The 252,800-nt window shown below is 42.2% G+C and overlaps 3 protein-coding genes across 6 annotated transcripts; all 3 read right to left on the bottom strand.

Moving 5' to 3' along the window:
- Positions 1 to 23,689: 23,689 nt before the first annotated feature.
- Positions 23,690 to 162,333, bottom strand: CMIP (c-Maf inducing protein). Of its 4 annotated transcripts, XM_062618307.1 has the most exons (22): positions 162,008 to 162,332; positions 161,464 to 161,818; positions 90,052 to 90,177; positions 78,439 to 78,489; positions 58,102 to 58,263; positions 56,956 to 56,997; positions 54,051 to 54,113; positions 52,753 to 52,833; positions 49,280 to 49,383; positions 48,623 to 48,727; positions 47,058 to 47,411; positions 40,177 to 40,242; positions 39,014 to 39,040; positions 38,501 to 38,549; positions 37,197 to 37,322; positions 34,668 to 34,784; positions 33,121 to 33,261; positions 32,124 to 32,171; positions 31,252 to 31,398; positions 29,540 to 29,645; positions 28,368 to 28,438; positions 23,690 to 25,816 (listed from the first exon to the last, which is right to left on the bottom strand). In XM_062618307.1, the coding sequence occupies exons 2-22, from the start codon at positions 161,758 to 161,760 to the stop codon at positions 25,763 to 25,765; spliced, it is 2,337 nt and encodes a 778-aa protein (XP_062474291.1). In that variant the 5' UTR covers positions 161,761 to 161,818; positions 162,008 to 162,332; the 3' UTR covers positions 23,690 to 25,762. The 4 variants fall into 4 exon arrangements, with proteins under 4 accessions (XP_062474291.1, XP_062474292.1, XP_062474293.1 ...); XM_062618308.1 differs by having other exon boundaries at positions 37,215 to 37,322; positions 161,464 to 162,331; XM_062618309.1 differs by lacking the exons at positions 32,124 to 32,171; positions 33,121 to 33,261 and having other exon boundaries at positions 161,464 to 162,333.
- A 32,894-nt stretch (positions 162,334 to 195,227) lies between these two features.
- On the bottom strand, positions 195,228 to 226,621 carry GAN (gigaxonin). The gene is made up of 11 exons (XM_062618304.1): positions 226,347 to 226,621; positions 212,268 to 212,382; positions 211,077 to 211,427; positions 210,395 to 210,612; positions 209,342 to 209,463; positions 208,760 to 208,879; positions 207,542 to 207,684; positions 207,106 to 207,242; positions 206,500 to 206,628; positions 198,398 to 198,507; positions 195,228 to 197,617 (listed from the first exon to the last, which is right to left on the bottom strand). Exons 1-11 carry the CDS (start codon positions 226,511 to 226,513, stop codon positions 197,436 to 197,438), a joined length of 1,794 nt encoding a protein of 597 aa, XP_062474288.1. The 5' UTR covers positions 226,514 to 226,621; the 3' UTR covers positions 195,228 to 197,435.
- A 3,365-nt stretch (positions 226,622 to 229,986) lies between these two features.
- BCO1 (beta-carotene oxygenase 1) lies at positions 229,987 to 246,589 on the bottom strand. The gene is made up of 11 exons (XM_062618303.1): positions 246,340 to 246,589; positions 242,708 to 242,836; positions 241,201 to 241,330; positions 239,995 to 240,142; positions 238,994 to 239,141; positions 237,800 to 238,020; positions 236,698 to 236,955; positions 235,452 to 235,554; positions 234,525 to 234,619; positions 233,034 to 233,145; positions 229,987 to 232,418 (listed from the first exon to the last, which is right to left on the bottom strand). The coding sequence occupies exons 1-11, from the start codon at positions 246,401 to 246,403 to the stop codon at positions 232,246 to 232,248; spliced, it is 1,581 nt and encodes a 526-aa protein (XP_062474287.1). The 5' UTR covers positions 246,404 to 246,589; the 3' UTR covers positions 229,987 to 232,245.
- Between the last annotated feature and the right edge of the window lie 6,211 nt (positions 246,590 to 252,800).

The following is a 252,800-nucleotide window of genomic DNA, read 5'->3' as shown; positions in this document are numbered from 1 at the left end:
CTATTATCCCTATTATCTTTAATCCTTAGGGAAACAAACTAAAACAAACACAACAGCAAAACAAAACATGAGAATTGAAAGCGCTCATTTCTGCTGTATGTATTTATAATATATAAAAGCAGCCACATGCTGTCAGGACAAAAATGTGGATGTGAAGACTTAAAAGTTAGACCAGAAGACAACTCCTGGGTTATTACCTCAGAGGGAAACAGATTAAAAGAAGGTTCCCTTTGTCAATAGCTGATGATTTGCACCAATTTTAGGTTCCATTTTAAAAATAATGAAAAAGTTGAAGCTGAGTAATACCGGGTTTCTATTTATTTATACTCAAATGGTAATATTAATTTATAAATTGATCTGTAGATCAATCTATTTATAACTAAACATAGTTTTAGGAGTTTAAAACAAAATCCAAATAGTTATATCAAAACAGTGTTCAAATATGGCAAAACAGAGTTCATTTTGTAAGTTATTTTGTGAAAACAAAACAAAATACGACATCATTTGACCAAAAAGAAAAAAAAAATTAAAAAGTCAATTTAAAGACTCATGCAGAAATATAACTGGAGAAATGGTCCTTTATAGGCTCTATTAAGAGCAACCATCTCCCCGTATGCGACAGGCAGCAGCTTCCACTGGTCTGGCAGCACAGGTGGGGGTAACATGGTAACAACATGGAGTGTTGACTTGATAACAGAAGTCTTCAGCAGAATGAGGAGACCTTGGCTGCTCTTGTGGAAGGAGAGCCTCAGTTACAGAGCAAAGGCAAGAGCTAAAGCTGCTTTTTGATGATTTCTGTAGTCTAACAATAGCTGGACTATAGCACTTGGCATTGCAAGAGCAGTATTGTTGCAGAAAGGATATATTTTGCTGAGAAAATAGCCAAACCAAAAAAGCAGCAGAAGAAAATCCTTGCTAATGCAGAAAAAAGAAAAACAAAAGGTTTTCAGCCTCCTTCTATAGTGGACATCAGCAAGGTACTTTGATGTCAGGGAGGAAAATGAGTCCACAGTATCAGAAATGACCAGGGCTGCAGGAGCAGATGTCTTCTACATCTGCAGAAGTGGTTGCAATGCTTCTCCGTCATGCATCACACATACGCTCTGCTCTGTCATTAGCTTACCTTCTTGTGGAGAGCAGCTTGCTACCCCAAAAGGTGAGAGATAAGGTCCATGGGAAAGCAAAGTGTCGCTACACTGTGGCTAATTCCTTTGAATATTTTTATCAAAGAGAGGAAAGAATGTGTGCAGAGTAGCAGTGGTTCATACCGGCTCAGTCAGGAAGTGTGGGGCTCGATATTTAAAAGACAGATAATTTTGTTTCTTGTTTCTCTCAGGGAACAAAAGCATACAAGAAAAACTTACTTTAGCTAAAAAAAAACCAAAACAAACAAAAAAAAACCACCAAAGTTTGGGTTCATATAGCTAGCTAGGTTATCAATGGATATCATGTTTCACACTGAAGAATGCCGCTTCAGGTGGAATACATTGTATGTGCATCTGTAATTGTTATAGAAATGCCAAAGAGCTAAAATACTTAGATCATAGCACTGATAACAGCAGAATACAGGGCAGGAAAACATTGAGAGATTATTAACTCTCTCCCTACCGGTGAAGAGCAGAGGCATAATTTGTTTAAAGCTGTTTCATGTACATACAGTGAAAAAAGCCCTTATAATAAAAAAAAGTAGTCCCTGCTTCTGCTGTCTTTGCCTGCCTCTTGCTGTCTCTACCCCAACTTGGACAATGTAGATAATAAAGAGGAGGCCTAAGGCATCTGAAAATACAAATCCAAAACTGACGTTGTGAATATTGCAAGTAGTGGAAAAGAAGGAATTGGCTGGAGGCATGTCTTTTTAAATTACAAACCAGCTTTTAATCTGGCCTTCCATGATCATTACTTATTAGCAGTAAACTAGCTGACAGTTTTTACTGCTGTAAATGTTAATGAAAAATTAATGCAACAAAACCACTCAGGAGCTCACAACAATAGTCCTTAAACAGCAGAGTAGACTGAAATACCCAGAATTCAATCTGCATGTTACACAGGTAGTTGCATCTATCTTCTGATGAGGAAACTGGAAAAAAAGTGACTCTGTAATTAAGCAAAGCATTGTGTGTTTTAGAATTTGTTAATGAAAAATCTACAACTGGTTCTTGTGAGGACAAAGAGATAAAGGAAAAGCTCTGTTGTGCCAAAACATTTATGGACACCTTAAAATACATTAAGACATATCACATTTGATTTGCAAAAAAAAAAGAGTAAGCCGTTTGTCAATGATACACTAAAACACTAGAAAAAAGAGCATTTTGCAAACAGAAGAAGAATCACCAAGTTTTGTGAAAACTTCCATGATTTATTTATACTCAAATGGTAATATTAATTTATAAATTGATCTGTAGATAGATCTATTTATAAATAAACAGAATTTTAGCAGTTTAAAACAAAATCCAAATATTTATATCAAAACGGTGTTCAAATATGGTGTGTGCTGAGAACAGATCTGCTGCCTTCCCAGGCCTGATCAAAAATAGTGTTTAAGCACTCTATCAAAAATCAGGCTCTGCAGAAAACTTAGGATCAGGCGGAGATAAAACAAGCTGCAGTTGCTCCTCAGAATGTGCAAAGCTCCTGCATCGCACTGGTTTAGCCCTACCCTCTTCTCCTTTTTACTGTTCAAAGCAAAGGTGGATGTTTTGGGGATAGGCTGGTTCTGCCAGCATAATGAAGATGTTTCCTAATTAGTCCTCCTACAAAGTGGAGAAGACTAGCAGTCTTTCTGGGTATATTTTAGGTGAGAAAAGACATGGGAGATACGGCTATACTTGTACAGAAGTGCTAGGTTACTGCAGGAGGAGAAGGTGGCCCAGGCAGGGTACAATCCTAGTTGATTTCACAGGAAATGGGTTTTCTTAAGAAATTACAGACATATTTTTAGCAGCTGATTTGCAACATTTTGTTCAAAAAAATACCCTAAAATCCAAACACAGGCACTGTTTATTTCTGTAGGGTTTGCTTCAGGCCCTTGAGAACAAAGACCATAATAATAATATGGCCAAGGACATAACTGTGGTTTTGCAGCATCAGGTCACACTTCAGACACCACCATCTGATGTGCTGCCGTTGTGTGGCCACTGTCAGGCTGCTTATACTGAGATGAGAACAGTGCTGGCTCATTTGCTTGTTCATACCGCTACAGGAGGAAGTCAGAACAGGGCTAAAGAAAACTCTTGCAAAGCATCCAGGGGAAAACAGTGAACTCTATGGAAAGCAAATGGTATATTCTTTCCTTATTTGACCTCAAGTTGTTTGAACAAATACAGTGGAGGTTGGGATGTCAAAGAGGACAGGGACAGCTTTCTGTGGAAAGCACTGCATAGGCATCCGAAGACAACAGCAGCACTCAGAAAGACTGTAAGCCTTCTTCAAGGGACTCAAACCATCTCACTACAGTGTGGTCTTCCCAGTCCCCTGGCCAGACCCCCTGCATGGATGCAGGTGCTCTGCACAGCACAGGTTTTGCATGTTGGGGCAGACTTCCTCCTGGGATCATGGCTGCAGCTGAATTCTCTCCCCAGCTCTAAAACACCTTTGGGTGTCTTTGATCAAGCCACTTTGTGCCTCAGTTTCCCCAGCTGTAAAATGGAGAAGACAATACTTCTCTTCCCTAGGATCTGCTTGGAGTACAGGAGGCAGTATTTGCAAATGCAGTACTTATCAGCAAGGCAACCCTGCTAATGCTAGTATTATCATTATAAATGACATGGCAATTATGTTACTATTGGAATGGAATCTATGCTAACAAAAATTATGTTGCTCTATTTAGAAATTAAATCTGTGTGAGTGTAACACTTAAAAAACAATTTGTGATTCTGAGGCCAATATGCAAGCTGTACTCATCTATATTCTTCTTTTCTCAGCCAGCATACAATAGAATCATGTTAGCAAAGAAAGAATGTTTTAAAACAGCAGTTGTTGATGGCAGCTTTAGCATCTTCACTACTAGTTTCCCGAAGGCAAAGGATTATGTAATAAAAAGTCGATATTACAGCACTGAGGTTTGAAATTACCGTGATAAATTTAATTTTAAAACAATCCTGCCACTATCATGTACTTACAGATGATAAAACATATCAGAGCAGATGATTTATAGTGTTGCCATTAAGAATATAATACAGGAGAACACTGCCAAAGTAATATTCCTATTCATATATGTCACATTACATTTGTATGTCACTTCTGTTGCATTTCCTCAAGTTGGAGGGCTATTGTGTGGAGACTGTAAGCCTCAGCCACCAAATGTGGTCCAGGTCCAGTTCCACTCCTCCTGCCTAGAGCTATCATGTGGGATAAATCAGCAAGCCTCTATGAGCTCCTGGCCACTGTGGTTCCAAGCCAGTGACCCAAAAACACCAGTGAGCATCTTTGCATTATTCAGATCCCCAAAGTTTACCTCTCCCAGGAGACTAAAATATAACTTGTGTTATTTGTGAGCTCTCTGACACATGTTTTGTTACACAACCAGGATTCATGCTCGCTCTTTTAGTACCATCCATACCAGCCTTCCTTTTAATGATAAACCAGTAATGGCTCAGTGACTCTGAACATACCAGGTGTTTCCATCATCAAACCTATTATGTAGTGCATTTCTATGAGCCATGAAGAAGGCACATCAGTTCACAGGGGGAGAGAAGACATGACTGCTTTTCTTATCACTGGGGACTGCAGAGAGGAAGGAGCAACACAAGCTCCTCTGGCAAATGACTTTATTTCCATAAGCTGCACTATATGCAGCACTACCTTTGGGCATATGAACAGGACACTGAAACAGAGGTAGTATCCCCATCCTGCAAATAGCCCCTCCTCAGCCTCTCGTCTCTGCTATGTCTAATAATCTAATTTTTTTTGTGCTGCTGCTTCTTCTGTGATACCACAATGCCACTCACTGCCTACATCCAGTATTAACAGGCTTTCTGCTAGGGAGTCATTTAGTAGAAATGCTGCTATTTCAGCAGAAGCACACAAGCTCCTGGCTTGGCTCCTCAGTGCCTTTTCTCATGCTGTGCACCCACTGCATCTTTTTTGACTGGTCTCTTTCAAATGGGAAACATATTTGAGCAGCTAAATCTAACTGCATCAGCAAAGTCACCTCCAGACACCCCGACAGCCACCAGCACAAGGTCTACTCCAGCCCTCTGACAGCTATGAAAACTTACCACAACCAGAAGAGACGCTCTCTTTCTGTCTGTGCCACAGCCCTTCATCCATCATAGAAAATGAAACTGCATGACATGACCAAATGCCTTCACCCCGCCTTCACCAGTTACATCTGCTCTTCCCAAGGGTGCTGGTTTTTTGCACAGACATATGGTAAACCAGATCAAGGAACTAATCCAGAGTAACACCAGCTGTGTTTTGGTTGCCTGGCATGAAGAAAAGAAGGTTGCCTTTCTTCTGCCTTCCACTTCGTACAATTATGCCATTACAGTAGTTTTTAGGCCTCAAAATCTTCACTTTCTCAGTTTCTCAATGATTTTTCACAGGTTTTAACTCATCCATGCAGGCTTCTTGGTGCCTAGTGATCTCTTTTGAGATAGTTTACAACAAAGATGGATTAAAGATCAACTCAGCTATTAGCTTAGCAGGTTGCTAGCTTGACTTTCTTCCAGGTATAGGCCAGTTTAGCAGCTTATCTTCTCAAATCTGCTCTTGCATATGTGGCCTATATTTGAGTATGGTACATATCCCACGATAGGGTAATTTTACTCCCTTGCACACTGTACGTTACTAGCCATTGTACATTCTTTGGGTTTTGCAAATATTGGGATTTAGCAACAGGGAGGTGAACAGTAGGAACAACCTTGTGCTAAAATAAAGCTTAAATAAAATGAAAGCGAAGGTCTACTAAGTTATAACTAGAAATGGATGTGGGATACTGTCCTGAACACATTCAAAGTACCAGAGTTTTGCATAGGTGAGATGTAAACTGAATTTAGACTTCCTTGATAGTTAGTTAGATCTGTAATTTGATACTTTCATTAAATACAGCGTTTACTGGTAACAGCAGGAAGAAGACCATAACACAAACAAATTTTTACTATTACCATCAGGTTGGAGCATCCTTCTTTGATACCTGTCTAGGGCTCAAGGCTGTGTTAGGTCTTCAGCATGAGTAGTGTTTTCCTAGATGACTTGCTCTTGGGAGGTCTTGCTGATTAGCTTCCTAATAACTTTGGATGGAGAGCATTAGTGAAGACATTATATAATAAAAAAACCACCAAAGAGCAGACAAGGACTCCCTGCCTGGACAAGCACAGATTGATAGCTTGGTTTGTTAGGTGGATATTTCAATTTCAAGACCTATCTTACAGAAGCTTAGATTTATTACTGAACGTGCCAAAGTCCGTTGATGATCAATTTTCTGTATTATTACTGTGGAAAGGGTTCCATCAGCACTTGCAAAGCTGCCCATAAGCATTCACAAATGAAAGATGTCATATTCAAACCATGCCTTTGAATTTGCAACAGAAGATGCTTATTTTCTTGCCTGGAAGTGCCATGGGAGGGCAGCAGAGATTGAGAACCGGGGACCTGCTGTGCCAGGGCTCTGTGTGGACAGGGCTGGGTGGCACTGACTTGAAGGGTGTCCCTGGCCATCCTTGGCTGCTTTGGTGGCTGCTTTGGTTGCTGCTGAAGACAAGCTGCAGGGACTCCCCTACTCTGCACCGGGTGTGTCATGGGATGCAGAGGCTGTGAGGAACTGAACGAGCCATCCAGAGAATAGATGATAAATAAATCTCTACTGGGGCCACAATATTTTAAACTTTTATTGTTTTTTATTTAGTTCTGATGGGAATGTCAAGAAGCATATACAAAGCACAGCTCAACTTGGCAAATGTCACATTCCTGAGCTGAAACGTGAGGACAAAAGCAGGTGAAAAGGAAAATAATAAAGTTTGAAAGGGAAATACTGGGTGGTCTACGCAGTGGCAGTGCTACTCTCCCCACATATAATGCAAAGAGTGGAAACAATGCAGAGCAGCCAAAGCCTGCGTGTAACTTTTATGCCTTGCACAGAAAAAGCTCAACACCGAGATTTCGGCTGCACCTGACCCTGATTCCCAGAGTCTCAGTTAACTCTGTTTGACTTGGTCATACTCAGCGATTATTTTATGAAGAAGGAAACCGTGTCATTCATCACCCCGTGAGGCCAAACCACAGCTTCAGTTCTTTCCTTGCATATTTGTGCCGTTGCCATGAGGTGGAGCCGTCCACCAAATCCCAACCGCGAGTAAACGAGACCAAGAGCTCTAGCTGTGATTTCTTTCGACTCCAGCCAGGGTGATCCTAAGCCTGTGGCTGTGTTGGGCTGTCCTGATTACTCTTGGAAAAGACACTTTGTTCGGAGGCTGAGAGGGCCAAGTACAATTTAGAGTGGATAAACCCCAACACAAAGAGGCAGGTACAGGTGCTTTTCTCTAAACTGCCTCTTGACCATGTAATAATCTTGTCCCCTATAACCTGAAAGCTTCAGATGTGCCTACACGGCTCCAGTGTGCTTCCTTTTACCTCTGTGCCCAAGGGGCACTTGTGCATGCTGCCAGGCTGGATTGCATTGCTCCACCCAGAAGATGACTGCAGTTGTCTTAGGAAGCCAAGCCTGTTCGCAGAAACTGGTGGGACAAAGCATCTCAACACAAGTCTGACGGCAGCACAGACAAGGACTGGGTGGATGTTTGAAACTGGTCCAAGGCAAGCACTGTGATTCGGTTTCGTTTGGACCGCTCCACCTTGAAATAGCTATTCTATTCCTGGTATAATTTTCCTGACGGAAATTTGAAAACCTGCAAGATTTTAATTTTGCAGGAACACTATTTTCCACTTAAAAACAAGCATGTTGGAAAAATTCCCAAGAAGCTCTGAATAATGAGGCTGTAATACTGACAGGCGTAAACCCTGTGATTGTATGTCTTTCAATGCCTGGGGTCTATTTAAGCTATGAATCCCATCTGTTATGCACAAGGAAGGCTCCTGAACATCCTGATAAGAGAGGTGTGATTTTTCTGGAAATACAGCATACAATAATGTTTTCTAATATTCGGTGTAATAAAGGAAATATTGTCGTCGGTTACCTCACTGATCTGTAACTTTCTGTTGGCAAATCTTTTGCAGTAGGGTTATAATAACATCACTCCTTGGCATCTCTGCCAGATACTCAACTCTTTATTTTCTGTTCTGTCATATAAGCTGAGTAATTTATATGCCTGTTCAATACAAAAGGTGGTTATTATATGTTTGAAGAAAGAGATTTGACAATACCTGCCTTGTAAGAACTACCAAATGAGTTGTAGAGAGGAAAGGCAAAGGAAAATGCTCTAAATCAAAAGGTGATAAGGCAGTTTTCAGATGGAAGATTAGAACATTGTTAAGGGTTCCACAAACAAATATGTTGAATTATAGACAAAAAGCCACTTTCTAGCATTTGTCCCCTTGTTGCTGCAGTCCTTTTAGGGACATAAATCCCACTGAAGGCAAATCATGTCTATAAACTGAATTCCAAAATTAATCCATAAGTAGAGTCTGTCATGGAAATGCTTATTATTAGTTTGATTTGTACAAGATGTATAGATATGATTTCAAATAAACATTATGGAAAAAATTACGTCAATTGCAGTTTTGTCTGAATAAGGACTGCACAGTATGAATGCTCTCCCAAAATAACACATCTGCAGTGATCTAAGTGGAGCTAAGATAACATTCCCTACACTGTATTTTTACACAGGTAATTTTGTGTGACTGCTTAACCACATCTCTAAAATGGCATTGATTCCCAAGGCTTTGACAAATGTATAGCAGGAGAGCCCATTGCTCTACCCGGTGAGAAAAAGCAGTGATGGACACTGGCCTGATGCCAGCACTGCTCTTCAATCTATATAAAGATGCAAGTAGATGGGTTTCAGCTGAGGGAGTAAAACCACTTCACCAGTCGCAATTGTGCTGAAACGTGCCGTACAGGCCAGCAGCCAGGCGCACAACTTGAAGAGCTTAAGTAAGGGAAGAAGAGGGGGTGACAGAAAGCCCCTTTGGGTAGGGGACTGTGTGCCAACACAGCTGCAAGGGAGCTGTGGAAAGCTCCTGCAGATGACCAGGCTAGGTAACCCCAGCCCAGCCAACAGGATTCAGAGCACAAAGTATTAAGTATGTTGGATGCCAAGAACTGCTCATGCAAACTGCCTTAATCCTGCTGAGCAAGGCAAAGGAGAATGCCTGAGCACCGTGGGAAAGAGCAGCTCATCATAGACAGACATGCAACACTGTCAGGCACTGAGGTCCTCTTAAGAGGATCATAGGACAAGCCCACCCTGTTTGTGCTGGTCTGTACTGTCCTGCTTTCCAGGGCAGTCCTGCTCCTGGGCCACCTCCATGGGGATTATCCCATTTTCCCTGTGCCCTGGACCCCACCATGCAGCCCGGTGACCCTCAGCAACTCCAGGGAGCAGGGCTCCTAGCAGGAGCTTCCTGCTCCTAGGCAGTACCTGGCTTTTGTGACATTGCAGAGGGACAGCAGACCAAAACATGGAAAGCAACATGCATCCTCCTTTCATCTTCCCCTTAAGCAAAGGTGTTATTTTCCACTCTGAGCCTGTAAGTCCAGATCCCAATTCAGAGAGCAAAGGAGCTTCTCATTAGCTCTAAATTAAAACAGGAAGATCATTGCCACTGAAGATGGAAGGGGACATTCCCTGTCTTGGAAAAGTTCACTTCGAAAAGGAAAAGCACCCTCACTTTGCCCTGGGGAGAAGAACTCGGGTGGCTGCTCTTTTGAAAAGGCAGCTGGGGTAGGAGCCTGGTGGTAGTAGATGTAATCCTCCCTCTAGAGGAGCTGCTGAACTGTGAACATGCAGAAGTGGATTTCCAAGCCAAACAATACCTGCTGCCTTGAGTGACCTACTTTTTTTGCACGCTATGTGAATAGGATGAGGCAATAGTTTATTTGGTGCTGAAAACTAAAACTGTGGGGCAGCAGCAACTCTCACATGTCTGTGAACTACACTGGAAACCTCACTGCTCCATGACAGTGGTTACTGGACAATGCCCCATTTCAGACCTATGTTTTGATAACATATCTAGCAGGAGCGCAGCCATTTTCTACATTGAGCATAATCATTCAAATTCATTAATCAGATCCAATGGGAGTTTTTCTTACTACTGTGCATGGTAGTTTAGCAAATGTAGAGGTTTTTAATGTTACTTCATAAATCACAAAAAAGTGAAAGGCATTTTCATGCTGAGCATCCAAGCAGTTCTGTGCCTCTGGATGAGCAAGGCAGAGTGAGTGAGTGCTACTGTCAGCAGGATGAGCACACTGGCAAATCCAGCTTTTCCAACAGCATTGCCACATATCACAAGCCACAGCAGCTATAAAATCCCACTCTATGTCAGGTATCACTCTTCGCCTGGCCCTGTGCTAGCAGGTCTTCTCTGCCATTATTTCATCTCATCCATGCCAGCAAATGCTCAGCTGAATCTGTACTGAGCCATCACTAGCTAAGTTTTCACTGAGATTTTAAATGTTTGTCACCCATACAGAGAGGAGAAATAAATTAACAAGTGAATCACTCTTTTGGACTTTGAATTAGTTTCTGGTGCCTGCACTAAATGACTAACAACCATTTCAGAAGTTGGGATTTAGCATATTTGCTGATACTTTGACTTGACACAGATTTTGATTTTTATTTTTGAACAACATCTGATTTCGTGGTATATTGGCCAATCAAAGCTCTTCTCAGAATGACCCCTAGGTACCAGCAAGAAACGTAACTCTGATGATTGCAGCTCAAAAGCCTGGAACATTTAATCTCCCGGTTTTTTCCCCAGAATGAGATCCCTGATTCGTCGGCACCAGAGCTGATCTCCACAGAGAGTCGCAATCAAGTCAACTCTTTCTTTGCAGCACAAAGGAAATCACATTTCTTTGAAACACCAAGGAAATCTGAATGTGTGTTCCTGTTTAGCATGATTAAGGTGTCACATAGCACTCCCACACACCCCGACACAGAGAACTTCTTGCCGGCTGCTGATGTCAAAGCAAATCAGCTGAAAACACAGAAGGGTTCTGAGAAACACAACTAGGACGCGCCAGGCAGGCTGCCAGCCAGCACCCAGTGTCGTGTAGACCGGGCAGGCTCAAGGGCCACCTCCATGCAGGGCATGGGGACAGCACACCTCCTGCCCTCCTCCAGCAGGCTTTTAATACAGGCACGGAGCACACAGCATTTGCCATGTAGGAATTCCTGCGTGTGGGATGCTTGTTGCTGGTTCTAAAGCCCTTGATAGCATTCGAGAACATCTCCAAGGGTATGAGTACATGTTCTTTGCTTTTGAATTCACCCAGAACCTTCTTTGTTTGTATTTCGTCTTGGTCTCAGTCACCTGGGACATCTCTCTCTATCCCAGTCTGCCTCTTACCATCCTGATGCCATCCTTTTGCTTTTCTTCAGCTCTTTCTTCTATATATTTTTGCTTGTGCCCTGTGGTTTGTCCACTATTAACATTAATAATTTAGGGAATTGTCTGCTTCTGCTGAAATCAATTCCTGTGCTACTGCTGCTAAGTGCTGGGCCTGGGCCCAAGAACCACTATGATGGGGCCTAAAAAAGGCAAGCAAAATGAAATGAAAGCAGAGAAAAACAGGCCCTTCATCTTTTCACTATCCCGTAGTGAATTTAGGTAGGGATGCCCAAAACCTAAGAAACACAAGCACCAAATTCTAGTTGAAATCCCTTCGTTTTCAAAGCTTTCCCATGTATGTGCTTTGGTCCTGATGCTGGAAGAAGAAGCCTCAATGCAGGAGTCCCACAAGGTCTATGTTACCTGCTGCTTAGGTACAGGCAAATGGGACTGACTTGGTGGAAAATACATCGCTTTGTGCCTCTGCAGGTGTCCACCTAATGAAAACTGTGAAGGACTGAAGTGCTTGTGCAAAGTTATTGATCCAAGAGGTTCTTTCTAAGCCCCCGTCACACTTCCATCCTGCTGCTAGGGACCATTTCCAAGAGCTACACCAACCTTATGCAGAAGACCTGATTTTTAAGCTGTCTGCTGTCTTGATGGCAATCCATTTCCTTGCAAGTGGCAGAGGAAGTATAGCACATCGTGTCTCAGGGCTTAAGCTTTGTGGCTTAATGGGGACCAAATTATTTTGTTATTTCCTTCTCTAGCAGCTAGACTGCTGAAGGCCACATGTGGGGAAACTGTCAACTGTAGAGGGCACGAACTCTGTATCAGAGAGGCATTTTGTGTTCTTAAGCCCAGGACTTTAATAGCTCTGTGGGGGAGACAGAATAAATAACCGGACAATGTAGACAATGATTTCAGGACCAGGTATGCAGCTTAACTACGGCTGAGAGGATAAATTCATCTAATAAAACATCACTGAAGCTCAACTCTCATCCTTGTTATTGAGCTACACAATTGAGCTTCTCTGTCCTTTCTCGAACAGCATTTTAACAGAAGAAGGACTTATACATTTAGCTTTAAGTGGATGGATTAAGATGCTGCCCCCAGACACACGCAGGCTGCAGCTCTTCCTGATGGCAGCAGATGGTGGCTAGCCAGCAGAGCACTTGTGCTAGGTCTGGAGCATGGCTCCCACTGGGAGCTGCCAGCACACCACAGAGCACCCAGCCTGGCTCATCCCACACGCGCAGCTGGGAGGATTACCAGAGCACAGGAGAAGCCAGCACAGATCCCAGCTCGTGCAGCTGGGAACAGGCACGCTGAGCAGGGTGTGAGCACCTCCACCTGCCTGCTCCTCAAGGGCTTGGCTGAAGTCCCTTTGGGGCCACTGGCCTGGATGCTGGGGACCCAGCACTTCACCCACTGAACCCTCTGCTGGGTTTGAGTCCATCCTTACTCTGGTGTTTGCTAACCACCCACAGCACCTGATAGGCAGAGACGTGAGGATACGCTTTCCTTACCCACCAGTATCTGAAGTACTTAGAGGTTGGGCAGGAATGTAGTGCCAGTTGTGATAGGTTATGGACAGAAGCCAGAGCAGCGTACCATAGTCACATTATTAAATAACAAGAACAGATTAGGCAATCTCTGTGCTTCATGTTGACAAGCCTGAAGGAAAGAACAGAACATGTAATCAAAAGTTGGGGGAGTTTGTTCTTTATTTTGAGCAAAAGACAATATTACAGCAATATAAGAGGTGGCATAGCATGCACTAATTATGCTACTGTGGATATTTCCCTCTTGCAGGTCTAAGGATAAGAATGAGGTTCTTATTAAATCCCAGGGGAGCAAAGAACTGGACGAACTGGCATTCATTGGGAATGAAGTACCCAATTCATGTAATGCTTTTTCAATAGCTTTTGCCCCTCCGTTCAACTAACGTGCGTAGGAACACATTCTGCTGTCACATCAGCAACCTGCAATCAGAAAAAAATGACCTGTAATTCAACTTCCTCCAGGAACAGACCAATATCTGCGTGGTCTTCTTAATCACAGATCAAGCTGAATTAAAAGTACAAATACAGAGTCTTCTCTCAGGAAACATCCAAGTCTTTGTTTTTTTGATGATTTCTGCACAGATAGTCCTGCTGAGTCACTGGGTTTGTAAGTGTCATGTGCTTAGCCCAGGGCAGGGGCTGCCCGCTGCTGCCTGCAATCCCTGGCTGTGGAGCCTCAGGTGTAAGGAGCACCTGGTTGATTTTCTTGGGCCTTCTTGGTCAAAGCAGCAAGCCGTGATTGGAATGAAACTATAAAGAAGAAGTAATGTGACCTGTACCCAAGGCTTTTTAGCTGAATTGCTTCACTAACTTAACTAGCAACTAAACAGGTAATTATCCAGCTACCCATTTCCCTGACCCAAGGATGTAATTTGTTGACTTGACTTACCACCATTCAGGTACCAATAATGATAGCTGGAGTTTTTTCCCCAGACAACTGATTTCAGGTACATAATTAGTTTAGATCCCATTAAAGATAAAAGAAGTCTGCTCCTGATTTTTGTCTCTATGGCAGTAAACACTTCAATATCAAGTAACGCCTTCTGCAGCAGTGACCTTGCTTACTCTGCTTTTGGGAACCATCCAGATAAATGAGGCTCTTTGCCTTTTTGAATTACCTTTCTGAAATGATCTGTGGAGAAAAGCTCCGCCTTAAAAGTGTCAACCCAACACTGCTAAAATGTCCCCAGGCTTTAGCAAACCCACTACAAAGCTTGCCAAAATTAACCCATCACCTGTAGTAAAGAAGTGCTGCCACATTCAAGGGGGCAGGTACAATAGGCTGCAGCAAGCCACACTCCACGCTTGCACAGAGGCACTTTACCCTATTGTAAGAAATTGCTGGCTAACTGATAGGTGACACTGATCACTGGCATTGTCATTTGCCCCAACACCTTTCTGGTGGGAAGGCAACTTGTCACAGCTGAGATGTGTGTGGAGTTGCCTTATTTACTCTCCTGGGGTGGCATGAATCAGAGTTGAAAAGTGCAGTATGTTGAAGCCAGCCCGAATTCCCATGATGTGTGAGTGTGAGTCACTCAGCAGGGAGATTCTGCCAGGGTCCCTCCTGGACGACCCGGTTCTGCTAAACACACCGGAAAACCCATGGATAAAAACAGCCCCAGTGACGCATGGGAGCGAGCAGGCTCCAGGCCTTTTTGGGGAAGCTTCTGAAACGCCAACGTTTCCTCTTGATCAATAATCTGGCTGGCAGAGCAGGGCTTTGAAGCAGCCCAGAAAACACAGCATTCTGCTTGCAGTCACTGATGTTTCCCTGCGGGAAGGTGACAGCCTGTGTAACTCCAGGAGAAGGCAAGGGAAGGATTTCTCTTCCGTGTATATTTAAAGCTGGGCCCTCCTGGAAGAGCTCTTGCTTACAGGGAAGATATTGCAGGATGTGAACAGGCTTTCTGTAACATGCAAAAGAACATACTTACAGAGTCCCATTCCAAGGTCCCACAGCTGATTTCTCTTTCTCCTCATCATCTCCTTTTTCTCTTCTCTCCATCCCAAATACTGTTTATGGAGTTATCATGGAATCTGGGGGCAAATCAGGCTGCATACTGCAGCCTGAACAATCAGAATGTTTTTTTTTGGCCTTAAAAGCCATCAGTCATCTGATCCTACCCTTACCAGAGCTGACCCTGTGACCATCACAGTGAGGGCACTGCTGTCCTCAGCAGTGAGTTCCATGCTATCATCCCAACTTGGACTGCAAAGAAAAGACACTGACAGGAATATATCCTTATAAATATCTCATTAATTTTAACCACAGGCAGCCATGAGTCATTTCCCCTTAACTACACTCCTCTCTTGTGACCAGAAATCGGGTAGTGGAGACCTGGTGCTGTGTAAAATTCTGAATTATTTTGAAATAATTTGATAATCAGTCTCAAAAATTCAGGCCTGAAAAAACCCTTCAGATTTGCTATTAGCTAATGGCCTTTACTCCTACCACAGCTGTATGATAAACCCAAGTCATTTTACTGCATCTTTTAGAGTTCAAGAAGCAGGTTGGGCTTCCCTTCAACTGTAGTTCTGCCTCCTGGTAAATTGTGTCTTTTCCTTGGACAAACTAAACCCGGTGTGAGATGATGCTCACTTTCGGGCACCCACCACAGCGTGCCCTTGGTGGTGTTCCCCACTGCTGGCTGGCTCCTGCATGCTGCTGCCAAGCTTTTCTCTTCCTTTCCTTTCCAACAACTGGCTCAACTCAGCCAGCTCGGAGCCTGATTAATCGCAGCCCCTGAAGCCTGAAAGCCAGCAGTGCCTCACATGCCAGCAGATGTTTCTCTTTTAGATGCATTGGTTCTTTCTTTTCTATTTCTGAAATAACAACAGCGTGACCAAGATCCCACCCCACAACTTCGACAATAAAAGCTGGAGCAGTACCTCGGCGCACAGACAGGCAACCGGAGGGTCTCTCCGGGTCACGCAGGGCTGGCTGCTGCTGCATTTGAAGTGATGCATCAGTTGCCATGATAAGTCACTGAAGCCTTTAAGCCTGTACTCAATATCCACTTATAAAAAAAACAAACTAAATTCCCCAGACTGCTTAATAGTCACTCAGGCCTGCCTTAAAATACACTAAAAAAGAATCTTTTCAATCAGCTTTCATAGGATTTGTATTACACATTTTCACCAGAGGTAAATTCATAGCAGGACAGGCCTGTCAGCAGCAGCCACCAAATGACCTTCTGCAATGCTGGAGGGGCCTTTTGGATCCTTTTGGGCTGCCAGAGCTGCTGCTGGCTACCAGAGCTCTGGTTGGGATGTTCACACTTGTCCAGCCTAGGGCATGGCTTCAGCTGAGGGTAGCACTAAGATCAGGGCTGTATTCAGTTCCAAACCTCTCGCCAAATTGCTTTCCTCACTTCAATCACTGCTCATTAGCCTATGGGTTCACCCTGGTGACTAATGACAGCTCGTGTCTGGAATCAGTGTGTTTCAGTGGAATAACCAGACTTTAGGGGGAGTTTCTCATTTGTACTGATGAAAGGGGAGGGGGGTTGAAACGTGGTGGTGGAGGATAAACACTGTTGCTTCATCTCATTAAATCCCCTAATTCTCTGTGGGGGGTGATCCCTGATGCTGAATGCACTCACAGTCTTTTAACACATCCCTTTCAGCTCAAACCAGTCTGTGATTCTATGAACCTGAATCATAGCGGTGGGAAAGAATAACACAGAACTGGCCCACGTTGTGCTGGCACAGCCTCCCAGCAAAGAAATGGCTGCAGATGGGTTTGCTTTGTGCTGCATTTCAAGCCATGGAGGAATGTGAAATGTCCCACCCTCCTGCTCCAACACAGGTCACCTCCAGCCACTCACTGCACTGCGGATGGGACCATGCACACCGAGCCCTGTGGCTTGTGCTCCTCTGGGAAGGGAACGGGCTCCACACCACGCCGGGCTCCTTAAGCCCAGTGTCAGTCCAAAATGGGCCCCAAAACCCAAAGTAACCTCACTCATGAGCACATGGAGGCCAACAGCTTTGTTGAGGTCTTCATGAAGACACCGGCATCCACACCAGCAAACAGGAGGTGACCCATGGTGCTGGCAGTGGCCCGTCACAGAGCCACCATGCTGATGGCAGAGCACCCTTGTCATTCCTGAGCCATGCCAGAGCTTCTGGGATGCAGCTAACCGCAGTGAGGGACAGGGAGAGGGGTGCAGCTCCTCAGCAGCGGGACAGGGTGAGGAGGAGGAGGAGGAGGAGGAGGAAGGCCCGGCCGGGCCGCTGCAGTGCTGTGTGCCGGCGCTCAGGCGGGTTTCCTTGGCAGCCGGAGCTCAGGGCACTCACCATACCTAAGTGAAGATTTTGTTGCCATGGCAGCATTGATGTCATCAGCTCTGCAGTGCCTTAACCTCAAGAACTTTCTTCTTTCTTTAGATTTTTGCTTTTTCTCCCCCCCCCCCCCTTCAGTTTGGGGTTGGTTCTTAGCCACTTGTTCATCCCCCCGAGGAGCTGACCCTTTCCATAGGCCTGCAGCAGTGTGCACCGGACCCAGACCCTTCCTCACATCATTCAAGTTCATAAACTGACAGTATTTCCAAGGAAAACGGTTTGGAAGCTCCCAAAACATGAAGGAGGTGACCTGGGGAGAGGCTTTGCACTGTGGAGATGGCCCACAGTGGCAGACCTGCTCTGAACGGTGCTTGTGGCTCTCACCATGCAGGTCCAGAGGAGGCCACGAGGATGATCAGGGACTGGAGCACCTCCCGTATGAAGACAGGCTGAGGAAGTTGGGGCTGTTCAGCCTGGAGAAGAGAAGGCTGCGTGGAGACCTCATAGCAGCCTTCCAGTATCTGAAGGGGGCCTATAGGGATGCTGGGGAGGGACTCTTCATTAGGGACTGTAGTGATAGGACAAGGGGTAATGGGTTCAAACTTAAACAGGGAAAGTTTAGATTGGATATAAGGAGGAAGTTCTTTACTGTGAGGGTGGTGAGGCACTGGAATGGGTTGCCCAGGGAGGTTGTGAATGCTCCATCCCTGGCAGTGTTCCAGGCCAGGTCAGACAGAGCCCTGGGTGACATGGTTTAGTGTGAGGTGTCCATGCCTATGCCAGGGGGGTTGGAACTGGATGATCTTAAGGTCCTTTCCAACCCAAACCATTCTATGATTCTATGAATGCAACGAGCTCACTGTCACACCACATGACAGTGGAGCTGCTGCCACTCATTTTCCTGTCAGGAGTCAGACAGACTCACCAAAGTGGAAATCCCACATCTCTATGAGGCACATAATGCCCAACAAGAGCATCCAAAGGCTGCACAGTGGTGGCACAGCTCTGGCCTTGGTGCTTGGATGAGCTCCCCACATGCACCAGCACAGTGTCCCCCCAGCACTAAACCAATAATCCCTCTTCAAATGACATCCAGCATGGTGTCATCAGCTGTGACAGTGGGACCTGGCTTCTTCACTGAGCTCAAGGAAGGGGACTCAGACCTCTGCTGGCCTCAGGGATGGATATAATCCCATTAAGCAAATCCTTGATTTCCATGGAACATCCTTTAACTTCCATGTATCAGGACTATTGCTGTTAATAATGGATCATTGCCAATGTCTGGGTCAGGCTGTTCTAGCCAAAAATATTCTACATTTTACCCAGTTCATTGCAATGCCAAAACAAGAATTTCACCTACATGACAGGACAGGAGTAGTGCTCCAGCTCAGCTTGGCTTTCCTGGGCAACCCACTCACACACAGCCCTTTTCCTTGAGCCATGAGGAACTTCTGGTTTAGATGTAGCTAGGATTTTTATAAAGATCTGGTTTATTTTCATTGTTCTTGTTACACTGAACAAATCCTGCTTCTACACTAGCTCATTGTGCAGAGTGGGATATGCTCTTTTCCTTAGCAAGATCTTGATGGGTCTCATCCAGCCGGTTCCAGGCTCACAGGCATGGGGATGCTCACATGGCCTCACTGCTTATCCCACCCATCAGGGCCAGGGAAAGCACCACAGGGTAAAACAGGACTGGAGAACAACACAAAATCACAGTCAATAGACTGGTTTTTAAATACTTCTTCTCTTTTACAAAAACAACAGCCAAGCAAAACTTGCATTTTTCTAACATGATGCTTAAACTGAGATTCAGGTCACTGTGATACATGTGTTTCTTCAAACTTCAAGGGTCACAACCCTGCCTCTTGGAGCAGCAGTAAATAACAAAACCAAGCTCCAAGATCTCAAAGCACCTGGTAAATGAGTCAGTACATTCATTATCTTTAATGTCATCATAATTGGTAAAATATGGAAAGAAAAGTATCCCTAAGCCAAAGTTTCTGTATTTTAAACATAACAAGGTATACCGCATACCAAAGACACAAGCAACACTTTCATTAAAGTGAGACAGTCAGCAGGTCAGCAGGACCCAGTATTCAAAACAAAGTATTCTTTTCAAAAGAACTTAATAAAATTTAATACAGAAGCACTTACTTGCTGGTTTTGTCTGAATATATTTAAAATATATACATATAAAAAATGATAAGCCCTATTTTAAAGTTACAAATGTATTTCGGCACTTGTTCTAGCTGTAGGTGAAAAGCATGAAAATGAAGTCTAAACAGAAAAAAATGGTAATAAAAAAAGCAAATACAGGGCTAGCAGGAAAAATACCTGAATATTTAGTATTACTGGCAAAAAGGGTATTCCAAGATCTGTTATTAATAAAAATGGTTTATCTCAAATATTTACTTCAGATGTTCCCCAGTCAATAGAAAAGAAAATGGAAAAAACCTGCATGGTAACATCCTCCTAAAACAAATATTTTGATACATGTACTCTATTTAGTTGGAAAAAATCATTAAAAATTCAAGACACGGCAATATAGTTGACTGATGTGTTCTAAGAGGTACAGCTGGTTGGCTTTATGGGGGCTGGGAGAGGTCAGCATTGCCTTCAGCGTGAGAACGGTGGTAGCACTATGGTCCTATTCCTCACAGCTGTATAGAAAGTTTCAAGGAGCTCTTTTCTGAATTAGAAACCCTTGTACATATGAGGCAGGAGATTATTGCTCCTAATAGTTCCCAGTTATCAGGGGAGTGGAAATCCCAAAGAAGGGAACAATCCTAGATCCTGTGTTGTCCAGAAGACAGCAGTCTTGGGTGGCATTGCATCTATGCTTTGGTTTTGAGCCCATCATTCCTATTTCATACCTTTGCTGCATTTATTTATATTTCCAAGAGGCTTTTACCTCTTCAGAGTCTTTGGATGTCTTTAGAGGCTTTGATGATCTCTGGAAAGTGTAAGAAGTGAGGAATATCAGAGGCACTTCCTGTGCTCAGTGCTGATGCTCAGAGATGCAGCCTCTCCCCTGCTTGGCAGGGGTGCCCTGACATGGTGACAAGCCTGCTCAAAACCCATTGACAATGCTTGTCCAATCTGGGGACACACAGCCAGCTCTCAGGAGATCAGGATACCCACAGACCTCAACAGTGCACCTAGCAATGGGCAGATCAATGCCGCGAGGACTGCACAGATGCTCCTCCACACCCTGGTGCCATCTACCACATCTCCCATCAGGTCGCACAACCATCACTCAGTTCCTCACAGACAAGGCTTGTAGATAACCCAGGCTCTACCCTGTGTGAAAGCACCACATGAACACAACATACCAAGTTCTTAGGAGGTACAAATACGGCCACACAAGACTTCAGGTCAGCAGCTGTTGCAGCACTCCCCTACAAGCCAATGCGTTCTGAATTGTAAGGATTTTAGGCATGTATTTTGCATATATCTGAGCAACAAATAAGCTGTATCCACCCAGTGGGAGACTGGAGGCAACTGACACTTTGTGTGATTTGAGGTGTTTTGTCTTCTGAAACTCAAAATGTAGCTGTGAGCAGTGGAAGAAACAATAGGAAGGTAGTACCACTGCTGAGTTTTAACAAGGACATAAGAAAAATACTCCTGAAACAGGCAGTGTTACAGCTTTATGCTCTTTTTTATGCTCTTCTTTATGCTCTTTAGACTTGCATCAAAGCTATTGCACTAGTTCAGACTGAAAGCCAAAAACTGCAGGTTAGACAAACCCCTGGTATTCACAAGTCCTGGGAAGATGGGCTGCAGTAACCTCCTAAATGAAATAGGGAAGCTTCTTAATGGCTCTGATTATGAGCCAGCAGCAGCTGAAAGGCAAGAGGGCATCATTATACAGGTGAAAACACCAGGGCCCCGGTGCCACAGTAGGAAAAATAATCAGGGAAAGCTTTCTGAGCACAAGCTGAGATGCAGCAACTCTTCCTATGCCACAGCTATTCCTCCCCTTTGTAACCAATACAAGAATCCCTAGTCCAACACAACCATTAGGAACTTCTAGCAATAACGCTCCATAACTGCCATAGGCTGGAGGCCAAAGGCATCTGCCCTGTCCCAGAGATGATTCCTCTACGGTGATACAGACCACAGGTACCAGGTTATTTAACAACACATTGATCACCTTTGAGCTCACTCTGGTTTTGTTCAAATCAGAACACTGATTTGATGGCTCAGGAGAGGAATGAGGTACAGGGCAGTGATTTGTTGGAGGTCACTGCAGAAGGCCGGACCAGTGCTGTTGGGTGGGCTCACTCACACATGCTTGTTCCCTGCTCACACCAGGTCATCGCTGGTATTCCAGCAACACTAATGTACTGTGGATGTCCAACCTCCTTCCATTGCCCGTAAGGCTGCAGGACACAACCACTGTTACCGACTGCCCAGCAGGCAGAGCCTGGAGAGCAGCAGGGCAGGAGCCGTCACCCACAGGAGGAAAAGCAGCTGTGTCCAACCTGTGCTTCACCGAGGCTTAAAGCTCTGCTTCTTTGGGCAACTTCTCAGTCCCTCATGCAACATCTCAGGGACATCTCTGGCTATTCAGGGCCCAGAAAGGCTTTGTAAAGAACCCACTGTTGCCAGGGAAGGACAGCCCATACACAGCAGTGACTGCTCAAGGGAAAAAGACTCAAAAAAAGCCTGACTGCTCCAGCTGTCTTGTTTCAGTGGGGAAAAAGTACACACATGGTTTATTGTCTTTATCAAGGGCCATCCTGTGACCGCTACTACTCCAAGAAGTACTAAACACAGTATGGATCTTGTACTGCATGTTCTAAGATCTGTTCTGTGGAATAGGATAGAAAGCAGAATACAGATAAACAGAATACAGATAAACACAAGAGGATAGGAGCCACGTAACATGATGAAGGTGAACATCTGCAGAATTGGTTTCAAGTGGGTCCCATTTGTTTAAAAGCTAAAGAGGTTTAGTAATTGTCTAGACAATTGAAGGAGGGTTGTGAAGCTTCAGCTGGATATTCTGCTGGAGCCCAGCCCACACACCAGTGTGTTTTATCAAGGGCAGTGAGCAGACTGCAAATGCAGCAGGTTCGTACACTGGATGCTGCCCTGAAACACACCTTAACATACAGAAACCCCTCCCGAGTCTGGGTATGCCCCAGTGTTCCCAGTACTACTTCAGACTTCAGGCAAACAGTGAGAAGAACAAAACCCAGACCACAAATGCAGCTCTTTTGATGGCCAGTGCAAGGACTCCCGGAGCCTGGGAAGGATTAGGAACAGTGCAGAGATAACTGGTCTAGGGTAGGGATGCAAGAACTGGCTGCACAGAAGCACAACTGTCCTGATTCTCCACCTTTCACAGAATCATAGGTTATGGTTGGGAAGGACCTTAAGATCATCTAGTTCCAGCTCCCTTGCACTAGACCATGTTGCCCAAGGACTGTTCCTTGTAGGTGCTGGTGCCTCGAAATCTGATGACTGGTGGAAAACAACCCCTGGTGCCCTGCTTTGCAGATGCGAGGAGAGAGGCAGTACTGAGGCACACCGAGGTGCACAGAGCAGGAGTGTTGGTTGATGAGAAAATGAACATGAGCCGGCTTCAGTGTGCGCTCGCAGCCCAGAAAGCAACCGTATCCTGGGCTGCATCAAAAGGAGCGTGACCAGCAGGTCGAAGGAGGTGATCCTGCCCCTCTACTCTGCTCTTGTGAGACCTCACCTGGAGCATTGTGTGCAGTTCTGGTGTCCTCAACATAAAAAGGACATGGAACTGTTGGAACAAGTCCAGAGGAGGCCACAAGGACGATCAGGGGACTGGAGCACCTCCTGTATGAAGACAGGCTGAGGAAGTTGGGGCTGTTCAGCCTGGAGAAGAGAAGGCTGCATGGAGACCTCATAGCAGCCTTCCAGTATCTGAAGGGGGCCTACAAGGATGCCAGAGAGGGGCTGTTCATCAAGGGCTGTAGTGACAGGACAAGGGGTGATGGGTGCAAACTGAAACAGGGGAAGTTCAGGTTAGAGATAAAGTTCTTTGTAAGTAAGTTCTTTACTGTGAGGGTGGTGAGGAACTGGCACAGGCTGCCCAAAGAAGTGGCAAATGCTCCATCCTTGGCAGTGTTCAAGGCTAGGCTACATGGAGCCTTGGGCTACATGGTCTAGTGGGAGGCACCCCTTCTCATGGCAGCGGGAGTTGGAACTAGATAATCTTCAGGTCCTTTCCAACCCAAACCATTCTGTGATTCTATGCTTCTATGACAGCAGCATGGAGCAAGCTGTGAAAGCCCATGGCTCCTTGAGACCCCATCCTCATGAAGCCATGACCCTCCAGCTCCGTACCTCCCACAGCATCCCCACATCACTGGGCCAGAGAAAGAAAACACAAAGCACGCAGCTAAAAGATACTCACTTACAGTTTATTTTTGCCTGAAATTATTTCACATCTCTTTGTACACAGCTACAGAACAGTAGTAGTAAACCATTGGTAAAAGCAACAGTGCTAAGGAAAATGTTGGCTTAATTTTTCTTCTTTCTAATTTGTTTTAATTCTTTCTTCCCATACTGCATCTTCATACAGCTTGGGATTTGAAGGGGGGGAAACCTGGCACGTTACTTGAGTTAAAATTCAATTCCCCTTTCACTCATTAAAAAAAAAAAAAAAAAAAAAAAGAAAAAAAAAAGATGGAAACCTCATGATTTGGGCAGCAACAGAGGTTAAAAATAAAATATAAAATAAAATAAAACTGAAACCAAACAAAACAAAAAAGAAAACAAACAAGCAAAAACAAAAAACACACAAAAAACCTATAGAAAACAAAACCAAAACAACAAAACCCAAAAGCTTGGCTTCCACTGAATAAGATTAAATATAATATATTTTTATATATAAAAAAAAAAAATGGCTGCATGTGAAACCTTGAGGTGCTGAAGAATAAAATAAAGAAATAAAGGTGTTAAAACAGAAGAAAGAAAACATCATTTTGTTTTGGTTTGCTTTTTTTAAATAAGCAGGTCTGTACAAGAAAGGCTCATTATGAAAAAAAGGAGTCGACAGCGCAGATATAAAAGAAACCACAATTATTAAAAAAATCACCTTCTAAGCAATTGTGGAGTTTGAAAAATGTAGCAGTCACATTACAGACAGGTCAGAGCTATCAGATCAGCAACAACGCTATTTCTTCAGTCTCCCCAGAGGAACATGCAGAACAATGCGTGCACAGAACAGGTAGTGAGGGAAAGGGAAGGGGAGGGGGGGGGAACAGAACAAACTGATGCACAACATGGAGGGAGAGCTTTTTTTTCTCTTTCTGAAATATTGGACGTACACAGAAAACAACAGAGGCAACTTGTAAAAGCTACAGAGTTTGGCGAATACCCTATTGGCAAAATACACGGTATCTCGTTCCTATCCCCACATTTAAACCTGACACAGTTTAAAAGACTAGAAAAAGCTTATAGGCTTCAGAAGGAAATGTGGCTTGTATTAATCTCTGCACCCTTCCCCCTACAGCTATAACCCCATGAGAGATATTTTCCTTCCTACTTGGTAACAGGAAGGAAATATCTTATAACAGTAGAGGCATTTCGAAGTCAGAAAGGACAATGTGATGAATGTTGTGACAGAGAGGGAGTATAATACAGTATGCATTACTGAAAGGCAATTCTTCAAAGAGGACAAATCCTTTAAAAAAAAGAAATACTAGTAACAAGACAGCAAACTAGTTTATACAGTTCTAAACACAAAAAAAAGAAAGAAAAGGTAAAAGAATTAACAACTCATAAATAAAAGACAGGTCCCAGACCTGTTATTTGTGAACCATTTTCTTAAATAGGTGCATAATGTAAATCTTATGTACAAAAAAGAAAAACAACTACTTTGTGTAACAACTGCAGGACAAGGGGGGGGAGGTGAAAATCATACTGGTTTTGGTTTTCTCCTCTTGAGATTTCTGTAAGTTGGATTTTCTGGAGCAGAACTGGTGGCAGAGTTCTGACTACCTGGGCGCCAGCCAAGAAAACCCAGGCAAATAACAACAAACGAATTATTTTTTTCTCCACACCGCATAAAACACAAAGGCAAATAAAACCCACAAAGGTTTTTTTTTTGTTTTGTCTTTTTTTTCTTCTTTATAATCCTCTTGCTGCTACAAAGTTGTTTTTTTTTTCTTTTTTCTTTTTTTTTTTTTTTTTTTTTTTTACTTTTCTATTTAAATTTATGTAGATTCGTGAAATCACAAAGCTGAAAGAATCCATCTGGGTCCAGGCTTGCCCTGTCCCCCCCCCCAACACACACACACACAACACCACTCCTCTCCCCCACAACCACAACTCCTGACACCAAATCCCCAAAACTCACTGCTCTACAGGGATTAGACAAAAGTTATTTCTTAGTTTGTTTTTTCTCTGTTTGTTTTAAAAATCCTTTCCTCCTCGCAAGAAGCAAAAGAGAAGAGTCAGAGGCAGAGATTTCACCACGCTTCGGTGTAGCGGACATCCACTTCCTTCAAATTGGGTAGTTTCGCCTGTGCGGGAGGGTAGGGAAAAGGCAGAATTAATGACATGTGTTTAGGACTCGGGGATAAAGGTCCTGGCAAATCCATACCATCAGCATCCTGGGAGGGTGTCTCTATCGGCCACAAAGTGCAGGGAGATGCACTACACCCAGCAGAGTACAGGTGGAGCACACAGGTGTTAATGAAGGGACAGTGCAGAGCCTTCATGGACACACAGGACCAAGTCCAACTAGTGGCTTTGGTAGCATCCATGCATCAGTCACCAGGTCCAGATCAGGTCTCCTTCATTATACACAGGCTTAGCAAAACAGGGCTTGGTGCAACCTGCTCTAGTGGAAGGTGTCCCTGCCCATGGCAGGGGGTTGGAACTGGATGAGCTTTAATTCCTTCCAACCCAAACCATTCCATGATTCTATGAAAACCTGTCTGTCAAACTGCAGCAAACAGCCACACGCTACTTCTTCAGCCTCCACTCAGTCACTGCTCGATTTTTCCCTCCATGTATTAAAACCATCTGAGTGTGTTTTATCAACTTCTGGTGTCTTTGTAGTCTCCTTTCCATAACCCACTGCTGTTGATCGTATTGTTCCTCAATTACCCTGCGCGAGGCAGAGGCAAATCTGGTGTTTGGAGGGTTCCCACTTGCCGATCCTGTTTCCGTGCTCCCTGACCATAATCGTATAGCTAATTCTCTCAAAACAAACAAACACGTTTAATTAGGCTAGGGCATAATTGAGGAGTTGGAAGTTTCTAGGAGTCATTATTACCTCACTCCTTGATTTATGTGCATGCATATTTTGATAAGAGCTAGTCATAATCCTACAGACACTGCCAGCAAATAATTTTTCAGTTAGGCAATAATGACTTCAGTAGTGGGTGTTTATTTATTGTCTGGTTCAGCCTGCCTGGTACATATGTGGGCGTCTGTGTGTGTGCAAGCGTGTTTAGTGGGGTGAGGGATGGAGAAGGGAGAGGAAATGTCATCACTGGCATGTGCCCCAAGTGCTCTCGCAGACCAAGGGCAGAAGAAGGAAAGATTTGTATCAAAAACGTGTTCTTTGAAGTCTGAGCTGTTCCCAACAGACCTACAACCATGTGCCCCAGGGGAAGAAACTATTACCCTCCCTTTGAACACACACAGAGCTCTGACAAAAATGGCCACTTAGATAAATCTCAATGAAAGAGGTGAGAGGGGGGAAAAAGTGACGCACAAGTTTCCTCAGCTTTTTTAATGCTCTGCAATCATCAGGCCTTTGCTCACAGCCAGTTTTGCTGTTTGCCCTGGCAAGTCACTTTCTCAGTTGCTGCTAAGGACTGTTAATGCAATACCAGAGCAGAGGGAACTGGTTAGGAAAACATGAGTTTCGGTACGAACTTAGCGGCAAAGGGGCTCAGAAGCAGGGGTAGGACTAGGGGAGCATTTCAAGAGACTTGATTTCAGAGCCCTAGGCCAAATGCAGCATTGACCTCGATTGTCTGTAAACGCCTGAGGCCTGATACAAGCTCCATTGTGTGAACCCATCTGCAAACCAGCTGTTAATTCCAAGGGCGACTTCTTTGCATATACAATTGTGACACAAGCTTTGAAAACCTGATCTTGAAAAATCCACCCTAGCAGCATTGCAACCAAGTCCCCAGGGTAGCCCTGGCTCCACAGCCAGAACCAAAGAGAGATGCTGCAGTTTGAAAGCAGAGCAGCTTCAGGACTTGCCTCAAGTTCGAAACTCAACCCAAGTTTGTAAGCCTGGCACAATCGAAGGTTTCAACACACAAGACAACATAATGTTGAGTTTCTCCTTCAGCCCTTGAGTTTATAGGGTAAGACTTTGGGAGATGCAACTCAAGCAACATCAGAGTGAAGCTGAAGTCCACCTAAAGTCATGAAAGCCAACACATCTCAGGCAGTCTTTGCCTGAAACCACCTGGGCTATTCCCCTCCCACAGCTACATTCTAGTTCTTGACACCATTTTGTTAGGGCAGTTGTGAATTCATAGTACATATCTCACAGGTCAAACTCAGGAACTGGACATTTGTGCAGGCATTTCTGTTTAAAGCCCAGGTCCAATCCAAAAGGTATCAAAGATAAACCTGTACCTTTTCCAATGCTTTTAATTCTCCCTTTGCATTCTGCATCAAGGCTCCGTAATGCTGTTCACCCACATTACTTTTGATCCTGTTAAGAGTACAGGACACAGCTCTGGTGGTGTGAACTAGATTCTACTGTACCCTCACCAGAAACAAACAATATGCTCCTGTTTCTGAAATCCTTACTGTTGATAGCACTGGTGAAAAGACTCAGTTTCTGATTTCATCTCATACTCATCTATTCAGCATATTAACTGTTTCCTGAGTCAGTCAAAGCCAGCAACCTCACAATGCTGTTTTCAGTCATCACCTCCCCAAAACAATCCAGTTCCCCCTCTTCAGATGGCTTTCATGCTACCCACTCCGCAGGACCAGTTCTCTCTGCCCTAGGCACTACTACCAGGCACTTGCAAAATGTGCAAGTCCTTGTGGTCCAGCTACTTTTCATCTTTCGTGGGTGCAATTCAGAAATACCTTGAGATCTTCGTAGGTATCTGCTGAAAGTTTGGTGCTGTTCATATTCAGGCTACACAGGCTCTTCATGGCTAAAACAGAAAACACACAGATATTTATGATCATGCTGCATTTTCTTAAAATATCAAGCTTACGGTAGGTCAAAGAATAAACAAGACACGACTGTGTGCGGTGCACTCAGGAAAAAGCTGAATAGTGTAAAATATAGAAGTACAAATGGATAAACAGCTGTTTGGGCCCTCATCCAGGAAAAAGTCCCTATTTAGGAAGGGCCATTAAGCATATGCTTAAGTTTGCTGACTTCAAAGGAGTTCAGGCAACTTCTCATAATCAGTTTCCTGCACATTATTCTGCACAGTGCCCGTTCTCAGCGCACGGTGCACGCAGAGGCCATGCTGATCCAGCAGTCCTCCCTCCCCCCATTTCCATTTTAGGCTCCAGTACTTAGCGGAATAGTTTCCTAAGATGAGCCATAACTACTGGCCTGTCTGGCATGTCTGTGTAGGATCAAGCCTATTAAAGGAGCCCTTTAAACCCAACAGGCGAGGTTTATAATACACTATGTAGGAAAGGGTTTCATTCTGGCACATCGAGCAGCTCGCAGTGCACGGGGGAATCCTGAATGCTGCTTAGATGGCCCTGCTCTGCCTCACCCTATTTAAATAGCAAGAGTTTCACCTCCCCAGAAAGAAGAAACAAAAAAGGGCCACAGAGGGTACGAAACCTGCTGCTCACAGTTGCAAAACTCACTAATAACTTGCTACGTGGTTTTGCAATCTTCCCCTCCTGCATCACAAGGTCAGACTGCCACCTGAGGGGACACCGCACACACAACAAAGCTGAGAAGTCTCAGGGCAACAGGTCACCACGTGAGATTGAGACAAGTGCTGCTGGTAAAGTCAGAGGCAGAGCCAGAGTAGAGTCTTGGACAGCAAAGCCCGCTGAGCACTGGGCTCAGATCATCATCCTGCTTCCCCTGCCTGCAGCTTAACAGCCCAGCCACTTGAGCAGGCAGGGAGGAGGGAAGTTTAAACCCAAACACAACCAAAGCCTGTCCTAAATCCCTGCGGAAGCAGCGCCGTGGCAGCCGAGAAATCAATCTTCTGTCTGAACCCACGTGAATTCCTCCGAACCCATGTCATTTTCCTCTGTAGCTTATTTTGGTCACTTACAACTAAGTGCCAGCAGCCCAGCATCTGTGACAGGCGTCTCGCAGAGGTTGAGCACTTGCAGCATCGTGAGGTGTTCAGAGAGAAGCCGCAGCCCTGCGTCTCCAAACTGTGGGGCAAAAGCAGAACTGCTTTCAAACAGTGCATGAACATCACGTGCGAGCTGCTCAGTGCAAACACGGCACATTGAAACGAGGTTTGCAGATCAGTCCTCAAAGCCACACTCTGATTGTTTACCAGTGTCTCAAATGACAGGAGAGAAAGCAAATAGATCTATCCCTGTTTTTGCAGATGGGGAACAGAAAAATTAAGTGACTTGTGCACACTTAACCGCAGGCCATCATTTAATCAGAATGGTGCCTTTGAAGTCTGGACTTTGTATGAGGGCGTTCCCACCAGGGCTATACAAGATGGTTATGGCAGGCTCAGTCAGTTCCCAACCACATCACAAAACAAGAGCATAATGCAAGTGGTATTAATTAGCTATTTTGGTCTCAAGAACAATGCACTATTGATTGGTAATTGTTCTACTGACCCACTTGGTTTCTGTTGTTGCTAAATCCTAGATTAATGGAAACCAGGATATCACAAAATAAATGGAATTTAAACTCTTTTTTTTAATAATTAAAAAAAAAGATGATACAAAAAGCAGGCTCTTTGTCCAGTAAAATCAAACCCATTTCGAGCAAGAAGCATCAAAGTTTTCAAATCCCAAAGTTACATTGTTAGAACAAATCTGGAGGAGACGCAAGGCAGTGTTCAAACAAGCAAGCAATCAGATTGGACTTCATATTCCCCACACAAAAAAAGAGGAAATTTCTGGGATACAAAAGTAGTTAGGAAAACAAAACAAGATTATTTACATGACATTTGGGTGGGGAAAAAAAATGCTGCTTTTGTGGTTCCACTGAGAATAAACATATTTTCAGTGAGCACTGCAAATAGGTGCTAACAGAAAATGGGGAAAACCTGTTCAATGGAGAACCTCAGAGGCCAAAACCAGCAGGGAAATGTAGAAGAAAAATTTAACTTAAAAAGCTCTTTCAATTAACAACTGAATAATTTATTCAGTTAACTTGGCTTCTTTTTGCTTACAAAATAGAATCATGGAACCATAGAATAGTTAGGGTTGGAAAGGACCTTAAGATCATCCAGTTCCAAACCCCCTGCCATGGGCAGGGAATAACCACATTCTCATTTATAGTTTGCTTCCCACATTCTCATTTATAGTTTCCTTCCATTTATTCATTATTTGAGTTTCTTTTTGTTGCTGTTGTTTTTAAACAAATTCTGGTTGATCAGCATTCAGAGCAGTTCACTGCCTGCACTGTAAAGACTCTGCTTCACTTAACCAGATGAGCTGCACAGACTCCTTTTTGTCACCCCAAATGGGTGAAAGCATAAGTGCTTCTCAGATAAAAAGCAGCACAGCAAAATACACAGTATCAACAACACCCAACTGGAACATCCAACCCAAGCAGCAACTCCTTTATAACTGAAAATAAAATGGAAGAAATAATAAAAAAAAAAGGTGGCAAAGAAAAACCAGCCTCCAAGATGAACTAGACCATAGACAGGCCCTGTAAAAATAGCACAAAGACAAACTCATTCTAAACAAGCCTCTTCACACTCTCTTCTCCTGCTGATGTAATGTGAAATTTCAGAACTAGTCAGCACTGGTTCCTGCTCTGAGTTTCAGTCTGCAAAGCACTTACCTGAGTTGACCACAGGTTCAGCTGCTTGAGAGAAGGCAGTTTAATGAGGTGCTCAGCACAAGCACTTGTCACATTGGTAAAGGCCAGGCTGAGGTTTTCCAGATTCCCAAAAGATCCTGAGCTTAGCAAGCGGGCCAGGTCTGCATCCTGAAAGCAAACCAGAGATGGATGAGCAAGACTATTGACTCCTCAGCCTGCAACGTGCAGCGGTATCACGGATACTGTTAACCAGCAGGAGCTGCACAATTATAAGACTTGTTTACAGTAACAGAGAACCACACAGAGAAGTTTCGGTTTGTTTGGCAGGCAGCTGGGCTCTTGTGGCAGTGTTGCTTTATATACCCTGGGAAAAACTTATCCAGACACGAGGACTGAAGTGTTCTTTGTGTGTGTATCCTTATGAGACACAAAGGCTTCAGTGGGCCTTTTAACTTAATGTTTCACTGCAGGTTCTAGATCCAAACCATACCCAGGACCATCACTTGGCCTCAGTGAAGTTAGTCTGGGTTTACACCAGCCTTAACTGCAACAGTGATAGGTCTCTTGCAGACCTACATGTCTAAGATCCAGAACTGGATATTGTGAAATCTGCTTTTTTTTTAATGCAAAATTCTTCCCCAAAATCTACCATTCCAAATCTGCATGCCAGTATAAACCTGACAGACTGAGGCTTCGACTTCTATTGGAAACTGCTGCATAGGCCCAAGAATGGAAATACACCCTTACTTGTGTAAACTCCAGTTGTGTTGACAGAGAGAGTGCATGACTCCCCTCTCAACTCACCAAAACCCCTGTGCCACATGGCAAATATAAACCAAGTGTCTAAATATGTTAAGATAAAGCTTGTTTCTCTATTGATGTGATTTACTTACGGTGGACTTGGATGGCAGTGTTAATCTTGTGGGACCACCTTTTCTTTGCTGTAAGACAGAAGATATTTTGGTCAAACAAGCTGCCATTCTACATTTCAGACCATCTGAACTCTATCAGGCTCAACACTAGGGCAAACCCTACTCCAATTTCAAAGCTCCCTGCCAGCCCTTCCACTCTGTCCCTGCTCTTTCTGCACTGACAGATTCTTTCCTGAGCGTGCTAGATGCAGGCCTGTTGCTACCCAGGGGACGTCCACTAAATGCAGCTTCATGCTGTGGGTCAGCATTTTGTCTGATTCAGCCTTCCATTACTTGGTTACTTTCACTTTAAAGAAAACTGCCTTAAAATGCTGGGCTAAGATAACAAAGGGGTTGAGGCTGCACAGCTGATAAAATCATTTGTCTGGCTTTAAAAAAAGCATATGCATTTCAGGCAGGGGTTAAAGACAACAAATACAAGTGTGAAAGAGGGAAGATTGTGGGTATGTCTGCATAGGTGAAAAAGTGGTAATGAGAGCACTCAAATTGTAGATCCCATCTTTAAAACTGGGGGGGGGGGGGGGGGGGGGGGGGGGGGGAATCTTTTTCTCATAGGGTCTTGCTCTGAGAACTAGACCTAAAGACCATCTCATGAAATGTTATGAATGTCACAGCATTAAGAAATGCTGGCCAGCACTAGAACCGTTTGCTATTCATACGTCAAAAGGTGGCAGAATTCGACAAGCTGACTTGCAAGATCTTGAGACATCAGGATTTCACCTTCTTTCACACAGATTCTAAGCAGGTTATTGAATATCATTCATAAACATAGTATGGGATTAGACACATCAGTAAATATCACACAGTATATATATTCACAGTAAAATCCTCCAAATACTGCTCCCATCCTGTTGTTAACTGGGAATTTCACACCCTGCTTGTCTTTCTTTTGTACCTCCATTTCTGGAGAGGACAGACCACAATGTGCTATGGCAATACTGCATGCCCGGTGACATACCAGCTCTTTTAACTCCCTCTGCCTGTCACACAGCTGTTCATACATTCTCTTTCCCACGTCTGTGCTTTCCAGGGTAGAGATGATCTGGAGCTGGGTGTCATTATTTTCAATGATGTTGTATTCCAGCATCAGACATAAAATCTAGCAGCAGAAAGAAAGAAGAGTGGTCACCGCAGTATTTATATTCAGCTGGTTCCAAATATCCTAATTACATTGTCCATGTAGTTTAAATTACTTGGGTAAGTTCTGAGAGCACGCATTATTCAGGCTAGATGAGAGGATCACAGCAACCTTTGCTGACCTTCCAACACAAGAAACCAATTTTTATTCGTAAAGAATGAACTCTAATGTCTGAAAGTCAGACTATCTACCCTGTCTTCCATTAGTGCTCATTCCTTCTGACTGAGAGGCGCAATTACTTTGCATCAGTCCTGGAAGATGGATCCATGCCACAGCCTGATTCAGAACAGGTACAATCGATCCAGTATTTCCCAGGTACACTGGCTAGACTGCAGATTGGCACACTTGGGATATCAGCATCAGCACATCAGTAGCAGAGCAAAGCAGCTCCCTAAGTGCTGGATTTTCTGTCCCTAAGCGCAAGCAGAATGCAGGTCCAGTGTATCCTGTCTGTAAGGCAGGTTAAGGAAAGGTCAGGGAGGCTCCAAGAAATGGTGATGCTGGAAGCTTGCTGCTGTGGCCAGAGCACCTTACATCTCACTGGGAATATGCCTCACTCGCCCCTGGGCAAGAGGCTGCCATAGGTGCTGCACAGGAGCAAGTTAGACACCAGGGAATGATTCCAATGGGTTGCATGGGCTTAGGACACAAGCTGCACCCCTCATGCTGCCCTGCCTTTCCAGCCACACATCATGCCATTGCAATTAGAATGCAAAGCTTTTATTCCCTGCATCATTCTAATTACCTTTAATAAAAAAAATCAAGCAAAATTATATTCAAATTCACACAGTGCACTCTGTTATTTACTGGATTAAATTAGCACACACACAGATCTAGCTCAAGGAAAAACTGTAATTTCTTCCACCTATTTAACCATGCTCTATTTCCATTTAAAATGCATGATGGCATTTATCAAGAAAGATCTTCAAAGAAACCCAGAAAAATATGTTTAAACTATTAGTGCAACAAAAATAACCAATCATAGGCACACAAAAATCAGTTTATTAATGCAAGTAAATAAGGTTTTGTAAATGCAGTACTTACGCATTGTTCATTTTGCACGTGGCAAGACAAGCATCAGGAATTTAGTCATGGAAAAGCCTTGTGGTTCTGAGTTCTGACCCCTCACCACAGACTACATTATCATGGATGGCCATTTATTTCCCAACTTAGCCCCTCCAATTGACTTAGAGCAAACAACCTCTCTCCAAATATTCTTGCACTCACTGTTCATATAATTTGCACTGCAGAACAACAATATTCCATTATGCTTGGTTTCTACAGTTCCACTAGACCTAATTCTGGGAAAGGCAGTGTGAAACCTGAACACTGCTCATAAACCATAACCACATATGTTTAGGGCTTACCTCAACCATTGTCTGGTTACCCCTTAAGGCCAGCAGCATGCAAGGTCCCAGTTTATTTTCAGCCAGCGAAAGCAGAAACTTCTTTGTTTTATAGCAGGATCCCATTAAAATATGCACCTATTTGAGAAACAGAGTTAAATTAGAGGCGTTAGCCTAAGAAACATATGTACCTCTGGAAGCGACATTGTTAGACAGTCACACAAAACGTAGACAAATCTAAAGAAAAGGGGTCCCTCATTACCATTATGGTTGCAATCTCTCAACAGCTTTATTGCTGATTGGAAGTGATACCTAGTGAGATCTGAGGGAGTGGGTAGTTTTCCTCCATGAAGGAGCGCAGCTGACAGAGGCCTGATACAGGCTCCCCAGGAAACATCAAAGCAGCTGTGCAATTGTCCCCATCCCTAGTAACACAATGAACCCAGCCCCAGGGGAACCACAGGAGACTCTTCCTTCACATCTGTTTGCAGTCCAGTTTCTCTGGAAGTGGCAGCTGGTGAGCAAGGGCTGTGTGGGCTGGATGCCTAGGTAAAAGGCAGTGGTGCTGGCTGAACACTAGCCTTGGTTCAAGGGTGGTGACAGACAAAATCACCTGTTTGGAATGAGCAGACAGGAACTGACTGGGAAAGGAAGGAATGCCTTAAGAAAGCAGTCCTGAGCCCTAAGTCAGAGATGACTTCATGTGCTTTCACATGCTCTTGTGTCATTATCTTGCTTTCTCTCTTGCTCAGTTTTCTCTGAAAGGAAAGAAATGCTGAGAACACTGCCTGAGTAAAACTCTCTTGAGTCCACTAGTTGACAACACTGTCCCGCAGACTTCTACCTCCAGAGAGCATCGGATGATATCACATAGTAACACCTATGGCACAAATGCAAAGCCACTTTTACAAATGAAACGTTAAAGAGTCTCTTCTCACAAAAGATACTGGCAATATTCTCTCCCATTGAAAAGCCCTAGAGATTAGCTGCAGACAATTTCAGTTTCCCAGCTAAAGTCCTATTTTATGGCCCAGACAGCTGATTCACCAGTTTGCTGGCAGACCACTGTGTGACAATTTGTAGTTTCCAGTGACCTGGGCAGTTAAGAGCTCCATTAACTACAGTTAAGTCTACATTACAATAAACTTGTAAATACGTTCTGTGGTTCCCCTGGTTCATAGTATTGCCTGGACTATGTTCAACACTGCTGAAAATATCACAACCACGCCATGGTGGGGTCAGTTCTATGCAGATCATGTGCTACCATGCAATTCTTCTTCCTCGTGGCTTCATTACCAGCAAGGCCTTTAGAAAAAACACAAAATATTTTCTTAAGCATCCATGTTTTTAAAGGTATCCTTTAAAAACAGTAAGCTTAACGCCAAGAAGGATTTCATTTCATGCAGTTATCATTAAACTTTTTAGGAGGTTTTCTTCAGTGATAGAAAATACTGATGCTACCACTTAACGCAAGGTCCATCTGTGATCAGGATGTTTTCCATACTTTAGTTGTTAGCAGCTCTTTAAGTATTTATCAACATCCTTGCAAAGGGCACAGAGTACTGCGTATTGATGTATGTTAGCACTGTGCTCTCATGCACGCCACCTCCTGATGCTCATAAATATCGCGGACCACAAAAGCTCTCAGGAGAAATTATATCATTCTGAAATTTTCTTTCCAAACATAAAAGACAGAATCAGTAAAGAGGGATGAAACCTTCTGTGAACAGTCTTTGTCCATTACCTGTTTTAAAGGTATCTGATCCATCTGGATTAAAGCATATAGTAAGTTTTAAGTGCAGAAACAGACGTGCATGTTCAGCATGAGGGAGATGCACAAAGTATAGATCCCCCTGAAAGTCACTCCACTGTACACCAACAAACATTATTCCCCTTACCAGGGAAAGGAAGTAATACCATTTCCATCTTATTTGGTATATGGAGAATTAATAAACATCAAGACTTACGTGACTTGACCCAGGCTGCACAGGAAGCCAGTGGCAGCATCAGCGATTAAAACTTATTATTTTCTGTCTAGTCTTTCTGAGAGTTACAAAAGAAATAACTACTAAGAAATAGAATGCTGGTTTCTAATTATACGTCCCCACAACAATGTAATTGGGCAGAGAAACTGCTAACATATTTTTATATCTATATATCCACCCTTTGATTAATTCAATATTACTGCTGGCTTTAAATTCCAAGGTAGCCTATCAATGAAAACTATAGGTGTGGATGTGTGGAACAGTCTGTTGCACCTGCCTCCCAGTATTCCATATTCTGAAAGAGTTCTTTATACAGACAAACACATGTATTTATAAATACAAAAATACATATGCACACACACATACATATACACATGGTTCTGTGCACTACACAGTGCAAAAACAACCGAAGTTCAAGAAGAGAAAGCTGACATATTAGCCAAATTGTGATTGCAAGGAATTTCAATCGCTTTGGTGATATAAAGATTTAGCCTGGTGTGTACTTGTAGTTTACAGAACCATGACAAAACCGCATTACTTACTGCAAAGAAGTTACTAAACTCACATTATGGCAGACACGTACCATACTGGCAAACAGCTCCCCATCATCATCACATGCCACTCCACCAGGGCTGTAGAGCTGGAACCAGCCGTCCTTGCCAGCCCGCACACTCAGCAAGCATGAGTGGACCTGCCAAAAAGTGAAGACATTGGGAAGGTTACAGTTCCTGCCAGTAAGCACGGGTGCCTCCCATGCTTGGCCAAAAGAAGTCACTATAAAACCAGGGTCTGCTGGAAATCCACGGTTAATATTCCAATCTACAGAGCTACAGGCAAGTCTCCACTCACAGAATCATTTCTGCAGTACAAGCAAGGACGGAAGCTGTATCATCACTCATTGCATGGCTTCTTTCATTCCCTTTACACAAATTTGCTCTGATCTAGAACAACTCCTTTCACTTGAAAAACCAAAACAAAAACCCCATCCCCAAAAGAAATAAAACAAAACCACAAATGAAAATGAAACAAAAAGACTGCAATTTCTGAGCTTCTGCCATTTTCCCCCCATTGTACCGCCATGTGTGTCTACACTTCTGATGTGATCTGCACACCAAATGCAATTGGCTAATGGCTTGCTCCTTCCAATCATTAAAAAAATCTTATTACTCCTGCTATAATAAAATGTGACCAGAGTCAGGGTGAAGGAAATCCACAAATTAACAGGAATACGTAAGAAGCTGCACTGAAGAACTGGCACTAGCAAGCTACCATTAGTCTAAATTTGGCCCACTGTAGAGATTACTGTATCTGTTCCCACAGCTTAATAGAGGAGTCTTAATTAAGGTTTTCTCCAGCTGATGATGTTGAACAAGCTACACGTGCAGCAGTCAGCCACCATGAGGCTACAGCTATGCACTCCTTCCAGTAACACACCTCCCACCCCCTTTCTCCTGCTAATTCATGGGAATTACGGTCATTTGCACACAATGTGACTGAAAAGCAGCCACATAAAACCTGTCATTTCACAAGCTGTAAGGGTCCCTGGATTTTGCTTTCCTTTTTTTTTTCTTTTGTACGGAAGAAAAGCCCTCAGAGGTTAAGAGTGGGAAGATCTTACTGGTTGCAGTTTACTGCAGAGCAAGGACAGCAACTGATACCAGACAAGGAGGTCACAACACATTTATACATAAAGCCAGAAACCATTCATATTAACGCCGTGTGCCTTGACCGGCTATTACTCCCTAAGCAACATAAGCACAGCAAAACCACACCATCTTTTGAAACAAACTACTTAAGGAGAGATCTTCAGAACAAGCATTCTTTCAGCTCCCCCTGTTAATACTCTGTGTAACCTGTCAATAGACTCACTTCTTGCCTCAGGTCTTCTGCAAATCTCTGAATCACATATTTCAGCTCCCTGGGGGAAAGAAAAGGTAAAAGGACAAGAATAAGCAGCTGCTGGTTGCAGTATTCACGTGAGTGTCACATTTCTCTTCAATTACACTTTAAACTATATATATTCATGCACTTTACAGAGAAACAAGTTGAACTGCTTCCACAGGAAGGAAATGTGAGGGCTAAAAGTGATTACCAAGGACACTGTCTGTTCACAATAGCCTAGAAAAGGTTTCAGAGACATTACAAACACGTTTGTAAACCCTATCAGCACTCAGTGCCTTTAGCCCTTGGGATACTGCTGCCACAGTAAATTACAAAGAAAACTACATCTTTTTATTATCAGCAGAACATGCTTACGGCCCCTCACAGGTAAAAACATTAGAGACACAGTACTGAATAATGAACCATTGCTATTATTGACCAGTACAAGTATTTTAAGCAACTACCCCCCTTCAATAAAACAAGCAAGCCCCCAAAACTTACTTTGTAAATTTCTCATGTGCAAGAGCCCTGAAATTTAAAACAGAAAATCATGAGGATTTGGGAGAAGGAAGGAAGGAAAAAAACAAAGAAACAAATGGAAAGAAGGATGGAAGGAAGGGAAAACAGAAACAAGAAAAAGAAGAAAAAACAAACCAAACCAAACCACAACCACTACTCAGCTCTTTCCACATAATAAAGGATTTGCTAAGATACTGCAGCACACAAGACAAAAAGAATAATCTTTCCAAACAGATCAGGTAAAGTCTTCTTCATTAATCTACGGGAGAAAACGAACGAAAACCAAAATATTACTTGGAACAAATCTTGTTGCTTTTCCTGAGTCCTGTCTAAGGACTTAGACTAATGGCAGTGAAAGCTTTGAGTCAGAAGAAAGCTAGTAGAAGACTTACAATAAGGCTGTATCATTACAGAATTTTGGCTACCTAGAAGGGTCAAGTGAATTCTTTAATTGCAGTGCAATTATAGTATGGTCACAACTAATTAACACCATGCATCAATAAAGCAATTAGCGGTCATTCTGTGAAGTGCCTTGCATTGTGGTATGGTTTACACCTCCCCCAGGGCACATGTTTGATTTAGGCAAATGATGCCTCTGTTGCCTATCTCCAAGCTCTCGCTGTAGCCCAGGTAACTCCGCACGGAGGATTAGACCTCTCTGATTCAAGACATCAGGTCATTAGGGGATGTGATAAGCTAGCAAATTGTACAATTACAGGTTGTAATGGTTGTCCATGGAGGTCTGCATTTTATAAACACTACTGCTCATTAATAGGTTTCCGAGGAAGCTTGGCTGATCCGTAGGGTAGCTTCTTCATTTAATGCAAAATACAAACGATATAGGTCTCTGTGACAGCAGTAAAGCCACCTCCTCCACTGAATCTCTCACTCTGCTCTTCTCTGCACCAGCTTTCCTTCCTTTCCTGTCTGCCTGTCTGCAGTTAACCATTTTTCTCTTCCACATCATCTTAGAGACATGGCAAGGGAAGATGAAGATGTCCTTCTGCCTCGAAGTAACTCTTCATTTTAAATCAACACTAGAGGCACAAAGCTCCTATTACCATCAGTTTTTACTTGACGTTGTATTTCACCATAAAACAACAGTAATAAGAATATCTCAGTAAATACTAAGAGTGCAAACTTACTCCTTTGGAAATGGGATAGGTTGAAGCAAGCTGGCAAGGGCTGGTCTCCAGTCATCATAGTCTGACCTGAAAAATGAACATTCTGTTAACAGGTTAGCAAGTTTTAAACATGGTGTGTCAACAGTTAGTTCAGAAAGTTTGAAGCTAAAGTTGGTGCAGGCACCAAAACCCTTCTGTTTTACTGAGACACTCAAAAGATCCACAGTGACATTTCCCTTTGAATTTCCAGCACATTCTCGAGTGAGGCACAATACATCTGGTATTCACAATGATTTCCAGAGAGTCACTGTGACTTCATGTTGATTTTATGTCAACTTAAAGAGTTCATGAAACCTGTTGACAATTAATCACTAAGTAATACTTTCATCTAAGTTGGTACAGCAATTACCAGGCCATTGCTATTTACAGCTCTGCTCTGCATTTAATTGGAGTTTTTTTATTTTGGAGTGGTTTTTTTTTGCTATAATACATAAGCTCATTTGTAGAAACAAACATACCCCCCAAATCCATTTTGACCTTGGCACAAAGAAATGGGTCAATTCAAACAGCACAGAATCTTTAGCTTAAGAGGAGAGGGACAAGTGAAGGGAACGCTGTGATGAGGAGTATAAGAGGATAAATGAAGATAACCAGAGCAGAGAGCAAAGGCCAGTGGACCCAGTATGAAGTGTCTGTTAGCACCACAGCTCCCAGCTAATGCGTTTTGTTTTCATCTCTGCTGTCAGTATACAGACAGTATACAGTACACTGCATACTGCAGACAGTGTACAGTATACAGACCAGTATACATGCGGGCAAGGTCTGTATGGCTCTGAGGAGCCATCCATAAGGGCATGTTCATGTAAACTAGGATAAAGAGAATGTCCTGCATGCACTGGCCACTGCAAACTAATCTGGGCAGCATATCATCTCAACCTATCTGCAAAATACCAGCTGCTTGACCACACCTGGTAGAGCAGGTACGGCTTCTCGTGCAGCAGTAACACTTAGCATACTGCCATCCCTCTCCTCCAAATGATCTCAAGCATTTAGGGGTTAGTTAGCACTTACTAACTGCCCTACCGATGCACTGCATGAAAAGTACAATCATTGCAGGATGGATGAAGGATACAGAAGGTAAGAGAATTGGAAAAGTCAGCACCAAAACAGGGCCAGCCAAAGCCCAGATCCCAGCACTGCCTTGTGAGGCCATTCTCACTCCAATTTATACTAATGAGTACACACTGAAGTAAGAGCAGTAAATCTCATATAGGGTGAAACACTTTGGGATGTCTGTAGAAGGCAATGTACAAAGCCTACCACCTCCTCTTACTGCTGCTACCCTTTAGATTTCAGTTTGAAAAGTCAGATTATTGGCTGCAACTTATGGAAAACTTGGCTCAAAAGTATGGTGTTTCTTTAGGATAGAACGAAGTGTAATGTTCTCAAATGGACAGTAACTACTGATAGCATTAGAAACAGACAACATATGCACAGGAACCATTCCAAAATAATGCTTTTTTTTTTTTTTGCAAAGAAAAGGTTCTATCCCAGAGAAACTGAAGATGGATGCATTTCCAAAAGTCTCATCCATTTATAGAACCACAGAAACCAGAAGTTTCTATAAATTAATAATACACATTATGTTGGACAGTCCACAAAGGCATGTTCATGGACACAAGGAAAACTTATGTGCATGAGTAGAGTATTCTTAAGGAGCAACATCAGTGCTGGCTCTTGAGTCCTCAAAGAACTGACAAGTCTAATGACTTTCAATAAATATACCTCTGGAAATTCCTACTAAACTTGTGGCCAATTTTACTCTAAAACCAACACATTTTTATTGATAGATGCAAACAACTTTCAGAACAGGCTATTGTTCTTTAAGGAGAGAAAAGGCTGAGTTGGGAAATTCAAAGGTGTTAAAGGTGTTTCACATCACATGCGATACAGTACCTACAAATCTTGCCTCTAAGAAGCCTAAGAGCCACCTGGAAGCTTAGGTCCTGGGACATCTCAGATTAGTGCTCCACCACTAACGTTCCTCCTTGAGCAATATGTGGAGTTCTGATCAGTAATAATGTGAACCAATCAGTTTTTCATGGATGATCTTCAAAGGAAATTGCAAGAGGAATTAAAAAGCTGCTTTGTAATAGACTAAGACCAAGTGAAACTGCAGACAGAATTGGACAGTATCACACCCTGACTTTTCTTGAAGCTGGGAGTTATGTGTGGCACGTATTTGCAGAGTAGGTCTGTGAGAGGACAGTGATAATAAACTATAGCTCGTTTTCCTAGGAGGAGAAGAAAGGAAGAAAACTGTGTCCTGCGAAACAAGCAGAACTTGGTCACATGAATGGGACCCGAACATAACATCTACACAGCCTGTAATCCCTTCAATCTGAGCCAGGAAACATGAAACAAACATAGCACAAGAATAAAACTAAACTACTTATTAAAAGCCTACGGTGTTTCTCCTCCTCCCACCTATTCCCTTTTCAAAAACATCTTCCTTCTGTCTGTGCTCATCTCATTTGCACTCTTCTTTCACTTCAGACAGTCGCTTTTTTTCTTTTCTCTTTTTTTTTCAACCCATTCAAAGCTCTAGCACAAGAAGAAGTGTTTTGAAGCGGGGAAAGAAAGGGAGATAGATTAGCTCTGGCTGCAGTTAACAACCACTGCTACGAGCTAGACAAAGAGGCCATGCCAGGAAGAGTAGGGAGCACCTGTGACAAACTCCTTTTGGAGCTCTTCAAAGGGTGCTGGGCTGAACGCTCACACTAATACACAGCTGAAATCCCAAACTGGCCTTATAAGAGGGGGAGAAGGACTCCCTGATGTATTCACCTGGTCTGATTTGCTCTTTTAAGGTGAGAAGCACCATGTGCTGGTAGGTCAGGGTGCCAAGTGGGTGAAGGCTGTCAGAGCAGTCACCTGCTGCTGCACACAGCTTTACTTACCCAGAAACCTACGTTGGCCAGAACACTGGCTTAACCATAATAATTAAGCCCCAACTGCAGTGACTTCGCCTCTAGGCCATCGTCGCTATTGGCCTGCCAACATAATACATTTTCCTTCCCCGGGATCACCTTTCACCAAAATGAAAACCTGCCCGTGTGTCCTGTGAGGCACAAACAATCCAAAACACACTAGCAACCCGGGGCAACCCTGATAAACATGACATAAGAGAATCCACTTGGGATATTCAGAGCATGCCACTGACCTATCGGGGAATGCGGGGAAGGCAGGGGAAGCTCCAGTGAGTGCTTGCATTTGGAAAGCTGTCAGTCTTAACACCAAGAGATTGCATGCCCAGAGCCCTCTGTTTTTAGAGGGCAATAAAGACACAAAGAGTAACTATGTGGAAGCAGCTTGTTTTTCCAGCTTGGCACAATCAAAAATCTTTCAGGTAACTCCTCTGTTATCAGCAAATAGTAAGATGACCAAGCCCTCCAGACATGTACCTTGTCCCTTCTTTCCCTTGCTCTGTACCAAATTCCCTACCAGACCCCCTGTCATATAAGGCATAAACCTGCTATCTGCAAAACAGTGAGGCTTCTTTTTATGTCCAGCCTTCTCTGAGCAGGACTTCCTTGTTTTTCAAAAGAAGAAAACGTAGAACCATAGAAAGGCCCTAGACAGGTCCCGTCCTGGCTGCTGAGAACAGAAAAGGGCTCTTCCAGATGCCCAAACACTTGTACCCCCCTCTTGGGTCTTTGGGACCAGGGTAAAGTTGGCTCCTTGGGCAAACTTGCATTGCTGTTTCCTGATGCTATTACACTGTGAGCAGTGTAGGTCTGTCCTAGTCCAAGGAAGAGGATCCACAGCCCCTTTTGCTGCAAATGTCAGTACAGCTGTTCAAGCACAAGTTTGGCTGTACAAGGAATTCTCTAATGCATGGAAACATTAACATGCAAGTAGGCGCTGGACAACACTGAGCATCTCTCAGATCCTCTAATTTAATGTGATGAAACAAAAGATTTCAATCAATTTACTGTATTTTCTACAGACCAGTTTAAGACTTGCAGCATTCAGGAGGCACTGACTGGCATCAGTAACACTATCAGAGTCCAGATGCATTAGAGAATATTGACAACAGAAGTTTGATTAACTTTTGAGCGCAGGACAAAAATACCATGTTCTACTAGAGACTGTCTCCCCTTTAAAATCTGCCCTGACTTTGCGTCATCTGCCAGCATCCTTAAAGCCATCATTTTCTGGTCTCCTTTAGTATGCAATAGCTATGTTCTGTTACTCAGCTACATTAGAAAAGGGTCAAAGACGTTCTTGGTGAACTGGTAACAGCCACAAAAATGAACTTGATAATCTGTACGATTACCCTTCTGTGCAAAAAGTGAGGTATTGCAGTGATTATTAAATAACTGCTGCTACATTTTTATCAATATTAGAAGAGCTTTTTTTTCCCCAAAAAAAGTAAGTATTGTGTAGGAGTCCGGAGAACAGTAAGATGTCCTCTGCTGAAGGTACTCTTAAGAATCCTTATTTACTAGACTTTCAATAATTAAAATCTGCCTAAATAAATTACTCCCTGCTGTCCTAAGTTAATTATGTAAAAAAGATATCATTGTTGGTGACTCTCTTGTTTTGATGATAATATTGAGTCAGACACCTAAAAGAACAATTAAATTCAATGCTAAACAACTTATTTATGTTTGGCTTACCACTGTTATTAATTACAACATTATTTTAGTGACTGCCTGCTGAGAGCTCAGCTAGTGGATAGCAGTGGTCTTGTAATTAATGTTTTCTTCCTACTGGCATGTTCTGCGACTCTCTTTATAGTCTCAGTTTTTCTAAGTACAGTAATAGTATTTAGAGCATCAGAAAGCCATCGTTCAAGAAGAATCTGAGCATGCAAGGAATAAGCATCACAACAGCATCATCTTATATTTTTGTTAGTAACTACCAGCCCTTCTACAATGCTTTTTTATCACTGGTTTAAGAGTTTAAAAATCAACATTCAAAACCTTTACTTGTATTTTAACAGTAAGGAAACTAAGGCACAAAAAGAAGCAACTTATTTAAAGCCTTCCAGCAAACCAGTAGCAGAATCAGGAGCAGGACTAACTTCTGCATTAATGCTTTCAGGTCTGAAAAAACCCAAGGGATGAACAAGAATGGAAGGGAACCTAAATCAGTGGCTCTACCTTAGAAACCCATGCTGTATTCTCATAGGTTGTGACTTCTCAAGCAGAAGGTGGACTCTGGCAAGCCAGCTGAGGAAAGCTGCACCAATTTTGTAGTATCTCTGGTCCTTCACTATACACAGGTATTCTGTATACACAACCTGTGTGTACAGAATTACCCTTGTACAAGCCAGAAAATGGCACAAAGCTGCTCCCTACCTACAACCTGTAACAACAACACTGTTTGTGTTGTTTTTCACGGTTGGTATTGAAGAGCTTGACTTTTAAAAAGACACCAAACACAGCCAAAAAAATACCTTATTTTAAGGTACAGAGTGAAATAAAAGTTCTTAGTGCAGGAAATTACATGGGAATTGACACCTGGCATATCAACTGTTTAAAATGTGGAGAGACTGTGCAGAAGAACATGCCCATTCCTGAATCTGTAAGTGTGTGTCAGCTGCGTGATGAAACCGTCAATGCCTAGTGAGTCAGCATGCAAGCCAGCATCAGGACTGAGAGAGTTCATAGTGTTTATAGAAAACATCTAGAGTCAAGGGGACAGGACTAAATACATGATGTGTTTAATGTAGCACCTGGGCGTGTGAAGCCACCAGATGAAGTGAAATCAGATGCTGTGCTATTTCAATGCGAGGTTCTCTAAAGACAGAGGAGACTAGGCCAGGGAAAATAAATTAACAAAACCAATTAGCCTTCAGCAACTTCCTGCTCAAGAATCTAATGGGAACAGTATCTTGGATTCACCTGTTCTACCTCCAGTTCTGTATGTGTGCTTATGGATGCATTTGCAGTGATTTAAAGAACTGTGTTGCAGATTCGTAGTATATATCTTGAAAAAAAATGGAAGCATGGAATCCTTGATCGCTTAAAAATAATTAATGTAGACATACAACAGTTTTGCCCAAAGGCATACTGCAACTCAGTAGCAGAGCTGGCTGTCAAAGCAAAGAGAGTTGTTTTGGGGTTGTTTTAGTGCAACTTTATTACAGGCTTCCATTCTGCAGTCCACCTTTTGTTTTTCTCCTCTGAATTTATTTATCCAGGAGAAAAACAAGCTTTTCCTGAAGAACTCTTTATTTTACGTTCCTTCTGAAGATACTGAGAGGATTTGCTGCCCAGGAAACCACAGAGCCATCAGTTTGTAAAGGCTATTTGAGCATTTGTTCACTAATAGAGGTCTGCCGCACGAAAGCAACTGGTTGACAAACACAGGCTCCACTCCAATACAAGTAAATCCAAACAAGTCATAAAACCTCTACAAAAAAGTGAAGAGAAAACACCTAAGTGGAAGACAAGATGCTGACCTCAACCAACTCCTGTTGAAGGCAGGGGAGCAGCGCTGCCTATCACTGCACAAGCACTGTGCCTAGCACAAACCTGCCTTTTTCTAGCTCTGTCTTGGGCAACCCCAAGAGCCCTGGAGGAGGCCAGTGGATGATTTTTTTGGTGGGCAAGAACAAAACAGAAACCACTGACAACAACATCCCATCTTCTGTAACATGCCTGAGGCTCACTGTACAAATAAGCTTTCCGTTTTCATCTTCCCAATGCTATTTTTAGAGCATATTGGCAGTGCCAGATGTCCCTTTCAAAGGCTGGACTCTTCAGAGCTGGAGTTAAGATTTATAACCATGCATTTGCTGGCCAAAGATGCTGAAGATGACAGGCCTGTGGGAAAAACCCCCCATTGTTAAGATGACATTGTTTGAAAAGCTGTTTAGAATAGTTACTCACAGCATCTTGAGTATTTCAACATAACAGCCAAGGATCCTGTCTGCCTGGGCACTCAGCTCAATGCTCATGGTGCTGCAGGTAGGACTGACCATCAAGCAGTCAATCAGGTTGGGCTCGCTGTCATTGCCAGCATTGGCTGTCATCTTCTGATTAGCTGTGTTGGTGCGCTCCATTTCCACGTGGATCTCATTTGAAGTAACAATAGGTGGTTTGGTGCGAGATTCAGTCACGGTGGCCTCTTGAGAGACCAGATCAGGACTTGTATGAAGAAGGCGGAGAGGCAGATTAGGCTTTCGGTCACACTGCTGCTGGCATCCATTCCTGATTTCCTTCAGGCTCGGTGAATTGTCTCGGCTGAATTTTAAGAACAAACAAATAATTTCAATGTACAAACAATAGCAGCAGAGCAGGAGAGAGCGTTCAACACTGAGAAAACAAGATCTTTGGCAATTTCCCACTGCATTTCACCCCAGCCCACTGGATTGCTTTCTTCCATGTAATTGGATTACTGCAATCAATTCAAAACATTAAAAAGCTCCAATAGGACTGCTCGGCAGTCCCTATTCTATAAAGATTCAAGCTTTTCATTACTCTAATTGGCATGTCAGTTTAGTATAAAGGTGAACTTTCCTATCCAAGTTGTGCAAAGCTGTAACAGAACCCATGCCCAACTATGTATCTGGCTACAGCACATGCCCAGACATTTGTCTGCAGCCCTCACGTCTGGAATTCCTGTTGGACACTAAGCAGCTCCTGTCCGTGCTCTACCACGAGGGAAGTCAGATAAGCATAAACAAACAGGAAACACAGCAGAGGGGAACCCTCAGTGTCTACTGGAAACTGGCTCGTGTGCCAAGAGCTGTGGCATCTATTTTGTGGTTAGTCAGGAATCAAGTTTTCCAGAATAATGGAGACAGCATTGTGAAAAAAGCTCATGCTCAGAGCTGTAGATACACAGGGATTTACACACCACCCCTCCTTCAAGACCTCAGCCTTCTCTTTGCTTTAGGTGTAACATGCACTTCATACGCCAGAAACGGAGCAAAAAAGCCACTGCTCTGGGTAGTGCTTGCTTCCCAGAGACTGCTGTTGAGCACTTTCATCTGCTGCAGGCCTGAAAAGGCTGGTTATGGCTATGGCTGCAGCCTGCCTTAGAGGAGCATCTCAAGAGTGGCCAAGCTCAGCAGGCAGCTGGCTGTTGAACTTCATCCAGGAAGTTACTGCAGTACTTCTGTACCGGGAAGTGACGAGCTCCTTGCAGCAACACTACTGTCCCCACTTGCAAGCATGGGAGCTAAAGATGTGCAATAACAGATTGCCATGTTTGCTGCCCCCAAACATGCCACAGTGAGTACAAGTGAATAAAGGCTCAGCATCTTTCAGGTTTTCAAGCAAAGAGCTTGAAATACAATCACCTATCTCCAAAACCACGCATGTGATTGACCAGAACCCCCAGACGTAACGCTAGCAATGAGGAGACACGCTCTCACATACCCACACCGATCGTGTTTACAGATGCCATGTGCTTGGAAGTAATGTGCAGTCAGCTGGGAATTCATACTGACCTGTTGATAAATTCCTCGTAACACGAATAAATGGCTGCTAAGCAGACAGCTACAAGATTTGGCAGGACCCTGGGGTGGGGGCATTGTCCAGTTGGACCATGCATGCTGAAAAACAAACACCAAGGTGACATCATTGTGAAGACTTCTGTGGGCAAAACCAGTCAGACAGAATGGGGTGCCAGAACTGGATGCACTGCCTTGGGGAAACTTCATAAGGGCAACAGGAGAGAGTAATTTTAACCCTCTAAATCCCTTGTTTATGAAATGTATCTCCACAGCCCCCCCCCCCCCCCCCCCCCCCCAAATTTCACCATGACTGAGTATTATGTGGTCTCAAGTTAATGGGAATCTCTCTGGAGAGCTCTGAGTCTAAATGCATAAGAAGAATGCACACACAGCCAAGTCCATGTGCTTCCAGTGTGCAGCTAAGCAGAAAACCCCAGCCTTATTTGAGAATTAGTTTTAAAATAAAATAATGAAAAAGATACTTCAGCAACATTGCCTCAAGGACTCTTCTGATTTATTTGCTGTTTGCCAGTACCAAAAAGCACCAGCTACTCTTAACAGCCAGAAAAGAGAAGAGCAGGGCTGTGAGAAGTAACACAGGTAAGCACATACACAGAACTTGAAATATACCACATATTAAATGTAACTAACCTATGAATAAACTTCTTCACCACCTCCATTCCAGCATTCAGCTCATTCAAAGCCAGAATATACTCCTGAGTAAAGAGCCGCAAACGAGGGCACTTCCCAAAATCCTGTCCGAAAAGGAGAGACTCAGTGAAGATGGTGAAACATGCCCGCAATGGACGTCAAAACTGGGCTTTCAAAAGGAATGAACTCAAAACACAACCAAATTCACTTTGTGCTGTTGTCGTGGGTTAAGCCCAGCCAGTAACTCAGAACCACAACAATTATGCTGACAGCTTCAAGAGCACTGTGTCACTCCATGCTGAAGTAGTGTTCTTCCCGCTAATAACAGTGTGCTTACCAATCCTCCTCTTTCCCCCATACCCACCTTGAAACAAAAAGACATGTTTAGTGGAACAAAGCCCTACCTACACTTACATTTCTTTTGTACACTTCACTTTACACCTTCAGTTTGAAATGTATTTTTTTGTTGTTTTGCATTTTTCCTTACATAACTCCAAAATTTTTTTGAAATGCAACTCAAAAGTCATTTTTTTACTTCCATTTTTCATATTCTGTCTATTTGGGATTTTGAGAAAACATTTCTGACATGCAATCAGTAAGTGATCAAGTATAAAACCAGAGACCAGCTCTTTCTCCAGTGGTCTTACTCCAGGTATAATGTGATTTTGACAGATGAGCTGACTTTCTCCTAATCCTGCAGTCAGAAAAGCACCTGCTATCCAAAATCCCTCATCTCCACATATCATTTGCTATTTTTAGGATAGAAAGGACTAGAATCTACTGTCTGGTGACTGTTCCAGCACATTCTTCACAGTTACACAGGTGTAACCTTATTATACAGCTGTTACTTAACTACAAAGATGTATATAAAGCAGTCAACAAGGCCCACTGAGGACAAACGAGCCCTCCCAGTTATCCCTCAAGCAGCCGACTGTTGAAGAAGAGTCATCCTGGGAAAATAAATGGCAGGTCCCTTCCAACCCTAACCATTCTATGATTCTAACTGAAACTTACAGAAATGCCACAAGTGGTAACACTGGAGGTCTGTAAAAGGGAGGATACACTCTCAAAGCACTGAAACCTTCTGTTCCTTATTTTAGTTTCAGGCATTTCTATAGCACACCCTATACTAACATTTCAAAGGTTTTGCAGCTACAGAAAATGACCAAAAATGTGAGTACAAGCCTAGATGTGAATACAAGCCTTGGCAGAACAACATCTTCAAGTCTAAGTCTCACTCTTTGCTAGCATTGAATGGCTGGCTGGTAACTTCATCCAGCAAAGGGACATTCCATGGTTGGTATTACAACTGAAAGTCATCAGAGTTCTAACAGCCTCTGGCAGCTACAGATATGCTTGGTGCAAGGGTTCGAGACCATGTGTGCTTTGTATATGTTTGGTGCCATTTAATTTCATGAACATTCCTTGCAAGACAGTTTTTGCAGTTGCAATTTGTTTATGAAATTCCTCAACCCATGTACGTGTCCTAACTGAAGACAGAATGGAAGTCTAAGAGATCATAAAGAGGATGTCATGCTGACTGCTCTAAAACAAAACATCTCCCAAAATAAGCATGACGCCCTGTCACCATACCAGGTACAGAACAATACAAAATCAATACTGTTTGCCCCCCCAAAAGAGTAATAATAGTGCTTTTATTTTACTGAAACATTTGGGTTGAGCCTAGAAACAGCTGAAACCCAAACGTAGGGAGATGTTGCTGAGCACTCCCCAAGCAGCTCAGCGTACAACAGCCTCCAGTACTGTGCCTAACAGGTTCAAAGTAAGTATCAGCAAGACAAAAAGCTATCCTTGTTCTCTTGAGATTTCAAAATGACAGATCAATGGAGCACTTTCTCCCTATTTTATACGTGGCCAACTGTGGAACAAAACATGCTGTAAACTTATCAAAGACCCCAGAGCAAATCAGCACCAAAGGTGGGAACAGACAGCTAGGTCTCCTGCTCTAAGTACACTGAATTGCATGGGGCCTCCTAAGGTTATGAAGTTTACTGCCAACAGTACTGTCCCCCTAAAGGATAACATTTACGTGCACACACACATTCTCTAAAGGGCTATTCAGTACAGAAGTCCCTGAAGAGCAGTAAAGTGCCCAAATCCACTCCAATTAATACATGACACAGTAAATTCTCTGACTGCACACTGCGGTATAGACATGTTGATTTTCAATCTGCAAATGTTAAGTATGGTAAATATACCCAATTCTCTGAAGCTAACCAAACACAAGCATTACGCTATGCATTTACTTTTTATTTGAGACCCCTCAAGATCTCTGGATGCTTTAAAAAAAAAAAAAAAGAAGTCAGTCTGGAATCCAAGAATAACATTTACAGAGTATTTCATTGAACACTACAGAATATTCAAAAATGTTTACATGTCTGCGGAGTGCAGGCACAGAGCCAGGACTGTGACCTGTTTGCCATCTTGGGCTTTCTACCTAGTTGTGTAAACACAAGGAATTAAATCATAATACTGTTACAAAAGTAAGAAATATGAACTGCTTTCTGCTGGGGTCATACTACACACAGCAGGACAGCAGGTGGTCTCTAAAATTACCTATCAGTTACTGAAAAGAAGTTGATTCTGTAGTTACAGAGGTTTACGATCCATCCTTGAGATCACAGCCAAGTCAACTGCCTTTAATATTTTATTTGTTATTCTTTGCTACAGCATTGTGGAGTGAAATTTGGGTACTTAAAAGCTATGCCAGGAAACGTATCCTCATCCACAAAGGATGGAGGGCTGGTAAACACTCAGACCTTCTTAGGAAAGGAATATAGATCATGTAAGAACATCTTCAGAGTTAGGTGAAGAACACAATGTTGCCAGGGCAGTCTCCTGCATTTATTTCAATCACTAGCAAGAAACTGGCAATGAGAACAGAGAAAGCCTTGGAGAGAGTAATCATAAAACAACAGAGTACACAATTACTGGACTAAGGAAGAAGAATAGCAGAAAAGCATGAGGACATTCAGGAAGCCTAGGTAAGAACTCACTGGACATGAGCCTAAAGGAAAATGGAAATGCAGAGAGCTGGGAGTGTCTTAAAGAAAAAATGTTGAGGGCCTCAGGTCAAAATCAACAAAGTCCCTATTCCCATTTTATTATTTAATGGATTTTAAACCACTGTAACTACAAGGATGCCATGCAGGGAGTAAATAAGGAGCAAAGAGCCACGTGGGAGAGAGCTGGGACTGCATATACTGGCAGTGCTGCCAAAAGAAACATTCCTCAAATCATGGCTTTGCTTAGATGCTTTTACAAGTCCCACTGATTGCTTATTAGTTCTGCCTTTACAACGCAACACATGATTGCATGCAGAATTCACACTTTGAGGGGTGAGATTTTGATATCACAGTGTTTTGCTCATTACAGGCAATACAACTTCTAATTACAAAAGGTATCACAGTAAAACTTCCCCAAACTGGAGAACTCCTGTAACGTGCACTCACCATGTTGTGTTTGAGAATCCTCTGTACCACTGGTGTGAACACTTCAATCACAACCATGGACCGCGGGCGCTCCCGGCAGTGCTGTAATGAGCAACAATCATTTTGTGAGCTGTGGAAATCATGGAAAGGGGTCTCCTCTTCACACCCTATGCATGGATTACCCCAAGATTAACAAGATCCAAGGGCTAAATTAATCTTTCCTGGGATTAGGGTACTTGTAACACTGCTCCTTCCTATATATTTGCTGGCATCTAATGGAAGATTACTGTGGGAGCTCATCAACGTGAGGCCTTTCCCTGCTGCCCACTCTCCACAAAACTCACTGGATGCAGTATTCTGTGGACTTTTACCCATTTTAAAACTTGCCAGCAGTTTTAAAAGTAAATGGGTTGGGAAGAAAAAGGTATGTAGACACGGGCAGCATAATGGCACAGACCTCCTTTCCTTGGTATCCATGCTAAAAACCTGTGGTGGACCTTGGAGGGTACCAACAAGCCAGTCCCCCATCACAGGCTAAAACATACAATCTTAATGTATCAATCAGAGTAATTTAGGTTGGGATGGACCTTTTGAGGTCATCTGGTCCAACCCCCTGCAATCCCTTGCCTTGAGTCCGAGGTTAGATATGACCCTAAGACTGGCTTAATAAAATGCAACAGTCAGAGGAGTTTCTGAAACTTGACTTAGATTCTGTAAGAAGCAGCTCCTGATTAGTAACTCTGGATGGGAATTATAAATAGCATCCAAAATGTACCCAGTCATCAGTAAGCAAATTCAAGCTGACACACTAACAGGCCTAGAAGAAAAGTAGTGTTTTCAAATCCAAAAGATCTGCAATCCAAAGTACTCAGAAGTTTATGGAAACGAATGCAAAATACAATACAAGCATGGATTTACCAGGAAAGAGTCCTTATAGTTTTCCCACTGCCATTAACCAATGACATAATACCATTAGGGCTGAGTTATGCATCATATTACCAACTCATCTGAACACAATGACTCCAATGATTTTTGCATTAGCTACATACAACATGCAGTAGGACATCTGTGGTACCCAGACTGAGGTGTGGGAGTCTGAAGCTTTTGACTCTCACAGAGCATCACAACGATGCAGTCTGATGTACGAAGAGTATGGATCTATTTATCATAATGGTGCTGTTAAATATTTGGTTGTTGACCAAAAACTAAAATCAATTTGGGCATGAGGTAAGGCACTATAGGAAAAAAACAACCAGCCCCTCAAAGAGCTACACTCATAGACAACTATGAGATTTCAGAAAGCAGAGCTGTTCTGGTACCTTGCAGAAGAATTCACAGAGGTCAGGAGGAGGATGGTTGTTTTCCAGCAAAGGTGCAATTGCCTTTAGAAAGAAAGACAGAAACAGAAAACAATTTAATTAGAGGATTAGCGACTGGAGTTAGCATTTTGCAGAGAAATGTTTTTCTTGGGGGGAAAAGATCACTTTTTAAAAGGAAGGACAAGAGTATCAGAGAAATTAAAGATGGGTGGGTTTGTTTTACATGTGTGTTTATTTTACACATAAGCTCAAGCACACCTTTGCTATGTATCCTCTGTAAAATCTTGCCTTTAACTGTGTCAGTGCAAATATATAACACGTCACAAAAGAAGCACAGTTTTTATAATGGTTTAAATGAAAACAGGAGCAGGCCAATTGCTTCAGGATGTAATACAACAAGGATGAATCAGGCTCCCTGTTTCAGTACAACATCTCTCCAAAAGACAAAAAATAAACCCCACACACATCCTTACATCCTTTATGAAAGAGTTCAAGCTCTTTTTGTGAGAAATAAGTCCCTACAAGCACCATAGCACTGTTCTTACCTTGGTGGACTCATCAAAATCAAGCATCTAACTTTGCAAGTTGAGATTAACCATTCCTTCTCTGTTGCTATGCAAACCAATGTGCTTATGCTTGGTAAATACATTAGAGGTCATACCTGCCACTGAGGTTGTAATGAGCTTACGCTGTTGTTACTTCCTTGGTAAATTAGAAAATGGCACTAGAATAATGTATTCTCTCTATGTGCTAGTGCCTTCGGGCTCTTCCAGTCTTGAGCTAAAGGGATTCCCAGGACCCATTTAAAAATAAGACTCTAAACACAGCACCTAGGACATTTTGTATTAAGCAAGTGAACACCAGATATTTTATCTGGATGGCATCTGGAGTTTTACTAAGGCAGCCTGCTTTGTTTTTTTGTGCTCCCTCCTGTCTCCTTAAGGGTTTCAGCCCCAGCGACTCTGCTCACAATGACCCTGTTTCACAAAAGCCACTTTCATGCACAAATAGGTCAAGATTAATAGGAAACCCAAGTGCATCTCCAAAGATCTGTTTTGGTTACACACAACATTTGTGAAGTTTCTGCTCATTATCATGTGCTGTACTTCTGCAGCCATTCACTCTTCCTCTGGAGGTGGTCCAGCAACAGTGGTCTGATGGGAGAGTGGGACACTATTCAGTGAGACTAGAATATACTTGCTGCCCATCCAACAACACCTGAGGTAAAGATCTCCCTTCAATCTGCCTTTTGGAGTGTTTGCTGTAGGGCCTGCCATATCACAGGAGTCGTGTGCTGCAAAACCACCCAAGTGTTCACACCAGTCTGGTATCTGTCAGAGGATCACCGCATTAGGGATGCAACTGGGTGGCTGTCAGCCTAAGGAAATGAGCTTCATTGTTTCAGCCCAGTCTTTTCTGAATGTAGGGAATAACTACAACAGACACAGGCAAGTGGGTCATGACTCTGCCTGTAAGGTCAGTGTTGAACAGCGACAGCATGAAAGCACACTGTATTTTCTTATGTGTGCTCTGAGTGAAATCAGAAACTTGCTATCCTGCATTGCCCAGTCATGGCAACATATGCTTCCCCTTCCTTACCAGGAAAGGATCGATTGTAATATTGATCTATTCCAGCACCATCTAGAGAAGGAAATCTGGTTCCATCTGCATGGCAAATCACTGTGTACTTTCAAGACACTACATAAATACATAGTACTAGCAATACTTCCTGAGAATAGCACAGATTAGCTGTGTAACAGCAGTGAACTCTGAATGCCCATAAACTGCCATGTCCTTAATGGTTCAGGCACAACCTACAGTAGGGCAGGACTTGAAGCCATCACTTAGAACTGAGAAATAATGTAGGCAGACAGGTCCTTTGGAAGCCCCCTGGTCCAACCTCCCTGCTCACAACAGGGTCACCTTGCGTCTTTCATTAACAAATCCTTCCCCCAAAACAACCAGTTGTAACTGGGGCCTGAATTTCCCTTGGCACTAGAGTGAAACGAAAGCTGCAGCAGATCTTGAAGAAAAGTAAAAGCCACTTCAGAAACTCATCTCAGTGGCTGTTTCCGGCTAAAATAATAACCTTATGCTTATTAAAGCTTAATGGTACCTTATGCAGCCACATATACTGGCAGCTACATGCCACCTTGTCATTCTGCAGAAAGAGTCATGGCAATGTGACAGGATCGGGTGCTGGTGAGGTTTTAGATTAGATGACCAGGAAAATCTCCAGGAACTTGCCAGTGGCTGAAATTAAATTACAGTGATGGGGAACCAAGCTCCAACTTTCTGATCAATCGTTGAGATTCTGTATTTTGATGCACAAAAAGATGGCCATTCGATTCACTTATTTCTATCTCTAAAAAACTGCAAACTACAGAAAAGAGTTGAGGAAGGTATTTGTATAAATCAAGTAAGCAGGGGGTTAAACTGCAGTGCCACATACACATACCCACGCTACAAAAACAATCACTTGCTCACATACCATCAGCAGTGGAGACATTCTGTATACGGTAGTGTTAACCCCTCAGGAAACTCCTAAGCCTGAAGGTTTTAGAGGGCATATCTGGAAATTACGTTTTTTGACTACGTGAAGTACATATATAGAAGTAAACATTGCACAGTGTAGCCTAGTAAGGACATCATTCTGGGAGATAATTAACCCTGAAGGCACTGTGCTTGACAAGGATACACTGTTGTTAGCCAGTTACGAAACAACAGAAATGACAAAACCACACAAATCCCAGTAGAACAAATTGGTTTGATCCTGCCTCACTTTACCAGCATCAGTGGAAATGCTTTTGTGTTTGCTTGCTTCACCGGGGCAGAAGCAAGCATTAACAGAAGTGTCAACAAACCATACAGACTTGTCCTTGGATTTTGTCAGAAAGATACTCACCACAATAATGCTCTCGTGGTCTTGAGTGGTTAAGTTGTTGTTCTGAAAGAGTTGAATAGAAGAAATAAATGAGCAAAGAGTCCTCTCAGTTGGCATATCTGCGTACACAGTCTTCTTAACTACCAACAGCTAAAAGAAAAATGCTAAAGACGTAAATTGCTTATTTTCAGAATAAAAATCATCACCTTGAAATCATTCTCTTAAAAGGAGGTCACATATTATCTGTTATGAGGGCTTCTGAAAGCTTCCGTTTTTCCCTCAGAACATTAAGATTCAAGTCACCAGAGCCACGAAAGCTGCACACAAACACCAGGATGCCAGAGGAGGTCTTAATCAGTTGGAAAACTGAAGCTAGAATACATTTCTCAGAAATGTTTTCTTAAGACCAGCTGTATATTTCTAAGAAAAATAACAGAAGGATTGTTGTGGTGCTGTACACCATTATGTTCGTGGCAGACTAACTGCTGCATTTCTCGTGAAATTCCTAGTATATACATTATTGCTACACGAATTACCACCTGTGGAAACGAAGACAATGGAAGTCCAAGGGAGATGTGTCACTCACTTAAGACATGAATCAGACCCATGATAAATTTATCATAAATAACCAAGAAAGAAACACAGCCAAACAAAAAGCCTCGAGAGAGAAGTGTTTTGTCTTGTTTCTAGAAATCTACCTAACATAGGTCAAAATCTCCTCCTTCTCAGCAAGCACAATTTCCACTCAAATCAGTAAAAGTCAGAAGCAGACTCAAAGGTAGAATTTGGACAGCCCATGCTAAAAAAAAACTCACCACAAACTTCTAACTTTTTGTCTCCCCTCTAAATCAGTGACTGTAGTGATAGGATGAGGCATAACAGGTTCAAACTTACACAGGGGAAGGTCAGGTTAGATATAAGGAAGAAGGTTCTTTAATGTGATGGTGGTAAGGCGCTGCAACAGGCTGCCCAAGGAAGCGGTAAATGCTCCATCCCTGGCAGGGTTCAAGGCCAGGTTGGACAGGGCCTTGGGTGACATGGTCTAGTGTGAGGTGGCCCTGCACACCAAGGGGTTGGAACAGATGATCTTAAGGTCCTTTCCAACCCAAACCATTCTATGATTCTAAATGCAGCAGTGTCTTCCAGGAGCACTACTGAGGTTCATACCTCTGAGAGCAGCTTTGAGACAATCTCCAGTGGTGCCTGGTGAATGGACTCATCCTGAAGGGGAGACGATAGCGCCATGTCCACCAGTGTCCTGATCTCCTTCAACACCACCTCCCAGCGGCCTGGGTTATCGAGCACTTTCTTGTACTTGTAAATCTTTTTCTGCAAGAAAAGTGAAAGGGTCACTCTGACAACACCATCAACCCCTTGAAACAACTGACTGGATATGTGCTTCCTACATGCAACTGACAAGGGGGCTGCTTTTTGAGTTTTGTCTCTTCTGATTGCTGAAAAGCTGTACTTGAAACATTAAATGGAAAAGAAAACTCCGTATGTCAATACCAACTTGCTTTGTGGAAGCAATGAAAAACTGTGATTCCCTTTTTATACTTTAATGTAAATTTTAACTCCAAAGCACTTTTTCTCCATCATTTCCTCTTGTAAACACTTCAATCCTCAGGATTATAACAGATACCAGCTAGTGCACTGTTTCCAAAGCTGCTGGTCCTCTTAAAGGGAGGTAGTCATAAAGAAAGCAGGAGAGAGAAAGGCCATCAAAGCATCATTCTATAGACACTTTATTCTGCACTGCTAATTGGTGAATTCACATTCAGAATGAATTAAAATCAATGTTATCAAAGTGCAAAATCCCAGTAAACCCACAGGGCTTTTTTTCCTGCTTTGATCCTGAAAAGTCACGCTGTCAATCTCAACAACAAACTTGTAAAGTCTCCAAGTTTTCCATGCAACAACACTTGTACTCTGAAGCATTCCCGGCTGCCTGATCCTATCTGCCCCACTTCTCTGCAAGCCCCTGCTTTACATCTAGTCATGCCCAAGCTATTTCACTGATTGCCCTGTCCACAGACCAGCAGAAAACAATTCTTACCTCCTCAGCAGCCATGTTCCCACAAATGACTGGAGCAGAGGTTGCTGTGTATTATAAATAGTGCTCTTTAGCAAAAACCCACCCTCCCAAATCCCCAGAGGGGGCTTGATGCAACTCTTTAAGTTCAAGGAAACCATGACGAGCGTTACGAGGCCACTCCCAAAACCAGCCCGAAGGGTACATTGGAACCAGGAAAGGTTGCCAAAGCAGTCAGCGGCCCCTGGGACTGGTAGGGAAGGAGCTCTGCTGTTCGAGGACAACAACTGCCAGGACCACAGCACTTGGTTCAGTTCACATACCCTTCCACTCACTGCTATGTGTGAATATGGCCCTCTGGCCAAAACGCAGTCAAGAAGCCTGGAAAGATCCAGTTTATGAAACTGCAAAGTCTGGGCACTTCTATATGACATGAAACTATTAAGCGTTTAGCGCTAAATTGGACCTTAAATTCCTAGGCAGCACTTCTAGGAAAATCACAAAAACTGCCCATGTGGTGCAGATTGAAGCTTGCAGACATAGCTGTGCATTTTGGGCTTTCAATAGCCAGTGCTTATTACGCTTTGCAAAGGGTCAGCCTGCTCTGTTTTGTTTTGGCGCTTTGTTGCTTCTTGTCGTTTCCCCCTCCGCTCGCAGAGGGCAGCCCCAGCAGGAACCATATGAACAGACTGGCTCACTGTTTATCAGCTACTTCCTTCCCACCATGGCAGCAGATTTAATGCTCAATACAGAACACAGCCACCTCTGTACCCTACCTGAAACATGAGAGAACAATACGGAAAAACAAGGATTTCAGATGCCTTGCGTTTGTCAATGCTGTTAGAGGATGGGAGAAGAGAGTGGCACTGGGCTGACATGTACAGGCTGATAAAGCAATCCAATTATCTTTTTAATTAAATTCACGCAAGTACAAAAGCACGTTGGCAGAAGTTCACACTTTCAGTGCATTTTAAGCCACCGAAAAGCTAGAGGAACATGGAAACGCATGCTGCAGACACTATCAAATGTGTTTGGGATTTCAGATACTGAGCAAAAATCTTTGTACTGAGCTCCTTGGGGCAGTGAGGGTCACCAACGTTTTGAAGCCACCGGCATTACTTCTACCATAATCACAGATTTTCTTAGAATCTTGAATCAGAGTTGAATTTCTATTATTCATATAGTGCCTTTTTTTAGGGTCTTTTTAGAGCTGCCCCAGCACTAAGTAAAATCTAAACTTCAAAGCCAAGCAGCTTTGTAACTTGAAGCAACTCCTTTCTGACTAATTGAGGACACCAAAGCAAGCTAACTCCTTTTCCATGCTGAAATTTATTCCTTGGTCCTGTACCATGAAGAAATCAAACTCAAAGCAGAATTCAAAGCTGGATGAGAAGCAGGAGCTGGGGGGGTACAAGAGCTGGAGGACTGGGTTATTGCATCCCTGCCCGCTATGGGCTGCCTCTTACTGGTGAAGGAAACCCTCTTGCCCAACAGGACGCTGCTCAGACAACCCTACCACAAATATCTTTCTTCCACTGTCAAATCCACTCTTGCCTGGCGGGGAGGGAGCAGTAGGGGAGGTTTCCTTTCCCTTTTAGATACGTCCATTAACAAATAAAGTTATGATGATAATGACGTACATAAAAGAAGAGACAGCAGGAGCTGTGCTCCCTGCTACACATGAGAGACCTAAGTAAGCTGCTGCTCAGACCCGGCGGACGGTGACTTCAAGTGAGTATCGGGGGCAGCTACCTTTGCAGACCACTGCAAGCAGGAAATCCAAACTAATCAGCCTCTGCTTCATGCTTTCAGTATGAAGGGCTGTGCCTTACCGAGGTACTGAGCTGTAATCTGCGAATGGCATTGCAGAAGTCTGGAATGATGGTGGGAAAGCAGCAGAAAACAAATAAATAAATGAGGAGCCATCCCCAAGAGGGTTGAACTCTGCTGTCCTGAACCTTTGCCCATGGTTACGCTGCTGTTTTTCTCAGCAGAATGGTTTTCACTGTTGAGCGCCTTGCTGAAAGCCTCAATTAAAGCTTGAAACCTATCAGTCGGCTACAGAAGCGATTTGCTGTGTATCAGCAAGCACTTAGCCAGCACCAAGCCATCTGCTCTATTCTACCTGTGCTTACTCCAGAGTGAGCAGAAACAATAATCACTCACAGGCTTAAAAGCAAAGCTGCCTGGTAAAGACCCGTATCTGAGAAGAGGCATGTCAACACGTGTGAGGAGTTCGTTCCCCCTGGATGTAGGTGTAAAAGATGCCTTCAGTTGCTGAAAATACTCACACAACATTCATAATTAATAGCATATACTAGACAAATACCGGGGTAGGAAACCAGTTTCTCTGGGATTTCACTAAGAGCAGCAGCTCCTGTGACAATTTATGTGAGTGAAAATAACACATGCCAACTTGGAATTTGACCCTCCTAGTTACTGACTGGCCAGAACCACACAGCTAGTGTCATTCCAAAATCTTGCTATGCTGACTTTAAAAGCAAAACCACTGAATTTAGTTAAGTACCCAAAAGAAGCAGCATGGGGAATTGAGTGACACTGACAGGGCATCCTTCATTCTCAAATCACTCTAATTAATTAAGTCTTGCAGAAACCCAAAGACTGAAGTGTCAAGCCTCTTTTAGAGGAGGAGTCCACATGTGAAGAATTACTTTTCCAGTGTTATTAAGCCAGCAAATGTGACAAAACTCTGTAAGCAGTGGTCTTTGCCAACAGTGCTCAAGAGCTCCTGAAGGGGGGCTATAGGGATGCTGGGGAGGGACTCTTCATTAGGGACTGTAGTGATAGGACAAGGGGTAACAGGTTAAAACTTAAACAGGGGAAGTTTAGATTGGATATAAGGAGGAAGTTCTTCCCTATGAGGGTGGTGAGGCACTGGAATGGTTTGCCCAGGGAAGTTGTGAATGCTCCATCCCTGGCAGTGTTCAAGGCCAGGTTGGACAAGGCCTTGGGTGAAATGCTTTAGTGTGAGGTGTCCCTGCCCATGGCAGGGGGGCTGGAACTTGATGATCTTAAGGTCCTTTCCAACCCTAACTATTCTATGATTCTAAGACCACTGTGAACAGAAAGTTTAGGAGAGCCTAGGAAACTAGCTTTTTTAAGTAACATCATTACATGTTTTTCAATCCCATAATAGCCTCATTCTGTAGCCCTTGCTCAAACACCACTTCCATGGACAAGATGATAACACCGATGTAGTTGACATCTAGGAAAAAATGGACTCTAATGCACAAAATTGGATGACATGGAACAACTGCCTTTTTCAGCCCTAGCAAGACCTTTCAGGTTAGGCACATCTCCAAGCACCTGATACAAAACGGGCAAGAAATTTAGTCCTCTTTATGACCAAATTTCATCTCTGCTTTGCTACTGGTGGTCAGGAAATGTTCTGTGCTCTCGGGAACCTATTTGCCTGTCAGCAAATAATATCTTCATTACATTAGAAGAAAGAATTAATCGCCAACCCTATCCCAGAGCAGTGTATTAAACTAGCTCACTGCTCTTCAGCCCTTTACCACACAGCAGCACGCAACTCATCGCTTCTTCACTGGAGAAGCCGGAGCTACTGCAGGCACATACGCTGACTCGGAGGGCTGCGTGTGCCAGCAATTGTTTATTTCTTGCTGAGCAACGAGGGCAGTTCCAGCAAAGGGAAAAGGTCAGCCTCCTGCACAGAGGTCCTCCCCAGCTCATCGCGGCGATGGCTGAGCCAAGGTAGTGTTACAGCTTCGTGTTGATGGCGCTTGTGTTAAATGGAGGTGCCTCTTGATAGATGCGAACATACGGAGGGGGGAAAAAAGCCACAAAGAGCAACACCAGAAGGGTCCTCTTCACTGTAGCAGGACGTATGTTAAAATGCTGCACCACAACACGAAGAGTTGCTTGTGATGTTCAACACACATGCTTGGCTCGTCCTACAAAGCCCAGGAGATGCACCATGTATTCTTGAGCACCACCTGCTGGTATTCTGTCCATTAACTCCTTACCTTCATGGAAACATAGATGGCATGGCATGCTACACCCATGTTCTGCTTTTGACATTAGCAGGCATCACTTCTTTCCCAGTATTCTGAGAAATATGCAAGAATAACTTGTTGCTAGGAGGAGTTTCCCTGATAGCAAGAGACTGGCTTAAATCACTAGGTGCATCCACTGAAAGCCTTCTGAATTAAGCTCCTACCTGCAACATTTACCAATATGAAGAAAAAAAGCATCTCACCTGAAGAGACTAGGTCTATAAAAAGTCTCATTCCATGCACAGGCCTGGGGCCAGGATGAGCTTATAGAAACTTTTCCCAATCAGGGAATCCAGACTGCTCATGCTGCTGTATTTGTACTCTTCATGACCTTCTCAAGGTTTTGCACAGAAAGACTCGTGCTGCTCTCTAAAACAGGTTCAAAACAGCAGCAGCAAACTTTTGCACTGTACCATGTTTTCAAATCAAGGCATTTTCTGTATTTTTCATTTTAGCCAGTGCTAAATGCTGAAGTACATCACCTCCTCTGCTTTGGTGGCTTCTCTAAACACAACCAGCCTGGTCAAAGCTCACATGCCTGCAAACTCCTTGCCACAGGCCAGAAAACTGGAGAGAAACGTTATAAGCTAGACATGTCCTGATTCTCACTCAGTTAAGGTCTACATAACACTTCATTTTTTGCCAATTCATGTAAATAAATATCCCGATGAAACCACCATTATCTACTGCACTGAGATTGGCACCCATGAATTACGCCCTGAATAAACATATCAAATTACAATCTGTGCCCTGAACAGCTCATGGTCTTGATGATTTAAAGCAAAGAGAGACAGAGCAAGAAAACCAGGCTGTTTTCCTTGAGGATGTATGGGAATTCAGGACCACAGCAGAACTGAGGTATTCTGATTCTCACACCTCCATATTAATGGCTAGCTCCTAAGGTAAAGCACCACCAACATGCACTGGGGCCTTAGCAAGCAATCTGAATGTTGATACCTACTCTGTTGCTGTGCTTCCCCATTAACATCATCTTCCCTGACCCCCTTTTTCAGCCTACAATCATCCACCTATTTTTTCCCAGCAGTCTCTAGCACCTTGATCCAGACCTCACTACTATCCAGGAAGGGACCCCAAACACTCAGATTGCAGTGTTTCAAAGCCATCAGAGTTCAGTGGGTTCAGCTGTTACTAATGCACAACTGGAACAGATACTTCCCACAGGCATGGAGTTTGTCCTTTGCTCAGATGCCACTTGGACAGTACCACTGCAAAGTAAAGGAATGCTGAAACAAACATAAATTTAAAAGGATGGAACACGGATGAAACACATTTCTGCCTGGACCAAGTGCAAAGTGGTGTGGGAGCAGAGGGCTCACAGGGCAGCCTCCTCACTTGCCTCCCAGCATGACACTGTACAGCTGCCATAATAATGCACTGAACAACTCGCTCCCAAAACTCACTATATATCTGTATATATCTATATATATATATATCTCCATTTCCTTTGCACACAGGTGTCACCTAACTGACCATCCCTCTGGGCTTCTGCTGTCCCATGTAATGACTATTGCAAAGGTACCATTCAGCAACAAGGTGGGATGAGGGGATGGGAATGGAAGGATATTCTATCCAAGGGAAAAAAGGAAACTAATAACACTGGGCAGTGTTATTCACTGAATTTCAGAAGACCTGAGATTTAGAGGCTGCACTGAAGACAAATCTGCATGCAAAATGTGTACCCCCCCAACAGAGAAGGGAAGAGGGTGTCTTTGGCAGACCTTCCTACTACTAAGCAGAGAAACTAGGCGTTGTTTTTGCTGGTGTTGTCTTTCTCTGAACTCCCTGCACTGAGCTGGTCAGCCACTATGATGCAGGAGAACAGCTGGCTGATGCAGACGCAGCTCTACCTTTAGCCAGCTTTACCTTTATTCGAGATGCTGTTTCCCCTGCTAGAAAATGCGAAAGGCCAACTGTGGCTCCAGCTGCACTCTGCATGGGCTAATGTGGTTACTATCGTAATCAGACCTGTCCACAGGGAAGACGGTTTTTGGCATGGCCGACATCGATGCATTCCCCGAAACCCTCCATCCCTGCTTCCATTTCCTTTTGGCAAACACTCCCATTCTTCAAGCCCCAGTTCCAGCACCAGCTTTACACTTCAGGCTGGCAAAACATCAGCTTTCATCCTGCACACAGCAACTGCTGTTCCGTATTTTTCATGTCGAAGCCAAGCTGGGGTTTGTTTTTAACGTTGCTTTGGCTATGCGGAATTCCACTACGACTGCAGATACATTCCTAACAGAAACACAAACCACTCCCCACTTGCAAAAAGCAATGGTAGAGATGCAGCTGCTATTTTGGGTTGCAAATCCCATGTAACATCTCTCCTCCAAAGAAGAACTACTTTAAAAGATACTTTCCTGGGTATTTGGATGTTTCAGCTTGGGTTTTAAAGCAAAAGTCACAAAACACCTTTTCCTCCTGATCCTGAGCAGGAGGAAACACTTCATCAACTTCAATACAGTTCAAGAACGCAGTTGTCCCACACATACAGGGAAAATCTGCCCTAGCTGAAGGCTGGTGGGTATTTACAAGCCCTTCTGGTTGCTTTAAACTCTCATGAAGAATGAGTGAGAAAAACCTTCACATAGAGGTTGCTGGAGTCACATAAATAGGACAGGATCCAGACACACTGCTTGATGTACAGCACTGTAACAGCCTCTGACTCATCATCAGAGGGAAGATTTCAAACATGTTTAGGCACAACTGCCTCCTCCTCTTGCAGGACCTCACTGCTGCCTGCTGCAGCATTTCTGGCCCTTCTCACCAGAGCAGCAAATACTCAACACTGTCTGCATGCCGGGATCTTGATGTTCTGGCACAACCCACAGTTTCCAGAGGGGTGTGAGCTTGACATGCTCCTGTATTTGAGATTATGCAGTATGAGCTGGAGTCAGCAAAATCATGTTCCATTTAAATAAGTAATAATAGAAAAGACTACTAGATGAAAAGCAAGACTGTATGTACAATATACAATCCATACTTTCTAAAAACTTCAGTGGACCAACTGCATTGCAGTGCATGGGGGAGGAAAAAAAATAGTGTTAAATTAACTATAGCAGGCACTGTATGACTGTGGAGTTCAGCATGTATCAAACAGAAAGCAGAAAACACAAAGCACTGTGACATTAACTGCCACCTAAACGCAGTCCTTGCTGAGTGCTTCTTTGTGTGGAGACCTACATTTACTGACCACATTACACAATTCTTCTGACATCAAGCTGAACTGACCCAGGCTTTACATTCATGCACTTTATATTCCACACACGACGAGTGTGCCTGTGGAGCCTAGCCCTTGACATCCGCCAGCTCTCAGCCTGTGGTGGGAATAAATGACTTTGCCACTGCAGAGAAGAGATACGTGTGTAGGAAAAAAAAGAACAGGCACAATCTTATCGCCACTGAACTTTGACCAGGTCTGCCAAATAAAAAGCCGTGTGCAAGGCTACCGTGGAGAGCAGCCAGGCAGCATACCTGCTGTGCAAAAACCCCCACACTCTGGCACTACACCCTTCAGATCCCACTCAGGCAGGAGAGAGCTGGCCATCACCAGGAAAACAGGACGTTGCTTCATCTGCAAGGCTGCAAAACGTGTGCCAGTCACTCCAGGCACGCACGAACTCTGCTCAGAACTTGCCACCTGAGAAATCACCTCAAATTGGGATTAAGCAGCTACTAACACATCGTAGAAACTGCTAACAGAAGATAATCTCTGTATGATAATCCATCCCCCTTCCATTTTCCAGGAAATGCCACTAAGCTTAGGTAGCACTGGGTAGCACACAGAGCAATTATTTCTTCCCAGATATGCAAACCGGATTAGAAAGCCACGTCATCCCTTTTCCTTATTACTTTCCATGGCTAGCAGTGGACACCCTTGGCTTTTCCTGCCCGCCTCCCCTCTCACCAGTCAGCAGAACCTTCCAAATGGACTCTTACCCACCTGTTTCACTCTCTCCTCCTTGGCAAATGTAGTATTTTTCTGAGTTTCTAGCACTGGCAACACCATAAATGGCTTTGAAAATGGCTTCTCTCTCTTGTGCACCTGCATCATCAATGTCGTCAGCAAGAGAGATGTGCACAGCTCGAGGAACATGTTTGTGTCAGAAAGCTGCTTCAGAGCCTTAGGGAGAGCATAGATACTGGATACTGATGTGATGCTTGCAAGCATCTTAAAAGGGACTTCAGAAATAAGGGTATTTCTGTCTTCGCATCGCTGGGCTTTGGCGCTCTGAGTTGTCCCATTTCTCACTGGGAGATACCAGATTTCAGAGCAGCATTTGCACCTGAAACCACCACTTTGTTCCATGTTTTTATATCACATCTTATTGCACCACATCATCACAAAACCCCAAAGTTCCTGCAACTCTTAACCAAAATGCCACTGCATCTCTTCAATTTGCTGTCTCTCTCCTGTGTATAAATGGTGCATGACATCCAAGACTGAATCAAGTCTCGTGATGTTCAGCTCTCTCATCCCCAGGCTAGCTTCCTCACAGAGGATCAGAGGCCTTTGGGGTGGTACCAAAACCATTGCCCACCTCACCTTCAGGGACCAGCCAAGTCAAGTCAGCCACTCACAACAACCCCGTTATCCTTGATGGATCTTGCCTCTGGTCACACAGCCTAAACTAGTATTTTCATGCTAAATACTACAGTGAAGTGCCACAGAGACCAGTCGATGATAAACAGCTGTGATGCAATGGCTTCTGAATGAAGGACATACTTTTACTAGCATTGCTTACTGCTGGTTGGTTCTTTTTGTTTTTTTTCTTCTGATTTTGAAACATTTGCTATTCTGGGTAAAAAAAAAGACAAGGGGGTGTGACAGACAAGATGAGCATGTGACTTACTGCAAGAGCTAGGGCAAGTGAAACAGGCTGTGACACAACACACTGTATAAGGGATTTTTGTGGATATTAGCAGCAGTTTTATAATCCTCTACCACATTAGAGAGTTTGTGGGTCAGGGTTAAAGGGAGAACAGCGATGAGGGAAGTTACTGTGGGGATCTGTTACAGACCGCCTGACCAAGAGGACTCTGGATGAAGCACTCTACAGACAGATAGGAACAGCCTCACGCTCCCAGGCCCTTGTTCTCATGGGGGACTTCAACCACCCTGCTCTCTGTTGGAAGGACGGTACGGCCCGGCACAAGCAATCCAGGAGGTTCCTCAACTGTGTGGAAGACAACTTCCTTCTGCAAGTAATAGAGGAGCCAACAAGGAGAGGTGCCATGCTTGACCTCGTGCTCACCAACAGGGAAGGGCTCGTTGGAAATGTGATGCTCCAGGGCAGCCTTGGTTGCAGTGATCACGAGATGGTCGAATTTGAGATCCTCAGGACAGTGAGAAGAGCGTGCAGCAAGCTCACTGCCCTGGACCTCAAGAGAGCAGACTTTGGCCTCTTCAGGAACCTGCTTAGTAAGGCTCCATGGGATATAGCCCTAGATGGAAGGAGGGCCCCGACACTGTTGGTTGAGATTCAAGGATCACCCACTACAAGCTCAGGAGTGTTGGGTCCCAACTAGAAGAAAGTGCAGCAGGAGGGCCAGGAGACCTCTTTGGATGGATAAGGAGACGCTGAGGTAATTTAGAGGTGAAGTGCTTCCACTTATAATAAGTGGAAGCAAGGAGAGGCAGCCTGGGAAGAATACAGGGATGTTGTCCGGGAAGGTAAGGACCAGGATAGGAAAGCTAAGGCCCAGTTAGAAGTAAATTTGGCTAGGGATGTGAAAGATAACAGGAAGGGTTTTTATTTTGGTTTTTATTTTTTCTATAGGTAGATTGCAACTAAAAAACAGACTAGGGGCAACGTAGGCCCCCTCAGGAAGCTCTCAGGAGAACTGGCTACCCTGCATTTGGAGAAGGCTGAGGTTCTGAATGACTTCTTTGCCTCAGTCTTCACTGGAAAAGTCTCTGACCACACCACCCAACTCTTGGAAGGCAGATGCAGGGACTGTGAGAATGAAGACCTTGGGCCCATGGTAGGAGAGGATCTGGTTCGAGACCATCTTAAAAATCTGAATGTGCACAAGTCCATGGGACCTGATGAAATCCATCCGCAGGTCCTGAAGGAGCTGGCAAATGAAGTTGCTAAGCCACTGGCCATCATATTTGAAAAATCCTGGAAGTCAGGTGAAGTTCCTGATGACTGGAAAAAGGGAAATATAACCCCCATTTTCAAGAAAGGGAAAATGGATGACCCAGGGAACTACAGACCAGTCAGTCTCACCTCTGTGCCTGGCAAAATCATGGAGCAGATTCTCCTGGAAGGCATGCTAAGGCACATGAAAAACAACAAGGTGGCTGGTGACAGCCAGCATGGCTTCACTAAGGGGAAATCCTGCCTGACCAATTTGGTGGCCTTCTATGATGGGGCTACAGAACTGATGGACAGGGGTAGAGCAGTTGATGTCATCTACCTGGACTTGTGCAAAGCGTTCGACACTGTCCCACATGACATCCTTGTCTCTAAATTGGAGAGACATCAATTTGATGGATGGACCACTCTCTGGATAAAGAACTGGCTGGATGGCCGCACACAAAGAGTTGTGGTCAAAGGCTCAATGTCCAGCTGGAGACCAGTAACGAGTGGTGTCCCTCAGGGATCAGGGTTGGGACCGGTCTTGTTCAACATCTTTGTCACTGACATGGACAGTGGGATTGAGTGCGCCCCCAGCAAGTTTGCCGATGACACCAAGCTGTGTGGTTCGGTTGATACCCTGGAGGGAAGGAATGCCATCCAGAGGGACCTCGACACACTTGTGAGGTGGGCTGATGCCAACCTCATGAAGTTTAACCATGCCAAGTGCAAGGTCCCGCACCTGGGTCAGTGCAATCCCAGGCACAGCTACAGGTTGGGCAGAGAAGAGATTCAGAGCAGCCCTACGGAGAAGGACTTGGGGGTGTTGGTTGATGAGAAAATGAACATGAGCTGGCTTCAGTGTGCGCTCGCAGCCCAGAAAGCAACCGTATCCTGGGCTGCATCAAAAGGAGCGTGACCAGCAGGTCGAAGGAGGTGATCCTGCCCCTCTGCTCTGCTCTCGTGAGACCTCACCTGGAGCATTGTGTGCAGTTCTGGTGTCCTCAGCATAAAAAGGACATGGAACTGTTGGAACAATTCCAGAGGAGGCCACGAGGATGATCAGGGGACTGGAGCACCTCCTGTATGAAGACAGGCTGAGGAAGTTGGGGCTGTTCAGCCTGGAGAAGAGAAGGCTGCATGGAGACTTCATAGCAGCCTTCCAGTACCTGAAGGGGGCCTATAATGGTGCTGGGGAGGGACTCTTCATTAGGGACTGTAGTGACAGGACAAGGGGTAATGGGTTAAAACTTAAAACAGGGGAAGTTTAGATTGGCTATAAGGAGGAAATTCTTTCCTGTTAGGGTGGTGAGGCACTGGAATGGGTTGCCCGGGGAAGTTGTGAATGCTCCATCCCTGGTGGTGTTCAAGGCTGGGTTGGACAGAGTCTTGCGTGACATGGTTTAGTGGGAGCTGTCCGTGCCTATAGCAGGGGGGGGTTGGAACCTGATGATCTTAAGGTCCTTTCCAACCGTAACTATTCTATGTTCCTATGATTATGTATACTGTGATGCACTCAATGCAGTAATTACATTGGAAGAAAGAAATGCACAGGCAAAACTGTGCAAGAAACGAAAAGAAAATTTTAAAACAACACCTATATCGCTTTTGCTCCTTTAGGCTTACTTAGGTCTTCTGACACCAAGAGTCCTCAACATCCATAATGCAGAACTGGGCCCCATGACAGCAGTTTAACAAGGCACATAGCATGTGTCAACGCAGAGAGTTAGGTTTTCACACCCAAAGCATCATGAGAGGAGGATAATTACACTCCTGGGAAAGATTACCAGTCTTGTCCTGTCTTCATCAGAGAGCTCCTAAACCAGATTTTTCTGCAGCTAGAGACTGATTTTGGTGCCACTCTGTATTGTGACAGCTCTGTAGATGGGAAGTTGTGATTTGGTGGAACTAGTGGTCACCATGACCTGGAAGTCCTAACACGCAAAGTATTGGTCTTAATTTTAGCCCCATAACAGTGCAGAGGAACAATTTACCAGCACAAAACCCAACCTCTTGGCCAGCAGAATGCTTCTCAGCATTCCTGAGAAGCAATCTACTCCAGCAATTGTACTTGCTCCTCTTCAGAAATCTAAGTACACAATAACAAGCTGACCTGTTTTTTTAGCTGGTTTTGACATCCCTCTGTCTTCAGACCTACTATTAGTTTGAATAGGATAGCATCCAAGTCTAGAGGGAAAAATAAAGAGCTGGTCCCAACTAAGCTAAAGCAAGATAGAAAATAACTATCTAGTTTCTACTCAAATTTCACCACTAGGCCACAAATTGGCTTTTCTGTCTGCTTAAAAAAGCCTATTTTGGCAATGCAAGAGGCATCTACGGGTATACAAAACCATGTGTACATATGGCTGCATGAGGCCAGAGCAGCTCCAAGCACCAGCTCAGATCCAGGCTGGCATCTCAGCACGTTGCCGAGAGCCTCTTTCGGTTGGACAAAGTGCTGTGCTGACACAGATATGCAGCTCCCAGATTTAAAGTGATTCATGTTGAGCCAATGCAAAGCACGGACGATGATCAGCTGCCACTGCTGCAGACGTGCCTTATGGGAGGAACCTGCTCCAAAGTCCCCCACAGAGAGTGAGGGATTTCCTAATGCAAAGGCAGTGAAAGGTTAAAAATCCCCTAACCGCTCTACCAGTTCTTAAAACACCACCACCGTGTCATGAAAAAAATGAAAGAAAACTTTCTGTCAGCATCTTGTCTGTTCTTCACCTGTTCATTCCCACTCTCCCAAAGCGAGATCAATGCCCTTCTGCTGCAACAGCACTGTTGCCTCTTGCAAACTGAGATCCCAGAAACACAAAACAAGGCCAGGATTTTTCAAGTAACTCCTGATAACAGATGGCCCAAGACTACTAAAGCTTGCATGGGAAAATGAGAACTAATGGACTCCATGTGCTATGAAGATGGCCTAGGATGTTCTTCATGTGAAGCCCTACACACACACACAGAAGTAGTAGGGGAGAATACTTAACTACAAAAAAAAAAAAACAACAACATTGGGGATGTAAATGGCTGTATGACAAGATTTCCATAACGTTCCTCCTGAGTTTGGAATGAGGTTGTTTAGTCTACAGACTGGTCAGTATTTTCAGTTGCCGCATGAAGAGCAAGGGGATGTCACCGCAGAGCCCCATCCATGCAGACACAGCTGCCTCTCATGTTATCTTCCAAATACAGAAGAATGAATCTTGGCAGTAAACATCAACCTAACTATGAGAGGGGGCATCAGGAACTGAAAAATGCCAAAATATGTATTTAGTTCACTGGAAAGCTCTAACTGGTACCGGCTTCTCAGCAGCACAGATGCATTAACACTCTACTTGGACCTTCCACCCATCCCCTAGCCCCTTAAGTCCAGTATGAAACTCCATCAGGATGCTTAAAGTCCAGCAGGAGAGAGGCTCTGGCTATCTTAAAAACCTGCTCGTGGTGTCCCACAGCTGGTACTTGTGCATTCCACAGGAAGAGTAAAATCACCAGCCAAAAACCTGTGGGCTGCCTTTTATTCATTAAAGCAAGAAAGCTGCTCTTCCAAAACTCGTGTGTCATCACGACCTGCAATACTTTCAAAGCCCCAAGGCTTAGCTTTCCATCAATATGGTAATCAAAATACTATTGACTTGTATACAGACAAAAAAGGAAAAAAAAAGGAAAAAAGAAAAGCTGTCATTCGCCTAACTGTATGATAATTATTTATTATTTCACCACAAAATAACAGAAAATGGGAACTAATGTTCTGTGAAAGTACCTCAGCTTTTCAGCTAAAGAAAGCAAAGAAACTGCCAAGACAATTACAGTTGTGTGTGCTGTGTAACCACCAAAGAGAGGATCTGAAGTCCAGACACTACCACTCCAAAGAACTACTGAGCTCTTCGAGTAATATTTTCACTATGCAGTACAGCAAAAGGCTATACAATTGTCATAGAGTATCAAAGCTTCCTCTCTCAGATCATAAATTAGGTGATCAAATACAAATGACAGACATGGGCCCTTTCAAGCATAACCAATGTGCTTTTTACCTGATCTCATAGTTTTAAGCCATAATTTACCGAGATATAAGGCTATAAATTTCTTTAATGTCATCATTTAAATTCTATAAACCCCACTCCTGTATCAGCACTATTTTTAATCATTACCATGGTGACAAAACCATAAAGGTGGTTTTTTACACAAGGAAGGCTTTACCACCCTTTCAAGAACAGTTTCTGTTAACTTAGTTTTTTTTTGCAATTGTAAAGCACAGAAAAATAATTCTCTCTGAACTTTCACCATTAGATACAAAAACCGACAGTCACCCACAGCTATTGTATAAAAATATTCAGTTCCAAAAGGCAAAGAATTCATAACCTGGACATAGTAAAGACCAGAGAGCATAATGACATTCAGGTCAAGTATGACTTTATATGACAGCCAATCCCCTTGCAATTAATAGGGCTGCTTGTGCATGGAAGTATCTATTTCCTGAAGACACAGATACAACAGTCCCTATGAGAACCAGGGAAGTATTAATCCAAAGTTAAGTTTCTGAATGAAGGCCAACATTACTTGTTGTAGCATTCAAATGCAAAATGTTTGCAAATCCCAAATGACAGCGTTGCTCCAGGTCCCCAATTCATGGGAACCAAAACATGGAAGTTTAAAACAAAGGTAATACGATTATTGACTGAAAGTCAGGGGCATGCATTCATGCTGGGCTGCAAGAGCATGAGCACAGGCAGCAGGATGAGGGAGGTGACTGCTCCCCTCTGCTCAGCACTTGTGTGACCACACATGAATACTGTGCGCAGTTTGGGGCTTCACACATAGCTTCACACACAGCTCTGCTGTACAGGCTCTTATCAACCCTGTACAGCTTCAAAGTATACTCTGCACTGAGTGAGGAAGAGGATGAGATGGATGGGGAGAGGACCAGGTGTGTTCAAAGGTCCCTTCCAATCTAAGCAATTCTACAATTAACACATTTGCATCGTCCATGCTAACAGATGGGTAAAACCCCTAACCAAGCCACACTACTCATTAGGGGACAGTCGAGAGCTGGCTAACAGCACCAGTAGGAAACACAAGGTATAGGCAATCCCTTCTTCAAGATCCAGGTCAGAGGTGCACAAAGCTCAGCCTGAGTCATGCTTCATGCTTTACATCAGGCCTGTTCTTTCCATATTGTGTCAATTCAGGACATTCCCCCAAAGGCTGTCAACTGACACATTTCATTGCTACATCATTCAGCTAACTAGAAAATACAAGCAACCCACATCGCACGATGAGGGCGGCATTCGGGGTTTACTGTCAAGCATGCTAAAAACCAACATGCCCTGTGTAACCCTTAGGTGTATTCCCTCTTCCTCAAAATGTAAATCAATACCTGTACTCTGCATCAGAACAGAAGACCTAAACACCCCTGGAGAAGACCTGGTGTCTTTTTGACTGACAACAATCAACATGGTACTATATTACAAGTGGATCTTGTAATGACTAATATTTTAAGCATGGGGTGTTAACAGGGCTCCAAGTTTTTGCAGAGAATGGTACGTCTATATGCTCAGTACTATACGAACACAGAACATTCTAAGCCCAAAGATGGCAAGATACAACACAGATAGATGTTTTCTGGGGAAATGCGAAGGGTAGGTAGGTATTTTCTTGTGTGTGTCCTAAAATGACTAGTCACAGTACCCCACAAAGCCAAGCTTAGCTGCATTCAACCCCTACAGAAGTAGTTGGTTACCAGTGTATCTAGCCTAGATCCATAAAGAGCAATGAAATGCATGTGTTACTTCATTTTGTATATTCACAGAAAGTGTTGTTATCTTTACTGATAAACTGTTACGACTTAGCAGCTTCCAAATACCAAAGACTACGTATCATGGTTTCAATCCAACCTCCTTGGTTGAAAGGAACATTCCTTACACAATGGATTAATGATTTGTTTATGCGTGAGAATCTGGAGTTGTTAACATGCTCTGTTTATTCTCTAGACAATGATAGTTTGGCTTAGCCCTAACCTGAAGGAAATCAGGATTTCTAAAAATTGGCTAAGGTGGCCAATAATCCTTGAGGAGTTGTGATACACACGGATATCCAGATTAAATGAGGAATTATGAGTAACCCTTCATGAGAGAGTTTAAATGGAAAACCCAAAGAGAAAATAACTACATAAGGAACAATCTGTCCTTATATCCATGTTTTCTTCAATGAGCCCAGCATTCAAGGAGAAAGTCACATCTAAAAAGCTGTGTAAGCATCCTGTCATCCAACTAGTTAGTTGGATGACACATAAAACCACTTGGAGCTGGATCTAAAACATGGCTAATTATGTGCTTGGTTTTCTTTTATTTCTGTTTATCTGTAGCATCTCTTTTATTATTCTCAGGATTGTAGAAAGAAATTATTCTTGATTTTTGTTTCAGTGTTTGCCTCTAGAACAGAAAAATATTTCCAGGGTAGTGGGTGACAAATTTAATTCCCACAGCATGTTAGTCCTTAAAACTGCACTACATAAAAGCTCTCTCACAGACCTTAGCACCTTCATACAGGACCAAAGGATAACCAGTACATGCCTGAACCTAAATGCTTCCCCAAATACTTAACAACACTTCTATTCACCCAGCCATTTTCCAGGTAGCTCAGATTATATGCAGCATCTGACTCCGAAAGGCTTGAAGCACAGGAAAAGGAGCCAGAAGGACACTGACAGAGTAAGAACCGGCTCCCACAACTGTGATCTGTGGAGAGGCAATTCCCACTGCTGGGAACTCTCACAATATTAGTTTGCTATCTGTCAAATGGGTTCCTCCAGCCTTGTTTGGGCAGGGCAGCGGGAGTGAAGGTCTCCTGCTCCACCTACATCTGTACTACTACTACAGTGGGGCTCTGGGTTCAGCTGGAGACCCTCAGTGCTTCCACCACACAAGTATGAAATTAGGAAGTGCATCTCTGTTGAATGTTTTCCCCCGAATCACTGCTCCAGCTATCTGCACCAGTTTGCATCTGTGTTTTACATGCCCACAGAAATGTTTTGACCTATTATTTGTGAGACCACTGGACAAATATACCATTCATCAGCACAACCACCCAATTACAATACAGCTGCGGTGATGTTCCTGCCAGCTGGTGCTTTGTGTAAATGACCCATTCCAGAAGAATAGGCTTCCTGGTTTTTTTTGTTGTGGGTTCTCTCACTACCTGCTTAATCATCAAACCATACAAATTACGGAGTGAGATGAACCTTGGCACCTGGCTCTTAAAGTCATAGGCTACGGTATTAGTAAAGCGATAAACCTCACTAAGGTAGACCACATAACTGCACCCTGCTCCTCTTCTTAGGTACACTGCTTATCTTGCCTCTTAGTTTTGTTGTGATCTCACTTAAACCTGGCAAATGTCAGCCAAAGTAAAGAGCAGAAAGCTACCAGGTGCTCTTCCTCTGAACTGTTAAGCAACAAAACCCATCAAAACTATCTCCATTATAGCAAAGAGGAATTCATTAGCGTAAAGTACCTGGGCAGTGACTAAACCCTGTCACTGTTCTTATGGGAAAAAGCTACTTGCTATTCTTGGTAAAGGGAAGGTCTTTCAAATCAAGATAATGTTTCACTTGTTTTTAAGAAACAAACTTAATGGGGGTGGGGAGGGAAGCAAGGAAGCAAAAATAAATTCTACTTTGCAACAAGTTGAATTACTCAGAGTTTCCCAAAATGAGCGGCTTGGTCAGGAGCATTGGAAAGTTTAAGAAATACTCCTTTAAAAACAACTCCCACAAAGCAAAGCTCCCTCTCCATGACTGAAAGGCATGTGAGCAAGCCAGGTCATTCTGTCTAGGCTTGCTTTTTCTTTTTTCCTTTCTTTCCACAGTTTAATTGATGGGGTGTGTGGCCAGGTTGCTTTTTTACCACTCCTTACCTCTTTTTACAGATCTGCACCTCCGACCCCAATTTTCCCCTCACTGCAGGAGCAAAGCTGGCACATGCCATCAGCACATCATTGTACAATCCTTGCCAGGGCCCAGGCGGAAAAAGACATTCCAGCATCATTTCTGTCTATGCTTTCTCTGATCATCCCTGCCTGCCAAAGCAGGAGGGAAAATAACGGCCACATGGAGATACTGTCTCTGCGTGCTTTAAGCTCTTTGTTATCCTCAGGAGTTGCAAAGAAAGCAAGACTGGCTGGGCATTGTGTTAATGATACTGTCAAGAGGCCAAAATAAAGTGCCACACCACAGCCCAGCCTCCTGCTATCAGCACTCGGGTCCCACACTCATTTAGGCAATCAGGGTAACAGGCTGGAGAATATGCCAGTAGTCTGGAAAAGATCTTGACACTTGGCTTTTCCTGATAAGAACCTGGATTCACTCAGAGCACGATCCTGCCACATGCTGATGGCTATACAAAGCACACCAATGCTGTAGTTTTGCCACACAACTGTTTTGCAACTATCAAACACACCTACAACAAAACCAGTTTGGTGGGAGGGATTTACTTCTATCTCACATGTGGCTGCTGTCAGCAGGCTGGAATCTTGATACGCTACACAGCCAACCTGGCCGACTCCACGGGAGCCCTGCCAAGGACAAGTCTTGAGCTGAAAAGCTACTGCTTGTGTTTCCCACCACAAGACAGGAGAGGACAACCGTATGCAACATCTGGCCAAAACTTGTTTCCAGCTGCATCAAAGATGCATACAGATTCCATCCAAAGGTCAGCAGCTACAGTTCTCAATGAGGAATGCACTGTTTTTGAGACACAATGTTGTCACTGTGATCCACTTCCCCTACTGAGGGCAATCAACCCATTGTTCCCACTGAAAATGAAAAAGGGCTCAAGACATCTGAAATCAAAACTGCCTTTAAACCAAAATCATCCTAAAGCATAAACACAGACTGATGCGTAACAGATTGATCCTACTTGCAGTAAGCAACTCTCAAAGACACCCTTTCTCCCTAGTTTCTCAGGAAAAGAGAAAAACAAACAAAACCCCCAACTATCTCCAGAGTCCAGAGCATGTGATCGGGCTGTGGGCATTCTGTAATGTATTATACTTCATAGTGCAAAACCAAAACCATCCTCTATACTGTTTAAATGTGAACTTACTGGCTATCTACCTTCTGAAGCCAATCATGTTGATAAGCTGGGCTACATAACAAGTTAATTTGTACACTTCATTCATGTTATAAACAAGCTGAAACTGCATACATGTCCTGATTTAGGGTTTCTGAAAGACAAGGACTTTATCCATACTGGGCTCTTATAATGAAGGAATAGGTAATGCTAAAAGGTAGAGGCAGACAAGAAATACAGTGAAGCGCAGAACTTACCTTCCACTGCAAAGAATGGAACCACTGATCCCTCAGGTAACTGTTTGCAGCCTGTAACAAACAAAAGTTACAGAATCATTAGTTTCTACCAGCGTTTCAGATCACCCAGCCAAAACTAAGCAAATCACTCATGTGTGTGCCCTAAAACAAATGAGGCTGGATTCAACCGTATTCTTCTGAACTTTATGACCCTGTTTAACTTCACCCCCAGCCTCAGAGTGAAGGAAAATCTCCACTCAAAGCTAGAACTTTACATTATAACCAGTTTACTTTCACAGAAAGCATTGAAGATCTTTCTGCACATGTAAAACACTGAACCAAAACCTTACAAAACAGTAACCACCTATAAAACAGCGTCCAACCTGAAGACTGTGAAAAATCCTCCCTGGTTTCAAGCAGGTTTTGGTCAGATCTTTAATGTCTGTAGGACATTTGCCTCTGCTATTTATCACCGGGAGCAGAGTAAGAAGATGGGTTGACATTTTACACAGGGAGCAAGGCATCCATACACTATTTTCCCTTCTAGTCCTGTTCCTCAGCTGGCCTCCGAGGCAATTCAAACAACATCTTAGCCCTTTCAGTGGTATTAAAACAGAGTGAAAAGTGTAGCACACACAGAGACTCGCAGCTACATGCACAGACTGCTTGCAGCAATGGCACAGATGTTGCAATAATCACTCCCAGTGATCGCCCGTTTTTGTCCGTATTGAGCACAGCTGCCAAAAACCCTCAGTGTGAAGCCAGGTTCGTAGCCAATGAAGGAATAGTTCAACACTCCCAAAGGTCAAAAGGCTCAGTATCAAAAAATATAAAAGCATCTACAGTGACGTAAATATGCATGCCTTAACAAGGTGACATAAGCTTGAAGTATTTGAGTGGGTACAGATGCCCTTTGGCTCTTCCAACTCTACCTTGCCGCTGCCAATGGGCAATTTCTACTCACAACTCAAAACACTTCACACAACCAGTGAAAATTACAGGATAGCCTGTAAATTCCCATTAAAAACCCAAAGAAAAATAAATAGTGAGGTACCTCACCAGCTAAAAGCCACATATTTCCAGTAAATTACAGCATCATTCATGAAATTTCACTGCCCAACACCTTTTCAGGTAAGTATTTGAAATCCACACTATAGAATGCATTTCATTTCGTGACACTGGCTCAGTTCATTGATAATGGCAAGAATGCTGGAAGTATAAATGATGAATGGTTACCAAAACCATGTTTAATCTCAAGCTCATATATTGACATCTTGGTGACATAAATTTGGGCTGGTTTCGCTGAATTAAATGGAATAATGCTCATTTAGATATGTATTACATATTATTTATTTATGAAATAATGAGATTCTATTGCTCCTCCAGCAGATCTCTAGGCAGTAAAGCAGAGTAAATCTATGATAAATAATCTTGGCTGACCACAGAGTTTATCAAAAACAAACTTCCCATTTCATAAAGAATGCTGACTTATCAGAATATGAATTTGCTACAAATAGAAGAAAAATCCATAACTTCCTTTTCTTTTTTTTCCCTCTTTGCATGGAATGAAAAATTATGAAAACTTTCAGAGTGCAGATCCTCATGACATATTGGTTTGCCAAAATTCAATCATTTTCTTCCCATTATTTACACAGTATTTTCTGTATATGTGTGCATTATAACAGGTAATGGCAGGGGGATTGAAACTAGATGATCTTAAGGTCCTTTACAACCCAAACCATTCTATGATAAAACAGATCTTTCATCTACATATTACAGAATTTCATTTCCATTCAATATACTTCATACTATATTTTAATATAATAAAGGTCAAAAATAATTTGCCACAAAATGCCTGAAGAACATTTTTAACATAATCAGAATGCATGAAGTAAATACGCTTAGACAATTTCTATCGTTGTCCAGACAAAATTCTTTTAAAAACCTCCACACTTCCTCGAAAAAATCAATTTGGAATGGAATTGTTTTTCTTTTTTTTAAGAAAATTGTTTCATGCACGGAAACAAAAAACCCTTCACTTCAAATGCCAGCCTCAAAGCCCTTTAAAGAATAAGTAAAGCTGAAAGCTTTTGTAGGCTTGAATATGTATACAAAGAAATAGCATGAATAATAGTGCAATTTACGCATCCAGTAATTTCTTAAAAAAAACCATGTGCAGATTGAGTATATATGACCTATGCAAATTAAGATACTGCTATTTAAAATATGAAATCCAAAATATTCCAGGGAGATGAAGTATTTGTCTCAGACAGGCAAAATATCCATCTGATTTAGTCCCTGGTCTGACCACTACATGATTTGAACCAAAAATGCACTGAAGTCTAAAGTAAGAGCAAAAGCTAAAGCCCTAAATGGGAACTGCTGAGAACTGTTAATTATTCTGCTACTTCTCCGAGACCCCACTTAGACCATTGTGTGCAGTTCTGGTGCCCTCAGCATAAGGAGGACACAGAGCTGTTGGAGCAAGTCCAGAGAAGGCCAAGAGGATGAGCAGGGGCTGCAGCACCTCCTGTATGAAGACAGGCTGAGAAAGCTGAGGCTGTTCAGCTTGGAGAAGAGAAGGCTGCGTGGAGACCTCAGAGCAGCCTTCCAGTGTCTGAAGGGGGCTACAAGGATGCTGGGAAGGGACTCTTCATTAGGGACTGTAGTGACAGGACAAGGGGTAATGGGTTTAAACTGAAATGGGAAGTTCAGGTTAGATATAAGGAAGAAGGTCCTTTCCAACCCAAACCATTCTGTGATTCTATGATACTGGATGTCAGTAGCTACAGATCGTAAGACCACTACAGATAATTAGCAAACACTATGTTTAGACAAATAGTGCAACCAACTGGAGCCTTACAAAGACTGATGACAAGAAACTTTAATGAGGACAACAGCATCAGGCAAAGGTAGAACCACAAGTGGTCTGGACAAGAAAAGAAACAAAAGAATGCTGTAAAAGGCAAAACCAAAACCAGCAGAGGAAAGACTTGTTTAGCTTGACAGCAGCAGTATATGAAAAGCATTCAAAAAGTAAAATTAGCAAAGTGATCAGGATTGAGGAGTGGGACCAAGCATTGTCTACATACAGTGTTAGCTACCGTAAATGAAAAGTGACCAAGCAAACTTGCATCCGGATCTAGGTTAGGAGTTTGAGCCACTCTCAAACTAGAACCCCTCAGAATGTGGGTTGTCATTCAAGATCACTTCCAATGAAAACAAAGACAAAGACAACAAAGTAAACACAGAAGCTGAGAACCAAACCTTTAAGGAATCCCCACACTTCTATTAATGGTTAGAACTCAACAGTCCGAGGCACTTGGCATCATTTCACCAGCGTTCTTTCCACAGGGTTCACTAGAGATAGACTGAATGCATTTAACCCAACCACTATTATCTGCATGGAGCTGTCTGACATCGTCATTCCCTGCTCCTCCCAGGCAGCAGAGACTAATCCTTCCAGTGCACGCTTCCGCCTGACTGATTCCATCATGCTGCAAAACCACAGCAATGTGCAGGAAATGCTGCATCTTTTGCAGAGGACAACAAGGAGCTCATTCTTGCACAGCATCTCTTGTTCCTCCCTCCTCTTGTTCAGGCTTACATAGAGAAAGGGACCACAGGGAGTATTTCTTTCTTACCCAGGGAACCATGAGCTTCAAAGCATGCTAGTATGACAGAAGAGCCATCAGGCTCTTGTCAGTGCTCATTCAGACATCTGCCCAGCTGATGGCCACCTCTGCACACAGTGACTTACTCAAGCATACACATTATTGTGCATAGAACATTTTGGAGCAATGAGCACCAAAATGTAAAATAGTGGAGGAAACTACAATTCATTTATAGGGGCTGCACACACACATTTACAATCTTATCTGATGTGCACTCCTGGAGCCCAGCACTTCTGCACTGAACTCATCACTTCCTAGGAACTGACACTTACATTTTTGTACTCCAGCTGAGGGCACAGCCTGCTATATTTATTCAGCTCTAGGGTACAATAAAAAGGAGAAAATGAGACACAAGACTTTAAAACAGGCTTTCCTTAGGGATCCTGACCACACAGGGAAAGTTGTTCTTATTCTCAGCCTTGCCCACGCAGTGTGTCCAGCTCTACACCACTGATCTTACTGCTACCTTTTCAACTTAAAAAAAGATTCAACCTAGAAATGTTTTACCTGTTGTTACAGCAGTCAACGAGATAGGAATGAATCACCATGGAGATTTTATAGCATATCTATATAAAATAATAACGTGGACCTTCTGTTTGTTCAGGCCACGATTCTGCTAAGTATTTTGTTCTCAAATGCAATGGGTTTAGAAGGGTAGAGGGAGGCACCTGGTACAAACTGATAGGAGCTTCTTGCACAGTCAAGCCCTCTGGTTGCTTTTGCACAATGACAACACCATAGAAAATACTGTAGAGAGTACAGGAAAATGTGGCAGTAAAACTCTTAGAAGTGCAAGAAGATTCAGACTACTTGTAGCTTACTTATTATTATTCTAATGATGAAGAATATTTACTTTAAGAATGCCTACTGTAGGTAATACCCTTTTTTTCTTGGAATTGTGTTCTGAAGGATTTTATAGGCTAATTTTGGGGGTGTAAATGTTCAGTCAGAAAGGAAAAGCCACCTGGGATCAGCTCCAGTACCAAGTTTACTCATAGGATTAATTTAATCAGCTTCAAAAAGACTGCTCAGGGGAGCAAAACTGTGGAAAAGATTAAATGTCAGCATACACGGAGCTTTGGTCAACATGAGTAAATTTACATCTCTGCTCAAAAGGGGGAAGTATTTTTCTCTGCACCCAAACTACTTCATTTCTTAGTCAACAAGTACAAATACACTTCTTCACTAATAAACAGCAAACTTTTTAAAAGCAGATTTTCTTCTTGTTCACATAAGTAGGAAACTGAACACTTTGTTTCACGCCAGCATTACAGCCCCTGCAGTGATTTCCACCCAGGCAAGGGGGAGGCAAAATAGGAACCTGTGTGCTGCTGAGAAACAGAACACTTGAAACTCTGCAAGAAACCAACCACTCCAGAAATGATGGTGAAGACCTTTAGCTAACATGCTCACAGCTCCACTGGTAATAATACTTCTACAGCAACAAGCATCAGCAGAAAATTTGTCATTTCTACCACACATGCCATGCTATCAAGTTCCTTTAACAGTAAGTTAGCGCTACACCATCCCTTTTTACTGGCATGCGTGTTACTCAGAAAGATACAAGAACAGGCTTGTCCACGTAGCAAAAAGCTCCCAGATTCTCCCTTACAACAGCGTCCTTCACACATACCCTTTAAGGGATTTTGCCATCTGAAAAGATGTAGGAATAAATGGGATTTGATGATCCAGATTTTGTTTTGTTTTTAACTCATCCTGTTTTCATTCTATGTTTCCCTCGTTTGCTTTCTGGTTAGCAGGATAGGGTTTTGTTATGCTTTCCTCCAGCTGATACTCATTACTGGGACCCAAAAAATATTGCAGGCTTCTCTGTACCAATTTATTATCAGCTACAGGAACAGCAGAGCAGCTCAGGGCTGCAGGAAGTCAAACCCTGATGGCACTGCTGCTTCATGCAGACTACAAAACCTTTGTATTGCTGATGCAAACCTCAGCTGCACCCCCACAACACAGGCAGGCCTGTGAAATCTGCCACTCTCCTGGCTTAAGGTACAGAGAGAGCTGCTGGTAATTGCTAAAAATGCTATTTTCCTCGTGAAAATAATATCCATCTCCGCTGGATTCTGGTCCTGGCATGATCCCTCCACACCAGCAACATCGGCTGGACTTGCGCTTAAAACAAAAGCCAGGTTTCTCCAAGGAGAATGAAATAAAACGTTACTAAAAAAGCCAGTGGAAACACTTACTGTGGGGACTCCCTGGCAAAAACAGTGTGCTGGAGCACCGAGCCGAACGTGTGACTGCTGTGCTTGTCAAGGCTTCCTGCTCTGTTTGTTTTTCCTTCTGACTACACTTGACTGCCAACAAATGAATAAAGCAACGCCAGCCATACGGATGGAAGTGGTGGCTTCGAGGCATTTAGGACCCATCCAAAAGAAAGGACACCATGGGAAAGCAGGCAGTACCGTCATGCCTGAGACACCAAAATCTCTTTCCTGGGACCCTCTCTACATGTGGTGCTAAGCAGGTCATGAAATGACACCCTGGAAGTTTTCCACAATGTCTTTCAAAGGGTCATTTCGATTCTTTCACTATCAGTAGCAGCATCCTCTCCACAATCATCCACCCAATACCATCATCAACACTGTGCTTTAAAAATGGAAGACAGAAGAGCAGAAGTTCAGCCCCGCTATTACTAAAGAGCTCACACACTTCTTCAAAGGCTAAATTTAGCTCCTGTTTCCTGGCCTTAGAGTTTGTGGCCTACAAGCCAGCTTCAGCAACACCTTTTTTCACACCTGCTATAACAATTGTGGGGAAGAGAATAACACCCTGTGAGAGCTGAGAGACTGCCTCTTATCAGAAGGACCAGGGAACATCTCATTTGGCAGGAGGAAAGAAAACACAAGTCCCTAGCACGCCTAGAAAACTGTCCATGACTCCCCAAAAACTGACTGTGACTCCCACAAGGGACAATGGGCATCCCCAGACACCAGGCAGTGAAACACGGCTGTGCTCAGATAGTTGAGCTGTAGCAACTAACACCGAGTGGGAAGCACAGGCACAAAGATGCCTTTTCGATGCAATCCCAGCCCAGATTAAGCTACTGCTGCATGAGAACCAAATCCTCCTCTGAAACCCAGGTAGACACATCCTGTTGATCACGATCCGATTTCCTAGGAGGAGCTGCATCACCTCCGGTGCTGCTTGTCAGGTTTCATGTGTTAAAATAGGTTGGCATGGGTCAGTATTGCTATGGGAGGACATCAGGATGATGTAAGGAAAGGTAATGGCACCCTTCCTTCTCTGACTCATTACTGTGCAGTAATGAGCCAGAAATAGAGCTTGGTGACAGCAGACAGGGGGAATGAGAACTTGAACATAGACTCTTGTGTTTGTCACAGAATCATGGAATCATAGAATCATTTAGGTTGGAAAAGACCTTTAGCATCAGCAGGTCCAATTGTTAACATAACACCTCCATTAAACCATGTCCCTAAGCACCACATCTACAGGGCTCCTAAGTACCTCCAAGGATGGTGACTCAACCACTTCCCTGGGTAGCCTATTTCAATGCTTGACAATGCTTTCCATGAAGAAATTATTCCTAGTATCCAGCCTAAACCTCCCCTGGCGTAACCTGGGGCCATCTGCTTTTAACCTATCACTTCTTACTTGGACTGACCCCACCTTACTCCATCCTCCTTTCAGCAGCTATAGGGAGCGATAAGGTCCCCCGAACCTTCTCCATACTAACCCTTCCCCAGTCCCTCAGCCGCTCCCCATCACACTTGTGCTCCAGCTCCGCTGCCCTTCTCTGTCCCCACTCCAGCACCTCAATGTCTCTCTTGTAGTGAGGGGCCCAGAACTGAACACAGGATTCGAGGTGCAGCCTCACCAGTGCCCATTGCAGGGGCACAACCACTGCCCTGGTCCTGCTGACACACTGGTGCTGGTACAGACCAGGATGCTGTTGGCTTGCCTGCCTGGGCACAAGCTGCTCATGTCCAGCTCCACCAATCAGCAACCCCAGGTCCTTTCCCACAGAGCAGTTTTACAGCCACTCTTCCGTAAGCCTGGAGCGTTTCAAGGGGTTGTTGTGACCCAACTTCATCCCCTCATCCAGATCACTGTTCAAGTTTTTAAACAGAACTGAGCCCTGGGCAACACCACTTGTGACAGGCCACCACCTGGATTTAACTCCATTCACCACCATGCTTTGGCCTCAGCCACCCAGCCGGGTTTTACCCAGTGAACAGCAGATGCACAAGCCATGTGAAGCCAGTTTCTCTAGCAGAATGCTGTGGGAAATGGTATCAAACGCTCTATTAAAGTATATGCTGACAACATCCAAAGCCTTTCCCTCATCCACGAAGTGGGCCACCTTGTCATAGAATGAGATCAGGTTAGTCAAGCAGGACCTGCCTTTTATAAACCTATGTGAACTGGGCATGGTCACCTTGCTGTCCTGCACATGCCCCATGATTGCACTGAAGATGATTTGCTCCAAAACCTTCCCAAGGTCTGGCTGACTGGCCTATAAGTTCCCTAGATGTCAAACCACACCAACAGTATCCCCTGCTATTAAAGAATTTATGATGCAGCATGTGCAAAACATATGTCATAACATGAAACTGATATTAATCAGAAATATTAAATAAATTGGGGGAAGTCCAAACAGTTCATTTAAATGTTTTTCTATATCTGAACTTCATTTAGATCAAGACCTTGGGAACAAACAAACAAACTAACAAAACAAACAGATTTTACCAAAAGCACACTTCAGAAACAGTACGTGTTTTGGACCAGTTTGACTTGTTCCACTATCATACACTTCCTCATACCAGAGTTGGACATTACATCAGAGAATGCCGCTGCTCCAGCTAGCAGGGCAGAATGACTTTGTAAAAGATCGGAAGTCCCCATTTCCCATAAACATGTTGAAGTCTTTTGGAACACTGGAAATAACTGAAGTATGTAAGCACTGATTTCTTGGCATCTCTGTTCCCCAGCTCCTCAGCTCATCTTTTGGATGCTTAGACGCTATTACATGTACTGGAGAGCATCAGCTGAACTCAGCTACTTGGTAAATCAAGTTTTTTGGATCTTGATCTCTTAAGTATACTAAACACAACTTTTAGTACTGGTTTGGATTTCTGAATACGCATTACAACTGTATAAGGGAAAACTATTTTTATATTCCCTTAATCTGGCCACATTTGATGAATCGAGACACTACCGAAGACCAAGTCATACCAAAAACAATTTCAACGTTTGTATTTTCAATTATGCTGAAATTCCCTTAGAGTTCTAATGTAACCTGATCCAGTCTGCTCCGCCAGTCAGCAATAAACATAACAGAAGCCCAGCTCACTCCACTTCTTTCGCCAGTCCTATGAGGTTACATAAAGACACAGATCTTTTCCAAGAAAATACCAAAGCTTCCATGCTAAAATGTTGCTTTCTCACAAATGCAACTATTTGTGTGTTCCGTTTGTTGGCTTTTATTTAAAGAAACAAATGTCAGGCTGCTCCGGATTAAAGTCCACACACCCTACCAATTTCCTTTAAACTCAGCAGGGAGCTCTGGGTTCCAACTTTTATCTTGTTTCCTATTAAGCAAGGCCATAAAGGCAGCTACCACAGACTAGAGAATACTTAGAAAGGGTGTTTGTAAAGACAGGTCTAACTATTCCAGCTGTTGAAACAGATACAGACATAAATGCTAGCCACTAAGGAAATCTATGGAAAAACCAGTCAACATTATCACAAGAAAAATATTAAAATCACCCATCAACTTGACAAATGAGTTTGTTATTAATTAAATTAACGGATAGGGGAAAGAAGATTTCATCAATGAGGACTCTAATCTAGCTGTTGGGAAACCATGGCTCATCTTCATGTGTTCCCCAATGTCACACACAGTAAAGGCTTTTCACACCACAGAATCAGGACATAGGTGGACTTGCAGCAGCCTGTCTGAAATTCAGACTCCCTATACCCCCCCCTCCCGAGTCATGCTTAAAATTGGTAAGTCATTTTGAGCCACAGAAACTCAATAAGCACCAAGCAGAGGTGTTTATGTATGGCTCCACGTGCAATGAGGCACATGCCTGTGCTTCAAGGACATGTAGAAAGACACATAAATGCCACCTATAGATCAGGAGAGTTCTCATGTCATCCCAAACATACTTTACTAAACCATTTTTGGATTAGAATGGGGGAATGGCTGCAGCATCCTTTTACAGGGCTGGAAAACCGCAGGATTACACCAGTGAAGAAAAGAGAAGCAGAGCTCTGGAAATACACTTCACAAAGGAAGTGTCCGCAAATGTTTCCATGCACACCTCTAAGCATTTCAGAGTGAAATTTGCTATGCTGAAAATCATCAAAACCTCATGACATTCCAAACCCCAGGCACAGGATCCATGTGAAGTGCTGAAGTGTTGTGTTGACTGGGCTGCTGCTAAACAGCTCCGTGTACAGACAGACCCATCAGCCTGTCTGAAATGAAAGCGAAGGAGAGCTGGACCTAATATTAGCATGACTTAGTGCTAGTCATATTGGCTTCCCAACTCAGAGTCAAGTTTGCTGTTCTATGTCTCTACAGAAGTCTTCAGTATGGAAAACATACACCAGCTTGGCACCTACCCCTGGGTTACTGAATTGACACCACTTGGGTTATTTTTCTCACGATCTGCAGGTTATGAAGAAAGTCACTTCAGAAGAGCTTTAACTAAATCCTCTCTAAATACAGATGGTGTCACATACTTTGTGGCCCTTCAGGGGCTCCAGCAAACAATTCACCAATAAGAAATGATTAAACACTGAACTGTGCCCCATGGATCAGCGCAGTGTGTACCATGATTCTCTTGGACAAAGGATACAGCAGGCATGGTTGTCACAATCATTAGGGTATCATTCACTATGCTCCTGCCTTTTCACCTACTGGACTACATTTTGTGCAGAAGTGTTTTATATATATATATATATATATATATATATATATATATAGTCAATGTTTGAGTGTACACATCCCAATACACAAGCTCTATTACGATCAAACCTTTGAAGTGATTCTTACTTTTTCAAGAAAAAAAAATATCCTATTTGATTTTTCATGAGTTATCCACAGCTTAAACTGATCTTTCCATTTTCTGCAGAAATCGCTCACCCAGTCTCTTGACAGTCCTACCTGCAATAGTCATGGCTGTATATTTAAGTGAAAAAGTAAATTCCCAAAGGGTAACATGTAAAATTGTCTTTGAAACAATGTGAAGAACTATGGTAAGAGTTAAGTTGGAGTCAACTCAGCCTACGTTATGGCTGTTCAAAGTCCTCTGGGGGCACTGCAGCTGGGTTTTCGATCGCTTTTCTTTTCCTACTTGAAAGCAGCTCCAAAATTCAGTGCTGTGGAGTGCTTTTCTGTCTCTAAAACTTGCAGTGACCTAAGGAGTCTTACAAAGCCTCACAAGTCGACAAGGAAATCTGGAGTAACATAAACACAACGTGTTCTGTTTGAAAACCACACTTAGAGAACCAGCATAAGTAGACATCCATACAAATGTACTGTATCTTCCAGTGAAGATCATGTATCCGTTTTAAAAAGATACCTGTCAGAATCAGTGCAAATTATGGGTTTCCTATATGAATTGAAGGATGACATTTTTAACTTGTTTCGTGCAGTAATAGGACTATATGTAAAAATACGATCGTTCCAGGCCCCGCATCAGTGTGCCTTTCCACAGAGTATTTATGCACAAAATCAGCAAGAAGATTTAATCGCTGTGGCCCAAAATTTCCATTCTAACTGTCAAACAACATGAAGAGTTTCAGACTTATCACCCTGAGCAAATTTTCTGGTGGTTAGATAATTTGACAGCATCAAGTTCTCTGCCTTTTCTGAGTCCATTTAATTAGATTTCATGCATAGCAAACAGAAGTTAAAGGAGATTCATAGTAAGAGAGAAAGAAAATTGCACTTCAATGTTTACTGTACCTGCAGTAAGACAGTACCCCCCGGGATCGTGAGCTGTAAACAGTACTTAGGGGCATTCTCCCAGGAGAGCAGCTGAACGTCTTCAATAGCACTGTAGGAAATGGAGTTTTCCATGTACCCAGTTGGCTACAAGAAAACATAAGAGAGGGGAAAAAAATGCTTAATTAGTCATCAGAAGTTTCACAATTTCAAGGTAAGAACAGCACTGTCAAAGTTATTCTTGGTGTTGAAAATATCTCCAAGATACCTAATTGGAAAGCAAAATTCCTGTACAGGCCATTCAGCGGACAGATTCATCCAGACACCTTCATCCAACTCATTCAAGTGTTAAGATTACTCAGACAAAAACAAAACCAGGTTAGACCAAGGTGCCTGAAATACAAAAATGTCAAACTGCATTTATTCTGGACCCAAAATCAATGGAACCTAATTTCAAGTTGAAGGAAGAATGAAGGGGTCTGGCCATGCATGTGCTATCAGTGCACGAAGAAGCACCTCAATCACACATACAGAATAGCAGTGTACTATATTAAAGTAGTTTTATTCCAATTGTTCTTCTCTCTTCCTGCACAGTTGATCAAGCACATCATCCAGACCTAGACTGCTAAATTTAAAAGTGGTTCTTGGGGCTCTAAAGATTCAACCTTCAGCTTTTGGACTCAAGCAAAATGCAGAACAACCAACCTACTCAGCCTGTGTGTAAGTACTGGTTTCCTTCACAGACTACTGATGCCCAGTTTAAAGTGAAAGTCACAATTAAAAGAGAAATAAGTAACTTCGCAATCACATGTACAACATAAATTGGTGGTAGCAAGGAAACAAACCTGAAACTCTTTATTAGTACCCCCTAAATTCTTAGTCATTACAGAAGTACAACTATCTCTGAGATAACCTTAAATATAAATGTACACAAACATATGTAAACTTATGTCCTAAACGTAAGTACATACACAGAGATATAGCTGTGTATCTATTGAGTATGCGTACACACACCATACTTTATGCAAGTCTTCATGTTGTTTAAGTAATGTATTTACCAGAGGTCCTCAAAGATGTCATTTATTTCGCTTTGCTACAGCATAAGCAAACTCATCAGTATTGCTATGGCAGAGAAACTCTTTTTTTACAAAAAATGATTAATCCCACCATGTGGAAACCCTTTGCATTGGACATGACTTGAAAAAGAATAAAGCTCATCACGTTTATGAATTATTTTCTCACTATTACTAGTTTACATATAAGTTAAACTTCTCAAACTTACTCCCACTGTGCCCAATACATTAGTATTTTTAACCAACAGCCTTGAAATAAAGAAGGCAAGGGAGAAACCACATCTATTTCAGGGTCAAACGGGGCCAACTCTTTAAAATCACAACACAGGATTCCTGGGGGCGAGTGTGAAACAAGCAAGTTGCATTTAGAACGTCTCTGCTTCTAATTGGTACGGCTTTCTTCCATAAGTTAAGTAGGTGGTGCATCTGGGAATCGTACTTTGAAGTTATACACTTCATACATGTTCACAAGGCCATAACGTCATCTGCCAAAATGCAGTGAAGGGCCTGTCATCCACCTTTGCTGCTACACAAAGTCAGTTGTTTTTTTTTCAGCAAGAAAACCCCAGCAAGGCAGGGAACTGAACTTTAATACCTTTCTCAGTAATGTTTGTAGTGGCAGTGTTCATTCTACACTAGCCCTCACCGAAAACAATATTCACTGTCTCTTTAACGAAAACCTTGTTATGCAGGAAGTATGATAAACTTCTGCTTATTCATTTACCCACAATATTGTTCTACACTAGTGACTGGAATCCCAGTGGCTTAACGCTGATACTCTACGTCATGCACTGCCTACTGGAGAGTAATTATCTCGTTTTCACAGGAAGCCAAAGGCCCAAGATCCTTTGGTAATCAGCATTATAACACTCAGGGAAAATATGAAAACAGCCAGCATAAAATCTAGTATGCTCAGGAGGAAAAGTTATCAAAAACATGCTCTGAAAAACCGGAGAAGGGAGAAATCCAGAACCAGCCGACACAAATATGGAATGAAATGAATCAAAGCAATTTAAATTTCTCTCTTAAGGTGCTGACTGCCCTTAATACCCTCCATTAACTTCAAAGAGGATCTGAAGAATTCTCACAGAATCTGTTCCCAAGAGAAGCCTCTTCTATACCTTAAACCATCCATTTAAACAGCAGTAAGGACAACTGATCCAGTTCAATCACAGCCATACACAAGTTATTTCATCCCAGGCATAAACCTCTTCTCAGAGGACAGTCCTTTTCATTAAGGGGAATGGAGAAACAGAGTTCTGCAGTTAGCAAAGGGTGGGAAGACTACATGGAATTACACAGGTGGTCCATCTCTCCAAATAAAAGCATTGTGCCAATGGGGTAGTTGATACGGCATTCATATGATTCCACTTCCATACCTTTCATCTAGCCATAACATACGCAAAGCTTTAATAAAGTTGTTTGACATCTTATTCCAAAAATTAATAGCTCAACTCTACTTCAATCGCTATAAGCACCGTCATATGCACTATTTCTGTTTTCATTAGAAATACCATGTTCTAGGAAGTGTTTTCAATTCTGAAAACAGCAGCTATAGGCAGCTTCACCTCGGTTTTGCAATCAAGAGTCTAAAGCAAAGTGATTTATCACTGCGTGGAGCTCCTTGAAGGCTCCTCCTCTAGATGGTGTCAAACACTGACAATCACACACACCAGAGTTGTACAGAGCTGAAACAGCTGCCCTCAGACCTGAGACCTCCCTGTCCCCACAGAGCCATGGTGGTCCTCACAGAGAGACCACAGCACCAAGGAGGTGAAGGTCAGCCCCACACAGCAGTGTCCTTTCCCTAACTGCTGCACACATATGGAGGCAGGACAGAGCGGTGTTCCCCAGCTGTGTTTTCTCAAGACCAAGCACAGTTCAGCCATTTATCAGGAAATGGCCTGAGGTAAAACCACAGCCTGAGTCACTGGCTCCTCTTAAAACACAGGCTATTTTGACATTCAGGTATGCAAACGTAGCTCACGGTGAATCATTGTGGTCGATAAATAAGCAGTGCAAGTGCTGGACCTTCTCATATTCCTGTTGGTCCTGCTTGCACACACATCCCCCCAGAGCTTCATCCTCACCCCCAGGTTGCTCCATGGGAAATTGAAATTAAAACAAAACACAAGACCAGAAATGTGGATTCAGAGACTTGAGAACACCAAAAATGAGACAGATCCTCAGTGGGTCACCACAAAGCATCTGGCATCAACACTAGTCTTAAGCAGCATTCCCAACTCCATGCAGCCACTTCTCTCTGCCCACACAAGTATTTGCCTGGCTGTGGCATCAGGTACATCAGGGAACCCCCATTCAGCTTTTGACAGATTACTTGAGCTCCTCGGGCCCCAGTTCCAATGGGAACCAGAAACTAGTATGCTAACATAAATTAGGGGGCAGCAGTGGGAAGGGAGCGAGCAGTGAGGACCTGAATATTTCAGTCTAATTAATGATATGAGACAGTCAAAAGCCACTGCATCTTTCAGCGGTAATACATCAAGTTCTCCTGAAAATGCCTTTATTCGAAAAAGATAATAATTTTTATTTTTATAGCTGTCAGTTTTGAATAGATATTTATCTTTCTTGGCAAAGTCTGAAATTTATCAAATGAAACAAGATAATGCACTGTTCTCATTCACTCTACAAAATTAATCCTGACTTTGGAAACTTTGGCTGGAGTATCTACATATGTCAGCTTACAGATTTACAGTTGCAGTTTTAACTTCTGGCTGTTTGCTGTTGAACATGTTCTGCAAGAGACTCATAAATGAAAATGAAATTTATTACAACAAACAAAAACCCTAAGTCAAGGAAACATTTTTCTCCTCACATTAGCCTTTAGCCTCCTAACGAAACATGCAACTTCTCCGTTGGGAAATCAGGTATGCTTTAACCTCAGTGAGAACTTTGTCTTTCTTCAGTTCCATAAAGATTTATTAATCATACAGCTTTGAAACAACTTTGTACCAGAATAGTCACAAACCAAAACCTACTATAAATCAAATCTTAGGGGAATCCAGTGCTCCCAAAACTTCAAGAACATGCAGGCTCACACGAAAGGATAGTTTTCCCTTAGTGTTTCTGGGAAAAAGTCAGCAGCAGCAGACTACTCAATAATGCAAAAATCTGCCTACTTGCTTTCATGGGAAATTCTAAAAGGGAAAGAATAAACATGATGTCTATTGTTAATACAGGGCTTGTATGCACTTACTCATATAATAATGCACTAAATCCTCAGCTGTGTATTTTCCAAAGAAAGTATCTAGGAAAGATGGATTCTACAAGCATAGATGGTTATTTGCATTAAAACATATTTAGTCTGACAACTCCCACCAACACAGCAACAATGAAGAATGATTTTCCCAATTAAATACTCCAGATGGTGGGGGGAAACGGGGCTATTCCAGACCCTTGTTCTTCTACTGACAGGTGCTTATTTCTTCCTCGGCTGCTCTTAAGAATGAGCCATGCTGCTGTAGCCCAGGATGATGAGCATATTGTATTACATAGAAGTTTTCCATACCTAAATAAGATTCAGTCCTGATGAAGAGCATGTACGAAGAGCTGATTGGTCTCAAAACTTTGATGGGGGTGGAGACTATTCAGTCAGCACAATGAAGGGCAATGGACTCTGAAACTGCTGAAAACAATGGGCAATTTCAAATAAATCTCTGTTAAGAGACATCCACGGCTCCAGACGAAGTCCCTGCAAACACAGCTAGTTCAGATAAGGGCAATTAACATCTTTGTTCATTAACTCCATAACCTACCAGGCAACATTTATCAAGTTAAACAATTAGTAATACTACGCCATAACATGCAGCGCAGCACAATTTGTCTCACTCTTGATATGGAAGAATTCACTGCCATGCACACTTGTCAGAATGACTTGAAAGAGTGTAAAGTCAACGTTAATCTCCCAGAGATTGATGTGATAAGAAAAAAGGCTGAAAGACTAATGGCTGGGAGACACCCAACTCTGCCCCAAAGCCGCACAAAGGAATTTCTGAGCTTCCTTGGAACAACACTGCATCTAATCCATCACACTTCCTAGACCCCCAGCCTGCCCATCATCACCATTCCCTTCCCACTCCACACAATATGTAGGGGATTTCATGTGCTGAAGCACAGCAAACCTCATTTGCTCTATTCATTGTGAGTATGACTACATTAGGTGAAACAGATGCTTAATCCAGGGAAACTGTGGAGAACGGATCTCTCCATGGGGCGAACCTGAATTATTTCTGCTTGGAGCTGCTGTGCTCCCAAGTGCTTCCAAGTTTGGTAGCGCCGCTTGGTGGGGTTCTGGTTGGTTTCGGAGCTTTTTGATGCATAGAAACAAATTTGGACACAGAAGCCCGAATCTTCAGGCTCTGCCCATCCATGTTAGTTGCAGCCTACAATGTACTAGTGCATAATTAATGACAGGAAAAAGAGGGAGTGGTTTTCCTACGACATTTGTTTGTGTGCAGTGACTGTGTCTACAAACATCCATGCCTGTATGTGTCTGTACACATGTACACACACACCTGTCTTTATGGCTACACACAGATAAAAGATAGTAGAAATATATCCCATATTCTTCTACACAAAAATACATCAGCAACTGTCATATGCTCAGCGCAAAGTAGCTTGTGACACAACTTAATTGAGAAAAGCCAGATCCCCACCTGTGCTGATCATGCAAGAGGCTTCGGTAGAACTTCACTGATTTATACCAGCTGGGAATCCAGTTCAGAAATTCAAGAGAAATTCGACCAAATCTAGCTTTGTCACAAAAATACTCATAAAACTCATTCCTCTAAATATTTAAGCGAAGTAAGACCAGAGGCTGTTGCATTAACTAACCTTACCAAACTGATAAAAATGTAAGAGCTGCTAGTAAGAAACAGACTACCCCAAATTGTGCAGGGCAAAAAAAAAACCCTTCTAATCTGCAGTGGTCCTGAATTACCAATACTGTGGAGCTACAGAAAATGGACAGGCCAAAACTGTTCCTCAAATAGCTGATAAAAAAAAACTCTGGTCTCAACATTAAGACATACGAGCTATAAAATCTGTGAAATCGGCACAGCAGACACCAGCAGAGGGAAGGACTTCAAATTGATTCAGATCTAAAATAAGTTTAAAGCACAGAAGTTCATCATTAAGAAGAAGGAAGGGAAAATAATGTCATATTATGGGATATGTACCATGACATACGGAAAATGTCATTATTTAGCTGAAATGCATATAGTTTTCATTGGGGTTTTGTTTTGTTTCATTTTAATTAGGAAATCCTTCTCTTCTACTGTCAAAGCCAGCTGAAGGGGCGCTTCTGAGTGTTCAGTTTATTTTACCCATGGAGCTATTTTAATTTCTGGTGTTAAATAAAACATGTATCTTGACTTCCTGAAGATGCTCATCATCAAGATGATCCCATTAAGCAGCCCATAAGAAATCAATCCCCTCTCTCTGGCTACCTCTGCATGACAAAAGGAATCTCACTGGGACTTCCAGGAGCACTGAACACTTTATCAGTTGCAGTGCTGATGTCCAAAAACCTCTCTCTGAGGTCAAACCTATACGGGAAACCTTGCCTCCCACTTTCAAGCCTCTGCTGGCAGGGATGAGAATGTGCTGCAAGGTGCACCCACTGCAGAGATGGAGGCTGACCCCAGCTCACCATCAAGATGGGGGCCAAATCGACCAGGTCACTGTCAATGGGCAGGAAGGCTGCTCCCAGACCAGTGATCAGGAGCAGGAAGAGGAGGGAGCTGTGTTTGACACAACCTGCCATACAAGAGACTTTCAGGCACTGGCCCAACTTGCCTGCCAAGGTGGAGAGCCTCTGCTCGAGGCAGCAATTCCCCAAGCACGCACTGCAAACATGCTGATAAAAACATGAGCTGCAGCCCTCAACCCCTCCCAGTGAACACAGGAACTCAAACAGAAGAATTCCTATCCCCTCACCAACCCAGAGGAAGAAAACCTCAGTTAAGGTTGCAGCTGCATCATCCTCTTGACCATGCCCTAGGTGACATGAGAAGCCTGAGGGATGTGGGGAAGAGCTCAGACTTCCTGACTCCAACTATGAATCAGCTCCAAAAGCATCCTCCTCCTCCTCCAAAACTGCATGACCATAAGGACCATTCCTTAGCAGGGTTCATGCTCTCCATCCCTTTGCGTCTATCACTGCACTACATGACATCCCCTCTGGGGAAGAAATACTTGTTAACCTTGATGAGACAGGTAGGTTACTTATCCATCTTTTAAATTAATTCAGGAAGGAAGGGACTCCACGAGCCAAAATACAGTAGGTACGCACTTTCTTCAGAAGCAGCAATAAGTAACAAGAGCAGCAGGGACTTAACTGCCTAAGACTATACACACATGTACTTCTGTGAAATGACTGACAGAGGAATATTATAAAATCCCTAACTTTTGCCCAGAACACGAAACATCTACTGACTGCTAAACAGATCTTTGCTAAGTCACCATAGCAACGATGATGTGACAGAAAACAAAACCACATCCACAAACTGTTCTTTAGTCAAGGCTGCTCTCTATTTTCAATTCCCTTTCAATAAACCAGCCATATCACATGCCATGAAATGCATCAAATGCTGATAAACCAGAGCAGAAAGGGTTGTGTGTAAGGATTTCACACCACACAGACAGACATAATGTATGCTATACTAAAATGCCACCCTTTAACGAGTACTTTCACAGGGGCGGCCCTGAGAGCTGGAAATGAAAGCTGCCTTCACAGAATTGCATAATGGTTGAGGTTGGAAGGGTCCATCAGAGGTCAGGAAGTCCAAGCTCCCTACTCAAGTCAGGTCACCTTTAACAACATGACTCAGGATTGTGTCCAGATGGCTCTTGAACCTCTCCAGGCAATGAGACTCAACAACCTCTCTGAGCAACCTATTCCAATGATCAGTCACCCTCACAGTAAAGTTCTTCCTCATGTTCAGGTGGAACCTAGTTTATGCCCATTGCCTCTGATCCTAATGCTTGGCACCACTAAGAAGAGTCTGGCCCCAACCTCTTGACACCCTCCCTTCAGATGCTTAAGCACACTGATCACATCTCCCCAGATTCCAAATAAAATTTGTCACATGGAAAATAATCAGCATGCTAAATAACTGGAAATGTGGACAAACTGACATGTACCACAAGCAGGAGACTGCTGTCCAGCTGTGTTTCTCAGAACTCATTTAGGTAATTGCAGTAGCTTGGTCCTGCTGCATACTGTCCTCGCACTTACAGCAGCTTTTACTTCTGGTTCACAGATCTCTGAAGGCCTGTCTCTCATTATCTCTCATAGGTCAACAGAAGGTTAAGAAGGAAACCACATCTGTTACCAGTAGGGTCACATATGCTGTGCAGGGATCTGCACCTCCCATGGAAAAATGTAGGGTTTTACAAAGCAAGAGGGCTGAAGGCAGCTGCAAGGGAAGAAATATATTCACCCCTGTCACCTGTGCATATGAAGTTTAACCTGAAAGGTGATCCAAGTATAAAGTACAGAACTGGGAAGAAGCTGAGCTATGTATGACCCCATGCCCTTTAGAAATACAAAATCAGACTCATGGTCTCTGCGATACTGACAGTTCTCATCACCTTTTTAGTGCACACACCAGCTCATTTCTTACTACATTTTCTTTGCAAGATCTGGAAATGAAATCGTTGTGAAACTAAACATAGCATAAATATGTTATATATTGAGTTTTTTGTTTAAACAAGTATTCACTCATCACGCCCATACCTTTTACCTGCAGAGCCATGAAAACCCTAGACGCTGTAAGAGTCAAATGGTTTCCATAAACAATTTTTTCCTTTTATTTAATTCATTTTTAATTTCCAGAATGCCACATCCAATCTCAATCCGATGAACAAGAACAGCATAGGGAGTGCAGTAACCCAACTACGCTTCTGAATTCCCAACAGGGAATGTTCTATTCTGACCTTTTTTGGAGGAAAGACAAGTAGGTCTTGAGTTCCCAGCAAAATATTAATACAGCTCCCTGGTGTACATTAGTTAGAAGAAAGGACGTGTAGCTGAGCCTTCAAAAAAGCTTTTTGTCTGTTAATGATAATCTCACTAAACTCCTGCTGTTATTAGGCAAAAAACCCCAGTGACCTCCTCAGGATGAGTCACAGCCACTTGGAATCACCTTCTGCTACGGGCCGAGGTGAGGAAACACAGTTAAAGTGCCAATGTTCTGCTTCACATGTCTTACCATCAACACTAATTTGGATGGTTCTACAGAGCTTTAAGTGAGATCCAGCTCTGACATCTGCTGCCGTGATTCCCTCTTGATTCTGTCTCTCCCTCAGCATCACACAATGACACTCTGACACTAACGGAAAGTGTCCCTCTTGTCAGCAGGAAGTCTTTTGCAGAACTGTGCTTGCACACTCCTGGCCCTACCCATAACCTCCTCCAGCACTGGTCTTCCTCATTGTTTAATGACTGACCCAGTGTTTGTACTGGGAGGGAGTGTTGCTATTTAAATAGAGGGTAACTGAAGTATGTGTGATACCTCGATGGAAGGGAGATGGAAGGGGAATGGAGAAGGAGAGGGCAACTGCAGTGAAATATCAGAGTAAATATTTGAGAAAAGTGTCACTTGACTGGTAAATGCATAATGGAGAGAACACAGAGCACCAGTTAGAACCTAAATTACCTTTGTAAGCTCCACTACTATGCAGAAGGATACACTGAAGTACAGAAAGTGGTACTCTTTGGTTTAAAAAATTGAGTATTTCATTAAAACCATAAAGGCACTGTGCTCACAAAGAATGAAGTGGTTATGAAACTGGCATACCCAAATAGAAAACATTTTGTTCCAATACAATTACTAGCCTAGTAAGTTGTTTTTCAAGATAGGTAAATATGAGTGCCTGAAGTGAAGCATAAGCACCTGCTTATGAAAGGTGCCATTATCACCATCCCACCACACATCCTCTGAAAAGCAAAGAGCTTCCAAAGTGACAGCAACCCTGCAATCTTGCACTGTGAAACTGGCAAACCCTTTTATCTGTGTGGCTCCTGAAAGGCTAGAGAAGAATTCCAAAGAATTGCAATAGTCCCTCCAGGGATCACAATGCATGTGGCTCTAAAGAGGTGCATCTCCACTTTATCAGATACTAATGCACTGCTCTTCTCTTTCGCACTGTTTTTCGGAATCCTAAACCACTTGAGTCCTCCAACAATATTTTCTGTTCCAATTGGATGATTCAGCCCTCAACAAGGCACACTTATCTCCTCTGTATCCTCTGATACAGGGTTCACACATGGGCAGTGAAACAGCTAAATGTCCTCACAGCTTCCGTTTCAAGAGATCAGGCTGGGGCTCACAACACATCAGTTTATGCAGATGTGTCTCTAGGTGATGCAGTTTGGGGGGGAAAACAGCTACTTACCCAGCCATCAGCTAATGATACACATCTGAAGATGAGAGGCAACAAGCACTTCCCAGGCTATGGGAGAGATCAGACAGCTTTCTGGATTTCCTCTGCCTGTTTACTTGACCATAAGGATAGATACACAACGCTGCACAATATCAACACAGAGATGGCTTATACAGTATCACTTGAGAATTAAACATTCAGTGAAATAAACCTCTCCCAACAAAACAGCTTTTCACATTAGATGAGGCTGACTTCCCGACTCCTTTCCAGCTTCATATCAAAATCTGCTTTAAAATAATTCCAGCCTTTCAGACAAGCTAGAACTTCAGGTTGTATAAGCACAATGTCTGCAGGTTTCACTCCCACCCTTGGCAATTATATTTTGGTTTTCAAGCTCAATTACATCGTCAAGTCAGCTTTCGGTGCATAATTCTGCAGCAACATCCTTGCCCTCTGTCAAAATTATTTTATTAATCTATTTACTATCTCTAAAGGAAATAGCTGGCTTCTATAAACCTTACACAACTTTGCAGACTGAGTCTTCCATTAGGGAGGAAAGGGCAAGAGAAATGTACCATTTCAGAGCTTTGACCTCAACAACCAGTTATTAACAAGGAAATCTGAACAATCCTTGGTGAACTGTTTGCCCAAAGTTTATCTAGCCATAGATTTTCCAATGGAGAACTATCCAAAAGTTAGTACTACCAAAGTACACGAACACTTAATGGTAAATCTTAATCCAAACCACCAAGGACTTTCAGCTACCACTGAGTGTTACAATGTGGCCTCTAAACATTGATGCAAACACGAGTTGCTTCCCCCCTATGGCATTTTGGTTTTAGCAGAATACAAAAGCTTCCAAATTAGATATATGTTTGAACTCTATACCTGAGCTCACATTAATGGGTTTTGCTCACTTCTGCTTCTATCAGCTTTACCCGAGGCAGGAATGCAAAAAAAGGATAACCATTCCTGCCCTCCTCTGTGCAATGAAAATCCTCAAATACCATCACATATCTGTATTTCACCACTGCCGCACAAAGCGTAATGGTGATGGAGGAGGAGCCCTGCTCCCTCTAATCCACAAGGTAGGTGTTCTGCAGACCTAAGACCAGTCCTGCGTTACACACCTATGCTGCTTCCCTGGACAGCAGAGAATCAGTGACAATAGGACAGCCCAAAAGCACAACCAGCTACTTGCACTGAACTGAATAGATTTGTTTCTTCCATTTCATTTGATAAACTCAACTCTCAGTAACCATGACTGAACAAAAGGGTATGTATGTATGAACTTACTGTTGATACCAGCTTTCTTCCTTCTAATTACTTTGGCTACATGTTCTTACAGCATTAACAGAATCTCATGGCACTGTTATGTTTGCAAACACAGAGAAAAACAACCAAAGCAGAGTTCAGTAGGAAAGGTTAAGCATCAAGAATATAACTACTTCATTTTAATTCATACATCTTCCCAGATGTATGTAGGAAACATTTAAAGAAGAATACTTAATATAGAGACTGTTTATCAATCATTTCCCCAGAGGCAAAGAAAGAAGTTAAATAGAAAGCACAGCATCCGTGTTAACCTCTGAAGAAGGCCCAAGAGATCAGCAGGCTTCAACTAGACATTATGAAGGCATTTTAGGGAAGTATTGTTATTGGAAAGGAAATAGAAAGCTTGCATAATACAGCAACCTCTGCCTTTTTCTCTAGCTTGCACCCTGCTGAGAAAGACCTTTTTACTTTCTCTTTCTGAAAAATACATAATTTAAAAATACGTATATCTGAACACCAAATCAGACTTTATTCCTGCTTCCTTGCAACAAATTACCAGTTCTCATTGGAAACGAATGAAAAAGAAACTAAAACCAAATTCAACACTATGAACTCTGTAGAAGATTACTTCCAAATATGACAGTGTTTTGTAATATGTTGGATCACTAAACCCAACTCAAAAGTTCAGAGAACAAGTAAGGAATATGATTCTTTGCTTCAGATTTAAACTGAGAACCTTAACATCAAATCCCACTCTTTGCAAAGTAAGAAAATCAGACTCAGATCCAAAGTACTGATATGAAGTTTGATTTTGACCCACATCCTAACACCTCCACAGCCAATCCCAGTAATTCCCTGCCAATACCACTCTCAGAGTACAGATCAAAGTCTTTACTGCACATTCAGAGCCATTCTTATGATGTAAGGATTAGGTATGAAGAAAGAGTCATATTTTCAAAGGTGCAAATACCTATGAGCATATCTTGTGCATATCGGAGCATTACGAGCCCAGCCACAAACACCAGTGCCAGACAAACCACACCTCTGAAATTCTTGTCCTGTCTCCCATTTTCTTTTTATCTCATCTAAGCACAGTCTCTACATGCCCAGTTACGAGGAAGATCCATGTAGTCATCACCCCCTCTATGCTTCTATTTTCATCAATATTTTCACTTAATTTCCACATATCCTTCATTTGGGAGGTTATTACACAGAGCTGGAAACTTAATGTTCCAGCCTGCTGCTGTGACCCCTGCAAGAGGCAGCGATGCACCAGGAATGCCTCAGTGGCAGCATACGTGCTGGAGATGTCACTGAGCTCTAACAGCACCTCTTAAAGCACAGCCCGCACAGGTAATCCTGGCAGTGATCTAGCACTAGATTAAATACATCTTTGTGAGTCTAGAAATGGCATATCCGACTTTAAATATACAGCTGCAGATGCACACAAGATTCAACAACATCTCATAGGAAGTACTCTCTTCAGGATGAATATAAGCCTTGCCACTTTTAAGAACGACGGCTGCATCATGAAGCACCAAATTAGTTATTTCAGTAGCTGTGACAGGCTTTACTCATGAGAAGAGAGTGAAAAATAACTCTGTCCTTCAGTAACTAAGAGTAGCGAGGGCAAGACATTAGAAGAACTGTTGCTGTACTTCATTTAGAAGTCCAGATCCTGCAAATGCATTCTGAGACAAGCGACCAGTGGTTGCAACAACATTCATTACACAAATAAAGAACTGCGTTTCAGCTCCTAACCTTGTCATCTATTCCCTTACTGTTTCGTGAACAGAATGAAAAGCTAGTGAATTGCCAAATGCAAGTCAATGCAAAACTCACTGGATGAGGTTTTGAGGACATCAGACTAGAAAGTCACAACGTTTCTTCTCAGATGTTAAAACTACAGTTCCTGACTAATGCTGCACCCATTTTGTTTTCCTATCAGGAAAAAAACAGACTAGGTCAAAGAGGAATGGCAACTGTATTGTCCTTCCTGAGAACTGAGTACCACAGGCTCTCGACACTGCCACAGCAAATACACAAAGCTATTGACAAGGCCTGTTATGAGAATTGTCCATCAGCATTACCAGACAGGAAGCATAATGAGCCATGTCAGACCATTAAAATGTTGGATGAGAAGGGCTTAAGATGACACTTTTACTGCCAAAAATACCAGTGTTTCAGGCATACACACACACAAAAAATCATACATTTCACTAGTGGCTGCAGGATGAACGCTACAGCTGGTTTTGCTCGTCCTGTCAACAGCATTCAATCCTGTTCTGAGCATCCTGATACAGTCCACAGTTGCTGAAGGTCTACGAGAATAAAAGAAACCTCACAGTGACTGAAGCTTTATGGGATTTGTTTTTTCCCTAATAACCTACATCACACAATTGCTCTCCATACCACCTAATTAAAATACCTTTGAAATGACAGTCCTACAGGAATCTTGAATGTAAAGTTATCAGACCACTCCCAGAGATGACTCCAGTCACTACCCAAGTCAGACACAGAGGATCAGCAGTTTACACGTCATTATACTTGAAGTTTGGACTCCTTGAGATCTCCCTTTAATCAATTAAAGACATTCATTAATATACACTGGCATTATTTGGAGACAGAAATTAGCAGATCAGCCCTCAGCACAGCTTTAAGAAGGCTGAGACTGAACAAGTCTGCGGATGGAGCTGACTTGGGCGATGCTCTGTGTCAGAGGCTGACACTTTTGTGTTGAGCTATAACCAAGTCTAATGCTCTTCACAAAGGAAAACATCATAGGTGCTCACTGGAGTGCCCAAGACAAAACTAACTCTGTGCTAAAGAAGTCTGTGCTTTAAAAAATTCTCAGAAAGACCCCATAAAATATTACAGGGTTTTCTTATAGAAGTTTCTTTGTGGTTTTGTTTTGGTTTTTAATATTAGTGCTACATAATGCACCAAAGACCCAAAGCTAATGGCAATCACGGCTGAGGACACACAGTCACTTTATTGCTCTCACCAAGATTCTGCATTCACAAAATACAAAACCTTACCAAGCGAACCCATCAGGTTTACAAGTCTCTTGTATCTGATGCAATATTAAGAGATGAGTATGGAGAGATGAGTTTAGCACCAGCCATCAGAAAGCAGACTGCAAAAAGAGCAAAAACCCCAATCAAATGAAAATAAACCAAATAAAACATCTGCCACGTTACTCCTTTTTTCTAGCAACACACACCTCCAGCAAATGGAATAGTGAATTTGCAAATCCAGTAGCACTGATCAGGAATGATGCCCTCTCAGATATTGGCAAGAATTCACCAAAACCACACAAGACCTCTTCTACTAGAAGAATGTAATTTAGAACAACTTTCTGTGGCCATTGTTCAAATATAAGCCTTAAATTCCTGAACAGGGCAAGAATACTGAAAAAGTGAAACCACTCATCTAGCAAACACAGTGGCAGGTCTTTCGTGCTCCTATTCTTCAACACTGCACTTTGTAACTCATGCATAACTCATATTCATAGAAAACTGAAGAGTAAAACCACCATACGGTGACAAAGAGCAGAATTTAAAATAGTCCCTTGCTAGATGTTTTAATCCTCTTCTGTTAAAACAGTGTGTTTGTATTATGCTAAACAACAAATTACATGTCTGCAGAATCCCTTTTCAATTATGAGCTAATTATTTCTATACAACAAAACAAAAAACCCGAGTTGTGTCTACTGTTTCACTCAACTTCTTCATAAATTATTCTTAAAGAGCAAATGAGATTCCTCATTCCAGTTGTATTTCAACGTGATCAAGACTCACTCCTTACAGCTCAGAACCTGTAACACTCTTTCATTTTAGGGACTATTAGAAATAAAAGGATGCCAATATTTTATCTGGCAGTCAAGCAAGCCTTTGAAGTTTGATGTCTACAGTGTCAAAAGACAAGTAACTACAGAACTTAATGTGTGCAGATGAACAACTGTTTAAAAATCAGCAAGAATTTCAGCAGCACCCGGTGAGGATCTGGGCTCCCTGAGTGCATTCCAGTGAATGCTTCCACTTCTAACCAGAATGTGCCCATACACGAGGGTGTAAGCTTGAGATAGTGACCTTAAGTACACACAAGGGGAGTTTAACATCTACTCTCCACATGCTTAAAAAGAATAGGGGGAAAAAACACAGCATACCTTTCAGATTTCACTGTACATTTTTGGACAGTCTTTCTGAACACTCGCTTCTTAAGCTTGGGTTTGCTGTGCTTGGCAGTCACTTTTGTGTCTTTTGCAACACTCTGCACACACAAACAGCCTGTGGTTTCATGCTTTGCTTCCCATTTAAAACTAACACTTAAACAGTAGCTTTATTTTTGTTAAATAAAAGCTTTTTTTTTCTGAATTCTGACATCTATTTCTCTTTTTCAATAGGAAGGAAAAATCGTTTGTATAAATGACACCACTGATTGCTAGGAGTAGTGTTTTTTCTTTACCACTTTGATTCACTAACTTTCATTTGTGCTATTCCTCAACTTTTTGTGCTGTGTTCCATAAAAGCAATCACAGCAGGTATCATAATGTTGACTTTCTGGGCATTAGGCTCTGACAACACATATATTTTGGTTCTTGAGGCTCTGAGCTACAGAGAAAAAAGCTTAGGTAAAGAACATGTAACACAAACAGAACCACTTTCTTGAAAATGCTGATGTTGAGTGGAGAAAAACAAGTCAGATAATTTCTCTACACACTCTGGGTGCTCACAGCAGCATCTGCTTTTGACCTCCTAAGCAAGCAAGCCAAAGGCCATCAGGTACCGACACACAACACAACAGAGACAGCTCCAACAACACACCAGTTCCACTCCAGCAAGACGTTCGCTGTGTTCTACATGCCCACCAAGTCAATATCAGCAATATCAGCTCCTGCCACCAACAAAGCAGCAGAGGCTGGAGGCAGACTTTGTTTTACTACTCCGTATCACAGAATAATAGAATGGTTTAGGCTGGAAAGGACCTTAGTACTGTCTAGTTCCAACCCCCTAGACTATCTCACCCAAGGCTCTGTCCAGCCTGGCCTTGAGCACTGTATCAGTGTCGTGAGGCAAGACTTCTGAAGATGCTTCTCTGCAGTGACGTGGTCTGTCTTCCCCACCACAGATTATGAAAACACTGTCAACCAAAGAGCTTCCTCCCTCACACAGCCTTCCAGGACTAGCAAGAGGAGAGCTGAACCCCGCACTAGCGCACCCTAATTGCTTCAGCAGAAGCTGGAAGATGTCAGCGACTGGACTTTCTACTCCTTATTCCCTGACAAATCAAAGACAAATCTGCAGAGAGCAAGCCTCCAATTCCAGGTTTGGTGTTAAAAGCACCTTGATCTTTGGCCAGCCATGGAAGCAAGATAAAGATGACCTTGCATGCAGCAAGGTGTGCTGCCTGACCGGGGCACAGCAAGGGTTACTCCAGCAAGCACAATGTCAGTGAATGTACCGAGAGTGCTACTGTAATTGCACAAACATCTTCAGCTAAACACATCCCATGAGGAGAGGCAGACCTTTCAAACAACCAAACCTGGAAAATCAGAAGCATTTTAATTGCATGACAACGGAGAGGAGCCTCAGCTGTTTAGTTTGACCAGCATGTTGCTGCATTTCTGGCAGCTTTGCCCCAGCTTCCAGCAATCTATGCTGCAGATTTTAACAGGTAGCTTTGACCTTTAAGGCTCTTGAGGGTTTCTAAGCTCCATATGCTTTCATTTAGGCCATGCCTTAGACTGTATCACCCTCAGACTTTCTTGCTTAGCTCATTCTGAAACTTCTGTTTTCAGCTGAAGGAAACCAAGTATGTCAAATACAAAAAAACGAACAACACAAACCCATTTGCTGTCACACAGAGATGGCCACTTTTTCACTATTTTATATAAAATAAAGACAAAGGCACGGCCCCAGTTTTGAAGAATCTGTCAAAACATAATCATTTCACACGTAAGATGCCTTACTGTGAAGCAGCAGCAGTTTGTTTTCTTAAACTGCCTAAATGAACTTGGCAAAAGTTAGGACAGTACCACTCACAACACGGCATCACACAAACTTACACTATGTGCCATTTCTACAAAGCAACCAGTCACAGCCTGCAAGTTCCACATCCTCACAGGCACAGCTAACCCTAACCTCCTCAACTAACACTATTCACTTATCGGCAAAGAGAACGAGTTCAAACAATGTTAATAGCTCATTTAATTCAATGGCAATCAGTCCATAAATTGTACTGGTGTCAGCTTTTGATGAAGTACAGGCTACTGCATCCTTGGACCATAGAAGATGCACATCCCAACCACCACAATGTGGGCAGTACTGACCGTGAGCGCTTCACACAGCAAGAGAACGAGGGATGTTTCACTGTAAATTACATTAAGTGGTGGAGAAATAAGGGAGAAACATACCCTCTAGGACAGGGGACAGCGTTCGCATTCCTGCTCTTGATCTGAATGCTGTTGTTATGAACGCAACACTGGGGCTTTGCAAAGTGACAGCTGGCTGTCAATGAACAGACGGAAATCAACGTCATTCAGCCTCGAAATCTCTTTGTCTATCCCACTTAATTTCTTTGTGCTAAAATCTTCGAACACAGCAGATACAAAGCCACTGTGTATTTGCCTCCGTAGGGAAGAAGCTGGTAATAACCACTGTCTAGCACAACTGTGCTTGGCATGGACTGTCAGTGATGAGCAGAGTCAGAATGAAGGCCAAAGGAAAAACTGGGTCAGGAGTGTTAAAGCACCTCTGACCTCGCACGATGTCCCCAGTGACCAAGGGATGAGATGTGCATTAGTGGGAGGCTGTACTGTTGATACTCCAGCTCTGTAGATAAACAGAAAGATTTGATTCTGGAAGCAGATAAACAAATCTCTTTCATCGGAACTAAAACAGATACATTTCAGAGCAGTGTGTAACTGCCACTGATCCTTATCACAGAGTCCCCTTTTGATTTCAATTTCAGAAAAAGATCAGCTTACACACTGCAAAACAGTGTTGCAGCTAAAAACAACTCTCCACTTACACAAGCAAAGCCGTGGCTAACCATATGTGGGATTATTTATCTATGTCACGTATGTGTATGGCAGTGAAACCCCTATTTCACCAGCCTCCTTCTGAAAAAAAGGCATCAGAAAATAAAGTGCAACACGTCTCTTTGTTCCCCTACTATCCTACTGCCAACTGGAGAGAAAATGGGAGGTGTCACAGGCATGAAAGGAAATACTAAACCCAACAGAAAACACACACACCTAACTTACATGCAACAGCAACCTCCAGAACCACAAATTATAACGAAATCTGAGAGGTTTAGAAGGAAATTACATATGACATTCATCCAGTTAGGAGAAGAAATGCAAGACAAACCTTCTAGAAAGAGATGGGCATGCAGTTACACAGCACACAGCACAAGGATGTAAGTAGTCAGTAACGGTGGCCACTTGTATAAAGAGCAAATGCCACTTAGTCCACTGGGACTCAGCAGACCTTGCTTCTCTTTGGGGTTCAGTCCCTGGCAGGCTGGATATTCACTTTGCTTCCCTATGCCCTGGGTTCCCCATCCTCTAATATGAAGGAATTTTCTTTGTAAGGCACTTTGAGATCCACAGATGAAAGGCACGGCAGCAGAACTAGGTCAGACAGTGCTGATGTATACAATTATCTCTGCAATTTACGTGGCTGGAAAGTGTAATTAAAACTCTCGATCACTTTTCTCAAAGGTTCAGAATAAGACAGGATGGTTTTGATTCCAAAATATAAGGCATACATTTGCACTTCGTTTTGTATAGTTGCATAACGACTTTTTTAAGTAAATGCTGCAGTTTAGAAGAAAGCAGAGAACACATCTAGGGATTAGCAGCTGCGTCATTTCCTATGACCTATCTATTACTTTACCAAAACCTTTAACAAAAAAAAAACACCACCACACACACACCGACACAAACTTCCTGTACTCTAACCACTGAATGAGCAAGCACAGTTACACTTCAAGAGATCCTCTGAGTAGCTGTACGATTGCACAAGCCACTGCACACAACACCCAAACCCAAATCCCAAGCTGTCGGTTTCCTCCTGTGCTACCTCACCATAAATCTAAAAATAAGGGCCACGCATACCAGCCAGACTGGGCTACATGGCTCCTCTTGAAAGACATACACAAGCTATTGGCTTTACAGTGACATGCAGTGATAACACAGCAGGCGCATTTCTTCCTTTATCTTCTTATAGAACCAAAGCCCACAGGTTTCCCAGATCTCAATTACTAGTAGACACAGCACAAAACCCCATAGACACAGCACAAAAACCACCACGGCAGTAGGCAGGAGCTGGCACCCTTTCAAAGAGCATCTGTGGAGAAGCCCAGCAATGACTGGCACGGGATCCCTTAGAGGTGGTCTCACCACAAGGGCAGAGCACCGCAAGGACACTGTTTTTCCAGCCCTCTGCCCTTGCTGCGGGCACATGACATCACTTGGCCAGGCTGCTCCACCAGCAGTAATTTCAGCCAGAGGAACGTACCAGCCACTCATAACCAAAATTATCAGGCTCCATCTCCAACACAGCAGCCAACACCGCCTTTGAAGTGGAAACCGAAGCCCAGGGCTTTTACTGTGTGAGAAGGGTGCAGATAAACAAGAGTCTGCCTTGGTTTCCTGGAAGAAAGGACAGGAGTGAGGGAAGCAGTGCATGGCTGGTGAGGTCTGATGCTTGATTCAGCTCAGCACTCGGCCTCCTCTAACTGCATATCTTTGCACAGGGGGAGCTGGGATGTTTGTAAAGGGGTGGAGGTATCATAGGGAATGGCAGCTTCTGTGACCCAGAAACACAGGCGCTCAGAGTGGCATGGGTTTCTTCACCCACCACCTATTTCTATAGACAAGACATCCCCACCAGCTCCCCAGACTGCAGAATGACAAGACAGAACAAACGGAGCAGAGACTGCTGATACCACCTTTCTTTTTATAAAAGCTGGTCTTTAGCACTGGCAGCATAGTACAAACTATGTTTCTAAACAATAGTTTAGACCACAAAGAAAATAAGCAAATCTCAGTGAATCTCCCCAGAAGTTACTGGTTTCAGTGGGCTGAATTACGGGGGGACAACAAATGACAACAAACAGTGAAGGAACACTTGCCCTGAGCTCTTTTACTTCTCTGTTATTCAGACAAAACCACAGGTAAAAACATTTTACAGGCCAGCAATACAGTGAAAACATACGAAAAAGGCCACAGGTAAGTACATTATCTTTCCTACTACCCAAACGGTTAATGCTAGTCTGGATGATCTCCAATTGCATCAAGATGATATACTCTAAATGAAAAGGCTATGTAAAAGGCTCTGTTGGAGCCCTAAATGTTAAGGTTTGTTTTTTTTTTCTCCTCTACCTCAAATAAGTCAGCTGTTACTGGAATTTATTGGTTAAATGGCAGCAGAGGACCATTCAAGTAAAAAAAAGCAACACAACCACAAGGAAATTTATTTTATGATTTGCAACAAGGTGCAAATCCTGCCAACTACTTTAAATAATCAGAGCAAACCTAATTTCCTCTCACTGGAAGGACAGAGAATATAAATCCAGGAGAAACAGAAAAAAGGTCTGTCTCATTTCTGATCCTCATGAACTGTCCTCGTGGCAACTCCAACAAGTTATGGTTATCACCCTTGCTTTTTTGACATGAAAACTAGGTCACAAAACAGTCATCTCTTCTTACACAGCATGAGAAGGATAAAAGGATGCCTTGCCCACAGACACCCAAGGTGCTGCAGGAACTTTTCCCCAAACTTTCTTCCCCGGCAGCCCAGATATCTACTGCCATTTGGGACAGGGCAGGACCAGTGGCCTTTGTATAAGGGCTCAGATCTACTGCAGGTTGTCACATACACCACTCTGTATGCCCTAGATATCTTTAAGTATATAGATGGCCCCTTATTCTTATATGGAGGCAACTGAATCCCATCCTTTGTAACTACCGTTCCACAAAAAGTGACTGACTGTGTAAGACTGCACCTTCTCCTCCCTGTTTCAACACCATTAAACTCTAAAGAACATTAAAGTAAAATGAAGGTGACAGAACAAGGCTTCCCTTGAAGTGCTGGCACTGGGGAAATGAGAAATAACCTGTTAGAGATGTAGCTGTATACACCAGCTGCACAAGCCACCACTGAAATCCTCCTTTTCTCCATTTGGCATCTGTCAAAGAACAAACTAGGGAAAATAAGAAAGCAGAGGCTTTAAAGGACAGAGCAACTCTCCCAAGGCTGTTTATGGCTTGCCTCTTGTTAAAATATTTATTTGTATTGATATATTTAGATGGGGTTTAAATGCAAATGCTCCCTTCCTCATGCTGATCTTTCATGACATCCACCAGTTACATCTGCTAGCATTTATACGAGAAACAGCAACAAAAAATTTGCAGCTCTTGCAAACATGGGTAACCAACACATTATCATGTGTGTGGCTGTGGTGCACTTATACATTCCTTGCGGAGGAGATGAAAAGGCATAACCAGGCTGCAATCTGAAAGCACCACACAAGAACAGCTACTCCAAAGTGCCCAAACGTCAAGAAGACTCTGCTGTTCCATAAGAGCTCAGCAGCTTCCCTATGCATGCTGGAGCTGCAGTGCTTACTGTGGCTTGGTCCCAGGAGTCTGCAGGCAGTGAAGGTGGTACTCCGCTTTACACAGAGCCAAATGAGTACTCTTTCTCAGCACTTCCTTCTGACTCAGGGCAGGACAAGGCAAGGGACACACTGACGTGCTGTGATTTACGCCAGTGACTGGCTGACCTGGATGGAGGCACGGCATCAGCACACTATCAGGGATTTTTGCAGCAACTCTGTGTTCACGCCTTATTACTTACTTTAAGAAAGGCACCTTATGTTATAAACATTGATTTTGACTCAAGGAAAAGGAGCCATCCAAAAGGCCATTCATGCAAAAAAGACATTTTGCATTCATACAAAAATACACTCATGCAAATCCTTACAGCAGAGCCTACACCCAGGACTCCTGTCTCTGCTAGGCCTTTACTTCTGTACCAGACAGACAAGCCTGAAAAGCAAACCTACAAAACTGCGAAGGACCAGCACCTGAGCCTACAGCTACAGCGGTGAACCAACTCTGACCATCCCCATGCATGCCTCAAACCAGCAGATGCCATGGGCCACACTACAAGGATGGTGCACTCTCCCACTACCCAATTCTGATTTACAAAGATCAGCCACCAATAGGCTATCCAAGAGACATCCTTTTATCTAAGAAAGGAGACCTCTCCTCCTTCACCGTGGCCGGGACCTCCCGCAGCAAGGCTGGTTGCTGAGGAATATGGGAATCATTCATGAACGCGGCTGTTCCAACAAACAAGCTCAAAAGTGTGGTCACTGTATATTTACACAGTTGCTTTATCTACTGTAGCTAACACGGCGTGTTTGCTTCGGGTTTTAAAAGTACAAAGTACCCACAGGCAGGAGCACCACAGCGAAGATATATTAAATAAATAAAGAGAAACCTAAAGAAATGCTCGCCAAGGAGGCGAAGACTTCACCAACTCACCTATGAAAACAGGCACCACAGTGTGCGCGGAGCAGAGGTCTGCAGGTCAAATGCCACTGATCATCCTCAGCAATGACCCCTTACCCCAGAAAAAGAGTCAGGCCTGAAACACTTTTACCTCTAGCTCAACATTTTTGGGATGCTTCTACTATGAACTGCTGTTGTCCTAAGAGCTCAGCGTCAAGAGGAGAGAAATGAGTTGAAGGTCAGCACTGCCAGTGCTATGTAAACAGAGAAGAGAGACCCAAGCCAGGAGGCAGACACACCTATAAGGGTTCCCACTTGCACACAGCTGCTGCCTCTAACAAAAATCGATTGCTGGGTGATTGGAAATGGGCTGCATGCCTGGCCTGAGGGCCGGTCGGTAAACGCACAGCATGGGTGTTGCTTCCAGTACAACTTGTCGTAAAAGTTGTTGATTGGAGATCATTTGTGGTGTTGTCCTTGCTGTCAGCCCCTAGCAAAATGTTAATGAAGTTTTCTGTGTGTAAGATAAACGAGTTCAAATTCCATGTGTCAAAAAATCCCAGTAGGAACTGCGAGGCATTGACAAAGGACAATCAAATGAACAGTAAGTGTGACAGACAAATTAAGACATCTCAGGACATCAGATTTCTAGGCCTGCAATTAACAAAAACCTCCTCACAACTCCTGAATTAACTTTGGTCAGAAAAAATACCCTTAGCTTGTAAAGAAGAAAAGGGGGATAAAAAAGGAAGTAGATCTTGTATGCATATAAAGAATACAGAAAATACCTCAGGGTAAACAGCTAGTTAAATCAATTACCTTGTTCATTCAATCTGCTAAAATAAAGATTAAAACCTCAAAAACAAAGCAGAAAGGCTCATTTGTGTTTAGTGCACAGAGCCATGTTCTACTCTGATCCGTCAAATACTTGAGATATGACCAAGTTTCCTACAACCGAACACTGATTTCCCATCAATTCTTCGTGACTAGACATTTGCAGTCATTCCAGCCAACAGGACCTAGGCATCTAGGATACAGACTTCTGAAATCCCCACCACAAGCAGGCTTAGAAGCAACGCAGCTCCTCTGAAACTAGCTCACAAGTATCTTAACCCACTCACACAAAACTGGAATCACCCAACCAGCCGGTCTCTTTCAGAGCTTATCTTCCAGCCTATCAGTTTCCCCTCAATTAAACCTGGCTATTAAAACTTAACTGCAAAAGGAGCTATTCATTAAAGTTTTGTCACATTCTTGGATGAAAATGCCCAAAACAGATGTGAAGAGTTACAAGATTTGTAACTCACAACCAGACCAAAAATGAACATAAACAATTATGGTACATTTGCACACAGCATGGGAGATTCCCGCTCCTCCCATCTCCCTTCATGCTCCAGCGCTCCCTTTTCAGAGGATGGCAGCTGTTAGCAAAACAAAGAAGGAAGCAGGAGTACAAGAGTATTTACACCAAGAATAAAAGATTAGATCTCAACAAGCGATTTTCTCTCCTACTTACACAGGCCAAGTACTCATGCATATATATGCACACATACAGACATGCACAAAGGATTCTGGAAGAAGAGAGGATCTTCAGCACAACTGCATCCTTATAATCATAAAAGCACAGATCACTCTTAGTCAAATATTGTTAGAAATTACTAGATGTTCAAGTTCTACTTGTAATTACTATTTATACATTAAACAGTAAAATGATGATACACCAAACTCCTGTATTAGCAACACACACACCATAATATAAGCCACACACCCCAAGTGTGTGTGAAACAGTAGGTAAATCTTCCTAAGTTTATTTCTAGTGTACTTCATCCAGAGACAACATTCATAACCAGATAAACGTTGGTGGAAATGGTATCGATATGGACATTCTTTTGAATCACAAGTGTACTTTACAAAGTAGAATCTGAAAAAATCACCACCAGTCATCTGAAAATATTAAATAGATCTAACGTTTTAAAACAACACCTCATGACAACGTATTGTCAAGTAAGAACTGAGTTCAGTCAAAGGACTGAGTTCAGTATGCTCCCAACTATCATAAAAGTACTTTTTTCTCCCTCAGCAAATGTACTTTATCATTATATTTGCTGGATCACCTGCCTACTTCTAAAATGCTAACACTTAATGACCAACAAAAATTACAATCACCAAGTTTCCAGACAAACTTGAGCAAATCATGTCTTCAGTAACCACCATGCATTTCTGTTCATGCCCTTCAACATCCTCTGCTCTCTGCCTGATACTCTGCACTTGTTCACATCAGTTATTAGCTGGAGTTAAACATAACCCACACATTAAAACAGAAGTACCATTAAAAAAAAAACAACCCATAACTTGTTGTCCACGTGCAATTTTTGTGTAACTGCAAGAACCATTCCTAAACATGGGCAGACGCACAGTGCAATGGCTGAACTCATCTTCACCTGCCCTCAACAGGCAAATGGTGTGTGAAGTGAAAAGAGCAGAGCAAAAGTAAGGGACTGGACCAAAACCAATGCAGAGTGGTGCTCTGAATGTATCTGATGGAGGAGTTTAATAATGCCAGTACCTGAGTTTACTGGGAAATCTATTACGCAGGTGTTGACCTTCATCAGCCCAGACTTTTATCAAAAGCTGTTCTATGAGAATGTTAGAATGCCACACCACATTGTAGCATTCACATCAAGTCTGTTCTCTTTGCTTCTCTCACATTCTCGAAAACTGGAAATTCCACACAGTGCTGAAGTGATTGTGAATACATCTGTATACCAGCAGGTATGGAATACAGAAAACTATTTTTCTGCTCGTATTTCAAGAGAAAGGTTCCCCAGATTTCTCAGGAGATAGAATCATAAAATCATTTAGGTTGGAAAAGACCTTTAAGATCACCAAGTCCAACCATTAACCTGGCACTGCCAAGTCCACCACTAAACCATGCTCTTAAGTGTCACATATGTCTTTTGAATACCTCCGGAGATAGTGATTTAAGCGCTTCTCTAGGCGCCTGTTCCAATGCTTGACAACCCTTGCAGTGAGTATATTTTTCCTAATATCCAGTACAATATCTGGTGCAAATTTCTCTTTGTCATAGAATCAAGCATGGTTAGGGTTGGAAGGGACCTTAAAGATCATCTAGTTCAAATCTTATCACTTGTCCTATCACTTGTTATTTGTCAGAAGAGACTGATCCCCACCTCACCCCAGCCTCCTTACAAATAGAGACTAGTAAGGTCTTCTTCCCTCAGCATCCTTTCTTCCAGACTAAACAACCCCAAGTACCTCAGTCACTCCTATCAGTCTTGTACTCCAGACCCTTTGTCAGCTTCACTGCCCTTCTCTGGACCAAATCCAGCACCTCAATGTCTCTCTTATAGTGAGGGGCCCAGAACTGAACACAGGATTTGAGGTGCAGCCTCACCAGCGCCCAGTACAGAGGGACAATCACTGTCCTGGTCCTGCTGGCCACACTATCGTTGATATAGGTCAGGATGCTGTTGCCTTTCTTGGCTGCCTGGGCACAAGCTGGATCTTGTTCATCTGGCTGTTGACCAACACCCCCAGGTCTTTTTCCACTGAGCAGCTTTCCAGCCACTCTTCCCCAAGTCTATAGCACTGCATGGGGTTGCTGTGGCCCAAGTGCAGAACACAGCAATGAGCCTTGCAGAACCTCACGCAATTGCTCACAGCCCATGGATCCAGCCTGTGCATATCCCCCTGGTACTTCCTACCCAAGCAGTACTAGTGCACTTAGGCCATGGGTGGTCCTTCAGAAGCCAATTTGTCTATCTGCAGTAATTAACAACTCCTCTGTGCTCCCTTGGTTTTCCATTTTGAAAGCCCTGCCCAGGGAGGCAGCAGTTCCTGGCAGCCAGTGCTGGCACTGAAAGCAAAACATACAGATGCCAATTTCTCAGCTCAGTGAAAGACAGTGAGAGTAAAGGCAGATAAACTGAGCTGTCTTTCTCTGAAATCTCCCGTGTGAGGTCTCTTCCCAACACAGGTCTATTGCCACCAAGCAAACCATCTCACCTTAGCAGAGCACTTGTAGAAAACAATGAAAATCACTTCTCTGTGGACCAAACTTTACAGTGTTGCCTCATCACAGACACTGGGCTAGGAATTGATCCACCATACATTCTCTTTTCACACGACTGCAGATATTTATACTGGCCAATAAAGACTGTGGGTCAGTTTGGGGACCAATGATCTGGGTCCATAAATATCTGTAGAACCTTCCCTAACTGGCTAAGAACAGCTGTTTAAGGAAAGGCAACAGTAAAACCTTCCTTCTCAATATGCTTTTACTGACCAAACATTTTATGGTAAAAACTTCCAAATCTTTGGGTGGTTCATGGTACCAGGCTTGGAAAGGCAACACATCATCCATGTTAGCAAGTCAGTGAGCTCAAATGTGGTATTATTTGTGTCAGACTTGCATATTAGCAAAACTTTGCTGGTCTCAGTTGCAGGTACTCTCAGTGGAGTTTAAAACAATGAGCAATTAGCTCCCAAACAATGAATGGTGGAAAGCAACTCCTCCCAATGAAGTTAGCTCTTTAACAATTGCCAACACTCCAGAAACTGGAAAGACATTCCACTTTTGAAAGAGAAATACAACTTAGCAGTGTCTGGCAATACCCTTGTTAAGAAAACCTGAGATTTTAAAACCAAAATTTTAGTTTTTTAGCTAAAAAGCTACTACAACATGCCAGCTGGTCTTGGGCACTGTGTGGGGTATTAGGATGAATTTACAGCTGCAGCTATGACTTGTAGCCACAGAGGCCAACAGAATCTGCTTTTCTTCTCTGCAGTCCAGAGAGGAATCTATAGCCTGACATGAGCTCAGTAAGATTGTTCCCCTGGGATACAAGGTCATCGACCCACCTTTACATTTTACTTTCATAACTCAAGGCTTGATAAAACAGGACCCTGAAAGCCGAATTTGACATCAAGTTAATCCTCCCTAACTGCAGTGTTGCCTCCAAAATTTAATATATTACCTGATAAAGGGGGGGAGGGCACACATTCTCACACAGACACAGATTGCACCACACCTTTCCCAGCAATGTGATGCTGGGAGGAGATGTGCATTTTAATGTACCTGGTGTTTCAGCATGCATCTGAAGAGTCATGCCTTCCTGGAGCACACTGGTAGGTGGCTTGCCAGTTCCATGTCCTGCACTGCTATTCAGGTCCCAGTGGGAAACAGCTGAAGATAGAGACAGAGCAAAGAGCACAAACTCCCTGCTTCAATTTTCAGTCGTTCATGGTTAGGCTTTTTCTTTTGTTTGTTTTTAAGGGAAAATTCACGCAATATTTTAGTTCTAAAAATTCCCAATTATAAAACCATAGCTACAAAAGAACTCTAGTTAATCTGTAAACTTTACAGGAGCACTGTGGCAAAAAAACATATACCTATACTAAAGTTTATAAGGTTGAATTTATCATAATGCAGCCAGAACTGGATGAATGCTAGGTAAACACAGCCCTACCCGTTATGAAAAGCTTAGCACTGAAATGCACTGAGCTGCAAATTGGTTTTCTTTTTGGAAAAAATCTGGTGCTTGGAAAACGAATATGATGGAGCCACTTCTATAGCTTATGTGAGCCAGAACAACATAGAATAAACCTCTAGCTGAGAAGCCAACTTCACAGCTCTTTATTTAACCTACAGTCAGTGAAAAGGGACAGTTTGTCTTGGGCAGAGTCGTGATCTAACCCTTTCCCTCCTTCTGCATTCCATTTCTGCTTTCCCATTGATTGCCCCCTCAACCGGGCTGGTTCAACCATCTGCAGGCCTGGGAGGTCAAAAATAATCCCCACTCCTTTCTTTGAGCACTGATGAATCTCCTGACCTCACTCACAGGCTGCCTGTAAACAGCTGGACCACCCAAGCAAAGGGTAACGTGGGGTGGGAATGATGGGACAGGAGGCCTGAGGAGCTTCAGCCAGCACTTACATAGACACAGCTTTTCAGCTGACAGCTTTTGTCAGTGCAGCAATGGCCTTTTCCACCAGCTCCTATAATGGCACCCTCCTGTACAGACCCCCCAGATTCACACTTTTCTAAAACTAAATTCTGCTTTGCTTTTAAACTCAATCTCAGTATTTTGCACAGATTTATAGGCAACTTGTTTCTATTTGTAGTCTAGTATTTTCTTATAAAGCATTTTCAAGTATTTGATTTGGCTTCACAAGACATACTCAGCTGGTTAGCCAAGAGAGAATTGATGGTCTGCATCCTCCAGGACCCACCCTTGCACTGTGTTAAGAATGACCAGGAGTATTTTAGGATTTAGGAAAGAATACACAGTTAAATACATATAAAGGATTCCTATATGTGCAGGACCAAAAGCACTGAGCAGCTATCAACTCCTGATGGCATCAATGCTAGAGGCAGCATTGCAGACCACACTGAAAATGCAGTCACCTACTTCATAGATGCGTGCATGGGTTTCCACTAACTGATCAGCAGCTCTGATAAATATAAAACAAGTATTTTGGGCAACATTTATTATGACTACCTTCATATTTACAGCTTCCACTGAAAGCTGGTTGAAAAATAATGAAAACTTTTACCACTTGCCCAAACTGAAGAATCCAATGCAGTGAGGTCAATAAGCCATTTCAGCTTCACAATTCACACTACTCAAAATACTGAATTACTCCACAATTCCACCAAATTTTGTGCTTTTTAAAAAAGAATCCGAATTCAAAGACTGGGAAGAAATGCCAACACACCAAGCTCAGCTACATGCAGAACGAGAGGAAGGAATTAGCATCAGGGTCTCCCACACCATTCAGCACTGGCAGCCTGGTGCATCCCACAGCTCTAAAGAGCTTCGCTCAGGTAAATGATGAAAAGTAAGTCAAACCCAAAACCAGAGCACAGAGTTCATACCAGATGTGGAAAAGCTGTTGCTTTTCTCTACGGTCAGCCCTGGCTGTGAAATAGAGGCTGGCTGTGATAGAATTTCAAGCAGCAATGACCTATTTCAATGTTTTATCCTTTCCAAGCTCAACAACAGCTGAGAACACAGGACCTGGGCTGCTCAAGTGATAAAGATGAGTAAATTCTCTATCCAAGTAGCACTGGGTTAGGCAATGCAGTTCAAATCTGGAGCAGCATGGTGAGATGTAAGAGCCTGCTTTAAGCTGCTGCTGGAGGAGGTTATTACAAAAGTAAGAATGTCTAATGAATCTAAGAATGTATATGCCCACTTGTTAGAAAGAGCGCTGCTCTAGCTCCCACCAGTCAGGTACAAGACAGAATCACTATCTGGTGTTTCCTAAAGAGCATTTAGACACTGTCTCAAGTGTAGCAAAGGAAACTGCTCTCCTTATGGTGCCAATGCTCATCTCTGTCCAAACCAAAAACACAGTGTTAAACTTAACTGTTGCTCAAAAGCACATTTTAGCATCCAAACAGGAAACTGGAATAGTTTTACACCGCTTGTCTCGCTTCAAACTATTTTAGCAGACAGCAGTTCTCAACCTCTGGTAGCACCAGTAACGTTTTCATGAGAAGCTGAGCGTTCCTGACCATACACATACAAGCTCCTCTACTCACAGCTGCACAGCCAACTTTATAAAGTGCAGAAGCAAAGCACATCCAGCAATTGTTTCCATTCAAAATGCCTTTTGTAAGCCAAACTCGGGGGGTGGTGCAAACAGAGGAGATGGGGTTTCCAAATAAGGATGTTCAACTAAAGGCCAAATTTGAGAAACACTGAGCATTCTGTAGTGTTCTCCATCAGCATCTCCAAAGGGCTCCACTCTGCTGGAAAACTGGGCATTCATCGAAGAGACTAACTTCAGGTTTTGGCTAAGAATATCACCAGCTTTAGGTAGGCTCTAAACATGAGCTAGGACACTTCATCTGCCATCCTGCATTAGTACATCCAGGCACATCTGGTTTCAGAAGTCTATGCACTGGTGTACTGGTATAAAAGCCTCTCCATTATTTAACAGAGAACCCTGAACACATACACGCAACCGCTGCCTGCCGACCTACAATGAACTTGCAGACATGTTGATCTTATCTCTCTAACAGATGAGGTTTGCACTGACAGATGGACAATGCTACTGTTAAATTAATTAAAAATTAATACCATTAATGTTGGATGAGCATGAAACCAATTACCTTTGAGGTAAGGCACTTCTAAATAGGGGGAAAAAGAAAGCAGTTAATGAGGTTTGAAGGTAATATCTCCCGGCACCTTTAAAGATATTTCCTTCCAGTTTTTCCCATTTTCTTTTTTTTACCTTTGTCAATGCTTTTGCTAGCCTATACTCCTGTATTATCCCCTTTTTTTAGTTAGCTAACTGCTATCATTCTTACTCAGATGTATAGAATGTAATGGCAAGCCAAATCATTTCGAATTATTTCAAATGTCCGTTTCATAGAATATAATGCAACAGCCAATATTTAGAGAACAACTGAAAATACATCCAATCACTCTATTTTCTACCATTAGCTTTCTGCTTCTCCCATAGATGAGTTCTCATTCCCATTCTCCTTACACTTGTGAGGCAGAAGACTCAGGCTTCTGGGTAACATGCAGAAGGTAATTTTTTCTGACATCACTACCCGCACAATTTAGTGAGTGTGCCCATTGAACCATTGTTTGCAATTGGGTCTTCGAAATTACTAACCAGGGCAAAAATTCTGTGGTGCCAAGGAGTCAAGCTGAGCTCCTCATTTCTTAGCATCCACAACTCAATTAGCTGCAAATACCACACCAGCAGCAAAACAGTGTTTCAATTTCTGCTGGCACATAAATCTACAAACTGATTTTAGTGTTTGGATTTAAATCAAGTAACCTCTCGACTACATAAACCAGAGCTTGATACTTAGAAGTATCTCCCCAAAAGAAAGATAAACAGGGGTTAGGGGAGATTAGGAGAATTTTAAAATGTTATTCTAAATCTGAACTAATAGATTGGTTGCTACTGCAATTATCAGTTTTGTGGTTTTATATCCAACAATGGAAGATTAAACATGTGGTAACAGAAGATGACCGTATCTCCACAATGATGCCCAAATATTAGAAATCTGATATGTACTCTAAGCCTAAAATGCAAAGAAACTAAAGAACAAAACTTTCTAGTGGTTATGCTGGACAAGTCAAACTAAAGAAATGAGGACTCAGGTTATTATAAGAATGCTCTTCTTGACTTCAGTGACAGCACTTACATGTATAAATTTCAGTCAGCTATACAAAGGACTGTCAGAGGGCACAATATGCACACATTTTACTGTTTATGATGATCAAGACAAACTGGCAATGGATTTAGAGTTCTTTTTGCTTTAGCCCCAGCTGCAAGGGTAGGTTACCCATAAAACTTCATGTATTAGGATGTGCAATCAGTTTTAAAGGGACTTTCTGAAATCAGTTTCAGTGGCAGGCACAAGTGACAGACTGCCATGCTTTGGCATGAATATGTACAACCCAACCAGCTTTTTGTAGGTCTACGTGCAACCCTGGTATTCCGTGTTTCTGCTTAAAATGGATCAATTACAGCACATTAATTAACACAGCATTTAATTAAATACATTTAAAATTAGTGACAAGGCTTTTTTAGCTGCCTTTCCATGCAACTATTTTCCCCTTAGATTGTATATAACCCTCTTTTAAGTTTCTTCTGTGAGGGCAGGGAAGGGGGGAAAAGGGCGAGCGCTCAGATCAGTTTCTAGAGCATTTGTTTTCCTAATTTCTGCTTTTCACCCACTTTCTTTGACTTACACTGCTACATCCCCACCTATTAGACACGGCCCCAGAGCATCAGCAGGTCTTGGCCCAACTGCTCACCCAAGCAGTCCAAGGCAAACTGTTGGTACTCACTCCGTAGGACAGGCTCCACTAGTAATACTGGATGGGGAGGGCATCTGAAGCACTTGTCACGTAGGCTGTCCCTCTGGCCTCTTCAGCTGCTGAACTACTTATTAACTTTGCTGCGTTGGATTGTATAACAGCTTCTCTCTTTACTTTTTTAGTGTGGCACAAGTCACTTTCGACATCAGAGCCGCCGAGCCTCCATGCCGAACACAGATTAACACAGCGTGTTTGTGCTCCTGTTGTCACAACAGAATTTAGACTAGTGACTTGGTTTCAAAGGTGAACTTAACAACAGATATGAGCAGGTGAAAGGCATCACGATGAGGCCACCACCCAATCTCACCACAGAGCAGCCCCTACATAGCAATACAGCTCCGTCGCCGGTTTGTTCTTTGGCCTCTGACCTAAGTCCTCCAACGAGAATATTGATAGCTGCTGTGGAACCACGGTTGTCTGGCATTCTGTTTGAATTTTTAGATGGCATACATACTCAGGAGACATTCATAAAGAGGTGATGCAACCATGCACAGAATCTCTCTATGTAATGCCCACAGCATCAGCCCAGGTCTTTGCTGCCTGGTCATAGCACAGTCACCTCTAACCAACATGCCTGTGTGCAGAAGGGGCATTCCTAGAGAGAACACCACTTGCGTCAGATGTGACCTGAGTTTTCCTTTGAAATCAGTTTATTCACTCACACCCTTGGTGCTTTATCATCTTCTGGGCAGTTACAGGGAGGCAGTATAAAATAGAAAAAGATGTAATTCAGTTGTCAAAAATCACAACCAAGTTGCACTACAATCCAGGCAGGCAATATCAATGCCAGTAAAGATCAATACTCCCATAAAATGGTGTTATGCTGTGCCTAGAAAGCAGAGGGAGCAGTAAGAAATACTAACACAAAAACACCCTACTCTCTTCAAGAATAGCTGTGAAAGCAGTAGCAATGATTGTACCATATGAACAAGTAATTACTGTCAGGATTCCATCTGGATCAAAAGTTTGGCGACTATTTTACTAGAAGGAGTATCTCCAAGTTAAAACCAAATTTTGAGCTATAAGCCAGTACCTCCTTGCAATTCCCCTTTCTCCTTCCTGTACAACCACAGCATTTATCTAAGGATTTTGTTGTTGCTGTTGTTTCTAGTTCTTATCCTGCAGGAGAACTTTGATTCACTCAAGAAATTTTAACTGAAGATACACACAGTATTATTGTCACTGCAAACAAACCCACTTTTCACTTTCAAACTACTCTGTGGCACCCTTGCCTTCCCAATAAATATATATAAGATGAAAAGCAAACAAACATGCTATCGAGGTTTCCCTCTCTCAGACCCTAATAAGACTCTGATGAAAAGAGCAGAAACAAGCCCTGCACAGCTGTGAAGCTAGGGTTTTCAGGTGAAAACAGAGCAATTCAGGTTAAAGCTTTGTTCTGCCCAATTTCCTGCCTTTTAGAAAGCTCTTAGTGCATAAATGAGATCATGCAGGAGGAGGTAATTAACTGTACTTTCTCACTACTGCTTACCTTGAAATATCTCATCTACATAGAAATGTCCTCAGAGCAGAGACCCAAAACCCACTCTCCCTCAGTCAACAAAAATACACAGGCCAAACTAAATACTCTTTTAGATTACAGCTTTTCCAGCATTCACTGACAGAATTACTCCCCTGGCAGAAGGGGAACATAAAAAAGCCTTACTGATGAGCTAAAACGTCCCATCTCATCCTCTTCCTCTACCATTGTCCATCAACATACCTCTACTGAAGAATCTAACAGGGAAATGCAGTGACTTCCCCTGTAATGCTTTTCCGGCCTCCAGCAATTCATGACTCCTCTGGACAGACGAAAAAAAAAACCCATACAGATCAATTCCACTGCAAAAATCCCTTAAACTACATTAAAATAGAAATAAATAAAGATACCTAAAAAAAAAAAAGGAAATAAAAACCAAGTTCCAAAAAGCAAGTTTTCAGGTTTTACCAGACTTCTACCATACTCCAATTGTAAGGTCCTTATTCCCCCTTCTACAGTAAAACCATCTTCAAGGACAGAAGTACAATAACCCCAGCACAACCTGGAAATTGTGTACCACACAGACAAAGGAAAAGGCCACAGCTATTAAAAGAGCTTAGAGAGCACATGGAAAGCGATCATTTTGCTTTTGTGCTTCTACTCAAGGAGCTTCTTGTTTGGAGTGGCACGTTTCAAGTGTATGTCAATATTGACCAAGAGAAGCTGGTTTTAATAGAAGTTACTATTAATTGCTGGTTGTTTTTTTTTTCTTTTTTTTTTTTTAATTGCATTTTCCTCCTTGAAATTAACTTGTGAACAGCTGAGTGAGTTATTACATTTCAAGTTAGGACTCTGTTATGAGCACAGGAACAAGCCAAGTTCTGCAGAGTAAATATAAACAAAATAATGCTACAGTTCCACCTGTAAAGGCTTTTATCATGTTCACAAGCTCAGACTGTAACGCAGGTTTTATCTTCAGGCCGTTAACACTAGTAACTCATCAACCATCAACCACTTCCTGCTGAGCCAGCCTCTCTGCTTGGCCAGTTGCCTTGCATGGCTCCTGATGTCTCACACCCCAGTCACTCCTTTCTCCATTCGAGTCCTACGACATGAGTGTACTCATTTAAGTGACTATTGCACTGAAGACAATCCCACTGCATCAGATGATTAATACTTTTATAATCTATTGTGCAAAGAGTTAAAGATTAATACTGTTTCACAGGGAGGGAAACCAAGGTGGAAAGAGCAAATAAATACCATTCTGGAGACTATGTACAGGATCAGCTGCAAATCAAAAATTCCTAGGGTATCACTCAGCTAAACACATACAGTTATGATAATAAGTGCAAAGAGATCAACTGAAAGTGACCAAAAGCAAACACCAACTCAAAAGTTTCATGTTCAAGCCGAATTAATAACTGATTAACCTAAAATTTATTAATTAAAAGGGTGACCAGAGTCACTGTCTATTTTTGAGGAACATAACTAATTCTTCTTAGGTATTGAGGACTTGATACAACCTTGTTTTTCCTCATGCATCTCAACAACTCTTCACCCCTCTGGCATTTCCATTGAAATCACACCCCATTTCTGGTTCATCTGAGATTACATCAAACAGGAAATAATGAACATGTGTGTCTGTTACAGACCCTTCAACACCTGAGGAGTATGAGCTGGAGCTAAAAAAAAAATCACTATGTTGGAGCTTTTCAGAACCCAGTTCCACTCTGTGTGAGCATCACTTGTACAAAAGGCTCATTTAAGAGGAAACCGCACTGCTCAGTGAGTGCCTGCCCCAAGAAGCCATCAGGATTTGGATGGCAGAGGGACAAATGACACAGTAAGGGTGGGGGCCCAGGCAATACTGTTCGCTCGGTTTCCAACCACCTCCTAAGTTCCCGTGCAGGTCAATATGCATGAATCACATTCTGAGATATGCTAGTAATCAATACAATACAGGAAGATGGTATGCTTGAAACAGATTTAGCAGTCTTGTGTTTACTCCTCAATACAAAAATTTACTCTGTTTTCATCTCACAGGCTGGCTTACTAACTATAACTGAACTATCTTCTGTTCTGATCAGAGAATTACCCAAGAAGTTGAAACACTTGGTTATTTATGTGGCACAAACAACTTTAGCCAAGGACACTTATTCTTCTAGAAGGAAATAACCAACCTCAAAAAACAAATGTTAAAAATGCAATGTCAGCATCATACTGTTTCCTGAACTGTTCTATATTAGGTAATACACTATTTTCATCTAGGATACACCTAAATTGTGCAATTACCACAGTAACTCACCTAAAAATGGGAAGACGCCCACCCAAGTCTATTGCTGTTCCAAGATGAAGGGAAGAAAAGGGCAAGCACATTCTTCAAGGTTTTTCTGTGTCCTACCATAAACAAATGGTAAGAAATAAACATCTGAAAGAAATGGTGAGCATCCAGACTAGACCCTGGGAATGAGTATGAGAGGCTGATGGAAAAGCTGCTTTCAGTGGTGTCAAAAAATGTAGTGAGAAGGAGAAGCAAGATTAAAATAATAGTGAAAATACTATAAGGCCATTATATCAGACTGATCCACCATGAGGAATTAAGGAAGAAAACTCATTGAGATCCTCTGGCCTGAACTGACCAAGGTATCTCTTATCCCTTGACTGCAAGGCTCCTGACAGCGGCCGTTTCTGTGCATCTGTATGGCCATCAGCCCCAAGGTAGGGGTTAACAGACAGAGAATCACAGAACAGTTAGGACTGGAAAGGATCTTAAGATCATCCAGTTCCAACCCACTACCATACCATGATACAGGGAATACAAGCAGAAACTGATGAAACATTCTCGTTTACTGCAGTGAAGATTAGTGACCAGACCTCAGATGTATATGAAAACCTCCAAGCCTCCAGAGACAACTAAGCTAGTTTTTCCTAGCACACAGCTCTGCTTCATGTTCATCTATTGTTGCATGAGTTAAACAACAAAAGTACTGCTGCGCTGCCAAACCGGAAAACCATGCGTTAGAGAAAGCCAAAGCTTTCACAAAATAGTACTGTGGGAGGCTGAGAAACAACTCGAGATTCGAGGTCTTCCCAGCAGTCACAAAAATAAAAGGCATTTAATGAATGTTAGATTTTTAACTGTCTGTAAAACAGATTGCTCAATGTCCAGAACATACATAAATGGATAATGTATGCAGACCATTCATGTCAGCAAAACCACACGTCTATTAAAAAAGCCCTCTCTGTCATTGGAACTTGTGCTCCAGAAATGCCATCTGCATAGCATCCCTGGTAACTGCTCATTTTTATAAATAATGATCCAGCCACTTGAGGCTTATTCTAAGGACAGTCTCAAAAGCCATGAAGGAAAAAAAAGAAAGAATCGACTAAGTCCAGAACCAGACAACTTTATATTGTCCAGCATAATCAGTGAAAACTCAAACGCTCCTTCAAAATACAACAAAAAAACATTATAGAGTTAATAATCTCTTCCCACGGTCAGCACATACAAACACAGCCTCCTGCTAAGGTCCTTGGTTATCTGCCATACATCTAAGAACAGCGGTAGCAGCAGAAGAGTCGTATCACGTAACAGGCAGGACCTCATCCTTTTGCTGGTCAGATGCAAACACTACCTTAACAAGGGCTGTAAACAAGCTGATAAAGTCTGACGTTTTGGGATGGGATTTTAAAGACCAGTGACCAGGAGAACCCTATGAAGCTTCTATGGCATTTCATTTACAGCACGCAAACAAGTGAAAAGGCCTTTGGCCACGGGTAAACTACAAGGGAAGTTATGCTTCTGCTGCCTTTTATGCCTCCCAATTTAAAACACGTAATTGTTTTAAATGGCCTCTTGGTTGCAGGTTAGCTTCAAATTCTGGTCATTACGATTAGGTAATGAATGAAATTCCTCAACCATGTTGTTCTCAGAATGTGTTTTTGCATAATTATTTCTTTTGTAAAGAGCAGGCTACCACAGAGAGCACTTCTGGATGCAGCATAAACACTGCCTGCCTGCCTTTCTTCCAAAGAGATGTTTCACCTTTGACGGTTTTCAATGCAGAATTACCTCAGTTACAAAGCAAGCTTTAAAAGTAAGATCACTTGAACTTACAAAGCACCCCATCATTTAATGACCCCAAGTTAAGGCAGCAGCACCATTCACTATTCTAAATCACCTCCCAGCATTTTAACCAAGTTCAGCACAGAATTGGATTTGTAATTCTTCTGTTAACAGAAGCACAGCCAAGACTCCCAAGACACTGCTCCAGAACAGCAACAGGCAATAATTTATGCTCAAGTGTTTGTGCAAGAGAAATTCTATAGGATGTTTTAGGTGCTCCTAATTTGAACTCAGAAAACCAACATCAAAAAAGGAGCCTGCCAAAGGACTGTCATCATCTCATGGCGTCCCTGTTCAAATTTCCCTGCCCAGGAGAGGCACGTTACCAGACTGCCGAGGAGCTCAAGGAAAGTCAATGCTTTTGGGGCATCCCTATAACCAAAGTATCAAAAATTGGAAAAGCACTCCCAAACAACGGTGTTGGTGACAGCTGAGCAAGTCTTTACTTGCTGAAAGGTTCTGGTCACTATCAAAGTAGGCCAGATTCAAAATGGAATACAGTTTAAAAGCTTTGGTAATTAGTATTTTCTTTGCCTCTGGAGGTTTTCATACAGGTTCAAACTGCCTTTTTAAATACTTCTGAAGTGTTCTTGCCTTATAAAGAATGGCCCTGCACGTTTAAAAACCTTAGCCATGTCAGCATTTAAAGACAGTCAAGTGATTTCAAACCTGTAACCACACTAGTGATGTGTGTGCACCGCAGACAGAGAACCCAACATACAGGCACAATTAAAGAAGCCCCGTAGCATCTAGATCTATAGGTTATATACACACAGGACTATCATCAAGACCCAGACCTCACTATAACCTGCACTGCCCAAGAGTATCAATAATGGATAGTAAGGATATGGAGAGTATGCTCCATAAATGCCTGACTTGAGTTCCAATTACATGACATCAAATGACTAAACCTTCAGAGTATGAATCACTCTCAGCAACCACTGAATTCAGCTGACACAAAAGGATTTTAGCAGACTGGTTTAGACACCTTTATAAGAAGCTTTATGCTGTTTAAGTCAAGTAAGCTGAATTCCATCCCAAGTCTTTTATCTTGGGTCAGCAGCCTGGCTAAAGTAAACCTGTCCAGAGCCCAAGGAAAGGGTGAAGGAGAAGAGACCAAATCATCTTTGCCTAGAGATATCAAGCAAATACACAGAGATTTTTTATTTTTAAACTATTTTTATTTTTTTATTTACATTTATGCTGTAGGCTATTTCTCTGCATTTCTCCACAGCATCCACTAACAAGGCACTGAAGGTAGTAAATCTTGACTTCCATAGACCTCCCATTCCTTCTTTTTTTAATGATGCCAATCTGCATTTGTTTTTAACAATATTAAAACCAAAAATAATATAAAAGATTTGCTATCAGGGAAGATAAGGAAAATGATGAGAAACTTACTTGGGGAAAAAAAGAAGCAAGTCAGCAAGTCCTCAAAGGCTAGTTTGGCAATGGGAGGCAGTTTCCAAAGCCTAAGCTTAGGGGACTGCAAGGCTTTAAGGCAGTTTGATTTCTGGGGTGGCAACGCTAAAAAGCACTGGGTAGTGCAGAAAAAGCAGCCAATTCTGCTGTATGCTTCTGAACTCATGATGAACAGAACTAGTAAAGTGAAGCCACATGAGCGGGACCTGAAGGTCTGTACAACAGCCAGAAAGCAGAGAAGAGAGGGAGGGAAGCAACAGGCATCACATTTCAGCCCTCAAGCATCTCATGTCTTTGACCCTCTGTCTGATTCCAAGCTCAAATACAGTTCTGACGTCCAAGGTGTCACCCTATCTCCAATTAATCAAAGGAGAGTCCTGTTTAAGTAGTCCCTTCTCAGGAATCCCATGGCCTGGTTTGGAATTCGATCTCTGCCATAGCTGTCAACAGATCCACTTCTTGCTTCTCCCTTGCTTTTGTTTTCATCCAAGTCAGCTCAGTAAGCCTGGAATGAAACATGCACAGACAAAGCACAGGGACAGTGGGCCTTTCTAGCAGGAAAGAAGCATAGGGTTTTTGCTGTGGTGAGCAATGACTACCTCATGCAGGTGCTGAGGACAGGACTGTTAAAGGTATGCTAAATGCTCTTAAGTTACCACTTAAGACGGCGCAGCTAAACCTGGCAGTCAAAATAAATACTTACCATCCTCTGTTGCATGAAGCCCACTGTTTTCTGATTTCAGACTTTTTAATTGTTTACCAAGCCATCAACAAACCTTCCCGCAGTGCTCCCATAAGCGTAAAGCATCTGATCTTTAAACAAACTGCCTGGAGAGACCAGTTTGATAAGCAGTGAAAAAATAATTATGCCATTGAGAAATCAATTTATTCTTGGGCAGAAATGTATTGCGGCAATTATCTTAAACACAGGGTGAAGTCCATGCAGAACCACTGAGCCAGACTTTAACACAACATGCTATGTCAGTGGAGTATGAGAAAGCTGACGGTATTATCATCACCGTCTAAGAGATTAAGAGTCAGACTGACATATCTTTTCCAGTGACTTTTGATCAAAACATACCTAGTTGTGTAGAGGGAGGTCTCTGCTCTCCAATAGCTACAGCTTTCAACAAGAAACATCTTTAGGAAATCAATACCCAGCCTTCTCCACACACACCTAACCTTTGTCCTGTCATTCACTGCCATTCATCTCAGATAAACACCATTTCTTTCCTCCCAGGTTACACCCATTACATGCAAACTGTAAACCAAAAACTTCAGAGCCTGAAGTTACAAGAAAAACTATCTGAATTCTTGCTCTGTACCAGAAAAGCAGGAACTCCCCCACTTTTCCCCAAATAATCTACCCAAAATATCACAGGCGGATCTAAATACGGACAACTGTGCAAAGCACCCCAGGACTTTGTGGTCTAATCACCAAGATCCTCCTGCAAGGGCTGAAAACCCTCAACTCCTACCTGCTCACAAGGGAATTAGAGACATATATTTTGCAGTTTAAACTGAAACCTGAGGGTTAAAAATTAATGCTACAATAAAGAAATCTGCAGGTTGATCACATCTTTAATCCAACTCTGCAGCTCCTCATCCCAGCCCCGAGTCCTCACAGATGAAGGCCCGAGCAACACGAGAGCTCCAATTCAGAGGAGAAGCAAAACAAAAATGGAGCTGCCTATTGTGGCTCATTCTAGCTATGACTAACGAAGGGGCTTGGTTGTGGGTTTTGCTTTCTTCCTTCCTTCCTAGTCAGTGAAAAAGAGAAGGCTGTGAATACGATTGCAGATGGTAATCACAAATTAGAATCAGAGAATCACAGAATAGTTAGGGTTGGAAAGGACCTTAAGATCATCCAGTTCCAACCCCCCCTGCCATCGGCAGGGACACCTCACACTAAACCATGTCACCCAAGGCTCTGTCTAACCTGGCCTGAAACACTGCCAGGGATGGAGCATTCACAACTTCCCTGGGCAACCCATTCCAGTGCCTCACCACCCTTAGAAGAAAAGAACTTCCTCCTTATATCCCATCTAAACTTCCCCTGTTTAAGTTTTAACCCATTACCCCTTGTCCTGTCACTACAGTCCCTAATGAAGAGTCCCTCCCCAGCATCCCTATAGACCCTCCTTCAGATACTGGAAGGCTGCTATGAGGTCTCCACGCAGCCTTCTCTTCTCCAGGCTGAACAGCCCCAACTTTCTCAGCCTGTCTTCATACAGGAGGTGCTCCAACCCCCTGATCATCCTCGTGGCCTCCTCTGGACTTGTTGCAACAGCTCCATGTCCTTTTTATGTTGAGGACACCAGAACTGCACACAATGCTCCAGGTGAGGTCTCACGAAAGCAGAGTAGAGGGGCAGGATCACCTCCTTCGACCTGCTGGTCACACTCCTTTTGACACAGCCCAGGATGCAGCTGGCTTTCCCAATTTGATCTCTCAATTTGAATCTACTTCCTGAATCTTTTGACTAACAGACCTTTCGCTTTGCACATCTCTCACAACAGATCACAAAGCATAAAGCTAAGTCCTACAAAATGAGAATTATATGAAAGGACTACCCCACTTCATCCCTCCTGACATCTCTCACTTGCAAGCACATACTTATCCAAATATACATTCAACTGGTAACCAGTCTTGTTTTCTTAGTTGTCCACAGAGTAGAGTGTAAACCCACACTTTCACACAGATTTTAACTAAATTAGAATACTTCACTTCTCTGGTCTAGTGCTGTATTTTGATTCACAATATTTTCACCCATTTTCCCTATGGAAATACTTTCTGGTTCGTGAAAAACAAAGGGAAGGATTGATTGATGAATTTCTAATTAATTCATACCTGAGAAAAAGCTCAATAGCTTCCTCAACCTCGCTTGGCTCTACTATGTCTTTCTGGGTCTGGTTTATGCCTTTGGCCTTCCATTATCTGATCACTAATAAGTGATTAAACATGGAGAAATCGCCTGCATCTTGCAGATGGCAAATCTAAGATATCAGAAGTTTAAGTAATTTTTATAGGCAAGTACTCATCAGATTTTGTGCCTGCCCCCTCTCCCATCTTTCCCATTCTCCTTGCAGAATGTTCATGCACATGCAGTCTCACTCTTCCCATCTCAAAGAGGCATGATGCATACTGCACAGGGAATCTCATGGTGAGAATTACCTCTTCCATTGTATTTGTCATGATGAAATTGTGAGCCCCTAGTACAGCTGTCTGAATGGACCCAAACAGAAATCTATCTCTCCCTGCTCCTGATCAATTAAAGGATAGCTGCATCAGCCCACTGGGGAATGCAGAGTTAAATTTTGGCAAAACAGGGCATTACCCTCCTTAAAGCTGGTTAATGTGCTGAAAACCCAAAGCCAATACACTGGGAATAGGAAGTAGAATTACTGAATGTGCGTCACTGCTTCTAGGTTCCCCTTTTCTCCTGTTGCTGAACTACTGTAGCTTGCATGTTCTCAAGGGCATAAACTTGAGTAACAAAAGGAAAGCCATTCACCCAACCCACTGAGCTGAAGAACTGCCATCATTTTTGGTGGAATTTCAATGATCACTTGGTTCAATGAAAAGAAAAAAGGCTACTGGGGCCAGTAAGGAACAACACACTCTGCAGCATTTTAATAAGTTAAGCCATTATAACTTGCTCAGCAGAAACGTCAAGAGGTTTTGTTTGCTTAAAAGGAAACAGTTAAAGTAGCTGTTACAGTATTTGCAGTGACTCTTTCCCCAGACTCAGAGCTATTAATGACTGTAATTCTTGCTAGAGTGTGATTTAGCAATAGTCACGTTGACCCGGTGCAGCGTATCATGGGACCATACAGCTTCAGAGCACTCAGCAAATATTAACCTGGTTATTCCCAAAGACACGGAATTCCCATTTCTATTTTTCAGGTGAGGAAGCAGAGACTGAAAGCGAAATGGTGTCACACCAAAACATCAAAAGATGAGAAGAGAGAACCAGGTCTGGGAAACAGTGTCACACTTGCAGATGAAGCATCTAGTCTGTAACAGAAATGTCATATTTTGATTGCAGCAGAGCAACTTGCTTAAATCAACCATGGTATTTCAGCGGTACTCACATTGTGCATGGCTTGTGCAAACCAATACTAAAGGTCAGTGTATTTAACAGCTACATAAAGTTAACATTGTTTATTGAATGCTGCTGGCCTAATGCAGTAAAAAAAACACAGACACAGGGATTTGCTCAGGATGACCACAAGCAGAGCAAAACCCTGTTTAGGGTGAAAAAGAATGAATGCCCTCAATTCTTTAAATAATACAGCACCACTGAATGTCTGCAATTCTGGTCAAAGCAAGCTTCCCATGTGCAGTAAAACTCTTCCTGAGGAAAAAAAATGTCTTTCTTTTGCAGGAGGTTTCAGTCCCAGTGTTTATCATTCCTCTGCTGCTCGTTGAAAGACCCAGACAAACAGAACAGAAATCTGACTCACTGCAATGGAGAAAACATCACGTTCATCCTGTGAGTTAAGGCAACTTCTCCAACCAGAATTACTCCCTTTGCTTTCACTCCTTCCTAACTTAGCAATTTCAGGTAAATCTGCAACACTTGCTTTCTTGCTCTCCACCTTCAACATTGGGAAGATACAGTAATTTCCCCTTTGTTGGTACCAGGGGGTTTCCAATTCCCCAAGGGACAGAAATTCCTTACAAAACAGTCAAAACCAATGCCAATTAAATGGAAGAAACACTGGTCTGGTACCATATGGAAATTAGTAACAACGTATTTGCCAGTCAAGCTGATAACCTGCTTTCTAAAATTCATCTCTGACTCCCAGAGGTAAAGAAATAATGAACAAACAGCAACAAGAAAGTTATGAAATACAGGAACCAACAAGCGAGGTGTTTTTAGTAGTACTGGAGATAGAGATACTGGCTGATGCTGACCTATTTTCCTGGCCTTTATTACACATTCATACATGTGACTGGGAAAACAGATTAATAATGCCACATAAGACACAGAGGATCAGAAAATATCTTCAGCACTGCAGAACAAGTCACCCATGACTAAGAAACGACGTTTTATTCAGAATTCTTTGGTGAATGAAAGAGAAAAGGCTGAATGAGGCTGAACGTTGAACCTTATTTTCCAGTAGCATATAGTTAAATGCTTTATTTCATGTTTGTACAAGGATTTTAAGATATAAACCTGTCACCAAGTATTAGAAACATCATCTCTCAAATAACAAACCCTTCATGATGAGAGGGCTGCTGAAACAATTCTGTACATATTTTTTAGTATTTTCAAGAGGGTGCATTCTTTTAAGAACAGCTCTTCAGGTTTCTTCATTATTATTATTTGTACAATTTGAACACAATCTGACTTGTAAAACCTTAATCACCAAACATGTCTAGTAACAACTGGTTTGCATGTCAAGAGAAGGCTCTATCAGGGTTACAAGTGCCTGTATACAAAACAATTCTTTTTTTAATATTCATTTCCATTGTTCAACTTGGGCTTCTGAAGTTCTTGTTCCGCTTCTTGCTCTGACTCAGACTTTGGATATGGCTTGGTACAAGAGTCCATGGCTCCCCTTCCCACCAAAGATACACAGATAACACTGCCCAATTATAAAGCCTATCATGACAATGCACATCATGATTTATCAGATTCACTGGGGTAACAGTCCACAAAGTGGTAGAACTACACCAGACAATCTTAATGCATACTAACAAACACCCCTTTGTATGACTTCACACCAGTAAGGAGTTTGCCACTTGACACCTACTATATACAAACCCAAAATAATTTACTAATATCCTTCCTTGTAAATGACGTTTCCCAGAAAAAAAACAAAGCACTTTCCCATAATAACACCTGCTAGAAATCATGATCCTTAGTGTCTACGTTACTTATAGAATCATAGAATAGTTAGGGTTGGAAAGGACCTTAAGATCATCCAGTTCCAACCCCCCTGCCATGGGCAGGAACACCTCACACTAAACCATGTCACCCAAGGCTCTGTCCAGCCTGGCCTTGAGCATCACCAGGGATGGAGCATTCACAACTTCCCTGGGCAACCCATTCCAGTGCCTCACCACCCTCACAGTAAAGAACTTCTTCCTTATATCCAATCTAAACTTCCCCTGTTTAATATATATATTATATATATATTATATAGTGGTTTATACACTAAGTAAAAGTCTTCTTCAGAACTGAAGTCTCAAGATCTAATCCAAGGGCCATCATAGCCAATTCAAACATCCCCCAGTTTATTGCCTCAGGTTCCTACACTGCAGTTGTGCGAGGTTGTAGCTCAGGACTAAGGCATGAGGATGCTTTACACATTTACCATCACAAACAGCTCTGTCATAATGAAATAAGTGTTTGCCAAATCACTTCCTAGTGCACCTCTACCTGGCTTGATAGCTTCTTGGCTCTGATTCTGCACACTGCAGAGCACTCAATTTCCAACAGGATTTGACAGCATGCAGTATTTTGCATGATCAAGACCTATGAGTCCCAGTTGTTGATTCTTTAACTCACTGTGGTTGACACCTAGTTTCACTTCCATTTGGGACTGCTAGAAAGCAGTCTGAAATTAGCACACAATTCCAGCAAGCTGGTTTCCTAAATACATACCCCAAATAGAAACAAACCAGACATTAAAATTCAAATAAAATAAACCCATTTTGTCATAATTTCAGAAGAGCCTTTTGTCTCCAGTACAAGTTCATTGCTGTAATATTTGCAGTTTACATTTCTGTAATTCAAAACATTTTGCTTTTGGTTGGCAGGCTTTACAAATCCAATTCAGTAAGCCATCAGTCGCATACACAGACTGGGGCTTCCTAGTGGGTAGCTCTTCTTATTTATATTATTTAAATTCCTTCCCATTGACCTGGACAGCACGCAAAATGATACTAAAGCCGTTTTACAAATGTAAAATTTTAAGAGGAATCCTCCAAAATTCATGGGGTTTTCTTCATATACATCTACTATAAGTCATTCAAATGGTTGCAGCACAGCTTTTAAAAACCCAAGCAAATCCTCTTTATATTCTGCAATTTGTGAAAACTCCTGCTAGCATCTAATGGAAGCTTTCTGTTGGCATGTCACTGCAAAAGTCTCAATGGTTTAAATTAATTAACATGCATTAGGTTGACAGTTTAGAACAAACATCTACAGTTTCCAAAAAACAAACAAACAAAAAAAAGTCAGATAAAAGAAAAAAAACATTAATTTAACGTCTAGTTTCTCCTTTGCATTCAAAACCTAAAACAGACTTCTTGTTACCCTGTCACTGACCCCCACGTACCATGGCAATGGCTCTGCAGGCAGAGGTAGGCTAAACAGGGTATCAGTGTTACAGTTTACTATCACTGAGACGACTACATGTGTAAGAAGCACATTCTTCCCATCACTGCACTTACTCCATAAGGAAGCCAGAAAGGGCACCAGGCCAAAGTCTGGTAGTTAAGCAGACACGCTATCGGGTTTCCCACATTCAAAGAATCTTGCTGCCAGGGAAGCATGAAAACTGCTTCCTACAGGCTGGGTGGCAGCGGGAAAATGAAGCGAAACCTGGGCAAGCACATTATGGCACTGATCTGCACAGGGCTTTTAAGATTTCTATCTAGCTGAAGTCCAGCTCTCAAAACACAGGAGCTTCCTCTTATCACCCAGCAGCTCTTTCATTTTCAGCCCCAGTTCTTTTATCATTGTCCCCTGACAGTTTTATCTCCAACAATCCCTTTTTCGAAGGCCAGAGGATCTCCTGAGCAGTTTTTAATCTATCTGCAAACACACATACAACCGTTGTGCCTGCCACAGCCCTTCTCCCAGCATCTTCACTGTTTCCAAAGAGAAGCTCTGAGCAGCACCAAAGAAAACTTCCTGTGACTCTAATATATACCTCCTGCTCTGTCAGGCTGATTCCCAGTTCCTCCAGGGCAAAGCACAAAATTCACCTTTACATCTTTCCTGATGTGACAAAGAATGGAACCTGGTTTTACATACCCAGGTAACTTCTGATGTGCGGTATATCATGCAGATCAGTGTGCTACACCAATTTACCAGCAGCAGAAGACCAGACTGAGTCAGGAACTGGTTTCCTGATCCCACGCCAGCGAGCTCAGCAGGTCAGCCCTGATGGAAAGGTCACTCTCCAAAACAACCAGGTCCAGTCCCTGTGCAAGGAGCCACAGACAGAGCAGACAGGCTCTGACAAGGAGTTCAAATGAGGTCCACACTCGAGGTGAAAAGCCCCACACAGTGCACAAGCAAGGGAAGCTTATGGCAACTGGTCAATCCACGCCTGATGTTCCACATAGAAAGCAAAACAGTCCTCAACACCCAAGAGATGAGTGCCAAACACGGCATCTCACAGGAAACAAAGTCATGTGTATACAAAAGCTCCGGTAAGTGATGAAAGAATTACAAGACATGCCAGGGCTGAAATGTTTCCTTTTTTTATGGCATTTCTCTGTAAAAGAGCTCATTTACTGCTGGCCCTGGTATTCATCGTTGCACAATAACTTTGTAAGAGCACGTCGAACTGCTACCACGTAGTGTGCGAACGTGCTGGCCAACATTTAACTCACGTTAGAAAATTCATCATGAAAGCCATTAGATATTTTAATCCACGTGGCTGTTCTGGCTGCTTCTAAAAGGTAAATTTTGAGCAGGAGCTGTTAGTTACCCATTTCATTTTTATACAGAATCCATCCAGAAAGACACACACTGGCTTGAAGACCAGAGGGAACAAAACTGATTAATAAAGTAATCCTACTAGCCCAGATAGTATGTAATGCAGTCAGGCAAGTGAACTTTCCTAGATGTATTTCTGTCAAACAAGGTCACTGCTATTCCCTTGTTTAAAAAGGAGCCTTCTTTTACTCTACAGAAAAGCTTTGCATTAGTATTCCCTGAGCAGCCAAATATGCATATACAATTGTAGTGAGACTCCCAAAAAACACAAAATGTGGCCAACACAGAGCATTACTGGAAACTCTCATTCCCTGACAGCACTGTCAGGCTCCTGTGTCCTACCTGTTTTGACAACTTTCCATACCAAAAATGATCAGCTGCACCGGAACACCCGCAGACCACACACACACAAGGACACAGTGCAAAGCCTGCTGAGCCGAAGGAAAGCTCCACATCAATTTCAGTGAAAGCTGTGTCTAACAAAAGGTCGATAACAGATGTGGTTGAATTAAACTTATCTGAACCTGGCCAATCGGAAGATAAAGCTTAAGGTTTAAACCAACAGATCTCAAACCCGCTGATGTCCTGCAGAGAGTTTGTGCTGCATACTGTTAAGTCTACTTCCCTCCAGCAACTACACTTGTTCAACATAACACTACCTTTCCAATGCTTTTATCCCCACATAAGCTGCTGTGCAGTCACTAGAATGTCGAACAATAGGTCACCCATTCAGTCACAGTTTATTTGCATGCAAGGCAAATTTCAATGGAGCGCTTAAATACAATGGAGACAAGTTCTTGCCTAAGGAAAGATAAAGTACAGTCAGTCACTTTATCCTAGAACTTAATTCTGATGCTTTGGGGGTTATGTTTTCCCCATCAACAGTTTCTAAGCCACTCAGGCAGAAACATTTGTACTACAGAATCTTCCCTTTGGTTGCCGTCTAATTGTAGACATGACACACACCCCCAAATAAATTCTACTCCAGTGTGGCCGTAATGTGAATCCTGACCCAACAACAGGAATCATGATGAAGAATCACAGCCCTTGCAAACATCACTGGTGTTTTACCAGGCACTGGGTCCCAAGTAACACAGTTGCTTCAGCTGCACGGATGTCGCACAAGCCTCTGTTTAAATACTGCAAAGTGGTAATCTCCTGCTTTTGCTACTTTGAAACTGAGGAGGCAAAGGAAAATACCTGAATGTGCAGTCCTGAGGTCAGAGCTAAAGTTTGATTTGGGTTGGTTTGGACTAAGGAGAAACGTCCAAGAACAACTCACTGATTTACTTTATTTCAGGACTTGGCACACAGCTTGGACCCAGTTCAAAATCCAATGACACTGAGCCAGAAAGTGCTACAGAAAGAGCAGAGATAGGAGACATCTGGACTGTGTTAGGAACTTAGAGCCTCAAAGCCCTTTAAAAATATTCTCTTGCTCATGTTGGGACTTCTCTTGTTTTTGTTTCGAACAATCCAAATGTTAAAACTGTGTTTCAAATTAAAAATTAAAAAAAAAAAAATATCAAAAACCAAAACCCAACCAACAAGGCTTCCTCTCCCCCAAGAAGGACAACCTAAGCCAATTAAAAAGTAAAAAGATTACTTTATGATGGCAGATGAAAAGTGAACACTCCTACAGTGAAAGTGGTAATTTCCAATAGCACTGAATAAATGCTCCTGAAGCATCATTTTCAGTATTATTACATCACTGCAAACTTCTCACACAAGTAGGACAGCAAACGCGTCCTATAAAAACCTCTGATCATTTAGGATTCCTGCTCTGAGACACCGTTTTAACCTATCCAGCAAGTACTGAAAAGAGTGGAATTACCCACATAAAATTCTTCTTTATGTCTAAAATACTGTGGTCTGGGTTCTAGGATATAACTGGAAAAAAAAAAAAACATTTAAAAATGACCTTTTAACTGTTTCCATCTTAATTCTATTTTAATTGTCATCACCCATGGCAGGAGGGTTGGAACTAAGTATCTCTAAGGTTTCCTCCAACCCAAACCATTCTAGGATTTCACGCATCTGGCAGCAGTCACACTGATCACTACAGCTTCTTAAATACAATGGGAGTACAATGGGATTTGTGCATACCCGTTCTGTGAAGGCCCTTAGAAAAATTAATTAAAGATGGATTTGGGAACAGAAAAAGTTACTATAAGATTTTGATATTTATTACAAAACTAGAATAAATACAAGATTAATTATTCAGAGAACTCTAGCACAAAACTGAGCATTTTATAAATTAATTCCTCAAAAATTCCAGTTGATGAAGTCTAATTGATTAGCCCTTAAAATAAAAACATACAGTAAGCAAGCCTTTTAACACCACCTCTCCAGTGGGAAAGCAGGCAGGGCTCCCAAGCACTTTGCTATGGGCTATATGAGTCAGTGGTAGAGCTGGAGGAACACAGGAGCTCCTGGAGCTCATAGGAGCACACTGACCATCCCTTGACGAGAAGCAGGAAAACAGACATCTTAACTTTGGCATTTTAGCTCAGGTAAAACAACCATTTTGTTCTTATTCAACACTTTCCTCACCTGTAGCTTTCCTATCTGGCTGCAGCTGCCTGACAGAAGTGAAATGCTGAGAATGCAGAGAAGTGAAAATGACAGAGAAGTGCTGAGATGCACAACACATAACACATGTAGTAGCATTCTCATCTGTAAGAGACTGCACCTCCACGAACTGTAGTGAATGAGTACCTCTTCCCCCTCCAAGGATGAAATCAGTTGACTGTGCAAGGTTTGTAACAGAGTGCTGGGACATTTTAAGATCACACAAAACATGGGTCAAGCCAGCATAAGAGGAATTTCTCTGCACAAATACTGCATTTCCTGAAGCTTGTTGCATATGAAGAATTCATCTTACCTCAAAATAAGTGTTTTTTAATAAAAGGCAAGGTAATTCTAGCCCGAGCTGTCTTCCAATACAAGTTCAAGCAGGACACTTCAAAGTGAATAACAAGAAAAAACAGAGTATTAAGAGAAGAGTCTGAGCAGTCAAATTCAACACTTTGACCAAAGACAAGGCTCAAATATATGCAAACAGGTTTGAGCGGAAAGTCTTTACGGTGTTCACCAACAGTGAAAGCTTCTGATAAAAGTGGATTTAATTTTAAAATAAGCTACTTTCCATCCTTCCGATTGTTGGGAATACTTTCTTAAAATAAATGATAAAAAAACTCGGCCCTTATTTCATTTATTCCGTATCTTTGATTATTTATATTAATTAATAGGACACCGTATCCCATTCTTCCAAGTACACGCCTTGGCACAGCAAGGGCTATTCTGCATTCAGCAACATGCAACATTTCCGGCAGTCCAGCTCCAGGAATAGAAAACCAAGGGAAGGCAAGACAGCCAGATAAACAAATCATTTGGATACCTAAAAACCCTGGAGATACTGCAGCTATTGTCATTTTACACCTAAGCTCCTCTGAGACATTCCGACAGTGCCAAATGTAGATGAAAATAATTAATGGGCTTCTTGGAAGTGAAAAAGAATTCACAGAATCATGCTCTTAAGCAAACAATCCAGATACTAAATCCTGCACAGGACATTTTTGCGTGCACTGAACACTGCCCCGTCCAACACAGTACAGTGTTTGTTGACTGCACCAGATTTGTCCAGCGCTCAATGACACACCTCACTGATGATTACTAGTTGTGCCATCTGCAAATTCTTTAGTATCTCACAGGTCTGATGCCGCTTCTACAACCTGCAGTCATTTGCAGCAGCAAAATTTAAGTGTGAACTTCTACCAAGCATATATCACAGTGTTTTGCCTGCTGCGCAGGAGGTAAGACTGTCAGCTCTCATTCAAAATATTTATCTAAATCTAAAATTGTTTCAAAAGGCAAAAAGCAACAGCAGTACAGAAATGACAGAAAAGATTACCTGCTAAAGACTGCACCTTTTAGTGACACCTCTGTACCCAACTAACTTCAGCCATGATGCTCCTGCAGAGACATCTAGGAAGTAAAGTTCTTCCAAACCAATGGAGTACGCCCAAATCAAATCAACCCAATGGAGTTGATCAATCAAATCAAATCAAAGCCCAGCAACAAACCAACCATCTTTACTGCAGACAGTATTCCTCTTCTACTTTCCCATAAGAACTCAGAAAGCCAAACCAAGAAGCACAGATGCAGGCCAGAGCTATAAACCCCAGACTACAGTTCCCTCCCCTAGGAGCTCAGGGGTGTTTAGATTCTGACTTGCGGTTTAAGTCCATCTGTGTTCCTCAAGTATAAACATCTTCATTGAAAAGAGACTCATCCTGCACAGCCATTCATTACTGAGCTCATCTGTGAGAGACACGGACTGGCACATTTCTATGACAACCAAAAAGAAAAAAAAATAGCAGCTTGGCACAATTTAAACGGCTTTTTAAAGCCTCCCTATTGTTCCCAAGGCTGCTTTCTCTTCCTCTAGCATGTATAGTTATCTTGGATATACTGCCCAGAACATCAGCTCTTCCTGAACCGGTTCTCTTTTCGTTGGGAAACAGGGTCTTTTGTAAGATTTAGATTCAAAAACTAAAAGAATCGAAGGAGGTACTGCCCTACCAAGTCTGACTGAATTAGACTTGCATATACAACCTAAGGAGACAGCCCAAAAGGGACCATAGAAGTCTGAATTAATAAAGTGTTCCCCAAAAAAGCCTCTCTTTAAAAATGAGGAAGTTCTTTACTGCAAGGGTGGTGAGGTCCAGGCACAAGCTGACCAAAGAAGTGGTAAATGCTCCATCCCTGGCAGTGTTCAAGGCCAGGCTGGGCTGTACAGAGCCTTGGGTGACATGGTCTAGTGTGAGGCATTCCTGCCCCTAGGAAGAGGATTGGAACTATATGATCTTAAGGTCCTTTCCTATGATTAAGTCCCAATAGCTTGTTTTGTTTAAAGATCTTGCTGTGGATTAACCCAATAAGAAAAAGCAAAATTATCATTTTTCCTCAATTAAAACCAACAAAACTCAAAAACAAGTTTCACCATTTGAAAACCATCTTTCCTTCCCTTGCTGGATCTCGATCTGGGTTTTTATTTTTACACTATGACATCCTAATTTAAAAAAGAAATAAAAGGTAGGGAGGAAGCAACAGGTACAATATAACCAGTACAATGGTTTCTTTTTCCACCTACTAAAACCAGATAGATACAACAGGGAAAACATGACAGTATCTTCTTCCTTCTCTTCACAAGGATCTCATGCCACTATACACAGGATGACATAAAATTATGCCCTATTTCAGCCAAGATACAGGCTTCAGCTCAAGCAGCTTGTACACTTCCTTAAAGCACTGCTTATTTAAAAGTTCACACACTAAAGCAATTTAGCACCAGAAAAATAAAGCAGCTCTTTCTCTGACATATGTTGCCAGTCAATGCAGAATTCACATTGTCCTTATGTTTGTTATTCCATCCCCTCAGATCAGTGACTGCCAGCTTACACGATTCATTAATTGTAAGTAGTTAAGATTGTTTTTAGTACTATGGTACAGATGCCAAATCACTCTTATTGATTCCCAACACGAGAGGATGGTATGAGTAAAAACAATGGAATGGACTCGCAGGATCTACACAAGCCAAGCCACAAATATAGTGCCAGAAGAGGGTTTTTTTTTTCACTCCCATCTTAATTTTTTGAGATTTAGTCTCAAGCCAGACTCTGCTGAACAGGCAGCCTGATGGATCTTCCACTAAGACTCCTTCTTACTTGTAATAGCTCGTGCCATGTGACCACAGGAATAATAAACCACAGGAATAAGAGATTATTTTTTTAAGTCACAGAAACCTCAAGCGCAACTTTGTTATGGCCAAATTTTCTCCTGCTGTCATTAAAGGTTTCCCAGTTACATACAGACTGCACCCATCAAGTCAATGATTTTCATCTCGACAGTGTTTTGACTTGATCTTTTACTCACAAGTCATTTTGTTTAATTTGCTTCAGACATTTTTCCACACACGATTCAGAGCAGTGATACACCGCCAGGCAAAGTACTGAAATGTTCCCAAAGGCATAGATGAAGGAAAACTCTGTTATTAGTGGATCTAAAAGGTACTTCTTATTACTTAACCAGCTTGCCACAAAGAGTGTAGGTAGCACATTACTGTTCGCAAGTAGATGTGAGTTTGAGTCATGCAACAGAAACCACTACAACCTCCTGGCAGAATCAGATGCTAGAAAGACAAAAGGCATCAAAGTCCAGCCCTAAGGTCTCATTGATTCTCTCATAATTGAGGATAGCAGTGGTACATAAAGCCACAAGAAAGCGCATCTCCTTTCACTCCAGCTCTCCTTGCTCAAGGATCAGATCAAAAGCTGTAAGATACAATGATCTTCAGAAGGGCTTTACACTTACAAATTCAATCAATGGCAGAAATCTTCATAGAACCACAGAATGGTTTGGGTTGGAAGGGATTAAAGCTCATCCAGCTCCAACCCAACCCAAGCAGGGACACCTTCCACTAGACCAGGCTGCTCCAAGCCCCGTCCAACCTGGCTTTGAACACTGCCAGGGATGGGGCAGCCACATTTTGATTTTGACCAATTTCTAGTCAAAAAAAAAAAAGTTTATCCCATATTTTTAAGCAGTAGCTATTACACTGTTAAACTGTATTTTTCTGTGCAATGTTTCCCACGTCATAAAACTAACACAGGGATAAAAACTCAGGCTCAAGTGTCTTAAGAGGCCATGTGATAAACTATAGCAAATGCCATGGGACTGATTCTGTACTAGCTCTCACCTGGACTTGCAATGGACAAGACAGCTGGAAATACAGGCACTCTGATGAAAAAGAGAATTAAGGTACTTCTGATTCTGAAAACTGAGATATTGCACATGGTAAGACTGATTTCCATAAGTGCAGCACATTCCCTTCTCCAGTTTAAATCTGCAAACGGTGGGCTGCACTGTTTATTTTCTGCTGCCTACACAATGCATCAGATCTGCCTACCAGGAATACGTTACTATCTGCAGGAGTATGTTCCCCTGAGATATGTATACTCCCATCCACTCCGGAACAGGCAAAGACCACGCAGTATCACGTTGTGTTTCCAGCTCTCTCCAGCGGTATCCTATGCCACGTCCTCTCTCTCCAGTATAAAGATACACCACTTCTGAGACCAATGCAATCATCGCAGATGGTGATCAGTTACAAACAGGAAGCATCCGTCCTTCTGCTGTATTTCACAGAAGAAACCAGCAGCAAACAGTTCCCTCATCTCCACTGCTCACTTCTGTGCACTCAGAAACGCACATCTTCACACTGCTGTCTCTGTCTCCACAGCAGATAAGAGTGGCAAGAAAAAATTCAACCTACATGGCAAGCACTTCAATACGGGCAATACAACTGTTAAGATTTACTCACAACCACAGAGTTCCTGTTTTCTCCCTATACGGATGAGACTTCCAGTTCCCTGATGAGGAAATGAAGTGATGTGACATTAAGCAGCTCATGAATCTCTTCAATTAATGCATTCTGCACAACGGAGACTTCCAGGGAATTATCTGCAACCACAGCACTGCCTCATTCCCACTGCCGTGTCCCTGAGAATGAGTCACTGCAATTCCCATGTTCTTGTTGCAGGCAGAGACAGAGTCCTCTGTCTTCGTTAAGTCTGGTTGGAATCAAATACTGAAACTACTTACACAAAACTTTAATTAGGGTTACCTTATTTTCTGCAACTATGGAAAGCACAGTTACCGTCAGCTCTCCACTCTTCGCGCTGACTAGAACTTACGCTACAGGAGACAACATTCCATCCCACCATCTTCAGGGAACAACTGCATAAGTTTATAAACAGTACCAAGATAGCAGGAGGCTTGCAAGCTGCACATCTCCAATGCTGAGCTATATTACAAATCAACTGCAAAGCTATCCTGGCACAGGACCTAAGTTCCAGGAGGAAACAGGACAGCAATGGCTGAAGCCAACATGGGTACATCACTCTGGGACCCAAATACATGACCAAGCTCAGTACCATTCCACAGTGAGACCCAGGGGCACCACTCTCATTTCTGAATAGGTCAGCCCCTTCTAGTAAGTCATGGGAAGTAGAAGGGGGAAGAAGAGAGTTTTGAGATAGGAGGTATGCCTTACTGCCCTCCGTCATACCAAGGGTCAAGAAGGTCTGCTAAGCCTGCAAAGTGGCTCTCCTAAGCCACCAAACTATTGCAATATTTAAAAGATTCAAAACATATTATTTACTTTAAATAACTTTTCATTTAAAAAAAATAAATTGCATTTAAATTAAATAATGCCAATTTAAAAGATATTTTATCTTTATCAAATTGGTTCAGGGGATATAGGAGTTTGACAGTGGCTGGTTTTGCACATTTCTGGATACTGTAATTTTCATTTAGAAAAAAACTTGCCAGAAAAGACACAGAATCTGTGTTAGAAGTGTTTTAAAGCTTGAGAAAGCCTTTGCTGAATACAGCTACTAGTCTGTATGTGTTTCATGTGATTTGCAAACTAGAAACACTGGAATTTTAGGCCAGGAAGATGTCATTGACTAATGGGGATTCTCCCTTCCCTCTGGAGTATAGGTTTATAGAAGAATAAGATCATGCTCTCCAGGCAAGTTTATATGAAATGATTGATCTCCAGCCAGCTGCAGTCAAGACATCTGCTTGTTTTCATTTTACTACAGGGAGCTTCACCCCCCTCCTTACCTCCAAAGGCAGCCAAGATTACATCCAATTGTAAAAGGAAAACTTTTAATAATTTCAGAACTAAAACTTGAGAAACTGGGTAAATTGCAGAGGCCACAGATGCACCTCTGCCCCACCTAAAGCACTCCAAAGAACATGAAGTGAAAACTAGGCTGAGGAAGTCCTATTTAATCGAGTCTATTGACCTTAGCACAGAGACATCACTGCTGTATCCTGTGCTTTACATGCAGATCTGCCCAAATACATGAAGGTATTCCTTTGTTTCGAGAAACCCTCACACATTCCACATGGGATCATGCAGACGGGTCCTCGTGTGGTCAAATAAAGTTTGTGAACCCGTGCCTTTATAGCTTTTCCATATTAATCCGCACTCTGGGCATATATCCAATTAAAGCCTTATGTATAGATCACTAGGTTACTAACTGGCTTGCATACTTGAGGGCAGGGGAAAATAACAAGCTCATGACTGCATAATTTCACACTGCCTGCGCTTTCACTTTTATATGCACAAGTCTTTTAATCTAGTCTTACCATAAATAAAGAGTAATAAGGCTTGCTGATAATACTGTTGGGTCCCTACATGCTGGAACACACAGTAGCTCGTGGTGAATGCACTTACATTAACACTAACTCCAGTGCAAAGATGACAAGGTCTTTTCACGAGCACACTACAAAAACAGGAAGCAAAGGGGAAAACTTCACAGTGTTTGGAAACAGCAGAGCATTGTTTGTACAGGCTTTTCTAGCAAATGCAACAGAAAATAAAATGGGTAACATGAAATCGGAGCACAGCACAAATGTCTCAAGACAGCGGCTCCCTAAAGATCTCCAGGTTCAGACTATACAGGCAAGAAGATGCACGGGGCTGGGGGGGGGGGTCCTCTTTATTTCTGCTAAGAAAATCTGGCAAAGACAGACAACCTCCCAAACCCTTGACATTAAGGCTAGATAATGTAACACAGCACTGCACCTTCACCTCAGTTAGAGTGGGTATGATACACGAAGAGGCATTAGGAAACACATAATCCTCACTGTAGAACAATGCCAAGTATTTCCATGATTTTTTAAATACAGTAATATTTTTAATACTATCATATTTAAGTATTTCTATGATTTTTAAACTGCATTCAAAGGGAAGATACAATGGCACAAGCTTCACACACTGTGGGCTGCCCCAGAAGGCTACCTTCACCTCATATGAAGAGGCTGCACTGTGCACTACATCCCTTCAAGATGAGTCAAAAAGCTCCAGTCACAAGCACGCTGCGGTCACCAAGTCAGAGACTTCCCCTTTCAGCTGGAACACACAGATCCGATCTGTGAGCTGAGGCTGCTTTGTTTAAATTTTTTCATATCATCACCTCTTTTCTTCCCCTTCCCCCCTCAAGTCCACTCAGCCCATGCTGTAGTACCATTAAGTGCTTACAGCCTGCACAATATATATAGATAATGCATGCAGTTGGTGCTGCCTCAATCCTGGCTCAGCACAGGTTTAAAGCAACAGAGGACTGATTCTGTATTTGGGCAAGCACCAAGGAGGACTCAGTGCTTTCCCATCTCATCTATCTCCATGAAGAAACAGCTTTATACACAGTCAACTCCCACGATAGATTTGATTTCACCAGATTAAAGTACATTAGTCAACCCAAGTCACTGGGGACATCTGAAATAACTTAAAATAAATCAAGAGAGGATTAATTTCAAAGGAGGCATTGACACACCACCAAAAGAAGTGTACGCTAGTGTTAGGAGAGAAGCCATTAGCAGTATTTCTCAATGCCGGTAATTTTTTCCACCACAAACAGTACAGCAAGAAGATGTTACAGTCTTGGGGCAAACGCTTGGCTCCAAAGGCAAAACGGTTACCTAGAAGGAGTATGTCAATATTTAATACCAAAGTGCATGTCTGATCCTGCACATTTCATTTAATTTCAAGCTCTTCCAGCTTTATTTCCTGTTTCATTCACAGCAACCAGAAAAGATGGATTATCTAACCTTAGAAAATGTGTTTTCAGTCAGACAAGACATGTTAACTGTGTCCATCCTTTCACCTTCAGCAACAAAGTTTTGTGCCAGCACATTCTACGTTTTCTTCAACGTCCACATTATTTGGTTGCAAAGCAGAGGAGATTGTCAGTGCCAGGAATCCACTCAAGCCGCTTGCTCCTCTGGGAGAAGAGGAAGAGCCTGTTCTGTGCCTCTGGATGTCAAGATACTTTTTAGTTAAAAAAAAAACATAAAATTATTAGCAGAGGCAAAATAAAATAAAAATAAAAAAAAAAAAAAAGGAGTTGAAAGAAGTACTGAAAGTAATGACTAATAACTTGTACTTGTGTAATCTATTTCATCAATGTTCCTCACCTTCATATGCCAGGAAAAAAAAATGGCTGTGTTTCATAACAAAAATGATCAGGAATACTACTTCAAGCCCTTACGACACAGCTGGAGCTGCTACTCCTTTTGTAAGGAATGTATGAAGTAGTATCAGAATTGCTGCACTGAAAGAATAAGCTGAAGCTCTTTTGCCAATACTATAATCATGCCACTATAAGCTATATAATAAAGGCAGAAGTTTACAGCAGTTGCACCGATTTTTGTCTTCTTCAAACAACGACTGAACATCTGTAACCTGACATTGTTTCCTCTTTCTCCAGACATTCAAATAAACCTCTCTCTGTTCTGTGTTACTGCTGGATAAGGAACCCTTCATTGAACATGATTCATCTTCCACAAGGAATTAACAGGTACTTAAACTATGGGCATTTCACAACTCAGTGGTAAAACAAGGACACAGACAGATCTTGTTCAACACAGTCCATCCAAGTAGATGGAAATCTCCTCTGCTGCAAAAGTTAATGCTGTTCTTCAAAGAATCACTGGGACTTCCACAGTTTTGGTCCCCTCCTCCCACTTTTTCTCAGTGCCAAAATACTCAGATGACAGAACACTATTAACTATAGTCACAGCATCGCGGAGCCAGAGCATTCAAAGCGGGCTCACGCTCACAACTCTCTGTCTATCTCTGATATCCAATGGGCAAAGAAACCTCTCATTGTGCAACTACCTTTCAAGCTGACAGGAACAACTCAACACTGAGATCCCCAACTAGAATAACTGCAGATACCAGAAAAAGTCTGCAGAGTTACATTAGCTAATGATGATGGCTCAGAGATCTACTATTTAAGAGCCCACATCTTTTTACTTTCAGTTTCCTACTTTTTTTACAGCTTACACTGTAGCAAATAGAAATCTGGTGTTTTGGTATGCCTCTGCAACCCTATTCTTCTCAAATGATTCCTAAATTTAAGAGCTTAACATCAAAAAGTTTGTATGGTAAATCCAAGGTATGAGAAGGGAAAGAGAATTGCTGATCTTCTCAAAAACAACTCTCAACACCCTGCTTCTATAGTAATTTTGAAACATCATTCTCATACTGAAAATTTCAGTGCAGTCAAGGTTTCCCTGACTTACTCTTTACTGCTGAATTCAATCTTAACAGCCTCTAAATCAAAAGCTAAGTGGTAGGCTGTCAGAAGTGACTATTAGGGGAACATACAAAGCATGCACGCCTCAGAAAGCAAGAGACTTGAAGTGATTGGCACCTGGCTCCACGACAGGTATTTTCTTTGCAGGAAGATGGAAGGGTAGCAAAAAGAACACAACACCCTGGACTACATTCTGCTGTCAGTCACTCTCCCACACTTCCACTGATTTTAAAGGAGGTTTACAGCCATTAAGAAAACAAATAGCCATCAAACTCAGGAGGGAAGATGCAGCCTGCCAGCCAAAGCAAAGGCAACTTGATTTCTGCTCCAACCCCTACCAGTAATTTATTGTGAACATCAGAGCAAGGCATGAAATGCTACTGGTTCTTGATATCCAACCTATGGGTCAACTCCAACAGTGAACCACAGATGCACACACCAACTGCAAACTAACCATGAACTAGCAGTACCAGACCTGTCTGAAAAGTCTCATCTACATTTGTCTCTTTGTTTTCCCCATGTATAAAAACACTGACAATAAAGCACTTTGTGATAACTGAAGTAACAGTGAAACTGAAACCCAGTGACTTGTAGAATTAAGTCATCATACTGCGATCCAAAAAAACATTTTTTCTGATTACTGTAAAGGCCAAAGATATTTTTTTTATATTTTTTTTATTTCATTCACAGGTCAAACAGACATTCATATTTACAGAAAAAACACACACACCCTCAGTATTTTGATTTTAAAGTTGGATTCCCCTTGGCAAGTTTCATAAACTTGTTTTTTTAAAGCAGTTTTTATTTTACTATTAAAAATGCCTATCCCTGAAAATGGATAACGAAGTCACCCAGTCTTATGTTAGGTGCTTGCTCAGAAAGAGTAAAACCATGGCCTGCTCACAATACGCAATGACTGTATTACAGCAGCAAACAAAAAACTCTGTGGTACAACAGAACCCCATTACACCAGGAACCAGACAGGGCAACTGACACCTGCTGATCCCTAAAGCTTACATTCAAAAAGCTAAAAAAGACAAAGACTGGCAGGAAATGGCCACTGCCATGTGAAAAATGGCAATATCACAGCTTTACCATTAAGAAATACCTGCTCTGTGCTGTCTGAGCCGTACTTTGTGAACACACCATTGGCATCTTCAGGAGGTTTAGTGGGAAAAACAAAAAAAAAAAGTTTTCTTCTCAAAATTACCCAAACTGTCTACCTGATTTAGCTCAGTTAGAGGTTAATTGTCTATACACAAATAAAGAATGAGGTAACTTTTTGGTTTACAGAATTTCTGCCTTACTTTTGGGTTAACACCACCAGAAACCTCATTTATAAAATCTGCATAGACAAATGTACGCATCAAAAATATGGTAACTTCTAAGAGAAAACAGATATTATTTATGATTATCCCTTTCAAACAGTTTCTCTTTAGGCCTAAGGAAAACATTATGCAAAAAAAAAACCATGAAATAATTATATTTCTGAATACAATTATGTATTCTCAAAAAAAAAAAACAAAAAACCAAAAAAACCTATCTCTGATTTAGCTTAATCTCAACGTTCTTCAGGCAATGTTTATTGTGCCACATGTCCACCTTTGTAATCAAAATCCTACAAACCTAAATCCATTTCTGTGTGCATTTAGGGCTTGAGGTTTAGGTTTTTTCTTCAAAAGGGGAAAAAGACTTTATTTTATTCAGCATTTCTCTAAGCACTGGAAATCCAAGAAGCAAAAGCCCTTTAGTGACAGTTCCAAGCTCTTCACATCCCCATTCTTAATACCATGGAATTAGAGGTCTGAAATTTTAGAAGCATTGGATAGTTGTTTTTATTTCATTCTTTTTAAAGCCCTGGTTATGACTCTTCTCAATGAGAGTGAAAGCAATTTCTCCTTTTAAATTTTCCTTCCGATGAGAAAATCATGTAGTCTCTCAGTCACAGGAACAAGAGCTTTAGAGAAACTGCAACATACTTTGAAAAGCACAAGAGCTCTCACCCCTGAAACAAGTGGTAATTCTGAGCAGACAACGGAGAGACACACTTCAAGGGCCATAAAAGGCTCATTCCACTCTCAACCTCAGGTTCTGCCACTGCCTACAAAGTGAAAATGGCTGTAAGTGTAAATATCAGGCAAGATAACAGCAGAAGCAGCGAGAAATTGGGGGTATCCCCTATAGAGGATACACCCCCATGCAGACTTCAGCCAGGACCACATTCCACAGCAGTATATCAGCAAATTTCAAGACCAAAATGAGGGGAAAAAGAAAAGACATCAACTTGCAGCAAGCAGCAATTTTTTCTTAATAAACCTCTATTGCCTGGGGAAGAGAGGCAGGGGGGCAGCTGGCACATGTCCCATAGGGCAGCAGCAGTGGCTGGCAGGACCTTTCTGGGAATCCTGAATGAGAAAGGCATGCACCCCAGTGCAGTGTGACCCAGGGCCAAGCCAAATCACATTTCCCTGCATCACTGGCATGGGCTCACACTCCTCCCACAGTACCTTCACTTTTCAGCTATGGGGATGACGTCCGTAAGTACATTTGCTGACCCACCACAACTCTACTGTATAATTAAGCATTAATACACTGCAGCAAACCATGTATCTTCCCCAGCTTTGCAGTGCATGAATGCACAGAGAAAGCACTTGGTCCCATGGTCTGTCATGCTTTTATGAGGTTTGCTGCTGTCCATGCCAGGGCTGTCAGACTGTGGTGAGCAGTGCTCATTAGTTTCTCTGTCCTCAGCCTCCGTATTCCCCACAGAGGAAAGTAAAGTCACAAACTCACTTTCCATCAGGACAGCACCTGTCTGAATATTGACATAAAAAGGGGTGAAACAGCAACAGCTTCTACACCAATTCTGTCTAACAGTGATGTTTCTAAGCCTCTTGCTCATGAAACAGCCAACCAAAGGAAAAAAGCAGGGCTCTATTCTGCAGAAGCCTGGCAGCAGAGCCAGCCATCCCCCGCAGCCAGCAGCCAACCTGAAAGCTGCACAGTGATCTTTCCCTGAACCTTTCTGGCTCTCTGAACAGCACATCCTGCCATTCACGTTACAGGCAATGAGTGGTAATCCCTCTCCTCATATTACCCTACTGATTTCAACAGAGCGAGACCAAGAATGTACGTGACCAAGTGTACTTCCAGTTCAGATTTTATTCATTGCAACTTGACGGGCTTCTTGAGCTCAATTAGTAATGGCACACATCTAGCAGACATGTTCAAATCCAGAGGAAAAATGTGCCTTTTTTCCTCAGATTCTCAAAAACACACACACACAAAAAAAAAAACACTTAAAATTATTTTAAAACATACTGAAATCCGAGATGAAAGCAGAAGGACACAGCCTGCACCATGAACTCATTCCCTGGACACTACAGTCTGCGGACTGGCATGTTAACCTGCTTTTGTATTTCCCACCCTATCGGTCCTGTCCCATTAGACATCGGACAGCCCAAGTGGCAAAGGCAAGAAATAACTTTAATTAATGGAAATGACAGCAACATCAGATGTCCACAAACCCCGAAACAAGACCCCCTTCCACCAAAACCTAAAAAGTATTGTTAAATTATCCTGATTTCTAAGCCTAGTAGTGAAGGCCTTTTAATTTAGCATGTTTCTGACTCCTTCATGTTTTCTCTCCACAATCACAAGAGCTGAAACTTCACTCACTGTTGACGTGTTTGGCTATAATGTATGCTTTTCAATTGTCTTTTCCTTTTCCTGGTATTGCCCCTGCATTCTTAAATATTGTGCAAAACAGGAAAATTTTACGCAATGATTTAATAATACATTGGTTTTGGCAGCAATTCCAGCCTACCATGTTTCCCTCTCTCCTCTTCCTCAACAGTCTGGCGGACTATCCACTGAAACAGATCAGTTCCTTGATCCAGTTAAAAGACAAAATATCTGCGAAAGGTTCAAACAGAGAAAGTGTTTCCCAACCCATTCACAGAGATTTTCCCAATGTGACCCTGGAAACTGTTAAGCACATACAGAAGACATATTGACACAGTATGGCACAGATGAAGAAATGAACAGCACAGGCCAAGACAACGTTACTGCTAATGACATTTCATCATCAGACTGTGCAATGAAGTTATTGAGTGCACATACCTGCACAAGCACTGTATATGGATTTCACATGCTAAAGTATCAATCATCTTCAAGTACACAATTGTTTACGGAATGAAGCACTACATATCTATAAACACATGCAGACACAGAACAAACTGATACAACTAGCACTGTTCAAAACACTACTAAACAAGCCACAACCTACCCATGCAACCCACAACCTAATTACTTGTAAAGACTGAAATATTTGAGGTAAGTCTCTTCTTTTCGTAAATCCTATACAGGGAGATAACTAAACACCTAGTAATCCAAACATGCTTTCTAACACAGAAGGAAATGAAAGTACCCTTTTTATTCTACGTTAAAACTCACCTGTTATTTAGGAGCTTCAAAAGTATAAAGCAATTATATGCAATAAATAGCTAAAAAATGAAAATTAAAAAAAAAAATCACTCCTCTTTATGTACTAAACCTACCACCGTTCTCCTCTGAAATGTCCGTCAGCATACACTGTTCTGGCAGTGATTCTGGTGGGACTAAGGCTTCAGCCTGTTCTCCCACTCTCACTAACAACACAAACTCGCAGTTGAGGTTTGTCAGTGCAAATAGGACTCTCAACCTGGCCTTTCAACTCTGAAAAACTGAAGATCCTTTTTGTGGTTTACAGAATCGTAAAAAGGGTTGTGTTGGAAGGGACCTTTAAGGATCGCCTCATCCAACCCCCCTGACCTGGGCAGGGACATCTTTCACTAGATAAGGTTGCTCAAAGTCCTGTCTAACCAGACCTTGAACACTGCCAGTGATGGGGCATCCACAGCTTCTCAGGGCAGTACTTCCTTTCCTAGAAGGACCACACCCCGACTTCAATGATCTGATGATCCAGCATCACCAGTTAGAATGCTCTACTACAGAAAGATGATCTCACAGTTCCACAAAGGCCCAGCCCCAGGAGGGATGCTGAGCTCCTCCAGTCCCTGCTTTGATACAGGATCAGGTCTCCGCTGAGGACCAGAGGCAATTTAGAAGCTTCCTCAGGGGGGCTATTACCACCATGCTGTGGCTATCACCACATCTTTACTCCCCAGCCAAAACGAAAAATGAGGCAGAAGTATTTCTGAGTATCCTTTTTGCACGTAAAATTTACTGCCTGGGTGTTAACACTAATAGCCTTGAGATTTCTCACTCTATCAATGAATACAGCTTCTGTTTTCATATTTTATATAAGTTCTGTGATATATAAACACATACCTTAACACTACACACTTATAAATATCCTTTTTAACCACTGTAGGAACTGTATTTCCAAAGGTATGTTTGATAGGCATTAAACAACTTTAAAGAAATACCATTTCAGGTTTTCTTATGCAGAGCTACTAAGTAATACAGCAATAAAATAAGTCTGTCACAACAGAGTAATGTTTCATTAAACGGCCAGATCTTCAGGAAAGTTTGGGTTTCATTACTGCAGGCACATGCCTACCTTTACTTCTGAAACACAATCTCAATTTCACCAGCATAGATAACACAGAGCAATTTGGTCTCGATTTGCAGAGAATTCTAAATTATCATGGTTATACGCCAATTACAAGATGCAGTGTTCTCTCTGATGTGCCTGAAGAAAATACCTGATAGACAGAAACAGGAGCAGGCAAATCATTTACACCAAAAACTTCTTGTCAAATGAAAGCAGTCATCTGCAACAGTAAAGAATGAGAAATATTAAATTTAAATAGTAATTTATCATTCAGATAAAAAAAATCTTAATTTGCTTTGTTATTTATGTGTTCATACTTATTTATACATGCCATGATGGCAGGTCTATCAAGCTAGTTTTACTCACATTTTTAGAGCCCCATCAATAACACAGGGCTCAAGGACAGCACCTGGTTTACCGAAAAGACAGTTTAGTTTACTTTTTATTATTATAGCTAATTCATAATAATTCTATTTGGGATCTGGCTAATGCTACAATATTTCTTTTCAAGGAAAGCTTTAAAAAAAGAATCTTTTAAGATTGTTTTGAAACTTCTGAGCTGTGCATAATACTTCCCACTTGAGCTAATTGTTTTTGAAGGGAAATTTAATTTTAAAAAGTATGTTTTTCTAACTAATGGGAACCTGTGCTAAAGTAAACAATGAGTCCACCCTGATAGGAGTTTTTGCTCTATCTTTACCAAAAGTAGGAAGGAAAGACATGCAATAGCATGCTGAAACACATGCAGTAGCAGAGTTGTTGAATTTCAAATAACAATTAGAAGACAATTTTCTATTCCATTTCTACTTGAGACAGATCATCTTGCCCTGCCTCATTTAATATTAATTGGTTATGTTCCTGTCTGTAGAAGAAAATATAAATGCAGTTCCCTAATCCACTTACTTTCTTGTTTCAAATATACTTCTGATCTTGTCAACAAACTCCTGTCCTCACATGCCACTTTTGTACAGAAAAAGAGTGTAAAAGACACATCTTTTCAGGACTGTCACCAGCTCCGAATATAACATTACCTTAAACTTCACTTACCTGCCAAGGCAAAGCCAAAGAAACATAAAATGGGCATGAAAAGCCAAAGTTTCCACCTCCTTGGGGGGTATTAATGAGTAACTTCATGGCTTCAATTATGTCTTATCTTCCCAGATGGGAATTAGAGAGGTCAACCCTAGCCGGGGAAAACGAATCGCTTGTTTATTCTTCCCCTGTCTGCTGCGCATACATATGTATCACAAGTCTTTCTCGCAAGCCAGTACTCTAAAACTCATTGTCCGAAACATCTTCTCCCAAGTGGTGCAAGAAAAAGCAGGAAAGAAAAAAGCAGGGCAGAGACATGAAAGGGACAAGGCAGAAGGATATTAAAAGCATGGAAGTTCAGTTATGACAGCTACCTTTAAACTACTGAAAATTAAATTTTAACATGGCTGCTGAAGATAGCCACAGGGTTATTCTTCACACACACGGAAAGAGAGTCACACAAGGAATACTGAATTGGGTTTTATTACTGTCTTTGTTTTTACAATCGCTGCCCTTCAAGCTGTGTAAGGACAGATCTCGCTAGGAAAACAAAAATTAGTAAGAGAACTACATCTGAGTTTGGTAGGTGTTTATAAAATAAACATTATCTGTCCCATGGGGGAGAAAGTCAGATTCATCCCCAGGCAAGCTGATGTCTGGCAAACAGAGTTTCTGAGTATCAAAATTTCCTACAGGGACTTTAACATTTACATTTTTAAATAAATAAATAAATGGAGTTACAGATATGTATTTACTTTCACCAAATAAATCTTAACCAGAATGAAAGCCGGGCCAAGATGGGAGTGAAACTGTAACAGTGAAACTGTAACTGTGAATCTGTACTGTATTTTACCCATTCTTTCACAAATGAGAAATGTGAAGCAAATAATGGAAACAACACATGAATAGATAAAACTCCTAACACCTACAGTTACGGAGCTCTCCACTCCACAAGCAAATACTTTTCCACTGCATATACCGATTATTTTATTAACATGGACTAACTTTGATTGTAACACGTGTTTGCGATAACATCTCAGGAAAAGCACTTTGTAGAGAACATTATTTTCTTCCTCCCTAAATTTAGATAAAATAAAGTCCTAATACTTGTTCCATCACATTGTTACATGGCGCTTCTGCTATCTTGTCAGCACAAAACATGTAACTGTCTAATTAAAAAACAGGAGTAGTTACCTCTCACAGAAAAAAAAAAAATTAGGTAAGGTCTCATTATTCAGACTCATATATGGTCACATACAGTGTCTACTCATGGAAAAAGCTGCAGATGAACCACCCATACACAAACTACTGCGAACTCCTACTTTACAGCTCAGGCATTGACAAGTAAGAGCTTGTGTGGAGTAGACTTGAATTCAAATACGTGTCTCAAGTGACAACAAAAAGGACAGAATCAACACATAACTTACCCACTGTAGTCACAGACATAATTTGCCAGATCTGGATTTAGCTGTCATTACAACTTTTGCTTTCAAATGCAAAACAAAGTGATGTTATTTTCCTGTTCAATTTTATTCACGTTACATAGAATGCAGTAAAACTCGTCATGCCAGAGGATTTGCAAAGGGATGATGTGAAGATTAATTACTAGCTGCTCATAAAGCACCCTGCCTGTGGAAAGCCCTATGTGTAAAAATGACCCTGTTATCAAAGTTGTTGAGTGCTCCCAGTGCTCGCTTTCAGTGAACGGTATGGATATTTTTCCACAGCTCCTGAAAACCAAATCAATTGTGTTTAAATACCCACCTACAGTTTCAGGAAGTTTTGGCATTGTTTCTGTACCTCACTTCTGCAGGGGCTGGGGGTTAAACTGCCACGGATTTTGCTTAAACCCTATCTTTTCAGCTCAAAAGAAGTTAAATCAAGATATCACAGAACCAATGTCTGAAAGATACCTGACAAACGTACCCACGCATTCAGGCAACAAGTGAACACGGACCTTATCCCAGTGCCCCAATTACTTTGTGGAAACCAAAGACACTATTTGAAATAATAAAGCACAGATATTTCTGTGACTAATGGTATTTACTTGGTGAGTTAGCGCTGGAGCAAAATGATAAGGAGCAAGACCAAGCACAAAGAGCACTGCTTAACAAAATGGAGCCTGCAATGGTATGTATAATGTTTTAGTATCTTCTTGTTGTTTATATACACAAAATAATAAGGAATGAGAACACCTCAATGTTAATTAAATCACAACCCCAGAGGACTTCATATATTTTTTGAGAGATGGTTTCTTTGGTGACAGGTTTGCCAGCAGCTAGAGTTTGGAGTCTCCTGTACAAACACAACTTCATGCCCCGTATTGCCACATCGCAGAGATTAACATCTGAAGCATGATCATGCCTCTCTCTACCGGCATCCTTCTGCTCAGAAATAATCGACTATGCATACTGCCTGGAAAATGCCTCCACTGATACTCACCTTCTCCTCTGTGCTGATGGTATCTTAATACAATGAAGAAGCGCAGAAACTCATTGGCCTCATGTCTTTTGGGGGTTTTATCAATACTTGACCAAGTTTTTCCTTCTCCCCTTATACCATAGTTCCGTCAAAGAAAGGAAACATTACCTTGGAAACATCCTCGACAGCCCGGTGGAAAAGGCAAGCAGGGATGTCATTGTGGCACACAGAATTGCCCTGTTAGAACAGGCAGTTGGCCTACCTGAAGGTTAAAGAGGCTCCCACCAAAAACCTGCTTTGAATACTCCACACCGGAGCATGATGAAGGGGAGACATTTATACATGCCCCTGTGTGCCAAAGGGTGAAAAAAATCCACCCTCAGAGCACAACCCCGGCTGCATGAAACCCATTTCAACACACCATTGACAGAAATCCACACAAAAGCCAATCCACTCTCTCATACCACCAGTGTCCTATAGGAAGGCCAGAATGAAGCCATTGAGAAAAATGAGACATTCACATATAAATCAAGAAACGACAGCATCTTAGTGCTGAATGATTAAAAATCAGTGCAAAGCATGTTTTGTGTGCGGTTTTAATCACTGTTAGACATAATACGGGTGTAATCATATCACATTCTATGTGCATGTTCAAATAACACTGGCCGTGAAATTTTAAGTTGCATGTGTAAACGTGAATCAGATTCTTAACGACTGTATTCCATTCTATTGTACAGCTTTTGTACTGGTGATATCACCACCTTGCATTCTTCTCCAGCATCATTTTTCAGTAGGAAGAAACCCTGAAGGAATCTCCATGTTTTACGATCACATTACCAGTGTCTGGGCAGGGTATGATATGACTGTCAAATCAGAGCCCCAAAACGAGGCCTAAACCATCCAGACGGTGCAAACCGCGAGCCTTTGCTCTCGAATTAAAAGCATCTCTCACCTCTGAACTGGCCAACATGCCAGCAGGGATCCGCCGGCTTTGGGCTGGAGTGTCTCGGTGTAGCGATTTCGTGTCAGTGTTACGTTGAGATGGGAGGAATTAGAAGAAAAACGGGGGGGAAGGGGCGAAAGCCCCAGCGATACTGATAGAAAAGGTGGTAAGAAGGAGGTTAATGGACTTGACTGGGAACCCCCACCGAAACTGCAGGATTAAACATCCGCAGCATTACGAAGAGGGAACCAAACCCCCGCAGGCATTCCGGGAGCCCCCCACCCCCCCTCCTCACACACACAGAGCCCGGGGGTCCCGGCGCGGCCCCGCCGCACACATCGGCACAGGCGGCCCCGTCCCCGTGGATGCCCCGCAGGGCGGGGAAGCCGCCGGGGCCGCGTTGTGGCCGCCCCCAGCCGGGCCCGTCCAGGCTCTTACCGTGGCCGAGGCGACGTTGTTGTCCGCCAGGGTCAAGTGGTGCGGTTCCCACCGCCGCAGGAACTTGGAGGTGAGGATCTTGCTCAGAAACGTCCGGGGGTGCCGGATGACACACACCTGGATGTCCCCCTCCTGCAGCAGCTTGTACCTCATGCCGTTGCAGTGGAGCGGGGCTCTCCGGCACGGCGCGGCACCCATTTTATTCCCCTCGGGAGCGGACATCTCGCCCAGCAGCGGCTTGCTCTCCTCGGTCTGCCTGCGGTCACTGGCCCCGCTGGAGCAGCCAGTGCGATCCATGGCAGAGCCCCTCGGGTCCGGGTGGCGCTCGGTGGCAGCCGCTTGGGGACACCGGTCTCTACGGGCGGTAGAGACGGGTGTAACCAAGTAAAATCAAGATAAAATAAAAATTAAAAAAAAAAAAAAAGAAAAAAGAAGAAAATCAAACCACACTGTGTGGATTTAAAAAAAAAAAAAAAGGGAAAAAAATGTGACGGGAAAAAGAAAAAAATGCTAAAGGAAGATGGGGGAAGGGAGTGAACCGCACCGGAGAGGGCAGGGGGAAAGGGAAGCGATAAAAATCGTTATTCGAACTTCCCAATCCGCCCTCCGGCGGGTCTCCTTCGCCTTCAGAGCGCCGCGTCCATGCTCGCGGCCAGGCGCCGGCCGAGCAAAAAGGGTCGGCTCCCGGCGAGGGCTGCGGACAAAAGCCGGCGGCTGTGGCTCCCAGCGGAGGCTGCGGAGAGTCCGGCCACGGGTCCGTCCTTCCCCGCAGGCTGTGTCCGCGGGACTGAACGGCGGCGGCGGTCGCGGTCTGCATATACGTGGGTGCGGGTGTGCGGGAGGGGTGCGGGAGGAGCGGGGGGTGGGGGGAGCGGGAGGGGGGGGGGAAGGGGGAGAATGTGTGTGTCCACGCGCGCCGCCGCCGCCGCCGCCGCCGCCGCCGCCGCGGGAGGAGAAGGAGGCGGCGAGAGCAGCGAGCGCTGCCGACAGCCTCCAGCCGGAGCCGCGCCGGGCTCACCCGATTGGCTGCTGCGGGGTCATGTGCCGCCCTCCCTGACGTCAATGGCGGCGGAGCCGCCGAGGGCAGCGGCCGCGCGAGGTGCGCGGGAAGCGGCGCGCGCGTGTCCCTGCCGCCCCTCCCCTTCCCTTCCCCTCCCTCCTCCTCCCCCTCCCCCCGTCCCTGCCCCTCAGGGGGGGCGCGTCCCGTCCCGTCCCGTCCCGTTCCTTTCCGTTCCGTTCGGTCCCGTCCCGTTCCCCGCCCCTCCGCCTCTCCTCGGTGGGGCGCGGCTGGAGGTTGGCGGACACACGCGTGCCGCGCTCCGCATCCCCGAGAGGGGCGGCTCCGCCGCTACCCCTCTGCCGTGAGGGGAGCCCCCAGCGCAGCGGGGGAAGATGTGAGGGGAAGGCGGCGGGGATGGTGAGGGAGATTAGTGAGGTAAATCTCGCTTGGGTTCGTCCCCCGCGCTGACGGGAGCCCCGGGGGTGGTGGTCTGTGCCGCGGGGAGGAGGGAAGCGTGAGGTGCCGGTGCGCTACAGGTTGAGTTTCGGGGTACGCGCTCCGGCGGTAGGGGGTTGTGCAAAAGGCGAGGGAAGCCCGGTTCTCAGTGGGCGCCGCTTCAGGTGTGCCGTTGGATGCACGGCGGGACTGGGAGCCGCTGCGCTCCGCTGAAGCGCTAGCCGGGGAAGGGCAGGGATCGGAGCGCAGGTACGGGGGAGAGGCACCTCGCTAGTGCAGTGGTGAGTGTCCTCTGATGGTCTGTGAGCTAGAGCAGGCGTTTACCCGGAAAAGAATGCTGAGCTCCCTTACTAAGACCTCTAACTGCTTAACAGCTCACCTGTGTGCAGTGTGTGTGCCGCGTAAAGAGGAATGGCACCGTTTATACTTGCCTAACTCTCGGCTATTTAAAAGGTAGCTGTAGAACTTGGATTCCCTTTCCAATTTCCTCATTTGAACAACGAGGTTAGGACTCTGCGTACTTTATATAGTACATGCACTTGCCACTGAGCTGTGGAACTCATCATAGTGGGTATTGCAAAGGTCCAGAATTCAGAAGGAGTTTACAAGGCTGGTTTATTTAATGCTAGAAAAATACTTGGAGAAAGCAAGTTTAAAAGATTTAAGCTCATTTCTAGCTGAGGGAGGTTGGGAAAGGGATGATCTTTCTGACAAGCCAGTTATTTCACAAAGTGTACATGTGGCTGGGTCTCTCGTGGCATCTCCTAGTGCAATAGATCTCAAACGAAAGGTGCCAGCAGGTACGAGGGAAGCCATGAGCCTACCAAAGAGAAAGCTCTTTCATCTGATATGTTCACATCACGAGTCACACAGATTATCTGTGAGAGAGGCAAGCTGCAGCTAGAAAGGTTTGGGAGCTGTTGTCATAAAGCCTTTTGTAGTGACTGCTGTCAAAGACAATACATGACCTGCTGTACCACAATTAGTGCAAGCATGTCCATCAGTTGTGTTGTTACAGAGTTGAAACAGGCTTGCATTTGACAGGAGAATTGCTGTTTAAACATTTTCAGGAGGGAAGGCTTTGTCATCTATCGATTACTAGCAAATTTGAGGGACATTTTTGTTGTATGCTAGTTACGAAACTGTAAAAAAACTAGAATGTTTCTGGAGTACTCGTAAGTACCAGGTGATAGAAGGATGCAGAAGTACACAATTTGGCAAAGGTGAGCAGAAAGATGCTCATTTAATGAATAACACAACCAACAGGAAGACAAAAATCTCTTACAGAGGTTCAGATTGTCAGTAGCTTTTAGCCCTGGTAATTACTTACCTCCCGAACCTAAACCAACCCACTAGGTATTGTGCACTAAACAGTAGAGGCAGTTCCCACAGAGTTTTGGATACCATATACTGCAAGGGGTAAATGATGCCTGTATTTACACTGAAGTAAAAGTAGATATAATTGTAGCTGTATGTGCATCTGCAAAAGAGATGACTTGCAAACTGAACTTTAAAAGGACAGCTCTATTTAGGTGTAAGCTGTTCACTGCAGCAACTGTCTTCTTCTAAGAATTTGTAGGATACCCAGTACAAGGGACACCTGTTCTGGTTTGACCCAGCGCACTGTTGTGGTACAAACAGTAATGTATCAATAGTAGAACTGTGCGCATACACTCATCTGCACAAACATATCTTCCCTCAGCAAGAACACTTCCCTCAGCAATAACTGCAACCAGAGTGACTATTTAGGTGAAAGTTTGTGCAAACTAGCCACCTGCTCACCACTGCTTTAAATTTACCATAACTGTAATTTCTGAGGTCTGCTTGCCAGAAGGAGGAAGATTTGTGAAGAGGCTGGTGTTCTTAAGTGAAAATCCTAGCAAATTAAAGCAGATGTTTTCTACTCATGTTCCATAGAAGGTAGCAAAAGAAAAAACCAAGGCTAGTCTATAGGGGCAACCCGCAAAACACCTAAAAGGATCCAAGTGTCCGCTGGAAATCCACCATTCCAAAGTATTGAAATCCACTGAGATATTGCAGAAGCCCAGTGCATCAGGCAGTGCTGCTCCTGTGCATGACGGAGGTCCAGGACCTCAGAGGGGCTCTGCACTTGCAGCTCCCACTGAACCCATGCTCTCAGGCTGCAGGTGTTCTCTCTCAAGTGAGCTTGGCGCAGCACGCTAAGATCAAGGTATTAAATCTCACACTGCCCGCCAGAATGGGGCGACTGAAAGCCCTGTCTAGGCAAGTGAAATTGAAACACACTGCTTCCTGCACAGCTTGCCAAAACGTGCATCCAACCTTCCCTAAATAGCTGGTGTATGACCCAAGGCTAAGCACATGAAAATTAACGCCCCTCCTCATATCACTTATAAATTACACCAACACAAGTTGGATGAAGTGCATTCCTGGCTTTGTGTTTTTCCTCTTCTGGCTCCATGTGGCCCAATATCTCAGGTATACATGCTTGGCAGTATTTCAAAGTGGGTTTTGGGGATTGCTATATGGTTTGGTTTTCTCCTCAGAACCTCATTTTTGTGTGCAAATCAAACCAGAAGTTTATTGTGAAAGTAGGAGATACTCATATAATAAAACCTGAGCAACTAAATCATAATAAATAGTAAATCAGTGGAAACGTACCTCTAGTTACTCACAAGGTGCTTATGGGTGTGCTGTTGGTTTTGAGTAATTCAAGAATCTGTGAGGTTTTCTACAAAATACTTCATTTCTGTGCTGGAAAGGAAGCACGGTCTTTGGAAATGAAAACTGAGTAGTTCACTGTCATTGATACTGCTATCAAGTAGTCCTTTGAAGTCAAGGCCTCTAGATAAATTTGAAGGAGGAAAGAGATAGAGACTTCGTCTGCTTTGCAGAAATATCAGTGCAGTTGGACCAAAATGAGAGTAGGGCTGGTGGGGAAGCAGGCAGAGGTAAAGAGGAGAGGTGACAGAAGGACAGTTCAGATCTGCGTGCCAGTCCTGTGCAACACTCCTGAGCTCTGCCTTTTCATTTGCCTTTCTTTGTATCTTGCTCTGTATTTATTATTCACTGCCTTTTCATAATAGGCCTTGTAAAGAGAATCATCACTTCCTGAAAGACATCATAGCCTGGAAAAAAATTTGCAAGTACCAGGTCCAGTCTTAATCAAAAAACATATTTCAGCATTTGGTCTCTTGTCTGTGTACACGCAAGTCCACCAGATGTTTTGCAGAGGCCATTGCTGGGCAGCAAAACAGAAGCACTGTCCTGACATAGCTTCTTAAGCTTGATAGCACCAACTTATAAACGTGTTAAAATGATGTGACATTCTGAAGGAAAGGAAAACGGCAATTTTTGAGTAGTGCTCGGTGCCAGTAATACAGCTTGTGTAACAGTAGGGGGCTTAGAAGACACATGAGAAAACTTGAGATGCCAAAACCTATGCAGGAAGAATATACTGCCTGAAGGCACCTTACTTGAGAGTAAATCCATACAGTGGCATGGGCCAGATACAAACGCTGAGATGCCTCAAAAGGCGATGTGCTTATCAGGGGAGAGAGCACTGCCCCAGAGGGGCTTTGCTGGATTTGTTGTATACTTTAAAAGAGAAAACAAGAAAAAGGAATAAAGTACACCCTTACTACACCTTTTAATTATTCCTGATTTATTTTATAGAATGTTACTATATTAACAGATGTTTTGGCATACTCTTTCCCCAGGTCAATCCTTTTATTGTCTCTCACTGAAGTTTTCTGTCAGAGGCTGTGATGGCCTACCACATTCACACTTTCTGTCAAAAAACATTGCTGCTCTTGTCTGGTTACTCTGTCCTTGGGAATTGTCTGTACAGAGGTGCGAGATTCAGTTTTTCCAGGCAGAGAAGCAGGCACTAGGAATTCTTTATTCAATATCCATTCAGACTCTCACACAGCAGCTGTCCCTTCTCACGTTTGAATCCTCGATGCATATTACAGGTAATGGAGCTTTCTTCCTTTCACCACACAGAGGTGCTGTGTGGATTATGGAATTCATTAGTCAATGCTTGCAAATTGCCACTGTTGACTCAGAGCAAATTCCTGCTATAAGATTCACTAGTCAGCTCATTTTCATAACAATGCTGTATTGATAAAAAAATACTTTTAAATCATTCTTTAGTGAAACTGGGGAATCCAACACATTCAAGGAAACATATAAAACATAAAAGAGATGCTGTCTTAGTAATGCTAAGCGGCTTGCATTTGAAGTTTGTTTAAATTAATCAGCATGGTGGTGTTAAGGGGATTCAGTAAGTTGTAAAACTTTGGGAAACAGAATTATTTCCCAAACGGAATTGTTTCCCTAAAAGGGGTGATGGACATTTAAAACCTAACTAGATAAAGATTAAAGAAACCACCCTGCAAGGAAGAGTTCTTAGTTGCCCCTAAGGGAAGGAAGGACTTGATTGGGGTACCATTTATCGCATACACATAGAGATTACATTTTTAAGCATCTCCTTCTTTTCCTCAAGTTTCTCATCACCCACCTCTGAGCCTAACACTAATTTTGGAGGGCAGCTCACAGGTGGAGTAAGTAAGGAATCAGACTCTAATGCGAACTTGTAATTCTCTGACATCTCTGACATCCACATTTCTAGTCCTCTGTTTCACTCAGTAGCAGCTGTGTTCTTTTTTTCCCAGCTCATGCACATTACACTATGGGGCTAACTACATGCTGCACAGACTCTGATGACAAATATATCTTTGATTCCTCACTGACATAATGCACACTTGTGAGTGCATGATGCAGAAATCCTACTTTTTTCTGCCTGTCACCATCAGATGTTCTCATGTAGGGGGATGTAGGATGAAGCTGGTGGTAGCAGTTGCTAGAAGGAGCCTGCCATCTGCTGATCTGAACAGTGCTCCAGTCTGACTTTCACCTGATCTGGTATTAGTAGGATGGAGCACTATACAAAGCACATAAAATACATCTAAACAGAAGCAGCATCAACAGACCTGCTGTGGTGAAGTGAAAAGAGGAAGGGCCAAGTCTATAACCTCAGATCTAAGTCTGAATTGGACAAACAGAAACAGAGTGGCAACTAAAACAACTACATAGGAAGGAAATTAGCAGAAGATGCAAGGAAGAGGGGGAAGAGCCTGAGATGTCTTTTCTGCTTTACTGCACCTGATCAGATAGGGTAACTAAGGTATCGGCTGTCCTTCCCCTGTATTCACCCTTCTGAGTGACCGCAGCCCTAAGTGTTTAACTTCTTCCCTAAGAGCATCTGCCTTCTTCCAGAGCCACACATGCACCCAGGCATGGAAAAAAAAAATGGAAAAAAAAAGAAGAGCTCCCAACAAAATTCACCAGGCTGCCATCCCTTTTCCTTCAGTTCTTACTGACATAAAGATGTATGCAAAACCCTGCCATTTGGCAGGACGTAGTGAAAAGTCACCATTCCCCTTAGACTGTCTGCATTGTTGTTCCCACCCCTAGCTAATATTTCCTATTTCATCAATAGGTCACATCCTACCAGCCGTTCCAAGTTGTGAGTGCTCATCAGTCCAAAATGCTCTTATTATCTCTTACATATAAAACATCACCATAACACAAATACGCATTAAAAGTCAAAGGGAAACGGGATATGATGCAGAGCTGAGTGCTTGTCACAGTGTGATGACATTTCCCCAAAACAGATGAAGAACAACTAAAAAAGAAAAAGGTAGTCAACACATCAGAGAAGTGTATCTTCACTCACTGAACCAACGTGCTGGGGAAGTGAAATTAGAATGGGACAAAATGCTGATGGACTCGGATTCTTTTCCGACAGACCAAAGGGAGAAAAAAAAAGCAGAATAGGAAAGAGCATCAAGTAATAGCAGGATTAGTATTCACAGATACTTCCTCTGGTGAAGAGGTGTCACAGAGTCAAAAAAGAGAAGATAAATTATTATCCTTAGTTACTGTGTTTATTACTGAATTTCTGTGTTAGAAAAGTTTCAAACCAAAGTTCACAAAAGGCAGCCGAAAGTCTCATACTTGACCTCAGTTCTTACCTTAGTATGAGCAGGGTTATAAAGCAAAGTACAAACTACAATCTGATGATGGTACAGGCTTGCTGTGGCTTTGTTGTGCTAAGTTCCTTGTAAATATATCTAATACAGTCCTTGGACTAAGAGGTCTAAGAACACCAATACAAAGGGCAGAGAGAATCATCAATTTAATTTACCCTTCATGACTTACAGATTCCCAGATGCAAACTAAAAGGATCGGCTGTCGGGCTATACTGTGATAATTATATGCTTTGTAATTTTTACCTGTCCATTAGCTGGCTATAGCTGATTTCTTGGAAATATAATGTGTTTGGGGACTTCACAATTTAAGGGGAGACACAGAATAAAAGAAGGGCAGTGCTTTGCGCAGGACAAATCGCTCTGTGGCACATCAGGTGGGGAATGATGTGCCACAGAGGAAGAAGATGACAAATTGAGAGAATTCTCTGAAAAGAACAGATAGTCAGTAATGGACAGGCTGTACCATATACCTAGAATAAATGCTTCATGCATCATAACCGGGGGGGGGGGGGGGGGTAAAAAGCATAGAAAAGAAAAAAAATATATATAACTTTGATAATTCCCCAGGCTGCAGCTGACTCACAGAAATCAAGAGTTTCTGAGTTATTACAGTATTGCAAAATGGAAGCATTTTATATGATCTGTGCATTTGGCTTCCAGTAGATAAGGATTTTTTTTTTTTAGTAAAAATACATTAAATGAAAAAAAAAAGGCTAAAAAGTGTACAGCTTGACTGAGCTTTTCACTAGTGCTGTGGAAAGCTTTCAGACACAAATGCAGAATAAGACACTCTGGGAAAACATCACCTATCTAGCACCACTCTTGGAGCCTTTAGTAAAACCTGAAGCATATTAGGGATGGTACAGGTGTTACTGCAAGACAACTTGTTAATTGGTTAACGCCATCAGCAAATTGCACCGATGCAGGTATCCATTTACATGTTTACCACATCCACACAGGTGATGGGAGGAAAGGGAGGAGCTGCAGGAGTAGTGGATGTAACACCTGGACTAGGTTACCATTGTCAACAGGAGTAGAACAAGGGCATTCTATGTGTACTGGGTCATGTTTGTGAGTACAGACAGCTGGGGTTTGGCCTCTTGTTTGTCCTGCAGTCAAGGACAGAGGTCATTAGAGTCCTAAACACTACCCAAATTTTAACAGTGAAACGAGAAATAAAATGTTGGGTGGGTTTAGCAGGACTGGGGCACTGGGTGGAAAGGTGCAGATAGGGATTATGGGGCTGATTTACCATGTTTAGAGGCCTCATACTATTGAACTTATACCTAAGTATAAGCATATTGAAGATACTATTGAATCCCGTGGTTTTAGGTCATCTAAAGAGATTACAGTTAGCTTAGCAGTAGTTTTTAATGAGAAAACCTTTATGTGGGACAGAAAAGAAAGACGTTCAGCTGATTTGCTTCATGCAGCTGTTTCAGTCAGCTTCTACATGTAGCTAAAATGAAATGCCTCCTGAAGTGGGTGTGAGGGTAATCAAGTACCAGGTGTTAATGGACTGCAGTATTTTCTAATGCCTTGTATTCTGAGGACAATGAGCATTTGAGAAAAAGTCTATTTAACACATTGGGAGCTGTGTAGCTGGGTTCTGGGAATACTTCTTTCCATGATTGTACACAGGGAATTCAGACTGCTTTCATGTCTTTTATAAAGGAAAAAGGAAAAGAAGGCTGAAGAGCAATCCAAAGAAGGAGTTCAGGGATGAAGGTTCCAGGAATCATACCTTGCCTGGGAACAGGGGATCAGGCAAGACTGCTATGCTGTTATCATACTGACCTTGATTATGAAAGCATATGGGTTCACACTTGCAATGCAGCAGGAGTTGCCATGTCCTTGGATAAGCCAATTAGTCTGCAAGATTGAATAAAGAGATATTATCACCTTTAATATGTGGTGCTGCTACTGCCACTGCTTTTCAAAAATAGTCTCCTGTGCACCTTAAGTGATGATTTCATTTATCAACCAGTAAAACCCCAGCTTTGGGGTTTTAACCCATCTGCCTGCCCTGTGTGTATATATCTGGGTAATTTAATGAACGCTTCTGGGTGTTGATTTACGTCATTGTATCTCTATATAAGCATGCCTCTGTGAGCATGCTCTTGGTTGATTGTGAGCGCCTATTGTTCACGCTTTGTGTGTCTGTGTCTGTGTGTCTGAATGTGACTGTGTTTCAAATCTTCCCCTAGAAAAACCAAAGAGTCACATGTTTCATGAGGTTCTTTGTTACTTAAAAAAAAAAACAAAACAAAAAAAAAGGAAAAGAAGGAGGAGACAATAAAGGATAATTTAGAGAGAAAAAGGGGTAGGTTTGGCTACAGTTAATCGTCTGCCTCAGTGTTCACTGGAGAAGATGGGGGAGTTCATTACAGACATTGAAACATCTCAGGGGAGGATCATATAGATTATGCTGAAAGAGAAATAGAAACACTAAATTATCTGGAGGCTCACAAAGCAATAGAGCCAGATGTCAACTGACCCCAAAGCAAAACCAAGGTATGCCCAGGATTCCCTTAGAAACTGTAAGCAGAAATAGAGAAAATTATTCCTAACTGCTATCAGTGAGGTAGATCTCTGGGATACCAGATTAATTTTGAACCTATAACCTGCTTCCAGCTGCAATTCCAGCTCACAGGGAAAGATACTATTCTGAATTAGAATGCAGAACAAAAAAAAACCCAAACATTAAAATCAAAGTAAATGCAAAATTTCCCAACATGACAGAATCCTTTGAAAAATAACCCTTAACAATGGCCCATTAACATTATCATGAGTCTCCTCAAACCAACTGCTAAAGGGTTCAGATGGATTTTCCAGCTCGTGCCCAGATCACTTTGCACACGCAGCTCATTTTCCTTCACTTAGACAATCATGGGTCTCACTCACAACCCCTTCGCTGCAGTATTTGGTCAGTTCAGCTGCAGCATAAGCAACTGAACCCAGTGGCACCTCACCAGGGTAAACAGCAGTGGTCCTGTGTGCAAGACAGTGACATCCTCCATTTCAAGCAAGAGAAAGACAATTCCCGTTTTGGAAGCTGGTACACATCCTAAGACCACAGATACAGTCACTGCTCATGTCTTGATATACCAGAATCAGAGATTTTTGGCATTGGTGGCTGGGTATTCAGAGGACAGCAAATCTGCTCACACCAGCTTGTATTGTGCTTTGTTAGACAGACACTACAAACACAAAAATGTTTGTATATGGAAGTGCTGGGTATATTACTTACATCCTCCATCATTTTGGCTGCCATCCAGCACAGTTCCTGAGAAATACCTAGGACATTTCCTATATATCCTCTGTTTGCAGAGGGACTCCTACACAGCACAACTCTTCCCAGTAGTGCTATTAGACAGGAATAATATCAGCTCTGATTTTTGCATGCATTTCCTACAAGAGGTAAAACAAACTGAGGAAACTGGGACTTATGTCCCCACATACAATCCTTCAAGTGAAAACTAGTTAAACATTTTTCTGCAACGAAATAATCTCTTTCTTACAGAGAAAAGCATGACTCAGATTTTGAAAGAGTTGGACACTTACAAGCTATCTTTCCTATAGAAGTTTACACTAAATTCATAAGCCTTTGATGATCCTGTTCATGCCGGTTCTTTGCAGGAAGCTTTCCCCATGTTCCCAGACACATTTCCCCTAATTAACATCCTCCATGAAGTCACTTCTTTCTACCCGTACATCTTTACCCAGCGCCCTGTGTTTCTCCAGCCTGCTGCCCGCCTGGGATGCCAGCAGTGACCCCTCTGCAGAGACCCCCAGTGCTAGCAGCCACGGGGTCCATCTGCCCCTAAAGCCCATCAGGCTGTTCACCAGCTCCGTGCAGTAAGAGGGGATGTTGTCAGCCAGGGCTATTGTTTTTAACAGGAAGCAAGTTTGGCCGCCTCTGTAATTGAGATTGTGGGCAATAAGCAGGGGTGTGGTGTGCAAAGCAAACAAGGCAGGATTAACAGCTCTTTTCACTTCTGGTTAAGGAATCAGTATGGTGGTGGCCCACAGGATCCCGTCCCATATTGGCTAGGGCTTCTCCTCGTGACCACAGCCAGGAGTGAACAACCAGCGTCCTCCTGACTTTTCAACTGGTGAGTGAAGATAAAAGTCCAGGCCCCCATGTTCTGACAGACCTTTACAAGCTCCACATCTTGAAATGAGATTATGAGAGAAAATTAAGAACAGTCTTTTCCTTTCAATAGGTCTTTAAAAACAATAACCAGGCTTTACTGTAAATTCATTTATTTACCCTCCATGTGCCAATTCCCAAGCTGATATCTCCTCTGTGTACCAAGGATATATATAGATCTAAACGTGGCAAGAAAACAGAAAGATTTTATTTATTTTGCATAAGGGCAGCAGTGTGGGGAATTCTTTTTTTCCAGGAAGAACTCATATCTGAGAGGTTATTAAAGAAATACTATGAGGTAAATAAAATCCAGTTTATATTTAGCTCAAAGGAGGTGACAAATATTGGTCGGGTTGACCATTGCCTTACTGAAACTCATTCAGAAACCACTGTCGAATAAAGCACGAAAACAAAGAAAACAGAAGAGCACATATTCAAGATAGGTCTTGTATATGCTAAAGTGAGCAATGCTTTTCTGTTTATTGCCAGCATTTTTAAAACCTAACTGTGAATGAAGGAAAGGGACCTAATGTCAAATGCTGGCCTGCATTCTGCTGAAGTCACCTAAACTGCTGGTTTGGATCTCCACAACTGTCTGAAAAACCCTCTCACTACACATAGGGCTGTTAATGACAAACACAAAACCCATGTCCCTTGTCCTGCCACACACATCCTTCCATACCTTACCAAGGCCAAGTGTGGACATCATTCCCCATCACAACAAATGTGCATAGTGCAGGCTGGATGGAGCAGGGGCAAACGGAGCAAACCTGCAGATAAGTTTCCTTGCCAAAACCCAAGTCTGTGATAAAATTGGCCCAGACATCAGTGTGGCAGTGTGTATTAGCTCAGGAACAAATTCAAAGCAGGGATGAGGCAGCCATAAACATTCATACCCCTGGATCCAGACATTCGTTTAATCCCTAACACTTTACATGCGGGCTTTGAGGAGATGCCCTAGATCCATCCAATGATCAAACACACTTCAATTCACTCACAAGGAAGAAGTACCTCATTTCACCAAGGAAACCCTACCCTCTTCACAGCTCCCTTCTGGGCCATCCCTCCCCACAGGGCAAGTGGGTGCTGCTGGAGGATCATCATTCTTTCCTGGCACAGCCCCTAATCCACCCAGCCTGACTGCAATGAGATAGCTGGCTGTTTGGGAAAGAGCAGCCCTGTGGGGGGAGAGTTTTTAACCTATTCTTGCCTTGTTCCATGTGAGGAAGCCACAAAACCTCTCTCACTGAGGCAGCTGAAAGAATCCCCTCCTTTGTTCAGCAGTAGAGCAGAAAGGACATTTAACCAAAGCAACTGGAAAGTAACTTCAAGAGTTATTAAAATCTGCAAGCACTTGCAGTCATTTATGTGCGCTCTACTGAATGAACATGCAATTATCAAACGATTCACCCACCTCTTCTAGGTTGTTGGGGTTATTAAGTGAAAGCGAAGGATTGCCCTGCACACCTCAGATAAAAGAGCCTGCAGAAAGCTACATTAGACTTTGCTATGCTAACAGTTGCTGTCTGCAGTCAGAGTTCCTTCTCTAAGCAGTTGAGCACTATAAAGCGCTTGATGGGACACCGCCTTTGCCTAGGGATAGATTTTGGGTGAGATTTTGGAAGAAAGGTTTGCATACAAGTAGCGTTTGATCACCGCTGGAATGCTGTTTTCCTGCTAGACACACACACTGATTTTGTGACCCTGTGTTCCTTTACAAAAGAAGAGTGACCTGCAAAACCCCATCATTTCATATCTCAAAGTGGTGGGGCAATACAACCTACATAACAGTAATGAGTCATTGGGAAAGAGAAGGATCAAGCTCCAGGGATCTCCTCAGCACAGGCCTGTAAATACACTGGAATGATTTGCATTCCACAGCTTGCAGAATTCACAGATAGAAATCAGGCATGGCTAGGGTAACTGAGCAATATTTAGTAGCAGAACAACGAACCACCCGGGAAAGTACGTACCTATCTAGATTCAAGTAGGGAAGTCACTCTGGGCAAGATGGTTCCTTGGGGATTGCCTGCGCAGGGAGGTTGGTACAGGGTAAACTGAGGTTTGAAGCAGGTGTGTAAATCCACTCCAGATAAAGGTGGTGTCAACAGTCTGGTTGTTCTCAGAGCAGTGGATGAAAATTGCCTGTGGCTTTTCTGGCTGTACTAGAGTGAAGGCCCCCAACAATCAGAGAGCTGGAACAGCACTTCCTAACTCTGCCCATAGCCTGACGTGCAGCAGCTGCAGATGTTGCCTGTTCCCTCATCCATTGCAGGGCAGAAGTTACTGCCCCCATAACAGGAACCAGAGAAGCAAACCTTCATCTCTTCAAGCCCCTCAGGCCTTTCTTTACTGGTGCAATTACACGAAGCAGTGTGAAAGCTACACCAAATTTGGGATGAAAAAGCAAGACAAAAGCAGCACAGAATCTCAGTGTGAGCCACCAGGCTGTGAATGGGCACAAATGAAGCCTGGATTCAGGTCCTGTTATGTAGGGCTCAGGCTAAAATCGCAACCAACCACTCTACTCCCAAAAGTCAGCAGTGTGGGTGACCTGCAGTCTCCTTCTTCAGAATGGCAACACAAACAGCAATGACCTTCAGGGAAGGAAAAAGAGAGGCAGTCCTTACTGATGCTTACTGATGGTGACTTGTAGGTATGGTTTTGCTGAGCCCTTTTAAGGGAGAAAAAAAAAAGGAAGAAAAGACCAGAATAGGGCTAAGGAGGAGCAACAGAAAGGGAGCAAGCCCCAGGCAGATGTGCCCAAAGCCAAGAGGCTCTGATCAGACTTCCCTGTTCATGCACCCATCAGGCACATGACCTGGCATGCTAATACTGAAAGAGCATCAGAGGAAGTGGGATTTGGCACAGTGTGCCAGCACAGGGAGACAGATGCATTCAGTCCATAGTGCAAGACCGAGGCCATGAGTGTCTACAACACCACAGTGTCTCTCTCCAGCAACCTCTGGCCTTGGCTGTGTTAGCTCTGGTGTGCAGCACCAGAGAGGAAAGACACATGGTGTTGTGATGAACTGCTCACCATCTCTCCATTCCCATTTTTGGGAGCAAGGCCATCTCTGCCTGCAACAGAGCCACATACGGAGCTTTTCCCACTGAGAGGCTGTTGTGGGTTTCCCTGTGGCCTGGGTGAGAGCAGCTCCTTTCTGAACAGAGCCACGATGATGCTGATGTGGCAGAACATCCCTGCTGCCACATGGGAGGGGTGGATGCTGCAGCAGGAGGACTTGAGCCCAGCAAATTCCATGAGCCACCCCTGCTCCTAAATTCTCTGTCCTTTGGGAATGCTCCAGATTTGGTGCAGGTATTGGGGGACCCCTGGTAGGCTGTGGCACTCTGAGCCCCAGGAATTCAGGCTTATCTCTTGCATGCTGAGAGTAAGTTTACATACCATTTGCATAATGCTTTGGGTGAGAAGTCTCAGAGGAGGTAAGGGTGTCACTTGTCACCAAATTGCCTTGTGAAAGCAGATTGAGATGTGTGAATCTACTAAAGAGGCTTGCTTAAATCTCTGAGGGAAGGGACTCAGCCTCGTTCCTCCTGCCATCAGAAGTGCAGAGACACTCACCTGGGGTTCATCTTGGAGATTATGGCACATTGCTGCTGGGCAGCAGAAGAGGGTTAAGACGACCAGAAAAGCAAAGTGAGCAGGGAGGGCTAAAGGTGGAGCAGTTTCATCTTGTTCAGACTTCCTCCTTCCAGCAGCATCTCTGTGCACTGAAGCATTACAGGTGAGATCTCTGTGCATCTTGGTGGGCCCTATGGCAAAAGGGGGTACCCATCTATAACTACAGGACAGTTTCAGGGCAGGAGTATGGCAATAAACTACATATCTTACAGAAGAAGTCAGCTGACAGCAGGCTTTTCTGTGTGTCAGAACCTCTAAGCAAAGTCCTTCCAGTTATGGTGGTATTGGATGCTGTGTGGGCAGCTTTCCCACCCCGTGCCCTAGTCTGCACCCTGTTGTGGTAGCTCTGCTCCCCAAATAGCATCTGGAGCTACTGCAGGTGCTTCAACAGCCCCTATTCAAGGAGGGGTGAGAGCCTTTTGTCATCACAGATTAGTGCTGCACACCGGTTCAGCTCTGTTCTTTCCTATTTCAAAACAAGGAACAAGACAGAAGCATCTTCTCCAAGGAGATCAGAGGATGACCTTGAATGACTTTCTGGCATGTTCAAAGGTCAGCCTTTCTGCCAGTCACACAGACGGGGTGCAAAGGAGGACAAGGACCAGAACTGAGGCCATCAGGGAGCTGTCCTCCATCCTCAATGCTGGACCATTTGCCTTCATCTCCACTGAGTTTCTTGTAACAGTTCACCTAACTGCTACCTGCAGTTCATCTGCTGATAAGCAACACATAAGGCACTTACAGTTAGCCAAAGCAAGAACAGCAATTAACCAAAAGAAGCAGGTAAGATTTTAGATCCTGGCTCCAAACAATATATTGTCTAAACTGAGCTACTACCTTCATGGGTTTTTTTTTTTGGCATGGAGCAAATTTAAACTACCATAATTTCAAGTTTCTAGGAGCTTTTTGTTCATAGGAAAAAATAAATGGTTAAAATTTGAGGGCCTCAGTATAAACAAAACCAGATTGTATTTATGAGATTAGGGTTTAATATTTGTGGGCAATATTTGTGAATTTGGTGACACCCATAATTTAGTAGGAGTGCAGTGCAGAAACACTACTGTGTGCTTTGGACAAACCACTTAATCATTCTGATTCATGGCATCCAGTGCTAATGAGAAGAGTCTCCTATGCTAAACTTATCACACATGCAAGCTTTGTTTTGCCAATCAGGACTGTGCCAGGGAAGCACAAATACCCAAAGATTATAGGCAATGGGGATGGGTGTAGCAATAAGGATGAACTTGGCAATTCCGTACCTTCAAGAGAGAGGAGAAACTTGTTTTGACTTGCAAATGGAATAAACCTGTCATAGCTGTGACAAGAGTCACCCAGCCTAGCAAGAGCTAGGGGTTTTGTTGAAGTCTCTTTAATAAACTGGTGTAGTGGGGGAAGAATCTGTGAGAAGCTCTGCTTAGAACACACTCACTTGGTCCTCCAGATTCCCTGATCTGTTCTGCTTTCAACCATGGGTCATTCCAGGTCCAAGCAAGGCTTCCCTGTCTGGCAGCCTCCTGCATACACAGAGCCCTTGCAAAGTCAGACCAAATACAAAACCTAAGCATAGTTTGTTGGACTGGGGTCTTACTTTGCAGTCTTAATGCTGCTTATACCCCAGGATCAACCCCAAGAGCAACACTGACATGGCATGTTGGAAACAGGGTGTTGGTTCGCAGTATAGATGCCTGTGGCTGTGATGATGTCTATTTCCTCTATGTAACTATGTTGTTCTAGTGTTCTCTGACTCACATAACTGTCTTTTCCAAATGGTTACATGCAGTCATAAAGAAAGACAGGGCATTTCTCTGTTCATTTAACCACAAATTCAGAACTGAACATCACAAAGAAATATTGTAGGAAGATGTTCTCTTGCAATACTGCCAATGACAACGAAAGAGTGGAAACAGAGGAGACGTCTAGTTGAAATTCACTTCTACAGATACAAAACAATTTGGAATCGTATTATACCTTCCTTTTAAAACTCAAGGATAAAGTAGGCAACAGCTATGGTACTCCAAATAATTCTTGTCATCTATTTATTTATCTATTTAGGCAAAGAAAATGTTCACTTTTAGGACCTTTAGAAAAATGCGTTTGTACAATAAAGTGCAAATCCATGGAGCATCTGTCATCTCAGAACAGGGTCAGAACTTTGTGCCATTTTAATTACAACAGCTTCAAGGAAGAGGTTAAGCTAGGATAATAAAGGAACTCCAGAAAGCTGGAGTGAGCAGTCAATAACAAGTAGCAAGAAACTTATTAGATTTTGGCTTATGTCAGTCACGCAGCTAATACCTGGAGAACATAAAATGTCATTCAGCATGGAGGAAAAAAGTCAGGAAATGCTGCACACACCGAACCAAGTAGTGGTGCATTGGTTCTGACGCTGACATGACACCTCTGAGCAGAGGGAAACGGAACGTGTCTGCGTTCCCCAAGATTCCAACTTGGGAAAATACTACAATGGCATAATGCTACTCCTGTACCAAGTAGTGAGTCCAGCCTATTTCTCTGAGCAGGGCCTGTTTAACCTCAGCCACCGCCCCACACCTGAGGGGTTTGTTTCAGACTGTTCCTCCTCAGCCCTTTTCTGGTCTCATTTCTTAACACGGGGGTTTCACAACCACCCGGCTGAAAACCAGTTTTGTTTTCGTTTTAGCTTGCACAACCTTCCTGCTCCCTTTAGACATGTATAGGTAGTGGGGGGTTCGCTTTTCCAACTTCCATGGAAATATTTGTAGTAAGATGGAAAATCCCAGGGAGCAGTTGGAAAAATGAGAAGGCTAGAATGCCGCACACCAAAGGGACGCAGCGTTTGCTAACTCCTTCGTTTTATGTGCATGTCATTCACAAACTGCTTTATGAAAACGGAAAAATTAGTGAGGAATCAGTCAGGTCCTGACAAAAAATAAACTAATAGTAACAATCTAATTTCCATGAAAACGGGCTGGTCTCCAAAGCATCTGCCAAGAGCAGACAGCACAGTGCTTGCAGCTTCCCTTTGTTGCTCTTCAAAGCAGGTAGAGTGAGGAATGTTCTCATGCCTCATGGCAAGCTCTAAGATGTGGTACATGACTTTCAGATGAGGGAATTTCATGTTTCTTCCTGAATATTTCACACTATGACAGCAAGGAGAACAGCACAGACGCAGCTGAAATGAGGAGGAGATGAACTGAAAGGCTGAAAATGGATTCTTCAGCATTAATCTGTAGTACATGGAACCGAGCAGGCAATTGAAACCAACATGAAAGAAGATGTAATTGCAAATCAGCAAAACTTGCTGAAGCACAGATAGCAAGAAGCAAAGAATCACCCCATCTGATGCCCTTCACAGAGGAGAGCATAGTTCTTAGCTCCATGGCCAGCTGATGTGAATAGGTAGACCCTTTCCAAGGAGATACTCAGATCTCATAGGCACTTTCCAAGGACACATTCAGATTTCATAGGCCCTTTTCAAGGAGACGTTCAGATCTCATGGGCCCTTCCTAAGGAGACATTCCAGTCTCAGACCCAACAGCCCTAGGAGGAGCACCTCTCTCTCCTCAGCACTGGGTGAGTCACTTCAGCCATGAGCATCTCAAGGAGATCTAGGACAAGCTAAGGAAATCACAGCACAGCCCTCCCCATCCCTGCGAGGTCACCACATCCAACGACGCAAGCAAAACCAAGGTGAACTGCGAGCAGGCACTGATTGGAGGCCACGGGGCCATACCTAACCCACTGCCTCGTTGCTTGTGCACTGTGCAGTTACTGCAGTGTATGGGCCACAGCTCTTACATCTGAGCCTGCAATAAAGAGGATGAGCAGGAACATTAAGGACTCAACCATACTTGGAGAAGGGGGCTCTAGGGAAGGGCATGGAGAGGGAGAAGAGGGAGGTCTTGCAGCTGATGAGGACACAGGCAGGAGATGCTATCCTGGATTTGAGGAGATGGGCAGCACTGCTCGAAGGAGGCATCATGGTAACATGTCACCCTGTTGCTTTGGTCAGGCAGCTTTTGTCATTTCAAAGCGCTTCTGTTGTTTGGGACTCCTGCCCCTGACTGGAACAGGCGAGCAGATGTTTATGGGGTCAGCAAAACCCCTGCTGCACAGGGCCCTGAAAGGCGTCCTTATTGTCTGTCCTGAAGCAAATCTCACTGTGCTTGAAAGTGCTTCAGTGTGCTCTTACCTTTAATTGCTTTTCTATTCCCGAGGCAGGAATAAGGCACGGGAGAGCAGCAATAGGCTGTGCAGAATGTCAGGGCCATGCTGCCTGCAAGGTGAACCCTGCACTCACCGTGTCCCTGGGGTGGCAGCGCTCACGCAGGCACCAGGAACAGCAAGGGATGGATGGATCCAGCCTCTTCCTGAGCAAAGCACCCAAGCCAAAAAGCAGCCCACAGTGGTAAGGACCTGACGTGTTGCAGAGGCAGCAGGGTGGGTACCGCAAGGGGGATCTGCTTTCCTCCTCAAGACAGAAAACATCAAAGTTGCCCTTAAGAATGAACAGGCTGTTAGTGCATTTAGAAAAGCAAACCAGACTGATTTCAAAGCCCTCTTCCCAGAGGTCCTTCCTGAACGTACACCACATGCAATGGAAAAGGACGGCACGCCTGGCAGTTAGCATTTTTCACCTGTGACCCGGGATTGATGTCTATTTAACTCCCTCATTTTAATCCGATGACATGCCTCAGGGAGAAAAAAAATCCCTGTCAGGAGTTTGGAAGGGAGCTGGAAAGAGACTAAAGTCACGCTCCGCACTTCCCCTTCCCTGCAGAGATAGGAGGGCTGCTTGGCCTTTCCTGGCGATAAGCATATCCTGGTGGTTAAAAATACCTTTAGCTCTTACCGTAAATTCTCCATTAGCCAACTCATTCAGCCCAGCCCACGGTGCTGGAGTTCACAGTCCCTTAGAGGCCACACGTGACAGAGCTTGGCCTGTGGCACACCCAGATGCGCTGAAGAGGCAGGAATAATGTCACTGGTGCTGCTGGCATTGCCTGGAGCAGCAGGAGCTGGTGAGTGGCAACCACTCATCCCAACTTGCACCTTTCGCAGGACCCTGCACTACCTTTAGACTCCACCTTCACAGCAGCTTCCAGACAGAGAGCAAAGGGTTGTGTTGAATTCTGAGCAGCAATTAATTCTGTTAATCTTATGTTCGCAGTGATCAAAGGGCTGACTGAGCAACACAGAGCTCAGCAAACAGCAGGGCTTGCTGATGGATTTGTGATTCCAGAAGCCAGGAGCCACTTACCTCCTCTGCAAAGCTTCTCGTCCTTCCCACATCACCTCCTTACCTGGAGAGCCCAGCCTGGGAAAGCCTGCTCTGAGACCTCGGCTCTGCAGAGGACACAGACACCACCTCTTACCAAGGAGGCACCAGCCCTGGGAAGAACCTGGCTCAGCAGAGCCGGGGCTGCTCCCACACCCCAGCACCTCCACAGCAGCAGCATTATTGTTCCTGTAAGGACAGAGGTGGTGGGATGCTCTTCTTGCACGCTGGGATAGAAGTGGTCCTTTGCGATTCCCTGTGGCACTAACATGCCAAGCCCTGCTATGTAAATGCAGCACCCAGCTGCCTTGGTTGGCCCAGCACGGTGCATTTGGGATGGCAGAGGGAGGCTTTGCTCCAGGCCATTGAAAGCCTTGGCTGAAAATCCTGCTCAAGGAACCATTCCTGGATTTCTTCTGCAATATTTTAGAAGAAAACTGAGGAGGTAAAAAGGTGAAGAAATGGAAACTTGAACTTTTATCTCCTCCGTGCATAAAAGGTAAAGGAAAACCAGGCAGCAGCCCTCTTCCCTTTCTGTTAGCATTCCAGGCTGTGGAATAAAGATAAATCTCAAGTTCACCCTCCTGTCTTTGTTTCCCAGGACTCAGTAAGACAGGGGAGATACGGCAGAGCCCATCTACGCAGTCATAACCATGGGAACACCAGCAACAAGGGTAAACCAACAAGAGATTCCCTATCATCAGCCCATATTTACACTGGAGGCCTCGGGCTCTCTGCACCAAACTGGCTCGTGGTTCAGGGCCTGTGCTTTGCTTGGTATGGCTGTTGAACTAAGCAGGAAAAGGTTGTTACTGAGCAAATATCCACCCTTCTGTCCTAACACCCATCATCCCTGTTAAAATACTGTTCAGAGCACCCAGCACTCTGCTGTGGCACTGCCTTCCCACTCCGCTGCCCTTGCACAAGCTACCCCTAACCTTCCCCTTGACCTTGCCTTACATCTGGCCTTGCCTCAATATCCTTTCATTTAAGAAAAGGTATTCAGAGCTCTGGGTGAAATAATGTAATTTCCTGAAGCCCAGAAGCGCAGGACTGCTGCAGAGTCAGTTTATTGCAGTCACTGCACTCCCACCTCTCACCACAGACAGCATCCCTCCCATTAATAGTCTGGTTCTTGTGCCTTGGCAGAGGCAGCAGTAGCAGAAGCAGTGGCTGGTGCATCAGTAAGGGGAGAAGTGCAGCATGAAGGAGGCAGATTGTTTAATCTGGGTTGCAGCTGCTTGGCATCTTAAGAAAGCCCTGAGCTCTGAACTCACAGAGGCCGTGTATGCATGCCGTGGTGCAACTGAGGATTGCCATAGACAGGGCAGCCCCGTAAGGAGCTGTTTGTACCCACCCCTGGGAGTGCTTGTGCTTCACATCTTTTTTCTCCTCTTCTTTTAAAGTGATGTGGAAGCACCAGGACTTTGAAGAGGGCAAGTGAAGGTGATGCAGGGAAGAACAAAGACACAGAGAACAGTGAGGATAAGCTAAAGCTCCTTCCCATTCCCATGTCTCATGGAGTGGCCACCAAACACCCATGGGTCCACAGCCATAACATTCACTGCCCCGACAGTCAGAGAGGGACCGTTCAAGCCTCCCCTGATTTCCTTAGCCTTTCCTCCTCCACTTATTTCCTTTGGGTTTTCCCCTTTCATTAAACTCCTGGCATGTAGAAATGTTAAATAACAAAGCAGATAACTCATGGGAGATGGTATTTATAAAATCTACTGCTTTCTTTTTTTTAATTCCTCTTCATTTTTCATAAGACCTTGAGAGAAAATCTAGAAGTATGTCCTTCCTTCCTTTTGAAATGAGAGAGAAAAAGCATTAAGGAGCAGTCAACAGGTTTTTCAAACCATCAATGTTTTATTTGGTTAGTTTATTAAACACCTTTTAAGACAATTAATTTTGGTCTGTACCCTTCTATAAAATAATTCAAGTTCTGAACAAACCTCCAATACATAAAGCAAAGTTACTTTTACCATATGCAAATTTCAGATCAAAATACAACACTCTGATTTCTTACATTTATAAAACCCGGTCAAATACAAACGACATTAAAAAAGATAAAACACTTTCACTGATCCTTGGTACAATATTACAGCACAATTTGCACAGTGGCAACTAAGTCCCCAAAGCACAAGTCAAACACTTTAGAAAGGGAACCTCCCTTTTGTCACCCAACATTATACTGAACACGTAAACGAAGCGAGTGCTACTTAATCCAGGGAAATTCTCGTCTCCCTTTTCGTCTCGTGAGCCACAAAGCAATGCTGCAAGGGAGGTTACTGGTAAGTAACCACACAGCTTCCCTGCTCTGCTCTTCTTACACACGTTATGTGCAACTGCTCCATGAAAGTAAATGGATGGAGGTGGACCAGACTCTGCACTGGGCAATTTATGGCAACCAAAGTAAACCAAGGAAAGTGTATTTTCCTAAAATCAGATCATAAAACTATTGGGAAAAAAAAATAAATAAATACCAAATTATCTGTGGGTACAACTGGAGTAACTGACTTTTTCTGCGCTTTCAGGACATACACTACAGACTCAGAGTGTTTCCAATTGTTGAGAGTTTGTTCCACTGCAAAACTCAATGTTCCAGCTGTAGGTCAAAGTGCCATTGAAACTGCACATTTTTTCTTCCATTATGAGAACCCACGGTAGCATGCAATGTTCATTTGCTATTATGCCTAAAGCTTGCACTTGCACTAACCTATGAACGAGGCGGGATCCCTTACAAAACAGGAACAAAAATACAGACATAAAACTATAAAACGGAGGTGTCAGTTGACAAATGTTCTGAGGAAGCCTTATAATAACACCGCGAGAAGAGAACTAAAACCAGAGCAGTAACAGAAGGGTCTGATACATCAAACTTGGGTTATACTTTGCATAGGCAGTCAGGGCAATTGCACTGCAGGGCAACTGAAGGGTATTTTTACCTGCAGTTCTGCAAACCCCTTCTTTATTTCCCCCCAGACCACTAATTTTACTTATAATTCAATTGTAAGTTCAGTTCCTGTATTCTTAGCTAATGTAAAAATGTGCATGTAATTAAATGTAAAAGTACACTATTTTTCTTTCTTCTCCCTCCCCTAAACTTATGTCTTCTCTGCTGGGATACCACACTTTCCAAAACCTTTCAGGTCTGTTAACATTAGTATTATCCCAACAGAATACAGAAGGAGAATTACACTGCACAAATAGTACATTTAAATAATGCTCGAGTGTAAACAATACAGGATGGAAACAGCTTAAAAAATCCCAGCAAAACCTTAATTTCCTAATTTAGTCTTTTAAGTGCAATTAAAACACTGCCCTTCTCCCAAAAGATCTCTCCATAATTAAGCTACACGACTAGGCTTATTCCCTTAAAGCTACATACCCATGCTACAACTCATTATATTGACTTAATGCAAATACCTGTGGGGGAAAATTAATTTACAGGGTTAATTAAAATCTTTGTAGTATTCAAAAGGAATGGTAGTAAAGGGATCAACCATGGAAAATGTGGTAATACACATTTTTAAAAAATATTTCCAATAATTCTAACACAAAACACAAGTATATTTTGAAAAATGCATAGAAACCCTGTCAATACAAAAATCCCCACTGGAGTTACACAATTAAGCAATTTTAATCTAAATAGTTTATGTGCTTTTCCTATAAAGGCCACTTTGACATACAAATACAAAAGAATTTACATAATTCCCCCCCCCAAAATAAATTATTTGTTCCTCAATTAAAAATACTGAATATGGAAACCTAACAACTCCCTTGATGCCAGCTGCTTGTCCGCAGTGGCAACTGCCACAGAAAATCTCCAAACAGTTTCAATCATCAAAAGAAAGGAAAAACAGCTTCAGACTTTGCTCTGCCTAGCACTAGGGAAAACCTGGTTTGGGGGCTGGAATAGGCTGAACCCCTTGCACTGCATGTGCTGGGGAGGGAATGAACACACAGGCGACTGCAGAGATTTTCTGTGTGTCTCCCATGTTGTGCATGCACTGAAATCCCCTTTTGAAGTCAGAGAAGCAAATCAAGCCTAACCTGAATCAAAGAAGACCAAATAGCGAATGGTGTTAGGAGGGAGAAGCAGTGTGATGTACGACGTGGATTAAGTAAATAACAAATACAGGTGAACTACTCGGAAAGCATGTAAAGGTGACAAGAGGTGATCAACTATTGGCAAAGACCCATTCACGGGATGTAGAACTAGGGGAAAACAGTGTACCCGTTTCACTAGTACTTAACAGGGGGAAGAACAGGAACACAAACTTAACTGGATAAATGAAGCAACGGGAGAATAAAGAACCTTTACCAGCAGTCCTGACCACATGGCCATTTATCCCCAAATTGCTATGGAAGCAGCAAAATCAAACTCACATACAAGCGGCGGAAACGAAAGCTCAGTTGGGGTGGATTGCAGATCAAGTCACAGGTATTCTTTACTGTAAGCACCACACCCGCACCTGAACAAGACTGGATGCACTAAAGCTAGACCTACAGCTACCTGGAGAGGCACAGCAAAGCCAGAATGCCTGACATGCTCTCCAGCAGAGATGCAAACATTACAAAGTGGCCCCTAACTCGCTCCAGAGGGTAGCCCACACTGGTGGGTTTGCAAGACAATGTCCAATTGACAACAATACGAGACTGACAGGAGGGATACATTTTGACAGCACATAATTCAGGGTCAAAACACCTATAAACTGACCGGTGAGGCAGGGAGAAGTAGGAAAATCATCGAACAAGAGTTATTTGGCTGCAAGACTGTTGGGCAGCCATTGTGTTCAAGTTCTCCCAACCTTGGACCAAGGACTGGCTTTGGAAGGACACAAGAGCTGTGCAACTTCTGTATCACAAGGAATTCAGCTCTTTGTTGTGCTATATTGCATAGTTTGACTGAGGCCAAAGAGCATTTACATCTTATTTTTCCTTGGTTTTAACAGAAATAACTCAGCATACTCATGTCTGAGGATTCCAAAGCCTGGCCCCAAGCAATTAATGGATTAATTCCTAGAGCAGTTCAGGAAGATTTTTGGGGTGGGCACACAAACGGATACAAGCAAAAACTCCATTCCCACAAAAAGCACAAAGACCCACAGAAAAGGTAGCCCATAAAAAGCCTGTAACAGTAAACACATCTGTAATATAGAAGTCCAAGCACAACAGCTGGATGATGGGAATAAACCTCGCTGCCAAGCTGCATGCCAGCGATGGTCAACAAGACCAGGTGAGTGTTTCTACCACAACACACTGATGTATTTTCTGTAGAAAAAACAGCAATATATTCTCACAATACCCTGGTACTTATCAAGATCTCAGATTTGACAGAACGCTGAACCTTTATGAGAGCAGCACCAATGTGGCAGGTATTATGTACCAACACCCTCCTATTACTCAGTTCATGGAGTACAGATAACATAGTTGGATTAATCAGTTATTTCATTCTTACTCTAAAAAAAACACATTTTTACAGTGCAAAGTCAAACTAAGTGTACTAGTCATCATTCATGTAATATGTATTTCAATTCTTTAGCTCAATCCTACAAGATTTATGTACTCAGTAAAGATGGTTTACAGAGGGAAAACTCCGAAGGCAGAGCATGTAATATGAAGTTCTGCTTTTGCCTTTTGAAGGCAAAATTAAAACAGTCTCAGCTTGTCAGGCCCCACTTCAGATTATTCAGCAGTTAGCCTACAAACTGGGACAAGATCGTACATTTCTGTTTTCTCAAAAAATCCCCCAAAAGTGGAGGGGAAAACCAGGGGACTGGCCAGGAGCTCACCAGTTATTTAGGGCCATAGCTGCTGTTCCACCCTGTAGAAACAGTTCCAAAGCCTCCAGTAATTTCAGGTTTCAACAGAACAAATGCAAAATGTTAGATCTCCTATAGCACTCAGCCCAAAAACCTGTATGTCTTATACTCATGTAAGGGACAGGGTGAACCCATCTTTACCCACCCTGCCAAGGCACAGCTGCAAGGTTCAGACTCTGTGCACAAGCCTGCCAATGAATGGAGCTGCTCTTCAGCCTTCCTTAAAACAAGAGGATCGGGGATTTCGGGGTCCCCCATTTAGTGGCTGTTTTTCAAAGCATGCTGCACGTAATGCAGATACTCCTCATAAAGGCCACCAGCCCAAGGTTCCTGGCAGTCTGGGCGAGTTAGGATGGTCCAGAGAACAGCACCCAGCATGTCCTACAATCCTAGAGCGGTTTGGGTTGGAAAGGATCTTAAAGCTCATTTAGTTCCAACCCTTTCTGCAGGTTCAGCACACTCAGGAAACTGGTGACTTCCCTCCACTCAGCACCTCTGTGCAGCAGAACGACAAGGCAATCTGTGGCCTCCTCAAAAGGCTAAAGGGCTCTTAGATTAACAAGACTGAGAAACACTAAACCAGGACTGTGAGGCTGTAACCTGGTGTCTGGAGATGGGACAAGTTCAAACATCACCCCCAGCTCCTTCCTACTGCTCCACACAGGGCAGGAATACGACTTTTTGTCCTCCACAGAAAGAAAAAAGTTCTAGCAGTGATTAATCACCAAATCCACAAACCAAACTGATGGTATGGATTAAACAAAAATACAGGGCAATAAGGATGACAACAGAGTTCCTACCCAGGACTGAGGTTCAGCTCTCTACTCCACAGCTGCACCCACAAGAGCCTCCTCATCAGTCCCATCAAGCTGATTCCACTGCAGTGATGGCAGCACTCGGTACCATCCCTCCCTCCTGTCTCCCAACCACTGGAACCAGGGGGTGAGCCAAACAGACCTTGGCAGCCAGATGGCTCCGGAACAGGCTCAGCTGAGGCACAACCTTGAGCCTAAGCCACAACCCACACCTGGCCCCCCGCAGACTGATGGAAACAGCCACATGGGTCACAGTGTCCCAGGCAGGGAGGAAACAACACACCGCCAAGACCTTGAGAGCAACACCATGAAGACTGGTATTTACAGAAGAGACACAGTGATCCCAACAGAAGGCTCTGGAATTAGCAGGTAATTGGTAGGGAGCCTTGAATAGCTCTTTGTTTCATCCCTACTGTTTGTGCATTGGCCAGTAAGATGATTGCTACACCTAAGTCCAAGTTAACATGAGCTGCTACTTAAAAATTGTATAGGACAATGTTTCCCATAAAGCATTCAGGTTTGCCTTTATAAAGAAGGAGAAAAAGGCAAATTTTTCCCATTACATTTTGTATTCTTAAGGCCTTTGACAGTTCAGAAGCTGTCCGTATGAAGAGGGATGAATACTCCAAACAGAAAAGACCAACCCAGGAACCAAACACAAGCCGATTATCAGCCTACCTTAAAGTCAAGCACAGTGTAAGGAATTTAAAAATATGTCAAAATAGCACCTTTAGAAGCAGAAAACACTTTTTTTTTCTAATTCTTCAAGCTAAGCAAAACCCTGCACACCTGAAGATCCTAAACAGATGGGCAAGCACATCATGACAGGTACAGAAGGTGGGTATTTATTTGGACAGTTCCTCCTCTGTAGGTGAGTAAACGGGAAACTTTATGGAAAAAAAATCCAAATTAGACATTACAGAAAAATCAGTGAATCTCAATAGAGATAACTGATCAAGTTCACAGGCAAAGCAGTGCAGAGTAGAGGCAGAGAGATAACCATCTGATCTCTCCTTAAGAGAGCAGAGACTTCTATTTTCTTAGACAGATTTTCTCCCTCTTCACAAGTTGCCAGGACAGTCATTCAATTACTTCTCTCATTTACAAGTATAACAGTTACTTTCAAGTAATTTAATTTTTTATTTACTTTTTACAGCAGCTGCAGGTCAACCTTGGTCTTTTTGTACAGACAATGCAGTTAAAGCAAACTATCTTTGGACAATGGCATCATTCTGCCCCGCTTCTAGTGTGCTTTTAGCTTTTTGTTGGAAGGACAATATGCAATTTGAAACAAAACAGAACAAAAGAAAGCAAAACAAAAGATTTGACAAAGTGAAAAGGAAAACAAATGAGGTAGGTGGGAATAAGGGTTTTTCCCCAGGGAGAAGGCAGCAGACTTCCAACCACAAGTAGCACTCATAGAGGGGAGTGGGCTACAGATGCTCTACCTACAGGATTGCTCACAGATGTTCAGGTGATCTCTGTTCTACTAACATTAGTTTTACCAGCTTGATGAAAACTCATTTAATCATTTCATCATCTCCCCACATACACCAAGTGGAGTTAGAGGATGCAGAGGTATGCAAAAAGCCAGTGCACAGAGAGGTGAGGGGGCATCCCTAGCAGCTCTTCCCAGTGATTTTTAGCAAAAGCAATGCATTCAGACGTACATTTGGGGCAAGAGTGAAGGCAAAATCTTGCTAATAAAAGTGACGGGCAAAACATCTGACACCAGCAAGCAGTGTTATTCATGGTGTCAGTAATCTGCATGTTTGGTCTGGACAAGGCTTTGAGGATCAATTCTCAGCCAACCACAGCCTCGACTCCCAGCAACAACCCAGACATGTTCCATACACCAAAGGCAACAAGGGGTAGCAATGACATAAGCCCTGTACAAAAACAAGGCTGTTACCCCATTAGGTGCACACCAAGGCCATGTGCAGTAAAAGGAGAAGCTTGTTTTGCTGATACTTTCTTCCCCCTGGACAGAACCAGAATACATCTTGGTGTTTCTATCAACTAAACTAAGATACAGAATAGTCAACATACATTGCAAAATACAATTTCAGACCCTTAAACAGAAAAAAAATTCAATTGTAAATCATTAGGTTTTGGAAGTCAGGGAGGAAAAAATGCTTAAAGTTGCCTTAGCAGCTGTTTCCCCAAGCAAACACAAGCTAGAACAGATCTTGGTTTCTCTAACCCATCTAGAAGAGTCCTTTCAAATGCTTTAAGACCAGTTCTGAAAGAGTCTGAAATTGAAAATATTTCTTAAGAGGGTACTCCTTGGCTTCCCTTCAGAAAGAAACCTTAACAAGAGCTTTAAAGAATGCCAGCTCTGTTCAATTTGAGCACCTTGTCAGCTCCCCTGGTGTTCTGGTTTACATACTCTTAATAATTAAGCAGACTTACTTTTTAAAGACCTAAAAAAAACAAAGCAAGTGACAAGGATGACAAAGCTTTCCTGCTATCATGTATATTAATAAAACAGATGCTGCCAAGCCAAAGCTTTAGCACGTGAGATCATTAAGGTGCAAATCCCAAGAACAGCAGAAGTTTCTACAGCATATATGCCTACCACATACCACATGCTACAATATGAAATTTGGAATTTCCAAAATCGCTTTTGCTTTCATCAGGTCCAATAATATTCTAGTTCTTATTCTATTCTGAAATGAGCAGAGGTGGCAGCGTGCTAACAGAATGCACAGGAATTATACTTGGGAAAGCAGCCCACTGTGCAGCCTGCTAACACGGTATCAGACTTTGACTGGGTTTAGAACTATGGATGAGCATAAGTTGCCTTGACAAAAGCAGAGGATGTGTTAGGATTAATTGAGAAGAATAGGACATAGAAAGGCAAAGAAAATGAAAAATAAATCAAGGGCATTATGTGATTATTCAAAGCACCTGGTATTAAAATGAAGTAAAATTACATTCTCATGTTTTATCTTTAAAATAAGGTAAATTACAGAGAGGAGGTCTCTTTTTATCCTATTATTGTAACCAGATCCATCAGCTTTCACAAGGGCTCAGTATACTCTCATCTAATTATGAAAATTCAAGGGCGCAAGTAGGCAATGGCATTGAGCTCGTTCAGTTCCTGATACTCTGACAGATGTTCACTGTTTACAGGAACCCCTGCAAAGAGGTTTAGCCTTTTGCACTGGAAAGTTCCAATCTTTGTCTCACTTTTCAAGACATTTCAGTAGATTACGTCAAATAACCTTCAAATAACTCCTTTGTGTATTTTAATGATTAATAAGCAGCTACCTAGAATAAGCTGCTTAAAAAACACCTTTAAGATTTTGCATCACTAACAAAGTTACAACATAATCACCTGTTGGTAGCAGTTTAATTCTCCTATCACCTCACTCCTTTTAGCAGATGATTTTAGCTAGGTAGGCACTTTGCATGGTTTTAGTCTATTCTAACAGCTTACCTTTGAGAGAACTGATTACTGGAGTGTAACAGCAGTTGGATTTCAGAGTCACACAGGACATGGCTGATCAGAGATGCCACCTTAAAGCCTGGCTGCAACCTTTTCTTCCCACATTAAGGAATTTCCCAGAAAATAAAACCACCAAAACCCATAGGGATTCTGGCGAGGAGGTGACCAGCCTGTCAGCAAGCTTTAGAGCACACAGCTCTGACCCCTGCAGAAAAGAAACAGGGCTTACCCAAACCTCACTGGCTTCACAGCCATGTCTCCAAGTCAGCCTTTACTGACTCACCTTCCCAATCCCAACTGACCAGACAGATCTCCCTTCTCTTTCCCAAGCAGTGTGCCACAGAAACACACGCCCTGCTGACACAGCTCTCAACTCCAACAGCAGACAAGGAAGAGCAACAGAAAATGGCAACTGTCAAAAGGCCGCAGCACTGACAGCTACAACACCGGCCTGCACTTGATCCTTAATGGTAAAAGGAAATACTCCATGTGAAGATGGAAATAGTAGCTTTAACTGCAAAACAAACATGTATACAATTAGCACCTGGCCCAACCACCTGAAGAAGCTGTTTAAGTATACCAAAGAGTTAAGAGAACACAAACACCAAAGCTTTAATGCTAACACCAGAAACAGAAAGGATCCACATCCTAAGTCAAACAGAACTTGTTGGAAAACATCGCTGTGAGTGGCACCAAAACATACCTCAGTATGCCTGTGCCCCTGGGTGCAGTCATACATCCCGAGACGCAGCATTCCTTCTGCTGATAAGATTAATGCAAGCAAACTGCATTTTACCTAAATATTTATAATTTTAAATAGTAAAACCTGTTGTCAGCTGCCATTTGTTAATGGACTTGCATGGCACTAGTGCTCTAACAAAGTGTCCATATGCATCACAGAGAGTGATGTCTCAAGGCAGCTGTGAAGAGCAACACAAACCTGCAGAACAGTATTAAAATAAAAGATTTACAGTGTTTTAAATAACATTCATTAAAAAAAAAAAAAAAACAACAACAAACCCAAACATAACAGAACCACTGGTCTTCTTTTGGAAGACAGTGAATTTTAGGCATCTTCTATATTTTAACCAAACAGTTGAATTTTTATACACAGAGGAACCCAAAAGTTTGGCACTTGTAACAACTTGCATTTGTTATTGCATCCTACTCTTTGCATGGCGTATGCGTGTTACCAGAACCCACACAGGCTGTACAGCCACAAGAGATATGGAGCCAGGCAAAGAAACTGCACTTGAACCAGGGAACAGCTCTCCCTAAACCCCTCACTTTTGTACTCCTGCATTTACCAAATCATTCAGGCACAAGAAATATAGAAAAAAAAGAAAAGAAATTAAGCTGCTTTCTGGAAGGGGTTTTTAATGCAAGCCAGGTGCTTCAGAAGCTTTGATGAAAAATCTCCTGTTTACACTAAGAACTCTGCTTCAGAAGGCAGGCTGTACCATGTGCAAGGAATATACAGTCAAAAGCAAAAGGAACAGAGCTTGCCCACAGTTACCAGTGAGTGCATTTTGTCAATTAGCTTTTGTTTAAGATTCACTCCTGTTCTTTTGCGCAACCTCACCTAAATTTGCCTTCCATTTAAAGATGAAGTACCCTCAAAGCTACAGAAAGTCACCTGACCGGGAGCAGCCGAGCTGATAGGTTTTAGTTATTGTGGAAATGCTGCAAGGAGTAGATGATAAAATATCCGAAAACAGGTAAAACTCAACAGAAGACTCGCCAGAATGCCTCTTTTTAAAGTTATTAAAACAGAAAGGATGAGAATTTGAAATCCAACACTGACTCTTCAGGAATACGAGCATCTCACAAAGCCAGATAAGTAACAGAGACCAGGCCAAGCCTGTGCCTCCCTAAGAAACCCAAGAGATTTACATAGAGAAGAACAGCACTTTACTCCTTTATGTCTGTAATCACTACTCCTGCTGTGGAGAGCAGCCAGAAGACTACACACATAGAACATGCACGGAGAACACTGCTGTGTGCTTATGGTACTGTCTCTTTTTCTCCCCACTTGCACTCTCAAACTTTGGATTTTACCCTTAAATTAGCAATTCCAGAGGTTTTCAAAAAATTGCCTCTGGCACACAGAAAAAAGAAGAGGAAACTTTTGGAGGGGTTAAGAGCTGGAGTGAGGATTGAGCCACTGCTACTCCCATCTTCCACAACCCCTACCCCATATTTGGTGATTTTCTGATTACAGTCATAGAATCCTAGAATGGTTTGGGTTGGAAGGGATCTTAAAGATCACCCAGTTCCAATCCCCAGAGTGCAAACTCACAAAATGCATGGAGTTGCTTCCCGTATGGTTCAGCCATCACATAAAGGGGGTACACAGCCACCAGGACAGCTGGGGTGGTGGCATGCATCAGTGAACCCAGTTCAATCTATAGCTGTCTGCACATGCTCAGGAAACCGGTGACTTTCCTCCACACAGCACTTCTGGTATCAAAGCCTCCCTCCTCTACTGCAGTCAACTGTTTCTTCTCTCTTGGGAAAAGTCAGGTCAGTTCCCCGTACATCATCAGCTGTACAATCAGGCTCCCCCTGAGGAAAGGAGAGCCTCGGCTTCAAAGCCTTGCTCCAGACTGGGAGGCAGCGGAACCTGGTTATTGCACGTCTCAAGAAATGCATTCATCAGTGGGCTTGCAGATCAGAACTGGACAGACACAAGTCAGAGACCCTGAAAGATGCACACACAGGGACTAGAGCATTTCCAGGGTCAGCCCCGCGGACAGCAGAGATTGGCAATAATCCACACTCCCTTAAAGCAAGGCCAAGGAAGCCAACTGTGAGATCTAGGGAGTGCTTTAATCTTCTGCTTGAGCACGCACCCGGAACTCCAGGACACAGTGTCTCTACAGACTTGATCCCTGGCCACCAACATACATGGCTTAAGGAATTAAGTTTGTGCCTGTTTGAGGTGAAGAGGCTTAAATTTCTTAGTCAAATCTCACTGAGTGCATTTGCAACACACTCCAATTACTAGATTTGTTGCATTTATGTTAAAATTAAAAAGTAGGACTACTTATTGTTAATCCTACTTTAAGTGTAAACATTTCGTTCAATAACTTTAACTGCAAAACACTGCTACAGCATATACAATTTGGATTTATTATGTGCATTTATTACTTGGGGTTTCTGGACGCTGAATGACTTCAAACGTACTGGGAAGCTACAGGGACTCAAGAGATAGCAGCCTGCGATATTCTGAATAACGTTTTTCAAACATTTTGTAAGCCACTTAGAAAACAGCTCAAAAGTGAAATAGATACTTAGGAAACATCACTTTTCAACATGGGATCTTGGCACTTGTCTAAGAAAAAAAAATGGAACAATGTAAGATTTTTCAAAAAAGGGAAGTTTTACAGATAAACTAACAGCACTTGATTTATTTCACAAGACAGCCAAGGATGGAAATAGTTCACATTTCTGTAGTAAAGCATTATATATAAATTTAAAATCTGAAGACATATATATATATACACATACACCAAGTTTACTGCAATGCATAAATATATAAACTTTCTAATATGCCAACTAATATCGGTCAGAAAATTGATGTATATAGTTCAAGTTTTGCAGCACTTCAGCATTGTAAAAAATAAAAAATAAAATAAATAATGGTCAAGGGTTTGGCTGCTGCCCTCTTTTTATCCCCCATTCTTTTGCTCAGAGTCCCAGTAATTCCAACTACACACCAGCGCTATGGAGGGACTGAGCAGAAGTAAGTTTAAGAATGTCTCTTCAAGGAATATTTAATGAAATATAACTATTTTGTACTACTCTGAGATTGTATTTCAGCATATCTAAGATGATCCCATAAAGATGAAGGTTTACACTAGCAACTGAGGGCAGAGATTGGTTTGTCTGAGGTCCACAGAGTTGCAGAGTGGAAAGTATTGTATGTAGTTATAATACTGGTTATACAACATCTTTTCTTCTGAAGGGCAGGAGGTCTTATTTCTATTTCCATCTCCCTCTTTTTATTTGTTTTAAATAAATACAGGTTATGCCCCACCCATCATAACAATAATGAAATTAAAAATTGAGGTAAAAGTGTTCTACCAACTGATCTTGACTATGAACAAAACTCAGAAAAATACCACTACTGATGTGAACAAGACTTAGTAAGAAAAACAATGCAAGACACTAAATTCTTCACTATAACCATACCATAAAACCCAGCTTTCAAAGTCAGACAGCAGTAAACAAGACTATACCTTAGCATAGAAATCATGAGTAAACCAACTTTTGATCACAATTTAAAGTCACTGTAGAAATTTTTCTTAACTTTTAGTCCAAAAATCATGTTTTCTGAAAAAAAAAAATACAGGCTTGTCAGATTTCACCTTTGTTCTATCAGAAATAAACTGCACTTTTCTATAATCCCCAGTTTTAAAACCATTTTTAGTTAGCAAGTGATCTGAAGTACAAAGGAACACACCTATTTTCTTTAATTTGTCAAGTTTTGCTGATTTTAAACAAAAGTTGCAATCATTATTAACCACTGCAAACACTATTTCCTTTTTACTTCAAGGAAACAGCCACCAGAGCCAACACAGGAACACATCCCACCCACCTGTACACCAGTTCATCAGGCTATCCAAATGACAGCGTAGAAAAACACGGTTTACTTCTCTGTAGTATACTGTATCCATTTCAGATTAGTCCATTTTAAATATATTAAAAATATTTGTAGGAATGAAACCATTGCAAATGAATGAAAAAAACCGTATGTACACACCTCCAACATTTTTAGGCACAGACCTTAACTTTTGAGAAAGGACTAGAAATCAAAGGTGCAACAACCAACATCTCCTATGGCATTATGGTCAAACCAGTATACCACAGAGGTTGGTTATCATATAGCTTCTGTGTATTACAGCTATCCAGTCCAAGATAGCACATTAAGTCTTATCAGTTCCCCTCAGGGGAAACACATCTGAAATCTTACTGTCAATAAACTTCGCCAAAGGAATACCAATTCCCACCTATTTCAGACATAAAAAAAAATCCTCCTTCGATAACACAGTTCTAATCTTCCAAATGGCTACAACTGAAGGTGTTTCATTAATCCCCTTTTAATTTCCCCCCCTCTCTTCTTTTTAATGTATACTTAAGTTATTTGCTCCCGAAACAAGAACTGAGACTCAAGCTTTTTAAGCATTTAAAACAAAAACAGTTACCATACCAAAGCACAGCATACAGTGTAAGTTTCAGCTGTAATTTCTCAGCTTTTCCTTTATATAGAGCTATATTATGGTGGACTGCGCAGAATTCTTCCAGTCTCCTCCTCTGTCAGCATACGGCTCACGGAGAAGGTACACGGATGCGGAATAACCCCTGTTGAAGCTGCAGGCGAAAGAGCTTGCAGTTTGCGATCCGCAAAGCCGCGCAGCCGGTGCGGCGGAGGTCTGATGGGAACAGTGGTTTAGTGCGCTGCCAGGTTCCCGTGCTTCTCTTAAATTCTCTAACATAGTCATAATTTGTACCTAAAGTCACACATGCACACACAAAGAAAGAGATAAAATGCTTAAAATATAATGTAGCTACTGTCACATTTAACCTGTAATAATGCAAACACATGGATAAGAGAGTGTACGGAAACGCAAATCAGTTTCTGGATGCATGATTGAAATTATTGTTAAAAGGAAACTACTATGACATTTTTATCTACTTAAATCCACCACATTTGGAATTCTGCTCTTTTACATCTTGTAGAAAGCCACGTTACACATTCATATACCTATATATGGCCATGAAAGCACGTTGTCTTTCAAGCACCTTTTACAGTATGTGGCCAGATGTTGAGAGCTGAATATTGAATATGAATATGCTTACTAGTACACATTTATTCATTTGGGATTTAGAGCCTAGAGTCACTATTGCATCCATATGAACCACTGGATCATGTTACCAAAACGCAGAACCAGCTGCTTACCACCACAAAGGCGGGAGAAGCACCTACAGGCACTAACATTTTTAATTATATTTATACAAGTGCATAACATACTCCTCGTCTTGATCTCTTATGATCTTCAAACTGCTAAGCAACCAAATGCTTTAGTGCTGAATCAATTTCTGAAGAGCTCCAGTGTACAAAACCAAACTGTATGTTTCTGTGCGTCCAACATAATTAACCACAGTACCTTATCAGAACATAGTCCCAGCCTTTTATTCTAACAAAATGCAGTCTCATTAGTGCCAAACAGACTGGAATAATGCCAAGACGGGAAAAAGATACGCAGAAGGTTATTAGTTCTAATTCTGACCTGTATCAAGATCTCCAATCACATATATGCTGGCTCCGATGGGCACAGCTCCATACACGAAAGAAGAACTAGTTGGGATACATAGGTTCTGGTCATTTAGATAAATCCACCTGTAAAAATAATAATTAAAAAATGGTGATTTTTATTGAGCACATTAAAACATCTGGATTATTTTTGCAACTGTAACCAGTAAAAAGTACTTTTTCAAATACATTAGCAATTAAAGGAGGGCCAAGGAGAACCTCTATCCTCTGCTGGATAATAGGGGAAACATAGTGACTGAGGATGAGGGAAAGGCTGAGGTACTTAATGCTGCTTTTGCCTCAGTTTTTAATAGACAAACCAGCCATCCTCAGGGTACTCAGTTCCCTGAGCTTGATGGCACAGATGGGGAGCTGACTGAAATCCCCACAATCCAGGAAGAAACAGACAGTGACCTCCTGCTCCACTTAGATGTATACAAGTCTATGGAGCTGGATGGGTTCCACCCAAGAGTGCTGAAGGAGCTGGCAGAGGTAGCTTGCTAAGCCACTCTCCATCATCTATCAGCAGTCCTGGTCTAGTGGGCAGGTCCCTGAGGATTGGAGGCTGGCCAGCGTGACGCCTCTCTACAAAAAGGGCAGGAAGGAAGATCCCAAAACTCCAGGCCTGTCAGCCTGAGTTTAGTGCTGGGGAAGGTCAAGGAGGAGATCATCCTAAGTGAGATAATAAAGCACCAGCAGGAAAATGGAGGGATCAGAACCAGTCAGCATGGGTTCATGAAGGGCAGGTCCTGCCTGACCAACCTGATCTCCTTCTACAACAAGGTGACCCTCCTGGTTGATGAGGAAAAGGCTGTGGACATTGTCTATTTGTACTTAAGTAAAGCCTTTGATACTGTGTCCCACAGCATTCTCCTGGACAAACTGACTGTTCATGGCCTGGATAGGAGGATTTTTCACTGGGTTGGAAACTGTCTGGATGACCGAGCCCAAAGATTGTTGGTAAATGGTATCACATCTCATTGGCGAGCGGTCACTAGTGGTGTCCCTCAGGGCTCGGTGTCAGTGCCAGTGTTAACATCTTCGTTGATGATCTGGATGAGGGGATTGAGTGCACCCTCAGTAAATTTGCAGACAACACCAAGCTGGCTGGGAGGGTTGATCAGCTGAAGCATAGGGAGGCTCTGCAGAGGGATCTGGATAGGCTGGATCGACGGGCTGTGGTCAATGTATGAGGCTCAACAAGGCAAAGTGAGGGCCCTTCATTTGGGTCACAACAACCCCATGCAATGCTCCAAGCTTGGTGAAGAGTGGCTGGAAAGCTGCTTGGTTGAAAAGGTCTGGGGTTGCTGACTGACCGAGCTGAACATGAGCAGCTTGTGCCCAGGCAGCCAAGAAGCAAACATCCTGCCCTGTATCAGCAAGTGTGGCAGCAGGACCAGGACAGTGATTGTCCCTCTGTACTGGGCACTGGTGAGGCTGCACCTCGAATCCTGTGTTCAGTTCTGGGCCCCTCACTATAAGAGAGACATTGAGGTGCTGGACTGAGTCCAGAGAAGGGCAGTGAAGCTGGCAAAGGGTCTGGATCGCAAGACTGATAGGAGTGACTGAGGTACCTGGGGTTGTTTAGTCTGGAGGAAAGGATTCTGAGAGGGGACCTTATCACTCCCTACAGCTATCTGAAAGGAAGTTGTGGTGAGGTGGGGATCAGTCTCTTCTCCCAAATAAGTGATAGGACAAGAGGTAGCAGCCTCAAGCTGCGCCAGGGGAGGTTCAGGGTGTATATTAGGAACAGTTTCTTCACAGAGAGGGTGATTAGGTATTGGAACAGGCTGCCCAGGGCAGAGGTGGAATCACTGTCCCTTGTAAGTATTCAGAAACAAAGTAGATGAAGCCCCCAGTGATATGGTTTAGTGGTGGTCTTGGCAGTCCTAGGGGAATGGTGTATGATCTTTTGACTCAAAAGCAGAGTGTACAAGTTCATCTTTTATGTAAAGACTGCCTAGTTCAGGACATCCTGGCACTTCCTAACCAGGAAAAGCAATTGGTACTGCTGTATGTGAAGCTCATAATACTTGATCCTGAAGTTGCTTTCTTTCAGAATCACTCCACTTATCTGTATAACCAACCCATAATGAGTTCTTGCAGCCATCCAATATGACTTTCTGGAAGGGAACAGGCATATAAGGGAGCCTTTTCTACAACAATAGATAGAAGACTGGCAATTAAAATTGCAATGGATTTGGAGGAAAAAAAATAAATGTCTATTACCTGGAATTGAAATAGACTTTCCTGATCACCCATCAGACTCTTTTTGAATCATTTTCTTGCTCCTACTGTAACCTCAGTGTTCATTTCAAGTGTATTCTCATTTCAACACTGAAATCAGCCTGACCTTTCTATCAAGGGAAAAGCAATTTTCAATGTTGAAGCCTTTGGAGACCAAGTAAGTAGTTTCCTCACCCAGTGGGACACTGACTTGTAAAGATGTCCCATTTATCTAGAGCTGTTAGCATCCTTTCTGTGGGTCTGAAACAATTTTGTACAAAATGCTGCTGCACTTCTGCAGATGCTCTCACAGTTACTGTTTAGAAAACCCTAAAAACATACAAATCAATGCTATTTTAGCACAGCAATGCTATTCAGCAGTTTTAGTTACTACTCCTAGATATTTTATCAAATAATTTACAGAGAACACAAAAGCTTGAAAAACTTTTGAAAAGCATCCCATATATTTTCATGGCCATACCTGGTTAATTTGAGAGAAATTAACATTAGGAAAAAATCTTGACAGATACTGCTGACCTTTGAAAATTCTGTGTTATCTTAACCCATGATTCAGAAGCAAACCTCTTTTCCAGCACTGAAGGATATGCTGCTACTTACTAATTATCTTGGGGAAAGAGATCAAATTTTAAAGGCCAAATGAAAGGCTCAGCTGTCCAGTACTGTCTGTGCTGTACACGCAAGTATTCTGATTCTGTAGAAAGCAAGGGAACGTATTGTAGCAGTCACAGAGGAACTAACAGCAGCAGAAACAAAAAGCCCTCTACACTGGTTCAGAGCCCCTGTTAAAGAGCAAAACATCTCACACCATGTTACATTAGCTTCTTTTCCTGACTGTGCAAGAGGACACAATATTTTCACTGGTTGTTGTGGTTTAAGCCCAGGACACTGGCTTTTAGCTACTAAGCGACCTAGAAATCATGAAAACTGATTAAGTGGCAGAAAAATGCAGGATGACGACTGTAATTCCTTTCTTTTTTCTTTTTAAAATAGTAAATACAGGCCCACGTTAAGGAAGAAAAAAACAACACAATTAGACAAGTTTAGTCTAGATACTGACGAAGTTTAGGCTTGGAAAATATGTGAATTTCATGGGCTTATCTGCACTAGATACTCAGGGCATCAAAGTTTAAATAAAAGTACCCTAAACATATGAGGCCTAAGCATCTTCCTACTGTGTATCACGGAAGGATGACATTAAAGTGTGTGCAGTTGCCTATGAAAAATCACTGTCACCCTTTCTCAACGCATATACTTTAAAAATCAGGCAGAACTTTTCAGGAACAGAGGCTTTAGCAGTTAAAACTAGGAAGGAACAAAGACAGGAAGGGCAAAGGGTCACATTTCTTCAGAATTTGACTAAGCTCCAGCTCCATGTGGGTTGTGCCTGCTGTTTGAATACGATGGAAAAAACACCATGGCAAGAAATTCACAGTCTTCAGGAATCTGAAGACACTCCTTGGGACATAGCTCTTGTGTTTTTCCCTGGGAGGGCTTTACTCAACCCAAATCAGAGAGTAGCAGTGGAGGGAAGGCATGTACCTCCGTAACCACAGACAGCAATGATTACTCTGAATCTGAAATATGCTTCCACTAGTGTTAAAAAAAAGGAAGGAATCCTGATTCTTTTTTTCAGTCTGAAACAAAATAATCCATCCACACTGCTGTGATTAACAAGCAGGATGGCAAGTGTTTTGTTTCCAAATGAGAAGTAAATAAAAAAGTGATACAGAATCAATGTATTCCAGACATGTCACCTAAAGCTTACACCAGCTGTGAAAGGAAGCCTACAAATGAATGAGAATCTTCTCCGTGTTCCTCTCCTCTGACAGTGCTGTCAGTCACTTTGTTTTCTCATCACATTTGCATAAGCATTCTTCTAATGAAATTCCTGCACACTGAATGGGAGAATCTTCCTAATTACACATACTATCAAATTTGACAGATGGACCACTCGGTGGATAAAGAACTGGCTGGATGGCCACACACAAAGAGGTGTGGTCAATGGCTCAATGTCCAGCTGGAGACCAGTAACGAGTGGTGTCCCTCAGGGATTGGGGTTGGGACCGGTCTTGTTCAACATCTTTGTCTCTGACATAGACATGGGATTGAGTGCGCCCTCAGCAAGTTTGCCAATGACACCGAGCTGTGTGGTTCGGTTGATACCCTGGAGGGAAGGAATGCCATCCAGAGGGACCTCGACACGCTTGTGAAGTGGGCTGATGCCAACCTCATGAAGTTTAACCATGCCAAGTGCAAGGTCCTCCACCTGGGTGGGAGCAATCCCAGGCACAGCTACAGGTTGGGCAGAGAAGAGATTCAGAGCAGCCCTGCGGAGAAGGACTTGGGGGTGTTGGTTGATGAGAAAATGAACATGAGCTGGCTACAGTGTGCGCTCACAGCCCAGAAAGCAACCGTATCCTGGGCTGCATCAAAAGGAGCGTGACCAGCAGGTCGAAGGAGGTGATCCTGCCCCTCTACTCTGCTTTTGTGAGACCTCACCTGGAGCGTTGTGTGCAGTTCTGGTGTCCTCAACATAAAAAGGACATGGAACTGTTGGAACAAGTCCAGAGGAGGCCACGAGGATGATCAGGGGACTGGAGCACCTCCCGTATGAAGACAGGCTGAGAAAGCCTGGAGAAGAGAAGGCTGCGTGGAGACCTCATAGCAGCCTTCCAGTATCTGAAAGGGGCCTATAGGGATGCTGGGGAGGGACTCTTCATTAGGGACTGTAGAGATAGGACAAGGGGTAAGGGGTTAAAACTTAAACAGGGGAAGTTTAGACTGGATATAAGGAAGAAGTTCTTTACTGTGAGGGTGGTGAGGCCCTGGAATGGGTTGTCCAGGGAAGTTGTGAATGCTCCATCCCTGGTGGTGCTCAGGGCCAGGCTGGACAAGGTCCTGGGTGAGATGGTTTTGTGTGAGGTGTCCCTGCCCATGGCAGGGGGGTTGGACCTTGATGATCTTAAGGTCCTTTCCAACTCTTAACTATTATATGAGTGTATTATTCTACAATACTGTGTTACTAGATTTAGTTGACTACTTAAGATACTGCTGGAAGCATTCCCTTATTTTTGTGATGTTTCAGGAACAAAAATAATACTTCTAGGGAGTTTTTACCAAGTAATTCGTATTGCTTCTGAACAAGTATCTCTCCCTTATCTCCCTCAATATCTGCAAACTTTCATAATGCTTCTGAACCAAAAGCTCATGAAGAGAAGAATGCCTACCCCACTTACAGACCACCAGTGGCTATACTCCAGGACAGAGATCCATCAGCAGGTCTTGCAAAGAATCCTAAAGCCAATCTGTGCTCTATTAAATATTTCAAAATATTCACATCAAAAACAAGAAACCCAAAACACCACAGTGTTTACAGACAGCATCCAACTCTCCACACACTTATGCAACACTAAATGATATATTATAAATTAGGAACTCTGGCAGAAGGACTGACTGACCCATGAAGGTCCTTAAGATTAATAAGATTTCCTGCTGTTTACAGAGTAAAGCAATGCTGGAACATTGAGTGAAGGATACCCTTAAATACCCATGAAAGAGGAGATGGAGATGTTAATCGATTTTTAGCTCAATTGGTATTTTAAGCAGGGTACAATAAAGCACATTGAGCACAAAGAGCTCAATCCATAGCCTTTGAAGATAAGAAAAAAAAAAAAAAATCTACATCCTGCAGACCTGCACTATGATATTTGCTATTTGCTATCCTTTGGTCATCTAAATTTATTCATGGTCATGACTCAAAAAATAGACTGACAAAACATTTATTAATTGAAATTAACAAAAAAACTCACTTCCAGAAGTACTTCAAACGTAAGAATTGTTTTCTACATTATCCTGTCCACATTTCATATATATGCTACTACCCACACTCACTTCATTTATTTTATGATTTGCTTATACTGCATATCTTAAGAGGAGCCTCAGTGTTTACTCTTCTGCCACCATGAAGATTTCAGCACATCTCCAGTCTTTACAGAAGTCTGCGTCATGGTCAAGAATAACAATTTTGGAAGACTGTGCACTGCGAGTTATTCTGGAGTAAGTTACTGTCAATGTAAGCAATATTAAACAAGTCTAGTCCTTTAATCCAAGTCAAGCCAGAATTATGCCAGTTTATATGAATTAGTATGTTTATATACTGATCTAAGTACACACTTAGACATATACACTGAGTCAAACTCAGATCCTCATGGACTCTGGATGATGCCAGGCCCTGCGTTCTCAGGTAACGAGAGCCAAGGCACGTATGAAAGATGATGCCGATCACACACGTGTGCCTTGCTGCACGTACCTGCAAGCCAACAACATCTAATGGCTGAACTCACAGTACAAAACATTCCTTCTATTCAAAAAGAAAGTGAGTATGGTGGAGTTCTGCACTTACTTAAAAACAGCTGGAGAAATCTGTAGCTCATTACACAGCATGTAGTACAGAGATGTAAAAAAGCACTGAGTTTTAGTTTGAGACTGCTAGGATTTATACACTGAGCTTTCTGACTCACTGCTGCTAAATGATCTTGCAAACACGTTCCTCCTTCCCAGAGATCTCTTAATCCAACACTTTTAGACTTCTCTGCGCAATACACACATACACCGTCAATGCAGTATTTCAGTATTACTCCTCCACTGTGACCACAAAAAGAATATGTGCTGAAGAGTCTGAAGGTACTTATATCAAAGAATCCATCCCCACAACCCTCTGAAGGCACCAGGGTACCGAAATCAGGGTAACTGTTCTACTCCAGGAGGTGGAGCAGTATGAGATACTGCAGTAACACTACACTCTCTCCTGGCCAATAACAGCACTCCTGCCTCCCAGGGCTGAAACTGAGGGCCTTCCAAAGCCTCAGAGCACAAACCTCTGATAGCAGCACCCACTGCAGAAGCTGGGCCATTGTCCCAGTCTTTGCTGCTTTCTATTTCCAAAGGAAGACACAAAACCTGTGTACTACCTGCAGTGCAAGCACACCTGTGTTCAGAGTTAAACGTCTAAGCTCAAATTCTATGCAGTGGCAGAACAGAAAGGCAAAGTCTGAGTATCTCAGCAGCCCTCAACACGTGCCTCCTGCAGCAACTCAAGATCCAGATTACCTGCTGCTACTGTTTGCCCTCCCTCTGTACCAGCACAGCGCTGATGCCACACTACGTATGGGGTGTAAGAACAAGACCTGAAGCAACTGGATGATTATGATGATTTTACTTGAATCCTGCAACACCTCTAAGATGCCACCTTCAGAAGCACTGCCGTGCTGCAGCCAGCAGGTGGCACCAAAGATTTTTCAATCTTTGTGGGAGCTCTATCTGAAACAACCTAAACAGGTTCAAACATCGATCAGCTATAAATGCTTGGATTTTCTTACCTCTAGCTTAGGAATTCCCAAGATGCGAATCCCTGGATATAGGGTTGGATCATGGAGCAGCATCCCTGTACATACTTCCACTCCTCCAGACGCACTCACAAGGAGCCTAAAGCATGAGTACCGGTAGAGGGCAGCGGTACTCTAGCACTTAGGGGAATTGCAGGATGCAAGGGAAGAACGAGGCAAACTACCTGCATATTCAAGGAGTTTCTCCTGCTTAAGCACGCTCAAGACATGGTGGCTCAGGGCTTTAGGAGTGGTATCTTAGAGAGACACGCCACTGAAGCAGACAGCCCTTTGTAACAGCCATATTGTATCATAAAAGGTAAATTGAACAACATAGGTACATGGCACAAATGTAAGATGCTTTGAAGTGCTGGAGCAAGGGCGGGGGGAGCAGACAGGTAAGTGTGTAAGGCATGTATTTTTTATCTTTATAGTTGTAGCTAGTTACCTTTTAAACTCATCATGATAAAATTCAGATTTGCACGTCACCATCTCACTGGCTTGACTGTCATCACGACTCCTGACGCCGCCAAATACATAAAGCTCAGAGGCAACTCCACAGGCCACTGCCCCAAACCTGAGAATCCAAATGAGAAAAATAAGCAAATGCAATATACCAAAACAATTTCTTATATCCTTCTGAACTTTCTTAATTTTCTAAATTTATATACACACATACATAAATGTTTAACTAGATGAGTCATAATATAAATTATAAACACCTAATTCAGACCATGTAAAAGAACAAAATAGCAGAGTATTAATCTCTGGAAAAATTCTCAAGTTCTATTTGAACTACAATCTCTAGTTTTCATTTTGCATTAGGGAAGTATTCCTTGTAACATCAGGAGTGTGTTTCTACAAAATTCATATTTATTGCCAAGATGCTCATCTTTACTCAGCCAAGTTAACTACAGGCCACCAGAAAGACATGATGAAATCGACAGGTCATCTTCAGGGATTCATCAAGGAAAAGACAACTCCTTCTCACCAGAGTGTTAAAGGAAGAAGTTTGTACACAGCAGCCTAGCTGTCCCCTTCCATTTTCACTCACCTTCTCTCTTTCAGAGGACAGATTGCTGTCCACTGCTGAGTCCTAGGGTCATAACACTCAACAGATTCAAAGAGTTTCCCATAGGAGCCTCCACCCATTGCATAGATTTTCTTCTTCATAGCTGCATAGCAGCCAATCTTGTAGAAAAAAAGAAAAAGCAGATCTAAAATGACACGCAAATGTACCATATTGAGAGCTCAAAACTAACTATATGCACATACACACATGTATTTAGTTGCCTGCACCACATGTCAAACAATGCCACACAAAAATATTCAGCCACAGTTTTGTTCTGGTATATGAAAAAAGCAGCTGCTCTCTCTTATTTCGAGACTGTTATAACTTCTACTTGAAGCAAAAGGTTGGAATATATACATATATGTTGGCATTAACTATTAAACATAAGTAATGTGATAACATACAATGCAGTTTTTACCTTTCTAACCATGGTCAAGTCTGGCTGCTTGGTCCAGGTCCGGCTATAAATATCGTAGCTCTCCATAGAGATGAGCTCCCTTTCACCGTCCTCACCTCCCAGGATATACAGAATTCCATCAATTTCTACCACACCAAAATTATGTCGTGCCTAAGGAATATCAATAAAGTCAAGACTGTAAAACATAAGCACCACTGGGAATAAATCAGTATGACCTTTTTTCCGTATATCTGTCTGCAAAGGGTTATTGGTATTATGCCTGAGTTTAGGTTTGATTTGGGATTTTTAATGGTGAAGTCCTAAACTCCAGAATAAGATTATTAATTTATTCAACTAAACAAAATAAAGGGTATTCAAAAAATACAGAGCAGCAAAAGCCAAAAAAGACCACACAGAAATCTAAGAAAAGGGCTTGGCCCTATTTCAGTTTGCACAGCAGCGGTCTCCATGATGAAGCTGTTGCTTTAAGGTCTCAAAAGCAGCAAAACTCAGACCCATTATCTGTGAAAAGGCAGTTCTTCTATCTTTTACGTAGGAGAATAGCTACCCTCAGTCCCACAGAAAACACAATATATTGTAAAGTCTTACTCCCAGTAAGCAGGAAACAATGCATCATAACTACAAATGTAGCCAAAACTACACGTCTTTGCCAACCAGAGACTAATGAGGAAAATCCTGTGGCAAACAACAATTTCTGAATAAACACCCTATGCTGATTTAAGAAGATAAAAACACAGGTGTATTAAGGATGTATGTTTACAAATAATAAACTGTACTTTTTGATGGAATGCAAATTTGAAGAAGGAAGCATTAACTCAAACCAAACCTAAACGGGTCTGTGCAAGCCAAGTTCTGTATGTTGGCCAGTCCTCTCTCCACCTTTTCTACACAGTCCAATTCCTTTGTCCATTTAACAGTTTTCTTGTTTTAGAAGGCCAGTACTGGCAGAACATTAAGTATACTATATGACTGTTTGGTTATGAAATTCCTGAAATTTTGTAGTTCATTTTTACAGCTAGGTCTTCACTAATTGTTTAGTTTTTCCAGATCCAGCAGTCCGTATCGGACCAGAAGTATAACAGGTTGTAAACACAAGTCAGTCTGTAGCATGATTTTGAATGTGTAAGTTGCAAGTGACTGGAGATTCACAGTAAAATTCCCAGAAGAAAAGGAACATCTTGCCAAAATAAAAACTTAAATCCCAACAGCTAGATAGAGATCTTGCCTCATTCATTGGCGGTAAGGAGCTCCATGAATTGGTATCTGGATCGTATTTCTCTCCAGAGCTTAGCGTTCCCTTGTTTTCATCCTGACCACCAAGCACGAATAAAAACCCTTCTGTAAAACAAAATGCAACATGATCTTAAAAGCAACACTCACACTTGTACACTCAGTGAGACAAGGTGACTGGTGAGCTCTATCCTGGAATTCACTAAGAGATTCAGATCAGTCACAGTTCAAACTCTGGCCTGGAGAAGGTAAAGCATATACTTACATCTCGACTAAAGTCTACCCTTGTATATACTCCTCAACATATTCAATGATGCAGCAACTAGAATTTCCTTAAAACATGGAATACTCCTGGAGACACAGATGTAGCAGATTCCCACAAAACATTGGGGGAATAAGACACTCAGATGACAGGGATTTTCACAGAATTAAGTAATGTTTTGGGCAGACAAAGGGGAAGCATGAAATAACCCCAGTGCAGTCAATCTTAAAGAAAAAACATAAGCTGTATTTTGAGGCACTGGTAAGTTTTTATAATATTGACTTTACAAATACAAAGTTCCCCTTTACCTGCTGACAATACTCCATGATTGATCCTTGGAATACTCATAGGAGCAAGTTCAATCCAGAGCTGTCTATTGGGATCATAAAGAGGACACATACATCGCATCACTGAGGTTGGTTTCCGTGATCTGAACACAGTGGTGGGGAGGGAACAAACAAAAACAGAAAGACAAGACAGTTTTACGAGTTTACCATTAACAACTTGTGTCCAAAGATTGCTTGTTCATTTTCTAGTGTATCTGGCTTTCATAAAGTGCCAAATCTGGCATTTTCTGGTAGGGAGAAGACCCCCAAACCAGACGTGTGCAAACAGAGTTTTGTACAGATACGAAACCAGATGTACTTCATTTGAACTCTATCTGCCTGTAATATCTTTTATGAAGGAACTTTAAGCAAACTAAAAAGAACTGATAGAGAGTACTAGTAATGTCTGAGCAAACCAATGACAAACTGACGTGCAAACTGTTATTGGACTACTTCATTACACTTCTATAAAAACCAAACATCTAAGTGCTGAATGTATTTAAACAGGACAAAAACCTCCCCTCCAGTACAGGAGGCACCCAAAAAACCAAAAAGGGATTATTGTGCGGAACAGGGATTTTCACCTGGCATCTCAGATGCACCAGTAATAACTTTTTTTGGAGACCACAGATACTATAAACAAAACAGTTAAAGCACGTTCATTATTTTTAAGATTTGTTATAGATGCTTTTCAGATCATCAGAAAAGAGCTTCTCCAATGATTTGTGCTTATTTTGAGTACAGCCTCTTCAGTTAAATAAAAACCAGTCAACACCTACCGAACAAACACCATGTCCTACTCTCGTGTACACGCTGCATGTTAGAAAATTATCACAAAATAACTATTTATTGCTGAATCACTCACAAAGGTATTTTAGGTGTGTCTGACCAACTTAAAACCAAACTCAAGTGACAGAGTAATAAGCCCATTAGGTGGACATATTCTCTCCACACTGTGTTTTCAGACATGCCACAAATACCAGACACCTGTCTCTTTACCAGGTGTGACAACCTGTGGTACCACTTCATACTTACACTCGTTCTTCTCCACCAACAGTCACTATACACTCCGAGTAGCCCCGGGGCTTGAAGGAGGCCAGCATCGCCTCTCCCTGCTGTGGTGGTGTGAGGGGAATGTTGTTGCACTCTTTGACGATCTCCCTTACCAGCGGTTCACTCATCATCTGCTCACGTAAATATGCTGAATCTAAGCCTGAAACCCACACTGCTGACATGACATCCTTCATGTGAACCTACAGGAAGAGAGAAATGTCAGAAAATCCCCGAAGCTTTACAGAACACCTCTAAGGCACTCCTATATACAGAAGCATCTATATTCATTAAAAACTTACGGTTTTTGATATTTGGAAGTAATAACAAAACTTACAACATAGTGTTATTAAGAAAATACATCATCTTCATAGTTTCACTACAGACGTGCTTTCTCCCCACAAAATCAAGATTATATCAAATGCCAGAAAGTTGCCTTCTTATTTACAACTTATTAAATAATAAAGGCAGCAGATAATACATCATGAATACAGCCCACACCCTGTTACTGGGTGCATCCGCTGTCTGCATTTCGGGCAAAATTCAACTAGTTCTATAAATGCAAGATTATCCCTGAACTAAGTGTCTCTATTTCAAATTCCTACCAATGAAAATAAATGCTCCCATTTGGGCCACATTCAAAATATAAACATTTGGATGTCCTGACCTTTCTTGATTCAGAATCATGAGAAATCCACCTAATCACTGCTTCAAAGACGTATTTTTCATTTCCAACATTGAGCTTTTCCATCGACAGCACTTCTTTCAGTTTTTGAGGAGTCAGTTCCAAGAATTCCTCTGTGCTGCTGACATCTCGAAAGTGAGTTTCCAAATACTCTGAGGCAAGGTAGTGAACATGATGCAAACAATAGTGCAGCGCAAAGTCCCGAATACCAATACAGTTCTCAGCAGCTATGCAACCTTCTAAAAACTCACAGCAGAGAGTTTTTAAGTCTGTAAGCAGCAGGAGATCAGCTGCCTGTACCACATCTTGGATAGTTTCTTCATTTAGCCTGATCTGAAAGAATTAATTTAGAAGTTATACTACTATCTCACTCATTAGTTTAATGACATGTCCGCATTCATTACAGTCATTCTCAGCGGCTACAAAAATGTATTAATGCCAAGGTAAAACTTAAGAGAAATTTGTATGATAGAACACATTCATAAATTAACACAGGGACTAAAAAGCATTTGCTTGACAGGAATTTTGTGCCTGAAGTAACCATAAAATTGCTCATCTAAACTGAGAACATAAAATTACTTTTGCCTCAATAAAGAAATAATTATTTAAAATGCATATCCAGAAGATAATGTCAAACCACATCTCCCTTTTCTTTTTCTGATGAAAACTAAACTCATTCAGCAATCTCCACCTCCAAATAAACTGGACGCACCAGCTAAGGCTACTGGCACAGAGATCTGAAGGGACATGGAACCAGAGGCCAGAGAGGTGGGCATGAGGGTCAGTAAGGGAAGATGCCTGATGTACTGCAATGTTCAGTGCCAGAGTATCAATCTCTTTTGCTCTCAAACCAGTTCTTTTTTACAGCTATCAAAGACTGCATGTTTTAAAGCAGGTTACTGAATGCAGCCACAAATTTCAGTACATTTGACATTGCATTTGACATTTACTCATTTATAGCCCTTCCTGGCTGCACTAGAAGAGCAGAGACAACTCCTGCAGAGCCTATTCCCTCTACTTCACATGCACAGCCCCAGCATGACATACCACTCTATGGAAGTTTTATGACAAAGCTTTAAAAGTCAATAGGTTTATCTTTCAGGACAGCAGTGTTAAAACCCAGGTTACTTTACCAAATATTCAATTTCTGTCTAGTTTATTTGAATACCATACCTGCCCACTGAAGATGTAGTCTAGTATCTCTTTCATGATATCAACAGATATCCCTTCAAGTTCAATCTTGTACGTTGAGCCATCATCCTTTGGAGGATTATAATTCAATTTTGTTCTAAGAGAGAAGAAAAAAAAGAAAAAAAGAAAAAGCTCACAACTTGGACACTTCTTGCTCTTGGTTTCCTGAAGAAACAAATGCTAACTGTGGATCATGTGAGTGGTAACAGGTATGTTAAAACCTTACAATATGACGTGAAAATTGTCTCTCAAATTAGCACAAAAAAGATGTATGTATTGTCTTAGTATCACTCATCACATTTCCAAATTCAACAAATACATCAGCATTCTAAGCTACCCATGGCATCAGAGAGCCAAAGTTAATTTTTCCCAGCTCACTCACCACAAGCACTCAAAAATTTCACTCAGAACTTCAAACAGAACAGCAGCTCTGCTGACAGATGAAACACAAGAATTTGCTTTAATAAAGGTGGGAAAAAAAACCAAAACAAACTAAAATAAAAAAACACTTTAACAACAAAAAATATTTTCAATGAGCAGATGTGACCAGAATATACACTGGCAGCACAAATATTTGGATTGAATTACCATTTTTGTATAGTTTATGAAGTTATCAGCCTAATGCTATGCCTGGCTGTAACTAAACTGTGAGCTCACAGCTGTAGGAAACAGCCCATGTGCTGCTCAGATGAGCTTTAAATATTCATTTGCATCAGTGGACGCTTCACTTATGAGCAATTTCTTTAGAAATACCAGGGAGAGTTTGATGTACCTTTGAATAGTATGGAGGGGAGCTGGGGGAAAAGATGAGGAAATAAAAAAATAATACAGCAGACAGCATCATTTTCCATCTTAGAGCAAACCATTCCATTAGAGCAAACACTTTTTGCAGGAAAGACAACTCCAGGTGCTCAAAAGGGAGCAGTCTCCACCAGTCTAATGAACACAGCTACAAGAGCTAATAAAAGATCATTTTGAACACCTTTTTTTCATGCTTTAGGCAATGAAGAATACATTATATAAAGAACAGAAAACTTCTTTTACTACCTTCACATCTCTATCACAGCACATTAAAGCCTTAAAAAAAAAATTGTATTCATTTGAATATATTCCTAGACAGAGTAAATTTCTTAATGTGAAAAGCTGTAGCTTTTGTAGGATGAAAGCGTCAGTTCAACACAGTCTTCTGCTGTCCGCACTCATACTGAGTAAATATATAAACAGGACTTAGCTAAGGACAGATTCTGCTTCATTTATTCATATCAGAATAAATAAGTTTCTCTCAAAGTAAGATATAACTCGCATCAAACAAAATCACAGACTATACAGAGTTATTTTAGAGAATAAGGATGGCAATTTTAGCCCTGAAGTGAATCGTATTTGTGGCACTGGTCTCACATGGCTCTTCTATGCTGCAAGAGACCTATCACCAGTGAGCAGAACCTCCAGGAGATAACGCCACTCTGATGAGTGCGTAGAACTGTATGAGTTCTCAAGTTAAACTGCCTCACTACGTTTGTACAGCACCTAGCACAAGTCATAATACAAATAATAATGATATAATATGGGTGAAGAAATTGTTTATTTCCTAACACTTGGAATGAGATTAGAAAAGTTAAGCCTGTTCTCTAAAGTCTACATGACCTCCAATAAAGTGCATGCTGCAATAGCTGACATTGATTTGCAACTTGTCAGCTAAAAACTCCTAAACAGAATGTACATCACAAGCAGTACTATACAACATGTAGCTCAACTCACACCATCCTTACACATACGGAATGTGCACTTTTCATGCCTACAACCTCCAAAGGAACGAAAGAGCATGAACATACAGAGTTAACACTCATTTCACTCTAAGAGAGTGAAAAGGCTTCTTTATGTGCATTTTCAAAACTATTCAAACTAGACCAGTTTTGTATCAACTAGACTCAAGTTTTGGGTTTCTTGGTTTATAATGAAGGCTGCATCTGGGATGAAATTGTGTTTTCTTTTAATTTAACATAACATGTATCAAGGCTTGCAGCATCTGGCTTCCTTCACAAGAGAGCCAGTCAGGTGGTATCGGGACCTTATACGTATCAGGTACTCATGAGTAGCTGGTACGTTAACTACACAGTGGTACCTACACAGAACCTGGGTAGTCCAACACATGGTGGAGCTCATAATGGATGCAAAGCATATAACAAACATGTTTCATGCCAGCACTAATCAGGAGATTATGGAAAGGACTGGTGCTATTATTTATCACCATCTTCCATCTTAGCATCACCTGTACACACCCAACCTAAATCACCTCATTGCACGGACTTTACGCTGACGCCTCCTGGTAACAAGAAAGTGTTGTTCAGAGGTTTTGGGTCTTATCAGGCTAGGTGTTCTAATTACTGGCTACTTTTTCAGGCATCAACAGTTGTTAACCTGAAAAGAAACAAACCAGCCACGACAACACAAACCCGAAGCAGAAATATAAAAAGCTTTGTCTGTCCTGAGAAACAGTAGGTAAACATCTGTCCCATCACTTTAATTTGTTAGTTAATAAACTACTAGGTTATTTATTTCAGTACGGATTTCTGACATTAGAACCATTTCCAAACAGCAGCTGAAGGTACTCTTTGTCCCTCACGTCTAGTACTGCAGGACAGCTACTGGCTGTTGGTAAGAGGGGAGGAATAAAATGATGCAAGAACTTATTATAAGCACGTTTGGGGCTGGAAAAGTTTAAGATAGAAAATTGTTAGTCCAATGTGGAAAGCTGGAGGAGGAGAATAAAGTAGGAGGTGTGTAAGTGGAGGGCAAGGAGCCACACGTCCTCTTGCATCACACAGCATCAGCTGTTATGAGCAACCACACCTTGCTCACAAACCGGGATCTGGGCATCTTTGCAACAGACAGAACAACGAAGTTTCAAAACACATTTGTTCCCAGTTCAGAGCAGACAGCTCACAGTGGTCCTGGTCCTCTCTTAAATTTAACTTTATAAAAAAAGTTTCTAGCTGGGGTTAAGCAGATAGTTTCCAACCTGCCAACATCCCACGAGGGAGGATGCTTTCTTTCCACCATGCTCTTCCCTCCCCACAGCCTGTGATTTGTGCGGCTACAAGCAGCAATCAGCGAGCCAAGCTGCAGAGAGGTACTCAGCTGCAGCATGACTGCTTCTAACACATGCACGTGAGAGCTTCCTACTTCGGACAGCATTTATTACTTTAAAAGCACTCTAAGCTGCCAAAGCTGCCAAACCACAGTAGAAAAGGCTGCCTTAGTCTTCCTTAATTCAGATGCAAGAGCAGAACATCAAGATTCAGAAGCAAATAAAGTTCCCACAGCCAATGAGAAAACCTGTTAGCTAGGAGCAGAGCCGACACATACAGAGCTGAGGGAAACAAACCGAGGCAACTTCTTCATCCTGTTCCCTTAAGTAATTTAATTTTGAGCAGCTTGACTCCATCCATGTTTTAAAACAATGTTTTCCATTTTTTTTATTAAGAAGATCATCACTGCAAGTTGAAACTGCTTCCAGTAACATAGTGTTCTATAAATGGATAACATCCACACCAACATCCTCTTGTAGCTGGTCAGAACTGCTTGGCACATACTGCACCTTCAATAAGTGGCATAAGAACAACTGGGTTTATATTGTGTTTTGATGTTGTGTGCCTGTGACAAATTTAGAATTTGCTCTTCCACATCACTTAAGGAATACAATCCTAATGAGTCATCTCAAATGGCACTACATGAGGTAGAATGAGGAAGAAAAATTCAATACCTCTTCTGTCTATGTAAGCAACAATATAAGCAAGGTAAATCATTAAAATGAAAGCAAGGGCTTAAGAACGAGCACTGCTACTGCTAGGAGTGAAAATGCGTATCTAATGGCACAAACCAGATTCAAATAATTTTAAAAATACCCAAACACATAAATTTAAGACTTTCTGCAGTTCTTGTTTAAGTTAAGATGGATCTTCCAACATATTCCTAACTTTAGGAGAGGGAAAAAAAAAACAGTCATACTTGCAACCTTGCAGTCAAGTTCCCTTCAAGAGCACTGTGGTGGGACAGTTAAAATGCACAAGGAGCACATAGAGAAAGGATTCATGTGGCTGAATACTCATTTTCCCTACCTTTTACAGTTGACAGTTTATAGGAGGGGAAGTAATTTACAAAACCCCAGACAAAACAACAAACAAAATGAATATCAAAACAAAATGTTCAGCCACCACCAATAACACTTGCTTACCTGATTCAAACATATTCTTGTGGGAATATTTTTACCTTTAAAACCTTTGCCTTATTTGTAAACTGTTACGAAAAGACAACAGATGTGTTTCTGCAACAGTGACATGAGTTATACTGTTCCCTTTATGAACTTTTGGAATGCTTTAATCCTTAAAGCCCTGGTGTATTGGTACTTAAAACAGGTAAAGAAAACATCTGTCTGCAAAGACTGTGCCTTTGTACATAAGAATGCTCTAGACCACGTTCACCTCAAGCAGGTTTATGATATTTAGAGTGAACAACAACTGAAAAATCTGGGAAACAAAAGACAGACACTTTGCTTTTGATGCTTTGCAACACAATACTTTTTACCTGCTCCCACGTCATCGCACTGCAAACAATGCTCTTTACTGACCTACTTACACAGCTGTAGGAGGGTGCCAGGAACCAAACTGCTGGAGACAAGAGGGAAACACTTGGAAAGGAGCTCTTTCCAAATTAGTGATTTTGCTCCAGATTAACCATAAGGACTAGTCTACACAAGCTTTGCCAAGATTGCCACACTAGCAAACCTTAGTATTACAGTAGCAAAGCCATCCTTCCAATCCAAAGAGTAATAAAATTGGGGTTTGGTAATATATCCTTTACCTGCACCACTGTTTGGGTCTTCTCAAGACAGCATTAGCAATTTAAAATGAAGTTATGCCTCCAACAAATGTTTCCAGCAAAGACATGCACCAAACCCAAAACATGCTCACAAAAATGACTCCGTCCCAAAAATGACAAGCAAGTACTTTGAGATTTTGCATCATCAAGGAGAAAATGTGAAAGACTCTACTTTTGATGCAGTTTCCTCCTGACCTAGGCTTCCTTATGCAGGCTTGAGTCTTCAAGTACAAGCTTTCCATGCGAAATCTCATTAAGTCAAATTTAGGATTGACCATTTTAACGGTGAAGCTTTTTCATCTGTCTGCCTTTACCCCTGCAACATTTTCCCCCATGCAGGCTCGGTTTTTTGCATGCAAAAAAAACCCTTAATAATCACATTATTAAACCGGTAAGGCACAAAAACATGATGCAGCAGTTCACTCCACCCACTGCCATCCTCCAAAAAGATATTTTACAACCAAATCAGAAGGTTTTCTTTGAGGTCGCACCCTGGCCTTTAGCAGCACACATTAAAGACAATCTTCACCACACCCTGCAAGGGTGCCAGCTCTCAGGATTTGGCTATGCCTCTCGTATGTCTCTCTTCTTAAGATTATCTGTTAAGTGCACCTTCAGGTCTCAAAGCAGAAGTAGTCCGCCTGATAGCACAAAAACGTGCAGAAGTTGCTTTGCTTGGTGTAAGAAAAACAACAATAAGGAATAACTTCATTTTTTCATCTGTCGGAAAGTTTAAATCAGGCAAAAATTTCATGCTTCTCCCCAAACAGAAAAAGAACAAATTCCTTCAGCAACAGCAGCAGAGGGGACAGCAACAGATCAGTAAACGCCTTGTGGGGTTCACACAGTTTTTTTGTTTACCCTGAAAATCTGAAGTGACTCTGACTACACTTAGCTCATTCAGACCTAGACACAATCTAAATTGGAAATCTACCCTCAACCAGCACGTCTTGCCTAAACATGCAAGTTAGCCCTAAGTAGACAGAACACACACTTGACAAACACAGTCCCCAAGAATGGACCCTTCAGCCTCTCTGCAGCAGTAAGAACCTCCCATCTCATTTTACTTTGGAGTTTTTTAGACAACTTTGAAAACAACCAAGCTGAGCTTACAAACAAGTCAAACACAAACAATGCAGATGAGCTGGCTGCCGGGTACAGGCAGCTCGTGCCATGCACCTCGTACACAGCTTGGCCTCACCTATGTGTGCAGCTGAGTAGGCCTGGTTCAGCATTTGGCTGTTCAGCTCTTCTCACATGAAGCACAGATCTATTATGTACCTACCAGCCTCTATTAGAAATACCTGACACTGGACTTAGAAAGGTGGTTTGGGGTGGTTTTTTTTTTCTTGGTTTTTAAAAGGTGGGAAAAAATTACCTAATCTCTGTTTCTCTACAGGCAGCAGACTATCTGGCATGAAACATCACAGCATCTCCTTAAGGAATTAAATCTATATCATATTTATACCATTTTTGTGCTACACACAACACTTGAGTATATTCACTAAATAGACAATTCCTGAGATTTCCATTCCACATCAACTGAAAATTTAGCTTTCTTCTAAACAGTACTCTTACACCCAGTAGGCAGCAGTTTGGAACTAGGACTTCATCAGAAAAGCAAAGGAATACATTCCTGGAATGCAATTTTAAACCAAGAAATTAACTGTATCTTACTTAAAGATATGTCTTCTAAACAGCTTTCTTCTAAACAGCACTATTACACCCAGTAGGTAGCAGTTCGGAACTAGGAATTCATCAGAAAAGCAAAGGAAGACATTGCTGGAATGCAATTTTAAGCCAAGAAATTAACTGTATCTTACTTAGAGATATGTCTTCTTTCAAATTAAGTCCACTTTTGATCTTGCTACAAATGCTCTTTTAGAAGGAACAGGTACAATACCATGCCCATGCTGTTAAATTTACCATTAAATACATTTAAGAAATGCAGTGCCGTGTAGATCATCTCTAATGACAATAATCTAAACATTCTTGTGACTTACTAAGATCATTATTTGGAAAACACCAATGAACCTGCAGAGAAAACATGGTTTAACCAGGGTTTTATATCTCACTTCTCCTATGGGAGAAATAAGCATCAAAGTCAGATTTTCATCACTGCTGGTAAATACGAAGTCAAGTGGACGTTACAAGTGCATGAGTAATGCCATGGGACAGCTGGAAGATGCAATAAATGCTGTACTTCTTTGGGAATCCAACTGAGGGAGGCATCAGCTCTGGGCATGGTGGGAGCTGGAAAACACATATGTGAGACTATCACAGAAAGTGATGACACAGCCAAGAGGAAAGAGGAAGCAGGAGTGTGGATTTCACTAGCACAAGAAGGAAGAGCCAAGAGTCTGCAATTCAGAGCACTAACCGTGTCCATAAGCAACAGCATGTGCTGTACGAGGCAGCTTAAAGTCATTCAGGGGATGTAAACCAATGCCTGAGGACATAAAACTGCCACTAACTACATGGTATTAAGAAGGTATTTCCTTCATAGGCAACAAGCAATTCTGAGCTGACCATAACAGTGATTTTTTTCTTAGTTTTCTCAGAAATATTAAGCAGTGGCACAGCTATAATATGGCAGATGAGGAGGAGACTGGTGACTCCCCTATGTATGGGTAACGCTACACTGGTACTCAGTACCAGCACAGGGAGAAAGCTTTGTACAGTATATAACAGGCCTAAACAGAGAGGGGAAAAAACAAATTCTTTAAGTCCACCAGTTATTTTCCACATATGTCAGTCCATATGAGGAAAAAGTTCCTTTTATAACTACAGCTGAGACCAATGCAAACAAAATAGGTTCAAGGAATAAAAACAAACACAAAACCCAAAACCCAAATCAAGAAATTCAGACTCATCAACTCCAGATCTTTTTCCAGACACAGAAGCACCTTCAGAGCAGCTTCGCTCCAGCCACAAAATATGTTTTAAAGCTTGTAAGAAAAGTCATTAATAAAAAAAGATTCTTTTAATAACAGAAGTTTTGCCAAACAGGGCAATTAATGCAGGTGTGTAAAGGCAACCTACAGAGTATAAATTACCCAGACATCCCAAGCAGCTCCATCCTGCCACACCTCCTTCCACCCCAACTTGCTTCTTACATCAGGCAAGCAGATGAACCACATGTCTGCAGATACAAAGAAAGGACAAGCAATTTCATCTCAAGTTCTCCTGCGTAAACAGATGCTCTGATTTCCAGTTCTCCCTTTGTCTGACGTGTAGGAGCAGCCCAACTGTATTTTCTTACTATTTTGAGCTAAGAGCCTTATTGCTTCCTCCCTTCAGGCCATCTTTAGGGGCTTGTTCCAGCAGGAATATAATTAACAACTCCCCATTCAAGCCTGGTATAGTGATTTTTAAATCCCTTTTTAAGCCATAAGTTTTTAACACACCTTTATCACTGTTGCCCCCCAACTACTTATGCAAACATAACACACATTTAGGCACTTATGAGTTATACCAGCTAGAGAATTTCTGGACAAGGCACTATTTTGATTTATTGTGTCTCAAAGTTACAGAGACTTTACAACTCAGTTATCACTAAAGCATCACAGGTGAAATTTAGTTACTTTTTTCTTTTAAAAACAAATCCAAAACAAAACTAGGCTTTAGGAATCTGGAAGCAAATTCTGGCCCCATTTCTTCCTGACTTCCTACAGCCAGGACAGCCTGTAAAGTCCCCAGGAGGCTGTCAGACTCCTTATGAGAAACCTTGAAGACAACATGACTTTAGAGCCCTTCTTGATAGGGCAGTAACCACAGCCCTGCCCTGCATGCCCAGTGAAGACAGAACAAGCCCTGGCACAGGCACAGCACGATTCAGCCACAGAAGAACGTGAGAGCACAGGGTCTTGACAAGCAAATACCTGCCAGCTTCAGCAATGGTTTGTATTTGTGACTTCAGTACTAGTCCCAAACAGAAAAAGGCTCTAAAACTCTACAAAAAGTCTCTATAAATGTCAGTAAAAAACAAGCAGGTACCAGGAAATGAGCAGCAGAAGCTACTGGCATGCCTTGGCTTCCACCTTGCCTTGCTCTAGAATATTTATTAACAAGTGTAACAAAAACTGCATGTCTCACGTTTTTGGTGTGCTGCAGAATGGACACCCTGTCCCACCTTTCATACCAGCACTTAGGGATGCTCCCAGACACCCTTACACAAGGCAGGCTGTCTTCTCATGGTTTCACAGCAACTCAAAAGTGTTCCATGTGCCAGCATACAGAGGAAAGGAAAGGAGATCAATGATGGGGACATGTCCCATCCCATGTCTGTGGAAGTCTGTTTTGCCATTGGCAGAGTTTTGGGGCTGTGCAAGAGTCTTACAAGGCCTGCAATGTTTTAGGGATGTCAGAATGTTGAACAGCACAAGTGAGAATATGCAAATGCCATCAGGTTACTTCTGGCCAAAAACTATTTACAAGTAGTACAGCTATTTACAAGTAAATGGAAAATAATATGAACTTAATTTTACATTTTCATTTTATTTAGCTAAATTATGCTCATCTGGAAAAAGACGAAACTATGGTTACTGGTCCATCAATAAGCTAGAAAAGCCTTGGTGAACAGTATAGACTACATACCTCCACCTGTAATCTGTTCACACAGACGCATGAAAACCAAAGACAAAACTTGCTCAGATAACAAAAACATCTTACTGTAATTTCTAATACTGCACCATATTCTCTGCATAATGACATTAAGTGCATCCAAGAATTTGAGCTTAAATATCCTTCTTGTTAAGGTGGCTCCCAAATGCTCCCTATGATACAGGCAAGCAGACTGTAAGCTAGCAAGTATGAAGAGCTGCAAGTTTCAGCTGGCCAGGAACAACTCATGCCAGGCAATGACAGATCTGTGTAGATGAGAACATCTGCTGCTACTGAGGATACCAGGAATACTTGGACCAAATCTATCCTATAAAAGGTTCACAGATAGACGCTAACAGCTTACGCCAAACTTACTAGTGCAAGCATGGTTTATTCTGGTGAAAGCACTCCTATGCCATCATAACTTACACTAAATGAATTAAATCAGGGCAATAGAATTATATCTACATTAGGGCAATTGCCAGGATACAAACTGCTGGAAAGAAGCACAGGCTTCTGGTAGATTTGTTACAGAAGAGAAAATCAAGAGGTAACCTGGCTCGAACTTAACTTCTCTGGAACGCACAACAGCATCACTTCGAGTCAAAGCACTCTCTGTCCTATGACAGTTTCTTCCTGAAGAAACCTCCTGTTCTCAGGCTCAGGAACACACCACAAGATGTTAGAGATAGGCAGGAAGACTTCCCTGTTTTGCAAACGACAGGATTTGCTCCAGGGGCAGAGGGATTAGATAAAACTTCACATATCCTGCAGTTCTGTAGGAATTCTCACGACTACCCCAAACCTCACTGAACTCGGAGAGCTACAAGCAACTTGGCATTAGGCAGTTGAGGCAAGACCTCAAGAATCAAATTACCACAAAAATTTAAAGTCCTACTGCTTCCACAGACTGAAAATGTATTCATGAAAGAGGCACTTATTTTCTTCTGTACATGCAGAAGCTACCTTATGGGCAAGAAAGCCAGATGGGACCCGCAACACCAGTAACACTTCCGTGTGTTTCTGCGTCCCCTTCATACCACCTGTCCTCTCTCCACTGAAGCTGCCGTTTTTTAGCTGCATGGATAATTCAGTTGCCAAATAACTAGAGGAAAGCCTCATCACTATAATTTACAAGTGTCCTACTCATAACCAGTCAGCCAAACAGCTTCCATGCAAAACTAAAAACAGGTAACGCTCCTCTCTCTGCGGCTTCACAAATCCTTCAGCACACACCGACACTGCTCACACCCAACCACCCCCTGAGCCCATGCCTTACTTTCCTACTCACACCCTAAACTAAGCACTCATGCAAACCCTACAGATTCTGAACTCGTCCACCAACTTGCCCACAGCCACAAAACATAACAACACAGCCAGATACAGAAAACACCATGTCAGCTCATACTTCCACTGCTTCACTGCTGAGTACATTTGACATATCCACTCATGTTTCTTCCAAGTTTCACTTCTGAATTTAGTTTCTGGATTTTTCTGAGGTTTGTATTGGAATTTTTCAAGCGAGATCACCCCAAATCAATTGGCAGTTGGAGACTGTAACAGCCTATGGTACCAGAGCATGCCTTGGAATCATCTACCCTTAAAATACAAGGACTTAAAAGTCTTGCATCTCCTGCAATAACTCTTTATATCAAAACCTAGGCCAACTGTTTTATTTAAAAGTCAGCACTCAAAATACATGGGATTTGCACAGGCTGGAGATAAAATTCATCTCCAAAAAGAGCCACTGAAACATTACTTTTGGCTGGAAACATCATGCTCCAACACTAGCAACCTACCTGACCAATTCTACCCCATGTGGAGACCAGATGGACTAAGAGATAGATCCTGGCACGATAAAAAGAAGAGAGACAGGCAGCAGGTAAAAATTAGGCTCTGCAAAGGCAGGTAATACAAATCTGCTTCTTAATGTGCCATGCAAGAGCTAGGTGAACGTATCTTTGGTACGATACATCTTGCAAGCCCGAGGAGAAAAGATGAGTAAGCTTAAAAACAAAACAAAAAAAAAAACCCAGTTAACCATATTTATATTTTAATGCATGTAACCTACTTTCACACATAGTTAATAAATTCCTTCATGGGATGTGACCCTGAACAATTCCGAGTTTAAAAAACCCACAACTCTAATGACTACAAGCTTTATTGCTACTGTAGTTATGTCTGGGGCTCTTACTCCTCATACATGCTTAACTCATGTCTCCCCAGTCCCTTTTTCAGAGATGAACAAAATGCAGTACTTAAAGATTAAAATCTGTGAACATATACTTCTCCATGGAATAATTTACAGTATGTTTTAATTAAGCAGTCTTTCTCCGCGGTAAAAAACAGCATATTTTCTGTAAACACTACAGGAAAGATACTGAGGTGCTGGAGCAGGTGCGCAGAAGGGCACCAAAGCTGGTGAAGGGTCTGGAGAATAAGTCTTACCAGGAATGGCTGAGGGAACTGGAGGGGCTTAGTCTGGAGAAGAGAAGGCTCAGAGGGGATGTTATGACTCTCCACAACTACCCGAGAGGAGGCTGTTGTGAGGCGGGGGTTGATCTCTTTTCCCAAGTTACAAGGGATATAACAAGAGGTAACAGCCTCAAGCTGTGCCAGGAGAGGTTTAGACTGGATATTAGGAAAAATTTTTTCATGGAGAAGTGCTCAGGCATTGGAACAGGCTTCCTGGGCAAATCACCATCCCTTGGAAGTGTTCACAGACTGTGTGGATGAGGCACTCAGTGATACGGCTTAGTGGTGGTCTTGATAGTCCTGGGGCAATGGTTGGACTTGATAAACTTAAAGCTCTTTTCCAATCTAGTTGATTCTATGATTCTAAACTCATCTTTCTGTTACAGCAGAACAGCAGTTTTTCCAAGAATATGGCCTTTTTCTACCTACAGCAACCCTTCTGAACCTTAATTTCAGATATGACATACAATCATCTAAAATAAGATGACCAACAACCTGAAAAGTATTCAAGCATTTTGAAGAGTACTGGGTCAATGGTTCATTCCAATTTCATGTCTTCCATTTGTCTTCCACCACAGTGTACAAAACTGCTTCTTAAGCAGCGAAAAAAGTTATTGGTAGTACACAGGCTCTGCAAATTTTGCAACTTTTTGCTGATCTTCCTTCTCTGTGAATTTTATTTCATTTTACACTCAGCTCTAGCTGGGTAGGTAGACTGACTAGCTCAAACTGCTGAGGAGAACTGCTGCTCTGTCCACAGTCAGCACTCATTTAAAATTTAGTCACCAACTTAATATTCTATTTATTTTTAGTTTATTTCTGTACTTGAGAAAGTCAAAAGTTGTACTGCAGCAGTCACCCAAAATACTGCATTGCCTAACAACAGATGCCAATGTGACACTGAAGTAGGCTCCATCTTATTCTGAGAGTAGCAGACGGACTCCCCATCCCCACCTTGAGCAAATATTCAGATCTTATTACAACTTCAGAGGAAGCTACAGCTGGAAAGAATGTCCAGCCATTACCAAAAGTCTGCTACAGACTCATGATAATCCTGTGTTTAAATGATACCAAAAAGTCTTCTCCTACTTTATAGACTTAGACAAAATTAATGTCTTCATTACTTGCAAATTATGGGACTTAAAAATAAAAACCCTTTAGAATTAACCACCTGTACTTTTTGTTCACGCTTCCTGACACATAGCTACATGCTGTGAAGATCTCCTATGGTGGGTATATCCTGACTTGGTGTCAGGGCAGATCACCACTGAGTGTGACAAGTTCAAGCTGCTGCTGACAGCTGCAGCAGGACCTTTCATTAACTGGGTTTCACTGAAAACACAGGCCAGGATAAGATGTTTGCCGGGCCACCTTGGAAACCGTGACTGTGCTAATACAGCTCACCGTCAAACGGCTTGGTTTGGCTGCACACACTGCTGGCACTCGCTGCCAGGAGTCACCGGCTCTCCCAGCTCTGGCACCTTTGGCAGCTTCCAAGTTCTGTTCCTGGATACTGTGAGGGCACATGGGAACAGGAGATGAGGAGACAAAGCAATCTTCTCTTAAATTTAGAATCGGATGTACTTCAGAATCCACCACCACCCGGAGCTCTGTCGTGCTAAGCGCTGCCAAGGAGAAGACAAACGAGGCTGAGGAGCAGGCGGGGGAAGCCCTGGCAGCGGGCACAGCGGGCACAGGCACCGGCCCCGCAAAGTTCCTTGTTTCTGGGTCGGTTGTTTACACCAGGCACTTGGCAGCACTGAACTTGTTCAGGGCGGTTTTACCCGGTAGTTAACCACGCCGCCTCTCGCACCTGCACGAAGCCACAGTTCAATGAGCAGGCGGCTCCTCCACGGGCACTCGGGCCGGGGGGGAAGCTCCACAAGGCGGGTACGGCCGGGCCGCCGCTGCCACCGGGGTGCTCAAGCAAACTCCGGGCTCCGCAGGCCCGCTGCGCCCGGCCCGGCCCGCCCCGGCTCCTCCGCCCTCAGACGAAGCCGAGCCTGCTCCTTACATAACCGGCCGCCCCCCGGAGCGCGGCCTCCCGCCGACTCACCGCCCGGGCAGGGCGCGGGCCCGGCTGCAGCCCTCCTCCCCCGGCCGTACCTGATGTAGGGGCTGGCGGCCGCCAGGATGTTCTTCTGCACCGGGATCTCCTCCCCCTCCAGCACCAGGTGCGCGTCGCAGAAGCGGCTCTCCTCGCGGAAGGAGCTGAGGGCCCGCAGCAGCCTCGCCGGGTGCTGGGGGTCCGACACGGCGCTCGGCCCAGACATGTTACCGAGCGAAGCCGTGCCGCGCCGGGCCGGCCACCTCAATCACTGCCCTCACACCATGGCTTCCAGCCCGCCGCTGACATCATCCCCCTGCGCCGCCCCGCCGGCCTACCTCTGCGGGGCGGGGAGAGGCGAGGCGGAGGCGGCCTCGGATGCCCGGGGCGGGCTGAGGAGATGGCGGAGGGCGGGGACGGGCGGGCTGCGGGCTTAGCGGCCGACAGCCTGAGCGACAGGGGGGGAGAGGAGCGGCTGACTGAGCGGTGGCCTGATCGGCTGAGGGACCGACTGAGGACAGGTTTAAAATGTGTCTGAACCCGCCTTTATTTATGTCTTTCCCCCCTTCCTGAGGTGAACATGACAGGCGTTAGCTTGAGAGAGTGAGAATTAAATACAGTGAGACCAGTTGGGATAGCGCTGCTTTCCACAGCTGCCCGCTGGAAACAGCCTCGGCCGGCAAAAAGAGGATCTTCAGGTCGGTGCACAGGGGTTTAGGCCGTATATTTAACGTGCTTAATTGCACATTAAAAGACGACTTGATTCCATCTGCTGCTGCTTTCTTTAGCAGCATCCAGTGTTCAAGTAGCGACACCATTTACACTGAGGGGAAGTGTTTCAAAACCGGGCTTTTCCAAGGAGAGCAAATGGCTCTGCAGCCTTTGCTCCCACAGTCAAGAGCAGAAATGGGTTTCTCAAGTTATGAAATACCCCAAAGGCCATCACACGTTCTGTTCCTCCATTGGGAGAATAAGATTTTCAGGCGTCCTGACCTAGCAAAGCTAAGGTGGGTCACACATATTTATTATTTGCATTTCTTTAACTCAGTGATGTAAAAATGCCTATCTTTGTAATGTGGAAGACTTTATTGTATAATTCATCCTAATCCAATCCAATGGTATCTCAAAGTGAATGAACCACTAGGAAAAAGAATAAAAGGTATCTGGAAATGTCCCCATGGGGAAAATAAATGAATGACTTCACAAAGGCAACGTTGTCCTTCCCAAGCGAGACACAAAGGTGTTTTGTTCTCCGAATGGAGATCTCAGCTGGGACATGTGCATGTGCAGATGAAGCAGATGAAGCACTGCACCAAGTCCTGCCCATGTGGAGTGTGAATAGCCCTGTTTAAGCCTGTGTTTACAGTTCAACCCTTGTTCAGGCGCTTGCTGACTGAAGAGGGGTCATTGAAAGCATACCATGCTCTGGGTTTGTTGTGCAGCTTTGAACAGGGGTTTTAGGAGCAGCAGACGATGCATTTCACATCCTGATATGATGGAAGGTCTAAAATTAATCTGCATGAAACACCAGCAACTTTTTGCATCACTTCTTGTTATAACATACCCATTTAAAAATATTAGAAGGTCACTTCTGGCTAGGGTATAATTATGCAGGATGCCAAGTGTAGAATGAGGAAGAGCACAACAGATCCAGAGGACGCATCCCCAGCTCTCTTTGAGGGTAATGAAAGCAGAGAGCACTCTGCCTCTTGACTGCGGCTGAAAGATGTGTTTTGCTTGTTATTAATACTTGGGTAATTGCATACTCAAAGGAACAGTGGTTTAAATTATTGCAAAAGCTGTCATTGAGTGGCCTGGTTATTTAAAAAGAAAAACACTGGTTTGTTTCTGTGCCTCCTGCATGGGTTGTAATGTCGGAAAACATAGTTGTATTTCTGGTTTTTAACTCGTCCTAGTAAACAGGGCTCCTGCTTCCTCCTGCTGCCTATGTGGGGCAATGGGACAAGGTGTAACAGATAATATCCACTTCAAGGGAACAAATTAATTATTATGCTTTGTTATTTGTTGTATTTAATGAAACATGCTGATAAAAAAAAAGGACAAACCAAAGCACTCTATCAACCAAAGGGCCATTTGTAACATCCTTGAAGTAATAATATGTATGCAAACCCATGGCCTGATTCTCTTGCTCAACTATGTTTCTTTTTTCCTTTAACAGAGCTATCTATCCTTACAGTCTTTATTTGTAGTCACTAAATTTAGATTTTGTTTTTATGCCATTACAGTAATTTCTGTAGTTTCATTCGGCTGATTTACGACTTAAATTGGTGCAAAAGAAGAATCAAACCTATCAGTCCCTCAAGGTTTCATTCACAGTGAAGGGTGTCAGGGAAGCAAATCAAATGACAGGCTCACTGCCTTGTGCCAAGTTACCACAAAAAAAACCCAATAAACCATTTGGCAAAGCCTATATGCATTCCCCCTTGCTATTGTCAGCCCATAAATGATAGTGTATTACCCTATTCAGGATAAATGTTTCATCAGATTACTGTTGCAACTGCTAAAAGCATTCTTGAACAAATCTGTGTTTAGCCATATGTTTTTTATCCATATTGTCCCTCCCATAGGAGGATACAGGGATTGGCAAACACAGATTTACATCACTGTTTTTCTCTTCAGGTTGACTACAGACTTGATGCTAATCAAATCCTGTGTAATACTCACCAAGGGACTTGTTCTGCTCACAGGCAAGGTGCACAACAAAATGACCACACATTAGCTGTATAACATGCACAGTTTATTAAACAAGCACACTAAAGCAAATAAGCATACTAAAGCAAAAAAAGCACATTAATGCGAATCAGGTATGTATCTGTATAGTGAATAACTACAATAAAGCAAATCATATATATATATATGTAAGTAAAGCACAGAGGAAAATTAGCAGTGCCTCATAGAATCATAGAATAGTTAGGGCTGGAAAGGACCTTAAGATCATCTTGTTCCAACCCCCCTGCCATGGGCACGGACACCTCACACTAAACCATGCCACCCAAGGCCTTGTCCAACCTGGTCTTGAACACTGCCAGGGATGGAGCATTCATAACCTCCCTGGGCAACCCATTCCAGTGCCTCACCACCCTAATAGTAAAGAATTTCCTCCTTATATCCAATCTAAACTTCCCCTGTTTAAGTTTTAACCTGTTACCCCTTGTCCTATCAAATCATTACTACATAGACAGAACAAAGATTAAGAAGAAATACATTACCAATCACCACTGATCATCATCCAGGCCCATCTTCAAGCGGGATAGCCCCACTGCAGCCAATGCCAGGAGTCTCAGGGACTGGGAAGTTCCTGTGCGGTGCATCCACCTATAGGTGAGGCTCTGGATTTGGCTACAAGAGGGTCCCACTTTTATACCCTTAGAAAAACAATGGGGTTTATGCCAAATCTGTAATTGTTTACTCATGGGACTGTGCAGTTTCTTCTGATCTCACTGGTGGCTGCCCTGAGAGCACTGACCTGGTGCCGCAGCATGGCCAAGTATGAAGGTCATAGGACAGCTGCACCTTCATGTTTTCCTGCGTCTTTCCAACAAACAGGAAGCATAAACATATAGACTCTACTGAATACACTTTGGCAAAAAACCTATTTTGTTATGTCTTTCAGTCATGAGGGGGAATCAACTCTCAGCTAGGTTCCCATTCATTACAGGAATACAGCATACTTTTTAAAAAAATCATATCCAAGACAAGTTCTTGTAATTTATTTTCTGTGGTCTGCGATATGCATGAATATAAGCAACACATTTGCTTTCTTGGACTGAAGAGAAAAAATCTGATTTGTTTTTATGATGAATATTCCCATCATGTGATCATCTAGAATTAGCTCCTCAGATATCAAGTAACTCCTGTATCCAAACTCATTATCATCTGAAAGCATAACACTATGAATTCTACACAAGAAATTCTGGAGGCAAACTCTCAAAAGGAAATCTATAGTAACTGTTAGACTTTTGATTCATTACCACCTTATAATGCCAGAAGTATTTGTAGAGACTTATTAAATCGAAACTTTTCTGAACTAGAAAAAGCAGCCCCACAGCTGGTGTCCTTTGCCAACATGAGAAGTCAGTTTTCTATTCCAGTGCTTGTTCCATATTACTTACAAGAATAAAACTCAGTTTCTTCAGAAGATAAAGTTCTCTTAAATAGTAGGATTAATATACCTTGAAAACACTGAAGATAACTATTTATGCAGACACACCTTACTGAAATTATCTATTTCCATTTCATGGAATGTATAAACATCTGAATGTCCAAAACTGCATCTTTTAACTGTACAGCTGCCCACAGTGAACACTTATTAAATGAAAAATAGCCTGTATAGTCTCTATAACGTCAAACGGCAGAGGCTCAAGCAGAGAAAGGGAGGTACATATGTTACAGCGCAAACAAGAACTGTGGATGATGTTGGTTCAGTTCCTGCTCTGCTGTAAACATCTTACATAATGACAAACCAGTCACCAAAGCCCAGATTCCCATGTGATGGGGAGATGATAAATGACACTAATTTCATCCTGTTTCCTACCTGTGTAAAACACTGTGAGCAGCAGAGACGTGATGAGAGTGCATATAAAAAGAGAGGTACCTGAGTAGTATGTTGATGCATACAGACAAGATGAACACCTAAAATGCATGGATGTACACCTGGTTTTCTCCATCATCAGTAAAAATGCCTCTAACAGTAAAGGTAGCTGTAATAGGAAAATACAATTAAAATTTAAAAAGCTCTCATTTAAAGAAAAATCAATGTCCCAAATCAGAAAACAAAAATATGTTCAGGGGATTAGGAACTGTCATTCCTGTAACAAAAGCCAGTCATGGTATGCTTGGCATTTGAACTCTGTTGAGATGTGCTTTTTAATTGTGACTATGAATGAGAGTTGTGTACTTTTATTAGGAAGCATCTGTTACAGGCAATGATAAATCCATGTCTGAATATGGATGCTTCTAAGCATACAATAAAGCAAATGCTTGGCTATAGGAACAATAGCATGTTGTTTCAGCTACTGTGTAGTTCAGATGAGGTTTAAATTGGGTCTTTCACTCTTGTACCTAGACAATTTGTTGCACATGTGTATCTGAGTTCTGCTGTCATTTATATATGTACTGTTATTAACAGAGATTAGGAGCAATACTAATAAGTGCTGCATTTTTGTTTACCTTTCACACAATATGATCATCTAGTTACAAGAAATACCATGTCAGATATTCTCCTCAAGGAAAACTGATTTAAATAGGAAGTGTTTAAGATTTAATAGCACTAAAGTATAATTGAATGCTACATAAACCCATGTATTCTATTTCTAGTTACCCATTTTTGTCAACATAAAAGGGAAAAACAGTGATTAATTTATTAGCAAAGCTGGGGGGGGGGGGGGCAGGTTCTAAATTAGAAAGTTGTAGCACCTCAGTTTAATACTTTGGTTATGGTGGAGTTTAGGAAATCAAGCACCAAGAGAATGCATTGCCATGAGTTATTAGTATCATAGCAGATAGTGAAGTTTTATGGCAGGAGACAACTTTCATTGTGAGCTGCAGTTTTGAAACAGGCAATGAAAGTTACATGAGCTGCAGACACATGTGACTCATGGTATGCATCACCCTATAAATACAGTACTTTATTTGCTCAGAAAGCTATATTCTCCTCAAATAAATCATTTGTTGTTACCTTTGTCTCCTATTCTGTGCCTCAGAAGTTGTATATAACATTAGCATTTAAGACCGATTATTCTTCTTTTGGAGTAGTTATGTACCATTTGTGCATATAATTATTTGTAATAAAAGTTATCTCTTATGACATATTATATATAGTTATTGAAGAGTTTATATTTAGTCATTTCTACTCCTAAGATAAAGTGGTTCCTGGAAAATATTATCCCCCATTCCATATAAGGTTGTCTAAGCTTGTGTGATAGGGTAAGTAGCATTTTACTCAGTTTCAGTCTTAGAATCTTTCTCTGGTATAAAAGTTCCGTGCAGGTCCAGATGCAGTTCCACATCTATTATGGCTCGGCCCAATTCTTTGAACGTTTTAGCATCCAAGACAAGTAGGAAGGGTGCTTTCTTTGGATCAGACACCACAATACAGGTCAGAACAATACCTGTGACATACAAATGAAGAATTAGAAGCCGTAACAGTTACCCAAGCAGAAAAACAGTTCTTGTTTCCTAACAATCTTAGGAGACAAACTGAAAGTCTACTGAGAGTGCTAAAGGACTAATGAATGCTTCCCTTCTTTCCTGCAGTTTATTGGGAAGAAAAAAGGCAAACCAACACTGAATTGTGTGCCTGGCCGTTATGGGACTCATCCTTCCAACTATTTCACATTTGCCTTTGCAAGGAGTCACTTGAGAACAGAACTGGATCAAGATTTCAGGGATACTTGTAGTGCTACTTCATGTTCTCATCTGTAACAACACTGACTTCCCACAGCTTCAACAATTCCAGACTATTGATAACTCCAGGTCCAAGGCTCTCTGAAAAGTCCTAAGCATTGGTTTGATTGTTTATGTTTGTCCTGGGACATTACACAAGCTGATTTTAGTCTAATATTGCTTTGGGTTTCTTTTCTCTGTGGGAGTAAAATGGCTGGTGCTAATTTTAACCTCACAGTGCAAGCAACAACCCAGCTTCCTCGACTAAGAACAATGAAACTTGTGAGATTTAATGCAAAACTCATGTAACCCCATCTTTCAGAATGTTGTCATCATTTTACCATCATCCTCTTCTTTTGCATCAGGGTTGGGAACAAAAACGGGCTCAGAAGGCCAGCAGTGGTCCTCTTCCCAGTGGAGCATTTCCTTTGTCTGGACATTGAATTTTGCGATCTAAATTGTTGTGACCAGAAAAGAAAAATGTCAGTGACCCAGACAGTGGTTTATTCCAAAAATACAATGTGGAGGATTAGCTAAGAGCTAAAGAGCAGCAAGGCATGTGCTGTAACAAGAGGGAAACACTTGGAAAATGTTAAACTTTGGAGTTACATTTAGCGGCTGCAAAATCTAACAATGTTCTTTTAATGCCATTTCATTAGATTACAATTACACCTTTCATTTATGGGCTTTAAGTATTTTACAAATACTTAGACATCATGGGAGAACTTAAGTATAATTAATGCCCTCACTATAAAGAGGAAGAGTCCAGGGCCCAGACATTTAAGTGACATGCACCAAATCACTGCAATTCTGTAGTAATTCAGGAAACAGGATTTAAACCTTCTGGTTTCTAATTGTGTGAATGATTTTCTTTTCATTGGGACCTCAGTATTTCTCAAGTCTTTCTTATTATTAGAGAGAATATATATGCCAGAACAATGGCTATTAATAGTGATGTGTAAAGATTAAACCAATGGGGCAAGAATTCCACACAGATACTGGTATTTACTGAAGATTTTCATCTCAATACTAATGGGTAAGTGCCTGACCAAACTAATCACCAGTGGGGTTGCATGGCATTTTCCGTTCAATTCTGTTAAGGCCTTTTCTTTACCCATACAGATGCAGTTATATTCTTTTCCCTTTTGACCTTTTTAGTCAAAAGATACGTTTACACAAAAATGGATCTATCCAAATTACTGGAGGAATGATTTGGAAGAATTCTCCCTTCTAACCAAGATTACAGCAATTTTGCTATCAGAACTTACCTAAGGATTATGCGTGGTTGTTGTGCCTCCATTCAATAAAGAGCAACTGACATGTTGTTCTTTATTGTGAAAAAACAAATGATATGAAAAAAACCTTCCAGCAGCATTTTTTATTACATTTGAGTCAAGCACCAATTATCTACATTGAAAATCACAAACTTGCATATTTGTTTGAGCTACTCTCAGAATTACTGCAATAAATTTCCTTGCATCATGCAGGAATCCAGATTTATTTTGTAATCAGTTGTGGTAATTATATACAAGAACCAGCAGTGACCTCAATTTGCACTGCCTTACAGTCAGAGAATAAGAATTATAAAAAGTCTGTCCAAATTATACAGCGTTTGTCCATACCTAACTGCAGTGTTTAGAAGCTTTAACTTGATGTTGAAAACAAGAGTTCAGTTTCTGGCCTCAGAGCCACACCCTTTGAATTAGCATGTATGAATGAGATTAGGCTGGTTTTTTTGGGCCAAACTGGGAAAGCATGGTCTACTTATAACTGCTTTAATTTGATTTGTTGTCTACAAATACAGTTTATGACTTTGTAAATGTTAATTATACCTTTGTAGGAACCGGACTCCATTTGACTTCTGTTGCGTAGACATACTTGTATTTTTTGCCATTATAGTCATAGTTGATGCGAGGCAGTTCTATCCCTGGGTAAAATAAAGTTAAAGACTTAGGAACAAGTGAAGAAAAATTACTCAAGTATACATTTACATATGCTAAACTTCAGGATGTTATGCCCTGTGAAAAACTTTGACCATATGTTGAATAGATTTTGTATATCTGAACTTTTAAAAAGCTGAAGATGGATATTAACATAACAAAATTAAGCCAGGATTGTTTTTATTCTTAGGGATTCATTATACTAGAATTTATGAGGATTTGGGGGTTTTGTTTGTTTAGGTTTTTTTCTTTTTTTCTTTCTTCAGAAATACATGAGATGTCAACATCTGAGTTATAATTGGAGACTACCATTCTAAGCAATTACTTTCACTTTAGGTAAATATACATTCTTTATATATTCCTGTTACTATCCCCTGAAAAAAAGTGTAAAAAAATCACTTTCAAAGGAAATCTTTATAAAATACAACAACAGCTGAAGTTACTATTTACAACAGACCTATTTAATTAAAATTACTCTTGCAACAAGTAGATTTGCAAGCCATATTAACAGTTGTAAGATCAGAGTTGGGATCCTGTGTTAGTATTAAAATGATGTAACTTCATATATTTAAAGGATTTCACTCTTGGTAAATACATATATAAGAGGTTCATGGTCATACATTACTGGATAGCCCCTTAGGAGGGAAGTAAAGAAGAAAAAGATTGTCAATAGCTACACTAAAAGCATTAATTAAAAGTTTTATTTCTTTTACCTTTGTAAAGATCTTACATATCTAAAGAGCTGTTAGGCATTATTAGAACTCATCTATGTGTGTTTAAAATAACATATTTGAGATTTGTATAATGGGTATGTCTCACCTTGACACAGGGTTTCAGGCTGGCAATAGATGCTGCCATCTTTCTGTTTTACAGCAGTTGCGGTAGATGGAAGTTTGACTAAATTAGAACCTACTTCAGCATCCTGAAAAAGACATATGCTGAGAAAGTAATATCTCTAAGAATATGCTTCTAATTTAGATATTTCATCAGGTTTGATATTAATATAGACAATTTGGGGATTAAACAAAGAAGTTCCTTTGTATGGTGTTTATCTTATAGCATTAGATTCCGACTTCTTCACTAGAAATCTTGTTAAATCCAGAGGATTTGAGTATATCACAGATGAATATATCACATTTTTAATAAAGCAAGTCTTTAAAAAAGTTTAGATAGACATGGCTATGCTCCAGAAGAGCAATAACTTGATTTCATAGTTTGTGAATGTAATTAATGAAGATGTGTTTCAAGGAATTAGGTATCTAATTCCCATTAGAAGTCACCAAAGTTTGTTTGCACCTGCTATAAACTGAGTGCAAAAATGGGTGTAATGCACTCTCATTTTTAATACACTGTTACTGAATTCTGAAGATTGAAGGGTAGTTTGGACAGCTGGTGTGATCCAACACACCCTTTGTCATTGCTGTGTAGCTGTTTTTGAGACATGAACAAAGCAGTAAGACTCTAGGATGTAGAGAGAAAAGTATTATCCCTTCCAAATGTATCAGGCTGAAACTTGCTCAAGTTGTTGGGCAGTATAAAATCCTCCCTGAAAACAATGATGTAAAATGATGTTTTAAATTAAACTGAAAGATAAAATCTTTCCTCTTCCTGATAAATCTCTCCCTTTAATGAAATCTTCTCATTTTAATAAAACCATTTCAGCAGTTGGGAGTGTGAGTATATGTAGGCTTGAGTAAAGTGGAACAAACAGATTGTGCAAAAACTCATGCATGCCCTTCCAGTCAACGGCCAAGTTCATAAATCTGCTCATATTTGACAACATTTTACAAATAATATCACTGGTAAAGAAATGCTCAATAGCCCTGTTCTCCATAATGGATGGTATTTGAACCTACATCCATGTGACTGTAGGTCCAGCTGTTCATTGCCATTTCTCACAATACATACACAAAACAAAACTCCTGCACACTTTGTGTGTACGATATTTTTAAAGAATTAGAAATTTGCATTTAAGGGCTGGCAACTAATAATTCACCCATTATTCACACTGATGTATTTTAGATACCTGGCCAAAGAGCAGATTAAAAAGACATTTTCTTTCTACCTTGTCGTATTGTAGAGGAACAACAAATCGTTTGCAGGTTGGCATGGAGGTAAGCTTGGTATTCTCTTCAAAGTCTTTACTCAGGTTTTTTAAGTAGAACATATCATATAAGCTGTTGTCTGTATAGGCAATAACATCAAATACAATGTGGCCATCCTCTTCATAAGCATTTACATGGTGAAAAAGCACCAAAGCATCTGTATAGAACTTGGTGGATACTTCCTTTTTAGTCCTCCTGTCTACAAAATGAAACCAAGTCTGAAAGAAAGGAAACATTATTTTAAAATATTAACAAAGAGCAAATAGTTACTTAGAAAACTGTTTTCTAATGGCAGCCATCAACATTCTAATGTATTGTTTGTTTCTGCTGAAGCAAATTAAGAACTCAGGATTTGCTGCTAGGAGACAGAAGGTTCCAAGCTGAAGACCAAAAAATGCCAAAGTAACATGAGTGTGGAAAAGCTTTAAGCTAATATTACTGTTGCAAATTACATTAGATTGGCTCTCCTGTCAGATGCAATACATCTGATTATTATAATACTGTATAATAATGTATATTATCCACAATACATTATATATGTGTGTATATATATATATATATACACACATTATGTATGTATTCATGGTGCACATCTTTTTGCACAAAAAAAACCCAGAGTAGCATCCCAGACATGTAAGTTTCATTCCTGGCCCCCCAAAAATACTGTATATTGTGGATAATATACAGTATTATAATGTCTATTATAAAAAAAAAATATATAATGTGTATATATATACATATGTATATGCATATGCATATATATAATGTATTGTGAAAGGGATGCTAGTGTGGTTTTGAATTTCTCTGCTAGCACATAGTATTTTTAACAATTCCAAACTATCCTCTTTGTCAAGCACTTCAGCATCAGATATTTATTTGTGAAACTTCTGAAGACAGGAGATAGTATTAAAAAAAATACGACTTCTAAAAAGATGTACAACATGAAAGTCAAGGGTTGAAAAAAAATGAGGCACTACTGAAACTAATGAACCAGGTGAAAACCAGAGCAGTGTGGAAGAAACTGGCCTGGCTGATTCCATTGCTCAGCATTAAGAAAAATACCTTCTCTTCCTTATGATAGACCAGGCAGGAAGCCCAGCTCACGCCACGCATGTAAGCAGTTGCCAGTTTGACCATATCCAGTTTGAATGGCTGCTCTATGAAGACAATGTAATTTTCTGTGATTCCAAAGCTATGGTAGTAGCTTGGGTGGAGCAGAGAGCGAGAATGGATGGAGCATAGCACTTCCAGATGTTTGAAACAAGATTTCTTCTTTTCTCTTTCTGAATATAAATGATAAAAAATAAAATTATATTTCTTATCAATTCCAATACCATCCTGTGCTTGGATTTCTCCCATGTATGAAGTAGAACAACATGTTCTTCTCACTTTATTCCTATTAAGAAAGTGACGTGTTTACTCATGCATACCTAACATAGGTGTTTGCATCTGAGTGAAGAAAGAGTAATATCTCAGTGCTGGATCCATTTAGACAGAGCTCCACTGCCTTAGTATTTGATTCCACTGTTTACTGTCTTCAGAAGTTCCAGCACAGAGGAGAAAGATTTCAATTAACTCAGCAGATCAAATGCCCCTATGTTTTTGAACTTCTAAGCAGATGTTCCTGTTTGGTCTATACTGAATTTGTTTGAGCCCCAGGTAGAAATGACAAACTTATCTTTCAGCTGTGGAAGGCCTCTTGGTTGTTCAACCAAGGGACAGACATCGTAGTAGCAGCTGATTCTAACAGACAATATTAAAAAGAGATTGTCTTGAATTAAAAACAGAAAGCAATTTGCTCTGTGGACAAAGGGCTATTTCAGCAAGGCCTAGCGTAGGCCAGGTTGGAGAGGAATTTACTCTCTATTAGGTATTGTTTGGTATTATGCTTCCCTATAATTGCAATATCAGCATTTTAAGAGCATTTTCATTTATGAAGAAAATTAAAATTTACAACTTAAAATTATATGTACTGCCCTATAGTTAAAATTGTTTCTGTTCATTTCTTTCTACACATCACAATACAGGGAATGCAAATTCTTCTAAAATATTTACTTCACTCTAGTAATATTCAAAGTCAAATTCTTCTGAATTTGTAATAGCACTTGCCCAGACCAGCTAAGCAGTTCTCAGTAAGTTAAAATTAACAAAATTAATGCTATTGTTTTCTAGAAGAGCTGTATCACCACCCCCTAACCTCAGAAGAAAAGAAATCACTAACAAGTTTCTAGAAAATACTGATGAGAAGTATCTTACCTGGCACAGAGGGAGGAATCTTAAATATAACATATTTTGTCTTCCCTTTATCAACTATTGAAGTACCCATGTTGAGAACATTTCCCACACTGTCATAGTGTGGGTGAGAAGTTGCCAGATTTACCGCCATGTATTTGCTGTAGTCAACCTGGAAAATCATACAATAGGAGATATTAGAGATGTGTAAGAGAATTAAAATTGATCTAGGCTAACACCATAAATCCACCAGCTTTTTATCACTGGCAGCCTTTATTGGTCCCCCATTTTCAAAAGGTCTTGAAATTTCAACAAGCCAAATTACTTACGTATGTAATCAAACGATTTCCTGATTCAAGGCTAAAGCAAGTTACAGAATCTGAATTACATTCACCTCTCCCTTGCAGCTACATAACGCAACAGGAGGACTGGCTAAAGAAGTTACTCTGCAAATGCCCATTTAATCCTGAAAGCAGTTTATTTAATTGGGCTATGAGTCCAGCAATCTTCTGGATCAAAAAGTTTCTATTTGATTTAAAGTTTAGAAATTGTACTCATAGAGTACTGTGTACTAGAAAAAACTCATTGTATCTTTCAAGATTTCACTTTAATAATTAAGTAATATCTTGCATAACGTATTTGACAAGTAGTCATATAACTGACCTACTGAATTGCTACTTATGTAAATCATTTGATAACTACAGAGGCATAATAATGGAAATCATCCAAAATAACCATGTCATCGTGGTATTATTCCTGCAATCTTGCTAGATTACGTACAAGTAAAAACCCAGTTTTTCCCAAACTACCTGGGATTTAGTTTTGAACTCCTGAGTTCTTAAAACAACTGGTATCTTCCCTATTCCACTTTATCACGAATTCAGAAGTAAGAGAATGTTAGAAGAAGAAATGTGTTTTTCCAGGTTAACATGTGTCCTGCACATGTTTAACAGATGCTTATGAGCCAGCCTGAAACTTTATTCATTATCAGACAAGGAACTACAATGACAGACAGACATTTATACCTTCTCTAATGTCTCCAGAGTCTGTGGATTAATTTTCCTGATGAAGTTAGTCTCACCGGTAGCATAAAAATCATCCCCAGTTTTCATAATGTTGATGAGGCAGTTGTCTGTGAACTCAGGAATGATGTGAGACAAATAGCAGAATGCCCTGTACAGAGGTAAAATTTGTGAAAATCTGGTCAGTTTCTATCCAGAAGCTGGTGGGTTTTTTTAGTGTATGCCTTCATAAAATAGATGGGTTCATATAATCCCTGAAGGAATATTTTAGCTCCTGGTGCTATCCTGTAAAACAATTATGATTTCAAAGAAGATTCAACTTCACATATGGGCTTGACAGTTTTTCTTATTAGTGTAGGATTTTATCACATTTACCTGAAGCCAAAACAATGTTGCTTATATCCCTTTTGAACATAAAATGCCAGCACTACCTGATTATAACTGAAAGAAGAAAAGCATCTTACCTCAGGGTAGCAAGGTCATCAGAGGTAGTTGGGCCAGGAAGGAGGGATGGGTAAGCTACTTGCATTTATTAGGGAATACCCATGCCAATTGTACAAGACAGGTGATAGGTAACATGATGGCTTACACCTTGCCTCTCATATACACCTACAAAGCTATCATACTTCCTAACAGTATGAAAACAGCTACTGCAGTAATCCCCAGTGGTTCTGATTTTGAATGCTGGATTAGTTCAGGCCTATTGATGTAGTTCTTGAAAGCACTGCACCTGACTCAAGAAAGAATTGTAATTTTTCATCACTTTTTTTTTGTAAGCATGGTCTTTAATCAAAAAGTTTTCTGATTTCATTTCAATTATTGATGCTTTTCATCTTTTTGTTAAATGAAATTTAACAAATTTCTTTCATCTCTTAATCTTTTCCTTTCTGTTTCTCTTCTTACAGATTATCATTTTTATAAACTTCTGCAAAACACTTGAAATATTTTTTTTTCGAAATTACAACAAAATATTTTCAATAGTGAATAAAACACCCAATATTGCTCCTAAAATAAATATAAATATTTGCCTTAGAATAACCCACGGAGAATACAATGCTTGGATCTATCTCTTTCAATATTTAGCAATGGTAAACTTACAAAACAGATTTTGTGTTTGTAAATGTGAGTCCAGGGCAAACAGAAAGACATCTGTGCTGGAGAAAGAAGTAGACAGAAGAGTTTTGCTGGAAAAAAAAAAACATTGCTTACTTGGCAAATATGTTTTTGCATGGATCTGGATAAGCCATAGTTCCAAACTCAGACACCACGATTCGGTTTGCTTCTATATTGCTGTTGTATGTGTCACTTCGGAGATACTTGCTTCTGTAGTACACTTCACCTGACAAAGGACAAACAGGTTTTGATCACATTTAATGCCGAGTTTTTTCGAAAATTAGCACAGGTAAAGTCAGAGTTTCCCAAGCAGCTGTCCTTTAGCTAAGAAAAGTTTGCAGTGAAGTCAACAATGCCCGTAACTCCCTGGTTTGGAAGGCTCTCAGCTCTCTAAGGGGGCCAGGACTGTTGTTGTGGCAGCTGAGATTGCTAGCAGCTTGGCTATAGTCCTCGACTCGTAACACATTTGGACAGTACTGGAAGACCGGGGAGAGGAAAGGAGGGATTTGGATGAGCTATTCCAGTAAACTAAGACAATCTGTGTGAAAATGATTATTTACACGTTAATGTGAGAGTGGTGGTAAATCTCCTGTATTGACAAAATTAAGTTATGAGAAAGTAACAAATTACATGAAGGAATCAATATCCATCCTAAACAATTTAATGGTACACTAGAATTGAACTAACTGAGCTCTGTTTGCTTTAGGTGAGTAATATAAAATGTACTGGTCATTTCTTTATAGGTTATTTTGTTAAAGATGTAGAGCTGAACATGCAAGGAGATCCTGCAGTTGCATTAAATGCCTGCAGTCACAGAAACTAAAAGGTAAACACTGGGAACAGAGGATGAAAGGAGTAAAACTCAGTTCTTTTACAGATACATACTTTTTGCACAAAGAATCTAGGTGCAAAAAATCCTGCCCCACACTGTAAAAGAGCTGAATGTGTATAAAGTGCTTTAGCTGAAAACAAAATATGAGGTTGCTTTGGAGAGAGGAGCTGCCTGTTTTCCCTCCACAAATATGACAAGTAGGAGGACTGCTTGCAGGGGTGTCAAGTCTACATAAGCGAGGTTTGGTATGTTAAGTGACACAGTGGCCCAGTTTCTTTCCTGGCTGCTGTTATAGCTGCAGCCAAATCCCAAAGGGGTAATGTTAGGCTTCTTTGAAACTAGGCTGTTCATCCACAACAGAAAAACCTTTGGATATTACAGTTCTTGTACTGGTTGATCCAGCTGGAAACTTGGAAGCTCTGGGTGGAAGGCACAGGCTTCCCTGCAGTGACCAGCTCAGAGATCAGGCTGCCCTGCAGTGCAGACAATTTTGAGCTTTGGCACTCCAGAAAAAAGGAAAAACATTAAAAAAAAGGGGAAATTGCTTTGCAGAGATGTTCCTGCTGCTGTGGAGAGTGAGGTTTGAGTGTATGTTTGGAAAGACCTTCCCCACCCTTCCCTACCACCTCACCACACATGCCACACTGCAGACGAAACATGCAAACTGATAACACTAATCAAATTGGGAATTAGCAACACAAGGCACAAAAATGTAGGTTTTTTTTAGGGTTTGGTTTGGGTTTTTTTTTAATCTGATGTGCAAGAACTTACCATTTTTAAATGTAAAGCTATGCAGCAGAGCCATGCCATCAAACCAGTGGTTATATTTAGTGTCCCCGATTGTGTGCATCCCTGGGCCATTTCGGAGAAGTATCCCTTGCAACCATGTGGGCAACTGACCTATAAACAAAAAGGAGATACCATCATCCATTCATTTAGGGGAGGAGCATGTTAGAGGATAATTTTCCCAACAGCATAGGCTTCATATAGGCAGCTACACTATGGATGTGTCAAGATTTGTAATAGCATGTTGGGGTTTGGGCTTACTAAAATGTGATCTGCTCAAAAATGTGGCACTGGTAATATTCTGCGTGAATATTGCTGTATGAGATCAGTATAAGAAGATGAAATTGCTGGAATAATTTGCTAAATAACAGGAAGTAAATAAGATCAGACCTTCCTTTCCTGCACTCAGATTTTAAAATGATATATTTAAACCGTTGTCCTCAAGCCAGGAAAAGCTAGAGCTTGTCAGAAATAAACACGTTTTATAGGTTATATGACTTGCACATGCGTTCAGGACATCAATTTAAACTTCAGGCTAAATGAATTCCAGTGACAATTTCAGTAATAAAATTACAAAGCAAAATGTAGTGTCATTTGGGGAGTGATTTTGTGACACTAGTCATAATGTTGGTGTTTTGAACACAAATAAAGGGTAGGAATATTATAATGAAAATCCATAAGTACTGCTGAGGTTTGAATAAGAAATGTTCCTCATCAAAACCCTGCAAGAAATACATTGCCTAGCATTTGACACAGAGAATAACAACAATCAAAGAATTTCATTAAAGAGCTGAACAAAGCATATCAGATTGATACGCTTCACTTGCTTCTTTGTGTGTATGCCTCCTGAGGGAACACTGAAGATCATATGCTATTTATCCACACAATGCTTGCTCTGAACATTGTCTCTGCATAAAAAGCTATTTCAAACTTTTAATTCCCCTTATCATTTAATCCCATGTTGAACATATTGACACACTTTGTAATTAATACTCCCTTTACAGCAGACAGAAATGTCCTCCTATGGAAATGCTCAATTTTGTTAAAGCTGATGCAGTTGCAGAGGAGTAACAATTGTTTTGCCCTAAGATTTTCGAAGATCCTAGAAGGACTTTGGCCACTTTCTGAGAGAATATTTCCTTTTTTGACCATTTTAGGTAAGGGAAAGAGAGTCATATGCCATATCTTTGAACAAATTACGTTAAGGACACAAGTTAAAAACATCCACCTGCAAAGGAAGGATATGGAGTAAATGTCAGCTTTACATAAAATGTAGTCTCACTCAGACTAACCAACTGCATGCCACAACACTCACACAACTTAATTACTGTTACGGTTCTGGAATGTGGGAGGGAGATAAAATATTGTGGACATAATGGATGGACTACCATTATTATTATTACATATTGAAAGAGCCTTAAAACCAAACCTTTCTTGACTAATACAAGAAGTTCCAATGTAATAATCATAGGGGCTTTTTCATAAGATGAATAAGGTTTAATCTTTAATACAGATAACTGCACAAAACTTGAGTAGCTAAAAATAACTGATGAGAAGACAGTGAGGACTTAGCAACAGAAAAAATCCTTCAGAGAGAATAGGATGGTGATCTTAAATAAACTATATATTCAAAATAGATACATCATTTTTGCTTGGCTGACTACTGAATATTGATTGCTGAACAAATTTAGTCTGCTTATATGCCTAAAATACAAGCATTTCTCTTCTTGCCACTTCCCTTCTTCCTGTTTTCTGTTATTTGGCAACAGGAGACTGTAGGCTTTGCTATTTCCGCAATACTATGGGAGACTGCAGTGTAGTGAGTGTAGTCTTCTGTGCCCCTACCCTCCCACCAATGCCATTAAGCACTCTAAATCTCTGCAATGCGCATGGGCTGCAATGCTAACACTGAGTTGGGTTAACTGCATGCGGTCTTGCTGCAACCAATCTGTCTTTCACTATGGTGAAAATGTAATACTTCTGCTTCATATGAGGTCTTGCGAGATTTTGACCCAGTCCAACTGTCTTCTGCTCTGGGGCCATCATTCAAGAAAAGCAGATATTTCTGCAATTCAGTGAACATCTTGCAGCTCCTAGGGCTAAAGAGTTTGTTTAGAGATTATTCCTCTATGTCAGAATAATGGTGCTTATTAAGTACTAGAACAGGCAAATAAAATAATTTTTCTGGAAGAAATAAACAGGGAAAAAGGGGATCTTCTTTTTAAGGCACTGAGGATTTGATGCAACTCCTGAAACTTCTGGTGTAAGTCAGTGTAGTTTCAGGGACAATTCCAATATGAAAAGCACAGAGCAAAGGGTTAAGTTTTTAGATGAAAGTTCATCCTAGTGGGAATTAAGAACTTCTGTAAATCACACTGGCATCAATCAGCATCCTAAAGCCCTTAAATAGTTTCAGAAATCTGGACTTTTTATCATTTTGCTTCAGATTTTCATCTGAAGTGGAAATAATTGTACTTTTCTGTACCACATCAAGACACAACAACGGCACCTCAGGATCTCCAAACATGTGGACATTATTAACGACCATATCAACAGAGTCTCATGGAGCCAAATGCTGGCATGGCTCAGGGTTAGCAAAATATTTAAGGAGATCAAAGTTCTCTTTAGTTTTCATAATTGGGAAATAATTATTCCCATTACCAGTGAAGGAATATTTACCAAAAAATGAAGTCTTTGTTCAAATAAACCACTGCATAATACAGATCAGGTCTGATGATACATAGTTTGTTTGCAAACAACTTCAGATGTTTCAGTAATAAGTTTTTATTTTGAGGAACAAAAATTAAAATGTCATAAAACCACTGCAAATTGTGGCAAAGCACTTTGAAACAAAGCCTTTTCCGATTCAGCCAGTAAACTGAACAGCAACAACGAAGTCCTGCAGCACATGCTGTACTCAGGAAGTGACTTTAAAATTGATACTAGATGTGTACCTTTCTCAGACTATGTATTTCAAACAGCGCAGCATGCATTTACTAAATAGGGGTTCTCAGCAACAAACCTCTCCTGTAAACGCAGCAAAAACCTCTTCTGTAAAGTATAAAACAGCAGTGAGAATAATATATTGATCAAGTTTTTATCCCTAGAGAGCCTTTTAAAACTGCTTCGGTAAGGGATACTCTGCACAGATTGACTTCTGAACCCTCTTTTCAACGGTAGACCATTGCCTCCATTACTGCTGCTTTCCTATTTAGCAATACCACTGCTGAAGAGCCCCGGTTTTAGAGACTGTCTCCAGGAGGCAGGGAAGAGTGTGAGCAGACACAGAGAGGGTAGGGAAGGGTTACAGCAAGGAGAAACCGAAAGCCAGAGCAGAGCCATGGGGGAGGGAGCGTCTGTCACCAGATTAAACCCCAAGACTTGTCCCTCGCCAGCAACTCCAGTGAATCCCGTTCAGACTCCTTTGAAAAGTACACAGAAATATGAAAAGAGGAAAGTCCCGCAGCTGGAGCATAAATATTGTCTGAGATCAGTACTTTACACAAAACTCACTTTTCGCACTTCTGCAGTTTCCGTTTTCCAGTGCTGTGTTGGGTAAACAATGTTGAAAACACCAACATAACCACACGTATTAGAACAGGTTTTCTTCCACTTACCTTGCACCTTAGCTTTTATGGGCTCTGGATGTTCTTCTTTATTCCTACCAAATATGATCTCCATCTGTCATGCAACAAATGTGTTGTGGGTGCTGTGCTCAGCTGCTGCTGCAGCCCTGGCGCTCCGCTGCTCTCTGGGCTTAGACCAGCGCTTGCCTCTTGCGTATAACGATAAGGTCAAACTGCGAAGAGAGCTAGTGGCTCGTGGCTTATAGATCGACAATTTATACTAGCTGATCTTTAATCCCTAGCACATACACTAGAATTTTGCCCATTCTTATTACAATGAACTCACTGATTCAAAGGAGGAGCAAGAAAAACCTGTTTGCTCTCTAGGAATCTATGTGAAGCAGCCAGGCACAAGCAGGAATCAGGCAGAATTACTCTGGAACATCACCTTCAGCATTTCAGGTGCAAGTTTAGATGCCATGAAGGGGTGCTTGCTCCATTTGGCAGGTAGGGAGAGGAAAAGAGAAGAAATCTCTACCCACTGTACTGAACTTGGCTCTTTGGGGAGTGACAAACCTTTCAGAGCAGGGTGTCATCCTTTTCTTTCCATTCTGTGAAGTTTAAATCAGGCTATAGTATTAATTAACAAAATATCATTACTAACAGTCATGTGCTGTATTTCTTTGTGTAGAAGCTGTTTCAGAGTGAACTGAGTGGCACATCTCTGAATTAAACATCTTTTCACAAATACTCAGTATAACATATTCTCCCCTATGTGACCTGAATCCACTCTATGTAAGCATAGCAGGCACCATTAAAAGTAAGGGGGATTTTTAACTTCATGCTTTTGTTTCTAGATAAGGTACTTAACTGAGTTCAAGGTTAATTTTAAAATCCTCTGGGAAAAGAATTATTTCAATATAAAGCATGTGATTGCAGAGCAAATCATAGGCTCCATTGAACATGATGGATAAAAAGATTCTTTGCAAAATTATATATTATGCAATTCCATGAGGTTACCCTAAAATCCAACTTTTCAGCTAAATCAGCATTGTTCCAAAGAAGTTTTAACATCACTTCTTAAGGCTGACTGATCTATTAGAAATATATATATTTGTTTAAAACAGAATTTGTGCTACAGACTGCTCTGACACACTCATTATATATATTGCTTCTCTATTGCTAACCTGTAGCATGTTTGGTGGTTTACCTTCATTTCAGAGCATCATCGAGACAGCACACCTTTGTCTCTGTTTGAAAAGCACTGACAGAAGTTGGTGATAACAAAATAAGAAGCCATTTAAAAAAGAAAATATATGGGGTTTGTTGGAATTAGCAGTATAACAGCAGGACTGAACCAGGAGGCTATAGGGGATGAAGGCTATCATAGTCCGCATACATACAGATACGCAGATACATATACATACACCATATATGCATGTGTAAGTATATATACATATATGTGAAAGAGGGTGTGTGTGTGTGTACTGAGATGTAGATTACGTGTATATCCAAAGCCAAGTGAAGGATTTATCAGCACTGTTAGAGACTGAAAAGGATCTGTCCAATTCTACTTCCACTAAGCCACAGGGACACTTTCTCCATCCATGTTCTTCTGCTTTGCTTTAGTACTTTAGTTCTCTCCAGTGCACCCCCATCCATTGACATGGCCAAAGCTGTTAATGCTGCAGTTTTAATTATCTGACCTGTGAGTGGTCTAATATGTGCCCATAAGAAGATTTCCATGGAGAGAGCAAGCAAGCAATAAAAAAGATAAATTCAAGTAACTTGCCTTTCTCCACCATGATTGTTCATGTAGTTTAATGTTCAGCCAAGACAAGATAATTGGAAACCTTATTAAGAGTTGTTTGAATGGAAAAACAAGGTGCTGCAGATATCCAACAACTCTTGAAATCAACCTAAATGTGTTTTGGTAGCTAATTTCACGTGTCTGAACCTGAAATTTTGCCCCATATTTTGTTCAGTTTAAATAAGGAGGCCTTGCAAAATTCCTTATCCCTGCTTGTCAGTGAAAAATACTTCATTTACCTTTCTTTTGCCTTCTTTTTTCATCATGTTAAGGTTATACACAGTTTATTAAGGTATGGAGAGATCAATTTTCTTGCTGAGTAATTTTTTTTTTTTTTTTTTAACACTGAAATGGAGAAATATCAAAGTATTGATTTACAATTATGATGTGTAATTGTCAGCAGAAGTACATGTGGAGTAGGTGACTTCTCTAATTTTATTATTTCACAGTATTTCTTCTCCCTTTGTAAAAAAAATGTATTTGGTGGGAGAGAATGGAGGTTTATAGAGCTCCACTCTCTAGAAAAAACAGAAGAAATACAACGCTCTTTGGAGAGACTACAGCGACTCTTTGATCGTGGGTTTACCAGGCATACTGTAACTCATACATAATGTTTACCAAAACATGGAGACTGTGCTTACTCTTCCCATTAGGGACTACTGAAAACATAATCCTTAATGCAAGAGATCCAGTTTGCCCAGGCTCTCTTGATGCTTGACCTTATTTACAAACACTGCCCAGTTGCAGAATCCTTCAAACACAAATCTTCCCCCAACCACATCTTGCATTCCTCTTCAATTTCCTCTTTCTCTGCACCCCTCATGACAACATTTTTGAAGTTACCAGCACCCCACCACAGGCAGGTTTTCTTCACTGTATTATTTTCTGCCTTAAACTGTGGTGAAGACTACAAACTGTTTCTTCTTGGATTCTTTCTACTTTTCACTTCCCTCTGTGGAGCAAAGCATTACCCTGCCCAGCGCCGGTCTGGTGGTACCATGTGGTCGTGCAAGGCTAGGGATGACATTTAGAGTGTGACATCTGTGGTCAAAACAAAACTTCCCAAAGCAAAGGAGCTGATTCACTAATTTTCTATGATAACAATAATGCCATTGCCATGCGCCTACCTTTGTACTTTCGGTTCACTTACACAAGAAGCAGATTGTTGCCTTATAAATCAGAGAGACACCAATATTATTCCTTATCTTTATATTGAAATGTAAGTACTTAATCTCAACTTTCCTCCTATAAAATTCGAGTTTTAATTAAAGCCCATTAACAAAGGTCAAATTACCTGATACGAGTTTAAGCTGCGCTAAGAACTTTCAACTATCAACTGTTATCTATTATTACCAAATAAAGAACCCAACAGTAAAACTGATAAGAGCATAAGAGTCATTCTTGCTGAAATCACACCAATTGCTATGTTACTGTTACTGTGACATAGATACAAGCTCTTATCTTTGTTAAATACTGACTCATTGACGTGATCTCACTTCAGAAAAATACCCCCAGCACTATCTAGGAGTATGTCTCTTGCACTGTCCAAGTATAACTGCAAACACAAACTACCAATACAATTTGTTCAAATGCAAATAATAATGGTTTACATATATTATTGTGAACAGGTTTTGTTTGATTCAAAATACTGTTTTGATCAGTGTTGTTTTGATCAAAATAACTGGTTTCGTGAGGTTTTAACTATTTTCTTGATTTTTTTGAGGTTTTTGAGGTTGTTGTAAGATTTCACTATTTTTGTGGTAAACAAAAGAGTTTACTTGCTTTTATATATATCCACGTATTTTTAATATAATCATATTTTTAATACATATCACCAGTTAAGTACTAAAAGACCACATTTATGACGAAATGTGGTTATTTAAATGACCACACCAGAAATACTGATGTGATCATTTAAATAAAAGCACAGTTTGCTTTAGTACTAAGATGTTTCAAGTGCTGAGGCACAGAACTACTAGCCTACACATTCCAGGCTGAGCCTGCCCACTGATCATAATGCTCAAGGATTTAAATGCCCAAACATTTAAACTCGTGATATTCAAACAAGTAAACAGCCACAGTACTCACATAAACTTCCTCACCATAAGACTTTCATAACCTTATCTGCATGTTTCATCCCAAGACTATTTACATGTAATATTTAATATGTCACACAGTTCAGTAACGTGTTTCCAAGCGGGCAGAACAACATGAATGTAGGTGTTCACTTCCATGGCTGAACGTGTAGAAAAGGTGTTACAGATATTTGCAGTGGCTGAAGTTAATGCCACTACACATTGTCCTACCTTTTAGCCTACTGTCATCTTTGGATGAACACCAAAAAAAACCCTAGAAAGAACCGTTTTCTGGTTTTAGTCAGGTGGTACCTGAGTGTAGAGTGCTTAACACAAGAGCAGTGATCCTGAACAGAGAGACTGCTGGACCTCCAGTCTTCTCAGTGTGGGCATTGTGAAGCTGATCTCATTTGCAAGGTGTTGGAGATCTACTGATGTGAGACATTATTAATGACAAAAACTTGTAACACAGCTTTTTTCTTCCTCTTTTCATGTCCTGTAACTCATGACAAGCAGGCAAAAAAATGTGTAACAAAATGAAATAACACCAGAGGTGGAAGCTGGACTGCCTTAGAAATATGGCCGATCTAATGCTTACGGAAATCTGGGGTCACTGCAGAGACACCAGTGGGGTTGTGATGGCTATTGATTCAAATCCAAGCAACATATATATATATTGGTTTTTGCCTCTCTGTGTGCTAGGAAAATTTCAGTTTATTTGTACCTACCAGTTAATATTTTACCCAAAGAGAGTACCTTTAATCCTTTAAACAGTTCTCTTATAAAGATACTAAGCAATGGCTCACCTAAATTGTGCCACTTAGTCATGATCACAAGAACACATGAGGTGTCAGCAGATGCTTCAGATAGTTCTGCTGCTTTCTATATGAATTCATAAGCCATCATAATAATAATCCTACCTCAACAGCAATAACTTTAACTCAATTAATGTTCTTACGGAGCACACTTATCCTTGTCTTCCCAATAGTCTGCTGTGGAAGGCAATAAACCATAGGAACCAGGTGGGAGACATCAGCTGTATGGCAGGTGGGAAAAGTCAAGCTGCCAAGAAACAGATCTTCCAAAGGGACAAATTCTAGGAGAAGATCCTCAGGGACTTATCCAGGCAGCACTCATGCCAGAAGGGAGCCATACACATCCTATAAATGGAATTTATGTCCAACCCAGCAACTCCTGAATGTAGTCCTACTTATCTTTTGCTGACCCCATCATGTCAGGCATGTGTCTAATTTAATTATTGCACCCTGTAAAGATAAGAATTGTCTTCCTTTTTTTTTCTAAACAAGATAACATCAAAATTGCAATTTGGCAGGGCTTACTGGTAAGTTCACTGTGTTGCCACATGGAAAATTAGCCAGTAGAGCAACAACAAAACCAAACCCTTTTCAGTTAGCCAATAACTGAGTATCAGGACAAGCAGCCTGGGAGAGCAGCAAGGAAGGAAGTGTGACTGTGACCCAACTTCTTAAACTAATCGGGCTTTTTGAAAGCCAGCTGGAGAGTTGGAAGAGGTAGGTGTACCTAGGGGCTTTTCTCCATCCCATTCTGGACAGTCTGCTCAGTACTTCCTACCTATATGGGTAGTAATGAAACAAATGTTTTCAAGAGGCAGTGCTGCACACCACAAAGGTGTACATGATACAATAAAATGAACTCATGGTCATGTCTCAGGTTAATGATACCTGAAAATAATATCTTTTTTCTACCTCAAAGTAATATAAATCATTTTTCCATTTATATGATTATTCAGTTCATACAACAGAGATTATTTCTGTTCTTGATAAAATCTATACATTACATTCAGTAATATTCAGGAATGTAAAGATAGTAATAACCTCCTACAGAGAGTAAATTTACTTGCTCTTCCTCAAGGCAAATGAAGTACAGCCAAGATGAATAGGGATGTGCTTTACTCCTTCCTATTGGCAGCTCTTCACTTCTGAAATCTTCAAATCTAGTACTTTCTGGCCTCTGTTAAGGGTTGTCAAGCTATTCTGCTGTGCCACAATGCCCTTTGGAATCACAGGATGTTCTCAGGCTGTCATGATGCAGCTCTGATCTGCACAAGGGTACAGATCAGGACCCACCTTGAGTCAGTGGTTACACCATGCCTCTCTTCCCAGTCTGTGCACAAGCTCTCCAATAGCCCAGTGAAACACTGGAATTCATTTTTCTTAGATCTAGACACCAACGTTCAAAAATAGAAAGGTCTTATGAATGAGCCATGTTCTAATAGCAGCTGTTGGGTCATGGAGTTATTTGCAGCTGGATTCAGGGTACCCTGAGCTACAGAGTTATTGATTACACTGAACAAGAACTCAGGCTCGTATTTCTCAAAGACTGCAGTCCAGTGGTTGCTGCCTGATTTGAGGCATGAAAGGCTGATTTGCAAAGGTGTCAAGGCAAGCCTACCACAGTGATAAATGTTAGATAAGCATTGTGTGTGCTCATCGCCTGTTCTATTAGAATGTAGACGTATAAAGCTAAACTTTCCAAATGGCATATAATTTACATATGTAAAAATAGAAGTTATTATGAGTACTTTGAGATTTCACTACCAAAACTGAGCTGGTTTTAAGGGGTTCAATTTTAGGTGTGGTCATCAC

This window comes from Pezoporus occidentalis, unplaced genomic scaffold, assembly GCF_034315485.1.
Source record: "Pezoporus occidentalis ecotype Australia unplaced genomic scaffold, CSIRO_AGI_Poc_V1 ctg20, whole genome shotgun sequence".
Taxonomy (NCBI): Eukaryota; Metazoa; Chordata; class Aves; order Psittaciformes; family Psittacidae; genus Pezoporus; species Pezoporus occidentalis.
Note: the sequence above shows the minus strand (reverse complement) of the source record. Positions and strands in the feature narration are given on the sequence as shown.

Excerpts from the sequence above, each read along its gene's own strand:
- CMIP (XM_062618307.1), bottom strand. The coding sequence starts at position 161,760 with ATGGATCGCACTGGCTGCTCCAGCGGGGCCAGTGACCGCAGGCAGACC. Across the intron at positions 33,262-34,667 it reads GTAACCAGACAATGGTTGAG|ATTTTATGTCTGATGCTGGA; the intron begins GTAAGCCCTAAA and ends TTCTGCTGCTAG. Across the intron at positions 29,646-31,251 it reads TGAACCTGTGGTCAACTCAG|TTTGGAGACGCAGGGCTGCG; the intron begins GTAAGTGCTTTG and ends TTTGCCCCACAG.
- GAN (XM_062618304.1), bottom strand. The coding sequence starts at position 226,513 with ATGTCTGGGCCGAGCGCCGTGTCGGACCCCCAGCACCCGGCGAGGCTG. Across the intron at positions 207,685-208,759 it reads GCCAATGAATGAGGCAAGAT|ATAATTTTGGTGTGGTAGAA; the intron begins CTCTATCTAGCT and ends CTTAGGCACGAC. Across the intron at positions 206,629-207,105 it reads TGTCCTCTGAAAGAGAGAAG|GTTTGGGGCAGTGGCCTGTG; the intron begins GTGAGTGAAAAT and ends TTGGATTCTCAG.
- BCO1 (XM_062618303.1), bottom strand. The coding sequence starts at position 246,403 with ATGGAGATCATATTTGGTAGGAATAAAGAAGAACATCCAGAGCCCATA. Across the intron at positions 241,331-242,707 it reads TAGCTTTACATTTAAAAATG|GTGAAGTGTACTACAGAAGC; the intron begins GTAAGTTCTTGC and ends GTCCTTTGTCAG. Across the intron at positions 234,620-235,451 it reads GCCTGAAACCCTGTGTCAAG|GGATAGAACTGCCTCGCATC; the intron begins GTGAGACATACC and ends TATTTTACCCAG.